The sequence below is a fragment of the Haliotis cracherodii genome, unplaced genomic scaffold, assembly GCF_022045235.1.
Source record: "Haliotis cracherodii isolate W230 unplaced genomic scaffold, xgHalCrac1.p SCAF_14, whole genome shotgun sequence".
Lineage (NCBI taxonomy): Eukaryota > Metazoa > Mollusca > Gastropoda > Lepetellida > Haliotidae > Haliotis > Haliotis cracherodii.
Window position 1 is genome coordinate 22,853,037 of NW_027266269.1, and position 213,907 is coordinate 23,066,943.

Genomic DNA, 213,907 nt, shown 5'->3' on the forward strand with positions numbered 1-213,907 from the left:
CCACATTTTACAAATATGGAAACGTCAAAGAACAAACCAGATGACGTCACTATAATACGTGACGTCATTTTCTCTACCCTATGACGTCACCTAACAACGGGCTTGATAATGGCCCGTCGTCAAGCAATATGAGGGCATTATCAAGTTACAGTTGCCCGCTCATTTCTGATAACGTGCGGGCGGTTTAACCCTCTGGATGCCGAGTTTTTTTTCTGACGCACATTTTCCTAAGATCGGAAAAGTGAAGGTTGTGCGAGAATTGCGCTCACGCGGCACTGTATCTACCTCTGGCTATAAAATTACGCAGAGGTGGAGAATATTAAATTCCCTATTTAATTGTGTAAAGTTAACTGCAAGTATTAAACCGGTTTTAAAAAAATACACTTCTAAGTGTTGCCCGAGAATTTTTTCTGCCTTGAAAAACAGTAAATTTCTCCGCTTTTTATCGTACACCCATAAAAGTACTGTGCGACGATTTTTTTTATTTACAAGCTTTACGGAATCTGTGAGCGAACAAATTACTGCCTAATATCTGAACGACATAACTATATACCAAATGGAGTTATATGCGTATGTATAACGACAAACATGCAATGCCAAAAATAGCTTGCCGTAAATGACGAAAACTGATTTTTCTCTATGACGTCAAAAGGCGACAGAGAGGTTACACACGTACAAAGAAAAGGGGGCATAACTCCGCTAAGCTTTGCACTAGTTTATTGTAACTCAGGTCACTTGGTGAGAATTAGCTGTGGGTAAGGATAATATATTTTCATGGTGTTTTGTTCACGAGGAACCAAACTATTCCAACACAAATATCGATAAAGAAACTGTATACGTTTAGTTGTAAAAAAACCCCATAAGAAATGATGAAATCTTGCTTCATAAAAAAGAGGTAATAGAGAAATGGATGGCCCTATATAACCTATAACTTAGTCCTTAGATTCCGACATTCTCCTGAATGTGTAAGTGTAATTTGACTAATGTTGCACCATTATTAATGGAGCACTAGCCTTATCATCAAATGTAATGAAATACCCTAAAAAATAACACTGTTCTATTTGACGTCATGGCTGGTTTTATGTCTTTCATAACGTCGGAGAAAGATGTCTCTGGTTTTTTGATTAATATATATCTCCCCTAATTTTCGTTCATGATATGGAAAATCTCGATGTGTAAAACGGAATTGGACGCTTTTTCGGCACAACATAAAATGACTGCTTTCAACAATAAAATAATGTCTTGAATATGTAAACAATTAGCTAGTTTATCGTGTGTCTTAATTGGACAAGGCACGCACCTGTTTGGCATCAATTTACGTAATGAAATACCCAAAAGAATATTTCAAAACAACCAAATTATATTCAATATTGGACAAATATTGTTATCATTTCTCTACATCTCGTCTCAGAATTACACACTAAAAGATGCGAAGAAAGCTCTATTGGTATAGAATTGTCAGGATAATTGTATATGGTTGAACCAACAACTAGGTAGGGTACTTGGCATGGTTTTTATTTTTATACATCTTACAATTCCTGGAGAAATAAAGTGAACAGTTTAATATCCTGTGATCACAATATTAAAAAAAGAATGAACCCATTGATTATATAAATAAATGCAAAACGAGAGGAATAATTCGTAAATTGTTTGTGGCTAACACGCACCTGGAGAATCGTTAGATATCACGGCTCTGTGTATCAAACGACAAAAAAAACAAAACCAAAAAACAAACAATTCCAAGACCAAGACAATTCTTTCAGAAATGTGTGCATATCTTTTTACGAAACATATTATCCATTTTGTTGAAGTAATATAGATCTATTCAGTTTTAGTTATAAAATAAAATGAAACAGCTATTCAAAGACATTGGTTATATGAACTTATGATATTGACTATTACACATCCCAAGAAATACGTACATGCTGCAGTTACCTTTACGCTTCATCTTGTAACACTTGTCCAAAGGAAAGAAATATCGTATTCGACACTAAAAAGCTATCAATTGTTATGTAAACAATGTTCAAACAAACAGGAGATTATCAAAGGTTCGTTCATACATGTTGTGGCTTATATTTGCGTATGATATCATTTTGAACATTGACAAATATCCAAAGGGAAATTAATTGTGTGACAAAATGTATAAAACATATGCAAAATCTACATCATAACTGAAACTGTAAACAGCATGATACAATACTCTCATTCAAGGACCTTCACCTCAAAGAAATTACCAAATATGTACAACAATGTTGACGTATGACATCACTACGTGTGACCGACCTTTACAAAATGGCGTGTTCACTGTCAACAGTACGCGGGATTTTACGAGGGGACTTTCGTTGATTCAGGGATTGCATATACATAAATGTGACATGTAAGTAATCAGAAACATTCTGACAATCTATGTACTGTTATTTGTTGTTATAATTTTCATTGAAAAGAACCGAAATAGGCAGAAATTCCGATAAATACCGTTGTCGTTGTGCGTGATTTTGCGTCAGTCATGGCGTCACACATGACGGTAACTTTGACTATTTCTGTTGAAAATATCAAATCATTGCAATGTATCTATTTTAAATTCCATAATTTTTCCTACTATTCTCTTCCCGTGTATATTCTGAAAATGTTGAGCCAATGTCTTGAAAGAATAGACGAATGGATAGCTCAAAATAGGAGAAAATGCTACAGTGTGTAAAATCTGTATTTTGCTTTGTTTACATTTCAAACAAGGGCAGTTTTTCGAGCACAGCGTTCGTTTTCACACCTAATATATTTTGCTTGATTTCATCCAGCCACTTTGTATTGGTGACAAAGACCATTGTTCATATGATTCTAAAATGTATGAGGAATTCAAGGATGTGTGTATGGCAGATAATTTTGAAATATACGCGATGTTACAGGCGTCTCATAACCGGTGTACCTGAAACGTGATTTTGTAAACACTATCCAACATGGCGGAAAGTTCACTTCGGCGTTCGTGTTTGCGTATTTTCCAAAACATTCGAAACGATTCTCGGGTTATCGGAGACGTTTTGGAATGATCATTGGTGATTTCTTAAAAGACAGATACCCGTGATCACTAATATGCTATTTTTGAAATTCATTTCAACGAGTAAATATCCTAAATTTAGATTTCTAAACATGCTGTAAATAACGCAGTGTGTGGTGATTTAGTAATGTGTAAAAAATGGCGACACTTACAATGTACCTTATTTTCAGAGGTCATTTTCAGCAATTTTGCTTGGTCTAAAATGCCAGTGGATGATATCACAGAACAGGGAATTTCCCACCTTATTCAAAACTGTGAAGTGTATTTGTGTGGGTGATGTATTTTGAATTTTATTCGACTTCAAAGTGAGGGTTGTAGAGGAAGGACATATATGTCCCTCTGGCATACAGGGGGTTAATGATAATTCTATCCATTTTAGCTATAAAATAGGATATTCTTAATCTACATGTATGTCTGTCGCTGTATACCTACATTCACTATGTGTTCAGTACAACGTCAATCTTATTAAAATCAGACCTCAGTTCTCGCTACCGCTTAACAAAGATCTGAGGACATTCCATTACGGGTCACGTCAGAACGACCTTTCATCCCACCAATCAGTGCTTCGCTTACCAGATTATGAAAGTGACAGTCGGAATGTGATTTCTGATCATGCAGCCTCGAAAACTTCAACTCCGACCGATAGCTGCGGGTTTAACGACTGTATCCATACAATCTAGACCATCTATTAGCCATTCCAGAATGTTCTTTCGTTCAGGTTTCAACTTTGAAATCGAGAATTTGTCAAAATATGTTTCGAAGCGTAGTCGCCAAATTGAAAATAGTGCCGTAAAGCACGAGAAAGCTGCCTTCTGGTCATTCCATAGGTCGGTCAAAGTTCGCGCAAGGGCTGTCTGACGTGACCCGTAATGGGATGTCCTCAGATCTTTGTTTAGCGGTAGCGAGAACCAAGATCTGATTTTAATGAGATCAGTACAACATCAATAAGCAAACAACGTAAGCCTATAATAAAGTATGGGACTTACGATCATGTTAGCACTAAGATCGTTTTGTGCAAGCGGACCCTTGTGTTCGCGTAAAGGTGAGCGTATTCAATCCCACCTGCCCTCAAACAAGGTTATCAGTCTGTAGGTCATATACTCACAGATGGCTTCTCTATTCAGCATATGTGTTTATTCATAATACCAAGAGGCCATAGACCTATAGTACGTGTTAGTGAGTGAGTGATTGAGTTGCGTTTAACGCCGCTTTTAACAGTATTCCAGTTATATCGCGGCGTGTCAGCTTAATGTGGGAGGAATGCTGGAAGTGATCAGTCTCAGACGTTTTACCACGACGGGTGGCCCAGTCGTCTAAGGCGCCGCGATTCCCTGTGCAGAGTTGCGTCCCTTGGCCACGCCAGAAACCTATGATTGTGGGTTCGAATCCCGGTTCGCCGCGATTATGTTTCTAGGTTTGTCAGCGCCATACCCGTGCTCGTGGGTTTCACCGAAGTGGTAAACGTTTGAGACCTGCATCACTAAAAAATAAAGAATAAAATTGTTTCTTCTACTATATCGTTCTTAACAACATCGCCATAACCACCAATAGCATCTATTCTATCGGAAACAACATCAATATCAAGCCTTAAGATTGCCTGTTCTTCTGTGTTGTCGTTTATATTGTCTCGAAGTTCATGAACATTGTTCTTGATTGTCTGGATTTCAGCTTTAACAGATTCAATATTTCAGTTACCCTAGCTTCCGATTCCTTTATCTGTTCAATTATTGCAAACTTCAAGTTACATGTACCTCCTGTTGGTCCAGGAGGTTCGATATCTCCGGAGAGATAGATAAGTGTCACAAAAGGTTGTCGCCTAATATCGAGGGTATTGTTCAGATTTCGGTATGTAAACAATGTCGATTGTTTGTATACATGTTCACAAATTCCCCCTCTGAGAACAAAGAGGATGATGGTGTGAGGGTCGGTAATGCCGATTGCATCGCTGATGCCGTAGAAGATCCCAGATACCAGATTGTGTTGTACACACCATCAGACGGTAGTCAATGTCGGTTCCGGCTGTCCACGACGTCGAGGTGTAGGAGAGAACTGTCACCTGCCTGTTTCTATAGATATCCCCATTTTGTGACGTGAACGTTTGGACGGATATTTGCCTCAGATTTTATCATTTTTTTTCACAGGTCTTTGAATCAAGACCCGATTACTCTAGAGCATGCGCCGTGTTCTCTTTTGTTGCCAATAACAACCTTTGTCAGTTATTTATATACTGAATAAAATATCGCGAGCAACCGCCTACCAATTGGGATCACATTTTTAAAATCATTATGGATGCTGTCGAGGCATAAACCATAAAATGGGCCAAAAGAGAAGAGGAACCTGTTGAAAGTCTTTCGGGTGGTGAGGTGTTCCCACGGACAAGGCCTAACATAGCATAACCCTTATAGTGAGTGAGTGAGTTGGTTTTTAACGCCGCTTTTAACAGTATTCCAGTTATGTCACGGCGTATCAGCTTCATGTGGGAGGAAAGCCCCAAGTGATGCAGGTCTCAGACGTTTACCCACGATCACGGGTATTGCGCTGACAAACCTAGAAACATAATCGGGGCGAACCGGGATTCGAACCCACAATCATAGGTTTCTGGCGTGCCCAAGGGACGCAACTCTGCACAGCGACTCGCGGCGCCTTAGACGACTGGGCCACCTGTGCCCCCGTAACCATTATATGTAAGCATCACTACATTAATTGTTTGATCAAAGAACTTGCTATAAATGGCACATCAAATAATACCACGGCCATATAAGGCCAGTGTGCTGCAACTGACTGACGAAGAAATCTGCCCAAACCCTTCATCAGCACCATCAACTTTTGATTGACACGAAAACCTGAAGACATATCCATTCCTCGTTTCTACTGGACTCCAGAGCTCAATAAAAATTCGTAAAAAAGTGACATGTTGCTGGGTCTAGAAAATGTACCACTAAATCCCTGTCTTAAAGACTAATTATAATCCTTAATACGATCAAGGAGGAATTTACTTCATATTCACATACAGTATTTGACACACGTGGAATTGATACCATGTGGATTCTCAAAACCACAAAGGATTTGTTTGACTTTTTTGCAGTCTCAGAAAAGAACCCATTACTATTTTGTCAAAAACCGCCCCCGTATTCTGGTGGTAGAGCGTCCGCCCGGAGAGCGGAAAGTCAGGGGTTCGATCCCCGACCGCGTCATACCAAAAGACGTTAAAAGATGGTACTTGTTGTTACCCTGTCTGGCGCTCTGCATTAAGGGGCTAAAACAAGGACTGGTCGGCTCGTAGTCAGTATACTGTGTCTGAGTGGGGTATTCATGTTAAACTGCGGCATGGTATCTCAGTGTGCTAGCACTATAAATCGGCATCAGTCCGGACTAGTACAAGCAGCCACACACACACGTACATGCACGTCGCTATATATGTGCCATAATCTTGGACGCTACCTTGAACCCCATTTCACCTCACCTCACCATTTTGTCAAAACATATGTTTCAACTTTGTTCACCACTATCCCACATGACACACTTTAGGAAAAGCGCCATTCCTTGATCCATGGGCTTTTGCTACAAAACGCGGTGAACACAGATACTGTTACGTATCTATATTCAGAAATTGAGGACAATTTGTCAAAAATGAAAGCAAATGCCATCTACAGTTTACTGAGAAAACAATATGTGAAAAGCTGGGCTTGTGTCCGCCTTCTTGCGGATCTGTCCCTTTATGCATATGAATCGGAATATCTGATCGGATTGGCCCGATCAAAGAAAGATAATTTGGCCAAGAAGTTTAACTTAAAGGGGCATCTGCGGTAGGAGCTACCGCACTCTTGTGGGCGGAGCTTATACGAGTGACCTGACAGGTCAATATGACGTCATGATAACACCCAAATTTAAAGGTTAATGCATAAACTGGTGACGTCATGTAAACAGCCATCTACGTGGGCCGTTTGACAACAAGTACGTAAGTTTTAATGGTAGTAAATATCCATCAAACGATTCCAAGACTTCTCAATAAACGGGTAGGTCTTGGGTTTCAAAACCTACCTGCCATGTCGTCTTCACATCTTCATAAAATGAAACTGTGGAATGTCCACGATTTATCCAACACAACACGCCGCGATATAACTGGGATACTTTTAAAAGCGGCGTTAAACCCAACTCACTCACTCACTTATCCAACACAGTCCAACACACAAATTATAGTCCTTCCCTATTCTCTGGACGAGAACGAAATACGTTTGTCGTAATGAATAAGCAGTGTAATTGAACAAAAAATTGTTTTTGTCACAGCACCAATCACAATCCTGTGGTGTACGGTATATCAGCAGTTTCTGAAGATTCCGGGTCTTCAGCAACCCATACTTGCCGTAAAAGACGACTATGATTGTCGTAAGAGGAGACTAACGGGATCGGTCAGGCTCGCTGACTTGGTTGATACATATCATCGATCCCAATTGCGTGGATCGATGCGCATGATGTCAATCACTAGATCATCTGGTCCAGACTCGATTATTTACGAACCACCGTCATATAGCTGGTATATTGCTTTGTGCGGCGTTAAACAACAAACAATCAAACAAAATCTATTATTAAACACCTTCCAACAATGAGAAATTAAACTTATATTTTCTAAATATTCTTTTATATTTATAACATCATTTGATTCATAATTTAATTGTTGCGTTGCTTTCTTCTCTGTCATTCAATGTACATGTTCAAACCCCTAAACTTTTTTATATTTCATTTTTCACAAATGGCTACGTTAGTGAGTTGCCTAGATCTCTCGTTACCTACATGTTTTAACTTTAAAGTAATTATTTGTATCTCAGGTATTAGTCCTATCTGTGATTCTGGTACCGTTTTGTCGCCATTGTGTAGCTTTTGTGGAGTTATTATGAATATCAAATACATGTCTTGAAATATGGACTTGTGAAAGAACTTATCATTGAACCATATGCATTTAAATTAATGCATATACCATTTACTTGGCGTGTATGGACATATTATCCATCTACTTATACACACTTATGGACATATACAGAATTTCATTGTACCTTATTATTACAAAAGATACCCGTGAAGATCCGGGTTAGAACAACCCATGCTTGTACGAAGGCGACTAACATGATAGGGTGGTTAGGCTCGCTGACTTGGTTGATGCATGTCATCGTATCCCAAATGCGTGGATCGGTGCTCTTGATGATAATAACTAGATTGTCTGGTCCAGACTGGATTATTTACGAACCGCCGTCATATAGCTGGAATATTGCTGAGTGCGGCGTTAAACAACAAACAAACAAAAACAAATATGAATAGCATTTCTCAAAATATATACGGCAATCGGTGATTTTAACAGTGTTATATTTTCGTTGTGTTCGTCTTGCTTTCATCTTGAATCTGGATGACAACGATCGTGTAAAAACTTTATTTGATCGGTGCGCAATTTTCCACAGCCGCAGGAAAAATTGAGACACGGAATTAAATTTTATATTATTTGACGTCGGAATGGAGATACAATACGGACAGCCTCACATACTTCGAAACGATGTTCAGATAAATATTTATTCACATTAATTCTGTCATGTGCGTGAACACGGATTTTCATCAAGCTTATTCAGGTCGCTGGCTACACAGATCATCCTCTCTTGTAATCTACTTCGACATGAACACATGTTGGTCTCGTTGTTTCTCTCAGATGCATTTTGTCTCCATCCATGACGAGAATTTCTTGATGCCGTTGGCTATGTACTAAAGCTACAGTAATCATGAGTCATTATTATTATTACTGCATAATGTAAATATCAGCTATTAAACAATGTATGAAGCTTCAAGATTGTCTTGTCTGTTTAACTGTAATGCAATTTCTTGATGCCGTTGGCTATGTACTAAAGCTACAGTAATCATGAGTCAGTATTATTATTACTGCATAATGTAAATATCAGCTATTAAACAATGTATGAAGCTTCAAGATTGTCTTGTCTGTTTAACTGTAATGCAATTTCTTGATGCCGTTGGCTAAGTACTAAAGCTACAGTAATCACGAGTCATTATTATTATTACTGCATAATTTCTTTTATTACTTTCCAAAACTTTTTGTTTTCCACCTTTCTGACCCCACGATCTCCTAGCAACCACGCCGCATTGCTGCTTACAACTGTCAAGAACTTTGCAAGTTCGCTTTTCCTCAATATGAGCAACAAAAAAGTTTTCATGTGACGCTTAATTTGACGGAGAGTTGTTCGAGATGATCAGGGAGACTTTGTTTATTTCGATTATGACATTGGTGACTTGATGACATAATTCCGATCGTCAACTCGAATCGACAAGATGGCAGCAGAAACTTGGACAAATTCTGTGCCGATTCCTGGGATTAGTGAATCAGTGTCACAGCGATATTTCTTTGTGGAACCAGATGAAGCCGAATATGTACGTTCACACTTCTTTTGTCATGCGTGACACAGCACAGGCAATCGCAGTTAGGGAATGAATATAATATGATAATTGTGTGGTATAGATCTAGAATCTAACTGTTGAATGCAAATGACCAAAACTGAACAAATATCTGTATATTTCGGATTGAACTCAAAGAATCTTGTCGTCAATTACCAATTTATGTTGGTTGGTTATTTATGTATCGTCAATGTTACATTAATCGAAATGTTATTCTGCTGCTGTTCTGCCGCAAAAAATACACAACACCATACACTTTGACCACAAATGCATTGAATGTGTCACATGAACACATGCCCATGTGCCTTGCTATTTATAGCGCAACCGTAAATAAGCTCCGCCCACAGTGATTGACGCAGACAGCAAACACGATCGATTCGATTTGTTATGATAAAACTACAGAACATTTATTGACTTATATATAGATATGGAGCCATTTGTGGTATCCAAGTTTTATCATTCAAGTGATACGAAGTTTGACGGTCAATGGTGATCTTATTCCCGTATGGTTTTCAAAAAGCTTCTCCCAGCACTCAGTTGTGTTTACATTGTCAGTCATTGTTCGACACTGAAACACCGCCACCTTGCGGGCTATTTATAGTCAGGGTGGGCCTTTAAACTTCGGGTATAGCGATGATTTGATCTCGTTCAATCGCCATCATATAGCCAAATCCCTTCCACTGATTTACCCACCTGACCTAGAAATAAAGGAGACCAGTGAGGCCTCATATGTTTCATATTTAGATCTATGCATAAAGTTTCAGAATGATTTCAAAGAGCGTCGTACGACTCCTGCCCAGGTGCTGCTTGATCAAGGTTGCAACATTCAAGGCCTAAGTGAAACTTTCAAAAATATTTATGGTAGACAATTGGAGGTCATTTCCAAATTTGCCGCGACAGTGACAATAGTGATGTCCGATACAATTTCCTATTTTGACTTGTACCATTTGTTCCCGTGATTTTTTCAGGTGACAAATTGCCTTGCCTTTGCATGTGTTTGTGACGGATGCCACCTGTGGGGCAGGATCCCACTCACCTTTTCGCGAAAATCTGGTATCATCACTATTTGATTGTGAATCATTAACACATGTTCATGTTATAGTCGGAATCTCATAATCGACTTTCTATAGAATATGGAAAGGGTTTTGTAGCTTTGATGTCGATCCTTAAAACAGGCTTTGCGTTCTTTGTATGATGTATGTTGAGTGAATACGGAATTGTTTAATGGCATTGTAAATTTAAATATGTATTTTGGTGGAGTTTCAATTATATAGAATTATTCATGATATAATTCCGTTCAATTGTTATTTCACTCATTGAAGGTGCACACCATAGCAGGCAAAACACACCACACACACCCAAACCATGTTTTTTTTATGTTAAACAGATAATGAATTGACATCAGGCATCCATGAGTTTCTTGTCGACATCATGTCTACAAATTCACAAATCCACAAATAGGTTTATTGTGAGTTTCTATGTGCACGTTATTACAGCAAAGTCACGTTTTGAAATCTGATGTGTCCTATAGTACTGAATGTTTACTTACTAGAATCTGTATAAACTCGACGTTTACATGACTTGTACAAACATATACAGTTTAACCCCGTTGTCTCAGATATGTCGAATGTCCTGTTGTGTTGATTATAGCTAAAATGGATAGAATTATCATTGAACCGCCCGCACGTTATCAGAAATGAGCGGGTCACTGTAACTTGATAATGCCCTAATATTACTTGACGACGGGCCATTATCACGCCCGTTGTTAGGTGACGTCATAGGGTAGAGAAAATGACGTCACGTATTATAGTGACGTCATCTTGTTTGTTCTATGACGTTTCCATATTTGTAAAATGTGGTCAGTGACATTCCTGTTGATTGCAGTAAATGTTTCAAAACCGATATTGTTGTTTCTTTTTATTTGATAACAAATTCCATCCATTTTAGCTATAATAACGGTAACGCTCTTTTTCAGGGCATTATCACTTGCAGAAGCCCTCGGTCTTTTCAACTGCCCTCCTTCGTCGGGCAGTTAATGAAAAACCTCGGGCTTCTGCAAATGATAATGCCCTGAAAAATAGCGTTACCCTTATCTTGATACTGATGTTTATGTGTGCATTTCTACAACATTTCCATGCAGTCCTAAAGTGGACCTAAACTGATCTGGAAGTTTTGAAAACATGCAACATTGTACCTCGCGTCAGCAAACTGGGTTTTGTGTGCAGTGCAATTTGGTCATCTTGTCAAAGTTGATCCTCCAATACAATATTGATTCTGACACAATTTAGACAGCAGATATTTTACAAGCTAGACACAATTTTATGGATAACAACAATTGTGTCTACCTTTTCATCCGTCAACTTCTAAGTAATTAACAAATTAGGAGACATTTTCCTTTCAATTATTAATCAGATGCTCCATGGTTTTGCATACACCATTTTCGATTACCACACTATCCATGCAATCACTGTAAAGGACTTTCTAGACTCAGATTTGCCACAGTTACCGTCCTAATGAGGAATGTTTCGATTGATCGTTACTTAGTGCTGTGTGCCATTACTTCAATCGTTAGATAACAAAGCGATCTCTTTGTAGCAATCTTATTGATCATGACAACAGTGGTATCTCCACTACGTCTCACGTCACATGCATGTAATATTAATGTGACCTGTGTCTGCCTCCAAACATGTAGTTCGTTCTCACTCCTTTTGTTTACCGTAACTGGGCAGGATAGGAAGACCCTCCGTTTACTTGATTTGTATTACATGAACGTCTTTAAATATGCAGATGGATATTAGCTTCTTCAGGACACTTTTCGTGATTGTTGGTGTATCAAAAACATTTAGTTTGGAAGAATCTCATTTTAAAAAGACAGCCAGTGGAGTTCCAGCCGTTTTAGACAACTCCCAACATCTCCAGGTCCAGAAAGTGTTTGGACTAACGATATGTGCCAGTCTGTGTTTGCGCACGTCATGCCATGAGTTCCAGTATTCGTACACAAGCCGCACGTGCATCACACGATATTCAGAGCCAATATCTGACAGCGTCCTTAACCCAGGCAGCGGATTGTTTGACATCTACAACAACAACGAGCAAGGTACTGTGTAACATAATTTCGCTGAGAGAAAACATTGTATAGTTCACACCATAGATCTAAAAACTAAAACAAAGACACTTAAATGAACCCCAGTTTTTAAGCTTATATAGACTTGGAGAAAAACTTGCTATTTATCTTTCAGGACTTTTGATTGAATACATGTCCACAATATCTTTCTTGGTCATTTTGTTCCTTTTTACTTTAGCAATTGGAGCCAACTGTGATACTGAACCTGTGCCATAGATAAACAAAAGCGTAATTACTACGGTAATTCTATTGATGGTGTACTTGTACAATATCTTTTCTTCAAAATACGGGATGTATATTATTATTACTTTACAGAGCCTAAGACATGTTTTGAGATCAGGAAAAACAACCCAGAAGCTCAGAGTGGAGAGTACAAGATCATTCCTTCGGCTCCTCAGTTTAAGGGTGTGTCAGTGAAGGTCTACTGCTTGATGAATGACACACACCAGCTGGAGTATATAACACTGCCAAACAGGAACATTGGAAACTATCCCAAAAGGTCGAACGGTGGTTGTAGAAATGAACAGCCTTATTTAGTAGCTGGTGGTGTTGGTAAAGACGGAGTAACAGAGTATCAGAGGATCAGAGTGAAGCCATCGGTAAGTGCCTACATTAATTTGGTTTTCTGTGATATGTGAGTGTGTGGATACAGAGTGGGTATCAGGTAAAGTGAAGGGGAGAACCTACTTACACAATCGAAACATAAGATATTATGCTTCTGTGACATTCCAAATAACGTTCTTATATATGTCACAAGTGTCTTTATCGTTCAAAAGAGGTTTGTAACTATTGCTATGTGTAAAACGGAGACATTTCAAATTTCCAAGAGCTTATGAAAAAGCCCTAACTAACACCAATGTGTCAGGCCAATAGACCTATGGTGTTGTGTTTGAATCCAGTTTCGGTCTGATTGTGTGTCTAGATTTATGAGCACCACACTCGTGCTCGTAGGGTTCATCGAGCTGATATGCCCTTATATTGCTCATAATTTCAGCAATCAAGAAACGTGTTGGGTTTTTGTTTGTTATATTTGAGTGTTTCCTACTTTTAACTTTAACTCCCAATGTCTATGGAGTCTTGAAACCTGAAATGAAAACTGTTGTATGTGCTTATGATTTATTTCAATATATGTATTTCAAATATGTTCAAAGTTCAATGATATTTTGATAAAATGATAATTACTTCCCTTCAGCTCTTAAAAACGTAAACAATTCAGCTTGTAGAATATATTGTGTGTTTGGAGAAATGGTATATTTCCATGCTTTAGACTATGACTGTTGTGAGAACTGACACCACCTTCACAAGCGGGAACAAGACGAAGCCACATACATTTGGTACAGCAGAAGATTGTTACTCATATTCTGGAAGCTGCAAACGAATAGGAACCTTTCACATCGACACGCTGGGCACAGGGATGAAGTTCTCCACTGATGTAAGTGATTCCTTTTCGCTAGCGTTATAAATATGCTAAAGTAAATCAACGATAACATTCAAAGACCGAAGATGTAGAATAAAAAGATGCGCTGTTGTAACGCAGCCCTGGGATAATCCATCTAGTAAGTCATCTTGTTATGTAAAACGCATCAAAGTATATCCATTCATTTCCAGCTAAAGTGGACTGGAAAAAAAAACACACGCAACGTGCAAAATATAACCCGGACACAGAATGGCGCCGTCATTGATCTGGTGTGTGGAGGCTGGTGTGGGGGATGCGATCCTGATGGAGATATGATCCTCTACCAAAACAATCTGGATATTCAGCCATAGGTCTCCCCTTTGTGTGGAGGATAGTGTGGATTGTGTTAAGTATCAATTCGCAAATTGAAACATTAAGTTAACTGAGATATCTGTACGTAAAAAAGCAATTTAGTGTGAAACCAATAACCAACGAACAAATAGTATACAATCAACAATTGTATTATCAAATGAACTGTTTACAAATCTATACAAATTACTGCAAAGGAATTACAATGGCAGTATACAATAGAATGGTAGTGCAACAATCAATAGCACTATATGATATGATAGCAGAGGTCAATATCAAATAAAAAAACAGTGGTGATAACAAAAGTCAGTGATAATAATGTATTCAGTCAGCAGCGACAGTAGTCAAACTTTCGAGACCATGCCAGTGAATTGTGAAAGGGTCACCCACAGGCCTATTGTGTATAGTTGGCTGTAGAAGAAAACATGAAATTAATAATATATTCAAACATTACATTACAAATACTGTTAACCTATAGAAAGATGAAAACAATGGAGACAGCTTCAGGGTGTATTTAGAGATGCCATTTCGCCAATTGTGTTTCACTCAGGACATTTTATATTTATTGCAATGGTCATTATGAATCATTTGAACTTTATTTAGGTATATATATATAATATGTATAAAAGACTTAATGTAATGAGCAGGGTCGGCTTTTGACGTAAAGATGAAAACAAAGGATAGTGCTTCAGTGTGTAATTGGAGTTTCCTTTCCTCTCAGAATATGTACCATCGATAATGCAAGTTCGCGAACTGTGTTTCACTCCAGACATTATATATTAAGTGCAATGGTCATTATGAATTATTTGAACTGTATTTGGATATATATGACAGTTATATTTAATATGTATAAAAGACCTGATGTTATGATTGTCGTAAGAGGAATGTGCACACACCAATAACCATACAGCAATGGCAGAGCAGTCTGAAATGTTGCCCTCTATTTCCACTTGTTCTATCCACGGATAATCAGATATGGCAATATGGGAATATTACATGTACAACATTGTCAACAATATTCCAGTTGCAATAGCATGCGAAAAATTTAACACAAAGGGTACAATAACACATAAACCAACTAACACATCCTAACTTGATCCGATTTGAGTTAGGTCTACAAGAATGGGGAGTTTTGGGTCTAGGCTATTCTATCATGGTATGCCTTTAAGCATTGTCTGGGAGAAAGTTCTGTAATACAATAGAAACATAGGTCTTTATGCTTTCATTGAAGAGATCTTTTACCTTGAGATCTAATCATGTGTAAGCACCCTGAAACTGAACGGGTCTTTTTTTAAAATAACAATCTGTTTTTCTTTTTTCATAGCCAAGGTTTTGCTGATAAAACCATAGCCTATTCTTCGAAAAAGGTCGACTCGCGTGTTGGAGTGAAAGTGCTTATCCACACGAAACACAAGAACAAATAAACAACACAAACTGCATTTGGTTCACATTCTTGACTCGCATGGTAAAGTAATGATATGTTGATCGACGTATGTGTTTTAATGCTGTTCCATGTACCTGCTTCCCCGAAATGTTGTTCAAATAGATGTGTCCCTTATGGTGTAACTAGTTTTGAACGTACACGGTATTTTTAGTATGGATACTATTTAGAAACATTAAAATAATGATGGATATACGAAGATAAGTTGTTTAACTTCTGTGCTGTAGATGATATCAATGTGTGATTGTTCCTAGAAAAAAGCTATTTCGCCACTTTTACTCGTCATTCACAATAGCTGTTTGTCATCATCACCATACGCAATCCTTTACTGTTTTAATATATTATACATTATATAAGCTTTCAATTTTGTTCAACAACTTGTTTGTAGTAGCCACGAGAGTTGAGATATATTAGGCCATTATGTCAAAGGTCAAGGTTACGTGTCTGTGGTCTGTGGTTAATTCAATGTTGTTGTCACCAAACTGTAGATAATACTTGTTAAATAAATATATTCCTACGAGTATATGACAACTCTTTGGTCAAAATAAGTCTCGTCTCAGAAAGGTTTTCTCAGATTTAATTACTATTCCGATGATGTATGATGATGATTGTCACCATAATGGGAATTAAATTTCATTAACCTCTGGAGAAACATAATTGAAATGTATTACTAGTTCTATAGTATGGATACTTACTTCCTCAATATTAAATTGATGACGATGTTGCCCAAACATGTGTGATGGTTCCAAGAAAAACTATTTCACCACTTTTTTGACAGCTGACGGAAGGCGTTTGTCACCATCGCAAACCTTAGCAATTAGCTGTTTTTCTTATTATATTTAATTTAACATAATTGAAATGTGTTACTAGTTCCATATTCAAGGATACCTTCTCCTCAATATTAAATTGATGACGATGTTGCCCTCCAAAAAGTGTGTTTCTTCAAAGAAAAACAATTTCACCAATTTTGTGACAGTTGACGGTCACCATCGCAAAAGTTAAGCTATTACTTTTCAAGAACTTTTTTCAATAGCCGCGAGAATTGAAATAGTGTGTGAATTATATTGACATCAAAATTTAACACAGGCCAACAGATGAAAGCACAATGTTAGCTGTTCCCTGAAACCCTCCCTTAGATTTAACAAATATTCTGATCGTTTATGATGACAGTTGTCACTGTTGAGGTTATTTAGTTTATTGTGAATTTTTGTAGATAATTTGTGAAAAATATATTGTGCAACCAAAAACACATAATTGTTGAAAGTTGAAAATTGGGGTAAATCTAACAAATGTGTATGATATACTAGTATTAATTATGACAATAATTGCTGGAGAAACACGATATTGGCATTATATTGTTACATATTTATTAATATTTTCGTCCTCAATATTAAACAAACAATAGTTGAATACCAAAGCAGACAGTAAATTAATTCAACGGCTGACTTTGTTGAAATTTTAAATTGCAGACATTTTCAAGTGAATTGCAATGCTGTAACACTTGTTTTTCTCTAATTTACCTGACGGCATGTTTTAGATGATATGCCCAATTTGATCCATGATTATACAGCCACATATGTTCCTCTCTTGTCGCCATACATGTCAACATGCAAATATGACCTTTTCGCATCGGTTATAAGTACTCATTCCGCTAGGTATGATATTAAAGATTTTTAATTATTTTATCTGTAAACATTCTTTATAAGAAACATTATATTCGCCAGTAATGGTTATGCACCTTATTTACTGTTTTCCCTTTTCTCAAAACTGGGTTAATAAAAACTCTGATTCATAAAGTATTGTTTATGACGTCACTTTACATATGATGGTTGGCTGGTTGATTTGTTGTTTAACGCCGCACTCTGCAATATTACAGGAATGTAACGGCTGTCTGTAAATAATCGAGTCTGGACCAGACAATCCAGTGATTAATATCATTAGCATCGATCCACGCAAATGGGATCGATGACATGCATCAACCAAGTCAGCGAGCCTGACCACCCGATCCGGTTAGTCGCCTTTTACGACAAGCATAGTCACCTTTTACGGCAAGCATGGGTTGCTGAAGACCTATTCTACTCCGGAATCTTCACGGGTCACAATACATATGAAATCTAATTGTGATCTTCTGTGACATCAAAAGGTCTCTTGATCAGACGGGTTTGACATAACAGTACATCTCAGAAACTTCATGTAACACCTACCTACATTGTTAACAGTTCAGCACAAACACATGATGTGCAACGACACACCCATGACCCCTATCAGCAGTATGAACAGTTCCAAACATGCACATCCTGTTCTACGACACACCCATGATCCCTATCAGTAGTGTGAACAGTTCCAAACATACACATGTTGTGCTACGACACGCCCATGACCCCTATCAGCAATGTGAACAGTTCCAAACATACACATGTTGTGCTACGACACGCCCATGACCCCTATCAGCAATGTGAACAGTTCCAAACATGCACATGCTGTGCTACGACACGCCCATGATCCCTATCAGCAGTATGAACAGTTCCAAACATGCACATGCTGTGCTACGACACGCCCATGATCCCTATCAGCGGTATGAACAGTTCCAAACATGCACATGCTGTGCTACGACACGCCCATGACCCCTATGAGCAGTGTGAACAGTTCCAAACATACACATGTTGTGTTACGCACACCTACATTGTTGGCATCGCTCTGGAAAAGATTGAGACTTGGTCATGTTTTGTTATAAGATAAAAATGCATCCCCACATCCTTTGAAAATTGTAAGAAATTAAACCTTTGAAATCATGAATACTGAAGCTGAGTAAACTTATGTGAGTATCAAACCTTGGGTTGCGTTCATCCTTGCGTGTATGTGTGTGTGTTAGTACATGCATGCTTGTGGGGAGAGTAAGTAGTAATGGCCGATAGGTCGCTCACTCCTTGACTAAGAGAACCTCGGCTGAACAGGCGAGCTGCACATTCACGGTTTAACTGACCATGACGACACGGAATGGTAATACCTTTAGGTAACTGTTGACTAAAATGCATGGTGGAGGTGAAACAATGTTTGAGACAATCCCATTCTTTATTTGTCCTCTTGTCGTTGTGACCGTTATCTTTCAACCTCCCTTCCCAGAATTATGTTTGACAGTGGGATTTACAATTCAGGAGTATCGCTATGTTATTTCCAGTATTATCTTCGAAGGAGTACCCATTAGAATAAAAGAACACAAGACCTCAGTACAAACAAATGACTCAAAATCAGCCATCTCCGACCACACCCAAACCAACCCCGACAACAACATCCAGTGGAACAACATCAAGATCCTGGCCAACAATCAATCAGACTACAAAATTAGGAAACTCCTAGAAGCCATCTACATCAAAAGGATCCAGCCAGCAATGAACAAAGACCAAGGCTATTACATCCCGCCTGCTTACCATCACCTAATTGCTAAATCCCTATGTGCATCCAATTAATCCACTGGCTTCCATCATCTCTATCAGTCTGTTTGTTGACTCTGTGTTCATTAGTCATCCACTGGCTTCCAATTATCTTAATCAACTCTCTGTGTCCATGAATCATTTACTGTATAAACTTTGATGTTAATAAGTATATATACCTATGTTGTTTAGCACTACAAGTAAAAAACTTGACTCAATACAATATCAGGCTCTCAAACTAATTACACGCACCCAACATGGCACCTCCTACACCTCACTTCAGGCCCTTACAGGAGAAATGCCACTAAATCTACGCAGGGAACATCTAAGCCTTAATTTCTGGGCCGCGTCCCAAACAAACCCTCTCATCCAAAACCTAATTAACCAAAACATTAGCCCAAGAAACCAAGCTCTAGCTCGCAAACACCCCTTACTCACCCCAATATCCCAAAGAATAACTAACTACCTCAATGAACACCAAACTCAAAATCTTAAACAAAACTGCAAAAAATCAAATATCTTCACCCCTAAACTCAAAATACCCCAAATAGACACAACGCTAGCTAACCAAATAAATAAACAAACCGACCCAAACATAGCTAAAACCACCACACTTGCATACATACACGAAAATTGGCCAAATTGGTGTCACATATACACTGACGGATCTTCAGACCCGATCTTCAACCACACAGGCTTCGGAGTCCATACCACACAACCAGTTATATCCACACAATCTTACCGACTCCCTAACAACCAATCTATATTCACGGCCGAACTTATGGGCATGGCCTCAGCCCTGCATAACCAACAATCTAAAAACAACAAAAAAATCCTAATTCTCACTGACTCCCTTAGTGGACTACAAGCCCTCCAAAACAAAAATACCAAAAAACGACCTAAATTAATAAACCAAATACTTAAAAGCTCCAACGACCTAACAAAAGCAGGCAAACAAATAACCTTCTTGTGGATCCCCGCCCACGTAGGAATTTACGGCAATGAAAGCGCCGATAAAGCAGCTAAATCATCTCTCAAAATACCAGAAATAAGCCTAAACCTACCCATCTCAAAATCAGAAATTAAAAGTGTAAACAAACAAAAAATAACCAAAAAATGGCATAATCAATATCAAAACTCAAATAGCCAAATCAAAAAAGTGCTCAGAAAACCACTAGCCAAACCTAAAATCCTACACCCCTCTAAAAAAATTGACAGATTAATTACAAAACTCCAAACAGGACACACCAACCTAAATAACCACCTAAAACAACTTAAAAGACACACCACAGGCAACTGCCCCCACTGCAAACAACCCGAAACCACAGAACACGCACTCATTCACTGCACCCACTATCAAACACACAGAACCACACTACAAACCGCCCTCAATCTAAATAAGGTTCCTACTCTAGATGAAATACTAAACCCTCAAAATAAACTAGAAAACTTCAAGGCCCTAGGCGTATTCCTAATCAAAACAGACCTAATTAAGCGCATCTAAAAATTAATTAATCTACCAATCCAAAATCCAATAAACATACAAACACCCACCTCACTCGGCTCCCTTAGTTCCCTCCTCCACCCACCTCGGCATTTATTCCAAATTTAAAAATTTCAAAAAATCAATATAAGCAACCCCTAAAAGCCCCCTCTTGGGTTGCACACACCACTTTCACCCTTCTCGGAATACACTAAATGGTCCGACCAGGCCCGTGTGCGAAATACGCTGTAGTCGGAAAGCGCACGTTAAATCTTCTATATCAGTCAGTCAGCACTATCCAAAATAAATTAGAAAAATGCAAAGCCTTAGGCATATACCTAATAAAAACAGGACTAATTAGCCGCATTTAAACCGCAAATAAAATATTAAAACCAAAACTACCTTATTTGATAATCACCCAACACACACAGTTCCCTTAGTTCGTCCCCCATCCACTCTTGGCATTCTTTCCAAATCTCAAAATTTCAAAATTACTATATAAGCAACCCCATAAGCCCCCCTCCTAGGTTGCACAAACTCACTTTTCCCCTTTTTGGAAACACATTAAAAGGCCTGGCCGGGCCCGTGTGCGACATACGCTTGCAGTCGGAAAGCGCACGTTAAATCTCCAATATAATTAAGTAAGTAAGTACTATCCATCACTTGCTTGATAAAGGTGTTAGGATCTACACCGAAACGTCGCACTAATTGTAATAAAGAAGTTGTTCATCCATAGAACTCGTCTTACTTCATCACACCAACTTCTAAATGCCACTGAAAGAAGTGCGAAGGAGTAGTTCGGCTTGTATTAGATGATTCTGATACATTTAAGACCGTTGATCATCCTGTCCCATCTCGTGTCCTCCCTGGTACGATATTTACTAATTCATCCCGACATTTCATTGGAGTATGTATGGCCAGGTATCAATCAGGTTCCCCATCCAGCAGATAACAATTACACTCACGAACAAGCAGGCACAATTTCCAACTGTGTTGAACAAACTATTGAGCACACTTATTGGTATAAGGACAGGTTTTACTTCCCATCAATTTTTGTGATGTTCAAATAGAACAACGCTTTCAAATTGAAGCAGATTTAGCATGTACCATGATTTTTGGCTACGATTTCCTGATACGGCAAGGCACTGTTATGAAGTTTAAATGTTATACTTTGACTATTCAAAATGTTTGAACAGTTGTTTCTATCTGGGTAAATGGTACTTTGTTACCACCTCTTGCTGGGCCACAAACAGTGACCACAGAGCCAGATCACTGTTCGCTTGCTGTCAAACATTACAATTCCTCCTCAATACAAAAACAATTAACTACTTCACAGTTCAATATCGATCCGACAGAAAGTCACACCAAGACTGCCAACGTGATACGAACTGTGCAATCAATGATCTCTGCAGTCGGATGGCAACAGCGAACACATAACGATTGCGACTGCACCAGAGTTGTATCATGACAGTACAATCAGTTATCCTCTTTGAGCAAATATCGAACTCATAGGCGATCATTCAATAGCACAAGGGTAATCTGACGATTGTAATGAACTGCCACATTTTACATATAGACTATTTATATTACTACTACTACTACTACTACTACTTCTACGAGAAGATTTCCGGTCGCGCTGTCCATAAGGGACGTAGTATATGTTTCGAGGACCATTACAAAGCATTGTTCGCTCTGCATGTATATACAGGAAAACAAATGAACTACAATCTACGAGATATGACGACTGTGGGTCGCATGGTTATACGATATGATTCCATGTACAGTGACTTCCAAATTAATGCTGAAAATTGAAATACAAGGCTGAGAATTCAAATACGAAGTGAGATACAGGCATGAAAACAGAAATGCAGTCATAAGAACTGAAGGTTTCATAGTTATGTGATACAAACATATGGTTCACAGTGAAAAATGTTGTGATGATACATGTTGATACAGAATGTTACTATTGTTTGATGTTTTTACTCACACAGTAACAAGTTACCGTTTCCTACTTGTGACAATACTTGTATCATACTCTTAAGATACAGTCGGTTACTCCGACTCGAGATGAATGCATCTGTACGTGTTTGTGCGTATTTCATTGCATTGTTGAACCCAGGAGTCTTCTTCGACCAGTGTGGATCTTATTAATGCTAATGGCGCTTGTTAGCATCCAGAATCGAGTTCATAGTACACCTTAACTGATTAGGATAGGAGACATTTTCCTTTCAATTATTAATTAGATGCTCCATGGTTTTGCATACAACAATTTCGATCACCACACAATCCATACAATCACTGAAAAGACTTTTCTAGACTCAGATTTGCCTTAGTTACCGTTCTAATGAGGAATGTTTCGATAAATCGTTACTTAGTGCTGTCTGTCATTACTTCAATCGTTAGATAACAAAACGATCTCTTTGTAGCAATCTTATTGATCATGACAACAGTTGTATCTCCACTACGTCTCACGTCACATGCATGTAATGTTAATGTGACCTTTGTCTGCCTCCAAACATGTATTTCGTTCTCACTCCTTTTGTTTACCGTAGCTTGGCAGGATAGGAAGACCCTCCGTTTACTTGATTTGTATTACATGAACGTCTTTAAAAATGCAGATGGATATCATCTACTTCAGGACACTTTTCTTGATTGTTGGTATTTCAATAACATTTAATTTGGAAGAATCTCATTTTAAAAAGACAGCCAGTGGAGTTCCAGCCGTTTTAGACAACTCCCAACATCTCCAGGTCCAGAAAGTGTTTGGACTAACGACATGTGCCATGTTGTGTTCCCGCACGTCATGCCATGAGTTCCAGTATTCTGACAGAAGCCGCACGTGCATCACACGACACTCAGAGCCAATATCTGACAGCGTCCTTAACCCAGGCAGCGGATTGTTTGACATCTTCAACGACAACGAGCAAGGTACTGTGTAACATAATTTCGTTGAGAGAAAACATTGTATAGTTCACACCATAGATCTAAAAACTAAAACAAAGACACTTAAATGAACCCCATTTTTTAAACCTATATTGACTAGGAGAAAAACTTGCTATTTATCTTTCAGGACGTTTGATTGAATACATATTCACAATGCCTTTCTTTGTCACTTTGTTCCTTTTTACTTTAGTAATTGGAGCCAACTGTGATACCAAACCTGTGCCACAGATAAACAAAAGCGTAATTACTACGGTAATTCAATTGATGGTGTACAATATCTTTACTTCAAAATGCGTGATGTATATTATTATTGCTTTACAGAGCCTAAGACATGTTTTGAGATCAGGAAAAACAACCCAGAAGCTCAGAGTGGAGAGTACAAGATCACTCCTTCGGCTTCTCAGTTTAAGGGTGTGTCAGTGAAGGTCTACTGCTTGATGATGACACACACCAGATGGAGTATATGACACTGCCAAATAGGAACATTGGAAACTATCCTAAAAGGTCGAACAATAATTGCAGAAATGAACAGCTTTATTTACTAGCTGCTGGTGTTGGTAAAGACGGAGTAACAGAGTATCAGAGGATCAGAGTAAAGCCATTGGTAAGTGCCCTTTTACTTTCGGTTTCTGTGATATGTGAGTGTGTGGGTCCGGAGTGGGTGTCAGGTAAAGTGAAGTGGAGAACCTACTTTGCACTATTATATATATTTATTTCAAATATGTTCAAATTTCAATGTTGTTTTTTATAAAACTATCATTATTTCCCTTCAATTCTTAAAAACGTAAACAATTCAGCTTGTAGAATATATAGTGTGTCTTGAGAAATGGTTTATTTCCATGCTTTAGACTATGACTGTTGTGAGAACTGACACCACCTTCACAAGCGGGAACAAGACGAAGCCACATACATTTGGTACAGCAGAAGATTGTTACTCATATTCTGGAAGCTGCAAACGAATAGGAACCTTTCACATCGACACACTGGGCACAGGGATGAAGTTCTCCACTGATGTAAGTGATTCCTTTTCGCGAGCGTTATAAATATGCTAAAGTAAATCAACGATAACATTCAAAGACCGAAGATGTAGAATAAAAAGATGCGCTGTTGTAACGCAGCCCTGGGATAATCCATCTAGTAAGTCAACTTGTTATGTAAAACGCATCAAAGTACAACCTCTATGCTGTAGATGATATCAATGCACATCATGTGTATGTTTTGAAACTGTCCACACTGCTGATAGGGGTCATGGGCGTGTCGCAGCACAACATGTTTATGTTCGGAACTGTTCACACTGCTGATAGGGGTCATGGACGTGTCGTAGTACAGCATGTGTATGTTTGGAACTGTTCACACTGCTGATAGGGGTCATGGGCGCGTCGTAGCACACCATGTGTATGTTTGAAACTGTCCACACTGCTGATAGGGGTCATGGACGTGTCGTAGTACAGCATGTGCATGTTTGGAACTGTTCACATTGTTGATAGGGGTCACGGGCGTGTCGTTGCACATCATGTGTGTTCTGAACTGTTAACAATGTAGGTAGGTGTAACATGAAGTTTCTGAGATGTACTGTTATGTCAAACCCGTCTGATCAAGAAACCTTGTGGTGTCACAGAAGATCACAATTAGATTTCATATGTATTGTGACGTCACAAACAACACTTTTGAATCACAGTTTTTATTAAACCAGGTTTGAGAAAAGGTAAAACAGTAAATAAGGTGCATAAACATTTCTGGTGAATATAATGTTTATTATATACAATGTTTACATATCGAATGATTTCAATCTTTAATATCATACCTAGCGGAATGAGTACTTATAACCGGTGCGAAAAGGTCATATTTGCATGTTAACATGTATGGCGACAAGAGAGGAACATATGTGGCTGTATAATCATGGATCAAATTGGGCATATCATCTAAAATATGCCGTCAGGTAAATTAGAGAAAAACAAGTGTTACAGCATTGTAATTCACTTGAATATGTCCACAATTTATAATTTCATCAACGTCAGCCATTGAACTAATTTACTGTCAGCATTGGTGTTCAACTATTGTTTGTTTAATATTGAGGACGAAAATATTAATACATACGTAACAATATAATGTCAATCGTGTTTAATTAATACTAGTATATCATACACAATTGTTAGATTTACTCAAATTTTAAACTTTCAACCATTATGTGGCTTCTGTGTTTTTTTGTGATACAATATATATTTTTTTCAAATTATCAACAAAAATATACAATAAACTAAATTTCAATGACGGTGACAAGTATCATCATAAACCATCTATATCTAAGGAAGGGTGTCAGGGAACAGATAACATTGTGCTTTCAGCTCATGGCCTGTGTGAAATGTTGATGTCAATATAATTCACACACTATTTCAATTCTCGCGGCTATTGATGACTTTTGCGATGGTGACAAACGCCTACCGTCAACTGTCACAAAATTGGTGAAATTGATTTTCTTCGAACAAACGCATTTTTTGGGCAACACCATCATCACTTATTATTGAGGAAGAAAGTATCCATAACTATGGAACTAGTAACACATTTCAATTCTGTTTCTTCAGACATTAATGGAACTAAATCCTCATTATGGTGACAACCATCATCATACATCACCAGAATATTTGTTAACTCTGAGAAAACCTTTCAGAGACGAAACTTAGATCAAAGTGTTGTCATATAGGAATACATCCGTATAACAAGTATTATCTTAAGTTTGGTTATGGGAACATTGATAGTGAAAGAGAAATTTCAATCACAGACTATCAGGTAACCGTGACCTTTGACATAATGGCCTATTATACCTAAACTGTTGTGCATATTGCAAACAAGTTGTTGATCAAAATTGAAATTTCAATTATATAATGTATAACATATTAAAACAGTAAAGGATTGAGTTTTGTGATGATGACAAACATCTATTGTGAATGATGAGTGAAAGTGGTGAAACAGTATGTTTCTAGGAACAACCACACTTATTGATATCATCTACAGCATAGAGGTTGTACTTTGATGCGTTTTACATAACAAGTTGACTTACTAGATGGATTATCCCAGGGCTGCGTTACAACAGCGCATCTTTTTATTCTACATCTTCGGTCTTTGAATGTTATCGTTGATTTACTTTAGCATATTTATAACGCTCGCGAAAAGGAATCACTTACATCAGTGGAGAACTTCATCCCTGTGCCCAGTGTGTCGATGTGAAAGGTTCCCTATCAGCAGTGTGGACATTTCCAAACATACACATGTTGTGCAACGACACGCCCAAGACCCCTATCAGCTGTCAGCAGTTCCAAACATACTGTGCTACGCATACCTACATTGTTGGTCTTGAGTCATATTGAGTCTTGGACTTGTATAGTTATAAGGTGAAAAGGCATCCCCAAAACCTTTGAAAATTGTAAGAAATTAAACCTTTGATGATGATTACCATAGTGATAGCTTTAATGATGTGATACAATTGTACAAAGATATGGCAGCAGAAAGTCTTGGCTAAAGATAGACATTTCCCGTTTCTCTTCGTTATTGTTTTAATGCCGTCGGTGCCAGTCAATTAATTTTCAAGACAAAACCATCCTGTCCCATCTCATAATGACAGGAAATCAATAAAGAGATGCTTAATCGGTCATATTAGCTCCGCCTTTTTTTGCGATTACAACCAAAATGAGTTCATGGTCTGATACAGCTTTTAAAGAATCAAATTAATGGATCAATACATATGACAAAGACAGAACACTTTAAAAAGACACCCTTAACACTTGCATAACAGTGTGCGTTTCTCTGTTGGTCGAAGATAACCACAATCACTCTGTTAACCCACTCTGTGACAGCTTCCCTGTGTTGTATAAGACTTGCATTTTGAGCGATTGAGCATCCCCAAATCCTTTGAAAATTGTAAGAAATTAAACCTTTGAAATCATGAATACTGAAGCTGAGTAAACTTATGTTAGTATCAAACCTTGGGTTGCGTTTCATCCTTGTATGTACTCGTATGTGTGTTAGTACATGAATGGTTATGGGGACAATAAGGAGTAATGGTCGATAGGTTACTCACTCCTAGACTAAGAGAAACTCGGCTGACCATGCGAGGTGTACAGTCACGGCTCAACTGACCATGACGACACGGGAAGGTATTACCTTTAGGTAACTGGAGTCTGCAGGTTTTTTTCTTGAAAAAAAGTTTGAGACGATTCCATTCTTTGTTTTTCCTCTTGTAGTTGTGACCCTTCTCTCTCAACCCCCCCCCCCCCCCCCCCCCCCCCCCCCCCGAATTATGTTTGACAGTATGGTTTACTTTTCAGGAGTACGACTATGTTATTTCCAGTATTATCTTCGAAGGAGAAGTTCGGCTTGTAATAGATGATTCTGATACATTTAAGACCGTTGACCATCCTGTCCCATCTCGTGTCCTCCCTGATAGGATATTTACTAATTTATCCCGACATTCCATTGGAGTATGTATGGCCAGGTATCAGTCAGGTTCTCCACCCAGCAGATAGCAATTACAGTCACGAAAGAGCAGGCACAATTTCCCACTGTGCTGAGCAAACTATTGCCCATACTTATTTGAAGTCACATAAGTCACAGATGTCCATTTTTCAATATTACAACATGTTGTAACAGTATTAGGTGAAGATCAATTTTGGTGATTTTCAAATAGAACAACGTTTTCAAATTGTTGCAGATGTAGCATGTCCCATGATATTTGACTTAGATTTCCTGATACAGCCAGGCATGCTGTTAAGAATTTTCAGTGTTATACTTTAACCATTCAGAATGGTTCAACAGTTGTTCCTGTCTGGGAAAAATCTTCCTTTGTTACCACATTTTGCTGGTCAACAAACTGACCACAGAGCCAGAACAATTTCCTGTTCGCTCCCTGTCAAACCTTACAATTCCTTTCAAATGAAAAAATCAATAAACTACTTCACTTTCACAGTTCAATATCGATCCAACAGAAAGTTGTCACAACGAGTCTGCCCTCCTGATACGAACTTTGCAATCAATGATCTCTGCAGTCGGATGACAACAGCGAACACATAACGATTGCGACTGCACCAGAGTTGTATCATGACAGTACAATCAGTTATCCTCTTTGTGCAAATATCGAACTCATAGGCGATCATTCAATAGCACAAGGGTAATCTGACGATTGTAATGAACTGCCACATTTTACATATAGACTATTGATATTACTACTACTACTACTACTTCTACGAGAAGATTACCGATGGCGCAATCCATACGGGACGTTGTAAATATTTCGCGGACCATTACATAGCATTGTTCGCTCTGTGTGTATATACAGGAAAACAAATGAACTACAATCTACGAGATAAGACGACTGTGGGTCACATGGTTATACGATATGATTCAATGATACAAATATATGGTTCAGGGTGAAAATGCCTTGATGATACGTGTTGTTACATAATGTTCCTATGGTTGGACGTTTTTCCTCACACAGTTACAAGTATGAGATGACCGTTATCTACTTGTAACAATTGTTTTCATACTCTCAAGATACTGTCGGTTACTACTTCGGAGTAAAGACCCGAGAGGAAGGCTGTCGCGCAGTTACTAGGTTTCACAATGCATTGAACCCTTTCCTACAAAACATTGATGATAGGTAATATTTGATTTCAGTATGGGTCTTATTAATGCTGATGGCGTTTGTCAGCATCCAGAATCGCGTTCATTTTGTGCAAACTGAATAAACTGTGTACACGAAGAAATGTCTCAAAGTACACATCGACAGTTCATACAATAAACTGTAAAGATTGAAAAGCCTGCTTGTAAGTTGCATCAATGTGGTTGAGGCGCTCGTACAATATCGAGCTTTGGCATTGATCTTTACCTAATTATCCAAACTTCAAATGGTTATTTTAGTTATTACGTTTTGTAATTATTGTACAAACGTAACTTGATTTTGTCAGTGAAGAGATTTGTGCATAAGACTTATTTTCTATTTTGGGGCACCTCAGGCCGCATGTTACAAGGTGCCAGCTTTCTTGTTGCTTCCCAAAGGCGTGACAGAAACCTGTGATCACAGGTTGAAATAAAATACCAGATTTCGTCTGAGCATGTTTACAGGTTTGTTAGTATCATATCTGTGGTTGTGGCTTTCAATAAAATGGCAAACGCCAAAGACCTGTATGACATCGTGCTCTTCTGTTTAATTAACAGACGTTTATATTGACTTAGAGAACATAAAAAGCATATTTACAGATGTTAATTCATGAAGAATGTAAACAGGTTTCAAATTATATCATGTGATTGCATCAAAAACGCATTAAGCCAGGAAAACTATACACATATTGTCAAATACAAAAAGCTATCAGTACATGTCTATGGCGCTCACTTTCTCCATAAACTGGGTGAGCCAGACATGATTTCACCGAGGGATGGAATGCCGTCGTCATATGCCAAGGGAGGACGTTATTGTAAAAATGTAGTATTTACACAATAATTAAAATACACATGCACTGAATAACAGTCACACACAGAAACAAGAAGAAAGATGACAAGCATTTATAATGTTTACTTAGCCATATTTAATTTAAGTTCGTAACTTGGCACAATGGCAATAAAATACCAAGGTTAAATGCTTTAAGATATTGAAATAACATTAAACATAACTTAGAATGCATATAATACGGATACACACATATATATTAGCTATGTTTGATACCTTCAAAATGACCCTAAGGATGTGGAGTGACGATGTCCTTTACTACGGCCTAGGCTTAAATCTTCCTAAATTATATCGAAGATCTGAAAACAAGAATGAACTGACTATTATGTGTAACCCTTCTTACAGGTGTGAGGTGATGACAATGTTAAACAACAAGCAAAGGTTACAGATGGTGTCAACTGCAAGATGAAGATATGTTTAAATCTTCCTGAATTATATCAAAGAGCAGATATTTGATATTTCGACTAATAATCTCTATGTTTTGTGCCCAATCCTCATCACTGAATGTATGGGAGACGGGATACACTTGGGACATACAGGTAAGACAGTCAACAAAAATAACCTTAACTAGTTACAGTTTGATATAACTTTGTGATAACTGGATAAAGAAGACGTCCCCTCCCCTGGTCGGTCCGAAACTCTCGACTAAAGGTCAAATATGGTAGTGGTTCCTGGATTACTTCTCCACTTAGTCTGTCAAATGAAAGAAGACCATCATACTCTGGGCGACTTAAAATCAATGTTTCCGGTAATGTCGATACTTTTCTAATCAGCTTTAAAGTCATTGCCGAAAACGGTTTTTTCTCACCTTTAGTGAAACCATGCAAAACATTGGTCTGCTTGATGGAACTGCTGGCCAGAAAAGATTTTGGGCCATCGGGGAGAAAGTAACCATCCAGAACTGCATTGAATCCAAGTCCTTCATCAAACAAACCGAGCTGACGATCTGCCAAAGTTTGAACCTCTTCATCAATTGTTTTGCTGTTTTGGCGTTTGCACCTGTGGAAATGGGAATCCCACTGTACATTGGGGCTCTGTCAAACAAGTCATGTGACAGAGATGAGAGAAAGTGCTTGATCCATCAAGCCCATGTTTCTAGGGATGGTATCTGGTCCCAGATACATGTATACATGTAGTTGAATACCAAAGGCCCTATTCTGTAATTCATTGACACAATGATGACTTCATTCTCTGCTGCAAGGTATTTACCGCCATTCAGTGGCGGTGTGTTTGTGACGGATGCCACTGGTGCGGCAGGATAGGCTCACACTTCAGCGAACACCTGGTTTCATTACTATTTGATAGTGATTCATAAACTCATAATATAGTCGGAATTGTACAATCGACTCTGCTTTATGCAGACCTTTCTATTTAATATGGAAAAGGTTTTGTCAATTCAATATTATTATTAAACATTTAAAGCAAAAAACAGAAAATATACAAAAAAGCAGAATGCCTCCTCTGACATCACAGCAATTGAGCAGTTGAATACCAAACATTCGTATGCATTAGTATATTCACTGAATGCATATATAAAACGTTAATACATTGACTTACCCATGGCAGTAGCATTTAAAGTGATAACGGATGGGAGTGGGACAAAGTTTAATCTAATGACAAGGAGAAGGTCCCCGTGTGAATATAAGTGTTGTATACTAAAGGTTTCGTCACAAGGTGATGATTAGAAAGGAAGAACATAGACATACTGGTTGGAAATCTAATAATGTGCGGAGTAGACATGACGTCACAGAACGGGATATAGTTTAGCGCCAAGCTGAACTATAAAGGCACATTTGCTGTAAATAATGCATACATACATGTTTATATAATAAAAAGTAATATTTATATTTATAATGCACCAAGTCCATGCCCGAAAGCATCCATATTGCTTCCGTCAATGGATCCGTCTGCACTCGATCTGTTTCTAAGTTCCCTGGGGTGTATAAAACCCAAGCTGTAAGGTAAGAAGGTCCTGATCATCCGCCAGACACACAACTTGCATGAAAGAGAAAGTGTCTTTTTGTTTCCTTGTAGTCAATCGAGTGTTGACAAACAACAGTGTAACTAAGCCCATCTCCAATTGCCCTGTTCAATTGTGCCATGGCCAAAGAGATGCGACACATTGTCAATTATTATATTGTTAAAAATTATCGTATTTCTTTTGGATCGTTTTGGAACCGACCTGAGGGTGTCGAATATCTTTACTTTAAAATACGCGACTTTTGTGCTATGGTTTCCATATTTACAGAGCCTAATATTTTGAGATCAGGAACAACAGCCCTCAGTTCAAGGGTGTCTCAATGTAGGTCTAATGCTGGATGAATGACGCACAGCTGGAGTACGTCACACTGCCAAATAGGAACATTGAAAATATCTTAAGAGGTCTAACGATAATTGTAGAAATGAGCAGCTATATTTACAACGTGGCGTTGTTGGTAAAGATGGAGGAACAGAGTATCAGAGGATAAGACGAAGGCCATTTCGGTTTATGTGATGTGTGTGTGTGTGTGAGGGGGGGGGGTGGGTTAAGTTATGCGAAGGGGAGAACCTATTTGCACTGTATTTGTTTGTTTTGTTTTGTTTGTTGTTTAACGCTGCACTCAGGAATATTACAGCTATATGATAGCGGTCTGTAAATAATCGACAGACATTAGACAGTCCAGTGATTGACATCATGAGCATCGATCCACCAAGTCATCAAGTCTGACCGCCCGATCCCGTGAGTCGCCTCTTACAACAAGCCTAGTCGCATTTTACGGCAAGCATGGGTTGCTGAAGACGTATTCTACCACGGGTCTATTTGCACTATAAAAAAGGGAAAAGTTTCCTTTGTGACATTCCATTTTGTGTGTTATTATTGCCACCTTTACGGATCCTAATATTTTGAGATCAGAAACAACAGCCAAGGACTTCACAGTTGACAGTACGATAGATCCTCAGGTCAAGGGTGTCTCAGTGAAGGTCTGCTGTTGGATGAATGACACACAGCTGGAGTATGTCACACTGCCAAATAGGAACCTTGGAAAATATCTTAAGAGGTCGAACAGTTATGAACAGTCATATTTAATGGGTGTTGGCGAAGATAGAGTAACAGAGCATAAAGTGTTAGTCAGGAGGCTGTAACTATTGCTACTGTACCATTGAGACATTTCAAATACTCACACATGTAAACATCATTAATTTGTTTATTATGTTTATTTGTTGCGGACTCAGCAATATTCCAGCTGTATGACGGCCATCAGTAAATAATCGAACCTTGATCAGACAATTCAGTCTTTGATATCCTGATCATCGATTAACGCATTTGAGATACGATGACATGCATCAACTTAGTCAGCGAGCCCGATCCCGTTCGTCGACTCTTACGACAAGCATAGCCGCCTCTTATGACAAGCATGGGTTGCTGAAGACCTATTCTAACCTGGATCTTCACGGGGTAATTTACTTTTGTGTCGCTTTTGTGTCGCTACCCCCTGGCATATAACGGCTCTGACACACCCACCAGCATCATGACCAGGTATTGATACTAATGTAAATGTGTGCATTTCTACAACAGTTCCATGCATTTCTAAAGTGAACCTTAACTGATTTGGAATATTTGAAAATATGTCCTTTAACATTAATGGCAACAAACGGCGGGAAATTGGGTTTTTATAATGGTGAATATTTCCCATATGGGCGCAAATATGCAGTGTTATAACTTTTTGATATTTGCACAGTGTGCAGTTAGTGATTCTCGAAGCTGATTGGTCAGTGGAACAAAGATCAATTTTCATTGGACAACGGAACTATTTTTTTCTCATCCCATTTATTCACAAATCCACGGCTTTCCCTTCAGATGTTTTACATGCTACAATCTTACTGATTCGAGATTTTTAAGACAAGACACATAGTTTCATATTAACAACATGATTTCACGTTATCATTTTTTTCATTTATTTCACATGATTTTCATTTTACAGTAAAAACCAAAACTACGTCCCCGTTTGGAAACAAACATGGCTGGCCATTTGAGACCTGTCAAAGTAAATGACCTCGTTAAAGCGGATGGAGATCTGACTGACGTGAAAAGCTAATCGTATAATTCAGCCTCTGAACACATTTAATGTCTTTGTTGTCAAAACTGCATATCGCCAGATTGAAGTTCCAAGATTCAGATTGTGATGTTGCCTGTTTCTAGGGCGCCAAGATCATCACCACCAAGTCCTGGTTTGCGTCTGTGTTAGAGGGCTTGCCGTTTGATGAATTTGTCGACCACCCGAATCCAAAAACCGGACTTTGTATAGACAGGTTTGCCTTTGTGAACGATGATGACATCGATAACTGCCAATGAAAATGAAAACACAATGTACAAGACTAAACTTGACAAGTTGACATGAACTTAGATCTAGTTCACAAATGTATACAGATAAGAAAAACACAAAAAATATGACTACTCACACTTTCAACGATGGCATGAGAATAAAAACAAATCCGTTTTGCAACAACATTTAGACTTTCCGAAAGACGTCATAAAGATACACTATTTCGTACAATTTTGTAAAGCTGTGTGAAGAAATATATACAATATATACTTTTTTAGTAACCGCGACGTCTGCAAAGTACGGCGCTGAGCGGTATGCAGGCTGACTGACGTCCGGGACCATATGACGATGAGGGTTAATGACACAGGAAAGGTGCAACTAAACATTATTATTTGCAAATTTATCATTTCGGCATGCATATCAGACAGTTCAGAATTCGAACTGTCTTCTTTGAAGGAGATCTAGGGTAGCATAGAGTGTTACCTTAGCGACATGATTACCAGCATCTGCTTGCGAAATCGATGCACTTTGCTGAACTCGGAGAGGTTTTGAAATAAAAAAAAAATAAATTAAATTACAAGGAAAAGAAAACTTACCCCAGCGAGCTGATCCTGTGTCCGATATTGAACTAAATGAACTCCGTGAATGCGGACAGCTTAGCACCAAGTCTCCAGATACCGTGTTTGTCTATCAACAGGTATTTTGAATCACATTATGAATCACATCAAAATATCAACAAACTCCCGTCATCTGACTTCCACTCCGCGTTTGACAAATCATCCTGAAATCCCACATGCACATGTTTCCCATCAGTGACACTTCAAATCAAATCACACACGATGTTCATTAAACTTGTTGTCCGGATTAAACTGTAACGCCGGTTCTCTTGTCATTCCTGGTTTCGGCTGTCTCATATCTGAGTCAAGTCGGGTAATTCATTCCGACACTGTGACAGCAATCGTACTTTTCAAAGTTTACCTTCTTTTCGTAGCTTTTCTCTAACAAACAAGACTTCTGTACATTCCGTCTATGTTGTTGTTACAGGTTTTGGCATTTTTGTCGACAGTTGATTGTTTATTTCTTGAAACATGTCTTAGGTAATAAACAGAATAACCCACTCGGTACGAGTGATTACGGAAAATATGTCACTCGTGAAATTAATGGTTTAAGTTCCTCGCTAAAGCTCGGAACTTAAAACATTAATTTCACTCGTGGCATATTTTCCGTAATCACTCGTACCGAGTGGGTTATTCTATAATTCTCACACATTTTAGACAGCAGACATTTTCCTTTCAATTATTGATCAGACGTTCCCTAGTTCTACGTACACGCCAATATCATTTACCTTTTACATTGAATTTTTGTAGGCTCCGATTTTCCTTTGTCACTGCCCTAACAAATCTATGCAAACTTCTCGGAACGTTTCTTACAATCTTTACTTAGTGTTATCTACATCAATTGTTATATAACAAAGCAATCTCCTTTTAGCAATCTTATTGATCATTACAACAGTGGTATCTTCACTACTTCTTGCGTCACATGCATGTAATGTTAATGTGACTCGTGTCTGCCTCAAAACATGTAGTTCTTTCTCACTCCTTTTTGTTCGTCACGATATGGCTGAAATACTGCCGATGTGACGATGAATCTTTACTCACTCACTCACTCTTTTTGTTTACCGAAGCTGGGCACCCCTGTCCCCTGCTGACATTATGAAAACTGAATATTTCTTATCAAAAGGTGGGTGAAAGTTGATGTGTTCTGAAACGCACTTAATAATATTCAGGAACGAAGTAGGTATGGGAAACTACACATTACAGCATTGCCAATAACCCTATGGAAGCTTTAATGGATACGTCCTGGCTGCTTGCCTGACACCTTGGTGTCATAAAGAAAATATTTCTTATTTTTTTCTAGTGTAAAGTAGGTACACCCCTTCACTTTACCTGACATCGGCTCCGGACCCACATACACATATCACAGAAACCGAAATTAAAATAGGCATTTACCGATGGCTTAACTCTGAACTTCTGGAATATTGTTAAAAGCGGCGTAAAACCCAACTCATTCACTCACTCACTCCACTCTGAGCTTCTGGGTTGTTTTTCCTGATCTCAAAACATGTCTTTGGCTCTGTAAAGCAATAATAACACAAATCATGTATTTTGAAGTAAAGATGCTGTACACCGTCAATTGAATTAACGCAGTAATTATGCTTTTGTTTATCTATGGCTCAGGTTCAGCATCACAGCATAATTAATCAGATGTCCCATGGGTTTTGCATACATAAACTTTGATTACCTCATACTCCATACAATCACTGTGAAGACTTTTCTTAGATTTCTAAGACTTAGATTTTGCTCAGTCATGGTCCTAATGAGGAATGTTTCGATGAATCATTACTTAGTGCTGTCAGCCGTTACCTCAATTGTTAGATAACAAAGCGATCTCCTTGTAGCAATCTTATTGATCATGACAACAGTTGTATCTTCACTACGTCTCACGTCACATGCATGTAATGTTAATGTGACCTGTGTCTGCCTCCAAACATGTAGTTCTTTCTCACTCCTTTTTGTTTACCGTAGCTGGGCAGGATAGGAAGACCCTCCGTTTACTTGGTTTGTATTACATGAACGTCTTTCAAAATGCAGATGGATATTGGCTACTTCAGGACACTTTTCTTGATTATTGGTATTTCAATAACATTAAGTTTGGAAGAATCTCATTTTAAAAAGACAACCAGTGGAGTTCCAGCCGTTTTAGACAACTCCCAACATCTCCAGGTCCAGAAAGTGTTTGGACTAACGATATGTGCCAGTCTGTGTTTGCGCACATCATGCCATGAGTTCCAGTATTCTGACACAAGCCGCACATGCATCACACGACACTCAGAGGCAATATCTGACAGCATCCTTAACCCAGGCAGCGGATTGTTTGACACCTACAATGACAACGAGCAAGGTACTGTGTAACAGTATTTCGTTGAAAGAAAACATTGTATAGTTCACACCACAGATCTAAAAACTAAAACAAAGACACTTAAATGAACCTCAGTTTATAAACCTATATAGACTTGGAGAAAAGCTTGCTCTTTATCGTTCAGGACGTTTGATTGAATACATGTCCACAATGTCTTTCTTGGTCATTTTGTTCCTTTTTACTTTAGTAAATGACGCATACTGTGATATCGAACCTGTGCCATAGATAAACAAAAGCGTAATTAATACGTTAATTCAATTGATGGTGTACAATATCTTCACTTCAAATTACGTGATGTATGTTATTATTACTTTACAGAACCTAAGACATGTTTTGAGATCAGGAAAAACAACCCAGAAGCTCAGAGTGGAGAGTACAAGATCATTCCCTCGGCCCCTCAGTTTAAGGGTGTGTCAGTGAAGGTCTACTGCTTGATGAATGACACACACCAGCTGGAGTATATAACACTACCAAATAGGAACATTGGAAACTATCCTAAAAGGTCGAACGCAGGTTGTAGAAATGAACGGCTATATCTACTAGCTGATGGTGTTGGTAAAGACGGAGTAACAGAGTATCAGAAGATCAGAGTAAAGCCATCGGTAAGTGCCCTTTTACTTTCGGTTTCTGTGATATGTGAGTGTGTGGGTCCGGAGTGGGTGTCAGGTAAAATGAAGTGGAGAACCTACTTTGCACTATTATATATATTTATTTCAAATATGTTCAAATTTCAATTTTGTGTTGATAAAACTATCATTATTTCCCTTCAATTCTTAAAAACGTAAACAAATAAGACTGTAGAATATATTATGTATCTTGAGAAATGGTATATTTCCATGTTTTAGACTATGACTGTTGTGAGAACTGACACCACCTTCACAAGCGGGAACAAAACGAAGCCACATAAATTTGGTTCAGCAAGAGATTGTTACTCACATTCTGGAAGCTGCAAACGAATAGGAACCTTTCACATCGACACGCTGGGCACAGAGATGAAGTTCTCCACAGAGGTAAGTTATTCCTTTTCGCTAGCGTTATAAATATGCTAAAGTACATGTAAATCATCGATAACATTCAAAGAACAAAGATGTAGAATATAAAGATGCGATGTTGTAACGCAGCTGTGGGGACCCAAAGATAATACATCCAGTAAGTCATCTTGATTTAGCGAGAAGCAAATATATTATGATGTTAAAAAGTTACATGCACATTTGAATGTAAAAAAAGAATCATAAGAACAACCATTAATGTTGTTTTCGTTTAATTTAATGATGACCATTGATATCTTGACAGTAGCAAAATTCGTTCATACTTGTAATAAAAAACGCATCAAAGTACAACCATTCATTTCCAGCTTAAGTGGACTGGAATAGCATTCGCAGGCAACGTCCACAGTATAACCCGGACACAGAATGGCGCCGTCATTGATATGGTGTGTGGAGGCTGGTGTGGGGGATGCGATCCTGATGGAGATATGATCCTCTACCCAAACAATCTGGATATTCAGCCATAGGTCTACCCGTTGTGTGGAGGATAGTGTGGATTGTGTTAAGTATAAATCCGCAAATTGAAACAATAAGTTAACCGAGATATCATTTCGTAAAAAGTGGTATATAATCAACATTTGTATTATTAAATGAATATTGTTTACAAATCAATACAAATTACTGCAGAGGGATTACAAAGACAGTAACAATAGAATGGTGAATATTAAATACAAAAACAGCAGTGATAAGAAAAAATGTTATAATAATATATTGACCCAGCAGCGACAGTGGTAAAGCTTTCGAGATGATTATAGTTGGATGTAGAAGGAAATATTAAACCAAAATTATATTCACATATTTGATTACGAATACTGTTAACTTTTGGAAAGACGGTGAAAAAATGTTTCGACATTTGAATGTGCAGCGTCGCCATTTGTTGCAAAGATGAAAACAATGGAGACAGCTTCAGTGTCTATTTAGAGATGCCATTTCGCCAATTGTGTTATATTTCATATTTATTAAAATGTCATTATGAATCATTTGAACAGTATTTAGGTATATATACAATATGTATAAAAGACTTAATGTTATGATTGTCATAAGAGGAATGTGCACACACCGATGACCATATAGCAATGGCATAGCAGTCTTACATGTTGCCTTCTATTTCCACTCGTTCTATCACGGCTAATCAGATATGGCAATATAGGAATGTTACAAAATTGTCAACATTATTACAGTTTCAAGCCACTTGCTGCAATAGCATGCGAAACGTTTAACACACAGGCTACAATGACACATAAACAAACTAACACATCCTAACCTGAACTGAACTGTCCACTCTAAAAGAAAGGGGAGGTTAGAGTCTGGCCTATTCTACATTTGTATGCCTTTAAGCATTTGCAGGGAGAAAGGTCTGTAGTACAATAAAAACATAGGGCTTTATGTTTTCATTGAAGAGATCTTTCACCTTGAGATCTAATCATGTGTAAGCACCAAGAAACTGAACGGGTCTATTTTTAAAATAAAAATCTGTTTGTCTTCTTTCATAACCAAGTTTTTGATGATACAACCATAGCTTTTAAGACAGTTTCATCGAAATAGGTAGACTCACGCTGGAGTCAAAGTGCTTATCCACACAAAACACCTGTTTCCCCAAAATGTTGTTCATATTGACGTGTCTCTTATGGTGTAACTAATTTTGAATGTACACGTTAGTTTTAGTTTGAATATCATTTAGAAACATAACACTAATGATTGGCATACGAAGATATAGATTGTTCAACTTCTATGCTGTAGATGACATCAATAAGTGTGATTGTTCCTAGAAAAAAACTATTTCACCACTTTCACTCATCATTCACTATAGATGTTTGTCATCATCACCAAACTAAATCCTTTACTGATTTATTATAATATACATTACATAATTAAAATTTCCATTTTGTTCAACAACTTGTTTGCAGTAGCCACGAGAGTTGAGATATAATAGGCCATTATGTCAAAGGTCACGGTTACCTGATAAGAGTCTGTGATTAGAATTTCTCTTTCACGATTAATGTTCTCATCACCAAACTTAAGATAATACTCGTTATATGGATGTATTCCTATATGACAACACTTTGATCTAAGTTTCGTCTCTGAAAGGTTTCCTCAGATATAACAAATATTCTGGTGATGTATGATGATGGTTGTCACCATAATGAGGATTTAGTCCAATAATGTCTGAAGAAACATAATTGAAATGTGTTACTAGTTCCATAGTTATGGATACTTTCTTCCTCAATATTAGATTTATGATGGTGTTGTAAAAAAATGTGTGTTTGTTTGAAGAAAAACTATATTACCAATTTTGTGACAATTGACGGTAGGCGTTTGCCACCATCGCTAAAGTTAGCAATTAACTGTTTTTCTTATTATATGTAATTTTCAAGAACTTGTTTCAACAGTCGCGAGAATTGAAATAGTGTGTGAATTATATTGATGTCAACGTTTCACACAGGCCATGAGCTGAAAGCACAATGTCAGTTGTTCCCTGAAACCCTTCCTTAGATTTAACAAATATCCTTATGGTTTATGATGATACTTGTCACCGTTATTGAGATCTAGTTTATTGTAATTATTTGTAGATAATTTAAAAATATATATTGTATCACAAAAACACAGAAGCCACATACTGGTTGAAAGTTGAAAATTTGGGTAAATCTAACAATTGTGTATGATATACTAGTATTAATTCTGACAATAATTGCTGGAGAAACACTATTGACATTATATTGTTACATATTTATTAATATTTTCATCCTCAATATTAAACAAACAATAGTTGAACACCAAAGCTGACAGTAAACTAGTTCATTGGCTGTCTTTGTTGAAATTTTGAATTGCAGACATATTCAAGTGAATTACAATGCTGTAACACTTGGTTTTCTCTAATTTACCTGACGGCTTGTTTAAGATGATATACCTAATTTGATCCATGATTGTGCAGCCACATATGTTCCTCTCTTGTCGCCATACATGTTAACATGCAAATATGACCTTTTTGCGCATGTTATAAGTACTCATTCCGCTAGGCATGATATTAAAGATTTAAATCATTCGATATGTAAACATTGTATATGATATATAATATATACATTATATTCACCAGTAATGTTTATGCACCTTATTCACCGTTTTCCCTTTTCTCAAACCTGGGTGAATAAAAACTCTGATTCAAAAGTGTTGTTTGTGACGTCACTATACATATGATGGTTGGTTGGTTGATTTGTTGTTTAACGCCGTGCTCAGCAATATCACAGGTATGTAACGGCGGTCTGTAAATAATCGAGTCTGGACCAGACAATCCAGTGATTAATATCATTAACATCGATCCATGCAATTGGGATCGATGACATGCATCAACCAAGTCAGCGAGCCTGATCACCCGATCCGGTTAATCGCCTTTTACGACAAGCAAGGTCACCTTTCAGGCAAGTATGGGTTGCTGAAGACCTGTTCTACCCCGGAATCTTCACGGGTCACAATACATATGAAATGTAATTGTGATCTTCTGTGACACCACAAGGTCTCTTGATAAGACGGGTTTGACATAACAGTACATCTCAGAAACTTCATGTTACACCTACCTACTTTGTTAACAGTTCAGCACAAACACATGATGTGCGACGACACACCCATGACCCCTGTCAGCAGTGAGAACAGTTCCAAACATACACATGTTGCGCTACGACACGCCCATGACCCCTATCAGCAGAGTGAACAGTTCCAAACATACACATGTTGTGCCACGACACGCCCATGGCCCCTATCAGCAGAGTGAACAGTTCCAAACATACACATGCTGTGCCACGACACACCCATGACCCCTATCAGCAGTGTGAACAGTTCCAAACATACACATGCTGTGCTACGACACGCCTATGACCCCTATCAGCAGTGTGAACAGTTCCAAACATACACATGTTGTGCTTCGCACACCTACATTGTGGGCATCGCTCTGTAAAAGATTGAGACTTGGTCATGTATTGTTATAAGGTAAAAATGCATCCCCAAAAACCTTTGAAAATTGTAAGATATTAAACCTTTGAAATCATGATTACTGAAGCTGAGTAAACTTATGTGAGTATCAAACCTTGGGTTGCGTCATCCTTGTATGTGTGTTAGTACATCCATGCTTGTGGGGACACTAAGGAGAAATGGTCGATAGGTCGCTCACTACGAGCTGCACAGTCACGGTTTAACTGAGCATGACGACACGGAACTGTTGACTAAAATGCATGGAGGAGGTTTTTCTTGAAAAAATGTTTGAGTCGATTCCATTTTTTCCCCCTCTTGTCGTTGTGACACTTATCTCTCAACCACCCTCCCCAGAAATATGTTTGACAGTATGGTTTACAATTCAGGAGTATGGCTATGTTATTTCCAGTATTATCTTCGAAGGAGTAGTTCGGCTTGTAATAGATGATTCTCATACATTTAAGACCGTTGACCACCCTGTCCCATCTCGTGTCCTCCCTGTTACGATATTTACTAATTCATCCCGACATTTCATTGGACTATGTATGGCCAGGTATCAATCAGGTCCCCCACCCAGCAGATAACAATTACAGTCTCGAACCAGCAGGCACAATTTCTCACTGTGTTGAACAAACTATTGAGCACACTTATTGGTATAAGGACAGGTTTTACTTCCCATCAATTTAAGTGATGTTCAAATAGAACAACGCTTTCAAGTTGAAGAAGATTTAGCATAGCCCATGATTTTTGGCTTCGATTTCCTGATACAGCAAGGCACTGTTATGAATTTTCAATGTTATAATTTGACTATTCAATATGGTTCAACAGTTGTTCCTATCTGGGTAAATGGTACTTTTCCTCCTCAATACAAAATCAATAAACTACTTCAGAGTTCAATATCGATCTGACAGAAAGTCACACCAAGACTGTCAACGTGATACGAACTGTGCAATCAATGATCTCTGCAGTCGGATGACAACAGCGAACACATAACGATTGCGACTGCACCAGAGTTGTATCATGAGAGTACAATCAGTTATCCTCTTTGTGCAAATATCGAACTCATAGGCATTCATTCAATATCACAAGGGTAATCTGACGATTCTAGTGAATTGCCACATTTTACATACAGACTACTTATATTACTACTACTACTACTACTTCTACGAGAAGATTACCGGTCGCGCTGTCCATAAGGGACGTAGTATATGTTTCGCGGACCATTACAAAGCATTGTTCGCTCTGCGTGTATATACAGGAAAACAAATGAACTACAATCTACGAGATATGACGACTGTGGGTCGCATGGTTAAACGATATGATTCCATGTACAGTGACTTCCAAATTAATGCTGAAAATTGAAATACAAGGCTGAGAATTCAAATACGAAGTGAGATACAGGCATGGAAACAGAAATGCAGTCATAAGAACTGAAGGTTTCATAGTTATGTGGTACAAATATATGGTTCACACTGAAAAATGTTGTGATGATACATGTTGATACAGAATTTTACTATTGTTTGATGTTTTTACTCACAAAGTTACCAGTTACCGTTACCTACTTGTGACAATTGTTATCATAGTCTTAAGATACAGTCAGCTACTTCTTCCGAGTAAAGACTCGAGATGAATGTAGTCGGACAGTTATTAGGTTTCACAATGCATGGAACCCTTTCCTACAAATCATTGATAATAGGTAATATTTGATTTCAAGTTAATAATTATGTTTATGTGCGTATTTCATTGAATTTTAGAATCCCGGAGTTTTCTCCTACCAGTGTGGGTCTTATTAATGCTGATGGCGCTTGTTAGGATCCAGAATCGAGTTCATTTTGGGCAAACGGAATTGCGAGTTCCATAGGGTTTGATTCTTTGATTGTTTGTTGTTTAACACTGCACTCAGCAATATTCCAGCTATATGACGGTGGTGTGTAAATAATCGAGCCTGGACAAGACAATTCAATTGGGATGCGATGACATATGCATCAGCGAGCCTTACCACCCGATCCCATTTGTCGCCTCATATGACAAGCATAGTTACCTGTTTACCTAATAACTTCACATTACTACAGCAATTGCTTATCATCAACAATACTTGCTACATGTACGTTCAATGACCATCCGTGACCATGTGTGCTCCCAGTCCATCCCAGTCCATCACATATCTACGTTGTTAGTTCTTCGGTTGTAAACTGCAACTCATGTACTTAATATTGTAAGTTAGTACTTCATCTATACGCAATCCATGGCTGCTACGACAAATTACTCGTACTTATTAATGTCATGTTAATAGTGGACACAGGTGAACGTGTAATGAGTCCTCCCTACATTCGAATCACATCGTAATTCTGCTCATATGCATCAGAAAAGAATGCTGTTACTGTCCACACACTGTCCACACTGATGACCAGGCGAGCTGCGGAGTCATGGCTTAACTGACCATGATAACAATACGTTTAGGTAACTGTTGTAGGGTATCTTAATGCTCAAAACGAAGTTACAATACATATAACATATATATACCGGATGAAGACTTTGTGCATGCGTGAGTACGCGCGTACGCCGTCCGTTTAAGACTCAAATTTATACACAGTGCTGCCAACAATTCAATTGGTGATCCAGCTTCATATCGATACTTGTAGCAGACGTTTTGCTTGATGTTTGCATTAAAATAGTGAAAATTCCCTGATTTTGTTGAAACTAATAAAAACAATATGTGAATTTTGAATTTCGTCTGCTGAGTAAAAGTGCAAAGATTCTGCTGCTATATAAGTAACGCTAAACATTTAAGAAATATATTGGTGTGGTCAGTTTTACTATCTCAGCCAAAATCCTTCTTTTGTAGCTGCCTCAGCGTAGATAAATGCTAGTGAGCTGATGCTGACACTCGATGAAAGCTTAGTTTTGAATAGACTTGATGAGTGGTGACCAGGCCGTATGAGTCTCCCGGTGAAGATGCCTTTACAAATGACGAACTTCATTGGCTGATTCCATTGGATGTAAAAGGCAAAATAGAGGTGAAAACCATAGGAATGGATCACTGAAAACCAGTGATGACATCAGGTGTTAGAGAAAAGGGTAAGCATGTCCTGCCCTACCGGTAGCACCCTCCACTTGTACAAGTGTTTGTGAGGCCACACAGCAGTATTTTTTGCCATACGACTGTTGTTTGAAAACATTCGAGTCGAACAAAAAAAATCAAACAAAAATGTAATGCATAAATTTTGAATTATGCGTAGGCACGTGCACACGATGAAACGTCTCAAAGTACACATCGACAATTCATACAATAACCTGTAAAGATGGAAAAGCCTGCTTGTAAGTTGCAGCAATGTGGTTGAGACGCTCGTACAATATCGATCTTTGGCATTTGGCATCTTTACCCAATAATTCAAACTTCAAATGGTTATTTTAGTTATTACGTTAATTTGTAAGTATTGTACAAACGTAACTTGATTTTGTCAGAGAAGAGATTTGTGCACAAGACTTATGTTCTATTTTGGGGCCAGCACACCATGTTCCAAGGTACCAGCATTCCCTGTTGCTTTCCAGAGGCGTGACAGACACCTGCGATCACAGGTTGAAACAAAATCCCAGATGTCGTCTGAGCATCTTTACAGGTTTGTTAGTATCATATCCGTGTTCGTGGCTGACAATAAAATGGCAAAGGCAAAAGACCTGTATGATATCGTGCTGTTCCGTTTCATTAACAGATGTTTATATTGACTTAGAGAGCACAAAATGCATATTTGCAGATGTTTATTTAGAATATAGATATTACTGATGGTAGTACAGGTTCCAAATTATAACGTGTTATTGAATCAAAAACGCATTAAGCCAGACAAAACTATCCACACATTGTCAAATACAAAAGCTACCAGTACGTGTCCATAGCGTTCACTTCCTACATAACCTCTGATATGATGTCACTGAGGGATGGAATGTCGTCGTCATATTCCAAGGGAGGACGTCATTGTACAAATGTAGTATTTTCACAATTAGGAAAATATACACATGCACTGAATAAACATTCACACATTCGCTCTACATTAGCCGATTGTTCCTCGAGACGCTGTTCCAGTTTATCCATCTGGTCCCGTAATGCATCAACATCGTCGTACATCATTTCTTGATCGTGTCTAACGTTCTCTATATCGTTCTTGATAAAGTCCACAGTCATCTCCAAAGAAGAACATTTGCTTTGCACCTCAGTTAGTTGTTCTTTCATGCCATCAATATCTTTAGAGACAGCCGCTCGAAAATCGCGCAATTCATCAACTATAGCTGATTTAACCGCATTTAAGTCTTTCATTCCAATTACACCGGGATTTAATTCAACGTCATTGGAATATTCAGTTTGCATCCTAATGATACTTGTATAAGATCGAAAATCCTGACACATTAGGCCAAGTCCCGAGGACGGTGTCTGTTGCGGTTGAGTGAACACAACTATGTGGCTAGCACAAATGTAAACATTATAACTGGCGCGGGGAACGTACTCCTTAAATCGTTTACGAGTGTTTAGAATGACATCTTGGTTTAAGATCAGTGTTGCAGACAGTAGTAAATGTACAGTGAATAGCATAGAGCACAGGATGAGACGATACGGCATATCATCGTGGGGTGTAATGAATGGCGTGTACCTGTCGACGTGGCTCACCTGTCGGGTCCCGGGTGGATGAGAGAAACATCCAATTCTGGCTCTTTACGTCGTTAGATCCTCCATATTTTGCTCGTGAAGGTACCGCAAAGTCTTTATGCATTACCTAGTCTATTTCTGTATCGTTTGTCACCTCTGTGCTCAGTAATTTAGCAAAATATTTGGGTGCTGTAGACAGTGGTGTGTACACATCAAACAGAGGCATATTTCGAACATATTTCCAATTAAGATAACGTTGACAGAAACACAAACATCACCAAGCAGTTCACATAAATTATACGTAGGGAATATGTAACCCCGCTGGGTTACGTGTCACGTGACCAGTCATTTGCAAACAACATGAAAGTCTCCAGGTAAGAGTAGGTAATTTACAGACCTATTCGTATGTAGGCATACATCTTCCCGAGGCAAGAGAGTTAACTGACTTTAAAAGTCCAGTTTCCACCCTTGCCGAACTAGGTTGGAATTACTGGGCTCGATCGTAGCGCCACCAGTGGCTATTACCAGTTATGTCCCTTCGAAGCCTCTCCTATGGACCAATCCGATTCCACCTCTCGTATCACTTGCGTTTGCTTCACACAACATGGTGGCGCCCAGTCAGGACGATCTGATCAATAATCAAGATCAAGATCTGGATCACATGATGACCTGGTTATTGTGACATGGTCAAGTTATAGGGGTGTCTAAACGTCTATTCACCTTATGACTAGACTGTTTTAGAGTTAGTGAGTGAATGCGCGCATTGGCGAGTTAGAGGGTGTGTGTGGTTTAAACAGTATTTTAGTGACATCGTGTCAGGTTGATGTGGGGGGGGAAACCCAAGCCCAAAATGATGCCTGGCGTCCTGTCGGACTCCTGTCGGCGTCCTGTCGGAATCCAACGAGCATGCATATCACTTCCTTATATGGTCATTGGACGGAAAAACGACTAAAAATTCAATAAAATTGATTAATTGGTAAGTGTCCGGAAAAGCGTCGTGTTTCAATGATCCTCCAATTGATCAGTGTTAATTAACAACTTCGGAAATATCTCCCGTCACGTTTATTGTGTCGGCCATTTTGACGTCTTGTACTTGATGTAAATGTATTACGACGCTCTGTCATTGTGATTGACTTACTGAGGTAGTTCTTAACAGACCTTCTCATCTGATAAGGATATTTTTTGGAATACATTTCTTGTAAACAAACTAAAACATGTTCCTCGCTTTGGGGGGAACTATTTTATTCCGGAATGGCCTATTAAAGCTAATAGTAAGTCAAGGCACCATGCGTGTATATTATTTATAATTATGTGTGTTTAACAAATACGGATGGGGACGTTAATAAAATACATTGACGCAAGTATATTCTTATCAAATCAATTGGATAATTGAATATGCTTTATTTCACATGTTACATAACATCACTACACAAAACAGTACTTTGAACAGTATTTCAGTTTTTCACGGTGTATCAGACTGATGTAGGATAAAAATCCGAAGTGGTTCAGGCCATCCAACGGGTGTTCGCGAAAAGGTTAGCGTATCCTGCCACACAGGTTTGAACCCGTCACAAACACATGCAAGGACAAGTCAATTGTTCACCTGAACAAAGCACGGAAACACACAATGATGCCCGTCCTCACTATTACCGAGCATGTAAATTATAATGTCCGTCAAAAACATGGACGAGTATAAACAATATGTTCCTACAGGTAATACATGTCATACATTTGACAAAATGTATTGACTCAGAGTATTATTGTTAATCACAGCGTATAGACTCGGCATGCAGATGAACTCATCACCCATCCAATTATTGATAATCATTCTTGAAGAGCTATGAAATAAGAAGCTGCTAAAGCGCATTCTTACACTTTATCTTTTAGTTGGCATGTTAGACTTCTATTTCATAACTCAGTTTTATTTGCAAGGATCACTATGGAATCTTGGAAGGGACATTGTCGCGTTGTCGTATTGTCGCATTGACGCCCTTACAAAAACAAGCAAAAGGTGTCAAAGTTAACCAAGGCACGACAATTCGACAATGCGAAATTTTGGCCATAATCCTTTTCTATATTTTACAAAAGGGCGACAATGCCGTAACGTGACATCTTCAATGTCAAAATATGTCTGTTGCCGCATTGTCGCCCCATCACAAATGTGTATAAAAGGCGTAAAGTTCAGTTCATGTTACAGTTAGGGAGCGGTAACCAAGTTATATCTGTCGTAGAAGTTCAACCTGATACATGTACGTCTTGAATTGAAAACACAAGTCCGTCCGCGAGTCCATAATGTTTTATGGTGAGCTCTTCTCTATAAGCGCTTAGCGTTCAACTCCCAGATCCAAACACGTTGTACCTCATCAACAATCCAGATTTCTCTAGTGCAGTGATAGATTTACTCTTGACCGTATAAGACAACTGACGAGTGCACGCCTGACCTGTGACCTCGTTATACCCCCCCCCCCCCCCAATGAGGTGTTTGCCGAAAGGAGAGGTGTAAGAAATGTGTGCTCCAGCCCAGCGCGGAGCTCGTGACACACTTTATACTGCATGTTGTATACTGTATACTGCATGTGTTACTGATTTGCGGAAAAGCTACAATTTTCAAGATTCAAGATTCAATTTGCATTTATTTCATATACAACAGACCACCGTCATATATCGCTGGAATACGGCTGAGAGCGGCGTTAAAACAATTGGTTTTCATAATGGAGCACTGCGGTCATTTAAAATGGAATCGTATACATGTGTAGTACCAACTCAATCACTCTGTTTCGAATATTCAGCAGCAAAAATATATATTAACCAGCTGTGAGGAGAGATATAAGATTTTCATAAGCAGTCAAATAAGGATGAGAAAGGACCCCTCACTGATTAGGTTCCTGTTTACCTAAGAGCAGAGTTAGATGATATAACCAAAATCCAGGAGCTCCGGCGGGGGGCAAAAGGTGTTGTTATTGTGTGGTATGAGCTGTGACGTAGACCCAAGAGAATAAAGTGAAAAATGAGACCAATGCAAGGTTACAATGATTGGGAAATTAAGAATTGTTATGTCCTCTTTTTTAATTTTTAATTTTTATTTTGTAGACACGGATAGACCAACCAGGAAAGAAATAGATGGAATAGTATTATCACATGTCACCAATGATTCAGTTAAATTCATCACACAATAACATATTAGTATTTGATATTACGAAGGGCATGATGAGGTACATGTTCACTGTAGTAATGTACATACTAGTCAACTTGATTATAATGTTTATTGTAGTGTAGCGCGGCATCAACGATTACTATATGATATCCTCACTTTGACATCGAACAATGGACGATAATTAGAAATTCTTATTCAAGCTATAAATAGCTTCACTGGACAGTCCCGGTGTCAGTAAAAAATTATCTAAAGTATCTACAAAATATAATCTAGAACAATATTGTTTTATTAATGCTTACTTCCATGGATAGGATTGAGGCAATCTGGGCTTGCCAAATCGTTCTAGACTTGAGCTGGATTCCTTTCAAATTTATTCTCCATGGTCTGGGAGACGTACAATGGTGTCAGTATCGCATGGAGAACGTTTGGGAGAATCAAGCTGGGGCCAGCCTGGGTCAGTGTAATCGGATATATTGTGGAGTTTCGGGTTTGGGCTGTTTGCTGAATAGAACAAAGACTCACGAACAAAGGCACAATGTAGACATAAAAGCATCACCACTTCTGTTTATATCAGATATGTTATTGTGATTTGAAATCTCTTTTTGAACAATTGTGAGTTATTGTATACTCTGCATTCTTTTGTCATGGTAGATTATATATTTTCTATGTTGCTTTGTGAATTATCCATAAATAATGGCAACTACAATGTAAACATCTATCTGGAGATATACAATGATACAACTGAAGGGGATATCTGAAAAATGGGACGAATAGACTAATATTTCTTTCTTAAACACTGTCTGTTACAGGCATTCCAATCATTGAATTATACTTTGTATAGTTTAAAATTTGAGAAATATTGCATTTCAAAAAATCGCAAATTGTGTATCTTTCTACATTTTGAATTCATTATAATTTTTGCAATAAAATCTTAACATCAGATAGTGATATAAACGAGTATGATCTACTCTCATAAATGAATGATTAATTTCGTATTATGAATTAAATGAATTGAAACATGATAGTACAAACAAATTGTTTTAATCTGTTCGTGTGAGTAGGTAACAAAAGATCGAGGCAACTCATTAACGTAACCATTGGTGCAAAATCAAATATTCAAAGTTTAGGGGTTTGAACATGTGCATTGAATGACAGACAAGAAAGCAACGCAATTATAAAATTATGAATCAAATTATTTTATAAATAAAACTAAATATATAGAAAATATAAGTTTAATTTCTCATTGTTGGAAGGTGTTTAATAATAGTTTTTGTTTGATTGTTTGTTGTTAAATGCCACACTCAACATTATACCAGCTATATGACGGTGGTTTGTAAATAATCCAGTCTGGGCCAGACAATCCAGTTGTTGACATCAGAGCACCACTCTACGCAATTGGGATACGATGACATGCATCAACCAAGTCAGCGAGTCTGATCACACGATTACGTTCGTCGCCTTCGTACAAGCATGGGTTGTTGAAGGCCTATTCTAACCAGGATCTTCACGGGTATCTTTTTTAATAATAAGGTACAATGAAATTCTGTATATGTCCACAATAATTGTGTATAAGTAAATGGATAATATATCCATACACGCCAATTAAATGGGTTAGACTGCATATGTTTTTTTACAAGTCTATATAAGACGTGTATTTGATATTCATGAAACTCCACAAAAGCTACACAATGGCGACAAAACGGTACCAGTATCACAGATACCTATGATACATTTTTGAATATGAGATACATAGAATTACTTTAAAGTTAAATCATGTATCCAAAAAGTAAATTAGAAGGATTAAAGATATACACTTCCGACATTATTTGTATTTTTTTTTCGTTTGAAGAAGTAGTGACAGTAGTGACTGGTATGTGATGGGTGCAAACAGGTGTCAAGTCGCTGTCTCAGATGGCTCTAAATTTGTAGCTCTAAAGATCACGAGGGCCATACAGACCGTGAAGAAGTTTGTCTCACAGTCTCTGAACCATATTATTTTCCCTTCCGCCCAGGCGGTACTGCAATGCTAAAGCCCCAAATGAAACAAACCTAGATGTTCAACAGGTTCAGGCTGAAATTTCCATCTTACTTGGGCTCCTTTTAAATATAAATATAGCTTCTCGTTTTAACCAAAATAATATGTTTTCAGAGACTAAGCGTTAGTCTAACCGTGAAGTACAACTATCCAAAAGATCCCATGTATGTTTATATTTCTTCAGACAGACTCTCCATGTTCCTATCGATAGGTATAAAAAAACAAATGAATTAAATATTACAGCACTGGTGAATAGGTTATATGCGCATGTCAGTGTCGATCCAACAATATCCTTTTGAGCAAAATACATATATACTGATGAATTAATGCAGTAATACTACGCAAATATATGTCCAGATGTATACCTCAGTTTCATCTCTTGATCATTATTCGTGCTTTTAGCTCTTTTTCTACAGGAGATTATGGGGTGTTATATCACACCAGAAAGCCAGGTCTAAATTCAAGTCATAATTGTTTCATGGCCCGTCTTGTATGTTGGAAACCAATATCGCAATATGGCTGAATATTGCTAAACGTGGTATTTACCCGATGACTCACATGATTATTCCATTTTCTTCATGCACGTTCTACAATCATCTACGATCACTATCTATAAGGAGGTATATCTATATTTATCCAAATGTCCATACATATATGTCTACAAACATAAGAAATAAGCAAGTCCCATATTCTTCCTTTAAAGATAAATGCTAAGCATTTCCTCTGTATGTATTTATATATGTAAATATCGTTTTTATGTCAACGTTGATGCAGTGAACGTACCACAGACCTGATGCTAGAATAACATCTAATCTCAGAAATGAACATATTTTACAGAAAAAACCCAGTTGTTAAACAATAGTTATAAAATATAATAAAAAGGAGCCAAGAGACTTTCTTCATTTTTGCCAAATTTTGGGCTGTATTGGACATATTTGTTTCGGGATCTGTACGACAGACAAACCTAACGCTTTTAAGTATAAAGATAAGTAAGTATAGCTGTTGTATATATTCAAATATGTTTGTGATTAAGCCGACTTTGAAAAATATTGAAGTATGAGTGGTAACTAGTTATGTCATTATTTCAAATTAGAATGATAGAACATCAGGAAAGCATGGCACTTTAATATACGTATCTTGTTAGCCCAATAGTGTTTTAAGTAAGAGCAACATGTATTACTGTGTTGGGCGTGTAGACGGCATGTCCAGGTTTGACGTATCAATGACCAAAATGATGTCTGATGCATTTCTCTATTTTGACTTGTACCGTGTGTTTCCGTGCCTTTCGGGTGAACAAATGGCTTTCCTTAACATGTGTTTGTGGCGGGTGCCACAAGTGGATCGGGATGAGCTCACCTTTTTGCGAGCACCCAGTGTCATCATATTTTTATGGTGAATAATTAAACATGCTCCTGGTGTTGTCGGAATCGTGCAGTTGGCGCTACTTTTGGCAGGGTTTCTTGTGATGATGGAACGGCTTATGTCGCTTTTGTCAACTGATAAACATCTGATATAATGTTAGTGTATATGGTCATGTAATTAAGAAACAAACCGCGACTGGGAGTTGTATATTTTTCGATAAACAACGACCACGACTCGTTTATTTCTTATTTGAGATATCAACATTACGTACAGCCTCTTAAAGGGTGTTAACTTAGTAAAAAGTACACGCTTTAAAAATATTTACTCGTACTAAAATAATGATGACTCCCTGAATAGAATCCGACTGCGTCAATGCCAGATAAATCCATTTTATGAACAGTAGATAAATCCATTTTATGAACAGTAGGGTTTGAATTTGGTCTTTTGCGCATATTCTCACAATTTTCTCGTTGATTATCTGTACCTTTTCTCCCAATACCGATTGTCATTTCGCTCTCACTTTCGGATGCAAGTGTTGGGGCATTGCATTTATCTACCTTCCTCGGCTACATCTATTAGGAACAACTCACTAGACACTTCCCTCTCACAAATAACGTCAAATTTACGACGTTCTCCAAGTTGCGAGTGCATGTTCGAATCTCCATAAATGACGTCATGATAGACCAATTTTTATCGTGAAATAAATATCGATTCCTTCTTCTTGGTTCCTTGCGATTTATCGCGTAGCTGTCTTATATCATCAACTGTCAATTTCTCATTGCTAGTAGTAGATATTTTGATGAAAACTTTGCCGACAGTTTGGCGGTTGCATTTGCCGTCGGTTCTAACCGGATTGCACCGGTTCTGACTAGTTCGAGGGTGGATATTTTTAGTGTGAGGGTGTGGTGTTGGGTGAGGGAACCGGTTTTTAAGTGCGAGTGTGGGAAAACAGCTATTTTTGGGAGGGAGTCACTGTATATAAATAAATTTTAAGGAGTGTCAAACCGGGCTCGACTTCGTATATTAATAGTTTTGAGGAGTGTCGATGAATATTAATAGATTAAAGGAGTGCCGAAACCGGTTAGACTCGTATATTAATAGTTTTGAGGAGTGTCATTGAATATTAATAGATTTAAGGAGTGTCAAACAGGTTAGACTAGAAAAAATCAGCGGTCTCGCCTTCGTATATTAATAGTTTTGAGCAGTGTCATGGTATATTAATAAAGGAGCGTCAATTAACACATGTAGTATTTTTGCAACGTCAGCACCGTCAGCATAGAGCTCTTACCCTAGAAATGACCAGACTTGTCTCTGCTACCTTATAAATACTAAACTGTGTTAAATGTTTATCTTGTCTAAAATACCTTTTTTCTCTATTCACTATATAAATGTTTTTTAGCCTCTTGAGAATATAATTGCGTTTTTTTTTCTTGTGTACTACGTGTTCTAATGTTTATCCTAAATAAATTTGTACTACCAGGTCAAAAATGTCGTTAGTTGAATGAATCAATAATTATAAAAAAAAACATCACTTAGTCAAGAAATATTGTATTTCCTCTAATGAGAGCCGAGTTTCTTAAAAGCGCCGGGTCTCTAAGAAGCAATTTGAACAGTGTTTGTGTCCGTTTTAATATTTGAAATCCGGTGGTTGAATGTCATTTATTACACATCACAATAATGTAAAGAAATAAGCGTCGGGTCTCAAATAAACACCGGGTCTCTAATCTTTAATGAGCGTCCTGGGGGAGTTCAGGGAAGCGCGTATTAGAGGAAGTACGGTATACCAGTCTAAACCAAAGTCATTTCATTTCATCCCAACCTCCCTCGTTTTACCAAACGGAAGAGAGGTTTTCGTTTTTCCCCCGTGTTAAGCACACGATCCGTGGTATAATGAGTGTGTTTCACTGAAAGCCTCCCTATGTCTGTCAACACTAACTGATGCGTTACAATGAACAATGTTGGGTGTGATATGAAATCTTAATTAAGCAAACATATATGTGTTGACCTTTTCAGGAAAATCTTACGAACAGTGCAGGATGAATATGTTAAAATTTCAACTTCGGAACAAAAGTAATGCCAAGGACGTGTTGAACATTTTATTCGGGACAAAATCAGCAAAAATAAGTGGGAGTAAGTGAGAGAGAATGGCGTTTACCCAAGGATCTATGTAAATATGTGTTATAAAACTCAACAGTCGTGTTGAGTGACTGACATTTTCACTCTCACCTGCTGACAGTTAAGATGTCCGATTGTAACATGAAGAGAGTTTCAGAGGATATATTTTGACCTACAGTCATTTTCACAAAGTGTAGCAGGACCAAGACGAGAAAAACCTGTCGGAGAAAATCAACAGCATCAAAGGGGTCGCCGAAGAGACTGGTTGCATCTAAGAAGAAAAAGATGACAACCAAGAATTTGAAAATGAATATACTGAAAATACAACCTGTGTCCAAAGTAAAGGCTGTTGTGAAACGAATCCGTACTGCCTTGAAGCGTCGCATGGCTGAGGGAAATAAAAGAAATAAATTACGCGAAAAGATAATCTACAGAGACATCAAAAGCAGGTGCACTGGTCAACTCAAGACTCGCCTTCTCTTCTTCCTCCTCTGGATAAACACCTTATACGGTGCTGACATAGCAACAATTTAAAATTCAAAATGTTGAAACGCTTTAGGGACGCAACTTAGAATGGCGAATTGTGACGCCTTACTCTGTTGTGATTCAGAATAACTAAGCTATAAATAAAACGCATCATAGTGACCGTCATTTTGAGTGAAGTTGTTGCTGCATCGGACACTTTAATAAAACAACACCACTGGACAGTGCGTGTTATTGCGATGTGAGTATTTTATCTCCATCAGCATTTGCTACAGAAACCGCTTTTAATTATATTAAGCCTTTTTACTAAAAAAACGTGCATATGACTACATCGATAGACTACGTATCCAGCCATCGGTTACCTAAGTATCCGATGTTTCCTCTAATAGACACTGTGTCTCTAATACAAGACAGTTCTCTGATACACTAATGACTTGTTTTATCTATGTCCATTCTTTCTCCTAACAGTGCTAATTACCCCAGACCTCCGTTTGCCAAGTGTCCATTAGCAATTATTTATCTATGATAACTTATGCGTGGCTTCCATTGTCTATTGCTAATTACACATCAGCGCCATTCATCTGTTGGCTTCCTTTTGTTAGGTTCTACCCTTTGTTATTTTCCACCTTTTGTTATCATGGCATTTATTCACCTGATGAAGGAGTGAGCATATACTCCGAAACGTTGTGTTTCCTCATAATAAAGAAGTTGACATCTATTTATTCTCTCTCTTATGTGTATCACTTCTAAATGCCTTTCAAAGACCAAGCATATATTTCCCTTTCAATTATTAATAAGATGCTACGTGGCATTACGGACACGCCAATAGATATCGCCACACACTCCATACAAACACTGTAATACCTTTTTAGGCTCTGATTTCCTAAGGAGGAACGTTTCTATAAATCTTTACTTAGTGCTGTCCACTGGGACGACGATCGTTAGATAACAAAGCGATCTCCTTGTAGCAATCTTATTGATCATGACAACAGTGGTGTCTCCACTACGTCACACACATGCAATTTGAATATGGCCTTTGTCTGCCTACAGATGTGTATTTGTTTCCTACTGTTTTTGTTATACTGTAACTGGCTAGTATAGGGTGATCATTCAGTTTACTTGATTGGCATTACATGAACGTCTTTGAAAATGCGGATGGATACTGCCTGTTTCAGGACACTTGTCTTGGTCATTGGTATTTCAATAACATTTAGTTTGAAAGAATCTCATTTTCAAAAGACAACCAGTGGAGTTCCAGCCGTTTTAGAAGATTCCCAACATCTCCAGGTCCAGAAAGTGTTTGGACTAACGACATGTGCCATGTTGTGTTCCCGCATGTCATGCCATGAGTTCCAGTATTCTGACACAAGCCGCACGTGCATCACACGACACTCAGAGCCAATATCTGACAGCATCCTTAACCCAGGCAGCGGATTGTTTGACACCTACAACGACAACGAGCAAGGTACTGTGTAACATAGAGAAAAATCGTATAGTTCACATCCAATATGGCTCGTCTCCATACTCGTGTTACTGAAACAAGGACAGTTAATTAAAGGACAGTTTTCAAGCATATATATTGACTGGAAGAAAGGTTTGCTATTTATCTTTCAGGACGTTTGGTTGAACACGTGTCCACAATGCGTTTCTTGGTCTTTTACTTTAGTAATTGGAGCCCACTGTGATGCCGAATCTATGGAATACTGCAAGGGACATTGTCGAGTTGTCGCAATGTCGCCCTTCTAAAAACAAGCAAAAAGTGTCCAAATTTACCAAAGAGCGACAATGCAACAATGCAACTTTTTTCAAGGTACAAATATGGCGTGTCGTCGCATTGTCGCCCCGTGCGCTACAACACAACATTTGATAATGTCGCATTGACCCGTTGTCGCCCTTTTCAATTAATGATGCGCATGCGTAGTAAGTGAATTAATCTACACATGCGCCGAAATGGTTATACTCCACTGGTCTTTTGTTTGTTCCAATGGTTCTAAAACCAAAGTAGCAAAGGCAATGTGGTTTGCTTTTCTCTAAATGAAAACAAATCGTTCAGCGTTGCTTTAGAAATTAGTTGATATATCGTCATTGCCTGTTTCGGTTTTCATAAACCAAATGTTTCTATTCAATTTAATTCAGGTCTCTGACATCTTTTTTCAAATGACACACCGTTGGTTCTGTCGTTTTAGACGCAGTTCGGTGTGCGTCTCCTCGGCGTACCAGAAAACTATGTTCGAATCCCAGCGCCTTACACATACATCACTTAGGGATTTCCTCCTACAACAAGCTGACACGCTGTGAAATAACTGAATTTTTGTTCAAAGTGGGACCCACACTCAAGCACACGTAAAGCAAGTGGTGTCTCTTTGGGCAAGTGACTTTGTTCGAAATATACCATTGTTCAGTAAGCAGTGAATTGGAAACCAGTATAAGATATTATGAAACCGTGCTTGTTAACCTTCTTGCACATCACAGGTAGCTTAGGTCGAATATATACTCCCCTTGGGGATAGGAATGATCAGGGTAATAATGTACTTTGAGCATGATATTCAGCATGGAAAAGTGCCAAACAAATGGAATCTTATTATAAATAAACTCTCTCTCTACCTTCTCTCTCTTTCTTTCTCTCCCTCTCTCTTTCTCTGTGTGTGTGTGTGTGTCTCTCTCTCTCTCCCTCTCTCTCCATCTCCCTCTTCCAAATCTCATGGATTCGCTGTGGAGAGTGGCGCCAGACTTAGCTCACTCACGAACGTATGTATGCACATTTATAATTGTTATTACTGCATTCGTTCATCTATTCAAAATAAGCAGTAACCACTGAAAGCGTGACAATGCGGCAACGCGACATTTTGATGAAATGTCACATTGTCACATTGATGCGCTTTGTTAAAATTTTTAAATATGCAGTAATCATTACAAGCGCGACAATGCAACTACACGATAAGGTTCCTTGTTGTATTCCACACGAACCCGAGCCATAGATAAATAAAAGCATTACCACTACGTTAATTCAATTGACGTGTACAATGTGTTTACTTCAATATACGTGATGTATATTATTATTACTTTACAGAGCCTAAGACATGTTTTGAGATCAGGAAAAACAACCCAGAAGCTCAGAGTGGAGAGTACAAGATCATTCCCTCGGCTCCTCAGTTTGAGGGTGTGTCAGTGAAGGTCTACTGCTTGATGAATGACACACACCAGCTGGAGTATATGACACTACCAAATAGGAACACTGGAAACCTTCCTAAAAGGTCGAACAATAATTGTGAAAATGAACAGTCATATTTAATAGCTGCTGGTGTTGGTAAAGACGGAGTAACAGAGTATCAGAGGATCAGAGTAAAGCCATCGGTAAGTGTCTATATTAATTTCTGTGATATGTGAGTGTGTTGGTCCGGAGTGGGTGTCAGGTAAAGTGAAGGGGAGAATCTACTTTACACTATAAAAAAAGGAATGTTTTCTTTGAGACATTCCAAATAACTTTCTTGTGTTTGTCAGAAGTGCCTTCAGCGTGCAAAGGAGTCTTGTAACTATTGTTATGTTTAAACTTGAGACATTTAAAATTTTCAGGAGCTAACGAAACTAACTACGCTAACACCAATGTGTTAATGTATCTATTTAGGCTTCCATCAAGTTATTGACAACACTGTTGTGTGTAGTTTCCATGACCTTCTTAATTGCTGAATAAAAATTATGTGCGTTTCGGAAACCCTCAACCTGTGCATGGAGTCTTGAAACCTGAAATGCAAATAGTTGTATGCATTTATAATTTATTTTAATATATTTATTTCAAATGGTTAATATTCTGTTTTTGTAAGCATGTTCAAATTTCAATTTTGTTTGGAGAAAATGACAATTACTTCCCTTCAGCTCTTAAACATGTAGAATATATTGTGTATCTGTTGAAATGGTATATTTCCATGCTTCAGACCATGACTGTTGTGAGAACTGACACCACCTTCACAAGCGGGAACAAGACGAAGCCACATAAATTTGGTACAGCAGAAGATTGTTACTCATATTCTGGAAGCTGCAAACGAATAGGAACCTTTCACATCGACACGCTGGGCACAGGGATGAAGTTTTCCACTGACGTAAGTGATTCCTTTTAGCTAGCGTTATAAAGATGTGTTAATCATCGATAACATTTTTGCTTTGCTTTGTTGTTTAACGCCGCACTCAGCAATATTCCAGCTATATGACGGCTGTATGTAAATAATCGAGTCTGGACCAGACAATCCAGTGATTTTTATTATGAGCATCGATCATCGATAACATTCTTAATATGTAGAATAAAGAGATGCGCTGTTATAACGCAACCCTGGGGACCACAAGATAATCAATCTAGTAAGTCATCTTGATTACGCGACAAGTAAATATATTATGATGTTAAAATGTTACATGCATTTTTGAATGTAGAAAAAGAATCATAAGAACAATAATTGATGTTCTAGCATCCTACAATCTCGGTAACAACATAGTTTGTTCATACGTGTTATGTAAGACACATCAAAGTACATCCATTCATATCCAGCTTCAGTGGATTGGAAAAGGATCTGAAGGCAAAATGCACAGTATCACCCGGACACAGAATGGCGCCGTCATTGATCTGGTGTGTGGAGGCTGGTGTGGGCGATGTGATCCTGATGGAGACATGATCCTCTACCCAAACAATCTGGATATTCAGCTATAGGTCTACCCGTTGTGTGGAGGATTGTGTTTAGTGTCGATTCGTAAATTGAAACAATAAGATAACCCAGAAATCTGTATGTAAAAAAGAGTTGTGTTAAACTAATAAACAATCAGCACATGGTATATAGTCAACAGTTGTATTATTAAATGAACTAGGTTTACAAATCTTTACAAATAACTGCACAGGAATTATAATGGCAGTATACAATAGAATGGTAGTACAATATTCAATGACACTATATAATATAATAGCAGTGGTCAGTATAAAAAAACCCCAAATACAGTGGTGATAGCAAACGTCAGATAACATCAATCTTCCGGAAAGCAGGTCTTGATGTATCGTCAGATGAAAAGTCAGATGAAAGGGATGCGCCCTCTTCACTTATATAGTCTTACTAGCCTCCAGCATTTTCTGCACAGTGCTAGACCAATCGTGTGTCACTGAAAGGTCACAGAATATTCCACATGTTTCCATAACGTAAGATATAAATTCATGTTATTCCGAAAGTTTACAGTTCAATCGAGCATCTTAATATAATAAGTTCCTCAACACTGCTTGCATTAAATTTTACTACATTCCTGACAACTAATCTTTGTCCAAATACAATGCAATGAACTTCAAAAGAATCTCAACAGAAACAATGAAACACGGTTACAATCTTTGTTTAACAATAAATCACACTGACATATACTCTTAAAAAAAATAAAACGCAAAGCCACATTTCTGTGAGGTGGAAATATACATTTATACGAGGAACCGGACAGTGTATTGAGCTAAACTTCTGTTGTCAGCTACCATCAAGAAGGCGTATTGCCCCTGTTGGAATCGATAGCGACCTGACATCTCCTGCCCATTGAAGAGACGAGTACGCGAATCACATCCTGGGGAATGGTAGCTGATGAGGCCTGCAACACAAAATCCAATTGCTGCAACGTCTGGGGTTGTGGTTGACGTCGATGTCGCCGTATATCCAATTCATCCCACAGGTGCTCTATCGGGTTCAAATCCGGGAATCTGGAGGGCCAAGGAAGAAAATCAACGTTAATTTTGTGTAGACAGGCTCTTGTGATCCCTGCTGTATGTGGTCGAGCGTTGTCCTGCTGGAATACACCGTTGCCGTTGGTTGCAATTGGGAGGACGTGCTCTTCCATCCCCTTGACAGAGGAGAAATCTTGATTGGTCACTGAACCAGACATCTCTCCATCGCTGTTGAGGCCATACCTTGTGTTGACGACACCAATGCAGTCGTTGCTGACGATGTTGTCGACTCAACATGACGCGTTGAACAGGACGCCTTGCTCGTAGACCTGCAGCTCTTAAACTGTTTCATACGGTCTTGTCGGAACTTCTGCGCAGTCCAGATATTTGGGATGCGGTTGAGGTGATTGTGGTCGTACTTTCAGATGGCGCAGTCGGATGTAGCGATCTTGGGCAGGGATGGTTAGTCTTGGTCTTCCTGACCTTGGCAGATGATGTGTTGACCCATGCTGTTGAAACCGATCCCATAACCTTGTATTGGTTCATGGCGCTACATTGAAAACCATGGCTGCAACTGATCGGGATTCCACTGCCTGCAAGCGGCCTATTACGTCGTTTCTTTGTACTTCTGTTAAACTTGGCATGTTTTTGAGCTGTCACTGTTCGATTGACGCCGATGCGAGACAATAAAAAATCCCTGACTTTAAAATCGTTCATAGTGCTGATACACGTACAGTGCGTGCAGCCCCATGCCCTTTTGTTAATGCACTGGTTGTGTTGTTCCAAATAGAGCGTATTTACGGACTAATTGTTTGCATGTTTGACGAAGGAGGGCAGTTGAAAACCATGTGTTTCTGTAAATGATAACGCCCTGAAAAATAGCGATACCGTTATCATAGCTAAAATGGATAGAATTTGTTATCAATTTGCTAATCTCCGTTGTTAATCCTCACCAACATTTCATTGTATATTGACTGACAGCCAAACTGAGCTACTTTATCACTTCCCGTTAATTACTCTTATTTATAGTATGACATTTATTGCCTTAATTGTTCATCCCCTGAGTTGTGTCGGTACGTCACCCCCGGAAGTCCCATGTCCAGAGCAACGCCAGTGTATTTCCATTGTTCAGTACTATATATGTGCTACCATTACACAGTTACTAGGGTGTTAGTCATGCTTGGTATTCAGAGTGCTGGCATAGGGACGACCTCGAGCAGGATGTGCCGCTCGTAGGAAACGCCCCGAAGTGATCTTGTACACCTGAGCTGGAAGGTCCGCTCATCGCTGTGTTTGTGTTGTCAGAGCATGTATTCCACTCATTGTGCAATTGTTGTTTATTGTTTACATGTTGTGCATAAAGCGTTCCGGGACGGTGATGTCGATTTTGTCCTTTATTCCCCCAAGAGCTAATTCATACCGTCAACATGCACCGTTGACAAGTATATAACAATTGTTAGATGTCAAGACCGTTTGATCCTGAATGAGTTTCGAACATCCATCTCAACAGTCTAGATATTCACCCAAAGATCCTGTGTGTGGAGGATAGTGTGGATGGTTGGAAGGTCAATACTGTGTGATCCTGAATCATCTGCCCAAACAGTCTGAATTATTAGCCAACCTTGGTTCTGGAGGAAGTTGTTGTTGATGTTGAAGAGGATGAAATGGAAAAAAAGTTGAGAGCCAAGGTCCTCCACCAAGCCAGTGGACTGTGAAAGCAGTCGTTGTGTTTGTCAGTTGACAAAGTTCTCTACCAAATCAGTGGATGATGTTTTGTAATAGATCATGGTCATTTACCCCAAATGGAATGGCGTTTTCGCAATAGGAGCAGGTCCTTAACTCAAATCCCAACATAGGATGTGGAAGAAGTGTACGACGTGTTACGTAAAAGAAGCAAGGTCGTCTCGTCTAACTGTCCACACAGAGGGCTTGTGTGTGTAACTGGGTGAAGAAGGAAATACGACCTTTGGAAAGACGGTCAATAAATATTTCGAGCAACTATAATTTGCAGCTTTGCCATTATCAGAAAGATGAAAAGTACGGAGAAAGATTCAGTGTGCAATTTCCTTTCCCGAAATGAACCATCAGTTGTGTTTCACTCTGGTCATTTTATATCTATTACAATGGGCATTATGAATTATTTGAACAGTATTTATCTATAATATTTAATAATACAAATGACTTTTGATGAATGTTACTATTGCCATTATAGGAATGTGCACACACCGATAAACATAAGGCAATGACATTGCAGTATTAAAAGTTGCCTTCTATTTGCTCTTGTTAGAACCACAGATAATCAGATATGGGAAAATGGGAGTGTTATATATACAACATTGTCAACAATATTCCAGTTTCACAACACTGGCAGCAAAAGCATGTGATACGTCTAACACAAAGGGTACTTGCTGACTTGCCTGAGTAGATAACGTAATTACCAGCTGACTTGCCTGAGTAGATAACGTAATTACCAGCTGACTTGCCCGAGAAGATAATGTATCTACCAGCTGACTTGCCTGAGTAGATAACGTATCTACCAGTTGACTTGCCTGAGTAGATAACTTATCTACAAGTTGACTTGCCTGAGAAGATAATGTATCTACCAGGTGACTTGCCTGAGAAGATAATGTATCTACCAGTTGACATGCCTGAGTAGATAACGTATCTACCAGTTGACTTGCCTGAGTAGATAACTTATCTACAAGTTGACTTGCCTGAGAAGATAATGTGTCTCCCAGGTGACTTGCCTGAGTAGAAAATGTATCTATCCGTTGGACTGCCTGAGTAGATAACGTATCTACCAGTAGACTTGTCGGAGTAGATAATGTATATACCAGGTGACTTGCCTGAGTAGAAAACGTATCTACCAGTAGACTTGTCGGAGTAGAAGATAATGTACCTACCAGGTGACTTGTCTGAATAGATAATTTATCTACCAGGTGACTCGTCTGAGTAGATAATGTATCTATGTGTGACATTGTATGCTGAAGTTGACTAAATTAGACTAAGGTAAACTAAAAGAACTTAACATGGAACAACAGAATGCATGCAATTCTTTTAATCCATGATGTCATAGTTAGGTAAATAGTTGTGTGGTTGGAGTGTTACACCAAACTCACACAAATCTTCGTGATCCATGTTTTTTTACTCGGGTACCGATTTTTACTAGGCAAATCTTTCATCCTCTTGTGCAATACTCCTGTCCTTCTGGTGGATCTGAAACACGAAAATTGTATTCATTATATCCCTGGCTTCACGTCAGTATATTTATCACACCATGAGGGGCTGTTGTCATCTGCTTATCACACAAACGTATTGTTTGCAATAAAACCAACTGATTTCAGCTACAAACTTTGCTAGTCATTGAGTGAGTTGGCCAAACGCTGCATGTGACATTATTTCGGTTCTATCACGGCGTATCAGCCTCTCGTGGGAGGGTATACAAAGAGATGTGTCCCAGAAATGTCTCTTATTTTGCATACTGAAGATTCCATAACCACAACTCGTACAGATACTCGACCATGAAGCATAGTTAATGGGTGAGTGAGCTGGGCCCACTCAACCTGATATTTGAAGTGGTTTTCTATAGGTACTGTTGGTCGAACGTAAGGAATAAACTCTTGTTTAAAATGAATGTAATGATCCCGAAAGAAGGCGCAGTTTGGAGTGGCTCTTTGAAAGTGAATGTAATGTTAAGAGAGACTTGTCCTTGAATAGAAATGCTGCTTGCCATGACAATTTGATGTACTTTTGTGGTGTTTTCTTGGATTCGCCAAAAGAAGAAACAAGTACTGATGTCATTTTTCAAGCATTCGGCTGTTTAATTGCAAAATAACCCTCTATTCAATCAGGAACATTACCTGCACGAATCATGGGCAGAATCTTGTTGATGAATACACATTCGTGATGGACTACCCCGTGTCCTGCTGCTAAGTTGCTGCCCACATCAAGGGCCATGTAGGTGAGATCAGTGTTGTCAGAGGCCGGCCAGTTCACCTTCACTGGGACAGGTGTGTTAGGGTCACTGCAAATAGATTTAAAAATATCAAAAGGTATTGAATGTTTCAACAACTAGTACTGATTGGTTGATATGTTTGGTATCATTTAAAGATGAGCGGGTGAGTATCTGTTTACCCCACTTCAGGTCAATAAGCCAGCAACATCACGACGGGGGGCTCAGGCATTGTGCACATTGGAAATAAGACCTTGTCCTTACTGGTTCTTACTCGTGATGAGCGAACAATTTAACCACATGGTTAGCCCCACAACAAATATCATTTAAGTGATGAATAGTATGTTATCATTGAGTACATGGCTTCTGTGAATTAATATGAACTGACGTAAAATTATGTGAGAATGTACATGACCAGGGACAATAACAGAGCCAGGTAGAGACCTTTCATTCAATAATACATTTCTTCCAATTATTTTGACCTTGTGGATCCCGTTGAAGAATAGGTCACATTACACACCAACTCACTCACTCTCTCACTCACCCACTCACCCTGACTTGGCAAAGTTGGTCCAGTAGGTCATCATGGTCCTGCTGAGTTCCACTTCCTCCTGTGTACAGCCCAGAGACTCGTCAAGGACCAAACCAAACACAAAGTCAAGCTCGTACCAGTGGGCTGCTCCTACCCATTGAGGATATGGGCTAATTGATAGTCGGTGATTAAAACTGTACACATAGGTAGGGTTAGCAGGAGAGTACAATCTGTCAAACTCAAGATGAGGACACTTCATTCCCCTATCCGAAGCCGTACGAATCACAACATCAAAATAGTCTTTGTCCTTTAGAGGGGCTCGCTGACTTTCATAAAAATGACGAAGAGGTTGTTGGATTCCTGTTCCACCTACAATGTCAAATGACAGAAGACTCTCATACTCTGAGCGACTTAAAATCAATGTTTCCGGTAATGTCGATACGTTTCTCATCATCTTCAACGTCATTGCCAAAAACAGTGTTGTCTCATCTTCAGTAAAGCCATGCAAAACACTGGTCTGCTTGATGGAACCGCTGGACAGCAGGGTTTTGGGGTCATCGGGGAGAAAGTAGCCATCCACAACCGGGACGAATCCAAGTCCTTCATCTAACATACCGAGCTGAAGGTCTGCCATAGTTTGGGCATCTGCTGTTTTCAAACAGTCATAGATGTCTGCATCTGTTGAAGATGATGGACATTCGAGAAGATCAGCAAACCTCTTCATCTTTCGTTTTGCTGTTTTGGGCACAGTGTAAGCCCATGGGGAAATGAGGGTCCCACTCTGCGTGATGGCTCTGGCAAACAAGTCACGTGACAGAGGTGAGGCCAAGTGGTGACCCACGCTGGCACCACCAGCACTTTCTCCAAATATGGTCACGCGGGTTGGATCTCCACCAAAGTTGGCAATGTTATCTTTCACCCACTTTAAGGCCAGTCTTTGATCCATCAAGCCCATGTTGCCAGGGATGGTATCTTGTCCCAGGTAGCTGAACCCTAAAGGCCCTAATCTGTAATTCATTGATACAACGATGACGTCATTTTCTGCTGCAAGGTATTTGCCTTCATACAGTGGCAGTCGTGTAGATCCAAAATAAAATCCTCCACCATGGATCCAGACCATCACGGCCAGATTACCGCGATTGTCTGTTGGCGCCCACACTGTAAGATGAAGGCAGTCTTCACTATAATCATCAGGCATCTGTTTGTAAGTCTCATCAGTGTTATGAGCACCTTCAGGTTGAAAGCAAGAAGGCGTCGGTTTCTGTGCATCCCTGACTTCCGGTTCCCATGACTCTGACGGCTGAGGGTACTTGAAACGGAGATCGCCTACAGGGGGCTTAGAGTATGGGATTCCATAGAATACGTCAAGAGATCTGCCCAGCACTGACAGACGTTGTCCAAGAAGTGGGCCATTTAGAGTTGACACTTTCTGCGTGTTCGCAATATGAAACACCGCCAACAAAGTCACAAGCGCAAGCCTAATTCCTGTCCACATTCTGAAAGAACATAACGGTTCATTGATAACACTTTTGGTAATCTAATTTCACTCTGGTTAACTTCCTGATTCATTGTTCCAGTTTATCATTGTTCCTTTTACATCCTTATGTGATGCTAGCAACCCAGATTACAGGGTATCACCAAATGCTATGAGTTTGTCAGTCTAGTTGAGATGGGAAGATAATGAAAATGTTAAAGTGCAAAAGCTCGTTAGCTTAACCCCCTGGATGCCAGAGGGACATATATGTCACTCCTCTTCAATCCTCATTTTGAAGTAGAATAAAATTCAACATACGTCACGCACACACATATACTTCACAGTTTTGAATTCTGTGGGACATTCCCTGTTCTGTGAGATCATCTACTACCTCTGAAATTTAGGTACATCGCAACTGTCGTTATATTTTACACATTACTAAATCACCATCCACAGCTTTAATAACAGCATTTTTAAAAATCTAAATTTCGGATATTTACTCAGAGAAATGAATTTTAAAAAAGCATAGTGGAAATATATATTAATCAAACAATGTCGTCGGCCTCCGACGTTGTCAAAGACATAAAACCAGCCATAAAGTCAAATTAATTGGTGTCATGGTTTTTGTAACACCACGATAAATATAGTGTCCTTATCCACAACTAATTCTCTCCAGGTGACCCGATTAACAATAAACTAGAGCTAAGCATAGAGGAGTTACGCCCCCTTTTCTTTGTACATGTGTAACCTCTCTGTCGTCTTTTGACGTCATGGAGGAAAATCAATTTTAGTCAGAATATTTGATTGTATAGAATGTAAAACTTTATACATAAACCTATCAATCCATTTGATGTTTATTTATGTCCTTCAGATATTAGGCAGAATTTCCGCAAATCTGCTAAACAAAAAACATCGTCGCACAGTACTTTTATCCCTGTACGATAAAAAAAGGGAGAAATTTGCTGTTTTTCAACGAAGAATATATTCTCAGACAACACTTAGCAGTGTCCTTATTGACAACCGGTAATATTTGCAGTAATAATTACACCAAAAGATGATCTACGTATCTGCATAATTTTATAGCCAGAGGTAGATCCAGTGCCGCGTGAGCGCAATTCTCGCACAGCGTTCACTTTTCAGATCTTAGGAAAATGTACGTCAGAAAAACTAAGCATCAAGCGGGTTAAAGCGGCGGCTTTGAACGGCATTGCCTTTTAAGTCGTATATTCCTTTCGTTCATTATTAACGGGCTGTCTCATAGGTAGATGTGGAAAACATAGCGATCACTTCTTTCCAGAAAACAGGATTAATCACATACTTAGATTACCTCAATCTCATTACAATCAGATACAAGTTGTCGCTATCGCCGAGGACATCTCACGTCAGAACAACCTTTCCCGAACTATGACCGACCAATGAAATGACTTACAGGAAGTCAACGTTAGCCACTTAGAAAGCAGCTTTCTTAAGCTTGCGACTTCCATTCCAGACTATGCTTTTTAAAGTATTTTGAATAAGTCATACAGTCAGTACCAGTTGTATATCGATGCCAAGAATGACTGATCATATTAATTATCCTTCTCAACAGATTGCACTGGGCGAAAACGGCAAAATAACGGTGAAAAGTATCTGAATGTAGCACTGAAGATGGATCACTTAAAGCAGAAATTCCCGTGTACGATTCAGACTGTACCCAAAGCATGTGTCAATGAAACATTATCCAAAAGGGATGATACCAGATTTTCGCGAAAAGGGTAGCTAATCGCGCCCCACCGGTAACACCCGTCATGAACACATGCACAGGCAAGTCAATTATTCATTGTTATTGAGGTAAAGCGGGAACATATGGTAAAAGTCAAAATATGAAAATTCAAAAACACATCGATGAGCACACCAGTTGGATAACAAGCATAACGATACTCATTTTATGCATATAGACAGCGTTAACACATCGACTTGGACATCACAGATGCCCATTTAGAAGGTGCAGGTTAACTAGATAATTGATGGGGGATAATCTAATTACAAGGAGAAGGGCGCCATGTGTCTCTGGACAGTGTATACTAAACGGTGCGTAACAAGGTGCCGATTGAAAACAACATACATTTTGACATGACAGTACATAATAGAGTAGCACCAGCAGTCAAGACGTGTTAAGGTTACTGAATGCTACATGGTAGGCACTAAGTATTTGGTGGTCAAGTTTTCCTGCTGTAAATAATACATATATAATGAACAATAATGTGTATATTAATAATGCACCAAATCCAAACCCAAAAGCATGCTTATTGCCCCGGTCAATGGTTTATTGTGCACTCGATGTTAATTCTTATCTCCCTGGGTAGTATACCAGCAATTTTATGAAACGAGTGAATTCACGATTTTCATAAAATTGGTTTTACACGGGAGCGAGTTTAGTGTTTTATTTATTGCTTGCCAACTTTTTTTAGAATTATACTGTCGTTTGTGAATACGCTGACACTTCACGATCTACGACATAGTCTAATTGAGTTTAACATAATAATACTTCAAACACATTAAAAGTTGAAACGTATTAATCTAATACCATACAACTGTCCAGCTTTAGAATTCGGGCGTCCGTTCAACAAAGTTATCGTAGCGCTAAAGTTATCGCAACTCACATGCTTTAACATAGACTTACGACTGTCCTTGCGCTACAGTACGATTTTACAATAACGTCACAATACCCGATGACGTAATTTGTGGAATTTTGTTCCATCGGCGAAACAATGCCACGTGACATCACCCTGGCAGCAAGGTTGCTGGGGTCATCGTATGTGCATAAGCTCCTCTCAGTGATCTATCATCCTCCACACGCAGTGTCGTTGAATAAGCCAAGGGATGTTGAGAGCTTTCAATATTTGTTCGTAAAACGTGTTCCGAGAGCGCATAAGCGCGCGTTTTGATATTACGCAATAGGTAGGTTATAAATATGAGATAACGTCCACACGAATACAATGAGGGTCTCCAGGTAAGGGTAGGTAATCTACAGGCCTCTTTGTATGCAGGCATATGCAGCATCAGTCTTTAAAGATAAACTGATATGGTCTACAGTATCAACACTGCTATACATCCTTATCCATATTCAGGACAGTCGTACAAAATGGTATTTGATGTACAACAGAATGTCATGTTATATTAAACACTTACCTCCTACCTGACTGTACGGGTGTGCTCGAGACTGCACTATAAGTGTACACTGCGACACGCTGTTATCCGGAGTCGGATATCAAATATTAATCTGGTCACTGTGACATGTACAATCTAAGTTATAGATGCGTCCTTGACGTCTGTTCACCTGACGACTGAGTGAGTGATTGAGTGAGTGATTGAGTGAGTGAGTGAGTGAGTGAGTGATTGAGTGAGTGAGTGAGTGAGTGAGTGAGTGAGTGATTGAGTGAGTGAGTGAGTGAGTGGTTTTCTAGCTACATTGCGTCGTGTCAGGAGGAAAACCCGAAGTGACGCAGATATAAGATGTGTACATCGTTGCAAAACCCACAAGCACGAGTATGGTGCTGACAAACCAAGAAACGTTATCATATCGAATCTAGTATTCAACATTTTGGCACGCTTAAAGGACGCAACTGCCCACAGCGAACTGTGACGCCTTACACTGTTGTGACGCGGAATAATTAAACAATTTAAGTTACTATTTATGATGTTAATGGCGGCCGTCATTCTCAATGGAGTTGTTGCATGGTCAGTGCGTGGAACTCCCATGGTAGGTTTTTATCTCCATCATAAGCGTATAAAAAATATTTAATGTCTGGACATCGACCATCTACGTACCGCAACTAGACTGCTCGTTAGAAGGAAACGAAACGAGTAAGAAGGCATCACTGTTTCAAGGCAATGTGTCGTGTAGTGCCATGTGAAGTGTATGTTTCTTGTGTATTTTACCTTGTTCTGAATACAGTGTGGTGTCATTTAAAGGATATGTGTCCTGGGTTCTTTGCAATGTTGTGGATGTTTTGAATGCGGCATGCGAAATATGTTGCATGTCTTCGTACTTTGATTTGTTCTGAATATTGTGTGGAGTCATGTGAAAAGTAGTCGTGAGCCTCGAGTACTTGACGTCAATCTTAATGTTGTGTAATATTTATTGGTAAGAGAGTGTACGTGTCTCTGCAATAGAGTAAAAGAGTGTACGTGTCTCTGCAATAGAGTAAAAGAGTGTACGTGTCTCTGCAATAGTGTAAAAGAGTGTACGTGTCTCTGCAACAGTGTAAAAGAGTGTACATGTCTCTGCAATAGTGTAAAAGAGTCTACGTGTCTCTGCAATAGTGTAAAAGAGTGTACGTGTCTCTGCAATAGTGTAAAAGGGTGTACGTGTCTCTGCAATAGTGTAAAAGTCTCTGCAATAGACCTGGCCTCATTTTTTTCAGGCCGCCTTCATGTAGCTGGAATACTGTTGAGTGCAAACACACAAACCCTGTAACCAGCCTGGCGGCCTAGCTGGATGACTTGCACAATCTCAACTTGAGTTTGGGGTACAGCTACGCTCAAAAACCTTGTTCACATACACTAAATTACGCTTGCTTTATGCGCAACGTCGCACGCCGTCAGGATACGATGACACTCAAGTAATCGAGTCTGACAACCTGATTAAGTCGTATGGGTTGCTGGAGACCTTTTATAACCCTGAATCTCCCTAAGGATGATCAGAATATTGATGAACAGGAGACAAACGGTATCAGGTGGTCAGGCTCGCTGACTTGGTTGATGCATGTCATCGATCCCAATCGCGTGGATCGATGATCATGATATCAATCACTGATTATATACAGACCGCCGCCATATAGCTGGGATAATGCTATATTCCACACCCGTCAGATCAGTTTCTAAACTAGGCATGAGCCGCACATACTATCAGAATTCTTTTTATCAGATTTCGTATGAACACTGAAAGGGTTTCGTCGCTTTTATAAACGTTCCAGGTAAAAGGTACAAGGTTGAACAAGAAGAACCGCGGGTAAAAGAGTTCTCTCTGCCATAGAGATGCCCATTCAACAAGTTTTAGGTCTATCGTCAATTTCATTTCCAAACATTGAACAAGGAGAACCCTGGGTAGAAGAGTGCTCTCTGCCATAGAGACAAGTTTTAGGTCTATCGTCAATTTCATTTCCAAACAGCCTACGCACTTAGGTAAACATTAGGGGTGACTATTGGTCTGGAAATCATTATTGCGATAACGATTGATATTGAAAGAAACTATTGCGACAACTATTGATATTGCAAGCAGCTATTGCGATGAATATCGATAGTTTTCAGTGTATTATCTTAGATGGATTTTAGAGTTAGAGATACGACTGATTTGTTTTTTCTTTATTCTTATAATTTAAGAAAAAGAAACTTCCACATTACCATGTCTAAATTACTACCACTCATGATAAAAAAACACCAATTTGAACAGCATTGTATATTTTATTGACATGGTAAATGCAATCGAAACTATCAATATTCCTAACTGAAATCGATACTATTGATCAAAAACTGATTTAACAATCGATTTATTGACTTTAAGTGCCTACCTACAGTATTACATCGATATTTCGATTTATCGTGTCACCCCTTGAAAACATGTTATGGCGTTGTTAACATTGTTGACAAAATATCATAAAACGTGAAAAACGTTTCTCCATTTTCGCATTTATCCTTGATTTACAACAGTTGTACGGTTCCACTGGGGCGTTTGGGTAACTAGCCATCCGGACATGTACACTTTGATGTGTAAAGATGGGCTGCCATGCGAGCGCAGTTGTAGCATAAAGACTGTATGCTTGTTGCAGACTGTACCGGAGTGTGGCGTATCAACATCAGTTTACTGGTCATGTGACCGACCACTCGTCCAATACCAGAAGACTGGAGAGCGGCGGAAGGTCCGGGGTACGTTCCTCGGCCGTGTCACACCAAAAGATGTTACAAGATGGTACTTCTTGTTATACTCTCTGGCACTAAGGGGCTAAAACAAGGAGTGGTCGGCTTGGAGTCAGTATACCGTCTGAGTGGGGTATTCATGTTAAACTGCGGCAAGGTATCTCAGTGGGCTAGCACTATAAATCGTCATCAGTCCTGACAAGGACAAGCAGCCACACACACACGTCGGCACGCACGCACGTATACTCACGCGCACACACACACATGCACGTCGCTATATAAGTGCAATAATCGTTGACACGACGTTAAACCCCATTTCACCTCACCCCCTCACCTGCAATACAAAAAAGTATAATTATCGTGCCGGCTTGGTATCATAAAACCATATCACTGTGGGTCGTTGGGGTAGCCTAGTGGTTAAAGCAGTTGCGCGTCACGGCGAAAACCCAGGTTCGATTCCCCATTTGGGTACAATGTGTGAAGCCCATTTCTAGTGTCCCTCGTCGTGATATTGCTGGAATATTGCTAAAAGCGGCGTACAAACATATTCACACACTCACTCCCCATATAGCATATGTTTCTATTCCTCTGCGTTGTAATTTGCCTTCTTTGACATTATTGTCGTGTGCAAAATGAGTGAGTGGGTATGCATGACCCTTTAAACAAAAAATACAGCAATATCACATCGGGGACACAAGAAAAGGGCTATATGCATTATACTCATCTGGGGAATCGAACTCGGGCCTTCAGCGAGATAAGAGAGCGTTTAAACCACTTAGCTGCCCAACACGGTATGAAGCCGTTTGTTTACATCTATCTATCACTAACTGATATATAGAGGTTATCACGCGAGTGTGTTTGGGGATGGTAAATATCCTGCATAAGGAATAAACATTGTATTTAGCGAGCCCTGGCGAGCTAAATACATAGATAGTGTTTATTCCTAATACAGGATATTTACCATCCCCAAACACACAAGCGTGATAACCTCTTTATCATATAATGTCACTCTTTAATTCTGTGCTTGAAAGTCGCTTTCCCTCTCTCACAAACAGTTTTCCTTTGAATGCGCTTTAATATTTATTACGTCACAGGGTAAGTGATGTGTCAGTCGGACAGTGACAGTAGCCAATATAGTTCCAACTGAAATCTGTTTCATATACAGTGGCGAAGCAACATATACGCAAAAAAACAATTGTTTTTAATTGCCTTTCGCGGCAATCCATCGGTCTGTCCGCTAGAGTAACTGCCCTTTTACTAGTCTATGAGACGTCACGGCCACGGTCAGACGTTGTTGACAGTCGGTCTGTCCTGTCATAACGTTAAGAAGTGTAGTCAGATGTACACACAGCGACAAAACGAAACAAGGTAACAATTCAAACATATTTCGGCCAAATGCAACTATTTTAATTTGTGGAGAAGGTTTCAAGCCGCAGAGATCTACAGGCACAGATATGGCTACTGATCCCGCTTGGCTAGGCCTCGTGCCCTCGGAAAATTGTTTCCAAATTTACATCTCCAAAGTTGCCAAAACTTATAAAATGCCTAAGCGACGTCACAGTTAGACACTGATTTTCAGTATATTAGACTGTTCTTTGGATAATGATAGCAATTATCACTGGAGTTTATCCAGATTCCCGATGGTTAATTCTGACTCGATCGCCGAATGACGAGGGCGACGCCATGTTTGTTTATAAACAGTGAAAGTAGTCCCTACTTGACCTTTGATATTTGCATCTCTATTCGCATATGACCCCAATCGATATCGTTTTTATCCGTTGGCTTTATCCTGCCGAGAAACCTACCCATTATATGATAAATTGTTGTATCCATGCCCTGGTTGGTTTGTTTGTATCTCCCGTCCAATTGTACACAGACACATCATAACTGACGCTACTATAAATACTGACTGCCAGATGCACGGACAATATCCCACTGGTGCCTTTCACCGGGTCTCCAGACAAGGTACGTGTAGCTGCCGCCATGTCGGACTCCACCGTGCCCATCACTGTAGAATCTGCAGTCCGCTCCCAAGGACAAACAAGGTTTTATGTCTCCACCATCCATGGCTTCATTCTGCTGCTGCTGCTGGTGGCGCTCTCCGTGGGAGTGGGGGTAGTTGTCCACTTTTCTGGGGGTCAGGGATTGGTATGTCGGTGTGACAACACCCCCGGGATCAGCACCCCCGAGGCCATCACACAGATGTGTATTGACACGATCAAGAAGGGCACGGGAGAGGAATTATGTAAGTACAAGATGTGTTAATTCTAAGACGCCGAAATGTGCCGTGTAGAGCTGCCCTCAGAAACATACGATCGTTGGTTCGAACCCCAGATTAGCCCTGATTCTGTGTTTTGTGGGGTTGATCTGCACCAATTAGTGTTCTTGATGAGGGTGTTAGTACCTATACCGAAACGTCGCTATAATAGTGCCTTAAAGATGTTGTTATCCGCGAATGTCGACCACTTTGTAATCCGCGTTCTTTGGTTCACCGGGGGCACGGGTGGCCCAGTCGTCTAAGGCGCCGCAATTCGCTGTGCAGAGTTGCGTCCCCTGGACACGCCAGAAACCTATCATTGTGGGTTCGAATCCCGGTTCACCCCGATTATGTTTCTAGGTTTGTCAGCACCATACCCGTGCTCGTGGGTTTCACCGAAGTGGTAAACGTCTGAGACCTGCATCACTTCGGGCTTTCCTCCCAAATTAAGCTGACACGCCGTGATATAACTGGAATAATGTTAAAAGCGGCGTTAAACCCAACTCACTCACTCTTTGGTTCACCATGGTAGGCCGGTCCACCCTGCGCTTCGTGTTTTCCTCTCACATCAAAAGGACACGATGTGATATGACTGAAATACAAGGTAGACACAATTTTATGGATAACAACTTGTTTAATACTGTTATTCATAAAATTGTGTCCACCTTGTCATCCGTCAACTTCTAAGTCATGTCTATCAAACAATTTATGACTGAAATACTGTTCAACTGCTACAACCAAATGTATTACAAACATGAATAATATATTTGATGCTACTTAAATGCAAAATAATATTGGCAAAGTAAATGATTTCACATATGTCTTCATAGTAAATTGTTTAATTCTCACCAGCCAGGTAAATCAGGTTAAATCCTTAGGATTTATAAAGTTTCATACTTGTACTACGAGCAGCAGATTGTTTTTAATATATGACTCCATTAATGGTGTGTTATTATGTGCAAAATGTCAGTTTATAACATATGTATTACCTACTTTGACAATCAACATCAGTGCACGGACTTCCTTGACAAGCGTGTGTATGTGTGAGAGAGAGCGTTTGCAGAGTTGCGCCCCTTAGAAGTCCCAGAAACCTGTGATCAGCCCTAATTATGTTTGTCAACACGACATCCGTGCTCGTGGGTTCACCAAAGTGGTAAACACCTGAGACCTGACTTCCGGCTTCCCTCCCACTGAAACTGAAATATGCCTCTTTCAAAAATACCTGTTGTTCCAGGTGAAGTGTGCTCCGATGACTCCCCAGCATCAACTCCTCCAACTGCACCAGCGCCGGCAGGGGCTCCTCTGAACTACCGCCTCCCTATATCCACCCGACCGTTTCTCTATACCCTTGTTCTCTATCCAAACATATATGGCGAAAACAAAGACAACTTTGATTTTCAAGGAAATGTGAAGATAGACACAGTTGCCGAAGACGCTTCAATGACTATAACATTCCATGCCCACCCTTCGCTAAATATCGATAATTCAAGCCTCCGAGTGACCGATGGGAACACATCGTCTCTAGTGGGCGTGGCCGGTTCATCCTATGAAGCGGTGCGGGAGTTTTATACCCTGCACCTGGCGCAACGGCTGGTTGTGGGGCACCACTACCAGATTGACATCAGTTTCGGGGCCCCGTTGTCCGACTCAGGAACTGGACTTTACTTTGCCCAGTATAATGAGAATGGCCAGACAGTGTAAGTTCATCGTATCGTCATATCGAATCACATCATAGCCAATGCGTATCGTATCGCATCGTATCATATCGTATCGTATCATGTCATGTCATATCATGTCAGATGATATCACTCATGTCGTGACTTTTCGTATCATATCGTATCATATCATATCATATCATATCATATCATATCATATCATATCATATCATGTCATATCATATCATATCATATCATATATAATATTAGATTATTTCATGTCATGGCGTTGATATATATAATATATCATGTCGTATCGTATCACATATCATTCTCATGCCAAATAGTATTGTATCATTTCCCGTCGTATCCGAGCATATCGTATTGAATCATACCTCTTCTCAAATTTCTTATGGTATCACAACCTATTCTCACTCATATATCATATTTTCCGTATCATATATCATGTTATCTATCATACATCAAATCACAAGGATACCGCATCGTATCAATTCCCATACATCATCGTGTCTTATCCTAGCATATATCATCTGTCATATATCGAATCGTATCATATCGCATCGTATAATATATCATATCATGTCATTTCTTATATTTAATATCGTATCATATGTTTCTATTCAACAGACGTGGATTAATTAGATCATAATTTCTTCATAACGATTTCACAATATTCCACAAACTATTTTATCGTATTGACGTTGGTGGTCTTGACTGCTGAATTTCCTGAATTGTTCAGCTACCTGGCGACAACCAAGTTCGAGGCTCCACACGCCAGGAAGGCGTTTCCCTGCTTTGACGAGCCTGCACTGAAAGCCCAGTTTGATATCACACTGCTGAGAAGGGAGGGAGGGGGTAGGAATTACACAGCCCTCTCCAACGCACCACGCCTCAAGACCGAACCGGCCAGGTAAGGAAAAACAAAGAGAAAATTGAATAAGATTTTTTGTTACCTTACTATTATTTTAAGATTTTTGTGTTTCAGGTAAATTATTTCTTTTCGTTATTTTTTTAGAAGTGGGACACAATATTGTCCATCAAACACGATCTCAGTTTCAAATGAAACTATTATCGGCATTATTTTGAAAAAAGGGATTCCGTTCTTGTGTTGCAGTAACGGGATGGTTGCAGACACATTTGAGAGGACGGTGACGATGTCAACGTACCTCCTAGCGTTCATCGTATGCGACTACGAGTACTTGGAAGATATTGCAAGCAATGTTACTGTAAGCATCACTAAATGCTCCTTTTGTGAATCTTGGCGAGTCAGTGCCAAAACAAAATTTATAATTGTTATCCTCACAGCAAAGCTAACATAACTTATACACACTGAGGACGCGTGATGATCCGTGGTAGAATAGGTCCTCAGCAACCCAAGCTTGCCGTAAAAGGCGACTGTGCTTGTCGTAAGAGGTGAGTAACAGATCGGGTGGTCAGGCTCGCTGACTTGGTTGATGCATGTCATCGTATCCCAATTGCATGGATCGATGCTCATGATATCAACCACTGGATTGTTTGGTACATACAAAGTCATACTTATTCACTCACCTATACAAACTGACTCCGTCGTCAAAGGCGCCGCAATTCTCAGTGCCAAATGTTGCTACCTGATCATTCAAGAATTTGCTATTTGTGATTTTGAATCGCAGATTCACCATAATAATGGTCAGCACAATACCCGAGCTCGTTAGTTTCGCCTCTACGATCTGCTTAACTTCGGACTTTCTGCAAACAATAAGCTGACACGCTGTGATATAACTGTGTGAGTGAGTGAGTGAGTGAGTGAGTTTGGTTTAACGCCGCTTTGAACAGTATTCCAGTTATATCGCAGCGTGTCAGCTTAATGTGGGAGGAAAGCCCGAAGTGATGCAGGTCTCAGACGTTTACCACTTCGGTGAAACTGATAAAAGTGAAACCAAAGATGCAACTCTCTCACTCAAAATAAATCGTCAACTTGGATGTACTATATTGGCTAAATTTTATAAAAAGAATGCATATTCATTTCGAGTATACAATCGTCAACGATCTTATAAACAAACTAAGAATGGTCGTCAAATCAAATTTCGCTCATTAGCGTCAGAAATGCTGGGCTCAGTTGTGGTGACGTCACTTCCGGTTTGGCATGGTATATGTCATACATAAATGGAGGTGAAACTCCCTGTGGTATTGACCGCCTCCGTGGTCTAGAGCGTCCGCGCGGAGAGCGGAAGGTCCGGGGTTCGATTCCCGACCGCGTCACACCAAAAGACGTTAAAAGATGGTACTTGTTGTTACCCTGTCTGGCCCTCGGCATTAAGGGGCTAAAACAAGGACTGGTCGACTCGGAGTCAGTAGACTGTGTCTGAGTGGGGTATTCATGTTAAACTGCGACATGGTATCTCAGTGAGCTGGCACTATAAATCGGCATCAGTCCGGACCAGTACAAGCAGCCACACAAACACACACACGTACATGCAAGTCGCTATATAAGTGCAATAATATTGGACGCGACGTTAAACCCCATTTCACCTCACCTCACCTAGATAAATTAATGGAGGTGAAACTCCCTGGGGTATCGCAGATGCATGGCGTGAAACCCAACGTTCATACTCACTGATGCAATATGTTGTGTTAATGGATAATCAGTGAATGTGACGGATGCGTACAATATGAGTATCATAAGAAATGCCGCCCAGTGGTGTAAACGTTGAATCATTTCTTATATCCGAACTTCACATGACGTGTAAACACTCGATATGATATGTGGACAAGTTGTGAATTACAGCGACTTCTACTCTCTTATGACCATAAATAAGGTCGTATGTTTATATACACTCCCAGTTCAGTGCGTCTTGACCTGCTTGTACATGATAGACACTCCCAGTTCAGTGCGTCTTGACCTGCTTGTACATGATAGACACTCCCAGTTCAGTGCGTCTTGACCTGCTTGTACATGATAGACACTCCCAGTTCAGTGCGCCTTGACTTGCTTGTACATGATAGACACTCCCAGTTCAGTGCGCCTTGACCTGCTTGTACATGATAGACACTCCCAGTTCAGTGCGCCTTGACCTGCTTGTACATGATAGACACTCCCAGTTCAGTGCGCCTTGACTTGCTTGTACATGATAGACACTCCCAGTTCAGTGCGCCTTGACCTGCTTGTACATGATAGACACTCCCAGTTCAGTGCGTCTTGACCTGCTTGTACATGATAGACACTCCCAGTTCAGTGCGCCTTGACCTGCTTGTACATGATAGACACTCCCAGTTCAGTGCGCCTTGACCTGCTTGTACATGATAGACACTCCCAGTTCAGTGCGCCTTGACCTGCTTGTACATGATAGACACTCCCAGTTCAGTGCGCCTTGACCTGCTTGTACATGATAGACACTCCCAGTTCAGTGCGCCTTGACCTGCTTGTACATGATAGACACTCCCAGTTCAGTGCGCCTTGACCTGCTTGTACATGATAGACACTCCCAGTTCAGTGCGCCTTGACCTGCTTGTACATGATAGACACTCCCAGTTCAGTGCGCCTTGACCTGCTTGTACATGATAGACACTCCCAGTTCAGTGCGCCTTGACCTGCTTGTACATGATAGACACTCCCAGTTCAGTGCGCCTTGACCTGCTTGTACATGATAGACACTCCCAGTTCAGTGCGCCTTGACCTGCTTGTACATGATAGACACTCCCAGTTCAGTGCGCCTTGACCTGCTTGTACATGATAGACACTCCAAGTTCAGTGCGCCTTGACCTGCTTGTACATGATAGACACTCCAAGTTCAGTGCGCCTTGACTTGATTGTACATGATAGACACTCCCAGTTCAGGGCGTCTTGACTTGATTGTACATGATAGACACTCCCAGTTCAGGGCGTCTTGACTTGATTGTACATGATAGACACTCCCAGTTCAGGGCGTCTTGACTTGATTGTACATGATAGACACTCCCACTTTAGGGCGCCTTGACTTGATTGTATATGATAGACACTCCCTGTTCAGGGCGCCTTGACTTGATTGTACATGATAGGCACTCCCTGTTCAGGGTGCCTTCACTTGATTGTACATGATAGACACTCCCAGTTCAGGGCGTCTTGACTTGATTGTACATGATAGGCACTCCCTGTTTAGGGCGCCTTGACTTGATTGTACATGATAGACACTCCCAGTTCAGTGCGTCTTGACTTGATTGTACATGATAGACCCTCCCAGTTCAGGGCGTCTTGACTTGATTGTACATGATAGACACTCCCAGTTCAGGGCGTCTTGACTTGCTTGTACATGATAGACACTCCCAGTTCAGGGCGTCTTGACTTGATTGTACATGATAGACACTCCCAGTTTAGGGCGTGTTGACTTGATTGTACATGACACACTGCTACTTTCAGTATCGGACCTTTGCGATGCCCAAGAAGATTCAATATGCAGACAAGGCTCAGATGCATGGGATGAAGATGTTTAACAGATTATCCGAGTACTTCAAGCCTCCCTATGTGTACGATAAACTGGGTTGGTTAGCTTCAACATTACACACAATAAGCTTATTTCGAACACTGCTAAGCACCCTACATCCATTTGGAGTGAGTGAGTGAGTGAGTGAGTGGGTGAGTGAGTGAGTGAGTGAGTGAGTGAGTGAGTGGGTGGTTGGGTGGGTGGTTGAGTGAGTGAGTGAGTGAGTGAGTGAGTGAGTGAGTGAGTGAGTGGGTGGGTGGGTGAGTGAGTGAGTGAGTGAGTGAGTGAGTGAGCACCCTACATCCATTTGGAGTGAGTGAGTGAGTGAGTGGGTGGGTTGGTGGTTGAGTGAGTGAGTGAGTGAGTGAGTGAGTGAGTGAGTGAGTGAGTGAGCACCCTACATCCATTTGGAGTGAGTGAGTGAGTGAGTGGGTGAGTGAGTGAGTGAGTGAGTGAGTGAGTGAGTGAGATTTTACGCATCTTGTAACAATACTCTAGCATGATCCCAATACTGCAACAGGGGCCAATCGAGTCAGGGTCTTCGTCTTGTTAGGAGGCAAGAGGAGCCCGGCATTTCGATGTTCAGAGGTGCGAAACCTATGATTGGTTTGAATCCGAGATTCTCCCAGATTATGTTTCTAGGTTTGTCAGTACCAAACACATGCTTTTTGTAAGTACTAAAGTACTGACCCACATTATTTGGACTTTCTTGATGGCGTGTCTTTGCTGATGATTTCAGTCACTTTGTTTTTTTTCTGGCACAGACCCTATGATTAATAAGTTGACGTCATAGAGTTGCAATATTGCTTTGTGCGTCTTTAAACAACAAATACACAAAATCCTACCGAAATCTGATTTCTACATTATAGACAACATCGTCATCCCCGACTTCGTGGCTGGAGCTACGGAGAGTTGGGGTCTCATCCCCTACAGGGAAGCTCTACTCTATGAACCTGGGGTCTCCTCAGCCTCTGATGAGAACTGGATAGCGGAGGTCATCGCTCACGAGATTGCACATATGGTATGATTCTTATTTTGGTGTGCTGAAACTTTAACGATAGTATTGTCTTGTCATCTTTGTCTAAAACATGACTGATGTGTCAGGTGTTATTAAATGCATAAATACAATAAAAACACCCCTTATTACTGGCAGAAATCTTTCCAATGATATCGCCCTGATAATCAAATTTAGGGATAACAAATATGTTGCTCCTCCTTCTTCTTCCTCCTCCTTCTTCGTCTTCTTAATTTGCTTCTGTTCTTTCTTTCCTCCTCCTTCCATTTCTTCGTCAACTCCTTCTTCTTCTGCTCTTCCTGCTCCTCCTCCCCTATCTGCTCCTCTCTTCTTCCTTCTTTGCCTTCTTTTCCTTCTTCTTCTTCTCCTACTTCATCTGCTCCGCTCTTCTTCCTTCTTTGCCTTCTTTTCCTTCTCCTTCACTCTTCATCTGTTTCTCTCTTCTTCCTTCTCTTCTTCCTTATTTGCCTTCTTCTCCTCTTTCTTCTCCTCCTTCGCCTGCTCCTTTTCTCTTGTTCCTTATCTACTTTCTTCTCTTCTTCCTTCTTTGCTTTCTTCTCCTCCTTCACCTGCTCCTTTTCTCTTCTTCCTTCTCTTCTTCCTTCTTTGCCTTCTTTTCTTTCTTCATCTCCTCCTCTCTTCTTCCTCTTTTGCCCTCTTCTTATCAGCTTCCTCCTTTTGTTCTCCCCCTTCCCTTCTCTTCTTCCCTCTTCACCTTCTTTTCCTATTTATTCTCCTCTTCTTCCATTTTCCTATTACTATATAATCACTGGAATTGTTATTATTATTGTAAGTATTAGTATTAGTATTGTGTATAAACGTCTACCTTTCTGTGATCAGTGGTTCGGTAACCTGGTGTCGCCAAAGTGGTGGAGCTGGTTGTGGTTAAACGAAGGACTTGCATCCTTTCTTGACTACCACATAGTTGCAGAGATCTACCCAAGCTGGAAGATGGTAGGTTAATGGAGATTATAGAGGTGGTCTGTATCTGGATCGGACTCTAAAAAAGAAAAAGACTATATTAATTCAGAAATTAAAATTTAATTACCGTATATATTCAGTAAAAATTATAATACAACATTAATTCAGCAATAAATAAGCAAGGCAACATCTTAACAGATTGGATAATCGAGTATGTGCGAAGCCTCTGAATCGTATTTTGTCGCATGTAAAGGACAATTAAATTAGTTTATGACCATTGATGGCATGATATATAAATTAAAAACTTAAAGTTCTGTACCTGCTTTTGTTGAGATGGTATATTACTTTTGGTATTTTGCAAGCACGTGTTATAATGTTCGCCTAAGACCTAAGGCACGCTATAGACATACACAACCAGGAAGGGAAGGTCAATATCAGTTGTTTTGTTTCAGCTGGACATTCATGTTGCTGCAAGCACTCACGGTGTGATGTCATCCGACAGTCTGACGTCATCGCATCCCCTCACTGCTGACGTCATGTCACCGGGAGATATCAGCTCTATATTTGACAGTGTCACATACTCTAAGGTATGTGCTACATGTACATGGGGTCACAGGGTCATGTGACCGAGCCCTCCCGGTTGATAGATAGCCCCAATAATATGGCGTCCGCATGATTGATCGGGGCCAATTATGATGATGATGATGATGATGATGATGATGATGATGATAAATAAATGCAGCAAAGAGGGTTTGGGTGATCCTGGAACAGTCAGGTTGGTTAGGCTCATCATCAGCTTAGGGCCCTTGCCCTCTCTACGCGCAGCCCAGATTGTCAGAAGGGCTGCATTCCTGGCAACACATTCGGGTACTCTCCCAATGTCAGTAAACAGATTGGGAGGTACCAAACCTAAGGTACCGGGAACAATGGGGAGTCGGACAACTTGGTACTTGAGATGCAATCGTGACATTTCAAAAGCGAGGGCTGCATATTAGTCATGTTTTTCCTCAATCTTGTCAATGGCATTAGTGTCAAAAGGGACAGAAAGTAACTATAAATGATTTCATTGGATTTATCGAAAAGGATACGAACAGGTTTGTTGGCCTGGATAGGTCTGTGGCTGTGTACATGCCCATTCCAAAGAATTTTGTATTTATCGTTTTCCATGACGCCCTCTATATATTCTGGGTCGTACCATGGATGGACCTCTGAGTCGAAACCACAAGCGAGGTGTTTGTGCCAAAGCTGGGCATCCACAGACAAAGTGGTGGACAGTCCCATTAAATTCACTGCATCATCTACATTTCATATTTACATTTTGATGCAAAATCACACTGGGAAGTGACTGGTCCTGAGCAGCAAACAGAAAGCCTTCTGTTTCACTGTTCAGGCCAGACGACTTCATCCAAGCAAAGGACTCTGCAGGATTGCTGATCTTCTCAACACACTGCACAAAAACTCTGGGCCGACTTCATATGGCACTTTGCATGGTTGACACTCATTTCTGTACCGTCAAGCAGTACAGAACCATCAACAAAATTATTATTATTGTTGTTATTTTTATTATTATGCCCAGGTGTAGGAAAACTAACAAATACTATTTTTGTTCTTAAGGGCGCCGCTATCGTGCGTATGATGCACCTCGTGATGGGGCAGGACTTGTTTATTAAAGGATTGAACGTGAGTTAAACTGATAAAAGTTTGCGAATTGTGAAAGTGTAGGACACGACTTTGATCAAACCATGCTGCCTTTTGTTAAGGCTACTTTTATCTGGCTTTAAAGCACTTATGTAATTAATGTAATAACTCTCCTATGTAGGGTATTGTATAACATGCTTTATGTAACATGGGTTGGTCAAGCATAAAAATCAAGATTGTACGAAAAATAGAGTCAATAAAACTTTGACAATAATGCATTCGAAAATTTGAAGGACTAGTTAATCTTCTGTTGACAGCCATAACAATTACATGTACTATTCATAGGTTCACAGGTACTCCAAACAATGTGTGGCTTTGTTCTCACGTAAACGCTATGAAATACGGCCTGGGAGCTTTGTCAGAGACAGAATATTCTATTCTATTCACGTATCATACAGTATCATACTATCAATCCCTTACATGCACGCTTCCTTGCATGACATTACTTTGTTAATTCGATACATTTGTGTCTTATCAGCGCTACCTTGCAACACATGCCTTTGGTAATGCTGAACACAACGACCTGTGGAAGGCCTTGACAGAGATAAGTATCATTTACACAAATCATTTAGTTCATCAAGACTTCTAATGCTTCAGCTTGGTGAGAGTGGTGGCGCAACTTCGTGGTTAGAGCGTTCGCGCGTCACAATGAAGACACTGTTCGTTTGTCGTAACGGGATCTCGCGGTCAGCCTCGCGGACTTTGTCATCATGCATGTCATCATATCCAAGTTCCGTAGATCGATGCCTATGGTGTCAATCAGTAGATATTCTGGCCCAAACGTGATTATTTACAGACATATAACTGGAATAACAGAAAATAAATATGACCAAATACTCAGGATGTATCGATGATTTCTTGGACAATGTCCAAACGAGGTCAATGTCAAATGTACACGTTAGAGATAAAACGGTAGAGGTTGTGCTTAACATTTTCCTAGATGTATGTGTGATGACGTCACCTTGTAGATTGTTGTTGTTATTATAACTGTTACGTCATCTCCTCAAGAAGCCCAGGCCAACTCAGTAGATCTGGACATGACGGAAATCATGGACTCCTGGGTTACTCAGATGAACTACCCTGTCGTCCATGTTGCTGTGGGATCAGGAACGGTAACTCTAACACAGGAACGATTTCTGTCTTCGGCTGGGGAAAATCCCGACCAGGATGCTGGAAAATACGGGTACGATATGTTTAACGTACAGATTGATATGGCTAACTGAGCATTCCTTGTACAACCGATACCCATCACATGCTAAGGATTGACTCTATATTATCGGGGGCTCTATAATTTTGCGGCATCGGTAAATCTCGTCATCCATACCCCTGTCGACTGTTACCTTATGAAAATCTAAGCACGATATTTCATCACTTGATCGAATACAGGCCTCATTGCTGTATGTCACGGCTCTTCGTAAGTATACGTGTTAACTTTTCTATGATAACTTAACTTTTTGAAATGGAATTACCCCTACCTCCATTCGAAATTGGTTAGAAAAGAACCCATTTGGTTGGAAAATGTCCCTTGACCTAACCTAGGCCGTATGCATATTGATTATCCATAATCCAAAACAAGTGATGTAAACTACACAATCCACATGTATCAGACCACAAAATGGCGATACCGCGATACTATGGAGTTGCCCTCCCTTTAGTCGCTCATGACGACGACTTTCTTTACCGAACTCGGGAAAAAAAATCAGCATAAGACAATTCTTATTGATGTGTTATGAAATTTGAACAAAAAACAAGAAACATTTTGATATGACATACTACATAGGTTAGTAAGCGTTCGCAAATGCGATCCATTATAAATTAACTGCAGCGATGATATTGCGTACCATACTTTATATGGGACAGACACCATCGACTCAACATCGGGATGCTGATTGAAATAGGTCCTGGCGCATGTAAAGAAGGGTTGGCCGTGGTTGGTGCAATCTGTTTTTATTTTTATGTACTTTTGCCGTCATGAAAAGGATGGCTTTCATATGGACGTTTTCATTCATTATTCACATCAATTGCGTCACTTTGCCGTGGAACTTTTGGCAAACAATAAAAACAACAACATTGTAACGAAGTTGCCAAGCAGCTGGAAGATGTATAATGATCAAGATATCTTCACCTATATCCGTGCCCCAGTGGGTAATATTTTGAAGTTTCCGTCTAAGGTACAAGTGGACAATTCCTATCACTTACACAACAAGCGATAACGTCAAGTTTACCAGCGCGCCCTCTGATGTCCACTATTTCAAGTACAACGAGGACAGTCGTGAGTTGTTGAGAAACTACCATTGAGAGCATATGGCGTCAGTGAGTGATTGGGTGGTTCTGTTGGCGAATGTATGGTTCTGTTGGCGAATGAATGGTTCCGTTTGTGAGTGAGTGAGTGAGCGGTTCTGTTGGTGAGTGAGTGGTTCTGTTGGCGAGTGAGTTGTTCTGTGGCGAGTGAGTGGTTCTATTGGCGAGTGAGTGGTTCTGTTGGTGAGTGAGTGGTTCTGTTGGCGAATGAGTGGTTCTGTTGGTGAGTGAGTGTTTCTGTTGGCGAATGAGTGGTTCTGTTGGCGAATGAGTGGTTCTGTTGGCAAATGAATGGTTCCGTTTGTGAGTGAGTGAGTGAACGGTTCTGTTGGTGAGTGAGTGGTTCTGTTGGTGAGTGAGTTGTTCTGTGGCGAGTGAGTGGTTCTATTGGCGAATGAGTGGTTCTGTTGGTGAGTGAGTGGCTCTGTTGGCGAATGAGTGGTTCTGTTGGCGAGTGAGTGAATGGTTTTGTTGGTTGGCGGGTGAGTTTGATTTGTTCTGGTGGTTGGTGAATGAGTTAGTTTGGGCCGCATTTATTTAGGTCTCAGAGGTATACCAGTGAAACCCCACCAGTTGACAATGTACATCACAAGGGACGCAACTCTGCACAGTGTGAGTGAGGTGTGTTTTAGCATAATTATGGCTTTTGTCGCTTATATTAACGCCTCTGGAACCAGTTATTTTGTTATATCACGGCGTGTCAGTTGTATACTCAGAAACGCCAAGGGTGCCCAAGCGATCTCAGGTGCCAATTCGCTTTGCAGAGCTGAATCCCAGATGTGCCAGAAACGCGCCTAAGATCTTGGGGTCGAATTCCGGTTTGCCATGACGACATGTCTATGTACTTCAGCTTTCTAGTTATGGGTTTCACTCCAGTGGTAAACGTCTTAGACTTGCATCACGTCGTGGTATAACTGAAATAAGCGGCGTTAACCGAAACCCACTCACTCGCTTACATTATAATGGTCGTGTTTTGAAGTGGAGCTGAACGTGGATGTGCCGAACGGTGGATGGATCCTAGTGAATATTCAGGAGTGTGGTTTCTTCAGGGTCAACTACGACACAAACAACTGGAATAACATCATCAACACTTTGTCATCAAACCATAAGGTAATTTGACACATTCCTACTTTCTGTTTGATTCGCATTCGAGAAGTGATTGAGTAAGTATGAAAAAGAAGAATCTACATCGAAACCTCGTTTTTGAAATAAACCAGAAGTTGTTATCCATAAAGTTGTACGTTTCTTACATTCTTAATATGATAATGACTAAACGGTAACACACGGTAATCCTCTCTTTATCATGTTATGGCATCTTAAAATTATCAATGTGTATGAGAATCATTCACAAATGGAATTCGCGTAGGAATACAACGCCAGAGTGAACCGCCCCATTTAATATATAGTGCCAAATTATGTGCAGGCACTGTTCCTTTACTAAAGCATTTACAGATCTGATAACTTGTATCTCCTGCTACAACGTTTTGTTTGGGTGCTGGTGGGAGGGGGCGGTGGACGTTAGTCAAAGATGTTTGAGCAAGTGGGTATCTCTGCTAGATGCTTTCTTTTTATATTTTTTTACTTGTGAAATCAGTCATATTGACTTACCGTATTGATAACGCTATCTTTTTTACATGTATGTACCCATGATCCATTTGCAGGACATAATATCTCTCGAATCAACTAGTCAACAAACTAGCCAGCCAACCAACCAAATCAAATCAAATCAAATCAAATCAAATTGAATCGAATTCAAATTCAAATGCAAATTCAAATCAAATCAAAGTAGTACGAGAAAGGTAGAAGTATGCATATAGGCCAATCAAATTCTTTGCTAGTGTTATGACACACGTGACAGGTTATGTTTCCCTGCTCACGTAGTGCCACGTGGGTATTAAACATATGGTTTTTGAAGATATAAATTTGTCACGTGGATTTAATATAAATCGTGCTGATATCTGCCTAAACAAAGTTGTATATTTTCTTTTTTCAGATAATAGACCCAATAAATCGGGCGCAGATTATCAACGACGCTTGGAACTTAGCCAAGTAAGTTGGAATATTTACATACACCTAACAACTAAGTGCACTGCATGATTTAGAAGGTGCTACAATCCCTTAGCGTGATGTATCATACACAGTCGAGAGTAACGTCACTGAAAAGGATTCCCTCAATAGCATGCTGAAAGATGTTTACATTTTAAGTAATCAACTTTAATAATAATCATAACAATAATAATCATAATAACCTCGTGGAAGGCCAGGCCATCTCGTGAAAGGTCAGGTCTATGCGTACTTATACAGATGGAGGTCACAATGCCCAAAGAAGCATGTGAAGCACGTCAAGACGCATGATGAAAACAAGGCATTCCACAGTTTTCTTAAACGAGCCAAGGATGTGGGACGTAATCTCAATGTCAGTGTAGATGGTACAGAAATGAGTGTCAATCAAGCAAAGTGCCATATCAAATCGACCCGACTGTTTTTCAAGGAGGGGCTTTCTGAACGACTACTGTATCGAGTTAATGAGCAGTATGTTGAAAAGACCACTAACCCTGCAGAGTCATTCGCATGAAGTCGAGTGGCCTGAAAAGTGAAACAGAAGACTTCCTTTTCGCTGCCCAGGGTCGTCAATATGTGAATTTACATCCAAATGTAAATATGAAATGTAGACTATGCGATTAATTTAATAAGACTGTCCAACACATTGTCAGTGGATGCCCAGCTTTGGCACGAATCCAGTATCTTAAGCGACATAATGACGTGGCTCGATCCGTTAATTACCGTCTACGCCATGCTTGTGGTTTTGACTCAGAGGTCCATCCATAGTACGACTCAGAATATGAAGAGGGCGTCATGGAAAATGACAATTATACCATTTTTTTGGAATAGACCCGTATAGAGCCTAAGACCTTTCAAGGCCAATAACTTTGCCCTTGCCCTTTAAATCACTGAATCCTCTGTCCCTTTTGACACAAGTGTGGTGCACAAGATTCAGGAAAAAGCATGGCTAATATGCGAAATGTCACGCTTTCATCCCAGGTACCAAGTTGTCCGACTCCCCATTGTTCTCGGTACCTTAGGTTTGGTACCTCCAAATCTGTTGACTGACATTGGGAGAGTAACCGGGTTTGCTGCCAGGAATACAGCCCATCTGACGATCTGGGTAATGCAGAAGGCTGCAGTTTTTTGGAGTCTTCACATTCTCCGAAAAGTTCTGGGTGGGTTTGACTAGGCAGCGCTTCCTGTGAGAAGTCCCATTCGCTGTCTAGGCTCCGTGTAGAGGGGTCAAGGGCCCTGAGCTGATGATGAGCCTAACCAGCCTGACTGTGCCAGGGTCCAAAAATTAAGGACCAAAGCTACCTTAAAGGGCGCTAGAAGGTTTACAGTCACACTCTCATCCGACCTGGTACCCATTCACTGATGGGTAAAGAGAAGGATGTTTCTAACAAAGACCCATGTCCGAAAAGACCCTACATTTCACATGTGGTACAGCGTGGGGAAGAACCAAAACACTTGAAAATCTCAGAAGTTAGTCTTGCTGGTCTCGGGCACCCATCCATCTACTCTCCGTGCGTAATGTTTGCCGCGATTAATTAGCGATTGTTATCAACTTGCACAATGTTATATACGTGTATATGTACTTCCAGTGCAGGGATGTTGGATCAGGACACTGCACTCCGGACCGTCAATTATCTGAGCACAGATCTAGATTACGCTCCTTGGAGAGCCTTCAGCCGGGAACTTGGTTATGTGGACGCTATGTTGGAGCGTACCCAACTCTATGGAATGTTTGAGGTGATAAAGTCAGTTAGAACATAAATACATAAACAAAATTGCCTTGAGTGCTTGCCGTAAAAGGCGACTATGCTTGTCGTAAGATGCGATTAATAGGATCGGGTGGTATTGTTCGCTGACTTGGCTGATGCATTTCATCGTATCCCAATTGCGTTGATAGATTATCACGATGTCTGTCACTGGATCATTTGGTCCAGACTCGATTATTTACAGACCGCCGTCATACAGCTTGAGTGCGGCATTAAACAACAAACACACAAAAGCATTCACACGCTCACTCACTTGCCTCCTTGACTTGTGTGTATTACCAGTGTTCACAGTTACACAATACATGAGGATGGCACGATGCAGTAAACATTGCATACACCCATCATTATATATTTCAGGACTTCATGAAGAAGACCGTCAGCATCCCTTTAACAGCACTTGGTACAAACATCACCGAGGATATGGCGCCTATCGAAAAGTATGTAGAAGGATCATGGATGTTATCAAGCAGATGCAGACAGTCGTTTTACTTTACGCTAACAGTAAAATAAGGAGGAGGTACATTTAAATGTTAAATTTTAAGGTTGAGGAAAGGTTTGAAATATTAGTCTAAAATAAATGACAAGCCATTTAAATGGCTACCAACATTTTTTGCTATTTTTGGACTCCTGTAATGGACAAATTCAAGTATGATTTAAATGAGTGAAAGAGGCAAATATTTTCAAACATCGGGAATATTGCTGAGTGCGGAAATTAAACAAGAAACAAACAAACAAACAAACATGGGGAATAACTAAGCATGACTAAGTCCATGACCAAAGACGAATTTTATCATAAAATTATGTTGTACTGTTTGTTTGTACATCTGAGAAAAATAACATGTTCATGATAAAAAAATAAAAAATCCTGAAGACATTATCATTTTTTACAGTGCAATTAATCCCCAAAATGTATTTGCTGAAATGAACAAGGTCTGATTCCCTTTCGTTTGAACGTTCATAATGGTTTGTGAAGATGACGCTTCTTAATTATGTATATCCCTTGGCCGGAAAGAGCCCTTATCATTCCCTGGTCTTTTCGTAGGATTGAAATATCGCAGATGGTGTCGCTGGCATGTAACTATGACTACGAGGACTGCGTGGACACAGCTGTAAGACTCTTCTCCATCTGGATGGGGGATCACACAAACAACCCGTAAGTTGTACATTTATCTACATGCAGGTTTTAAACACGATGACATTCAGAGGTTAGGTCGGTGGGGAACGTAACGTTCAAGGTTATTTCACTTATATTGCAAGGTGCATGCATGTGTTCGGGAGCTTTGTTGTACTGGCCCTGCTTGGTATCCTAACACCGAGCCGACATTGTTTAATCCCCTAATGCCGAACGCAGAGCAAGGCAAGATGACAACATGTACCATCTGGCAACGTCTTTCGGTGTGACGCGGCAGGAAATCGAACCTCAGACAGTCCGCTCTCCGGGCAGACCCTCTACCCACTACACCACGGATTCCACAGAGTCAAAATAATGATCACGACAATTATGAATACTTTTCTAACTCAAATGCAAAGGTAACTTATGTATTGATAACTGAAGTGAGTGAGTCGGATTTTACTGTAAGCTCGAGCCAATATCACGTGGCTTGGTGTGGGGTGTGGTGCGGTAGTGTAAGGTGCGCTGGTAGCGAGGACCCCAGAAACAAGCGTCTTTCACCACTCCTTTACAGCTCTTCTGCCTAACCGCTCCCTGTTAACTAACAATTTTAATTTATTATACTTTGTTGGTTGTCATGTATGAAACGAATTCAAACATGGATTCTTACCAGTGCTGGTCAAGCAGAGTGTTCACATGTTTTCGCCATGTTCCAGGATATATCCGGACCTGCGCAGTACGTTCTACTGCACAGCAGTTAGACACGGGAGTCTGGCACACTGGGACTTTGTCTATGAGAGATATCACATGGAGCAGACCAGCTCGGAGAAGACTAGTCTGAGACAGGCTCTGTCCTGCACCAGAGAACCCTGGCTACTGCAGAGGTGGGTGTGTCACTATTATACATACGTCTGTTTGACGATGGGATTGTTTCAGATCTTAAATGTTTGTTCTAGGGGGCGGTGGGGTAGCCTTGTGGTTAAAGCGTTCGCTCGTCACGCCGAAGTCCCGGGTTCGATTCCCGACATGGGTACAATGTGTGAAGCCCATTTCTGTGTTCCCCCGCCGTGATTTTGCTGGAATATTGCTAAAAGTGGCGTATAACTGAGCTCATTTACACAGATCTTAAACAAATGCGACACAACCCTTTCCATAATATAAGAACCTATTTAAAAGAGTCCACAGTACTCCGATTATAGCGGAGGAGGCCGGTAGCTCAGTCGTCTAAGGCGCTGCAATTGGCTTTGCAGAGTTGAGTGTCTAGGACAGGCCAGAAACCTATGATCGTGGGTTCGAATCCATTTTCGTCCTGATTATGTTGCTAAACTTGTCATCACCCTTTCAGTCTTCAGACCTTCATGGTCATGGGCTCTCCTCCCACATCCAGCTGGTACGCCGTGATATAACGGGGATAAAACAAAAGTTAACTTTAAAAAATCGAAACATAACCGTGATTGTACGGATATCAAGATTCATCCACGTCTCACCACATATATAAAATACTACTTACAAAACATAATGTATTGAATTCACACAATGTTCATATTAACAATGCTTTGTTTCACATTTTCTGCTAAAATATTACTATTAGTTGTTCTGTATTGTCAAAGTGAGCATGTAGTTGTTAAATTCATTACTGTGTTTGACAACGATAGAAGTTATGTAGTTAACGTTAACTTAGTGAATGAAGGCAGGTCTACGCCACGCTTAGCAATATGCCAGTAATATCATAGCTGACGACACCAGAAAGGAACTTTACACATTGTGCTTCAAAACTCTGAAGCAGCAGACAAAGTGAATTTGCGAGGAAAGACAAATTGACCTATACTGATCACTCTTTAAAGGAAGCAATCGATCGTTCACTCTAAACGTTTCTTAATCCCCCAACGAGGCGTTTAGGGGCGGTGGGGTAGCCTGGTGGTTAAAGCGTTCGCTCGTCACGCCGAAGACCCGGGTTCGATTCCCGACATGGGTACAATGTGTGAAGCCCATTTCTGTGTCCCCCGCCATGATATTGCTGGAATATTGCTAAAAGCGTCTTTAGCGTCACTAATATTTTCTACTGTACACGCAAGGGTCCACGGTTGTGAATAGCATGAACGGATGAAGAGTGAGTGAGTATGGTTTTACGCCGCTTTTAGCAAAATTCCAGCAACATCACGACGGGGGACACCTGAAATGGGCTTCACACATTTTACCCATGTGGGAATCGAACCCGGTCAGGCGTGACGAGAGAACACTTTAACCACCAAGCTACCACATCGACCATCCAGAATTGTAGTTTTAACACCGATGTATGGCGGCGCAACGGTATAACATTGTGACGTATTTAAATCATATTGTGAGTACCAATCTTCCAGCCCTTATATTGAGGCGGTGGGGTAGTCTTGTGGTAAACGCGTTCGCTCGTCACGCCGAAGACCCGGGTTTGATTCGCCACATGGGTACCATACTCACTCACTCACTCCCCTTAGGAATTGCTTTGTCGACTTTGAGTATGTCTTGCACTTAAATGGCATTGTTTTTTTCTAATTTTAGAGTGCTGGAAATGTCCCTAAATTCAAGTGAGGTCAAAGGCCAGGACGTGTTGTCCACTGTCACATACGTGGCGAACAGCCGGTGGGGACGGGAGCTCGCCTGGAACTTTGTCAAGCATCACTTTGCTCGCCTTGGTTCTGCGTATGTTATTTGCTCCGTCAAACACTCGTCTTGTTTTCACACGGGGTTATTTCCCACAGAATCAGTTGACCATTTTATTGTCAAAGTAAAGTGTTCAAGAGAACGAGCTGAACTTTCTCTTATACAAAGTAAAGTGTCCCTGAGAAGCAGTTAATCTTTCTATTGCGCATAGTGCCCCAGAGGTCCAATTTGCCATTGTATTGTCAGAGTAAAGTGCCCCAGAGGACCATTTGGCCATTGTATTGTGCAATGTTAAGTGTCACAGAGGACCATGTATTGGCCATTGTATTGTCAGAGTAAAGTGCCCCAGAGGACCATTTGGCCATTGTATTGTGCAATGTTAAGTGTCACAGAGGACCATGTATTGGCCATTGTATTGTCAGAGTAAAGTGCCCCAGAGGACCATTTGGCCATTGTATTGTGCAATGTTAAGTGTCACAGAGGACCATGTATTGGCCATTGTATTGTCAGAGTAAAGTGCCCCAGAGGACCATTTGGCCATTGTATTGTGCAATGTTAAGTGTCACAGAGGACCATGTATTGGCCATTGTATTGTCAGAGTAAAGTGCCCCAGAGGACCATTTGGCCATTGTATTGTGCAATGTTAAGTGTCACAGAGGACCATGTATTGGCCATTGTATTGTCTGAGTAAGGTGCCCCAGAGGACCATTTGGCCATTGTATTGTGCAATGTTAAGTGTCACAGAGGACCATGTATTGGCCATTGTATTGTCTGAGTAAGGTGCCCCAGAGGACCATTTGGCCATTGTATTGTGCAATGTTAAGTGTCACAGAGGACCATGTATTGGCCATTGTATTGTCAGAGTAAAGTGCCCCAGAGGACCATTTGGCCATTGTATTGTGCAATGTTAAGTGTCACAGAGGACCATGTATTGGCCATTGTATTGTCTGAGTAAGGTGCCCCAGAGGACCATTTGGCCATTGTATTGTGCAATGTTAAGTGTCACAGAGGACCATGTATTGGCCATTGTATTGTCTGAGTAAGGTGCCCCAGAGGACCATTAGGCCATGGCATTGTGCAATGTTAAGTGTCACAGAGGACCATGTATTGGCCAATGTATTGTCTGAGTAAGGTGCCCAAGAGAACCACTTGGCCATTGTATTGTCAGAGTAAGGTGCCCAGAGGACCATTTGGCCAATGTATTGTCAGAGTTAAGTGTCAGAGAACCACTTGGCCATTGTATTGTCAGTGTAAAATATCCCAGAGGACCATTTGGCCATTGTATTGTGCAATGTTAAGTGTCCCAGAGGACTATTTGGCCATTGCATTGTGCAATGTTAAGTGTCCCAGAGGACTATTTGGCCATTGTATTGTGCAATGTTAAGTGTCCCAGAGGACTATTTGGCCATTGTATTGTGCAATGTTAAGTGTCCCAGAGGGCAATTTGGCTATTGTATTGTCAGAGTGAAGTGTCCAAGAGGACCATTTGGCCATGTTATTGTGCAATGTTAAGTGTCCCAGAGGACCATTTGGCCATTGTATTGTCAAAGTTAGATGCCCCAGAGAACCACTTGGCCATTGTGATGTCAGAGAAAGGTGGCCCAGAGAACCACTTGGCCATTGTGATGTCAGAGAAAGGTGGCCCAGAGAACCACTTGGCCATTGTATTGTCAGAGTAAGGTGCCCAAGAGAACCACTTGGCCATTGTTTTTTCAGAGTAAGGTGCCCCAGAGAACCACTTGGCCATTGTATTTTCAGAGTAAAGTGTCCCAGAGAACCACTTGGCCATTGCATTGTCAGAGTAAGGTGCCCAAGAGAACCACTTGGCCATTGTTTTGTCAGAGTAAGGTGTCCCAGAGAACCACTTGGCCTTTGTATTGTCAGAGTAGGGTGCCCGTGAGAACCAGTTGCCCATTGCATGGTCAGAGTAAAGTGTTCCAGAGGACCAGTTGACCATTGTATTATCAGAGTAAGGTGACCCAGAGAACCAGTTGACCATTGTATTGTCAGAGTAAGGTGACCCAGAGAGCTACTTTACCATTGTATTGTCAGAGTAAAGTGTTCCAGAGGACCAGTTGCCCATTGTATTATCAGAGTAAGGTGACCCTGAGAACCACTTGGCCATTGTGATGTCAAAGAAAGGTGGCCCAGAGAACCACTTGGCCATTGTATTGACAGAGTAAGGTGCCCAAGAGAACCACTTGGCCATTGTTTTGTCAGAGTAAGGTGCCCCAGAGAACCACTTGGCCATTGTATTTTCAGAGTAGGGTGCCCGTGAGAACCAGTTGCCCTTGTATTGTCAGAGTAAAGTGTTCCAGAGGACCAGCTGACCATTGTATTGTTAGAGTTAAGTGTCCCAGAGAATAACTTGCCCTTGAGTATTGTCAGAGTAAAGTGTTCCAGAGGACCAGTTGACCATTGTATTGTCAGAGTAAGGTGACCCAGAGAGCCACTTTACCATTGTATTGTCAGAGTAAAGTGTTCCAGAGGACCAGTTGACCATTGTATTATCAGAGTAAGGTGACCCAGAGAACCACTTGACCATTGTATTGTCAGAGTAAGGTGACCCAGAGAGCCACTTTACCATTGTATTGTCAGAGTAAGGTGACCCAGAGAACCACTTGACCATTGTATTGTCAGAGTTAAGTGTTCCAGAGGACAAGTTGACTATTGTATTGTCAGAGTAAAGTGTTCCAGAGGACCAGTTGACCATTGTATTATCAGAGTAAGGTGACCCAGAGAACCAGTTGACCATTGTATTGTCAGAGTAAGGTGACCCAGAGAGCCACTTTACCATTGTATTGTCAGAGTAAAGTGTTCCAGAGGACCAGTTGACCATTGTATTATCAGAGTAAGGTGACCCTGAGAACCACTTGGCCATTGTGATGTCAGAGAAAGGTGGCCCAGAGAGCCACTTTACCATTGTATTGTCAGAGTAAAGTGTTCCAGAGGACCAGTTGCCCATTGTATTGTCAGAGTAAGGTGACCCAGAGAACCACTTGACCATTGTATTGTCAGAGTTAAGTGTTCCAGAGGACAAGTTGACTATTGTATTGTCAGAGTAAAGTGTTCCAGAGGACCAGTTGACCATTGTATTATCAGAGTAAGGTGACCCAGAGAACCAGTTGACCATTGTATCGTCAGAGTAAGGTGACCCAGAGAGCCACTTTACCATTGTATTGTCAGAGTAAAGTGTTCCAGAGGACCAGTTGCCCATTGTATTGTCAGAATAAGGTGACCCTGAGAACCACTTGGCCATTGTGATGTCAGAGAAAGGTGGCCCAGAGAACCACTTGGCCATTGTGATGTCAGAGAAAGGTGGCCCAGAGAACCACTTGGCCATTGTATTGTCAGAGTAAGGTGCCCAAGAGAACCACATGGCCATTGTTTTGTCAGAGTAAGGTGCCCCAGAGAACCACTTGGCCATTGTATTTTCAGAGTAAAGTGTCCCAGAGAACCACTTGGCCATTGCATTGTCAGAGTAAAGTGTTCCAGAGAACCACTTGACCATTGTATTGTCAGAGTAAGTGTTCCAGAGGACCAGTTGACCATTGTATTGTCAGAGTAAGGTGTTCCAGAGGACCAGTTGACCATTGTGTTGTCAGAGTAAGGTGACCCAGAGGACCAGTTGGCCTTTATGTTAGTGTACTGCGTATTAGCACCAGGAAATTAGTAGGCCTTTGTATTATGCAAAGTAATAAGAATCTGTGTCATGAAACATGCATTCTTTCAATGCTATAAAACGTGATGAAAGTATTGCAACAATTTACTGTTGTACAAAATAATCATAATTAGGTATCCTTGACAGAATTGGTCCCCAGCAACATAAGCTTTTTATGTGATTTATTTGTTAGCTGTTATTGAACACTGCAATATTCCAGCTATATGACGGCTTTCTGTAAATAGTCGAGTCTGGACCAGACAATCCAGTGTCTGACATCATGAGCATAGATCAACGCAATTGGGATACGACGACAAGCTTCAACCAAGTCAGCGAGTCTCATCACCCGATCCCGTTAGTCGCCTCTAACGACAAGCATGGGTTGCTGAATACCAATTCTAACCGGATCTTCACTTGTCATACGAGGTGACTCGGGTGGCTGGGCTCGGTGTGTGTGTTATCTTCCCCCACCGGCGTGGGACGTTGCTCATATTAGCAATCACTGGTTTGTCTGGTACAGACTTTAATTTATACAGGTGTACGTCATATAGTGAGTCAGTGAGTTGGGTTTAACGCCGCTTTTAATACTATTCCATTTATATCACGGCGTGTCAGCTTAATGTGGGAGGAAAGCCCGAAGTGATGCAGGTCTCAGACGTTTACCACTTCGGTGAAACCCACGAGCACGTGTATGGTGCTGACAAACCTAGAAACATCATCGGGGCGAACCGGGATTCGAACCCACGATCATAGGTTTCTGGCATGCCCAAGGGACGCAACACTGCACAGCGAATTGCGGCGCCTTAGACGACTGGGCCACCCGTGCCCCCTCCGTCATATAGCCTCAATGGTATTAGGTGCGACGTTAATAACAACAAACATGATATAGTGTTTCATAACTATCTGTTGTTTTACAGAATAACGACACGATCCGGGCTGTACCAAGTAATCCGAGATATTTCAGAGAAGTATAACACAGAGCAAGAATATAAGAAGGTGTGATTCTTTTTAGTACAAATCCTAACCCCTTCAGACCGCCTCCGTGGTCTAGTGGTGGTGCGCGCACCCGGAGAGCAGAAGGTCCTGGGTTCGATCCCCGGCCGCGTCATTGTACAAGCAGTGCTTGGAATGCTCGTTCGATGACTACCTTGAATGTAAACTTGCCCATTCACAGGGAACGATTCGTTGTCCTCTGTCCTCCATGTTCGTTTAGGTAACCGGTATATAAAGAGGGCTGGGTGGTGGCGCTTGACTGATTTCGTGTCATCGTGCCACGATTCGTGGGCAGCTTTTCAATTTGTCGATAACGCGACAATTCGACAGGTGGTCAAAATGTCATATGTTCGCATTGTCGCGCTTCGGTAAAGGTTGACACTTTTTGTTGTTGGTTTGTTTTTGGAAGGGCGACAACACGACAGTAAGACAACGCGACAATGTCCTTTCTAGGATTCCAAAGGATTATGTTGAAAGATAAATCCTTTTCTTGTCATCAGGTCTAACCTTTCAATGTAAAGCTCAGAAGTCAATCAACCCTTGTACATTATGATGCTAGTTAAAGCATCTCTTGTTTCTCCAGCGCTATAGTGTCAAGTGCTAGTTAAAACACTACACTGGGGGCGTATGCAGTAAGGGAATCATGTTTAACGTATTAATGTAACGTGGCGTTTCAGTGTTACAAGCCCGTGTCGTTTTCTTTAACACGAGAGACTTGAATGATGACAATGACTTATAGCAATCTTAGACATAGCAGATTACTATCTTAAATTCCTTCGTCAATGCGTCAGGGGGTTGTATACAGTTAGTTTTTCCATCCCCTGAAAAACGGTCATTCTTGTTTGTTGGTTTGTTGTTTAACGCCGCACTCAGCAATATTCCAGCTTTATGACCACCGTCTGTAAATAATCGAGCCTGGACATAACAACCCAGTGATTGACGCAATACGATGACATGCAATCAACCAAATCAGCGTGCCTGAACTCTCAATCCCGCCAAACATCGCTTTATATTACAGTAAACTACGGTTATAACGAACACGCTTACAACGAACTGACGGATATAACGAACTTACTTTTTGGTCGCGACTACTTGCTGTAGTCATGCTGTATATGTACTCATAACGAACTACGGTTATAACGAACTAAAATTAGTAGTTCCTTTGAGTTCGTTATAACCGTAGTTTACTGTATATGCGAAAAGCTTCTAATCCGGACCTTCACGAGGGTTGCATTTATTCATGGGTGACAGATGGACGCAGTATATACAAACGTTTGAATTTACAATGGTCATGTTCAGGACAATGAATCAATGTTTCAGGTAGAGGACTTTATGAACAGTGGCGATGATGTGTCCGAGGCTGGGACTGCGTTTAAGGAAGTTCTGGATAGAACAACTACAAATATCAACTGGCTGACGAAGAATTATGTCGTATTTGAGACATGGCTCAAGTCCTAGACGAAAGATGCAAACTCGCCTCGAATGACTTTCTTTACAATCGCGTGTGCTCTTTGTTAAACACTGAACATTGAAGCTCTTCTGCTACGATTAAGTGATCAAAGTGTAAAATAATTTTATTTGTTTGTTTGTTGTTTAACGCCGCAGTCAGCGATATTCCAGCTATATGATGGTGGTCTGTAAAATAATGGAGTCTGGAAAAGACAATACAGTGATTGATGTCATGAGCATCGATCAACGCAATTGGGCAAATTGTTTGACATTTTCAGGCAGTTTGTAAATAGACTGATTCACTAAGGCAATTCAAAAATCGCCGAAATATTTCAATCATTATATTAATTGGCTGTACAATCTGTCCATTTATTTGAGAGATTGACTGAAAATTATGAAATCGAATTGCAATCGTTTCAATTTTGAATTTCATTACCCAGAAACTGAAAATGATACGATAAAAAGTAAACGAAGTCAATGTATTTTTAAAATATATTTATTGGCGTAAAACATTTAAACAACAACACATGAACCCTTCAGGACTCCCACTGTAACAATATACACGAGTAGCATGTTACGTTGAACATATTTTGCTCTCATGTTCATGAGCCTGTGGCCGTGAATGTATTACACTACTTGACCTTGATACCGATATTGCATGCTGTATTCAGTTTGATTCAGAATCATTGTGTTTGTATTGATGACAGAGCATGAGAAGGTCAGAACTCTTATCTTGTGATGCACTACAGAAACAGAACGCTCTCGGGAGGTGGAAACATTCGTTACGTGTGCAACAACATAAGCGCTGTGCAACTGTTGATAATAAAGAATAGTCATGTCAGACATTGTGACGATTATTATTGTTTGTTTTAATATATACGGAACCCCCCAAAAATCTTGAAGTAAATTAAGTTCCTCAAAAGCCAGACGACGTAATGTAGCGGCGTAGTGATGTTTGTGTTAATTGTGGTGGTGATGGTTGTGGTGGTGCTCATTTGTGTGTTGATTGTGGTGATGGTGTTGCTGTTGTTTGTGTTGATTGGTGTGATGGTGGTGATGTTGTTGCAGTTGTTTATGTTGATTGTGGTGTTGATTGTGGTGATCGTGATTGTGGTGTTGATTGTGGTGGTGTTGATTGTGGCGTTGATTGTGGTGATGATTGTGATGATGATGGTGGTGGTGTTGATGGTGGTGGTGATGGTGGTAGTGATGGTGGTGGTGATGATGATGGTGGTGTTGATGGTGGTGGTGATGGTGGTGTTGATGATGATGGTGGTGATGGTGGTGGTGGTGTTGATGGTGGTGTTGATGGTAGTGGTGATGGTGGTGGTGATGATGGTGGTGGTGATGGTGGTGGTGGTGTTGATGGTGGTGGTGACGGTGGTCGTGATGGTTGTGGTGTGGTGATGACACGCGGTGACCTGTAGATGGAGATCATGACAGATACACACGGACCCCTCTACGTGGAGATCATGACAGATACACGAGGACACCTCTAGATGGAGATCATAACAGATACACGCGGATATCTCTAGATGGAGATCATGACAGATACACTCGGACAGCTCTAGATGGAGGTCATAACAGATACACGTGGACATCTCTAGATGGAGATCATGACAGATACACGCGGACATCTCTACATGGAGATCATGACAGATACACACGGACACTTGTAGATGGAGATCATGACAGATACACGCAGACACCTCTAGATGGAGATCATGGCGGATACACGCGGACATCTCTAGATGGAGATGATGGCAGATACATGCAGACACCTCTAGATGGAGATCATGGCAAATACACACAGACACCTCTAGATGGAGATCATGGCGGATACACGCGGGCACCTCTGGATGGAGATCATTGCAGATACACGAAGACACCTCTAGATGGAGATCATGACAGATACACGCGGACACCTCTAGATTGAGATCATGGCAGATACACGCGGACACCTCTAGATAGAGATCATGGCAGATACACACTGACACCTCTAGATGGAGATCATGGCAGATACACACGGACATCTCTAGATGGAGATCATGACAGATACACACGGACATCTCTAGATGGAGATCATAACAGATACACACGGACATCTCTAGATGGAGATCATGACAGATACACTCGGACACCTCTAGATGGAGATCATAACAGATACACGCGGACATCTCTAGATGGAGATCATAACAGATACACACGGACATCTCTAGATGGAGATCATGACAGATACACGCGGACACCTCTAGATGGAGATCATAACAGATACACGCGGACATCTCTAGATGGAGATCATAACAGATACACACGGACATCTCTAGATGGAGATCATGACAGATACACGCGGGCACCTCTAGATGGAGATCAGGGAAGATACACACGGACACCTCTAGATGGAGATCATAACAGATACACTCGGAAACCTCTAGATGGAGATCATAACAGATACACGCGGACATCATTAGATGGAGATCATGACAGATACACGCAGAAACCTCTAGATGGAGATTATAACAGATACACGCGGACATCTCTAGATGGAGATCATAACAGATACACACTGACACCTCTAGATTGAGATCATGGCAGGTACACTCGGACACCTCTAGATCGAGATCATGACGGATACATGCGGACATATCTTGATGGAGATCATAACAGATACACACGGACATCTCTAGATGGAGATCATGGCAGATACACGCGGACACCTCTAGATGGAGATCATGGCAGATACACGAGGACACCTCTAGATGGAGATCATGGCAGATACACGCGGACACCTCTAGATGGAGATCATGGCAGATACACTCGGACACCTCTAGATCGAGATCATGACGGATACATGCGGACATATCTTGATGGAGATCATAACAGATACACACGGACATCTCTAGATGGAGATCATGGCAGATACACGCGGACACCTCTAGATGGAGATCATGGCAGATACACGAGGACACCTCTAGATGGAGATCATGGCAGATACACGCGGACACCTCTAGATGGAGATCATGGCAGATACACACGGAGACCTCTAGATGGAGATCATCGCAGATACACGCGGACATCTCTGGATGGAGATCATGGCAGATACACACGGACACCTCTAGATGGAGATCATGACAGATACACGCGGATACCTCTAGATGGAGATCATGACAGGTTTACGCGGTGACCTCTACATTGAGAGCATGACAGATACATGCGGACATATCTAGATGGAGATCATAACAGATACACACGGACATCTCTAGATGGAGATCATAACAGATACAGACGGACACCTCTTCATGGAGATCATGACAGATACACACGGTCACCTGTAGATTGAGATCGTCGCAGATACACGCGGACATCTCTAGATGGAGATCATGACAGATACACACGGATACCTCTAGATGGAGATCAGGGAAGATATACACGGACACCTCTTCATGGAGATCATGACAGATACACGTGGACATCTCTAGATGGAGATCATGGCAGATACACACGGACACCTCTTCATGGAGATCATGACTTATACACACGGACCCCTCTAGATGGAGATCATGACAGATACACTCTGACACCTCTAGATTGAGATCATGGCAGATACACACGGACAGTAATCTGTTTCTTACACACCCTAAAATTGCACCATTTTAGCATCGAACCGATGAATTTTGTCTATTATCATGATTGCAGCAGCGCATTAATACATAACACCACTGTCATAAGTGACGTCATCCTATGTGCTGCTTACTACTCATAAATAATGTGACCCTACACAAAAAGGTTTCCGTCATATCTGTGGATTATGAAGGCGATGATGAAAATGCAAACTAGTCAAAAACCAAGAAGACGCTGGTTGCCAAGTTGAAAGTTAACACCTCAAAGAAATTACCAAATCTGTACAACAATGTTTACTTCCGTATGACATCACTACCGGTGACCGACTTTTACAAAATGGCGTGTTCACTGACTTCCAGGGATTTCCAGAGGAGTTTTTCGTTGATTGAGGGATCGTATACACATGAATGTGTCACGTAATCAATCAGAAACATTCTGACAATCTGCGTACTGTTATTTGTTTACCACGTTTTCCAATGTAACAAAGACCATTTGTCAGAAGTGCAGATAACTACCGTCATCGTTGTGCGTGATTTAGCGTCAGTCATGACGTCACACACGACGGAAACTTTTACGGCTTCTGTTGAATTTACCACATCATTGTAATGTATATATGTGTAATTCCATAATTAGTGCAACGATACTCTTCCCATGAATATTCTCAAACGCGTGATCGAGCCAATGTATGCAAGAATTTTACGAAACTACCTCTACAGATACACTCGGACACCTCTAGATCGAGATCATGACGGATACATGTGGACATATCTAGATGGAGATCATAACAGATACACGCGGACATCTCTAGATGGAGATCATGGCAGATACACGCGGACACCTCTGGATGGAGATCATGGCAGATACACGAGGACACCTCTAGATGGAGATCATGGCAGATGTATGCAAGAATTTTACGAAAGTACCTCTAAAAATGCTACACAGTGTAAAATTTGAATTTTGCTTTGTTTACATTTCAGCAAGTGCAGTTTTCCGAGCACAGTTTTCGTTTCCATACCTAATTTATTTTGCATGATCTCATCTAGATAATTTGCATTGGTGACAAAGACCATTTTTTCCATTTTTTCGAAAATGTATGAGGAATTCAGGGATGCATGCATAGCAGCTGAGTTTGATATATACCTGATCGAATTGGCGTCTCATAACAGGCATTTTGTAAACACAATCCAATATGCCGGAACGTACACTTCGGCGTTCTTGATTTGATACCCGTGATCGCAAATATGCTATTTTTCTACTTTAATTGTTCGAATAAATATCCGATATTCAAACACACAGTAAATATTTATATGACGCCGTGAATTGTGATTTGGCGAGATTTACAATGTACCTAACTTTCAGTCACTTTCAGTAATTTTGAATTGCCTAGAATGACAGTAAATGATAAACAGAAGGGGGAATTCAAAATTGTGAAGTGTATTAGTCTGCGTAATGTATTTTAAACTTTATTCGATTTCGAAGTGAGGGTTGAAGAGGAGGGACGTATGTGTCGCTGTGGCATCCAGGGGGGTTACACTCAGAACAAAACGATAATGTTGAAATAACAACAGATAATGTAACTAATAATAATAACAAACAAACTCGCAGACGAGGACGAGTTTGTTTATGTTTTAATATTAATTACACTGTCCTGTTGATCAATACAGACGTAGGTGAACATTCGACTGAAGCACGAGCAACTTATGAATGACTTACAAACAGGAAAGTAGTCCGTCATCATCTGACCCCAGGTCATCACCATGAAGTAGCCAATCACGCGCCTGGAATTCGTTCTCACACATATGTTTGATACCAGTTATCTCAAATGAGTTTCTTACCCACACCTCTTGATGGAGATCATGACAGATACACACGGTCACTTCTAGATGGAGATCATGACATATACACACGGTCACTTCTAGATGAAGATCATGACATATACACACGGTCACTTCTAGATGAAGATCATGACAGATACACACGGTCACTTCTAGATGGAGATCATGACATATACCTTACCATTTCATAAACTGTTGTACATGCACAGGGCATGAAGTCATTCCCACAGATGACATCCTTGCTTTGGCGTTTAGTGATGCACTGAACCTCCTTGGTCATGTAGACAAAGCGTCCGACCACGAATCAGAATGTCCGTTGTTCGAATCCTATAACGGGAATGTTATGACTGCAACATACACGTTAAAGGGGCCATTTTACATGGTGCATGGCGCGGCAGTTTGAGGAATTGGTGTACACACTGGTCAAAAGATGTCAACGCTGAGTGGAGTTTAAAGGACAAATATGAAATACAAATATACAAGTTCGTGATCATATAAATAATAAACATATACCTTCACTGGTAGGAAAATTCACAATGACAGTTACAAACACACAGACACCAATTATGGGATAAAGATAAATAAATAAAATAAATATAATGTGTAAAACAATTAATATTTTGTTCAACTGAATTGTACCTGTAACGTCTTTGAACGTGTGTACATTGTACCGTTTACTCGACTCTATGACAGGCTAACTTGGAACTTGATTTATAAATGAATAGATTATTGTGTGCTGGATTTAGGCCACTGATCACAACTTATATCACCATAAATGTCAGAATATACAACGTAAACATGTTTTGGTAATATAATAAATTTGAAGTGTAAACAAGGAAGAAAAAATAACCTAAATGAACATGTTCTGCCAAGGATATTGCAACACGAATATGCATTTCATGTGCTGAGCGAGACGCATTCAGATCACATGCCCGTGAATGCTATAATATCTCGACATGTCAATAAACCAGCACGACGCAGCACGTGCAACACAGTGCGAACAGCATGACGTGACGCGCTTCGTGTTCGATGCATCCCTTAACCACCTCAGCAATGAACAATCTTTTAATATAGAGACAATCAAAAAGGTAGTTGAACATGACATTGATAACAGTGTTGAACTATTACAATTAGCTGTTAGTGAATCACGTGTCAAGACAGGTTTTTATTCTACTACTGGAAAAAGAACCAAGATAATTAACCAGCAACCACAATGATTTGACGAGAGCTGCCATAGCGCTAAAAAGAACAAATATATAACGTTTAACCTTTTCAGAAAGACAGATAATACGGAATATTTTACAGAATATATATCTTTGAAGAATCATTTTAGAAGTTTGTGCAAAGGATTTTGAGAATAAGATTATGGAGGATATTTCTAAAGCAGAACAAAACAAAGATTGTAAAATATTCTGGAAACTAATGAAGAAACTATGTGGATCTTACAACACTTAAGGCAAGAAATAACAGGAGAAGACCTATTTTAAGACACTTTTAAATCCAGAGATAGAATCAGATGATGCGTTTAACGAATATGTCAAGAATTACATTCTAGATCATAACTGTGCTAATTGTGAGAAATGTGCACAGTGTGATGACTTAATAGGAGGTGTAATAACTGAAGAAGAAATAAAACATGCAGTGAAAAAACTGAAAACTGGGAAATCTCCAGGAATGGATGGTCTCCCACCTGAAATATTGAAAGAATCTTGTAATATCATAATGCCTTATTCATTAATACTTTTTAATGAAGTATTAAAGAAGGAACATTTTCCACAGCCTTGGACTAATGGGCTTATTACCATTCTCTTTAAGCAAGGAAGTAGAACTGACCCACGTAATTATAGAGGTATCATCCTCCTAAATATTATGAGGAAAATCTTTACTCAGTAATTAATACAAGACTTACTCTTTGGTTTGAACTTCAATATTGCATATCCGAATCACAGTTTGGTTTTAGAGAGGGTCATTCCACTATTGATAATATATTTGTTCTTCATTCACTAGTACATAAAACTTTTAAGGAAAAAAGGAGGTAAATTTAACTGTTTGTTTATTGATTTTGAGAAAGCTTTTGATATGGTTGATAGGACAAAAATACTGTATTTAGGCTTGACACAATGCATCCATGGAAATGTATTTAATGTACTTAAATGTATGTATAGCAACGTTAATGCTTCTGTGAAGATTAGTTCTTCGCATTTTACCGATTTATTTGACACCTCATGCGGTGTTAGACAAGTATGTATGCTTTCACCGCTACTGTTTTTGATATACATAGACTAACTAGTAAATGTTATGAAGAGTGATGACACTCGTGGTATCTTCATTGATTGTGATATTGAAGAATTTGTTTACTCTGTTTGCAGATGATGTGTCCATACTTGCTGATTCTATAATAAATCTGCAAAACAAAATAACAAGTTGAGAAAGATACTGCTATAAATGGGAACTAACAGTAAACATTCTAAAGAGTCAAGTTATGGTATTTAAAAATGGAGGGCCTCTATCACATAATGAAAAATGGTTTATTAATGGTGAACAGTTTGAAGTGGTGTCATACTAAAATATCTTGGTATTGTTATTTCATGTTGAAATATGTTTACTCAAGCATGTGGTTCTTTTAGCCGAGGATCTAATACCAATAAAAAGAATGATGGTCAAATATCCAGACGTAAGCGTTGATACATACTTTAAAATATTTGATTGTAAAATGTTACCCATTTTGCTATATGGTGCGGAAATATGGTGTACAGAAGTTAGAAAAAGCATTGAAATTATAAATACTAAATTTTGTAAATATTCTTTGAAAATGTTCAAATGCTGCTGTATTAGGTGAACTTGGAAGGACGAGAATGTATGAACATGGTGTTGTGAGAATAATTAAATAACGGATTAAGCTATTAAGAATGCCTCTGGGTAAATATCCAAAGCATTGCTTTTTTATGCTATGTAAATGTGATGAATTAGGTTATAAAAATTGGGTTTTATTTGTAAGATATACATTGTTTAGTTATGGTTTTGGTAATGTATGGTTGATGCAAGATGTCGGAGGCTGTGATGTTTTTATTTATACATTTAAGGAAATAACAAGAGATTTGGTTATGCAAGAATGGTCAGATTGTATATCTAATTCACCAAGGCTAGATTTATATTGCACTCACAAATCCTTACTGCAATCTGACAAATATCTATCATCGATTACGACTGTAAATTTATGCGATCTTGAACAAAATTAAGATGTTGTTCAAATGGTTTTAAAATACATAAAATATAGAATGTTTATTGACCATGACTTTGCTGACAGTCTATGCAATTTCTGTAAAGAAGACTTAGATGATGAATACCATGCACTATTTATATGTCCACCTTATACTAACTTAAGGTTAAGGTACATGTACTTGCCTTCGTATTATTATCAATATCCTACCCTGCACAAGTTTGTATTGTCACTCACAACAAATGACGACAACATTTTATTTCAGCTAACTCTTTATAAATGAAAAAAATGTTTAAACTTTGAAATTCCAAAGCCAATATTAACTGAAGCGCTCTGTCACAACATGTCAAATATTATCCAACCATCTGTACTATTTGCCTCATGACCAGACTATACGTAACAAATTCTGTGCTGTTCTGTAATATGCTTTCGGATATCTGAAGGGCATCGGGTGGCCCATTCGTATAAGGTGCAGCAATTCTATGCGCAGAGCCGTGTCTCTAATCATATGATGGTGCGTTCGAATCCTAGATGTGCCCTGATTATGATTTGATTTATCACAACCACATCTGTTCTCGCCAGTTTCAACAAAGTGGTAAATATGTAAGATATTCTTCACTTTCCTCCAACGTCATCGGTCCCTAACAATGCCTCCATAATTCAATAATTCGTTACACGTCTAATACAAACAACGCTTATCACTGTGACAGACTCATACTTGATACAGTACTTGATAACATGTAACCTATATCGCCCTTGAAGTATTCCTTTGCTGGCATCATATATAAATCATACAGACGATATCACCGCGTGTCGAACACTCGAGTGATCCATCAAAGCAAACAAGGTTTACGAGCATCAGTGAAATGCGTGATGTCATTGGGTCATGAACACAAAAGGCCAAATGAAAGGAAATATTTGTTTTACATTTTCACAGCTTGTTAATAACCAAGCCACACTGCTGATCTATCCATTTTTGAATTGTTTTAAATTAGTGTGATATTATTAACAACTGATTTTATTGAAAGCGGTGCCACTCTGGGGGTTAAAGAAGTATAAAATTATTGTCCTCCTGACTCTGGCACACAAGTCCATCTAAATAAAAGTGTATAATATCAACTAGTGTTTTAATTATTTGACTATGGTTTGATCTTTTAATATTGGTTAGCATTGAAGATGACCACTGGTGACCAAAGTGATGACACAAATCCTGCTGGGAATCATGCAGGAAGCGAAAGCACTGTCATTCCCCATGATCCCCAGTTAGGTGGTCTAGCTTTGGTTGCCAGTGGTATATAGCCTAGTTTTATCTTGCTAGCTAATCTACTGAATAATTCTTTGTTTTTATTGTGAACTAATTTTTTTGTGATATATGACTTACTGTTTTACTGTCCTTTGTCGACAGGTACTTAGTAGTAATTAACTTGTTTTCATCGCAATATGGCTACAATATTGCCGATGCGATGTAAAATTTTAACTCTCTCACTAACTCACGCTAATCCAAAATGGTTCAAAGAAAAAAAAAATCTTGCGAAAATAACTCTGTGATACGTTTATATTTTTCTATCGTAGTAGATCTAAATATTTTACACATGTATGTAAATGTTGTGTTTCTGAGGCCGTATATTGTATGTTTTCATCAGTGAGTGAGTGGGGTTTAGCGCCGTTTTGAACAGTATTATAGTATTATCAGAGGTGTCTGTGGGAGGAAGGCCTTAAGTGATGCAGGTTTCAGACGCTTATCACTTTGGTGAAACCAATGAATGGATGAATGAATGAAAGATTGTAAGAACAAAAAACGAAAGAAAGACGAACGAACGAACGAACGAACGAACGAATGAATGAATGAATGAAGAAAGAGAGAAAGCCGAATGAATGAATTAATGAATGAATGAAGAAAGAGAGACAGCCGAATAAATGAATGAATAAATGAATGAATAAGTCATCTATGGTTGTGGTTTAGTCTTTCCTATTTGCATTTACTTGAACACTAGCTCCAATTGACGAAGCTGTCCGAACAACGGTTCCACCCACACATCTTCACATTACATATGTGTATCATCATACAGGCGTCCATGTCATGACGTCCCATTCAGCCAATCACCCACACATCTTCTCATTACATATGTGTATCATCATACAGGCGTCCATGTCATGACGTCCCATTCAGCCAATCACCCACACATCTTCTCATTACATATGTGTATCATCATACAGGCATCCATGTCATGACGTCCCATTCAGCCAATCACCCACACATCTTCTCATTACATATGTGTATCATCATACAGGCATCCATGTCATGACGTCCCATTCAGCCAATCACCCACACATCTTCTCATTACATATGTGTATCATCATACAGGCATCCATGTCATGACGTCCCATTCAGCCAATCACCCACACATCTTCTCATTACATATGTGTATCACCATACAGGCGTCCATGTCATGACGTCCCATTCAGCCAATCACACACATCCCTGAACTTCTGTAATGTTGAATAATTCATGACGTTATATGGTGCACAGCGAATTGCGGTGCGTTAGACAATTGGGCCCTCCGTGACCCCGACACATATGTGAAGAAGGTTAGTATAGTATTTACAAGCGTGTCCTCCGTGACTGAAGTACCCATAATTCACAGCCGATATATTAACGCTCACGCTCGGCCTATATCTAAACCACTGTCCAGCGACGAGGGACACCTAGGGTAGGGTATTTGGGAGTTAAGCAGGGCGCCGCACAACATGGATATCAAGAAAACATATTCTCTGGACTCTGAGAGCAGTTCGCCAGGGGGCAGAAGCTCCGGGTGCTTTGTGTCAGCAGTCCATGGCTTCATATTGCTGCTGTTGGGTGTGGCTATTGCTGTCGGCGTGGGAGTCCTAGTACACTTCGCGGGGGGTCGGGAGTTGGTGTGTCAGTGTGGTCAGGCCTCGACACCCATCCAGAGTCCGGAGGCCATCAGACAGATGTGTACTGACATGGTCAAAGAGGGCACTGGACAGGAAATATGTAAGTGTGCATTATGAATTCTTGTATACGACTGGGCAAACATGAACAACACTTCTTTTTTGATATGTACCTAACGTGCAGTTTCACAGGCTTGAAGGACGGTGGGGGTAGCCTTGGAATTAAAGCGTTCGATTTCCCACATTGGTAAAATGTGTGAAGTCCATTTCTTGTGTCCCCTGCCGTGATATTGCTGGAATATTGCTAAACTCGGCGTAACACCATACTCACTCACTCATAGGTTTGAGTGTGCTCGCAGCACTGTTTCATCAAATGACGGCGGTCTTTAAATAATCGGTTCCGAACCAGACAATCAATTGCAAGTTATTGATGTCAAGAGTAACTCTACACGCTTTCGGGTACGCTGACAGGCTACTAACCAAACTTGGGATGACAAGCATGGAATACTGTGGATGTATGGGTGTATAATACGCACTACAATACGCGGAAACGTAATGTATCAAAAGAGAAATGACTAAAGTACTCATGGAAATGAAAAAAACCTGTTTTGCTCGATTTAATAATCGACACAAAGCATTACGTAGATGTAAATACGAAATAACAAAACAACTGGAAAAGTACTAGTGTGGATTTGCTAGTTTTATCTCAGTGCTCAATGCAAAGTCCAAATTGACATGGCAGAAACAGGCTATAGGCATTATGCAAATAAGTCTGGAAAAATGTTATCAAAACAACAATAAAAATAACAGCTATGTTTATGTACATAATAATAATGACATGTAAGTTGTTGTTTGAGAAGGGAATATGTTACTTTTTCGTTCTGATATTTTGACGATGATTCACTATCCCACAATGACACTCACAAATCACTGACCACTGACTAATCACATGCACGTGGGTTTCAAGCACCTGTTTTCACCTGTCGTCAAGGTGTCATAGGTCATAGACATTCACCTTGATCTACTAACACCTGGTTATGCTCAGTTTCACAATAGTCTGTTTTGTTCATATTTTTACACACTTTTACGTGTACAAATACCTAACAAACTTTGATACGCTGTATTTTATGCCAAGGCCCAATTAGTACTAATTGAATTGTTTGAATATTTATATATTTTGTATGTTAACTGCATTTATTTAAAATCTGAGATCGAAAAAACAGTTTGACAGATTGACATCATGAACATCGATCCACGCAATTGGGATACGATGACATGCATCAAACTGACCACCCGATCCCCTAAGTCGTCTCTGACGACAAGCATAGTCGCCTTTTACGGCAAGCATGGGCTGGTTAAGACCTATTCTACCCCGGATCATTACAGTTCGCAGATGCGATGTAAAGTGTAAGTGTAAATGATTGTTCGTCATGAAAGATGATGTAGATACCACAGCGTTAAAATAGTACAGTTACAATAAAATTCTATCAAATTCACATTTGCAGTTTCCATTTGGTCATTCAGTGATTCCGTATTACTCCTTTATATAAATTTGAAACAAACCCTTCAGTAAATGTTAACACACATGTATGGACACTTTTCTTGTTACATATAATTTCTTTCGCAGAAAACATGGCGGCATAGGTTCTTTAGTAGTCTATGACGCCTCAATTTCCCATGTTGCGTCCCTGGATCGAGCTATAAACCTGTTACGGTGGGTTTGAATCCAAGATTCGCCTTGATAATGTTTCTGGATTTACCAGCACCATACCCGTGTTCGTGGGTTTTCACCAAAGTTGTTAACGTCCACACCACTTCGGGCTTTCCTCCCACATGAAGTTTCCACGCCTTCATATAACTGCAATACTATTAAAGAGGCATTAAACCAAACTCACTCTTTCAAGAATATTTATAGGTGACGTGTGTCCTGCTGACCCCGCCATGACAACAAACACTCCTGTTCCCGAGGCTACACTGACGACGACAGCACCACCACCAACACCACCAACAACAGAGGCACCGACAGACTACCGTCTTCCCATAACTGTGCGACCGTATCTGTACACATTGGCTCTTCAGCCCAACATCTATGGCGGGGACAATGGGATATTTGATTTCAATGGCTCTGTCTCAATTGCAACGGTAGCTGAAGTCGCTGCCAGTACCATCACGTTGCACGCCTATCCTACACTCAACATCGACAAGACAACAATTCAGGTCAGGATCCGAAATTCCTTACCTTAGAGGACCCGTGAAGATCCGGGGTAGAATAGGTCTTCAGCAACCCATGCTTGCCAGAAAAGGCGACGATGCTTGTCAAAAGAGGCGACTAACGGGATCGGGTGGTCAGGCTTGCTGACTTGGTTGATGCATCTAATCGTATCCCAATTGCGTGGATCGATGCTCATGATGTCAAACACTGGATTGTCTGGTCCAGACTCGATTATTTACAAACCACCGTCATATAGCTTGAATATTGCTGATTTTGGCGTAAAACAAACAAACAAACACACAAACAAACACACAAACACAAACAAACAAACAAACAAACAAACAAACAAACAAACAAACAAACACACAAACAAACAAACAAACAAACAAACAAACTTACCTTTGAGTGCCAATGGTAGGGTTGAATTTGTGATAGCATGAACATTTTGTTCCCATTGCCTTTAGGAGACCTTGTGATGACGTTTGTTGTATGAATGTACGTTGGCACCAGTAACTACAGTAAACTTAATAACAACACCTATTTCTGTTTTTAGAGAGGCGAGATGAGGTGAAATGGGTTTTCACGTCGCGTCCAAGAATATTGCACTTATATAGCGACGTGCATGCACGTGTGTGCGGCTGCTTGTACTAGTTCGCACTAATGCGATTTTATAGTGCTAGCTCACTGAGACACCATGCCGCTGTTTAAAATGAATACCCCACTCAGACACAGTATAGTGATACCGAGCCGAACAGTCCTTGTTGTAGCCCCTGCACCAGACAGGGTACAATCTTTTAACGTCTTTTGGTATGACGTGGCCGGGGATCGAACCCCGAACCTTCTGCTCTCCGGGCGGACGCTCTTCCACTAGACCACGGAGGCGGTCTTTTTTAGTTGAATGTGTTCTCATATAAATAAGCGTAAATAAGGACAAAACGCAAGTTTTGAACTTGGCGAATGCACATGGGCTATTTATAACACACGGAAATACAGATGGGGAGATTTTCCGTTCTTTGATGGTATATATCCGGCGATATATGGCAATCATAAAACGACAGCGCGGATATTACCAAGCATATTCTTCGTATGGGCACACATGGGCATAATCCTAAAGGACACATTGTAATAATACGTGTTATGTGCGCCCGGTGGCCCCTAGGGATTATGGCACATCGGGAATACAATAAAGTACGGTTATAACGAACTCAAAGGGACTACTAATTTTAGTTCGTTATAATCGTAGTTCGTTATAAGCATATATACAGCATAACTACAGCAAATAGGCGGGACCAAAAAGTAAGTTCGTTATATCCGTCAGTTCGTTATAAGCGTGTTCGTTATAACCGTAGTTTACTGTAATTACATTTCCATCCCTAAAGGTGAGAGACTTGAACGCTTCAGCCAGTGTAACTGTACAGGACACATCTTATGAATCTCTGAGGCACTTCTTTGTCCTGCATCTGTCAGTGGCACTGGCCATTGGGCGCCACTATGAGATATCCATGGCCTTTAACGGCCCCCTGTCTCAGACTGGAACTGGCCTGTACCTCAGCGTGTATGAAGAGGATGGAAAGAACGTGTAAGTTTATTTTTAGCTCTACCTTTCAGAGAAAGTTTATGTGTAGCTCTAACTTTCAGGGAAAGTTAATGTGAAGCCACACCTTTCAGAGAAAGTTAATGTGTAGCTCTACCTTTCAGAGGAAGTTTTTGTGTAGCCCCACCATTCACAGAAAATGTATGTGTAGCTCTAACTTTCAGAGAAAGTTTATGTGTAGCTCTACCTTTCAGAGAAAGTTAATGTGTAGCTCCACCTTTCAGAGAAAGTTTATGTGTAGCCCCACCTTTCAGAGAAAGTTAATGTGTAGCTCCACCTTTCAGAGAAAGTTTATGTGTAGCTCCACCTTTCAGAGAAAGTTTATGTGTAGCTCTACCTTTCAGAGAAAGTTAATGTGTAGCCCCACCTTTCAGAGAAAGTTTATGTGTAGCCCCACCTTTCAGAGAAAGTTTATGTGTAGCTCCATCATTCAGAAATAGTTTATGTGTAGCTCTACCTTTCAGAGAAAGTGTATGTGTAGCCTCACCTTACAGAGAAAGTTTATGTGTAGCTCTACCTTTCAGAGAAAGTTTTTGTGTAGCCCCACCATTCACAGAAAATGTATGTGTAGCTCTAACTTTCAGGGAAAGTTTATGTGTAGCTCTAACTTTCAGAGAAAGTTTATGTGTAGCTCTAACTTTCAGAGAAAGTTTATGTGTAGCTCTACCTTTCAGAGAAAGTTTATGTGTAGCTCTAACTTTCAGGGAAAGTTTATGTGTAGCCCCACCATTCAGAAATGTTTATTTGTAGCTCTACCTTTCAGAGAAAGTTTATGTGTAGCTCCATCTTTCAGAGAAAGTTTATGTGTAGCCCCATCTGTCAGAGAAAGTTTATGTGTAGCTCCACTTTTAAGGGAAAGTTATGTGTAGCTCCATCTTTCAGAGAAAGTTTTGTGTAGCTCCATCTCTATAATGATGAAAGCGTTGGACTCCAGAAAAGGGCACTTGTAGTGATTGTGTACTGTTTCGCGTTCAGTACGTTTATCAAATACCTTAAAAAAAACAACATTCATTCGATTACACCTTCACCGAAACACTGAAATTTATATGTATATATTATATATTTTCTAAATTAACCAGAAGTTTAAAAAATGTTTGGCTCTGTTGACAAGTTATTTTACCATGTTCGTTCTTTTCTTCAGTTACCTGGCAACGACCCAGTTTGAGGCGCCACATGCGCGTGAAGCGTTCCCTTGCTTTGATGAGCCTGCGCTGAAAGCTCAGTTTGACATCACTCTGGTGAGACAGCATGGTGGGGAAAGGAACTACACCTCTCTCACAAACACTCCCCTGACGTCATCTGGAACGCCACAGTATGTCACATCTTTGTTGATCCGGGTTAGAATAGGTCTTCAGCAACCCATGCTTGTCGTAAAAGGCGACGATGCTTGTCGTAAGAGGCGACTAAAGGGATCGGGTGGTCAGGCTCGGTTGACTTGGTTGATGTATGACATCATATCCCAACTGCGTGGATCAATGCTCATGATATCAATCACTAAATTGTCTGGTCCAGATTCGATCATTTCTTGAGAGACGTCATATAGCTGGAATATTGCTGAGTGCAGCGTTATAGAAAAAACAAACAAACGAACAAAACACCTTTGTATCATAATAAAGGAAGCCATCGTGCGATACCGAAAGACTGGAATACCTACAGTAACACGTGACCAAAATGCGTCACAGTTTATTCCTTTTGTTTCACATAATTCTGGTGTTATATATTCTTTATAAGCACATCACACCCATGGGACTCTAAAAGTAGCACAACATTAAAAGCCTCGTTTTTGGAATTAAGCATCTCCTGGAATCATCACTCGATGCCTCACTTTAATCGCATGTCTTAATTATTGCAACAACATTCATCGAAGGGGACATTGGTAACCTAGTCGTCTAAGGCAACGAAATCCTTTGGCATGATGCCGCCCTAGTCTGTCTAACACGAGATAATAAATAAAAGAACAAATCCAACTCAAGTCTAGAACAATTTGGCAAGTTCAGATAGCCTCAGATTATATTTTAAATTTGTATGTATTAATAAGTTAGCATTAGACACTTTTATTTCTGTGACTAATGCTATCTAGGTTGCGCCCTTGGGGCATTCAAGAAACCAACCGATGATCGTATCCGGCAATATGAAGGGAGGCAACTGCGCACAGTGAAGTATAGCGTCTCAACCTTAACCTTACCGTGCTTCCCAAACCAACATACACACAACTTTCGCCGCATGGTCATCATAACATAGATGTTGTTCTTTTCCCATCTCTCAAAGGATGAGAACATCCGCGATTAGTTTACTATTCAATGTTCAAAATTATGAAATATTGTATGTATTGTATGTTATACTCGTGTTCTAGGAATGGTATGGTAGCTGACGTGTATGAGCGGACTGTGGTCATGCCTACCTACCTCTTGGCGTTCATAGTGTGCGACTACGACTATGTGGAGACCAACGTCAGCGATGTTCTGGTATTTCACACCAATTCTTCTTCTCTGTACTGGATAGGACTTCACAGATTCTCTGTACTGGATAGGACTTCACAGAGTATCAACCATCCTCGATTATCTAGTATAGCTTATCTCCATTCTATTATGAATACCATGGACCTATTCGGTACCATAGCTACGTCTTGACTCCTATTCGAATGACACGACGCTGCAAATAACCACACAACACGACCCGTGAAGATCCGGGGTAGAATAGGTCTTCAGCAACCCATGCTTGCCGTAAAAGGCGACTATGCTTGTCGTACTAATGGACTCGGCTGGTCAGGCTCGCTGACTTGCCTGATGCTTGTCATCGTGTCCCAGTTGCATGGATCGATGCTCATGAGGTCAATGACTGGATTGCCTGGTCCAGACGGCCGTCATATAACTGGAATATTGCTGAGTGCGGCGTTTAACAACAAACAAACAAAACAACTAACACATCAACTCGAGAAGTGCTACGTTAGCTGCAGGAGAGTTAAACTGTGGAGCAAAAGGAACTATACCTCTTATTTGATTTTATCATACATGTATGTTTGATTTTCATTTGAAAATATCTGAAGAATTCCATTCCAAACAAAAGTTCAAAACAGACATTGTTGATTTTTCGAATGTTTATTCAATTAAATAATAATATTGTGTAATTAATTGTAATAACTGTCATTTAAAAAAACTTAAACAGAAGGGTTTTTTGTTACAGTTGTTTGATTAGCGAGAACAGTTTAACGCCGCTTTTTCAGTATTTCAGTTAGATCACTGCGTGTCAGCTTGAAGTGAGAGGAAATCCTGAATCTAAGAGCACGGGCATGGTTCTGACAAACCTAGACACATAATCAGGATGAATCGGGATTCGAACCCACAATCATAGGTTCCTGGCGTGCCCAAGGGACACAACTCTGGGTAAAACATTAACATGATGTTCAAATCAATCCGTATGATCAAGACGTGGACAGGACTGGTCTCAGGGATATCTATGCCGGTCGTAGAAGTGGCTAAATGGAACGTATTGTGGGCCTCGGTGATCGTACCCTGGCGTCGTATGACGTTGCTGATAATATCAGTCAATGGAATGTCTGGTTAAATAGCTCGAGTGTTGCGGAATTCGGCATTAAGCCACCCCAAAAAAGTATTTAACTTGATACTCTAAGATGAAGGTAAATATTGTTTCCAGCAACGGTATTTTGTATTTTTCTCACCAGTATCGAACTTGGGCGATGCCAAAGAGGTTGCAGTATACGGAAGCTGCACAACGCCATGGGATCGCGATCTTTGAGCGGTATACACAATACTTTACGCCAGCATATGTCTTCACTAAGTTGGGTACGTCCCTTTTTAAACATGTTCACTTTCAAACTGATAATAATGATACAGTAAATAAGTTAGAATATATAAATCAAAACGCTCACGAAAAGGGTGTTGTCAAATGAGTGAGTGAGTGATTGAGTTGGGTTTAACGCCAGTTTAACAGTATTCCAGTTATATCACGGCGTGTCAGCTTAATTTGGGAGGGAAACCCGAAGTGATGCAGGTCTCAGACGTTTACCACTTCGGTGAAACCCACGACAAACCTAGAAACATAATCGGGGTAAACCGGGATTCGAACTTACAATCATAGGTTTTTTGCGTGCCCAAGGGACGCAACGTTAACTTGCGCCGCCTTAGACGACTGGGCCCCCGTGCCCCGTGGAGATATGCTCTTCTAAATGGACAAAGCATAGGATTTTATATGGATGGGATATGGGTTTAATTCTTTTCCAACAGCGTGAAGCATCATAATTTGTATGCGTTCTTTTTGTGCCAATTTCCCTCCAAATTGACAACAGTAAGGTTATGATTAATGAGAACATATGTGTTCAGAAGCTAAAGAAAAAGGTTGTTTTTCCACAACGCCAGCAACTACACCCTCTACTACATGTACTTTAACTGCTGCATTTCAGACAACATCGCCATCCCAGACTTCAACGCTGGAGCCATGGAGAACTGGGGTCTCATTACCTACAGGGAGACTCTACTATATGAACCTGGGGTCTCCTCAGCCTCCGATGAGAACTGGATAGCGGAGGTCATCTCTCATGAGATTGCTCACCAGGTACGCATGCGCTGTAGAGTGAGGTGTTTTTAACGCCACTTTTGACAATTTTTCAGTTTTATCACTGAGGATTGACTTGATAAAAACTACTTTTTCAAGAGCGATTACATTTGACCTTGCGTCATTATATCTACTTGCAACGTTTGATTGATTGATTGAGTGAGTGGGTATGGTTTTTAGCAATATTCCAACAATATCACGGCGGGGGAGACCAGAAATGGACTTCACACATTGTACTCATGTCGGGAATCGAACCCGGGTCTTCGGTGTGACGGGCGAACGGTTTAACCACTAGGCTACCCGACCACCCCTGCAACTTGTGAAACAATGTCTTCAAAACCGTGTCTGTATCAGAACGTCATCAAATTTACGAGAGGCTGTACTGAACAAAAACTAAACCCTTTCAACAAACACTCAGAGGAGAATATAAATTTAGTTTACTGCGTTGAGATTTTATGACACCGTTGTTGGAGCCTCAGGGTTTCATACCGTTACATCGCTCGACCTAACCTCCATCGTCCTTCGCACAGCTCCAGGTGAAAACATTACATATAGAAAAAGCAAATGATTCTTAGAACTTTTTGCTTTCATAAGACAACTGCACTTTAAACATAGACATTTGTTCAATCTAATTGGGGCACATTTGGCGTCTGAGGCGTCGCAATTTGAGGAGCAGAGTTGGTCCCATTGACACACGAGAAACCTATCACAACTTCTGATCTTGGGTTGTACTCCCTGTTCGCCCAGATTATGTTTCTAGGTTTGCCAGCACCATACTCGTATTCGTGGGTTTCATCAAAGTCGTAAACGTCATGTTTTAGCAGTTTATTCGTAGGTATATGTTTCAGACTCACACTGGTATCACCAGCTGATTTGATGCTCTACCCCTAACTGTAACTGCGTGCTCTTGAAAACAGTGGGTAGGGGAATGTCTGAGTGGAGAAGACGGTGGGTGGTGGAATGTCGCAGTGGTGAAACCAGTGGGTAGTGGAATGTCTGAGTGGAGAAAACACTGGGTAGTGGAATGTCTGAGTGGAGAAAATAGTGGATAACGGAATGTCTGAGTGGAGAAAACACTGGGTAGTGGAATGTCTGAGTGGAGAAAACGTTGGGTGGGGGAATGTCTGAGTGGAGAAAACGGTGGGTGGGGAAATGTCTGAGTGGAGAAAACAGTGGATGGGGGAATGTCTGAGTGGAGCAAACAGTGGGTAGTGGAATGTCTGAGTGGAGAAAACAGAGGGTAGTGGAATGTCTGAGTGGAGAAAACAGTGGGTAGTGGAATGTCTGAGTGGAGAAAACAGTGGGTAGTGGAATGTCTGAGTGGAGAAAACAGAGGGTGGTGGAATGTCAGAGTGCAGCAAACGGTGGGTAGTGGAATGTCTGAGTGGAGAAAACAGTGGGTAGTGGAATGTCTGAGTGGAGAAAACAGAGGGTAGTGGAATGTCTGAGTGGAGAAAACAGTGGGTAGTGGAATGTCTGAGTGGAGAAAACAGAGGGTGGTGGAATGTCAGAGTGCAGCAAACGGTGGGTAGTGGAATGTCTGAGTGGAGAAAACAGAGGGTGGTGGAATGTCTGAGTGGAGAAAACAGAGGGTGGTGGAATGTCTGAGTGGAGAAAACAGAGGGTGGTGGAATGTCAGAGTGCAGCAAACGGTGGGTAGTGGAATGTCTGAGTGGAGAAAACAGAGGGTGGTGGGATGTCTGAGTGGAGAAAACAGAGGGTGGTGGAATGTCTGAGTGGAGAAAACAGAGGGTGGTGGAATGTCAGAGTGCAGCAAACGGTGGGTAGTGGAATGTCAGAGTGCAGCAAACGGTGGGTAGTGGAATGTCTGAGTGGAGAAAACAGAGGGTGGTGGAATGTCTGAGTGGAGAAAACAGAGGGTGGTGGAATGTCTGAGTGGAGAAAACAGAGGGTGGTGGAATGTCAGAGTGCAGCAAACGGTGGGTAGTGGAATATCTGAGTGGAGCAAACAGTGGGTAGTGGAATGTCTGAGTGGAGAAAACAGAGGGTAGTGGAATGTCAGAGTGGAGAAAACAGTGGATTGTAGAATGTCTGAGTGGTGAAAACGGTAGGTGGGGAATGTCTGAGTGGAGAAAACGGTGGGTGGGGTAATGTCAGAGTGGAGAAAACGGTGGGTGGGGGAATGTCTGAGTGGAGAAAACAGAGGGTGGTGGAATGTCTGAGTGGAGAAAACAGAGGGTGGTGGAATGTCTGAGTGGAGAAAACAGAGGGTGGTGGAATGTCTGAGTGGAGAAAACAGAGGGTGGTGGAATGTCTGAGTGGAGAAAACAGAGGGTGGTGGAATGTCTGAGTGGAGAAAACAGAGGGTGGTGGAATGTCTGAGTGGAGAAAACAGAGGGTGGTGGAATGTCTGAGTGGAGAAAACAGAGGGTGGTGGAATGTCAGAGTGCAGCAAACGGTGGGTAGTGGAATGTCTGAGTGGAGAAAACAGAGGGTGGTGGGATGTCTGAGTGGAGAAAACAGAGGGTGGTGGAATGTCTGAGTGGAGAAAACAGAGGGTGGTGGAATGTCAGAGTGCAGCAAACGGTGGGTAGTGGAATGTCAGAGTGCAGCAAACGGTGGGTAGTGGAATGTCTGAGTGGAGAAAACAGAGGGTGGTGGAATGTCTGAGTGGAGAAAACAGAGGGTGGTGGAATGTCTGAGTGGAGAAAACAGAGGGTGGTGGAATGTCAGAGTGCAGCAAACGGTGGGTAGTGGAATATCTGAGTGGAGCAAACAGTGGGTAGTGGAATGTCTGAGTGGAGAAAACAGAGGGTAGTGGAATGTCAGAGTGGAGAAAACAGTGGATTGTAGAATGTCTGAGTGGTGAAAACGGTAGGTGGGGAATGTCTGAGTGGAGAAAACGGTGGGTGGGGTAATGTCAGAGTGGAGAAAACGGTGGGTGGGGGAATGTCTGAGTGGAGCAAACAGTGGGTAGTGGAATGTCTGAGTGGAGCAAACGGTGGGTAGTGGAATGTCAGAGTGGAGAAAACAGTGGGTAGTGGAATGTCTGAGTGGAGAAAACAGTGGGTGGGGTAATGTCAGAGTGGAGAAATCAGTGGGTGGGGGAATGTCTCAGCGGTGAAAACAGTGGGTGGGGTAATGTCAGAGTGGAGAAATCAGTGGGTGGGGGAATGTCAGAGTTGAGAAATCAGTGGGTGGGGGAATGTCACAGCGGTGAAAACTGTGGGTGATTGAAGGTTTAAGGCACTGGTAGAACCTTTCAGTGGAACAAACAGTGAGTGGTTGAAGGTTTCATCTGCTGGGGGCTGTTTCAGTGGTTCGGTAACCTAGTGTCACCCAAATGGTGGAACTGGCTGTGGCTGAACGAGGCCTTCGCTTCCTTCTGGGACTACCACATCGTGGGGGAGATCTACCCTGCGTGGAGGAAGGTAAGATACGCTAACACAAGCACACATCACCAGCAATATCATCGTCGTCGCCGTCGTCTTTATAATTAGTAGCAGTATAAGTAAATGTAATAGTAGTAGTGGTGGTGATCGAGGTAGATGTGGCAGCAACAGTAATAGTAGCAGCAGCAACAGTAGAAGTAGTAGTAGTAGTAGTAGTAGTAGTAGTAGTAGTAGTAGTAGTAGTGGCAGTAGTAGTACGCACATGGCATGCCATAGCAATGCAGGATAGTGTCTAACCTCTAACCTCATTTTGCAACGTTAATGAATATAAACAAGAAATTGTCATTTGAGAAAGTTGTGCTTCATGGTGATACAATCGCCAGCAAAATGAAAGTGTTACACACACGTAGATCAAAACCGCTGGCCCAACAATTATAATGGATGATTCTAAAATGCTGTCACAGAATGTTTGTTTGTTGATCAGGAATTAAACATTATATTGCGCATGTGTTATTTAATATATATGCTCTTTAATTATGACTATTGGGGTTGCAGCTTGACGTCCACGTGTCAGCTAGTGTCCATGGTGCTATGTCCTCGGACAGTCTGAGGACGTCCCACCCTCTCACAGCTGACGTCATGACCCCCGGGGATATCAGCGCAATATTTGATACCATCACCTACACAAAGGTTGGACTATGTTGTGTGTTGTTAGAGGTGTATGTTTGTGTGGTGTGTGTGTGGTGTCTCTGTGTGTGTATGTGGTGTGGGGTGTATGTATGTGTATGGCGTGTGTGTTAGTGGGAGTGTGTGGGGGTATGTGTGTGGGGGGTATATATACATGTATGTGTGTGTGTGTGGTGTGTGTGTTTGTGTGAGGGGTGTCTCTGTGTGTGTGTGTGGTGTGGGTGTATGGTGTGTGTGAGTGTGAGTGTGTGGGGTATATACATGTGTGTGTGTGGTGTGTGTTTGTGTGAGGGATGTCTCTGTGTGTGTATGTGGTGTGGGGTGTATGGTGTGTGTGAGTGTGAGTGTGTGTGGTATATACATGTGTGTGTGTGGTGTGTGTTTGTGTGAGGGATGTCTCTGTGTGTGTATGTGGTGTGGGGTGTATGGTGTGTGTGAGTGTGAGTGTGTGTGGTATATACATGTGTGTGTGTGGTGTGTGTTTGTGTGAGGGATGTCTCTGTGTGTATGTGGTGTGGGGTGTATGGTGTGTGTGAGTGTGAGTGTGTGGGGTATATATATGTGTGTGTGTGTGTATGTGTGTGTATGAGGGAGGTGGGTACTATTGGTTAGGTTAGCTATTGGTTAAGTCCACTTGTGACGTCTAAGGTGCAGTGGCCCATTTCATTATGGACGAGATATGTTTGTATTAAGCGGCGTGTGTATGTGTGCTGGCTTAGTACTTTTTTAGTGCAATGGAGAGTGACTGTGTCGGTGGGAAGCTGTTGAACATGATTAGAGATGGATGTATGCTTCTTTATGTTTCTGCTGGACGTTTCACTGCAGGTGCTCGTACATTTAGCAAACATGTATTCAATGTTTTATTAGGAGCACGGGAGGCCCAGCAGTCTAAGGCAACAAGTTGCATCCCATGGGCAAGCCAGAAACCTCTAATCGCGGGTTCGAATCCCGGTTCGCCCCGACTATGTTTCTAGATTTGTCAGCACAATTCCCGTGGGTTTCACAAAATATCCAAGATCTGCATCACTTTGGGCTTTCCTACCACATTAAGCTGAGACGGCGTGATATAACTGGAATACTGTTCAAAGCGGCGTTAAACTTAACTCACTCACTCACTCTTGTTTTACTCTCTCTTCATGCACTGAATATGGGGCTTGTTGTGCTGTTGCAGGGTTCTGCTATCATCCGGATGATGCATCTCGCCATGGGCCAGGACATCTTCATCCTTGGTCTTAATGTAGGACACCTTTGTAGTCGGTATTGTGAATGACATTCTGTCACTGCTATGTACTAATATATACATGAACAATTACATGTATGAAAAAGTACACTTTCTCACGACGTCGTGTTTATTGGGAACCGTCCGGTTTATCGAAGTTGTACGGTACCAGAGAGGATAGTATGTTTCAGGAACGGCCTCACCCGTCTATGCACGAGTGTCAATCAGTATTAGAAACTAGAGAAATAGAAAGTAGAAAATATTACTAGAGATGTGCAGGACACCAACGTGATTGAAAAGATTCAGGAAAAACTTGGCAAATGCAGATCTCGCGTTCCAAATGGCACGATTGCATCCCAAGTTCCAAGTTGACTCCCCATCGTTCTCGGTGCCTTAGGTTTGGTACCTCCCAATCTGTTGACAGACATTGGGAGGGTACCCGGGTTTGCTACCAGGTATACAGCCCTTCTGACAATCTGGCTAATGCAGAAGGCTGCAGTGTTGGGGAGTCTTCACATTCTCCGAAAAGTTCTGGTTGGGTTTGTCTAGGCATCGCTTCCTGGGAGAAGTCGCATTCGCTGTCTGGGCTGCGTGTAGAGGGGGCAAGGGCCCTTAGCTGATGATGAGCCTTACGAACCTGACTGTTCCAGAATCACCCAAACCATATTTGCTGCATTTGTTAACTTTTAATCAGTAAATAATAATAAGTAACTATTCAACAGAGGGGCAACAAAGTGCCAGTTTCTGTTATTCTCTTGTATATTTTCACTAGTTTCTGAGATCCTAGAGCACAGCCCCCCATATCTAACTCGGTTATGTTGTAAAGAGGAAACTGTTCTTTGTGTTCATAGCGTTATCTGGAAGCAAATAAATTTGGCAACGCAGAACATCAGGATTTGTGGGATGCTCTCAGTGCGGTAAGTTATACAGGTTCTTTTCTCATGCTACTTCGTGTCATTCTCCTATGGTCGTGTTGTCTCAGTCGTCTGTTACGCTGCAGGGGGCACCGGTGGCCCCGTCGTCTAAGGCGCCGCGATTCTCTGTGCAGAGTTGTGTCTCTACGGCACGCCAGAAACCTATGGTTGTGGGTTCGCATCTTGGATCGCCCTGGTTATGTGTCTAGGTCTGTCAGCACCATACCCGTGCTTGTGGGTCTGAGACCTGCATCACTTCGGGCTTTCCTCCCACATTAAGCTGATACGCCGTTATATAACTGGAATACTGTTAAAAGCGTTAAACACAACCCACTCACTCACTATTACGCTGCAAAGCGCTGTTCAGAGTTGCGTCCCTTTGGCTCGCCAGAAATCTTTGATCGTATGTTTGAATAGTATATTCATCCTGATTATGGGATATGTTTGTTTGTTTGTTGTTTAACGCCACACTCAGCAATATTCAAGTCTATATGACGGCGGTCTGTAAATAATCGAGTCCGGACCAGACAATCCAGTGATTGACATCATGAGCATCGATCCACACAAATTAGATACGATGACATATATCAACCAAGTCAGCGACCCCGACCACTCAATCCCGTTTTGCGCCTCTTATGACAAGCACAGTCGCAATTTACGGCAAGCATGGGTTGCCGAAGACCTATGTCACCTCAACCCCCGTCCTCTTATTTTTCATCAAAGTGAATTCCGATTAAAAGTAGAAGCGCATCAAGCTGACACCCTATGATATAACTGAAATACTGTTATTTTCCTCGATGGAACTTTGAGTACTCACACGAAGTTATATATAATATTGATGTCAAGCAAACGTCTGATTTTTATGTTAGTTTTATGAACGTCAAGATTGCTTGTAACTTAAAGGAGTTATCTTTCCTTGTTGACCCCAGTGGTCACTGTAAATTAAGAAAAAGCTTGATGACCCTGTCATATTAGCGCAATGGTCATCGTTAGCCTATGCTAATATAAAGGAGTTGCCATCGTCTTACCGGTGGAGATTCAGGCTAGACATGGTCTCCATGTTTTCAGCAATCTATGCTTGTCGTAAGATGCGACTAACGGGATTGGGTTGTCAGGCTCGCTGACTTGATTGATGTATGTCATTTTATTCCTATTGCGAGGATCGATGCTCATGATGTTAAACACTGGACTGTGACCCGATTACCTACCGACCACCGTCATATAGCTGCAATAATGCTGAGTGCGGCGCTAAACAACAAACGAATCAAACAAACAATGCTCTTTGTGACTGCTCGTTTTCAAAATAAGCTTCCATTGAAACATGTTATATTGTTATTCGTCACCACTCGCCCCTTTCCGTAACCTGCAAGAAGACTCGTCCCCCTATCGATGAATGTTATGTGCGAAAATACGACAAACCAATCAGAATGCGAGTATGATTTCAAGTTCTTCGTCAAAGAATCCTTCAGAAAATTGTTTTGATTTAACATATGTCTTACATCCAAAAATATACCCAACACACAGTTAAATGTGTACAACCATACTGCATAATTCCGCATGTCCCGATGTGCTTTAAATTGCATCTGAAATATACATAATATATGGGGAAATATATGTGAACCATTACGCAACGAGTTGACAATTGTTTTAGGTTTGCCCGTTTGCGCTAAGACGGAACCCGGTCGCAAAAATGGCCACGAGAGGGACACGAGTCACTATTCGGCTTGTCCCGGAATAACACGAGTTGGTCACGAATGGTTATATTGTATGGTCTGAATGTAATAAGAGCAACATAGCGGAATAACTTCTACCCGTCCATGTTGTTCCTACTTTCATTTCTATGTTGATTGTTCTTATCAGCAAGCCACCGAGAGTAACCTCAACTTGAACATGACCGAGGTCATGGACCCCTGGGTAACGCAGATGAACTATCCTGTGGTCAACGTTGTCGTGGCGGCAAATGAAGTAACATTCACTCAACAACGATTCCTCGTTTCTGGCGCAGAAGATGGCAGTCAAGATGTCGGCACATACGGGTAGGTCTGTAGAAAGAGTGAGGCCAGGTTGCATTGATATTTGATCGCCGATTGGCCGATTGGCCGATTGGTATATATGTGAACATAACGTTTGAAAATTCAAATCAAACCCTAGAGTTCAATGTAAAACTATGTCTTACTTTGAAATAAATTCTCTTTATTTTTCTCCAATAATAAAACCGACGTTTTATCGTTATCATCCGAATCAATTATACGATTCCGACTTTATCATGAGAATGTGTTTATGAAACACTATCACATGGTGATGATGCCAGGTGTTCGCGAAGAGGTGAGGGTATCCTGCACCATTGGTGCCACCCGTCGCAAACACATGCAAAGACATATGGTACAAGTCAAACATAGGTATTGGATCGGCCATCATTTTGTCACTGACACAAATTGTAAATATCCTCCACATACCATAGCACGTTTTAATTATTTTAATGGAAGCCTTTAATCTGTAACTCTTAACAAACAACGTAGGCAGGATTCGTTTGACGCACAAAGAACATACTGGATTGTTCCTCAAGAGAACAATGCAAAAAACAAACTGTCAAGTTTTGGCATTGTGGCATCTGAGTCAGTGTCAGTAACAACGTAGTATTAAAGTGACTTCAGAGCATTAAATATATAGTAAGCATAATTTATGCCTTAGTAAGATATTGATTAATACATACAATATCGCTCTCGCGTATTTTCATTTCAAATATTTCAACAATAAAGTAGAAGCCTCTGCTTCTGTGATTAAATGTTAGTGTGATAATCTGTAATACGGTGTGTCAGCTTAGTGTAATAAAGGTCTCAGATGTTAACAAGTTTGGTGACAAGCGTTTAATTGGGTTATTGTGTTGACCAACCAAGAATCATAGTCAGGGCGAATCAGGGATTCGAACCCGCCACCCAAGGATTCTGGCACGCCTAGGGGACGCAACTCTACACGGCCCTTAAGACGACTGGGCCGCATGTGCTCCTAGGACATATTGCAACAAGAAACCTGATTATCCAGACTGACTTGACACCAACGACTAGATAAAGTGTGGGAAATGTATTGATAACTAAATTCAAAATATGTTCGTGTGGGCTTAAGAAGTGCCTTAGATGGAAAAAGGATGTGGCATGTTATAGTTTTTTAACTATAGTTTATAAACATATAAATTCTGTTACAGCTACAAGTGGACGATTCCTGTCACGTTCACCGTCAGCGACAACGTTAACTTCACCGAAGAATACGCATATGACAACATCCACTACATGAAAGTTAACGAAGACTCAAGTTAGTATATAAACATAGCGAGGACATGTGTTCTATGCAGGATTTAGTGTTGAAGATATGAATTGGCAGGCAAAAGAAAGTATTTACTTAAAAATGGATTGATCAAATAATTACAACCTTATAAAACTAGGATGAAAACAGTCACGAAACACTGCAAACTTAAGGCAGACACAACTACGATACCCTGTTTAAAATACATCCCAATCGAATAATATTTCTTGTTTGTTTCATTTTTATCCACCACCAAACATGGGTGTTTAGTGTCTGTTGGCCGGCATTTTGGTATTGAAGACCTAAGTATGGGTTAGCCATTTGTTTTAAGAGGACGACCAACGTGCAGAAGTTTCGGCGACTCTTGTCAAGTATTGTGGTAGCCATTAAGTATTTGCTCACGTGTTCTCTATATCCTCCCGGGATCCCCGGTGTGTAGGGGGCACATGAAGATATCTATGGATTGTTCCAGTGCAGCTGCTTGTCACTGTCCCGACTGATGGCTGGATCATTGTCAACATTCAGCAGTGCGGCTTCTACCGCGTCAACTACGACGTGACGACGTGGAATAACATCATAGCCTTCTTAAGTAGCGACCACGAGGTGAACACAAGCAACCTGATCCTAAATGTTCCCCGAGAAGCTACATTTAAGTATTGAATACTTGACCGCAGTCCTTTCTACATTTTAAATACTTGAAGGCGGTCATATCTGTTTAATTTTTGAATGCTCAGCTGCGGTAAAGGTTTTACTTGTACGAGATAATATGAAGCGTGTCTTTCAATACTCACTCTTTTTTATTATTTTTCTAGAAAATACATCCGATAAATCGCGCGCAGATCATTAACGATGCATGGAACCTGGCCAAGTAAGTTCTGTCTTCCAGTGGTCATGCTAACTCTAATAGTGAGACTGACAACACTTGAGATATTGTCATGCGGACACTAACGGTGAGACTGACAACACTTGAGATATTGTCATGCTAACTCTAATAGTGAGACTGACAACACTTGAGATATTGTCATAATAACACTAATACTGTGACTGAAAATACTTGAGATATTGTCATCCGGACACTAATACTGTGACTGACAACACTTGAAATATTGTCATGCTGACACTAATACTGTGACTGACAATACTTGAGATATTGTCATGCTAACACTAATACTGTGACTGACAACACTTGAAATATTGTCATGCTAACACTAATACTGTGACTGACAATACTTGAGATATTACCATGCTAACACTAATACTGTGATTGACAACACTTGAAATATTACCATGCTAACACTAATACTGTGACTGACAACACTTGAAATATTACCATGCTAACAATAATACTGTGACTGACAATACTTGAGATATTGTCATGCTAATACTAATACTGTGACTGACAACACTTGAGATATTCTCATGCTAATACTAATACTGTGACTGACAATACTTGAGATATTGTCATGCTAACACTAATACTGAGACTGACAAAACTTAAGATAATGTCAGGCTTACTTTAATAGTGAGACTGACAACATTTCTGATAATGTCATGCTAATACTAATACTGTGACTGACAACACTTGTGATATTCTCATGCTAACACTAATACTGTGACTGACAACAGTTGAGATATTGTCATGCTAACTCTAATAGTGAGACTGACAACACTAGAGATATTGTCATGCTAATACTAATACTGTGACTGACAACACTTGAGATGTTGTCATGCTAACACTAATACTCTGACTGACAAAACTTAAGATAATGTCAGGCTAACTTTAATAGTGAGACTGACAACACTTTAGTTAATGTCATGCCAACACTAATACTGAGACTGACATTACTTGAGATATTGTCATGCTAACACTAATACTGTGGCGGACAACACTTGATATATTGTCATGCTAACGCTATTATTGTGACTGACAACACTTGAAATATTGTCATGCTTATACTAATACTGTGACTGACAAGATATTGTCATGCTAACACTAATACTGTGACTGACAACACTAGAGATATTGTCATGCTAACACTAATACTGTGGCGGACAACACTTGATATATTGTCATGCTAACGTTATTATTGTGACTGACAACACTTGAAATATTGTCTTGCTTATACTAATACTGTGACTGACAACACTTGAGATATTGTCATGCTAACACCCACATTAGAGCAGAATACATCTTGTTTCAGGGCAGGCCTGCTAGATCAGTCTATTGCCCTGAAGACAGTCAATCACCTCAGCAGGGATCTTGATTACGCCCCTTGGCGAGCCTTTATCCGGGAACTTGGCTACGTACAAAATATGTTGGAGCGGACTTCACTGTTTGGACTGTTTGAGGTATAGACTAACTGAATAGACTTTCAAAATAAATGCCATAATTTATATTATCATATTACCATCTCATCCTACCGGGTACCCATTCACTGATGGGTGAACAGAGGCATATTTCAAACAAAGGAGACACCACATGTCCTGTGTGTGCTTTAGTGTGGGGCAGGACCGAAGATCTGGAAACTATCAGGAGTCAAGCTATCGACGTTGTGTGTGTGCGTGTCTGTGTGCGTGCGTGCGTGCGTGCGTGCGTGCGTGCGTGCGTGTGTGTGTGTGCGTGCGCGAGCGCATACGTTATAGAGGTTACTAGTTTCTTGTCCAAAAATTATTTTTTGATATTGTTGCCTGTCTATGGTTGATTTATTCATGAGAGGGCCCAGAGTGAAAATTTCACCTCTGACAGATCACAACATAAAAATTCTACTTGACAGAGATAGTCAAAAGTAATGCTTATTATGTATTTTCATAGTGATCTTCATGATCCTACTCTGAAAACCAAATTATCCTCGAGGAAGACTGAAAGACTGAAAGAAGTTCCGACATAAAGGTGTATTTCACTCGAATGAAATAATATGCCATTTCACTCCAGTGAGATATATTTTGATTTATCTTTTGAGTACTTCATAACCTAATACTTAATACATTTATAATTTATATTACAGGAATTCATGAAAAATACAGTTGCAACTCCGTATTCTTTACTTGGAACCAATATTACAGAGGCGATGCCCCCAGTAGACAAGTGAGTGTCCTTATCGTGATGTGGTTGAAGATCTTTAACGGGGGATGTCAAACGCTTATTTCATGAAAGTATGTTTATTTTATTTGTTGATTAACGCTGCACTCGGCAACATTACAGGCATACGACGGTGGCCTGTAATTAATCGAATCTGGAGCACACAATCCAGTGATTGACATCATCAGCATCGATTTACTCAAGTCAGTGAGCCTGACAACCAAATCCAGTTAGTCGCCTCTTACATCAAGCATTGGTTGCTGAAGACTAATACTGACCCATATCGTCATGGGGGCAATACAGCTATATAAACTAGGCACTGTTTATTATTAGATTTAGTACCCTGGATAATCGAGGATCGACTTTGTGTTGCAGGATTGAAATTGCTCAGATAGTGTCTTTGGCCTGTGACTATGACTACCAAGAGTGCGTGGACACGGCTGTGAGGACTCTGGATGAGTGGATGGCCGACCAGTCCGTGAACAGGTATGTGTATCAAGGCTGAACAACGAACGCCAAGTGAATGAGGGGGTATCGCCGATTTGAACATTAATAGAGCTTTTCACTGAAGGTATTTCTGGACAGTAAATGTCATATAGTAGGCATAAGTTCCGTATCAATACGATATTTATTATATGGAAACACACGAGGGTAAACTCGCAAAAGTTTTCGCACAATAATAAACTGACGACCAAAAGAAATGTTACTATAGTTTTAAAGCAATCTAGTTTAATAACCACAAATGATAGATTCTTGAAGTAAAATGTATTGAAAAGATAAAATCTCAACGAAATCAGCAATTAGAATGACAGTCATACATCTTCCGATATTGTCATGATAGTTGCCCGTATTAAGGTGGCTTAGCAAAAACAAGCTTTCATCGTAATGGACAAAGGGCACGCACATCTAAACATCGCTCAAGATCAATTTGACATCAATATCGTGTATGATCACCCCTTGCCACAAGACATGCAAAACCTCTCCAGCGCGCAGAAAACGTCAGTCATTAGATGACGTCACGCGGGAGACGTCGCCATTCTTCTTGGAGGGGCTGGGTCAGTTCTTGTCGGTTGGCTGGAGGATGTGGTCGCTGTCGAACACAACGATGCATTACATCACAGAGGTGGGGGAAATGTCTGAGGAACGTGCAGGCCACGGCAATACTTTCACATTGTTGGCTGCAAGGAAATTCTGTAGGAAGATTCGGGCTGTAAGGGGTCTGGCGTTGTCATGCTTATAAAGGTCACAACGTGACAGCTGGCCCGACCTCATAAACACAACATGCCGGCGTTCGTTCTCCCCGTCTGAACAGACAGAACTGGCCTCAAAGTGGTAAAGTTTCTTTTGGCCGTCAGTGTATGATGCCATTTTGTAGTGAGTGAGTGAGTATGGTTTTACGCCGCTTTTAGCAATATTCCAGCCATATCACGGCGGGGGAGACCAGAAATGGGCTTCACACATTGTACCCATGTCGGGAATCGAACCCGGGTCTTCGGCGTGACGAGCGAACGCTTTAACCACAAGGCTACCCGACCGCCCCTGCCATTTTGTAGCAGATGTAGGTATAAACGATGTGATAGCTTCGCAGTGCCTGAATGGTTGTCTCACAAACGTTCACACGTCAACATCGTGTTTGGAAACATTAAATATTTGGCTAAAATATCGTTGAAAATAGTGACCGATTCTATTCTCTCCAATTGTTTGCCAAATTTCACAAACTATATATAGTTTGCAACTGTTTGCGAAATGTCCACACACACAAATTTATATTGGCAAACCTGAGTATCTCCTTTGAAGGCATCTTCAGGAAAGCGTTCGCTCGTCACGCCGAAGACCCGGGTTCGAATCCCGACATGGGTACAATGTGTTAAGCCCATTTCTGGTGTCCCCAATTATGATAATGTTCCCGGAGACATCTCCTTATATAACCGCCTCCATGGTCTAGAGGTAGAGCGTCCGCCTGGGGAGCGGAAGTTCCGGGGTTCGAACCCCGGCCGCGTCATACTAAAATACGTTAAAAGATGGAACATGTCTGGCGCTCGGCATTAAAGGGCTAACACTCGGCCCAGACTCAGTATACTGTGTCTGAGTGGGGTATTCATGTTAAACTGCGGGATGGTATCTCAGTGGGCTAGCAGTATAAATCGGCATCAGTCCGGACTAGTACAATCAGCCACACACACACGTGCATGCACGTCGCAGTATAAGTGTTATAATCTTGGACGCGACGTTAAACCCCATTTCAACTCACCACAATCTCCTTACATAGACACCATTTGGATTTAGGGGAATGTTGATGCACTTACAATGTTGGTTGGTTCGCAATATTCCAGCTAAATGACGGCGTTCTGTAAATAATCGAGTCTGGTCCAGACAATCCAGTGGTTGATATCATGAGCATCGCACACGCAATGATGCTGAACGCCATGCAGATAGGATTCCGATGTATAACCCTGTATATTGTTTTGTACATTCTGACATGTAATTCTGACATTCTGGTATTTTGCAGCATATATCCGGACCTGCGCAGTACGTTCTACTGCACAGCAGTTAGACACGGTAGTCTGGCACACTGGGACTTTGTCTATGAGAGATATCACACGGAGCAGACCAGCTCGGAGAAGACTAGTCTGAGACAGGCTCTGTCCTGCACCAGAGAACCCTGGCTACTGCAGAGGTGGGCGTGTCACTATTATACACATTACTAATGAGCTACTAACATCGAAAATGAAGAGTTGTGTCCCCTAGGCGTGTCAGAAACCTTTGATCGTGGGTTCGAATCTAATATTTGCCCTGATAGTGTTTCTAGGTTTATCAGCACCATACTCGTGCTCAGAACATCACCTCTGGCTCTCGTCCCACATCAAGGTAATACTCCCTGATAGAACTGAAATTTGTTCAAGCGACTAAAACCACATACACTCAGCGCGTATGGTTTTGCGCATATTTTAACCATATTCCAGCAATATCACGGTGGGGAATACCAGAAATAGGCTCCACACACTGTACCCATGTGGGAATCGAACCCGGGTCTTCTGCATGACGAGCGAACGCTTTAACCACTAGGCTACCCCACTGCCCGTATTCATTACAATCGGGTAGCCTAGTGGTTAAAGCGTTCGCTCGTCACGCAGAAGACCCGGGTTCGATTCTCGCCATAGGTGCAACAGCCCATTTTTGTGTCCCCCGCCGTGATATTGCTGGAATATTGCTAAAATCGGCGTAAAACCATACTCACTCACTGAGTCTATCTTTCGGATTCCATAATTCAATGGACACATTTGTTCTGGGAGAATCGATATACCAAGAGTATTGGTTCCTGTGGAACAGTGTACCAGGGATGAGGATTGTATTTCCGTCACGCGGTCAATTTCCACATTGGACTTTTAATTGATACTTAAGACTAATTCATCACTCAAAGAAATACATAAATAAACATAAATGCATGTATATACCTGCCGTAAAACACCTACCAAAATACACAGTATTTATTTGTTTGCTGTTTAACGCCGCACTCAGCTATATTTCAGATATTTGACGGCGGTCTGTAAATAATCGAGTCTGGACCAGACAATCCAGTGACTGGCGTCATGAGCATTGATCCATGCAATTGTCTTACGATGACATGCATCAACCAAGTCTGACCACCCGATTCCATTAGTCGCCTCTTAAGACAAGCATAATCGCCTATAACGACAAGCATGGGTTGCTGAAGATCTATTCTACCACGGGTCTTCTCAGGTCCAAAATACACTGCAGTGACACGTACCGCTGTATTAATCAATTGGCTATATGTTTACCCTGCTGACGAAATTATAACCATTGAAAATAAATATATCATATGATTTAAAAATATTTTAAAAAACACACCAACAGCTATTACTAAATTAAATGTCCTTTTCAGCTCAACCTGAATAACACAATTGATAAAAAATAATTATATGCTACCCAGATTGCTGGACATGTCGGTGAACGCAAGCGAGGTTCGACCCCAGGACGCTCGGACAACCATTACCTATGTGGCGAACAGTCGGTGGGGGCGGGACCTGGCCTGGAACTTTGTCACTCACAACTATGCTCATCTTAATGACGTGTAAGTCTGCATCATGGATGTCACGTTGCGTCGAGAAAATACATGTTGACCAGGTTTACCAATAGCTTCGTAAGCCAAGGCTCGCTAAATACAATGTTTATTCCTAATACAGGATATTTACCATCCCCAAACACACTCGCGTGATAACCTCTGTATGTATGTTGGTGGCTAAACAAGAAACAGACCAGAAATGGTCACTCGATGGTGATGTATTTGATAAGGGTATCATAGCTGTGGCGTTGACCTTAGGTTTTCGGTATAGGAACGTTTTGATAACGTTTGTAATTGGTTGGTCAAGTCCAAATTTCAAGTGTATACTTTCTTTGGCCCTACTGTTTATTTACGTGGCATTGTCAATATTTCAGTCATATAGCATGTATATTTTCTATCCATGAAGCCTATCTTGCACGGTTATAACGAACTAAAATTAGCAGTCCCTTTGAGTTCGTTATAACCGTAGTTTACTGTAGTATATTCGTTGCATTTTCCTGTCTGTTAAATATATAACGTGAATTATGTTACAGAATAAAGTCCATTTCTGGAATGACGAACCTCATCCGCGATATCACCGTCAAATTCAACACCGAACAGGAATACAAAAAGGTATAGCTTTGGTTTTGTTTTAATCATCTAATTAATCATTGAGGTTTCGTTGCAAAAGCTATGTCGAGAGAACAAGATGTTTAAGAACCGCCAGCAATGGGTACTTGGCGGTGACATTAGCGGTTAAACTGGTGACTACATTGCCGCGTAAACCTGCAATCAAACAAGTTACATTCCCTATAATATTTTTCAGTTGACGGCGTTTGGGTAATATACACATCCCTTCCCAATGAGTGAGTGACTGAGTATGGTTTTACGCCGGTTTTAGCAATATTCCAGCAATATCACGGCGGGGGACACCAGAAATGAGCTTCACACATTGTACCCATGTCGGGAATAGAACCCAGGTCTTCGGCGTGACGAGCGAACGCTTTAACCACTAGGCTACCCGACCGCCCCCCTTCCCAATGTGTCTGAAGTCCGTGAAGAGCACTGTTTTATCGCACAGTATTATTGTAAGCAAGGATGTAAAAGTGTCATGCGCAAGTTGCGCAAATACTGTAGTAAGACATCATTGTAAGGTGGGGGGAAAGGGAGCATTCGTGACCAACTCGTGTTATTCCGGGACAAGCCGAATAGTGACTCGTGCCCCTCTCATGGCCATTTTTGCGACCGGGTTCCGTCTTAGAGCAAACGGGCAGACCTGAAACAATTGTCAACTCGTTGCGTAATGGTTCACAAATATTTTCCCATATATCATACATATTTCAGATGCAATTTAAAGCACAGCTTGACATGCGGAATTATACAGTATGATTGAGCACATTTAACTGTGTCTTGGGAATATTTATAGATGCAAGACATATGTAAAATCAAAAATTATTTCTGAGGGATTCTTTGACGAAGAACTTGAAATCATACGCGCATTCTGATTGGTTTGTAGTATTTTCGCACATAACATTCATGGAAAGGGGGACGAGTCTTCTTGCAGGTTACGGAAAGGGGCGAGTGGTGACGAATGAGGGAGGGAGTTCCACTGTTCTGGGACCACACAATTAGCTCTACAAAGTTGCGTCCCTTTGTTGAGCAAGGTTCGCACTGAATATAAAGCACAAGAGAGGGTTTCACAATGTGGTCCTTTCACTTCGGGCTTCCCTCGCACATCACGCCGTCTAATAACTGAAAAACTGTTGCGCTAAATCCCACTCACTCAGTCATCAGTATATGCGTACCTTGTGAGCACTCTGATCGGAGGGTTGGGGTGGTAGTGGTGGGGGTGGTGGGATCCCACATCACGCCGTCTAATAACTGTTGCGCTAAATCCCACTCACTCAGTCATCAGTATATGCGTACCTTGTGAGCACTCTGATCGGAGGGGTGGGGTGGTAGTGGTGGGGGTGGTGGGATGGGGTTTGGGTGGTGGGGATGGGGGTGGTCGGTTAGCCTAGTGGTTTAAGTGTCATGAAACCAAGACACAGGTTTAGATGTCCCAAATAGGACAATGTGTGAAGGCTATTTCTGGTGTCCTTGATATTGCTGGAATATTGCTCAAAGTGGCATAAAAGCCAACTCACTCGCTGACTGATCAGATGGTGTCATCGTATCCCGATGGCGTGGAACGGTGCTTGCAATATCAGTCACAGCTTTGTCTGGTCAAGACGCAATTATTTTATGAGGCTCACTCACTCACTCACTCACTCACTCACTCAACCACCCACCCACCCACCCACTCACTCACTCACTCACTCACTCACTCACTCACTCACCCACCCACCCACTCACTCACTCACTCACTCACTCACTCACTCACTTCCAGGTTCAGGACTTCATGGACAGTGGTGAGGACGTATCTGGGGCCGCCTCAGCGTTTACTCAGGTTTTGGAGAGAACCAGGACCAACATTGAGTGGCTGAGGAAGAACTATGATATCTTCCAGGACTGGCTGCAGACTGCGCCAAGAAACTAGAACACCCTCAACCAAACGTTGTATATATATATATATATATATAAGGCTCCTATCACGGATCAACAATGACACGTTGAGGACCAACTACGAGATCTTCAAGAACTGGATCCAAAGTCAGACACTGAACTAATGCTTTCTGAATCCAACTCATCCTCGACCATCCAGGGTATTATGATAAATACACTGGAGCCATTTGCCACCACAGCATCCCATTGAATTCAGTACGAATGACACGACGTTCCAAATTAATCGCTCCGTCATGATTGTGTCAATGTTGATGTTGATGTATAAGGGGATGCACTTCATTTTTGATAATGATTGATGAAGTAGAGGAGATGTCGTTCAGGTAGAGATTTTATATATATTTTATATAGATAGAGTAAATTACGGTAATAACGAACTCAAAGGGACCAATATCTTTTGTTCTCTATATCCATAGTTCGTTTTAAGCGTTTCAACTTAAGGTTATCGCAAAACGGCCTGGACCCAAAACAACAATTCGTTATATCCGTCACTTCCTTATAAGCGTGTTCGTTATAAACGTAGTTTACTGTATACATACATTCGAGTATACAGAATATACATGTGTTCATAATACATAGGGGGCGGTCGGGTAGCCTAGTGGTAGCCTGAGTATCTCCTTTGAAGTCATCTTCAGGAAAGCGTTCGCTCGTCACGCCGAAGACCCGGGTTCGATTCCCGACATGGGTACAATGTGTTAAGCCCATTTCTGGTGTCCCCCGCCGTGATATTGCTGGAATATTGCTAAAACCGGCGTAAAACCATACTCACTCACTCACTCAAAATACATAGCTGCAACGGTTCGATTCACCTTTGCGCTGGAGCAGCACAAGGGCCTACAGACCGGACGTCTCTGTGTTCGAGCTCTTTGGCTTTTTCTCTATCGATCCACAATTGGTTGTTGGTTGGTTGGTTTGTTGTTTAATGCCGCACTCAGCAATATTCCAGCTATATGACGGCGGTCTGTAAATAATCGAGTCTGGACCAGACAATCCAGTGATTACTATCATGAGTATCGATGCTCGTAATTGGGATCGATGACATGCATCAACCAAGTCAGCGAGCCTGATCATGACCACCCGATCCCGTTAGTCGCCTCTTACAACAAGCATTGTCACCTATTACGGCAAGCATGGGTTGCTGAAGACCTATTCTACCCCGGGTCTTCACGGGTGTACTCCATTGGGGTAATATTTATGTACTGATAGTGGTAATCCACAACTCTGATTTCATGAGCAACACAACATAGATCTTAACGGTTAGTCTTAAAAATTAGTACATAAAAAATAGAAACAAGCGGCGAATTTACCAGTATTCGACTACATATGCGTGTGGTCGCCTTCACAACCATCTTGTTCCACAAAGCCTTCCATGTCGTAGTATTCTGGAAATCACTCACTCAAGATATAAATATGTTATAACAGTGTCTTGATTCAGTTATATACATCGAGGACGCGCTCGGACGATGCAGTGATTTTGAATTTAGATGTATGCCCAACTTTGATTGGTTGTTTCACGCTCATGCGCTGGAGACATTATGTGACCCAGTTCTATGATTGAGTGAGTATGGTTTTACGCCGCTTTTAGCAATATTCCAGCAATATCACGGCAGGGGAGACCAGAAATGGGCTTCACACATTGTACCCATGTCGGGAATCGAACCCGGGTCTTCGGCGTGACGAGCCAACGCTTTAACCACTAGGCTACCCGACGCCCCTCTATGAGAGATGGAGCCTCCGGATGAAGCGGTGAATGCGTTTAGCATGTTATAACATAATAGAATTGGGATATATAATTCACTTGATTGACTTGCTTCAGGCGCTTTTGAATAAAGAGACAAGAAACTAGAGTCCAGGAGTCTCGTTTGTATACAGTTGGTTGATTTGAATATGATATGGAATCGTGGATGTTGTAAACTTAGGCAAACATATTTCAAATAGCAACCACAGCACACATCTTTTTACCAATATTGTTTACATTATCTGTACCTATTACTACCTAAATACCAGAATTCCAAAATGGCAAGGCAATTGGTAGATGATTATATTGATCAAGAAGAAGAAAACAAGAACTATTGTAAATATATGCCAAACGACGATGTCACTACAGCTGAAACAAGTTTAAAATGTACTAGTGAGTGAGTGAATTGGGTTTCACGCTGCTTTCAATAGTATTTCAGCTATATCACAGCGTGTCCGCTTGACGGGAAGGAAGGCCTTTAGGAGAGCGGGCCTTAGACGTTTACTAATGAGGTGAAAACCTTGAGAATTGGCATGGTGCTGACAAACCTAGAAACATAATTGATGGTATGGCAAAGTGCAATCACGCAAACTGGGCGTAATTGAATTGATGTGAACAAGTTTTTCTAACGTAGCTGTACCCTGAATTCAGGTTGAGATATTGCAAGTCACGCGGCAAGGCCACTAGAGTGATGACTTCACAAAAAAGTCGATATCGGGTCACCTTGACTTATAGTAGATATCGGGTGACTTTGACGTATAGTTGATATCGGGTGACCTTGACGAGGCAGTCAGTAAAGTTTGTTAATTTGCACTGAACATCTATCAGCTATATGACGGCGGCCTGCAACTAATCTGTGCTAGACAATCTGGTGATAAATATTTTAAGATTGGTTGGTCGGTTGGTTTGTTGTTTAACGCCGCACTCAGCAATATTCCAGCTACATGGCGGCGGTCTGTAAATAATTGAGTCTGGACCAGACAATCCAGTGATTGATATCATGAGCATCGATTCACGCAATTGGGATCGATGACATGTATCAACCAAGTCAGCGAGCCTGACAACCCGATCCCGTTAGTCGTCTTTTACGACTTTCATCACTCACTCACTCACCCATTCTAAATTTGTGACTTTCATGACGCAGCTCTAAGTTCTATATCACATTAACCAGGTCACCGATAACAAACTGTCTCACACAGTGCGTCGCTGTGTTGATAAGTTGTATGTTGTCTGGAGCACACCTGTTTATTCAGATGTAAGGTAAGTTTTGTGAAACATTAGTCTGTTGTATAGCATACTAACTATAGGTGCAGTCGTATAGGAGTGGTATTACAACGGTACACATAGACCAGTTACTACCAGTTGTGGTTTACAACTGATTCTAACATGATATTTAAGAATCCTGCATTCTGATTGGTCCGCCAGCGTTAGACCATGATGGTGCAGATGACCGTCGCGGTAAAATTAATATATTCATTCGCAAACCCACTCGTTTGGCAATCTCCGCTACCGATCTTATTTCATTGAAGTTGCTAAATAACGTGCTGCTGTTCCTACATTATCTACAACAAGCGTGGATATGTCTTTCAGGCGAACAATTGACGAACAAATACTTACAGAGTAAATTCAACATCTTCATCACGGCTCGACATTTGGCTTTCCTTCTCATGCGCATTTCTTTTTCGACTAGTCCCTTTAAACGCAAACCTGAGTTCACGATATATAAAGTTGCTCGGTTTGTTTGTTGGTTGGTTTGTTGTTTAACGCCGCACTCAGCAATATTCCAGGTGTATGACGGCGGTCTGTAAATAATCGAGTCTGGACCAGATAATCCAGTGATTGATATCATGAGCATCGATCCACGCAATTGGGATCGATGACATGCATCAACCAAGTCAGTGAGCCTGACCACCCGATCCCGTTTGTGGCCTCTTACGACAAGCATAGTCGCCTTTCACGGCAAGCATGGGTTGCTGAAGACCTATTCTACCCCGGATCTTCACGGGTCGGTCACTTCTCATTGTCATTAGAATTAAAACATGTATTACATTTTTTTTCTTCTGCTTTTTACATAACTATATTATGAACAATAAGTCTAAAAAAGGAAATTTTATTCAGAAAAAGGATTTTCGCCTTGCATACATTCTAAAATTTAACATCCCCAACTGTCATATTGTTAACCTGCATTCATTAAGTAAACCACAATAATGTTCATTGATGCTAACGTTTATATTTGTATAAATGTCTATGTTGATGTTAACGTACGATTCCTCATCTATGTGTTTGTGGTGTCAGAGGAAAGATTTTGCTCATTGTGTTTCTAGTTGTTTTGTTACCGGTGTTGCACTCTCCGTTGGTATTATATCAGAGGACCGTCTCCGTGGTCTAATGGTAGAGCGTCCGCCCGGAGAGCGGAAGGTCCGGGGTTCGATCACCGACCGCGTTATACGAAAAGACGTTAAAAGATGGCACTTGTTGTTACCCTGTCTGGCGCTCGGCATTAAGGGGCTAAAACAGGGACTGGTCGGCTCGGAGTCAGTATACTGTGTCTGAGTGGGGTATTCATGTTAAACTGCGGCATGGTATCTCAGTGAGCTAGTACTTCAAATCGGCATTAGTCCGGACTAGTACAAGCAGCCACACACATACATGCACGTCGCTATATAAGTGCAATAATCTTGGATGCGACGTTAAACCCCATTTCACCTCACCTCACCTATTATATCAGAACTTATCAAAGTATGAAGACAATAAGACTATGACGACTTCGAAAAGATGTTTGTATTCATATATTTATTCGACATAAACCAGTAGTACAAAAGAGTAAAAAACCTGTACATGTCAGCACTTGAGTAATGAAAAAGTCCTTTATTTTTGGCACAGAAACCACTGGTGTCAAACACGGACGCGTCAGTATCTGTCCCTTTCCCAGACCAGGCAACAGCGCTACGTTTATCGAGTGGTATGCCTCTTGCAAGGGACGCGACTCTTCCCATTAATAACTTGCGCTCAGTGCTACTGTCATTGCGGATTTGTTTACTGTCGAAGGTCGGCTTGCTGTTAAATTAACCAGGTCCTGTTAACGTATAGATTGCTTACTATAACTGCCTGGAAGTCTCTTGGGTTAAGGTTTGTTTTATTGTGGTTGTGTGAAAAGTGCGAATGCAAAATTTGTTTGTCAACCAAGTATGATTAAAATCGATATGGCTCAAGACATATCTTTTAGTATCGGAAAATACATATTATGATATTCATGCGTGCCTCTTAGATCCTTTGAGTTAGTTGTATCAGATTTGTCTGTTGTTGTTTAACGAAGCACTCACCAATATTTCACCTAAATGACGGCGGTCTGTAAATAATCGAGTTTGCTCATGTATTGTCATTTTAGCCAATAAGCGGCACTGAACTTAAGTCAAACACGTGTTTTTTCCCGGAAGTATGAGCGAAGAAGGCAAGAAAAGATTACTCCAAATGTAACGTTTTTGACCTGGAATATAGAAACAGAGGCGTCCGTAAAATATTGCCTCGTAGGGGCAAGACACAGACTAAAACTGTAACCCAATTGAAAGCCAATCTGACAATCAAAGAATTTTGTTATATCTCCATCGCTGCACCCTTACTCAAGCCAAACGTAGGGTGAAAGCAGTTTCACATTGTAAATATCTTCTCATCTCAACCAGACCACGGACTTGTAAAGATCCGTGACCAGACTGACATGAACAAAATTATACTATGGTGACACACTGTAATTGGATTTGTCAGTGGCATCATCTATCCCACGGAACAATGATAACCTGGAACTTGCCTCGAAAAGTAAACCAAATGAAAATTAGGTTAACAATCATCCATGAATTCATTTGTTATTTCAGAATGTGGACAGGAATGAGATTTGCGCTTGTGATTTTGTTGGCGGTGTTACATATAGCGAAGACGCAGAAAGTGTCAGCTCTTAATGGCCCACTTCATGGACAACGTCTCTCAGTTCTGGGCAGATCTGTTAACGTATACTATGGAATCCCATATGCAAAGCCCCCTGTAGGCAATCTCCGTTTCAAGCACCCTCAGCCTTCAGAGTCATGGGGACCGGAAGTTAGGGATGCACAAAACCCGACGCCATCTTGCATTCAACCTAAAGATGTTATTAAAAATACTGAGACTCACAGAGAAACTCCTGATGATTATAGTGAAGACTGCCTTCATCTTAACGTGTGGGCGCCAACAGACAGCGATGGCAATCTGGCCGTGATGGTCTGGATCCATGGTGGAGGATTTTATTTTGGATCTACACGACTGCAACTATATGAAGGCAAATACCTTGCAGCAGAAAATAACGTCATCGTTGTATCAATGAATTACAGATTAGGGCCTTTAGGATTCAGCTATCTGGAGCCGTATACCATCCCTGGCAACATGGGCTTGATGGATCAAAGACTTGCCTTAAAGTGGGTGAAAGATAATATTGTCTACTTCGGCGGAGATCCAACCCGCGTGACCATATTTGGAGAAAGTGCTGGTGGTGCCAGCGTGGGTCACCACTTGGCCTCACCTCTGTCACGTGACATGTTTGACAGAGCCATCATGCAAAGTGGCACTCACATTTCTCCATGGGCTTACACCGTACCAAAAACAGCAAAGCGAAAGATGAAGAGGTTTGCTGATCTCCTTGGATGTCCATCATCTTCAACTGATGCAGACATCTATGACTGCTTGAAGACAGCAGATGCCCAAACTATGGCTGATGTTCAGTTCGGTTTGTTTGATGAAGGACTTGCATTCGTCCCAGTTGTGGATGGCTACTTTCTCCCCGATGACCCCACAACTCTTCTATCCAGCGGTTCCATCAAGCAGACCAGTGTATTGCATGGTTTTACTAAAGATGAGGCAGCACTGTTTTCGGCAGTATTGTTACAGCAGATGAGAAATGTATCTACCTTACCGGAAACACTGACTTTAAGTCGCCAAGAGTATGATAGTCTTCTTTCAGTTGAATTTGCAAATGAAGAAAGTAAACAAATCAAAGAACCACTTCGATTGTTTTATGAAAGTCAGAAAGCCCCTCTAAAAGACATACACTATCTTGATGTAGTGAATCGCTTGCGTACGGATAGGGGAATGAAGTGTCCTCATCTTGAGTTTGACAGATTGTACTCTCCTGCTAACCCTACCTATGTGTACAGTTTTAATCACCGACTATCAATTAGCCCGTATCCTCAATGGATAGGAGCAGCCCACTGGTACGAGCTTGACTTTGTGTTTGGTTTGGTCCTTGACGAGTCTCTGGGCTGTACACAGGAGGAAGTGGAACTCAGCAGGACCATCATGACCTACTGGACCAACTTTGCCAAGTCAGGGTGAGTGAGTGAAGGAGAGAGGGAAAGCCTCTGTGTAGTTATCCATTCTGGAACGTTCCCAATTCTTCATACATGTGGTACTTACAGGTTATTATTTGTAATGTGTTACGTAATCCACTACTGTCATAAGCTACTATTTTGGAAACACAATTCCAAATTTCTGTCGTCCATATACTTTCTATCTGTATCCCACCATCATGATATTGCTGGATTGTTGCTAAAGGTGGCGTGAAACAATACTCACTCGCTCATTTTTAAATGATGAAAAAACATTCTAGGCTGTCCCAAGTTGTGATATCTATTTGCAGTGACCCCAATGCTCCGGTCCCAGTGAAGGTAGACTGGCCGGCCTCTGACAACACTGATCTCACCTACATGACCCTTGACGTGGGCAACAACTTAGCAGCAGGACACGGGGTAGTCCATCACGAATGTGTCTTCATCAACGGCATTCTGCCAAAGATTACTGCAGGTACTGTTTATGATGGAATATTGAATACGATATGATTATTTTATTTATGTCATTTTTTTACATTAATTTTACACATATCGTGTGGTCGGGGAGTGACTTAAACACTACTTTCTGTTGCCAAGTCCAAGTAAACACTACCCAAATAGATCGATATCAAAGGAAGTAACATTTTGCAGTTTCCAATGCAGGTCAAGTCTCCCTTTAACATTATTCACATTCAACGAACCACTCAAAGCTGCCCTTCTCTCCTGATCAGTACATGCAACCCACCCTATTGTTCGACCAATGCTAAAAATAGGATATAACTTGATGCATACTTTTTTGTTCTAATACAGTCATTGCTTCATATTGGAATTTTCTTTTTAAAAAATCATTTAACTGCCTCTGCATTTAACCACCCTGTGATCATACCAGAACTAGCCGAAAACTCGACCTGCGACAATTCTTACTACGAAGCATCCATAATGGTTGTAGTGTGAGCTTGAGGACGACTACAAGCACAAAGAACGCCCCACACATCAACTGGTAAAAATAGCTATAATGTATGTTAGCTTCAACCAATGAAAATGTGTAATGTGGGATTCTTTAAACATTAAGGGGCGGTCGGGTAGCCTAGTGGTTAAAGCGCTCGCTCGTCACGCTGAAGACCCGGGTTCGATACCCGACATGGGTACAATGTGTGAAGCCCATTTCAGGTGTCTCCCGCCGTGATGTTGCTGGAATATTGCTAAAAGCGGCGTAAAACCATACTCACTCACTCACTTTAACATTGAGCTTCGAATCCAAGACAAGCACTGATTATGCAACTTTGTTTGTCATCATCATATCCAAACAGGTTGGTTTCATTAAAGCGGTGAAACGTCTTGGTCCCGCATCACATCATGACATGACTGAAATACTGACCACAGTGGCGACACATACAAATTGGCTTCACTGAAGCGGTAAACATCTTGGACCCGCATCACATCATGACATGACTCAAATACTGACCACAGTGGCGACCCATAAAATTGGCTTCACTGAAGCGGTAAACATCTTGGACCCGCATCACATCATGACATGACTGAAATACTGACCACAGTGACAACACATGCAAATAGGCTTCACTGAAGCGGTGAATGTCTTGGACCCGCATCACATCATACCGTGACTCAAATACTGACCACAGTGACAACACATGCAAATTGGCTTCACTGAAGCGATGAATGTCTTGGACCCGCATCACATCATGCCGTGACTGAAATACTGACCACAGTGGCAACACATGCAAATTGGCTTCACTGAAGCGATGAATGTCTTGGACCCGCATCACATCATGCCGTGACTGAAATACTGACCACAGTGGCAACACATACAAATTGGCTTCACTGAAGCGGTAAACGTCTTGGACCCGCATCACATCATGACATGACTAAAATACTGATCACAGTGACAACACATGCAAATTGGCTTCACTGAAGCGATGAATGTCTTGGACCCGCATCACATCATGCCGTGACTGAAATACTGACCACAGTGGCAACACATGCAAATTGGCTTCACTAAAGCGGTGAACGTCTTGGACCCGCATCACATCATGGCATGACTGAAATACTGACCACAGCGGTGACACACACACTCCACTCACTAAAGAGGTGAACGTCAAGGATGGAACATATCAGTATAGACATGATAATTCAAAAAGGGGGCACGGGTGGCCCAGTCGTCTAAGGCGCCGCGATTCGCTGTGCAGAGTTGCGTCCCCTGGACGCGCCAGAAACCTATGATTGTGGGTTCGAATCACGGTTCACCCCGATTATGTTTCTAGGTTTGTCAGCACCATACCCGTGCTCGTGGGTTTCACCGAAGTGGTAAACGTCTGAGACCTGCATCACTTCGGGCTTTCCTCCCACATTAAGCTGACACGCCGTGATATAACTGGAATACTGTTAAAAGTGGCGTTAAACCCAACTCACTCACTCACTGATAATTCAAATCAGCATGAAGATACTTTAACGTGTGAGACCTGCATCACCGTATGCTTTCCTCCACGTGAATCTGACACGCCATGATATAACTGAAATACTGTTCAAAGCGGCGTTGGGCCCAACTCATTCACTCAGCAACTAGCAACTAGCATTGTAGCTAAATGGTGTATCTTTGGGAAATATACTGAAGTGCAGTCAGGGAAATAATGAATCAAATTATTGCGTTTCAGATCCACTGGAAGGGCAGGAGTACTGCAGAAAAGGATGAAAGGAGAGCATTATAATAATCAGACACAATTAAATACATAAATATCATTATTTTTTTGGCTTAACGCTGCTTTGATCTGTTAATCAGTCATATCACCAAGTGTCAGCGCAGAGGGGCAAAAAAGTCCCATGTTGCCCAGGGCAGGGGTAGTCCTCACTCATGTAGGACGCCACACCGCATAGCTATTGTGATGCCTGTGAATGCTTAGCCCCCCGTATACAACAATCACCCCAACTACAGTCCTGTACACCTGTCAATGCCATCATGGAATAAACGATTTGTCTGCATTATGTTCTATGTTAAATCTTACTTAGCATACAGTGTCATGTGATTGCATGTACGAGAAGTCTCATGGTACATGCGATGGAAATGTCCATATGTCTACCATAAAATTTTGAAAGCTTTACTGAGGCCTTGAATGTTGTAACCTTGATCAAACAACTTCTGAGTAAGCGTCGTATAATGCTCTTTTAAAATCTTGTGAGAAAGAGCATGCCCGCTGGTACCTAAGGAATTGTGAAATGTAGACACGAAAGGTTGGTGCTGCAGGAACTTTCCTCAACATTAAGGGACGTTGACTATTGGAAAGTTGAAGTCATGCCTCTTGTCATAAGGTCTTGTTGAGAGCGTGTTGTCACCCTGAATTTTTATGCATAGATCTAAATGTGAAACGGATGAAGCAGTCTCTCTGGTCTCCTTAATTTCTAGTTCAGCTTGGTAAATAAGTGGAAGGGAATTGGCTTTTTGATGATTATTGAACGAAATCAGATCATCGTATAGTGGAGGGTCAGTTAAACTTCATGGGCAAATTGCCTTCTTTTGACTTTGCCAATCTGAGCTGAATTTCTGATTCATATGCATAATCAAAAAGATCAGCAAGAAGGGGAGCAGAATTGGTGCCCATAGGGAAGCTTACTTCTTGCCCAAATGTCTCTCCACAAACTTTTAAACTTTTACATAGATGTCATCAATGAGGAAGTCCAGCATTTATCATAGTGTTTTCTCAGTAAACTCAGTAAAATTTTTGATAAATGCCCTGAACCTCAGAAGATAGATATGTAACTGTAGGGTCCATGGTCACCACGTTTTGTGACAGCAGAAATTAAGGAACGAAGTTTTCCCTTAAGTTTGTCATGTCGGATTGTTGTTTACGAAGTTGAAAAATCAAATGTTTTTACTGAATTGAACCTAGTTCTTTTGTACAATTGTAAAACGTCAAGCATATACTTTGAGTTCTACAAAACTACAGTGGTGATTGCAAAAGTCAGTGATTATTATATAAATTCACCCAGCGGCGACAGTGGTCAAGCTTCCGAGATAGACAGGGATGATGAGCGACCTCACATGAAAGCTGGTTCCGATGTGGATGAAAATGCTTGAGAGATACGTAAACACGCTATTGTCCTCTTTATATACAACCTACCCATCCACTCAAAAGTTTGACACAGTGCCCTCACTTGTCCATCGGCACTAGAACATTAAAGAAGTTTTCATAACATGCCATCACCGTACACGGTATACCGAACTGAAAGGTTACACACCACACAAGCATCTAAATATAGTAATTACCCGACGACTGAGCACTGTGCAAACACAATACAATGAGCGTCGTCTACCGAATCCAAACAGAAACAATGCAACACAGCTACAATCACTGTTAAACAACAAAAGACACTGCCACATATAACACATGACACTACCCAATATTCAGAACAATGCAAAGTACCCAAGACACACGCTTCACATGACACCACATAGTATATTCAGAACAAGGCATAGTGCACAAGAGACACACACACATCACATGATACAACGTATCAGACTGGCTTGAAACAGTCTTGCCTCTTTTCGTTAATTAGCAGTCATTAACGTTCCTTCTCACGACCTCTCTCATGGACGAGGGCTGGTCAAAAACGTTCTAAGCCTAACAAACAAAACCAACAATTGTGAAAATATTTTCATTTTTATTTTTCAACATAATCATAAACTCTAAACATGAATCAGGCAAATGCTTCAAGGGCTGATAGTGAATATTATCAGCTCCCGTTGCAGTTTCGTGCGCTTGACCTAGAGCAGTATTTAACTCATGGAGCGAAAATACCTCATTATAATCTTCTCCATTTTGAGGAGTAAAATCAACCCTCTTTTTTCCTGTTGTTTCTGATATTTTTGAAACTTAGGATCATAGTTTGACGATAAAGAGTGTTTGGTCAGCGTTTCGCCTAATTTATTGGCAATGTCCGATTTATCTGTTAAAAGATGCTCACCTTCCTTGAGACATAGTTCCTCGGAGACTTACACTTATTTTGTTTGAATGAGCGGCGTGTCTTGGCATTTGTGATTTTAACATATTTGAGTTGTGGACAGTTGGATGTCGGCGGAAATATTTCTCTGCGTTTTTCCTGCACTTTCTAGCCTGTTTGCACTCTTTATCAAACCATGGTTTTCGAATGTATGGATTTTCAGAGGACTTAGGGATGGTTATATCAGCAATTCCATTCAGCTTATCCGAAAACGATTGGATTGGGTCGGTAACAGTCCTGAACATATCAGGCGTAATATAATCTGTCTGTACAGAGTTCCTGAAAGGAAGGCCAGTTGGCCTTGGTAAAATAGGTGGAACATCAGATGGATTATTTGCTGTTAAGTTCAAGTAGCAGGATGTAAAAAGGTATTTGATCCATCATTGAAAATGCATTAATTGTTATCAGAAATAAAATCTTCAAGTACGTTAACACTTCCCCATAATGGGTTATGTCCGTTCAAGTCACCCATGATCATTAGGGAGCTTATCATATAAGGATTGAAGATCTGATCCCTGAAGCACAGAGGAGGGAAAAATATACAGTGAACACAGAGTAAAAGGTTATGTGTAAAGTTAGTCTGACTGTAACAGCTTGAAGATGAGTTTGAAGTGAAACAGGGCTGTGGATCACTCCCTGCTTCACAAAAAGAGTAGATCCTCCAGTAGCTTTAACACCTGGTGGAGAAAATATATGATAGGAACTGTGCGGCGCAAATCAAAGGTGTCAGACTGTTTGAGATACGTCTCTTGAAGACATATTGCTGAAGGCATAAAATCTTGAATTAAAAGATGTAACTCGTAAAAATTGGTCCGGAGACCTCTGTCATTCCAATGAACTAGTGGAGTGGAACTGTTCATGTTACGGGTGGGTGAACAGGAGATCTATTTCTCCCATTTCGCGGCGACTTACTTCTGTTGCGCCCTTGAGAATGTGAAGAGACATCCAAGGTTTGATACCGATTATATATTTGAATAGGGTCATCCTGACCCTTTGGTACACGATCTGATTTTTTGGCATAGTCAACGTTTTTGTTTGCACTTTTAACAGGGGCTGGTTTTAGAGCTGTTTCTGGCTTTGGTGTCAATGTTGGCTTCGGTGCCGTTGCCTTGTGAGTTGATACTGGAGCTGATGGTGATTTATCACCTATTTTGGAAGATGAACAGGATTGTACAAAAGAAAAGTTTGCTGTTGAGACCCAAGTAATATCTGTCTGGCATTCAACAGACATGACAGATTTGGCAGGGATGCATGTCACAGCAGCTGAGTATGACACTGTTGAGGTTGGAGAAACAGAAGACATGATCAAACGCTTTGCTTCGGGGAAGGTGATATTCCTTTCATGTTTCACTTTCACAATCTGAGGTTGAATTTTGAATTTTGGACATGGCTTCGAAGAAGCCACATGGTCACCTGAACAGTTTGTGCAATGAGTTTTTATTGTACATTTTGAATCAGAATTGAGGTCATCTTCACCACATTGATGACATATCTTGCGATGGTTGCAAGATTGTGCACCGTGCCCGAACTGCTGGCATTTTTAACATCGAAGCGGGTTTGGAATGTATTGATCCACTTCGATGTTAAATTTAGAGTTTTCTGAGCTGACATCAAAACTTGAGTAGATACTAAATGTTTGGCAGCTAGTAAAGTTGTTGATTGTTTGGCAGTTTTACACTCAATCAGCAGCAATCCTGACCTTATCTTTTTGACATCCTTGGTATCTCCAACAATGCCATAAAGTGCCTAGAAATGGCAAAAAGATCCAATTTCAAAGGTGTACAGAACCACTAAATATCTAAACCAACTACCAGAGGAACACTTCAGGATGGCAGTCTCCTCATCCGAGGAATCTTCCAAAGAACGTTTCGTTTTTTTGGGTTGTGCCATTTTGAGTTTGTATATGGTTCACCATCCCAGCTCCCCACTCACCACGGAGTATCACAGGGAAAATGCTATAAGCCAGTGGATCTCCAACTGGCAGCACCAAGGATTCATGAATGGTACACTCAAGCAGACGAATTAAATATAATTAATTAGCCTACCAGACTGGCCCATGAGCCACCGCCTTCTGGGCATACGACTCTGGGCATGTGAATGATTTTTCAGTCAAAAATTCAAATTCATACGGGCTGCCCAAATTTGTCACCTTGTACGACAAGCAATGGGGTGCTGAGGACACATTCTACCCCGGGTCCACACGGTGGAAGAGTGATTAGCGTTACCCTGGACTTATCACGGGGAGGTGCTCTTCACGAGTGCCCACTGACTAAAGGTGTGGTTTTATTCAACTGTCGATAATGAGTGTCACTTCATGAAGCGTTATATTTGTAGCTTAATTATTCGGCGTCACAACGGTTAAACCTCACCGTACCCTCACCCCGATTGTTGGTAACCCTACATTTTTGGTTATAGTCTGTCTCACTAAAGAGGACATGTGCAGGTAAACAAGTCTCAGGGTGAACACTGCTCGCTTAGTGTCTAGTCATTTCTGAAGACATTCATATGTAGATTAGTAATTAACAATGAGTATTAAATGTCAGTCAATATTTGTTAATTATAATTCTGTTTGTATAGTTTTTGTTTGTTTGATTAAATGTTCGTTTATTTAACGCAGCGCGAGTCTGGACCAGACAATCTAGTGATTGATATCATGAGCATCGATCCACGCAACTGTGTTTCGATGACATGCATCAACCAAGTCAGCGAGCCTGACCACCCGATCCCGTTAGTCGCATATTATGACAAACATAGTCGACTTTTACGGCGAACAAGGTTTTTTAGGACGTTTTCTAACATGGGTCGTCCACCACATGTGTTGTGTATATATATAAATGTATAAACTTGTACCTCATATTCTGCAACAGAATCTAGTTAACCCCCATTTTCTCCCAATTTAAAATGTCTGACTGTAATTTTACCCAGAACAATGGCTGAGGGCAAGTGAGGTGTTCGTGAGTGATAGTGGTAAAAGTCTAAACACAAACAGCACTTCGGTCTTTCCTCCCACGACGTAAATAAAATACTGTAAAGCCACACTCACTCAGCTGAACAGACATTCAGGACGCAGCAATAACCAAGATTGTTGATGTGTCACTTGATAGGTCATCTCTCACCCCGTAAAACAGCACGTCGCCGTGTACACAGCGAATGTAGTCTAGAGCACATCCGTAGAGTCAGGTCGAAGGTAAGTGTTTAATGAAACATGACATCCTGTTATACATCAAATATCATTTTGTACGACTGTTCTAAATATGGATAATGATCTATAGCAGGGTTGTTACTCTAGACCATATCAGTTTGTCTGCATGCACACAAATAGGCCTGTAAATACCTATCCTTACCCTCATGACATGTACCTCATGATACTCGGGGGGTTCAACGGTACATGTAGACCAACTACTACTAGTGCAGTCTTGAACACACCCGTAGAGTCAGGTATAAGGTAAGTGTGTGACTCACTGACTCACTGACTCACTCACCACACTAAATGTATTTAGTTGTAAACAGACTTTCATCACTCACTCACCCACTCTAAATTTATTAAGTTGTACACAGACTTTCATGACGCAGCTATAAGTTCTATATCACATTAACCAGGTCACCGCTAACAAACTGTCTCACACAATGCATCGCTGTGTAGATAAAATGTGTGTGTGAGCACACCTGTATAGTCAGATGTCAGGTAAGTTTTGTGAAACATAAGTCTGTTGTATAGCATACTAACTATAGGTGCAGACGTATAGCAGTGGTATTACTGTAGACCATATCAGTGTCTCTTTAAGGACTGATGCTGCATATGCCCTCATACAAAGCCTGTAAATTACCTACCCTTACCTGGAGACCGTCATGTGGTTTTCAAGTGATTGTGCAACTTTGACACTTTCGCTTATGTTTAATTTATTTGATTTATTTGTTTGTGGTTTAAAGCCGAACTCAGCTATATTACAGCTATATGACGGCGTTCTGTAAATAATCGAGTCTGACCTAGACAATCCAGTGATTTACATTATGAGTATCGATCCACGCAATTGGGATACGAGGATATGCATCAACCAAGTCAGCGAGCCTGACCACCCGATCCCGTTCGTCACCTCTTACGACAATCATAGTCACCTTTTAGGGCAGGCGTAGGTTACCTTTTCTACCCCGGATCTTCACAGGTCTAATTTATTTGAATTGGGGGCTGATGTTTGTGTTCGTGTCAACGTTACCTCATATATATGTTAGAAATACACCTCCGTGCGCCGAGTGCGCACTAAACCATTGACCGGGGCAATAAGCATGCTTTAGGGTTTGGATTTGGTGCATCATAAATATACACATTATTGTCTATTATATACTGAACAGCATTGAAAACGCACCAGCAATAAATCTTGAAATATTACAAAAACAACTTGAGCAATGACTGATTTTAATTAGAACAGACATAGACGGATTATTACGAAAGACGACAAAGGAAACAGAAATACCACACAGTAATCACATTTACGTCATCAGTGTAAGGAAGACACATAGGGTTAAAATGAAAAGTCAATATCTGGTATGTCTGCCATTGGCAGCAACAGAGGCCATGCTACGTCTATGCTATCGAATAGGTACTGTGTTAAAACACGTGCTGTGTGCGCTCTTGCATTATCTTGCTGGAAGGTGTGCATATCCTGGTGCTGATGAAAGAATGGGATGACGTGATTTGCCGATATGTTATTCCTGTGGTAAAGGGCATTAACTCCCACCATGACACTCCCACCCCCCAATCGATCTGTCTGTACAATGCAGTCATTGTGGTGACGTTCTCCACGTCGACGCCACACTCGCAGTCGACCGTCAGCATTCCGTAAATGAAAACGGGACTCATCAGAGAACATCACACCATGCCACTGCCGCAATCTCCAATGACGATGCCTTTTGGCCCAACGTCAGACGTTCATTTCGATGTCGATCAGTGAGCATGGGTCCAACATATGGACATCGAGCATGTAGCCCTGCTGAGCGTCGACGTACGGTGTCAGCCCTGATCAAACCCCGTCGGCCTTGTACGGTTGCTGCAGTCCTGGTAGCCGGAAGTGTACGATCACGAAGATGTGCCAATTTATTACAGTCGGAAAACTTGACCAACAGATACTTAGAACCCATAATTATTGTAGCATTCAGTAACCTTAACACGTCTTGACTGTTGGCGCTCCTCTATTATGTACTGTCATGTCAACGTGTATGTACATAAGGTGCCCTTCTCGTTGTAGTTAGATTGAACCCCATCCGTTATCTTGTTAACCTACTCACTTTAAATGCGCATCTGTAATGTCCAAGTCGATGTGTTAACGTTGTCTATATGCATAAAATGAGTATCTTTATGCTTGGTATCCAACTGATGTGCTCATCTATGTGTTTTCAAAACCTTCCATATTTTCACTTGTACCATATGTTCCCGTGTTACCTCAATAACAATGAACAATTGACTTTCCTGTGCATGTGTTCGTGACGGGTGCTACTGGTGGGGCAGGATAAGCTCCCCATCACTTTTTGATACTGTTTGGGTTTCAGTTTGAATATCTGCTTTTAGTGATCCATCTCCATTCATCCATTCATATACTTTTCACCCTTATGTTTTGCGTTTACACCCAATGCAATCGTCACTGTACATGCTATTACATTCGTGTGATGAAAGAGGAACAAATCCGTTTATTGCATATTTGCTGCTGTTTGTTTAAATGTTTACAACATGTGGTTCCTAATTCTCTGAAGACATGTTTTAGTCCACATTGGTACAATGTCACACTTGAAGAAGTCGTTTAAATTTGCAGTTTTCAAACGAAAACTATCGTTTGATGTCATAAATAGCAGTTTGAGGTCATGATTACAATCAAATAATTCCATTTGTGGTACCTTATTCGGGACTAAAAATTAGAGTAAATGCAGAACATGATTTTGAGTGAAGTTGTGGCGTCATGGTACTCGACACTTCACATTCCTCACGCCTGCTGACAATGCCTCGAGCTCCGATAGAGCTGGCTCAAAGTTGAGTGTTTCGACTCACACCTGAGAAAATATAAGCATTAAATCGTCGATATGTGGAAAGAACTGATCACTGTGTTTTCCACATCTACCAACTTCATGAGACAGGTCGTTTATAAAGAACGAAAGAATATACGACTTAAAAAGGCAACCAAGTTTAAAGCCAAAGCTTTAAAGGTAACGGACTAATGTACTTTAACATTTCAAGTATCTTTCCATCTAAACCAGGCTGACCTAAACACAATCAAAGGTTTTGGTGATACCCTGTAATCTGTGATGCTAGCATCACATGCCCTGTGTAAAGGAACAATGATAAACTGGAACCATGAATCACGAAGTGAACCAGAGTGAAATTAGATGACCAAAAGTGGTATCAATGAACCGTTATGTTCTTTCAGAATGTGGACAGGAATGAGGTTTCATTATCTCACATAAGACCATAGAAGAAGATTGGTTGGTTGGTTTGCTTTTTAACGCCGCACCCAGCAATGTTCCGGCTATATGACGGCGGTCTGTAAATAATCGAGTCTGGGCCAGACAATCCAGTGATTAATATTATGAGCATCGATCCATGCAATTGGAATACGATGACATGCATCTACCAAGTCGAGCGAGCCTTACCACCCGATCCCATTAGTCGACTTTTACGACAAGTATAGTCGCCTTTAACGGCAAGCATGGGTTGCTGAAGACCTATTCTACCCTGGATCTTCACAGGTCCATAGAAGACACACCTTAACTTTTAAGAAGTTTCCAATCTCAATTACACTGACATAAAAAATGAGTTTTTTGTGATACTAAAATTGGGTGATTAAAAGTGTATCTATGAAACCATTGCATTGTTTCAGAATGTTGACAGTTATGAGACTTCTTCTTGTGACTTTGTTGGTGTGTTACATATTGCGAGGGCGCAGAAAGTGTCAACTCTAAATGGCCCACTTCTTGGACAACGTCTAACAGTGCTGGGCAGGTCTCTTGACGTATTCTATGGAATTACATACTGTAAGCCCCCTGTAGGCGATCTCCGCTTCAAGTACCCTCAACCTTCAGAGTCATAGGGACCGGAAGTCAGGGATGCACAGAAACCGACGCCATCTTGCATTCAACCTAAAGATGTTTATAGTTCTGCCGATACTAACTGAGATACTCCTGATGATTACAGTGGAGACTGCCCTTATCTTACAGTGTGGGCGCCAACAGAAAATCGCGGTAATCTGGCCGTGATGGTCTGGATCCATGGTGGGGGATTTTATATGGGATCCACACGACTGCAACTGTATGAAGGCAAATACCTTGCAACAGAAAATGACGTCATCGTTGTATCAATGAATTACAGATTGGGGCCTTTACGATTCATCTACCTGGGACCAGATACCATACCTGGCAACATGGGCTTGATGGATCAAAGACTGGCCTTAGAGTGGGTGAAAGATAACATTGCCAACTTTAGTGGAGATCCAAACCGCGTGACCATATTTCGAGAAAGTGCTGGTGGTGATAGCGTTGGTCATCATTTGGCCTCACCTCTGTCATGTGACTTGTTTGAAAGAGCCATCATGCAGAGTGGGGCCCTTAATTGCCCATGGGCTTACACTGTGCCCAAAACAGCAATGAAGAGGTTTGCTGATCTAACAACAATAGCATACATAAGTGGGATAACATTGGTAGGTGTGACAACAAAGGGATGGTGCTGTCACAACACGATGTATGCTATTGTTGTTACTGTTTATCCTCCACCTACTATATATATTCTGCACTAAGTCCCTCATTCAGTCTTGCTTGGCAACGGTATAAGGATCTATACCGAAACGTCGCTTTTCACAGTATTAAAGAAGTTGTTATCCATAAGAATTGTGTCTATCTTGTCTGTATTAATTTTGCCCCGACGTGACGTAATAACGAAAGTACCACTATCATTGCACACTCATAAAATGCCCAGGTCAGTTTGATCTTTCTTCAACTACATGTATTAAAAAGTTGTTTCCGAAGCAAAGGAACTCAAAATAAGTCAAATTAATTTGAAGACTGGTACCAAGGTAGAAAATGTTAAAGATTAGTGAAAAACATTTTTTATTTATTTTTTTTCAGCCCGCCAGCTTCCTTGCGGTTGAGGTTGGAGATGACAAACACTTAAAATAATATAGATGGCCTAACGACTAACGAACATGAAGATAATTTCTAGTCAACACCAAAACTCTATCTAATAAGTGTTTACTGTGTGAGTATTGATAACTGATGAGCACAGTCGGTAAAACAATCGGTATCAGCGAGGAACAACTGTATTATTAAAACTGTAGCTAATAAAAAAGTGAGGAATTAATTTAAACCAATACAGAGATATGTCTGTCTTAATTACAATTATCCATATGTTTATACGTTTTCCGTCAACTTTACAGAAAATGGCACTTTCAAAATCCGTTCAGCGCCATGAAATATTTGGAAGCGGACGTGATATAGTAATCGCAGTCGCACGTTCAACTTTAAACACCCTATATGATCTTAATTTTGAAAATGAAGTTGAAAGAATAATTGGTTTGCTACGGAAATCCTTAGATCATCCCAAATGCGGGTCTGCAGTGGCAAACGCTGTTTGTCGCGTTCTGGCATATTGGAAAAAAATAAACGACCTGTTCTCAAATATTTCGAAAAAAATGGACTTCATCAAGACAATATGCTCCAACTTGTTCGTTCTGTTTTGATTCAAACTGGGCAGTATTAAAATTTATAAAGTTTTGTGTTTAATGTTTTAGATGGGGAAAAGACGCCAGGCCCTGGAGTGTGCCGTTGCGGCCGTTACGGGGCAGGGTCTGTCTTTCAGGTCAGCATCAAAACTTTACAAAGAACCTGCCATGACCATTAGTGATCATGTTCGTAGGAAATCGGAGGGAGGTAGTCTTGGGCGCCCATCAGTGCTGACGGCAGCAATTGAAGATGAAAAAAAATGCTCCAGAGCGCGTGGGAAACACCCGAGATAATGTAACTGTGCTGACATGCATAAATGCAACCGGTGACATCATTCCCCCTTTGGCCATAGTGAAGGGGAAGACGCCAAAATGCCTGAACGCATATAATACTCCGGCTGGAGTGCCCGGCACGGCCTATACATACCAGAATCGTGCATGGATGGAGGACACTCTGGGTGTGGACCAGAGAGGCCTCAACTTATCGACTGGACAGCCACAGTTCACACGAAACGCTTGGGCTTCTTGAGAAGGCAAAAGCAAATGATTTAACCATCTTAGCCTTTCATCCTCACACGACTCAGTGGCTGTGTCCTCTGGACAAGTCAGTCTTTGGTCCAACAAGCTGGGAGTGGAACAGGGTGTGTAGTGAGTTTATGGTGCAAAGCCCGAACAACTAAATGGGAATGGCCCCGTTTGTTCAAGGAAGCCTACGGTAAGGCGTTCACACCCTCAAATGTGTGCAGTGGGTTTCGCAAATGTGGACTATTCCCCGTAAATAGAAAAGCAATTCCAGATCAGGCATTTGCCCCCAGCAAACCCTTTGACGTTAGATTTGATTCTTCCAGAAAAGTGGGGGTTGTTGATATTCGTGCTGTTGCTGTTGCTGACACCCTGGTAAATACAGATAGTTCAGTTATCACACATGATGCCGGAGTGTCTGCTACACCAATGACATCAGTGGTTCCTTCTACATCTGAAGCAGTATTACCTGAGGGTGCACCTCTCCTGTCTCCCACTGACTTTATTTTTAGCTGTGTTGACAGGTAATACCCCCTATTCTTTGGACAAATCTAGGAACATAGTAGTGGAACTAGCCACGGTCTCTGAAGCTGTTGCAATGGATGCTATTAAGTCTGAGTTTTCCCTTCCTGCTCCTGTAGTTAGTTCAAAAGTACAAAATCAAATCAATGGAAGCTGACCTCCCACCGCATACTTACAAGTGATGAGATCATTAAGATGAAGGTAGATAAAAAGAGACGAGAAAGAAAAGCAAGAAAGAGAAAAACAAGCGCGTATGGAAGCGAGGCGAGCTCGGCAAAAGGGTGGGAAGTCAGCTTCTAATGTTATCTTATAAAGAGACAAGAAAACATTGATGCAGAGCATCAAAGTTCCTCGCCATATGTGATGCCTCACAAACGCGTAATTATGATGTTAACCACAAATAACACAACGCTGTTTTGGAAAAAAATACCATTTATCTTGAGTATTGGGCAATACAGTTGATACATTTGCATAGGAGAGGTATATTTAAAAAAAATTCTTGTTTAACGCCGCACTCAGCAGTATTCCAGCCATATAACGGCGGTCTGTAAATAATCCAGTCTGGACCAGATAATCCCGTGATGTCCATCGAACTACGTAATTGGAATATGATGTCATGCATCGATCAAATCGGCGCGCTTAACTACTCAATCCTATTCGTCGCCTCTTACGGCAAGCATGGGTTGCTGAAGACCTATTCTAACCTGGGTCTTTATTTAAAAAGTAGATCGAAGGAAATGGAAGCAATTTCTGGCACAAATGTAAACATGTGGAAATAGTATCAAAATGCCAACATTGGCAGATGCCCATACTCAAATAATAGATGAAATTCTTTTTACTTTTGGCATTTGGTTATAATAATGTAAGGGCTCCATATGGCAAAAAGGTCATGCTAGATAAGGTCTTTTTGTCACAACCACAGATGCACATACTCAAAATATTATCACGTAGTTGGAGAACATTTCAATACCGGGACTAATCAATAACGGAGATTCCTCGTCTCTTGTTTTAATTTTTTTTTTCAGTGTCTTTTTTTGTATTTCTTTCTTTCAAAGAATAGTAATTGTGATCATAATGAGTTGAGTTACTTGGTCTTTTTCTATGTACTGTTTTTTATCCAGTGTCAGTAACTGTTGTGAAATGTGGTTTACTTGTTACAATGACTGGTTTGAGTTCATGTGATGATGATTGATTGGTTTGTCGTTTAACGCCGCACTCAGCAATATTCCAGCTATATGACGGCGTTCTGCGATTGTGCAACTTTGACACTTTCACTTATGTTTAATTTATTTGATTTGTTTGTGGTTTAACGCCGAACTCAGCTATATTACAGCTATATGACGGCGGTCTGTAAATAATCTGACCTAGACAATCCAGTTATTTACATTATGAGTATCGATCCACGCAATTAGGATCGATGCCATGCATCAACCAAAGCCTGACCACCCGATCCCGTTTGTCGCCTCTTACGACAAGCATAGTCGCCTTATATACTGTTAAGATGAAACATAACAATTCATCAATACCACTAAACAGTCTTCAATCTGACCCAAACCATTCCGCTGATGAGAGTCAAATAATGCATACGAATCAAAATCCGTAAAGATTGCAATGGAGACATCATTAAAAGTTACCAAAAGTGACGGGGATATCAATATTGCTTGTTGAAATGATTCTATGAAATTTGTTTTCCCTGCTTCAATATTTGGAGCACCTGTGACGGAGCCATAAAAACTGTTATGTAGACAATAACGTTTGAGGCTGTGCCTGCTGGGAGCCGATTATGACCTAAATACCCCTCATAGCCTTCGGTGTTAACTATGTGACTGTAGAGAGCTGTGCCTTCATCCAACAGATAATCGAGGTCAGTAGAACACGGTATACAGACGCAAATATGTTTGAGCCATGGGACACAAAATATATGAATGACCAGAGCTACGGCTGTACATTGAATTCCATTAAACGATTGAAAAATCCTACAGCCTTGATGCAAATTCGCCGACACACTACTCCGATTTTGCTTTGACTTTGCTACCAAACGTTTCACCTGTGGCTATGTGCGGTGCACTGTTCAGTTACAACGCCTGTTAAAAATGGCGGAACCAGTCACAAATCAGTGGTCAAAACGGAAATCGGATTGTACAACCGGTTTAATGGCACATTATCTGCATACAAAGCTTGGTGATTGAGACCGCCGACCAAAAGTGTACGATATTCGGAGAACTGGCTTCTAGATTTCTGCTGATATGTTCATACCGATACGTTCATACAGATATGTCCATACCTATAGATTTATGCTGGTATGTTCACACCGATACATTCATATAGATATGTCTACACCTATAGATTTATGCTGATATGTTCATACCGATACGTTCAGACAGATATGTTCATACCTATAGGTTGATGCTGATATGTTCATACCGATACGTTTATACAGATATGTCCGTACCTATAGATTTATGCTGATATGTTCATACCGATACGTCCATACAGATATGTCCGTACCTATAGATTTATGCTGATATGTTCATACCGATACATTCATATAGAAAATTCCGTACCTACAGATTTATGCTGATATGTTCATACCGATACATTCATACAGACATGCCCATACCTATAGATTTATGCTGATATGTTCATACCGATACAGTCATACATATATATCCATACCTATAGATTTATGCTGATATGTTCATACCGATACATTCATACAGACATGCCCATACCTATAGATTTATACTGATATGTTCATACCGATACAGTCATACATATATATCCATACCTATAGATTTATGCTATGTTCATACCGATACGTTCATTTAGATATGTCCATACCTATAGATTTATGATGATATGTTCATACCGATACATTCATACATATATATCCATACCTATAAGTTTATGCTGATATGTTCATACCGATACATTCATACATATATATCCATACCTATAGGTTTATGCTGATATGTTCATACCGATACATTCATACATATATATCCATACCTATAGGTTTATGCTGATATGTTCATACCGATACATTCATATATGCGTAGTCATATTAATATCATGTTAATATCAATATTTTAATACTGATGTGCATGATCATGTTCACAATAATACTTTCAAACAGATACGTTCCTACGTTCAGGGGCGGTCGGGTAGCCTTGTGGTTAAAGCGTTCGCTCGTCACGCCGTTCGAAGCCCCGGTTTCTATTCCCGACATGGGTACAATGTGTGAAGCCCATTTCTGGTGTCGCCCGCCGTGATATTGCTGGAATATTGTTAAAAGCGGCGTAAAACCATACTCACTCACTCACTCTTCTTTTGATGATTATAATCATGATGAAAACGATACAACATAAGAATTGTAATAATGATAGCAGCATTACTCTTGATGTATGCGATTGCTACAGGAACGATTGGCTGAAGGCAGCAAGAGTTGGAAAGTGTTTGTCGATGTGATGGTTTTCATTAACCTCTCAGATTGTTGATTAACCTGCTCGATCAGTCGTCTTGGTTTGTGTAATTCGCTGTGTAGAATTAGGGGTGTCAGTAACCTGTGGCCGTCTGTTGGAATCCAAGATTTTCTCTGATTATGTTTGTGATATACGTCTGAGACTTGCATCTCTTGGTGCTATCCTCCCACAAAGCAGCGTTGGGCCCAACTCACTCACCCATTAACTAGGATTGTTGCTAAAAGAGGTTGGTTTCGCTGCAAACAACACGTTTGGTTGATAAGCAGATGACAACAGCCCGCTAGTGTCTCTCCTGTAGTATCGGTGTGGGAATTATGTTGACATGCAGCCAGAGAAATACTGAATACAATCGTTTGGTTTCAGGTCCACCGGAAGGGCAGGAGTACTGCACCAGAGGATAAAAGGACAGCATTATAATAATATCAGACCCCGAGTAAAAATACATGTACCATGATGATTTGTTAAACACCCCAGCCACACCCCTACATACTTATCAATGACGTCATGGAATAATAACATTGCTTGCATTCTGTTTTTGCTCACGTTCCATATAAAATCCATTTTGGCATACTGTGTGATATGATTGCTTGTGCGAGAAGTCAGGCAAGTCATCTAGTTGATACGTCATCTACTCAGGCAAGTCAACTGGTAAATAGGTTATCTACTCAGGCAAGTCAGCTGGTAGATACGTTATCTACTCAGGCAAGTCAGTTAGTAGATACGTTATCTACTCAGGCAAGTCACCTGGTAGATACGTTATCTACTCAGGCAAGTCAACTGGTATTTACGTTATCTACTCAGGCAAGTCAACTGGTGTTTACGTTATCTACTCAGGCAAGTCAACTGGTCGATACGTTATCTACTCAGGCAAGTCAGCTAGTAGTAACGTTATCTACTCAGGCAAGTCAGCTGGTATTTACGTTATCTACTCAGGCAAGTCGGCTGGTAGATACGTTATCTACTCAGGCAAGTCAACTGGTCGATACGTTATCTACTCAGGCAAGTCAGCTAGTAGTAACGTTATCTACTCAGGCAAGTCAGCTGGTATTTACGTTATCTACTCAGGCAAGTCAGCTGGTAGATACGTTATCTACTCAGGCAAGTCAGTTAGTAGATACGTTATCTACTCAGGCAAGTCAACTGGTTTAAACGTTATCTACTCAGGCGAGTCAACTGGTAGATATTATCTACTCAGGCAAGTCTATATACAATGGTGTATACATTACACTGGTCAACTGGTATATACATTATATACGCCGACAAGTGAACGGGAATATACATCATCTACTCAGTAAAGTTAACTGATGTAAACATTATCTACTAAGTAACAGATATATCTGAATAGGTTTTCATAAGTTAAAATAACGGAAAATATGACTTTCTAGTCTGTAATGAAATAATCTCACAAGCTATAGATCAGATGAACTTTGATGAACATATAATGCCAAGGTATGTATTATGTGAAATTGCTGAGACTTCTTTAGATTCATAAAACCATTTTGTTAGATACCATTAAAACATAATATTTGACTTCCATAATATTCCATCCTTACCTCTTTTACCCATTTATTACAAAATAAGTCTAATATATCTTTGCAATTCTGTCAACGAGTCTGCAAGTAGGACAATACCATCTGCAAAGAGCAGCAGCTAAATTGTTTCAGTAACTTCACATGCAAAAAGTTCTCGACATTCACTTGCCTCAACTTCAGACTTTAATTGATTGACATTAAGAGGAAAACAATAATGGGCTCAACATACAGCCCTGTCTTACACCACAAGAGGTGTTAAAACACCCGATCCACTATGACTTATTTTCACACATGCACGCACATTTTAATACATTTTTTCAATAACTTTATACATTTTGCAATGAAGGCCTTTTGAATAAGTACATGCAACAGTTTCTTTCTATCAACAAAATCAAACGCCTTTTTAAAATCTATAAACGCTGTAGAAAAGCGATGTTTTGGTTTTCTTAAATACTTATGACAGAATGCCTGCAAAACAAAAATATTATCAGTTGTTGAATTATCCTCTCTAAATCCAGCTTGGGATTCCGAAAAGATCTCGTTGATTACAGCCAATGACCCGAGTAGTTTAACCAACAATAATAAATAATAATCCCATTACATTTTGGAGTGATATGCCTCTATAATGCTTCGGAGTCACCAGATTTATACAAAGGAATTACAGGCCCAATAATCCAAGCACAAGTGAAAATCCCTTTCTATAAATTAGCATTGAAAAGTAGATTAAAATATGGGACAGGCTCACTGACTTGGTTAATACATGTCATCGATCCCAGTTGCGTGGATCGATGCGCAGGATGTCAATCACTGGATTGTGTGGTCCACACACGAATATTTTACAGACCGCGTCATATAGCTGGAATATTGCTGAGTGCGGCGTTAAACAACAAACCAACCAACTTAAACACCAAACGTTTTCTTGAGAATAATCCAGAATTCAAAGAACAAATGCCCAATCTGTTGCGTCCTAATTTGCTCCAGCTCTTACACATAATGGGATGGTTCTCTACATGCATTTGTAACACCGTGATAAGAAAGTTTCTTACAAATAGACAAACATCTGAAGCAAAAATACGTAATTTTGTTGCTGCCTAAATATAGGCACATTATCGCCAGCCCGAGAACAAAGATACCAATAATGTAGGTGCTTACGGTCGAGAAGACCCCTTCTCCACCATTAGCTGAGCATGAGGGAGTGTCACAAAACTTCGGAATGCACTTGTCATTGTTAACCCATGTGCATTGAGATGGGTTTAGTTTGAAACAACAGTCGGCAGGGCAGTTGTCAGTGGTTTCACCATCATCGCATACTCCATTGTAACAGGACTCAGGCATTGAACTCGATGGGTCTACAACTTGCAAATTTAAACCGCTGCCCTGGTGACTGTAGAGCCTCTTACAGTGTTTTTCGAAACAGGAAGTAAACAGAAAGCATGTTCCAGGAATGTCCAACCATTTGCTAGGTTTGCATGTGTTCGCCACATTACTCTGCCCTGTACACCCACCGCAGGCAAATGACGACACAATCACCCCGTGTCCGTTGTCTGTTCCTCCGGAGTTGCAGTAGCTCGCACTTGATGCTCGATGGTATGTTCGTCCGTCGCAGGAGGAGTCGGTGTCGTTGATGTTGTTGCAACAGGCGTAGTAATGAAGTCGACTACTTCCACCTCTATTGAAGGCGAGGCATTGACCTGGACAAAAAAAGACAAAACTTGGGTCAGTGATGTGCGAGAGCTCTTCTTGTGTGTGGCTATCACAATATTTTCTTGATGTATAAGACATGTCAGAAACGTTGTGCTCAAAGGATACAGTTTGTCATCGATAAGAATGCTACAATAGTATGTGAATCTAGGAAACTGATTTCTTATCTTTGTTTCAAATCTTTGGTGAGTACATTATCTGTCTGCAGTAACGACTGGATTATTGTTCTATTAATATCATCTGAACTCCACTTAAGAATAAATTCAGGAATATGCGAAGGGGGGAAGCGGGAAGGTGAAATGGGGTTCAACGTCACGTTCATGATTATTGCACTTATATAACGATGTTCATGCACCTGTGTGTGTGTGTGTGTGTGTGTGTGTGTGTGTGTGTGTCTGTTTGTACTAGTCCGTATTAATGCCGAGTTTATGGTGCTCGCCCACTGAGATACAATGCCGCTGTTTTACATGAAGACTAATTTATGCCGAAGCCAGACGGGGTAACAAAAGTACCACCTTTTATCGTATCTCGGTATGACAAGGTCGGGGATCGAACCCACGAACCGTATGGGCAGACCCTCTGTCCACTAGACGACGGAGGTGATCTATGAAGATAGTATATGTCAGGTATGCCATTTCAATCTCGTGTGTCCTTTTGTTATAATCTAAAACTGAAATAACATCCGTGTAGATATATATAATGTTACATTTCTCAGAAATAACCTGCTCTTGTTGAATAATGGTTGGTTGGTTTGTTTGTTGTTTAACGCCGCACTCCTATTTCAGCTATTTGACGGCGGTCTGTAAATAATCGCGTCTGGACCAGACAATCCAGTGATTAACATACGCATCGATCACGCAATTGGGACCAATGACATGCATCAACCAAGACAGCGAGCCTGACCACCCGATCCCGTTAGTCGCCTTTTACGACAAGCATAGTCGCCTTTTACGGCAAGCATGGGTTGCTGAAGACCTGTTCTACCCCGGATCTTCACGGGTTTTGTGACTGGAAGCTGAAGCAAGAAGCACTTCACACAAAAGGTAAGATTGGTTTTATTTACCTGGCAAGGGGCGGTCTCCGGACTTTCGTTTCACTCGTACATGTATATGTTCATGTGCGAAAACAATGCACATGAAATATGAGGTGAACAAAGCCAAATGAATTGTCAGCCTTTGAGAAGTCATGCTTGTTCTTCCGAACAACCAGGGCCCATGATAGGGGAAAACGTCTTTAATCTGAAATATAGATATACATTTACTGTCAGTCATTTTGCTACGTTTTTAAACACTGGTCTGATGGTCAGAGCATCTGCCCGGAGATTGGAGGATCGGCGGTTCGATACCCGGTCACGTCTAACCTAAAGGCCTCAAGAGAGACCCGTGAAGATTCCGGGGTAGAATAGGTCTTCAGCAACTTATGCGAGCCGTAAAAGGGGACTATGCTTGTCGTAAAAGGCGACTAACGGGATCGGGTGGTCAAGGCTGGCTGACTTGGTTGATTCATGTCATCGATCCCCATGGCGTGGATCGATGCTCATGATATCAATCACTGGATTGTCTGGTCCAGACTCGATTATTTACAGACCTCCGTCATATAGCTGGAATATTGCTGAGTGCAGCGTTAAACAACAAACCAACCAACCAACCTTAAGAGATGTTTCTTCTTGTTACCCTGCCCGGCGCTCAGCAAAGACTGGACCCAAGAGATGGATGATAGACAGGCATAAGTCCCTATTTATATATATAACGCCACGTTATACGCCATATAAGTGTAGTATATCTTAACGGGACGTTAAACCCCATTTATTTTTTGTCCCATTATATACATTCATCATCAGGTTTCGTATCAACAATAGTAGAACGGTCCCCGGATTTTGCAGAATAGGTATTTTCGAGGTACTCCCAGGTATCCTGACCCGTGAAGAGTCACCTACGAGACTATGCTTGTCGTAAGATGCGACTAACGGGATCATTGGATTGTCTGGCCAAGACTCGATTATTTACAGACCGTTGCCATATAGCTGGAATATTGCTGAGTACGGCGTTAACAACAACTAAACAAACAAACAAACACGTATTAAAAGAAACTGATCCAATCAGTCTGCATGCAACACCTTCTGACGTAGTTTAACCTTTCCACACAGTTCGGCTTCTGTATAGATCACGTTTACTGCACGGAGTTCGCCGTACCGGTGCCCGGGATGGATAAGCCTTATCTCAGTGTGTACAGTCCTTGCCTAGTCGACCGCCTCCGTGGTCTAATGGTAGAGCGTCCGCGCGGAGAGCGGAAGGTCCGGGGTTCGATCCCCAGCCGCGTCACACCAAAAGACGTTAAAAGCTGGTACTTGTTATTACCCTGTCTGGTGCTCGACATTAAGGGGCATATGCAAGGACTGGTCGGCTCGGAGTCAGTATACTGTGTCTGAGTGGGGTATTCATGTTAAACTGCGGCATGGTATCTCAATGTGCTAGCGCTGTAAATCAGCATCAGTCGGGACTCGTAAAAGTAGCCACACACACACATGCATGCACGTCGCTATATAAGCGCAAGTATCTTAGACGCGACGTCAAACCCCATTTCACCTCACCTCACCTTGACTAGACTGTCTTACAGACCCCGATATAAATATATCCAATACAGACCATGAAAGTCTATAATGTTTGGCAAGTCTAGATTACTGCAAATGAAGAGAATCCATGGGCGGATACAGCTTTTTTGAAAAGGTGTGTGTGCACAACTAAGATCAATTTATTGTCTTTTTTTCGAAATACCCCCTCCCCCCTTTGTATCCGGCCACGGAGTCTCTGTGCTCCTTTTTTATAGTTTAACTTTTTTTCCGTAAGATATGTTCATTTCAGAGACTAAATGATAAGCGTTATCTCGGCGTGTACAGCAACATTCTCGAGCTTGCACTGACCTGGATTTTACAGCTTCGCCGGGTCACAGCAGCCTCGGCTGTGTGCGAGGGAAACAAACGAGGGCCTTTCTAGCGTGTGTTCTACTTGTGCATCACGAGCAACACAGTCGACCACTATCATTGCGTCTCTCTGAGGTATTGTCGAGTCCATCGATGTTCGTATGTCCAAAAAGAGCCTGTTTCAAGTTTGACCCCGTGACATACACAATGGGTCGCTTATGATAAGGAGCTTCAGAGGTCACAGTGCAGCGTTATTGCTTGCCGGGAGACAGTTTACAGTTATTCGTAGGATGCATCACACATTTATGAGATGTGAACACAATACATCCCATAAATCATCATAAGTATAGTTTTTTAAAACATCCTATCTCTAAACGTCAACACTGAGCGGTTTTATGTTAATCGAGCGCAATGATCAGAGGGTGAAAAGGTCTGTGTGACCTATTTCCTCAAACAGCGCATTGCTCTACAGCACGGAGACGTAACCTGGTTTCCGTTTAGCGAGGCGAGCTATTTTGGGCAGCATGAACAGTAAGCGTTGGGAGATAACTGTTGTTGAGAAGTGCGCATCATGGGTAAATCAAACATAGTCACTCAGACCGTTGTGGGTTTCAAATCTACCAATATCTGCGTGTCTCAACTGATCTCTTTCATTATAAATATTTTTGTTGGTTTGTTTAACGCCGCACTATTCCAGCTATATGAGTCCGGTCTATAAATAATCGAGTCTGGACCAGACAATCCAGTGATTGACATCCTGAGCATCGATCCACGCAATTGAATTGTCGAATGCAGGGAGACTATCCTAGTATATCAGTTGGGAAGTAAATCTTATAAACACAAAAAGGAACCCTCATGACTTCAGATATTGTAAACAAAAGGGTGGCGTTACAAGGGGCTCATTGACAAGGAAGCACACTGATCGGTTGTAAACCACAACTGGTAGTAATTGGTCAACATGTACCGTTGAACCCCTCCACATGAAATGGTTTTGGGTTTGGTTGGTTGGATGTGTAACGCCGCATTCAGCAATATTACAGGTATATGACGGCGGGATATCATGAGCATCGACCCACGCAATTAGGATCGATGACATGCATCAACCAAATCAGCGAGCCTGACCACCCGACAAGCATAGTCGCCTTTAGGTATGAGTGAGATGAACTTCCAGTATTCTAGTTACATCAGCTCGTCAGCTTGATGTGGGAGGAAAACCCTAAGAGATGCTGGTTTCATACGTTTACAATTATGGTGAAAAAACACGAGCTTGGGCAACGAGCACGGGATATGAACCCACGATCATAGGTTTCTGGTAGCACGTCTGATCATAAATCTGTTCAAAGTAATAGTTTCATCGCACTATTATTTATAATGTAAGGGATCAGTGGAGACAAGCAGATAGTAGTACATTTGAAACCCACAACGGTCTGAGTGGGTGTGTTTGGTTTACCCATGAAGCGCGCTTCTCTACAACAGACCCCTGGAGACCCGGGGTAGAATAGGTCTTCAGAACCAATGCATGCCGTAAAATGCGACTATGCTTGCTGTTAGAGGCGACGAACGTGATCGGGTGATCAGGCTCGCTGACTTGGTTGAAGCATGTCATCGATCCCAATTGCGTGGATCGATGATCAATCATTGGATTGTCTGGTCCAGACTCGTTTATTTACAGACCGCCGTCATATACCTGGAATATTGCTGAGTGCAGCGTAAAACACCAAACCAACCAACAACCAATCTTAAATGTCCATTATCTTCTATGACTGCACTGTGGAAGACTGAAGCTCAGTATGTTTGATGAAGGTCATGGATTTGTTACAGTTGTGGACGCCTTCCTGACGACCCCACAATTCTTCTGTGAGTGGTTCCATCAAGCAGACCAGTGTATTGCATGGAACGTTGTTTCCGGTTATGAGAAACGTTTCTTCGTACCAGACACATTGATTTTAAGTCGCACAGAGTATGATATTCTCTTTCAGTTGAATTTGCAAATAAAGAACAGAAACAAATCCAAGACCCGCTTCTTCTCTTTTATGAAAATCAACCCCCCCCCCCCCCCCCCCCTCCACACACACACACACACACACACACACACACACACACACACACTATTTTGCTGTCGTGAACAAATGTTCTCACCTTGAGTTTGACAGATAGCACTTCTCATGTTAAACCTAACTATCACAATGATACATTATGAATGTTAATGAGTAGCTTATTGGGTTAATCTTTATGACCATTACTGCATCGTCTCTAATTACTAAGGAGGCTTTTCCATTAGTAATGGCGTCACATTAATCATGGCTCTAAACACAGATTCAGACAAGATTCAGCACGCGTCCTTGTGGTACTGGATACAAACAACGATGGTCGCCTGTAACACCGGACGTCTTCTCTGGTATGTGTTACTGTATCCTGTATGGTGTGTTTCCTGCACCCGTCATCTTGATGTCCTCTGTACGCAACTTCGGAAACTTCAACAACTCGACGTAGCATGCGACGTCAACATTGCATTTCAGCAGATGTGTCGGGACGATACAGCCATTAGAGGTACGTTATGTGATGTCACTCGTTGTACATGGGGTAAACTTTCCCCTGTGTGTGTGTGTGTGTGTGTGTGTGTGTGTGTGAGGAATAGTTGTACGATGCTCTTTGAAATCTTCATAAAAAAGAAAATGTACGTTTTTACCCCAAATGTTGTGAAGTGAAGACACATAAGGCTGGAGCTACTGGCTTATTGCACTACATGAAGAGAAGGTTGAATATTGAAAAGGTTAGGCCACCCGCTTCATCATACAGTCTAGTGGAGGGGTTTTATCTTACATAGATCTTAAAAAGGAAACAGACGAGGCGACCCCCCCCCTCCCCCCGGTCTCCTGTTCTTGGCTATTTGGTGGCTATCGAATGGTATCGGATTATCGAAAAACCTGAAGCTTAAGTTAAAAATCTTCGCCAATTACTTTGTTTGACTTTGACATTCCTAGCATAAAGAAACAGATCAGCAGGAAGGGGAGCACAATTGGTTGCCATGGGGATGCCTACTTCTTGCCTAAATGCCCTATCCCCAAATTTCACATATATGTAGGTGTTGTCTATGGTTGGTTGATTGGTTGTTTAACGCCGCACTCAGCAATATTCCAGCTATGTGACGGCGGTCTGTAAATCATCGAGTCTGGACCAGACAATCCGGTGGGTGAAATCATGAGCATCGATCCACGCAATTGGGATCGATGACATGCATCAACCAAGTCAGCGAGCCTGACCACCCGATCCCGTTAGTCGCCTTTTACGACAAGCATAGTCACCTTTTACGGCAAGCATGGGTTGCTGAAGACCTATTCTACCCCGGAATCTTCAAGGGTCTGTTGTCTATGAGAAAGTCCGGCATTTCACATGTTGTTTTCTCAGTAAACTGCAGATAACAAATGTTTTATTAACGCTAAAAATTGGTTGAATTGTTTTCATTTTTCCTTCTTAAATACGTGAAAACATGGTGTATGTTGTCAAAACCTTAGTCCGGGGCAACCTGGAGAGTTTCAGTAGAAACAGAATTAAAACGGTATATGTTATTGTAACCTACATTTGATACGTTGATATATAATACAAACTGTGTACTACCCGAACAATTTCAATACTAATCTAGTGTTTTCACTGTGAAAAAAAGAATGGAAATGCAAGACATCTTCATCATACCATTTTCTATAATGATAACACCCACATGAACCACATGGCGGTCTGTTAATAATCGAGTCTGGACCAGACAATCCAGTGATTAATATCATGAGCATCGATCCACGCAATTGTGATCGATGACATGCATCAACCAAGTCAGCGAGTCTGACCACCTGATCCCGTTAGTCGCCTCTTACGACAAGCATAGTCGCATTTTACGGCAAGCATGGGTTGCTGAGGACCTATTCTACCCCGGGTCTCCAGGGGTCTGTTGTAGAGAAGCGCGCTTCATGGGTAAACCAAACACACCCACTCAGACCGTTGTGGGTTTCAAATGTACCAATATCTGCTTGTCTCCTCTGATCCCTTACATTATAAATAATAGTGCGATGAAACTATTACTTTGAACAGATTTATTATCAGACGTGCTACCAGTGAGCCTGACCACCCGATCCCGTTAGTCGCCATAGGTGGGGATTTCAACGCCCCGACAGGGCCACTGTCTGATCATATTGGACCCGTGAAGATCCGTGGTAGAATAGGTCTTCAGCAACCAACGTTTGCCGTAACAGGCGACTAACGGGATCAGGTTGTAAGGCTCCCTGACTTGGTTGATACATGTCATCGATCCTAAATGCGTGGATCGATGCTCATGATGTCAATCACTGGATTGTCTGGTCCAGACTCGATTATTTACAGACCGCCGTCATATAACTGGAATATTGCTGAGTGCGGCGTTAAACAACAAACCAACCAACTTAAACACCAAATGTTTTCTTGAGAATAATCCAGAATTCAAAGAACAAATGCCCAATCTGTTGCGTCCTAATTTGCTCCAGCTCTTACACATAATGGGATGGTTCTCTACATGCATTTGTAACACCGTGATAAGAAAGTTTCTTACAAATAGACAAACATCTGAAGCAAAAATACGTAATTTTGTTGCTGCCTAAATATAGGCACATTATCGCCAGCCCAAGAACAAAGATACCAATAATGTAGGTGCTTACGGTCGAGAAGACCCCTTCTCCACCATTAGCTGAGCATGAGGGAGTGTCACAAAACTTCGGAATGCACTTGTCATTGTTAACCCATGTGCATTGAGATGGGTTTAGTTTGAAACAACAGTCGGCAGGGCAGTTGTCAGTGGTTTCACCATCATCGCATACTCCATTGTAACAGGACTCGGGCATTGAACTCGATGGGTCTACAACTTGCAAATTTAAACCGCTGCCCTGGTGACTGTAGAGCCTCTTACAGTGTTTTTCGAAACAGGAAGTAAACAGAAAGCATGTTCCAGGAATGTCCAACCATTTGCTAGGTTTGCATGTGTTCGCCACATTACTCTGCCCTGTACACCCACCGCAGGCAAATGACGACACAATCACCCCGTGTCCGTTGTCTGTTCCTCCGGAGTTGCAGTAGCTCGCACTTGATGCTCGATGGTATGTTCGTCCGTCGCAGGAGGAGTCGGTGTCGTTGATGTTGTTGCAACAGGCGTAGTAATGAAGTCGACTACTTCCACCTCTATTGAAGGCGAGGCATTGACCTGGACAAAAAAAGACAAAACTTGGGTCAGTGATGTGCGAGAGCTCTTCTTGTGTGTGGCTATCACAATATTTTCTTGATGTATAAGACATGTCAGAAACGTTGTGCTCAAAGGATACAGTTTGTCATCGATAAGAATGCTACAATAGTATGTGAATCTAGGAAACTGATTTCTTATCTTTGTTTCAAATCTTTGGTGAGTACATTATCTGTCTGCAGTAACGACAGGATTATTGTTCCATTAATATCATCTGAACTCCACTTAAGAATAAATTCAGGAATATGCGAAGGGGGGAAGCGGGAAGGTGAAATGGGGTTCAACGTCACGTTCATGATTATTGCACTTATATAACGATGTTCATGCACCTGTGTGTGTGTGTGTGTGTGTGTGTGTGTGTCTGTTTGTACTAGTCCGTATTAATGCCGAGTTTATGGTGCTCACCCACTGAGATACAATGCCGCTGTTTTACATGAAGACTAATTTATGCCGAAGCCAGACGGGGTAACAACAAGTACCACCTTTTATCGTATCTCGGTATGACAAGGTCGGGGATCGAACCCACGAACCGTATGGGCAGACCCTCTGTCCACTAGACGACGGAGGTGATCTATGAAGATAGTATATGTCAGGTATGCCATTTCAATCTCGTGTGTCCTTTTGTTATAATCTAAAACTGAAATAACATCCGTGTAGATATATATAATGTTACATTTCTCAGAAATAACCTGATCTTGTTGAATAATGGTTGGTTGGTTTGTTTGTTGTTTAACGCCGCACTCCTATTTCAGCTATTTGACGGCGGTCTGTAAATAATCGCGTCTGGACCAGACAATCCAGTGATTAACATACGCATCGATCACGCAATTGGGACCAATGATATGCATCAACCAAGACAGCGAGCCTGACCACCCGATCCCGTTAGTCGCCTTTTACGACAAGCATAGTCGCCTTTTACGGCAAGCATGGGTTGCTGAAGACCTGTTCTACCCCGGATCTTCACGGGTTTTGTGACTGGAAGCTGAAGCAAGAAGCACTTCACACAAAAGGTAAGATTGGTTTTATTTACCTGGCAAGGGGCGGTCTCCGGACTTTCGTTTCACTCGTACATGTATATGTTCATGTGCGAAAACAATGCACATGAAATATGAGGTGAACAAAGCCAAATGAATTGTCAGCCTTTGAGAAGTCATGCTTGTTCTTCCGAACAACCAGGGCCCATGATAGGGGAAAACGTCTTTAATCTGAAATATAGATATACATTTACTGTCAGTCATTTTGCTACGTTTTTAAACACTGGTCTGATGGTCAGAGCATCTGCCCGGAGATTGGAGGATCGGCGGTTCGATACCCGGTCACGTCTAACCTAAAGGCCTCAAGAGAGACCCGTGAAGATTCCGGGGTAGAATAGGTCTTCAGCAACTTATGCGAGCCGTAAAAGGTGACTATGCTTGTCGTAAAAGGCGACTAACGGGATCGGGTGGTCAAGGCTGGCTGACTTGGTTGATTCATGTCATCGATCCCCATGGCGTGGATCGATGCTCATGATATCAATCACTGGATTGTCTGGTCCAGACTCGATTATTTACAGACCTCCGTCATATAGCTGGAATATTGCTGAGTGCAGCGTTAAACAACAAACCAACCAACCAACCTTAAGAGATGTTTCTTCTTGTTACCCTGCCCGGCGCTCAGCAAAGACTGGACCCAAGAGATGGATGATAGACAGGCATAAGTCCCTATTTATATATATAACGCCACGTTATACGCCATATAAGTGTAGTATATCTTAACGGGACGTTAAACCCCATTTATTTTTTGTCCCATTATATACATTCATCATCAGGTTTCGTATCAACAATAGTAGAACGGTCCCCGGATTTTGCAGAATAGGTATTTTCGAGGTACTCCCAGGTATCCTGACCCGTGAAGAGTCACCTACGAGACTATGCTTGTCGTAAGATGCGACTAACGGGATCATTGGATTGTCTGGCCAAGACTCGATTATTTACAGACCGTTGCCATATAGCTGGAATATTGCTGAGTACGGCGTTAACAACAACTAAACAAACAAACAAACACGTATTAAAAGAAACTGATCCAATCAGTCTGCATGCAACACCTTCTGACGTAGTTTAACCTTTCCACACAGTTCGGCTTCTGTATAGATCACGTTTACTGCACGGAGTTCGCCGTACCGGTGCCCGGGATGGATAAGCCTTATCTCAGTGTGTACAGTCCTTGCCTAGTCGACCGCCTCCGTGGTCTAATGGTAGAGCGTCCGCGCGGAGAGCGGAAGGTCCGGGGTTCGATCCCCAGCCGCGTCACACCAAAAGACGTTAAAAGCTGGTACTTGTTATTACCCTGTCTGGTGCTCGACATTAAGGGGCATATGCAAGGACTGGTCGGCTCGGAGTCAGTATACTGTGTCTGAGTGGGGTATTCATGTTAAACTGCGGCATGGTATCTCAATGTGCTAGCGCTGTAAATCAGCATCAGTCGGGACTCGTAAAAGTAGCCACACACACACATGCATGCACGTCGCTATATAAGCGCAAGTATCTTAGACGCGACGTCAAACCCCATTTCACCTCACCTCACCTTGACTAGACTGTCTTACAGACCCCGATATAAATATATCCAATACAGACCATGAAAGTCTATAATGTTTGGCAAGTCTAGATTACTGCAAATGAAGAGAATCCATGGGCGGATACAGCTTTTTTGAAAAGGTGTGTGTGCACAACTAAGATCAATTTATTGTCTTTTTTTCGAAATACCCCCTCCCCCCTTTGTATCCGGCCACGGAGTCTCTGTGCTCCTTTTTTATAGTTTAACTTTTTTTCCGTAAGATATGTTCATTTCAGAGACTAAATGATAAGCGTTATCTCGGCGTGTACAGCAACATTCTCGAGCTTGCACTGACCTGGATTTTACAGCTTCGCCGGGTCACAGCAGCCTCGGCTGTGTGCGAGGGAAACAAACGAGGGCCTTTCTAGCGTTTGTTCTACTTGTGCATCACGAGCAACACAGTCGACCACTATCATTGCGTCTCTCTGAGGTATTGTCGAGTCCATTGATGTTCGTATTTCCAAAAAGAGCCTGTTTCAATGGACACAGGATCAAGTTTGACCCCGTGACATACACAATGGGTCGCTTATGATAAGGAGCTTCAGAGGTCACAGTGCAGCGTTATTGCTTGCCGGGAGACAGTTTACAGTTATTCGTAGGATGCATCACACATTTATGAGATGTGAACACAATACATCTCATAAATCATCATAAGTATAGTTTTTAAAACATCCTATCTCTAAACGTCAACACTGAGCGGTTTTATGTTTATCGAGCGCAATGATCAGAGGGTGAAAAGGTCTGTGTGACCTATTTCCTCAAACAGCGCATTGCTCTACAGCACGGAGACGTAACCTGGTTTCCGTTTAGCGAGGCGAGCTATTTTGGGAAGCGTGAACAGTACGCATTGGGAGATAACTGTTGTTTAGAAGTGCGCTTCATGGGCAAATCAAACATAGTCACTCAGACCGTTGTGGGTTTCAAATCTACCAATATCTGCGTGTCTCAACTGATCTCTTTCATTATAAATATTTTTGTTGGTTTGTTTAACGCCGCACTATTCCAGCTGTGTGAGTGCGGTCTATAAATAATCGAATCTGGACCAGACAATCCAGTGATTGACATCCTGAGCATCGATCCACGCAATTGAATTGTCGAATGCAGGGAGACTATCCTAGTATATCAGTTGGGAAGTAAATCTTATAAACACAAAAAGGAACCCTCATGACTTCAGATATTGTAAATAAAAGGGTGGCGTTACTAGGGGCTCATTGACAAGGAAGCACACAGATAGGTTGTAAACCACAACTGGTAGTAATTGGTCAACATGTCCCGTTGAACCCCTGTACATGTAATGGTTTTGGGTTTGGTTGGTTGGTTGTGTAACGCCGCATTCAGCAATATTACAGGTATATGACGGCGGGATATCATGAGCATCGACCCACGCAATTAGGATCGATGACATGCATCAACCAAATCAGCGAGCCTGACCACCCGACAAGCATAGTCGCCTTTAGGTATGAGTGAGATGAACTTCCAGTATTCCAGTTACATCAGCTCGTCAGCTTGATGTGGGAGGAAAACCCTAAGAGATGCTGGTTTCATACGTTTACAATTATGGTGAAAAAACACGAGCTTGGGCAACGAGCACGGGATATGAACCCACGATCATAGGTTTCTGGTACCACGTCTGATCATAAATCTGTTCAAAGTAATAGTTTCATCGCACTATTATTTATAATGTAAGGGATCAGTGGAGACAAGCAGATATTAGTACATTTGAAACCCACAACGGTCTGAGTTGGTGTGTTTGGTTTACCCATGAAGCGCGCTTCTCTACAACAGACCCCTGGAGACCCGGGGTAGAATAGGTCTTCAGAACCAATGCATGCCGTAAAATGCGACTATGCTTGCTGTTAGAGGCGACGAACGTGATCGGGTGATCAGGCTCGCTGACTTGGTTGAAGCATGTCATCGATCCCAATTGCGTGGATCGATGATCAATCATTGGATTGTCTGGTCCAGACTCGTTTATTTACAGACCGCCGTCATATACCTGGAATATTGCTGAGTGCAGTCTAAAACACCAAACCAACCAATAACCAATCTTAAATGTCCATTATCTTCTATGACTGCACTGTGGAAGACTGAAGACTGAAGCTCAGTATGTTTGATGAAGGTCATGGATTTGTTACAGTTGTGGACGCCTACTTTCTTCCTGACGACCCCACAATTCTTCTGTGATCAGTTCCATCAAGCAGACCAGTGTATTGCATGGAACGTTGTTTCCGGTAATGAGAAACATTTCTTCGTACCAGACACATTGATTTTAAGTAGCACAGAGTATGATATTCTCTTTCAGTTGAATTTGCAAATGAAGAACGGAAACAAATCCAAGACCCGCTTCGTCTCTTTTATGAAAATCACCCCCCCCCCCCCCCCCCCCCCCCACACACACACACACACTATTTTGCTGTCGTGAACAAATGTTCTCACCTTGAGTTTGACAGATTGCACTTCTCATGTTAAACCTAACTATCACAATGATACATTATGAATGTTAACAAGTAGCTTATAGGGCTAATCTTTATGACCATGTCTGCATCGTCTCTAATTACTACGGAGGCTTTTCCATTAGTAATGGCGTCACATTAATCATGGCTCTAAACACAGATTCACACAAGATTCAGCACGCGTCCTTGTGGTACTGGATACAAACAACGATGGTCGCCTGTAACACCGGACGTCTTCTCTGTTATGTGTTACTGTATCCTGTATGGTCTGTTTCCTGTACCCGTCATCTTGATGTCCTCTGTACGCAACTTCGGAAACTTCAACAACTCGACGTAGCATGCGACGTCAACATTGCATTTCAGCAGATGTGTCGGGACGATACAGCCATCAGAGGTACGTTATGTGATGCCACTCGTTGTACATGGGGTAAACTGTCCCCTGTGTGTGTGTGTGTGTGTGTGTGTGTGTGTGTGTGTGTGTGTGTGTGAGGAATAGTTGTACGATGCTCTTTGAAATCTTCATAAAAAAGAAAATGTACGATTTTACCCCATATGTTGTGAAGTGAAGACACATAAGGCTGGAGCTACTGGCTTTTTGCACGACACGAAGAGAAGGTTGAATATTGAAAGGGTTAGGCCACCCGCTTCATCATACAGTCTAGTGGAGAGGATTTATCTTACATAGATCTCAAAAGGGAAACAGACGAGGCGACCGGCATTTCACATGTTGTTTTCTCAGTAAACTGCAGATAACAAATGTTTAATTAACGCTAAAAATTGGTTGAATTGTTTTCATTTTTCCTTCTTAAATACGTGAAAACATGGTGTATGTTGTCAAAACCTTAGTCCGAGACAACCCGGAGAGTTTCAGTAGAAACAAAATTGAAAACGGTATATGTTATTAACCTACATTTGATACGTTGATATATAATACACAATGTGTACTACCCGAACAATTTCAATACTAATCTAGTGTTTTCTCTGTGAAAAAAAGAAAGTAAATGCAAGACATCTTCATCATACCATTTTCTATAATGATAACACCCACATGAACTTCATGTTCTTGCAATACAGGAGAAAGTATCTGCCTAGCTCGCACGCTCCCCGCACAAGTAAGCTCATTTATATGGTAGGGTCGACCATATAAATATTACATTTCTGACATTTCTCTCTTATAGTTCTGGATCAAATCTCCACACTGGCCTTTGAATAGAACATATGCGGGTATGAGTGAATGATTTTAATATTTAACGAAGCATCGGCAAAGTATACTCTTAAAAAAAAGGAAACAAAACGGATATTTGTGGCCATGAAAGCAACATTCGCGGACCAAGAGGTGCAAAATTAAGAGGTTTTATATGAAAAGTGTCAGTCACAAATTTCGCGGATCAAAATGATCAAAACAAGGACCTGCATACCATTAGTCGGGAAACACGTACGATTCGGAAAAACGCATCAAGACAATTGACAAAAGGACCATTGCAGTTGCACGCACTGCAGGTGTAGCAGCATTATGAACGGTATTCAGAGTTTTTGATTGCCTGGCATCTGCGTCAATCGAACAGTGACAGTACAACAACATGCCAAGATTAACAGAAGTGCAAAAAAACCGTCATCGGCCACTTGCAGGCAGAGGAATCCCGATCAGCTGTAGCCAGGGTTTTCAATGTAACGACCAGCACCATCACAAGGCTATGGGATCGTTTTCAAAAGCATGAGTCGACACCTGATCGGCCATGGCCGGGACGACTAAGAGTAACCACTCCCGCCCAAGATCGCTACATCCGAGTGCGCCACCTACGTAAAAGGACGACCACCGCCACCGCAACCACATCTCAAATACCCAGACTGCGCAGAATCTCCGACCAGACCTTACGAAACCGTTTAAGAGCAGCAGGTCTACGAACAATACGTCCTGTTCCACGCGTCATATTCAGCCGACAACATCGTCAACAACGACTGCATTGGTGTCGTCAACGCAGGGTATGGTCTCAACTGCGATGGAGAGACGTCTGGTTCAGCGACGAATCAAGATTTCTCCTCCGTCAAGTGGATGGAAGAGCACGGGTCTACGGACGTCGGGGAGATTGTCACTCAGCAATATTATAGCTATATTCCTGCGGTCTGTAAATAATCGAGTCTGGACCAGACAATCCAGTGAATCCAGTCATGAGCATCGATCCACGCTATTGGGATCAATGGCATGCATCAACGAAGTCAGTGAGCCTGACCACCCGATCCCGTCAGTCGCCTCTTACGACAAGCATTGTCGCCTTTTACGGCAAGCATGGGTTGCTGAAGACCTATTCCACCCCGGATCTTCACGGGTCTTTTCCTATGAACCGATAACTGAGATAACTACAATCACCAAGTGTTCTCTCCACAACATTTTGGCTCAATACCTTGTACGGTTCCTCGTTTAAATGTATTTTCCTACCTCACACAAATATGGCTTTGCGCCTCTTTTTTTAAAGAGTATATGAGCAATAGAGCCACGAGATGAATTTATCTATGTACAAACAGAGTCAATATAAAACAAACACGTTTGACACAAGTAAAATACATCCAGACACATATGTGAACTACATTAAACATGATGACAGCATACGTTTTCCGTTAAGCCGATATCATGAATAAATGCAGGGAGGCATAACGTAAAGCATTCATAAAGCACCCGACTTCCAACTTGGATAGTTGGCGCTACATAATGTTATTACCCCGCTCAAATTGCGGGGGCGACCAGTAGAGCAGGACATGCTTACCTTTTTCGCGAAAATTTGATTTTCAGTGATCCATTCATATTTTAGCACTATTATGTATTGTTTGGGCGGATAATCGAGACTGATTATTCTCTGACGTTGGCGTTTTATATTTACACATTATCCCATCTATAACTTTTGATCGATGGTTAAAACTCACCGCATTAGATGTGATGTAGATACATTGAATTGTCAAGAGTTGCTCTAGCGGCAACATCGGTTCTTCAGTTACCCGCAATGGCTGAGCAACAAACAATGACAATGTCACATTGACCACAAGAAGTACTGTTATGTGCTTCAAGAATCTCTAAATCGAGATCCGTGAAGATCCGGGGTAGAATAGATCTAGATCTTCAGCAACCCATGCTTGCCGTAAAAGGCGACTATGCTTGCTATTTATTGTACTGTCTTAACATCAATAGATTTTAGAATGTACTTTTTCTTCAAAAGCAGTTGATTCAGATTTAGTAACACAGTGTGTTATTGCACGTGTGTCTTTACAGGGCTCATACTAAAAACTTCTCATTCTTAATCCTTTATTTATATTTTATTATTAGCAAAATTGTTTGTATATCGCTCAAGAATATAAGTTAACTAGATTTTGATCATTTTGTAAAAAGAACTCAAGGATTTTATGCAAATAATACGACAAAGCAAATTTAAGTATAATTTAGATTTAATTTTTAAAAACATAGCCCTATTCTTGGAACAAGTTAGTTGATATATTAACTGTTATTGTGGCACTTATTATTCTAAATAATGTTATTATCACACCAAGCCCTACACCTCTCACCATCAGAGTCTGTAAGGGTTATTTGTAAAACCGTGGCAATTATCTTGAGAAGAAAAAGAAGTTTAGATTGAAAGACAAGTCTTCGTCAGACAATCGCGAACGCAAACAGTATATACCACTCTTTGTGGTATAGCTTTGTCTACGGTTAGTTCTGATTGTGAGCTGGACGTGGACTGCGAGTCTCTGCTCAACTCCCACTGTCACCAGGGTTCCTGTAGGTGTGACGGCGGGCATGTCCCTGATGGACACACGTGCCGCAACTCCACAGGCACAGACACCTACTGCGCATGTGCCGTGTTGACCACGTCGTGTCAAGTAAACTGAAAGTGACCAGATGATCAGTTAGAAAAGTCTTACCTATACCAGTAATGTTATAAAAACAGTATTTGATTTAACCAACGTAGATCCCATCTTTTCAGATGTATTATTTGGAATTTGATGCCCGGTAATATTTCTTGGAACTGACTGCGTTGACAGTAGTTATTGGGGAATTGGCATATTAATTTCACGTTATATTTTAAGTCATTTTCATTTTGCACGAATTGATGAAAGTGCGCAGGACATTAGACGAAGATTACGAGTAAACATAAACAAGCAACTGTCTGTTTCCTTTCAGGGGGCACGGGTGGCCCAGTCGTCTAAAGCGCCGCAATTCGCTGTGCAGAGTTGCTTCCCTTGGACACGCCAGAAAACAATGATTGAGGGTTCGAATCCCGGTTCGCCCCGATTATGTTTCTAGGTTTGTCAGCACCATACCCGTGCTCGTGGGTGTTACCGAAGGGGTAGACATCTAAGACCTGCAACGCTTCGGGCTTTCTTCCCACATTAAGCTGACACGCGTGATATAACTTGGATACTGTTAAAAGCGGCGTTAAAAAGACCTCACTCACTCACTGTTTTCTTTCAGTATGTGTATCATCTCCTGGCTACACATGGGATGCCGACACTGACATGTACTACAGGATAGAATCCCAAGAGCAAAAGAACTGGGCTGATGCTGAAAGAACATGCGCCATCAGCCAAGGACATCTGATCAGACCTGACACTGCCAGCAAAAAGGATAAGTTGGGAGAGCTTCTGAATCAATTTTCCTTCGGTATGTTTTTGTTTAGTTATTGTATTGTTGTCATTGGTTTAAGCCTAATAGGGTTGGTTGGTTGTTGGCCAATATTCCAGCTTAATGACGACGGTCTGTCTGCCGTAAAAGGTGACTACGCTTGTACAAGGCGACTAACGGGATCGGGTGGTCAGGTTCGCTGACTTGGTTGATGCATGTCATCAATCCCAATTGCTCGGATCTATGCTCATGATATTAATCACTGGATTGTCTGGCCCAGACTCGATTATTTACAGACCGCCGTCATATAGCTGGAGTATTGCTGAGTACGGCGTTAAACAACAAACAAACACAAACAATCTATTGCAGAAGCATCTTGGATTGGAGCCCGATATGAGGATGGCGCCAAGGAGTGGCAGTGGCTTGACAACAACACCATCACATCACCACCGTGGTTTCCAGGAGAACCCAGTGGAGATGGCAGTTGCATAGACCTCCTTCGGCATCAGCAGTACAAGTGGAATGATGAAAGCTGTGACACAGAGGCATATTACGTTTGCGAAATCCGACTGAATTGAACTCATTATTATCTTGGCTACTTGTTCTGTTTGGAGCTCTCCACAAGTTGACACCACCTACCTGCAGTGCTAAGTACCCCCGGCCTCCCGTTTTCCCATTGTCCATTGCAAATCACCAATCAGTGAGAATTTAAGTCCTGGTATGCAGCTGCACATTACTATCAACGTTAATTACTGTGAGGGGCAGTTGGGAAGCCTAGTGGTTAAAGCTTTCGCTCGTCACGCCGAAGACCCGGGTTCGATTCCCGACATGGATACAATGTGTGAAGCCCATTTCTGGTGTCCCCCGCCGTGACTTTGCTTGAATATTGCCAACAGCGGCGTAAAAACCATACTCACTCACTCACTCACTCACTAATTACTGTGATGTGTTGGCTTCCACCTATCAGTGCAAATTATCTGCTGGCTTCTAATCTTATTACTTTTATTATATGTACACATGTATGGTCTCTGTCTCATTGCATTCATTCACCTGATGCAAGAGTAAGCATATACACCGAAACGTTGTGTTCCTCATAATAAAGAAGTTGAGATTGTTAGTCTTATGCTCCTTCATTCATCAACAAACCACCCAGGGTGTGTCGACCCGTGAAGATTCGGGGTAGAAAGGCGACTAACGGGATCAGGTGGTCAGGGTACTTGTAGACACTCGAAGGCTGGTGGGGAGCAGAGGTGTCGAATCAAATACTCACATCATGTCTCACAACAAATCTCCTGGTTCGTTTAAAGCAAACAATTGTCGCCACGTCGATTTTGTTTCGTCTGACGACGAAGTATCACCTATTGTTGCAGATTCTTGGCCACGATTCATCGTTATAGCATCAGCAGATGACACTCCTCTGAAGCTGAATCCTTTTGCCATATCAAAGGGCATCCAAAGTGCTTGTGGCGAAGTGAAGAACGTTACTCGTCTTCGTTCTGGTTCCATCATCGTGGAATGTGCACAGAGATAGCAATCAAACAATTTGTTAACATGCGGGTTGCTGTCTCAGTGCACAACACACTGAATTCTAGTCGAGGTATCATAAGAGATCGAGCATTTTGTCTGTCAGAAATGACAGAAGAAGAGATTGCGACTGAACTAGAACATCAAGGTGTCACCGCTATTAAGCGGTTCACGCGAAAATCAGAAGATGGCAATATAATCAAACACAAAAATATCTCTTCACTTTTTCAATGTCTACTGTTCCAAAATCAATTAAACCTGGATGCTTCAACATCGGTGTGGAGGTTTATGTTCCAAATCCACTCCGGTGTTTCAAGTGTCAACACTTTGGTCACGGGGCCAAATCTTGCACTGCCAAGACAAGGTGCCTCCATTGCGGTGGTTCTCATGAAGGTACAGAATGCACAAATGTGCTCAAATGTGCCAACTGCAGTGGGGAGCACTTGTCCTCGTCCAAATCCTGCCCAATTTTTGTTCATGAATCTAAGATATTAAAAATCAAGCATACAAACAACATATCATACTCTGATGCCAAAAAGCTACTTCTACCATCTCAGACACCTTCCAGTATATCATATTCTGCCGCAGTGTCTTCAGCCACAGTCACTTCTCTGTCTTCAGGTCCCAAAATCACTAAATCCATTTGTCAAACTGAGATCTCTTGGATCAACGATGATCTGATCATCATTGATGAAGCTACGCCAAGTAAACCAGCAACACTGTCATCCTCATCTCAGACAGAGAGTCTGCAAACTTTAACCAGTCAACAAATTGAAAGCCCATCTATCAAAAACGCAAATGAGGAGAAAGACCAGGGCACTCCAGCACTTGGGTGAGCCTTCTCCTGTTGCGTGCCCTGTAGTGGTTTATAATCCCTTTGAACCATTGGACATGGAGGTTACTCCAGCCCTCCCAGTACATAGGAATGTCCCCTCCACTCACTTACGTACCCCCGTTGAACCTCTATGAGCGGAGCTTCTAATTTAATACAATGGAATTGCAGAGGAACAATTTTAATGATCTACAGTTATCATCGCAAGATTTTAAACCATCAGCGTTTAGCTGACAAGAAACATACCTGAAAACACAGATAAATTTGATTTTCGTCAGTACAAATCGTATCATTCGTTTTCACTTCCAGATGACAGAGCCAGTGGTGGCGCTTCTATTTTGGTGAGGCAGGATGTCACCCTAGCCCTGTCCTTCTCAAAGGCAACCTTCAAGATGTTGCTGTTCGTCTTTCTTTACATATAACCTTCACCCTTTGCTCTGTATACATTTCATCATCGTCTCCTCTTCAGCAGTCTGTTCTTCAAGGTTTTGATTGATCAGCTCCCAAGACCATGTGTCATCATGGGTGACCTAAATGGGCATAACCCTCTATGGGGAAGTACTGACACCAACAACAAAGGGAAAATCCTGGAAGATTTCATTTCAAATAACAATTTATGCATATTTATGATGGATCAGATGCAATATTTACATCCCGCTACTGTAACATATTCTGCTCTTGATCTGTTACTCATAGATCCAAATGTGTATAACGAATTTGAATGGACTGCCCACAACGACCTATGTGGCAGTGACCATTTCCCCACAATACTTTCAGCTGTTAACAAGAATGATGATCCACCTGTTACAAGGTGGAATTTTAGCAAGGCCAACTGTCCATTATTTCTGACACTTTGTACTGACAAATTGACACCTGACATTTTCATCAATGTCCCTGATCCTATTCAGTTGTTCACGGATAAACTGAATAATATTGTTGATGAAACTATTCCTAAGTCCTCTGTTAAACCACAAATTCGTAAACCATGGTTTACTGATGATTGCAAACATGCCAGGAAGAGTAGGAGGAAGGCTTAAACATACTTTCGCCGTCCTCCTACAGTTCATAATTTAAATAATGTAAAGATAAATGGTGCCAAGGCTCGACGTACGTTTAAACAAAATCAGCGACAGTCTTGGCAAATCTTATGACGCCTAAGACAAAGGTGTGGAACATGATACAAAAAAATCAAAGGGAAAAGTTCAAATTCTGTTGTTCATTATCTTAAAGATGACCATGGTCTATCAACTGACAAAATTGATATCGCAAATAAGTTGGGTGAAACTTTAGCTAAACATTCTACATCATCCAATTATATTCCCAAATTTCAGAAATATATATATCAACAAGAAAAGAAAACTATTAACTTTAATGCGGATAATGGTGAAGACTATAATGAAGTATTTTCACTACATGAGCTCAATACTGCCCTATCGCAAGCTCATGATACCGCAACAAGGGCTGATAATATACACTATCAGCTCAAACATTTACCCAAGTCATGTCTCGAAACGCTCCTCAATATTTGTGATAATATTTGGACAAGGACACTTTCCTCCTTCGTGGAACAATGCCATCGTTATACTTATACCAAAACCTGACCGGGATCATACCGATCCATCTAACTATCGACCTATTTCATTAACTAGCTGTGTTTGTAAAACCATGGAACGCATGGTCAATAATCGACTAGTATGATTTTAAGAAACCAATGATCTTATTTCAAATATTCAATGTGGTTTCAGCAGAAAATCGAAGTACTATCTCGACCATCTGGTTCGTTAAGAATCATTCATTAAAATTTCCATTGTAAAAAACCAGCATGCTGTATCAATCTTTTTTGATCTTGAAAAAGCCTATGATACAACATGGAAACATGGTATTTTAAAAGATTTACATGACTTTGGTTTAAGAGGCCGTTTGCCTCATTTTATATCGAAGTTTTTAACGGACAGACAATTTCAAGTACGTGTTGGATCAACCCTGTCTGAAAATTATAATCAGGATCAGGGAGTTCCACAGGGCAGTATTTTGTCTGTCACATTGTTCAGTATAAAAGTAAATAGTCTGTCAAAAGTATTAAATGACTCAATTGATTGGTCATTGTTTGTGGATGATTTTAATATCTCATATCGTGGTAAACATATGCGTACTATTGAACGCCAATTTCAGTTGTGTCTTAATACAATTCATAAATGTTGTCTTGAGAATGGTTTTAAGTTCTCACAGACCAAGACCAATTGTATACATTTCTGTCGGAAATATAAACCACATAAAGACCCTGAACTCTTTTAAGATGGCACTGCAATCAAGATTGTAAAAGAAGCCAATTTTTGTAGGATTAATTTTCGACCATCATTTAACTTTTCTGCCACATATTAAATATCTAAAGACAAAATGCCTGAAGGCCCTAGATTTATTAAAAGTCGTCTCAAATTCAAAGTGGGGAGGGGATCAGATAACCCTTCTTCACTTATACAGATCTCTAATTCGCTCTAAGCTGGACTATGGCTCCATTGTGTATGCTGGAGCTTGCAAAATGCCTGAAGGCCCTAGATTTATTAAAAGTCGTCTCAAATTCAAAGTGGGGAGGGGATCAGATAACCCTTCTTCACTTATACAGAACTCTAATTCGCTCTAAGCTGGACTATGGCTCCATTGTGTATGCTGGAGCTTGCAAGAGTTATTCAATCCACCATCAAGGATTAAGACTTTGTCTTGGTGCTTTTCGGACTTACCCAGTTGACAGCCTCTATGTCGAAGCATATGAACCCTCTTTAAAACAACGCCGTATTAAATTGTCTCTTCAATATATTACTAAATTACGTTCCAATACATCAAACCCTGCTTATGACTCTGTTTTAATCCCCCATATAAAGAACTATTTCAGAAGAAACCAAAGCTGGTTCCTCCACTTGGAATTCGGCTCAAATCTCATATTAATGCTGCAAATCTAGATCTGGACATCATCTCTCCTTACCGACTTTTGTCTTCTCCTCCCAGGTAGTTGGTGAAGCCAGAAGTAGCTATTTCCCTCACACGTTATATTAAATCTGACACTAATCAACTAATATATCAACAGGAATATTTACAATTAAGAAATAAATATGACACTCACCATTCAATCTTTACTAAAGGTTCCAAGGATAGTGGCAAAGTAGCAAGTTCCACTGTTGTTGCATTACAAACCATATCATCTAGAATACAATAGCTCTATTTTCACTGCTGAGGGCAATGCAATCCATACAGCCTTGATATATATTCAACAACAGTCTGCATGTTAACAGTTTATTATCTTTTCTGATTCTCGTTCTTGCCTTCAGGCACTTAATAATGTATCTTCGACTCATCCACTGATTTTAGATATTTTAGAACTTTACAATGATCTTTCAACTGGCCAAAACGACATTGTCTTTTGTTGGTTGCCCAGTCATATGGGCACACAAGGTAACACAATGGTTGATGCTGCTGCAAAGGCAGCACTCAACAAATCTGTGACACCAATTCTTATACCATACAGTGATTACAAACCTGTGATTCGATGTTACATGAAATCTGATGCAAAATAAGTAGGACACCCAAGCTGGTATGAATAAGTTACATGAAATTAAACCAAATATCGGTTATACCAACTTGGGTTGTCAGTCCAGATTTGAAGACGTCATTTTACAACGATGTCGTATTGGCCATAGTAGATATACTAATGACTATTTATTAAAAGGTAAGGATCCTCCGTTTTGTATCCCCTGTGATGAGACAATCACAGTCAAGCATGTCCTGATTGACTGTATTGATTTTTCCTTCACAAGGGTTATATATTTCAATGTCAAAACAGTTAAGGACCTTTTTAGCAATGTTAATTCACGTTTCATCATTAACTTTTTACTAATATAGAACTAATTCGCAAATTTTGATGTAAAAAGTTATATATTTTATAAATCGGTAGTGTATGATTATTAACTAAGATTGTTCGTGGCTATGCCCTCGACGGGCGTTGAAGTTGAGTAAAATTATTGTCCCCCTAAGAGGGTATGTAAGACCACCAATTTCAAAATATATTAACTGCAGAATATTTGTTGATTTTAATCTCTGGCTAAACTTGCAACAATCACCAGTAACTTGGGTAAAGGTGTAAATACTGCTGGGGAACCATGCAGGTATCTGAGGTACCGTAAGTCCCCTTGGTCCCTAGTATGGTGACCTTAACCTTGTTGCTGGTCATCTATAGCCTCATTTTTACATCGTATCGTATCCTAATAATCAGATAGTTTTGACTAGTTTTCAGTCAATCTGTGATATCTTGCTAGTTATTATACTGTCCATCGTCGACAGTGTTTTATTAATATTGCCTAAATCGTTCAAGTCACATTATGGCTGAAATATTGCCGACGTGACTTTAATTAAACTCACTCACTCACTCACTCGGGTGGTCAGGCTCGCTGACTTCTTTGTTGCATGTCATCGATCCCATGGATCGATTCTCATGATATCAATAACTGGATTGTCTGGTCCAGACTCGATTATTTAAATACCGCCGTCATATAGCTGGAATAGTGCTATACAACAAAAGAAAACAAACACATTGAGACAAACCTATATAATTTCATTCTTTAAAGTTTACATTGTTTCTTTCATGCTAATTGGATGAATGGGTAGTCATGTGATATGATATTTAGAGTTCACACAAATGTGAATAAAAAAAAAATGTTCACACGATATGAACTTTTTTTGTGTGAATTAATCGTGTGAACTACGTTCCGGGGTTTCCCTTACAATCAATACGTTTTTCTTTTTTCCTTTTTAATCCCTGAATTTATCAGCATGGTTATTAAGTATGGGATTTTTGCCTGTTGTCTGGATGTTGCCCTAGATTTTTTATGTTGCATAAGAACCATACAGTGATACGTGTTTATACACTCGTTACGTTTATTATTAACTTTAAATTACGTGTGTTTAAGTTATCAGCGAACCAGCTATTTATTTGTTCATTGATTTCAACTTTTGTTACACAACAAAACTTACAGCTCATTTTGTCAATACATGTACTTCACCAAATATTGTTTTTACACTATTTTCAGCATCAAGGGAAGTACGCAATGATAAAAGGTATTTCACTTATAGCCAGTGCAGTGCTCCGGAGAGACGGAAGTGTGTTATTTAGAGGATGCATCACAAGCCTTTGATGTCTCATAGACTTTGACAAAGGGCAGTGACATACATGTCATGGATATATCCTTTAGTTAAATGATAAAATCTAATATGAAGTTGTCATTTTGTTGAAAAGGTATTTTGAAACACTTGATTTACCAAATTTCTTAGAAACCGGTCTATGATTGTTGGGCAATACCCTTTTTTTACAAACTTCATTTACGTTAAATCTTTTCCATACATCCAGAGATTTATGCTGTAGCCATAAATATGTGCATATGTATTCCCAAAAACATAAGACACAGGCTAGGGTGTGAGGTCTGATTAATTTTTTTTTCTGTGGTGATAAATCCCTCGTGATAACCTTTATATAAGGATTATCCTTTCTCTCAGTCCAGTGCACACTGAAGTGTTAATGCAAAGTGCAGGGTGAAGATAAAGGGGTTTGAAAGTGGGACACAGAGATTTAAAACTAGCCAATCCAGAGGACGTCTGGGCTTACACTCTGATTGCCCATCAAGAAGTTGACTGACCCACTTAGTTTAACAGGACATTAGAATAGGGCTTTAATGCTGATACTTGGCTTACAACTACTTAAGTGTGCAGCCTGAAATAAGAAATACAATAGATAATTGTTAATTACTGCAATATCTGAAATATACAAAATAACATTATTGACGACACACAGAAGTAAATTAAAGGCTAATTAATAAAACATGATCAATATATACAAAACTACTATCTACTACATTTAAGACATCATTGGGATATCGATGTTACTGAGGGTTATTGATAGTGGCGTTGTGAGCTCTTTATTGTTAGTGTTATCCGGACCTCAACTTGTACTTACTTCAAGGGGCGGTCGGGTAGCCTAGTTGTTAAAGCGTTTGCTCGTCACGCCGAAGACCTTGGTTCGATCCCCGACATAGGTACAATGTGTGAAGCCCATTTCTGGTGTCCCCCGCCGTGATATTGCTGGAATATTGCTAAAAGCGGCATAAAACCATACTCACTCACTCACTCACTACTTTCTTCAATGACGGAAGGATGGCAAGAACTAGTATTGAAATATACATTTGCTTGTTCAAGTTCTATTTTTTACTAAGCTTCTTTGGGATAAGTCACTGTAGTTTGATTTGCACTGAATTTATTTAATCCATTTGTTATTTCATTGGAATGACTTACAAACACGCCAGAGCAAAATATAGGAAGACCTCATGTTTTAGACTTCTACTTAATGTGTTTAAACCTAATTCATCATTTTGTACTTCTGCAGCAAAAGACTTTTGGTAATCATGTGTTTGAACTTGCATATTTCACTCTACCCTCTGACAACTGCATTTCTTGCAAAATTTTAACAAAGAAATAAAAGAAACCATATCAAAGATACAGTCGTATCTAAATTGATTATCAAATTAAAAAGATTCATCTTGCAGTAAGGCGACTAACGGGATCGGGTGGTCAGACTCGCTGCCTTAATTGATGCATGTCATCGTATCCCAAATGCGTGGATAGATGTTCATTATGTCAATCACTGAATTGTCTGGTCCAGACTCGATTATTTACAGATGGCCGTCATAAAGCTGTAATATTGCCGAGTGCGGCGTTAAAAAACAAAGAAACAAAGAAACATTCTGATAACATGTTGTCACTGCACAATTAGAAGGACAAATCATAACTGCTGTCCAGCGAGTCGCGGGGTTATAGACACGACTGAGTTGTGTTGGCTTTTTTATGTCCTGGAACCAGGTATGAAGAATACGAAGGAATGTTGGCGATCATATGATTACCGCAGTGAACAAGTTTACTACATACAGTTATACATATATGCATACAAAATAGGTAAATATATATTGCGAAGATGTTTTATGCACATCAAAGATTGACATGCTTCATTTTGCTTATAATTAACATACGGTAAACTACGGTTATAACGAACTCAAAGGGACTGCTTATTTTAGTTCGTTATAACCGTAGTTCGTTATAAGTAAATATACAGCATGACTACAGCAACTAGTCGGGACCAAAAAGTAAGTTCGTTATATCCGTCAGTTCGTTATAAGCGTGTTCGTTATAACCGTAGTTTACTGTACTACGACTATGTGAAACAGTTCGGACACATGGTAGTTGTAGTCAATGTCAGGTGTAGTCAATGTTACACCTGGGGTAAGCATTAGGGCTAATTTCTAAAATATTAACTTTGTCAAACCAACTCATTTAATCTTAAGGTTTAGGTTAGCGCAATACCTAATGTAATTAATATACAGAGAAAAATAATATCAGCAATGAATGATAAATATGAAAAAAGAAATGTCGAAAAACTTCCTGCCAACATCAACTTAGTCAAACTGAGTTTAATTTGTTATTAAACTAATTGTATGCAAGCATTCTATTTGGCTGTAAGGGAGTTTAAGTACGGAGTCGGATAAGCGGATATATTGTAACATAAATCCTCAACACCCTGAAACATAACTGTATAAATGCTGACACACAAATCATAAAACCATGATTGTATTCAACAGTATACACGCACAGCAACATTGCTGAGTTTAAACTGAGTTTAATTTGTTATGAAACTAATTGTATGCAAGCATTCTATTAGGCTGTAAGGGAGTTTAAGTTCGGAGTCGGATAAGCTGATATCTTGAAACATACACCATCAACACCCTGAAACATAACTGTATAAATGCTGACACACAAATCATAGAACCATGATTGTATTCAACAGTATACACGCACAGCACCAGTTGTGTACCAACACTAACATACGAAGGACATGTTTGGACGTGGCACTATCTGTCTTGTAGGTCATCTTGTTTTCTATAATGTTGTTCATCGCGTCGGTTACATATCACGGTTACAGCTGCGTTGGGGTGCAACACGATGACACACAGTCAACTTTAGTCACCGAAACTCACCACCCAAACCATCCAATCGCCTTTTACGGCAAGCAACGAATACGGGAAAATCCCCAGGACACATCAGGAGAATCAGAATCCCTTTTAACACATCACAGAATCTCCCAAGACATAAATCTCTCTGTCCCTTCATTAAAACTGTCACCAAAGCCATTCTTTGACACTTGGGTGCAGTTATTGAACTGATTATTTAATGAATGTGTGGATTGAGAGTAATACTTATTTGATGAACACAGCGGATGACTTTACACTTCCTTGTTCCTGTACTCTGCAAGAGCTTCCCGTCACGACGGAGCTGACATCACAGTCAACAGGTTTGTATTCTGCTGGAGCTGCCCATCCCGACGGAGCTGACATCACAGTCAACAGGTTTGTATTCTGCTAGAGCTTCCCATCACGACGGAGCTGACATCACAGTCAACAGGTTTGTATTTTGCTAGAGCTACCCATCCCGACGGAGCTGACATGACAGTCAACAGGTTTGTATTCTGCTAGAGCTGCCCGTCACGACGGAGCTGACATCACAGTCAACAGGTTTGTATTCTGCTAGAGCTGCCCGTCACGACGGAGCTGACATCACAGTCAACAGGTTTGTATTCTGCTAGAGCTGCCCGTCACGACGGAGCTGACATGACAGTCAACAGGTTTGTATTTTGCTAGAGCTGCCCATCCCGACGGAGCTGACATCACAGTCAACAGGTTTGTATTCTGCTAGAGCTGCCCGTCACGACGGAGCTGACATGACAGTCAACAGGTTTGTATTTTGCTAGAGCTACCCATCTCGACGGAGCTGACATCACAGTCAACAGGTTTGTATTCTGCTAGAGCTTCCCGTCCCGACGGAGCTGACATGACAGTCACCAGGTTTGTATTCTGCTAGAGCTGCCCGTCACGACGGAGCTGACACGAGAGTCAACTTTGGGTCGGTCCGTGCCATATCTGAGTGAGTGAGTTATGGTTTATAGTCACATCGGCAATATTTCAGCCATATCGTGACTAAATCAAGTTATATCGTCATGAAACACAAAACTGAACAATAAAACCTGTCGACAAAGGACAGTACAATAACTAGAGTATCACAGATTTTAGTTAAAACTAGTTTGAGAGTATATAAAAGAACAATGGTACAATTCAACAAGACAATATAAAAACGGGTTATAGATCGCCAGCAACCAAAGTTAGGCCACCACACTAGGGACCTGCTACCAGCAGGATTTACACCATCCCTTCAGTCGCTGGTGATTGTAGGCAATAGTAACCACCAATTAAAACGAACAAATAGTGCCATATCTGAATAGTCAGCCGCTGACAAAGGCGTTTCTAAAAGATATAAACATATACTGAGTCAAATTAAAAGCTTCACATTTTTAAAAGTAATCCCATATGTGATATACAACGGACAAATGTATCAGAGAAGGTAATTTTTAATCATTAATGTCCAAAGAAGGATTTTAATTAACGGTGGTAACTATAATTTGTTCCAAGCACCTACGGTATTCAGTAATAACATCAACAGTTGAAATCATAAGTCCCAAGCACGAGAATATGATGGCACACAAGCTCAGTAGCGTGTATGGCCACCATGTGCTTTGACAACTGCCACACAACGCCTCCGCATGGACCTTGTGATGCTTGTGAACACATGGTTGGGAAGACGACGCCATTGTTGCTGCAAAATGGTGCCAAGATCTTAAAAAAATTCTGTGGTTCTGGAGAGTGCGCAGACTTCTGCCAAGAGCATCCCAGACGTATTCGATGGGATTGAGGTCGGGAGACCTTGACGGCCAGTCCATGACGTTGACTCTCGCATTCTGAAGGAAATTCCTTGTCAAAACTGCTGTGTGGGGTCTGGCATTGTCGTGTTGGAAAATCAAACCGGGTCCATGTGCTGCCATAAAAGGCAGAAGTTCTGGTGCCAGTACCTGGTCGCGGTAAGCAGCAGCGTTGAGGTTGCCACGGATGACAAGAAGCCTGGAACGTGCATTGCCACAGAAAGCACCCCACACCATGACACTTCCGCCTCGAAATCTGTGAACTTCCTGTACGCAACGCTGGGCGTAACGTTCATGACGGCGCCTCCACACCCTCGCTCTACCATCAGCAAATCGAATATTAGATCGGGATTCATCACTGAAGACGACATGATTCCAATTCCTCTGAGTCGATCGTAAGTGTCGCTGTGCCCACAATTGACGTCGACGTCTGTGTAATTGAGTCAGAATCGGCCCGTAGTATGGCCGTCGTGCTTGAAGGTGAGCAGTTCTCAGACGGTTTCGAACAGTTTGCGCACTCAGTCTACCCGTAAACAGTTGATTTCTGGTTGATGTAGCCGTCAAAAATCGGTTACGGAGGTGACGTAAGACAATCTGACGATCCTCTGCATGTGATGTCACACGTGGTCGACCTGGCCGAGGGCGATCAGCGGTGGTACCCGTTTGCTGTAGACGCGTCTGTAAATCATAAACAGTCCGTCGACTACAACCCATCGTCCTTGCGACGTTCCCGTCTGCAACATGCCGATGGCATGTTCACGTTGCACATTTGAAAGGCGTGGCATGACAAATGGCCGTCAAGACTTTTGTTTTCTTGTGTTCTTTTTTTGTTAATGACTGCTAACAAGTATGGCTGAAAACACGTGCGGTATTATGGCCACGTGACCAGTTGCACGTGAAAAAACACTTTTGCCACTATAGTGCTGTGCACATGATTTTGATTGAATTACCTGCACAAAAACGGGTGTTATCTGAAGACAATACGTGGCCATTACTGTTTAAATACACATTAAGGGCCCACAATGATAACTGGTCAAAATGTTAAAATGTTAAGATTGTGAAGTTTTTAATTTGGTTCAGTATATATAATGGCATTAATATTTTCGTGTATTCCTGTACCTAGGTGTGTGCGTCATGTAGCTTTAGGATGAAACAAGAGCGCTTTGCGTATGTTAGGAATATATAAGCAAGTGACTGTTGTTTTATGCCTCAGTCAGCAATGCTCTAGCAATATAACCAGATCTGAGAAGGTGTTATATTGCTTGTTGTTAGCGGCGACTCAAGAGAATATATAGCGGCAATAGAATATGAAACGGCAGTTCGAATCGTGTCCTAAAAGAGTTGGTAGCTGCTCAAGCTTGCCTGGTCCAGACTTACGTGGGGATCATTGTGTTTTAGATTTAATAATAAATAACAACATTCCACACGCCCATTTAAAGATATACTTGTGATATAGTCGGAATCGTACCATGGATTTGCTTATAGTATTTGCTTTCAGCAGATATTTAATTTCTTATGATTATGGAAAGGAATTCGCCATTCTTTTCTACACATTGTTCGAAGCGGCGATGAAACTAACTGACTCGCACAGATGCCTGACAAAATTCATACAGTCACATAACGGCTACGGTATCGTGTGTAACCGAGGTGGACTTCCAGGGTAGAATTGATCCCCTTTAGACGAGATGGACATGCAGAGTATCATTTATCCCCTGTAACTGAGGTGGACTTCCAGGGTAGAATTGGTCCCCTTTAGACGAGATGGACATGCAGAGTATCATTTATCCCCTGTAACTGAGGTGGACGTTCAGGGTAGAATTGGTCCCCTTGAGACGAGATGGACATGCAGAGTATCATTTATCCCCTGTAACTGAGGTGGACGTTCAGGGTAGAATTGGTCCCCTTGAGACGAGATGGACATGCAGAGTAGCATTTATCCCCTGTAACTGAGGTGGACATTCAGGGTAGAGTTGGCCGCCTGTAGACGAGATGGACATGCAGAGTATCATTTATCTGCTGTAACTGAGGTGGACATTCAGGGTAGAATTGGCCGCCTGTAGACGAGATGGACATGCAGAGTATCAGTTAGCACCTGTAACTATGGTTCCCTGTAACTGAGATGTTTCGGACGGTCTGGCTCGTGATTTGGCTGATTGCATATCAAAGTGACCTAATGGTAGTGAAGTCGATCGTTACGAATGCTAATGGATCAGTGTCGATCAGTTTGACTTTAAGACGCAATTATTTAAATGACACCTCTGCAGGGCTGGAATATTCCTGAAACAACATTCACTCACTCGCCCACTGATTCACTGACTGACTGCCTCACTCACTCCTTTAAGTTGTTTTTGGAAAAAATAAATAATTCAAATTAAATAATCGTCCTAGCAGTAACAAAGAATACTAGGAAATTGAAGCATTGGTATTGCGGCTGGAATAAGATTTGTCCACATTTGCTGATAGAAATGATGAAAAAACTTCAAGTTATTTTTCTTGAAACCAAAGCTGCAACTTAAAGAGGTTATTTAGGACCAAACTGTGACTTGGCATGGCATGAAAACATATTAATCATTTTTTTTTAAAATTCGATGGTTGGTCTGGTTGTTTACAGTTGCAGAGAGGATTCCAGCTTTATCAAGGCGACGTAAAAATAACCGAGTATCGGGCAGAGAAACCGGTAATATACGAGTCTCCACAAGACTATGACAAGAATTATGACTCCAGGTTTCCAATAGTCAACTTATCTCTATGTCGAGCAATATTCCTTCAGCTCCAGACGTTGTTTGTTTCATTTCACAACTTTGATGTCATTCGAGCATGCTCTTTCCACCAAGGTTACAAACAGCTTCATACGACTCTTGCTCAGAAGTTGTTTTATCAAGGTTTCAGCCTTCAAGGCCTCGGTAAAGCTTTCAAAAAGTTTTATGGTAGACGTTGGGAGGACATTTCCAAAGTGTACGCACCAGTGACAAAAATAATTTCCGATGCAGTTCCCTATTTCGACTTGTACCTTTGTTCCCGTGTCTTTCCAGGTGGACAAATGTCTTGCCTTTGCATGTGTTTGTAACGGGTGCCACCGGTCGGGCAGGACAGTCACGCTCAACTTTTCGTGAACACCTGGTATCATCACTATTACATAGTGATTCATGAATGCGTGTTCATGATGAAGAGAACGGGTTTCTTATGAATATGGTTGGGTTTTGTCGCTTTTCTTTCAAACAGACTAACGATGTTAAAAATAGATACTGGAAATGTTTTTACCAGGGTAGTCACATCGAGCAGTTCATTGACACCATATCTTTGAAAGAACACATCTCCTGTCATAAAGTGATTCTTCTAATTGCATTTCTCTTTGAGGGACATTTAGAGAAGATATTTTCTAATACTATACATATTTCAGGATAGACTGACGTTTGAATTTGAAACGTTATTAAGTATCCTTTTAACATACTTTATTCAAATAACAATTACCACGCCAACCTGATAACGACTGAATAAAAACTATAACTTATCTGTGACAGTCCATTCTTAATGAATTATGTAAACGTTTGGTTTTAATTATAGAAGAACCACTTTATAGCTCAAGGACAGAATAGTGGTTGGCAAAGCGGACGCTCATAAAAGAAGAGCGGTTCGATTCTCCGTATAGGTTTAATATTTGAAGCCCAATCGTTGTGTCTCTTGTCATAATTTGCTTGGAAATGGAACATAATGAATTATCACCCCGCTTCTCACGAGTCATGTTACCCTATTTCTATATCTACCTATTCTCAGGTTTATCCACAAGAAACGACAATGCAGTTACTCTGGTACATCCTGTTCGTCCTCCTGGGTCACGCCATGGGTATACGTGACACAAGTCCTGTAGGGCCCCAGATGTGCGCGAGTCTCTGTCGCTCCACGTATGGATGTTCTGTATATGTGTTTTCACTGTCTCATCTCACCTGCCATTTGGTCAACGAGCAATACACCTGGGAGGGACCCGCCGTGAAGATGGACAACACACAGGTAAGTCGCCACACCAGTCGTAGAGTCGGTATAAAAGAACGCCTGCTTAACACTCCGGTCAGCAAGACTCCAACTAGTGAGTGAGTCAGGTTTAACGCCGCTTTTTTAACAGTATTCCATTCATATCACGGCGTGTCAGCTTAATGTGGGAGGAAAGGCCGAAGTGATGCAGGTCTCAGACGTTTACCACTTCGGTGAAACCCACGAGCACGCGTATGGTGCTGACAAACCTAGAAACATAATCGGGGCGAACCGGCGAATCCTTAATTATAATGCGGACACCGTCCCAAAAGGACGGACCGCCTCCTATCTGGAATACCGTCTTCCCGGAGACCGGAAGGTCCGGGTTCGATACCCAGGCGCGTCATACCAAAAGACGTGAAAAGATGGATGTTGTTACCCTGTCTGGCGCTCGGCATTAAGGGGCTAAAACAAGGACATGTCGGCTCGGAGTCAGTATACTGTGTCTGAGTGGAGTATTCATTTTAAACTACGGCATGGTATCTCAGAGAGCTAGCACTATAAATCTGCATCATTCCGGACTAGTACAAGCAGACACACACACACAATAGGTGAAATAGTCTTGGATGCGACGTTAAACCCAATTTCACCCCACCTCACCCAAAAGGACGGATAGTTCAGCCTGGGACCATTATTCCTATAATTATACTTTTATTGTGTGACGTCAGTGCAACAACTGAGCTAAACGATAAGGCTTTCCTTTGATGCGGTTTTAGTGTTAACTTATATTTCTTTCTGCTTACAACTTATACTAATCATTATGCACATTTTGTAAAACTGTATAAATAAAAGTAGTTGTTTGACATGTGCACCTCCCTTTAAAAAAAACAACTTGATTCGCTTCTGTATTTGGTTTCAATATTTCATAAGTATATTGTCTTGAATAACCTTCCTCGTCTCTTCCGCTGCTTTTCATGTAAAGGTTATTCAAATAAAAGTGAGTGAGTGAGGTTTTACGCCGCTTTTAGCAATATTCCAGCAATATCACGGCAGGGGACACCACAAATCGGCTTCAAACACTGCACCCATGTCGGGAATCGAACCCACGTCTTCGGCATGACGAGTGAGTGAGTGAGTATGCTTTTACGCCGCTTTTAACAATATTCCAGCAATATCACGGCGGGGGACACCAGAAATTGGATTCACACATTGTACCCATATCGGGAATCGAACCCGGGTCTTCGGCGTGACGAGCGAACGCTTTAACCATGAGGCTACCTGACTTCCCTTGAAAATAAAAGTGTTTGTCTTCTTTGTTAACAGGCCGCCGCATGGCAAGAGTACTAGCAGTGTCAGGCAACAAGCAAACCTTTTATGCAAATTGTGAGAATGGCGGGTGCTACCAAAGGATGCAGCAGGAAATGCTTACCCTTTTTTTTTCAGGCGGCAGAGGTCTACAAGCACAGATATGGCTACAAGCGCCCTCGCACAATTGTTTCGAAATTTATATCTCCAAAGGTGCCAAAACCTCAGCTACATCACAGTTAGACATTGGTTTTAAGTATATTTGACTGTTCTTGTGATAATGAATGCAATTATCCCCGTAATTTCTCCAGATTCCCGATGGTTAATTCTGACCCGATCGCTGAATGACAAGGGTGATGCCATGTTTGTTTGTAAACACTGAAAGTAGTCCCTACTTGACCTTTAATGTTTGCATCTCTATCCGCATATGACTCAAACGGATATCATGTTTATACGTTGGCTCTCACCTGCCGAGAAACCTACCCATTATATGATAAACAACTATATCAACTGGACAGACAGTAAACTATACAACTATATCAACCATTCAGACAGTAAACTATACAACTATATCAACTACACATACAGTAAACTATACTACGATGTCAGTCAGACAAACAAGAAACCATACTGCGATATAAAACAGGCAGACAGGTACTATTGTATAATCAGGGGAGACAGGAACTATTGTATAATCAGGGGAGACAGGAACTATTGTATAATCAGGGCAGACAGGAACTATGGTATAATCAGGGAGACAGGAACTATTGTATGATCAGGGCAGACAGGAACTATTGTATAATGAGGGAGACAGGAACTATTGTATAAGCAGGGCAGATAGGAGCCATTGTATAATCAGGCGGAAAGGAACTATTGTATAAGCAGACAGACAGGAACTATTGTATAAGCAGGCAGACAGGAACTCTTGTATAATCAGGCAGACAGGAGCTATTGTATGAGCAATGCAGACAGGAAACTATAGTATGATATCAGGAAGACAGATAGAAAATCATACTGTTATCAGCCAGGCAAAGGGGAAACTAGTTAGTGATATCGAACCCCCTGATAGTGTTCACTTAGTAGAAATGTGTATGCACGTTGTAACCCATAATTCTTCAATTTACATGGGGATACAGAACAGCATCTTTTGAACGGTAATTATTGATCAATATGTGATCAATTTGTCATCTTACAAGCACCGCCATATAAGTTGTCATGCAGATTTATGTCTACTGACCGATTTCGCTTGTCGTGTGTAGAAACTACTTATCTATTATCAACTTTGATCACATTCCATCACTTTTGATCAATCCTCTGACTGAGCTTCGCATGTCTCCAAATATTTTGATGTGTTGACGTTTTCTCCCGGGCCTAAACGAGACAGGTTATATAACATTTTATCCTCTTAAAACTGACCAATGTATGTGGTTGTTGCAGTCAACTTTGTTCAGGGTATTGTTCATACACAAACCTTTCAATTTGTTAACAACAACATGTGGTCACCGAGCATGCAGACTACATGCATGCAGACAATTTATTCAGTGAACATCGATTTAATGGGATGATTGGACATGATTCCGTCAAGTCTGGTTTCTGATTATTCGACCCTGGACTTATGTTGATGAACTCCTTCTCCTGTGCGAGGCCGATCATTAACAACTTGTCATACGCTTTCTTGGCACCAGAGTGTCTTCGAATGGTTCCTATGTTTCTCTTATTCCTTTGCAGTTGTGTATAGAGCAGGCAACAGGACGCTGAGATTGAGGCTGTTGGTGGCTAACTTCTTGTCAAGCAGAAACGAGCCTGTCTATCAGATCCTCACTGACGACTTTTCACCCAAGATATACCCAAATTTAAACCTTAAAGGCGTCAAAGCAGTGACATATTTCCCTTCGTTGCGTGCACTTATTGTGTCCAAACCTTATCAAAGTAAACTCTTAGCTATTTCTGTTGACACAAATATCAAAACGACGATAAAGGAAAACATAATTTGCAATGCAATGGCTATTGACGACAAGAGGAATCTGCTCGTACTAGCTGTGCTATACGGAAAGCCTGCCGTATACACAATGACATCCGATGGACGCAAGTACAGCCTGCTCTTTCACTTGAAAATGATAAAAGAACAGAAGCGGATGTACCCGACGGCCATAGCCATGGACACGAAACTAGACCTAGTCTATATCTGTCTTCATCAGAGCATAATATCAGTTCATTTTGAGGGTAACACAACAGAAATTAAAAGGGGTCAGAACTTAATTGCTATGACTTTTCATTCACATGAAAATGTCCTCCACTACAGTGATGGCGACAAACTAAAGAAACTGTCCTTATCCGGTAAAAAGGAAATCCAAACCAAAGATTTCCACGTCTGGGTGAACGAACTTGTATATTACAAGGGTTATGTTCGTGCCAAATTGTTCCGTAATATTTATATTCACAGTATTCCAACAACCAATCAAAATAAACTTTTCTCAACGAAAATACCACTAAAAAACAAAAAAACAAAGGTTTCTGTGTACTCTGCCTTGAGGATGTTCCATCCATATCAACACGTATTTGATTCTTTCTGGGAAAGAACTTTTGGACTTTTTTCGATCTTCATCAGACACATGTTTACGACGAAACCAGATTCACGTATTATTGTAGAGGTAATCCCTCACTTTTGAATAAAAGTATTGTTAAAAATGTCTGCGGGTATGTGATTAATTATTTTACCTTTCTAAGATAGGTATTTGTAAATGAAAACGATTTGAAATAACTGTTAAAAAAACGAATGGGTCCTCATTGCACATCATTTCACAAGAGAGGCAAGTGAGTGAGTGAGTGAGTGAGTGAGTTGGGTTTAACGCCGCATTATTCCAATTATATCACGGCGAGTCAGCTTAATGTGGGAGGAAAGCCCGAAGTCTAAGACGTTTACCACTTCGGTGAAACCCACGAGCACGGGTATGGTGCTGACAAACCTAGAAACATAATCGGGGCGAACCGGGATTCGAACCAACAATCATAGGTTTCTGGCGTGCCCAAGGGACGCAACTCTGCACAGCGAATCGCGGCGCCTTAGACGACTGGGCAACCCGTGCCCCCAGAGAGGCAAGTTGGGAAACCACTCACTGTCATAAACTGACGGCCAAAAGAAACTTTACCACTTTAAAAATGTAACGGCAAAAATATACAAATACAAGTTCAAACTAAATCAAAGCAAAACACATCGTCCAAACACAAAAATGCTCTATGCAGAAAGTGATACACGTACCACGTCACGCTAATGTGTTGAAAATGCGAAATAATGAAAACACTTGCGTAAGAGTATACAAATGGTACGGACGGCATGTCAGACACTCACACTGATTGAAAACCACCACCGAAATACCACGACTGATACTCCAACAACGCGTGCGGGCCCTGCAACCTGATGCATCCGGGCAGACATCAGGCAGGCCACGAACAGGCAGAACCAGGGTAACTAGGCCCAATGAGGACCGGTACTTGCGTACTTTGCATCTCTGGAATCGATTCTTGAGAGTGAAGTCATTAAGCGACGAATGCTTTAGGGACATAATGCCATATAACAGTGTTGCATCGTAACCTGTTTTACTGTTCGCATACGCAGCAAGCCATGCGCGTTTGTAGACAACTATAGACAGAGGTCAAGTTTAAGATATTCGTACCTCCACCGTTAAGATTTCAATCTTAGCTAGGATCCCATTTTTAAATCCAAGCCTAACATCCATTGTAATTAAAATTTCTCTGTGCAAGTGGGCCCAGGAATCGTACCATGGACATTGTTTTTAGCAGATAATTCCTGATTGTGGAAAAGCTTGTGTTGCTTTTACTTTCTTGAAACATTCTGAGAATCAAACTGGTTCTAACCTACAAGACGGCAAACACTCGTAGTAATAACTGCAATTGTAGTCAAAGTGGCGTTAAACTGAGCTCACTCATTCAGAAACACAACGCAAGTGGACAGGAAGAGAAGGAGAACAGGTCAAATGAACATGTATTTTATTCAAAACAGGTTAAAAACATATGTTACCGATTTGTATGAATTATTCCGTGTTGTCAGGGACACCTACCTACACAATGCGACACAATATTATCGGCTTGAAGTTCCTTTTTGTCGTAAGTATATGAAATTCTTGCTTCTTATTCTGTACGCTGGCAGTGACTAATGAGTCATGATAATAGAGGCTTGCATATATCTGGTTATCATAGTACAACAAGAAAAACACAGATGTCTTAAACGAAGCTATTTTCAGTATGTTGTTTGTCATCAAAGATATTCGAAGTACATCACGTCGCTTACCGATATACACCACATCTTCTATTGGGTCAAAGTCTATACCTTGCAAAGAAGACCCCTGGAATAACACGTTCCTAATTTTTCCTTTCAAGTCTGCTGAAAGGATTTTGTTCCGTAAACACATATAAACGAAATCGCGTTCAAGATCCATGGCCAAAGCAGTTGGAAAGTCATATCTATCCCCTGATGGTTGGCTAATGTTAAACAAGAGTTTGTATCCTCCCCCATCTAATTTCATTGTGTACAGGGCAGACCAAGGCAGTCCTATTGCTAATACGAGGAGGTTTCTAGTCACATCCACAGACATGGCAGAACATACAATGTTTGATTTCATCGTCTCTACAGAGCTGTCGCCTAAGGTAAAGTAGGAGAGTCTGTATGGGTCTGAAAGTGACAATATTACCCTCCTCAAGGCCCCCAGATAGCCTGTGGCTTTAACCTTCTTTGAAGTGAGATTGGGATATACAGCAACGGACTTGTTGTCCATATGGAACTTATAGAAAGGTTGTTCTGTAGGAGACATGTACTCTATGGCTAGGAGGCGTGGTAAGATGGCATGCGCAACTCGGTGTTCCCCAGCGGAGACTGAAAATGAATACAAAGAGAAATAATAGTTTGGAACAAATACCTCTTTCAATCTTAACGGGGCGGTCGGGTAGCCTAGGGGTTTAAGCGTTCGCTCGTCATGCCGAAGACCAGGGTTCGATTCCCGACATGGGTACATTGTGTGAAGCCCATTTCTGGTGTCCCCCGCCGTGATATTGCTGGAATAAGCGGCGTAAAACCATACTCAGTCACTCATTTCAATCTTAACAAACAAAGCCGATCAAGATTGAGTTTGACCTTCGGGCATCTGGACGAATCATCTGGACAAATACTTGGGTAAAATATCACCGTTTAATTGAGAGGTTATTCTTGGTTCAGGTCAATGATTATGAAGGATAACTTCGTTTAACTAAGATACCACTACCAATCCCACCATCGCCAATGCTGTCTGATCTACAAATCGTCGAATTCAAGTTGAACATCATGTTACGTTATACAATTTGCTTGTTTTAGTTAAAGGTGCGATAATCCCTGTGTAAAAGCGACCCGTGATGATACCGGGTAGAATAGGTCTTCAGCAACCCATGTTGCCGTAAAAGGCGACTATGCTTGTCGTAAGAGGGACTAACGGGATCGGGTTGACAGGCTCGCTGACTTGTTTAATGCATGTCATTGTATCTCAATTGCGTGGATCGATGCTCATGATATCAATCAATCGGAGTCAGTATACTGTCTGAGTGGGGTATTCATGTAAACTACGGCATGGTATCTCAGTGAGCTAGCACCATAAATCGGCATCAGTCCGAACTAGTACAAGCAGCCACACAAACACGCACACGTACATGCACGTCGCTATATAAGTGCAATAATCTTGGACGCGATGTTAAACCCAATTTCACCTCACCTTATATTAGTTCCTGGATACTTTCATTTCCAAAACTTGTACCGGATTGAATATTTATATAATCTATATAGCTTTGCTTTTGCACGTAGGTAATTCTGCTGTCTTACCCGTGTTAACACTTGTGCCACAGGACAGAGTGCCTGCTCTGCTGTAGAAGATCCTGGAGTACTTGGCACATGTCCTGGTCAGGGCTGCTACCACTCTGATGTCAGTCTGAAGGAAATAGTTATTTTCATTTTATAGAAATGCATGGAGCCGATGGTTCTGTAACTCATCTGTGATTTTCGATGTGAGACTTGCTACATGTTTGTTGTGTTTAATACCACACTCGGTAACATTTAAGCTAAAAACCGGCGGCTATAAAGCAATTGAAACTGAGTAAGTGAGTATGGTTTTACGCCGCGTTTAGCCATATTCCAGCAATATCACGGTGGGGGACACCAAAAATGGGCTTCACACATTGTACCCATGTCGGGAATCCAACCCGGGTCTTAGGCGTGACGAGCGAACGCTTTAACTACTAGGCTACCCGACCGCCCCAATTGAAACTGGACTAGATATGCCAGTGATTGACATCATGACTAACCTTTAACGCCGTCGGGGAAAGATAACGCCCATTTCGATTAATAATCCGTGGCAACTCAGCACCATACCCGTTCTCGATGATTTCATCAACATTCTACGATCAATGCTGACACAGGGGGGTGCTGACACCAGGGGGTGGGGGTTGGGGTCAGGTAGCCCAGTGGTTAAAGCGCTCGCTCGTCAGGCCGAATATCCGGGTTCGATTCCCGACGTGGGTACAATGTGTGAAGCCCATTTCTGGTGTCCCCCGCCGTGATATTGCTGGAATATTGCCAAAAGCGGAGGGGCGGTCGGGTAGCCCAGTGGTTAAAGCATTCGCTCGTCAGGCCGAATATCCGGATTCGATTCCCGGCGTGGGTACAACGTGTGAAGCCCATTTCTTGTGTCCACCGCCGTGATATTGCTGGAATATTGCTTAAAGCGGCGTAAAACCATACTCACTCACTAACGGTTCAAATAGCAATGCTGTTCACAGAGGCTCTGTTAGTGAAAGCAGTCGCTTTGGTCGATGTTCCAGCCACCTCACAGCAAAGAACATCAGAAAAACATGGATAATTGAGTCATACATTGAACCATGTGACGAAATGAACCATGGCTAGGTTCTTTGTGGGACGAGCACATGCTACGCCACACCCCTAATCTCCTTAAAATCAGATCTTAGTTCTCGCTACCGCTGAACAAAGATCTGGGGACATCCCATTACGGGTCACGTCAGAACGACCTTTCTCGAATTTTGACCGACCAATGAAATGACTGACAAGAAATCAATATCAGCCAATCAGAAGGCAGCTTTCTCGAGCTTTACGACACCAGTTTCAATCTGGCGACTACGCTTCGAAACATATTTTGACGTATTCTCGATTAAAAAAATAATAAAACTGATAAGAAGAACACTCTGGAATGGCTTATAGATGGCCTAGATTGTATGGATATAATCATAAAACCCGTAACTGTCGTTCGGAATACCCCATGTCAAATATTTCGTGGTTGCATGATTAGAAAACACCTTCCGGTTGTCACTTTCATGATTTGGTAAGCGACGCTCTGATTGGTCGGATGAAAGGTCGTTCTGACATACCCCTAATGGGATGTCCTCAGATCTTTGTTTAGCGGTAGCGAGTACACAGATTTGATTTTAATGAGATTGGCCACATCCCCTATCCATCAAATGAAAGGATGAACCAAATACCTGTTTGTTGTTTGCATGTGTCGTTGCCCCGTGGGATAAGCTAGCACGGTTCTGTATCCTACATGAGAGGTGGCAGCTCGAGAACAGATATTCCGAGCACCCCAACGTGTCCTCGCAGAGCTCTTTACACATGTTGGGCCCAAACCATCTCCTTGTCTCACGCAAGTCAATTAGGACCAACATTTGTAGGACCACCGTCACAGCGGCCCCTTGACTGAATAGAAGCAGCATCCCTTTATCTTCGAGTGACTGTGTTGAGAGAAAACTATACACCTTTATAGTTCCGAAACCAGAGTTTTGCATGTACAATCTAACGAAAGTTTACCATAATTTGAATAATTGATTGTTTCAGTAACACAGTATCATCATGGGGAGTAGGGTTTTATTAAGTTGAATGGTGGTACTTGAAGTAAAACTTTAATGAGATCAGTAGCAAGTCGTTCAACTCGTAATTGCCGAAGTCAGAACTGGAAATTAATGGTTACAATTAATGATAATAAATGTCTGATCTGGAAACTCAAAATTAATGTTAGCGAGTGACAATTGAGGTGATATCATTTTAATAAGACATAATAGGTATATTTGACTTAGCAAAACGGTTTCCAGTGAGAACGCTATATAGATTAAATCAAGTGTGCTGTTCAAATGGATAAGGGATGGCAAGAAAGTAAAGAGGTATATGTCAGGACAAGGCTATAATCTTTAATCATCGTCTTCTCACGATCACATAGTCACGTAACTTTAAATTCAATGCATCAAGTCATATCACCAATGAAAGAGTCTCAACCGTCAAAATGCATGTATAAATTATATTGACAGTTGTCGCGGACTTCCAATGGGTGGCGATCCGAGTTAGAAGATGTCTTCAATATATATATTGAACTCGCATACAACCCATGCTTGCCGTAAAAGGCGACTATGCTTGTCGTTAAAGGCAACTATGCCTGTCGTTAAAGGCAAATATGCCTGTCGTTAAAGGCGACTATGCTTGCCGTTAAAGGCGACTATGCTTGTCGTTAAAGGCAACTATGCTTGTCGTTAAAGGCGACTAACGGGATCGGGTGGTCGCTGACTTGGTTGATGCGTGTCATCGAATCCCAATTGTTTGGATCGATGCTCATGACCTCAATCACTGGATTTTCTGGTACAGATTTGATTATCAACATGTCATCTAGCTGAAATAATGCCAAGTGCGGCGTTAAACAACAAACAGACAAATCCAATGGGTTAACCTATGCTCCATTGATTTGGAAACCACGCGATACTTGAGCATCTCAAGGATTACCATACCATGTGCATGTAGAAGAGTAATACTACCCAGGTTAAGGCTTCGACCTACAGCTTATTCGTTTCAATGGGTAATGATGTTTTACATTGTTTTGTCAAAATGTCAACAACAAAAAAACAGGTTTAAAACAGTATGCTGTATTGGTAGTAGCCTTTACGGTTATATTGTAGCTTTGTTGTAATGTCAATTATGTTGACATTCAGGTGTATTTTTTTACTATTTATCAATGGTGTGATAGTTGAAATATGCATTTGTTGTTGCGTAATAAAACTCGTTCTGGTTTCGTAAAACTAAATCTAGTATACATTTTTATTC

General features: G+C 40.9%; 8 protein-coding genes and 4 pseudogenes across 13 annotated transcripts; 9 read left to right on the forward strand and 3 right to left on the reverse strand.

Annotated features, from left to right (window-relative positions):
* The first annotated feature begins 6,682 nt into the window (after positions 1-6,682).
* On the forward strand, positions 6,683-14,390 carry LOC139460297 (A disintegrin and metalloproteinase with thrombospondin motifs 20-like; annotated as a pseudogene).
* A 9,136-nt stretch (positions 14,391-23,526) lies between these two features.
* On the forward strand, positions 23,527-25,010 carry LOC139460298 (A disintegrin and metalloproteinase with thrombospondin motifs 9-like; annotated as a pseudogene).
* A 5,993-nt stretch (positions 25,011-31,003) lies between these two features.
* LOC139460300 (uncharacterized) lies at positions 31,004-38,978 on the forward strand (annotated as a pseudogene).
* Positions 38,979-57,582: 18,604 nt separating this feature from the next.
* Positions 57,583-60,958, forward strand: LOC139460301 (A disintegrin and metalloproteinase with thrombospondin motifs 9-like). The gene is made up of 4 exons (XM_071241793.1): positions 57,583-57,727; positions 59,333-59,616; positions 60,195-60,359; positions 60,800-60,958. The coding sequence occupies exons 1-4, from the start codon at positions 57,583-57,585 to the stop codon at positions 60,956-60,958; spliced, it is 753 nt and encodes a 250-aa protein (XP_071097894.1).
* A 4,046-nt stretch (positions 60,959-65,004) lies between these two features.
* LOC139460630 (cholinesterase-like) lies at positions 65,005-71,119 on the reverse strand. The gene is made up of 4 exons (XM_071242094.1): positions 71,066-71,119; positions 66,441-67,916; positions 65,797-65,960; positions 65,005-65,152 (listed from the first exon to the last, which is right to left on the reverse strand). The coding sequence occupies exons 2-4, from the start codon at positions 67,913-67,915 to the stop codon at positions 65,115-65,117; spliced, it is 1,677 nt and encodes a 558-aa protein (XP_071098195.1). The 5' UTR covers position 67,916; positions 71,066-71,119; the 3' UTR covers positions 65,005-65,114.
* A 4,656-nt stretch (positions 71,120-75,775) lies between these two features.
* LOC139460302 (aminopeptidase Ey-like) lies at positions 75,776-101,786 on the forward strand. The gene is made up of 21 exons (XM_071241794.1): positions 75,776-76,037; positions 77,284-77,746; positions 78,465-78,635; positions 78,840-78,951; positions 82,098-82,218; positions 83,031-83,182; positions 84,017-84,130; positions 84,550-84,684; positions 85,712-85,777; positions 86,274-86,343; positions 86,807-86,978; positions 87,967-88,067; positions 89,076-89,206; positions 90,090-90,145; positions 91,747-91,894; positions 92,281-92,360; positions 92,966-93,076; positions 93,751-93,918; positions 95,573-95,713; positions 100,253-100,331; positions 101,649-101,786. The coding sequence occupies exons 1-21, from the start codon at positions 75,776-75,778 to the stop codon at positions 101,784-101,786; spliced, it is 2,991 nt and encodes a 996-aa protein (XP_071097895.1).
* An 11,415-nt stretch (positions 101,787-113,201) lies between these two features.
* On the forward strand, positions 113,202-140,898 carry LOC139460631 (aminopeptidase Ey-like). The gene is made up of 22 exons (XM_071242095.1): positions 113,202-113,469; positions 115,282-115,583; positions 116,958-117,157; positions 118,314-118,484; positions 119,526-119,637; positions 120,855-120,975; positions 121,593-121,744; positions 125,023-125,136; positions 125,653-125,787; positions 126,956-127,021; positions 127,855-127,920; positions 129,778-129,953; positions 131,120-131,226; positions 131,690-131,820; positions 132,030-132,085; positions 133,419-133,566; positions 134,223-134,302; positions 134,672-134,782; positions 136,806-136,973; positions 138,249-138,389; positions 138,914-138,992; positions 140,749-140,898. Exons 1-22 carry the CDS (start codon positions 113,202-113,204, stop codon positions 140,896-140,898), a joined length of 3,054 nt encoding a protein of 1,017 aa, XP_071098196.1.
* A 2,971-nt stretch (positions 140,899-143,869) lies between these two features.
* LOC139460632 (cholinesterase-like) lies at positions 143,870-150,946 on the forward strand. Of its 3 annotated transcripts, none has more exons than XM_071242096.1 (4): positions 143,870-143,914; positions 146,529-148,010; positions 148,319-148,482; positions 150,680-150,946. In XM_071242096.1, exons 1-4 carry the CDS (start codon positions 143,883-143,885, stop codon positions 150,715-150,717), a joined length of 1,716 nt encoding a protein of 571 aa, XP_071098197.1. In that variant the 5' UTR covers positions 143,870-143,882; the 3' UTR covers positions 150,718-150,946. The 3 variants fall into 3 exon arrangements, with proteins under 3 accessions (XP_071098197.1, XP_071098199.1, XP_071098198.1); XM_071242098.1 differs by having other exon boundaries at positions 143,907-143,919; XM_071242097.1 differs by lacking the exon at positions 143,870-143,914 and adding an exon at positions 145,700-145,788.
* Positions 150,947-156,143: 5,197 nt separating this feature from the next.
* LOC139460634 (C-type lectin domain family 4 member M-like) lies at positions 156,144-188,331 on the forward strand. Of its 4 annotated transcripts, none has more exons than XM_071242101.1 (6): positions 156,144-156,207; positions 172,337-172,530; positions 174,712-174,945; positions 182,858-183,091; positions 187,157-187,345; positions 187,676-188,331. In XM_071242101.1, exons 3-6 carry the CDS (start codon positions 174,762-174,764, stop codon positions 187,882-187,884), a joined length of 816 nt encoding a protein of 271 aa, XP_071098202.1. In that variant the 5' UTR covers positions 156,144-156,207; positions 172,337-172,530; positions 174,712-174,761; the 3' UTR covers positions 187,885-188,331. The 4 variants fall into 4 exon arrangements, with proteins under 4 accessions (XP_071098202.1, XP_071098204.1, XP_071098201.1 ...); XM_071242103.1 differs by lacking the exon at positions 156,144-156,207 and adding an exon at positions 170,387-170,518; XM_071242100.1 differs by lacking the exon at positions 156,144-156,207 and having other exon boundaries at positions 172,269-172,530.
* On the forward strand, positions 159,435-162,245 carry LOC139460303 (cholinesterase-like; annotated as a pseudogene).
* Positions 168,747-170,662, reverse strand: LOC139460636 (uncharacterized). The gene is made up of 2 exons (XM_071242105.1): positions 170,539-170,662; positions 168,747-169,465 (listed from the first exon to the last, which is right to left on the reverse strand). The coding sequence occupies exons 1-2, from the start codon at positions 170,660-170,662 to the stop codon at positions 168,759-168,761; spliced, it is 831 nt and encodes a 276-aa protein (XP_071098206.1). The 3' UTR covers positions 168,747-168,758.
* LOC139460635 (uncharacterized) lies at positions 176,797-178,806 on the reverse strand. The gene is made up of 2 exons (XM_071242104.1): positions 178,683-178,806; positions 176,797-177,616 (listed from the first exon to the last, which is right to left on the reverse strand). Exons 1-2 carry the CDS (start codon positions 178,804-178,806, stop codon positions 176,910-176,912), a joined length of 831 nt encoding a protein of 276 aa, XP_071098205.1. The 3' UTR covers positions 176,797-176,909.
* Positions 188,332-213,907: the final 25,576 nt, after the last annotated feature.

Coding starts and splice junctions, on each gene's coding strand:
- LOC139460301 (XM_071241793.1), top strand. CDS start 57,583: ATGTTGTGTTCCCGCATGTCATGCCATGAGTTCCAGTATTCTGACACA. Junction 57,728..59,332: donor CTACAACGACAACGAGCAAG/GTACTGTGTAAC, acceptor ATTACTTTACAG/AGCCTAAGACATGTTTTGAG. Junction 60,360..60,799: donor GGATGAAGTTTTCCACTGAC/GTAAGTGATTCC, acceptor ATTCATATCCAG/CTTCAGTGGATTGGAAAAGG.
- LOC139460630 (XM_071242094.1), bottom strand. CDS start 67,915: ATGTGGACAGGAATTAGGCTTGCGCTTGTGACTTTGTTGGCGGTGTTT. Junction 65,961..66,440: donor ACCAACTTTGCCAAGTCAGG/GTGAGTGGGTGA, acceptor ATCTATTTGCAG/TGACCCTAACACACCTGTCC. Junction 65,153..65,796: donor TCTGCCCATGATTCGTGCAG/GTAATGTTCCTG, acceptor TTCGTGTTTCAG/ATCCACCAGAAGGACAGGAG.
- LOC139460302 (XM_071241794.1), top strand. CDS start 75,776: ATGTCGGACTCCACCGTGCCCATCACTGTAGAATCTGCAGTCCGCTCC. Junction 93,919..95,572: donor GAACCCTGGCTACTGCAGAG/GTGGGTGTGTCA, acceptor TTCTAATTTTAG/AGTGCTGGAAATGTCCCTAA. Junction 95,714..100,252: donor TTTGCTCGCCTTGGTTCTGC/GTATGTTATTTG, acceptor GTTGTTTTACAG/AATAACGACACGATCCGGGC.
- LOC139460631 (XM_071242095.1), top strand. CDS start 113,202: ATGGATATCAAGAAAACATATTCTCTGGACTCTGAGAGCAGTTCGCCA. Junction 118,485..119,525: donor ACGTCATCTGGAACGCCACA/GTATGTCACATC, acceptor CTCGTGTTCTAG/GAATGGTATGGTAGCTGACG. Junction 133,567..134,222: donor CACTGTTTGGACTGTTTGAG/GTATAGACTAAC, acceptor TTTATATTACAG/GAATTCATGAAAAATACAGT.
- LOC139460632 (XM_071242096.1), top strand. CDS start 143,883: ATGTTGTCTGGAGCACACCTGTTTATTCAGAT. Junction 148,011..148,318: donor ACCAACTTTGCCAAGTCAGG/GTGAGTGAGTGA, acceptor ATCTATTTGCAG/TGACCCCAATGCTCCGGTCC. Junction 148,483..150,679: donor TCTGCCAAAGATTACTGCAG/GTACTGTTTATG, acceptor ATTGCGTTTCAG/ATCCACTGGAAGGGCAGGAG.
- LOC139460636 (XM_071242105.1), bottom strand. CDS start 170,662: ATGACTTCTCAAAGGCTGACAATTCATTTGGCTTTGTTCACCTCATAT. Junction 169,466..170,538: donor CGGAGACCGCCCCTTGCCAG/GTAAATAAAACC, acceptor TTTTTTGTCCAG/GTCAATGCCTCGCCTTCAAT.
- LOC139460634 (XM_071242099.1), top strand. CDS start 174,696: ATGGCTCTAAACACAGATTCAGACAAGATTCAGCACGCGTCCTTGTGG. Junction 174,946..182,857: donor GGACGATACAGCCATTAGAG/GTACGTTATGTG, acceptor CTCTAAACACAG/ATTCACACAAGATTCAGCAC. Junction 183,092..187,156: donor GGACGATACAGCCATCAGAG/GTACGTTATGTG, acceptor GTTTTCTTTCAG/TATGTGTATCATCTCCTGGC.
- LOC139460635 (XM_071242104.1), bottom strand. CDS start 178,806: ATGACTTCTCAAAGGCTGACAATTCATTTGGCTTTGTTCACCTCATAT. Junction 177,617..178,682: donor CGGAGACCGCCCCTTGCCAG/GTAAATAAAACC, acceptor TTTTTTGTCCAG/GTCAATGCCTCGCCTTCAAT.